This window comes from Mastacembelus armatus, chromosome 15 (assembly GCF_900324485.2).
Source record: "Mastacembelus armatus chromosome 15, fMasArm1.2, whole genome shotgun sequence".
Taxonomy (NCBI): Eukaryota; Metazoa; Chordata; class Actinopteri; order Synbranchiformes; family Mastacembelidae; genus Mastacembelus; species Mastacembelus armatus.
The window spans coordinates 17,997,480-18,251,094 of record NC_046647.1 but is presented as its reverse complement, the minus strand read 5'-3'; the positions used below and the strand labels follow the sequence as shown (position 1 = coordinate 18,251,094).

General features: G+C 40.0%; 13 protein-coding genes and 2 long non-coding RNA genes across 27 annotated transcripts; 9 read left to right on the top strand and 6 right to left on the bottom strand.

The window, feature by feature from the left end:
* The first annotated feature begins 14,659 nt into the window (after window positions 1-14,659).
* Window positions 14,660-16,741, top strand: znhit2 (zinc finger, HIT-type containing 2). 2 transcript variants are annotated; one of them, XM_026309448.1, is made up of 2 exons: window positions 14,660-14,730; window positions 14,909-16,741. In XM_026309448.1, the coding sequence occupies exon 2, from the start codon at window positions 14,959-14,961 to the stop codon at window positions 16,675-16,677; it is 1,719 nt and encodes a 572-aa protein (XP_026165233.1). In that variant the 5' UTR covers window positions 14,660-14,730; window positions 14,909-14,958; the 3' UTR covers window positions 16,678-16,741. The 2 variants fall into 2 exon arrangements, with proteins under 2 accessions (XP_026165233.1, XP_026165234.1); XM_026309449.1 differs by having other exon boundaries at window positions 14,685-14,730; window positions 14,925-16,741.
* A 780-nt stretch (window positions 16,742-17,521) lies between these two features.
* On the top strand, window positions 17,522-62,441 carry lrpprc (leucine-rich pentatricopeptide repeat containing). The gene is made up of 38 exons (XM_026309151.1): window positions 17,522-17,721; window positions 18,329-18,531; window positions 18,879-19,001; window positions 19,279-19,400; window positions 19,679-19,737; window positions 19,979-20,065; window positions 20,177-20,303; window positions 20,618-20,762; window positions 21,094-21,251; window positions 21,363-21,468; window positions 21,621-21,728; window positions 26,850-26,968; window positions 27,116-27,206; window positions 27,961-28,030; window positions 30,007-30,034; window positions 30,629-30,686; window positions 31,445-31,551; window positions 32,747-32,824; window positions 33,072-33,143; window positions 33,481-33,594; window positions 33,699-33,829; window positions 34,134-34,219; window positions 38,341-38,548; window positions 43,251-43,375; window positions 45,059-45,165; window positions 49,101-49,169; window positions 49,276-49,366; window positions 49,902-50,044; window positions 51,544-51,667; window positions 51,843-51,969; window positions 53,990-54,078; window positions 54,161-54,365; window positions 55,631-55,758; window positions 55,890-56,005; window positions 58,668-58,742; window positions 58,898-58,982; window positions 59,982-60,124; window positions 62,160-62,441. Exons 1-38 carry the CDS (start codon window positions 17,543-17,545, stop codon window positions 62,229-62,231), a joined length of 4,278 nt encoding a protein of 1,425 aa, XP_026164936.1. The 5' UTR covers window positions 17,522-17,542; the 3' UTR covers window positions 62,232-62,441.
* Window positions 62,442-64,192: 1,751 nt separating this feature from the next.
* On the bottom strand, window positions 64,193-74,513 carry abcg8 (ATP-binding cassette, sub-family G (WHITE), member 8). 3 transcript variants are annotated; one of them, XM_026310226.1, is made up of 15 exons: window positions 74,379-74,513; window positions 72,552-72,632; window positions 72,152-72,262; window positions 69,755-69,856; window positions 69,461-69,608; window positions 68,683-68,921; window positions 68,399-68,531; window positions 67,683-67,952; window positions 67,230-67,389; window positions 66,922-67,026; window positions 66,642-66,841; window positions 65,531-65,607; window positions 65,073-65,340; window positions 64,815-64,942; window positions 64,193-64,471 (listed from the first exon to the last, which is right to left on the bottom strand). In XM_026310226.1, exons 4-15 carry the CDS (start codon window positions 69,845-69,847, stop codon window positions 64,334-64,336), a joined length of 1,959 nt encoding a protein of 652 aa, XP_026166011.1. In that variant the 5' UTR covers window positions 69,848-69,856; window positions 72,152-72,262; window positions 72,552-72,632; window positions 74,379-74,513; the 3' UTR covers window positions 64,193-64,333. The 3 variants fall into 3 exon arrangements, with proteins under 3 accessions (XP_026166011.1, XP_026166010.1, XP_026166012.1); XM_026310225.1 differs by lacking the exons at window positions 72,152-72,262; window positions 72,552-72,632; window positions 74,379-74,513 and adding an exon at window positions 71,234-71,372; XM_026310227.1 differs by lacking the exons at window positions 72,152-72,262; window positions 72,552-72,632; window positions 74,379-74,513 and adding an exon at window positions 71,234-71,372 and having other exon boundaries at window positions 67,683-67,781.
* On the top strand, window positions 71,851-80,012 carry abcg5 (ATP-binding cassette, sub-family G (WHITE), member 5). The gene is made up of 14 exons (XM_026310228.2): window positions 71,851-72,035; window positions 72,123-72,244; window positions 72,574-72,710; window positions 73,843-73,941; window positions 74,408-74,540; window positions 75,479-75,618; window positions 76,289-76,418; window positions 76,561-76,774; window positions 77,045-77,250; window positions 78,491-78,629; window positions 78,753-78,826; window positions 79,003-79,114; window positions 79,275-79,387; window positions 79,828-80,012. Exons 1-14 carry the CDS (start codon window positions 71,869-71,871, stop codon window positions 80,010-80,012), a joined length of 1,971 nt encoding a protein of 656 aa, XP_026166013.1. The 5' UTR covers window positions 71,851-71,868.
* On the bottom strand, window positions 76,249-79,888 carry LOC113132248 (uncharacterized). Its single transcript, XR_003295875.1, has 3 exons — window positions 79,768-79,888; window positions 79,250-79,431; window positions 76,249-76,332 (listed from the first exon to the last, which is right to left on the bottom strand). It is a non-coding gene; the product is annotated as an uncharacterized LOC113132248 (long non-coding RNA).
* A 530-nt stretch (window positions 80,013-80,542) lies between the features above and the next one.
* Window positions 80,543-85,234, bottom strand: dync2li1 (dynein, cytoplasmic 2, light intermediate chain 1). 3 transcript variants are annotated; one of them, XM_026308486.1, is made up of 13 exons: window positions 85,144-85,234; window positions 84,914-85,037; window positions 84,767-84,801; window positions 84,401-84,470; window positions 84,167-84,255; window positions 83,748-83,946; window positions 83,473-83,541; window positions 83,207-83,284; window positions 82,965-83,044; window positions 82,630-82,700; window positions 82,365-82,462; window positions 82,034-82,126; window positions 80,543-80,806 (listed from the first exon to the last, which is right to left on the bottom strand). In XM_026308486.1, exons 1-13 carry the CDS (start codon window positions 85,155-85,157, stop codon window positions 80,744-80,746), a joined length of 1,083 nt encoding a protein of 360 aa, XP_026164271.1. In that variant the 5' UTR covers window positions 85,158-85,234; the 3' UTR covers window positions 80,543-80,743. The 3 variants fall into 3 exon arrangements, with proteins under 3 accessions (XP_026164271.1, XP_026164270.1, XP_026164272.1); XM_026308485.1 differs by lacking the exon at window positions 80,543-80,806 and having other exon boundaries at window positions 80,895-82,126; XM_026308487.1 differs by lacking the exon at window positions 80,543-80,806 and having other exon boundaries at window positions 80,895-82,126; window positions 84,914-85,032; window positions 85,144-85,230.
* Window positions 85,235-85,644: 410 nt separating this feature from the next.
* Window positions 85,645-86,937, bottom strand: lyrm7 (LYR motif containing 7). Its single transcript, XM_026308558.1, has 5 exons — window positions 86,872-86,937; window positions 86,611-86,683; window positions 86,414-86,484; window positions 86,167-86,248; window positions 85,645-86,045 (listed from the first exon to the last, which is right to left on the bottom strand). Exons 1-5 carry the CDS (start codon window positions 86,902-86,904, stop codon window positions 85,975-85,977), a joined length of 330 nt encoding a protein of 109 aa, XP_026164343.1. The 5' UTR covers window positions 86,905-86,937; the 3' UTR covers window positions 85,645-85,974.
* A 45-nt stretch (window positions 86,938-86,982) lies between these two features.
* On the top strand, window positions 86,983-88,820 carry hint1 (histidine triad nucleotide binding protein 1). Its single transcript, XM_026308557.2, has 3 exons — window positions 86,983-87,153; window positions 88,000-88,104; window positions 88,305-88,820. The coding sequence occupies exons 1-3, from the start codon at window positions 87,043-87,045 to the stop codon at window positions 88,467-88,469; spliced, it is 381 nt and encodes a 126-aa protein (XP_026164342.1). The 5' UTR covers window positions 86,983-87,042; the 3' UTR covers window positions 88,470-88,820.
* Window positions 88,821-90,230: 1,410 nt separating this feature from the next.
* On the bottom strand, window positions 90,231-123,063 carry cep170aa (centrosomal protein 170Aa). 7 transcript variants are annotated; one of them, XM_026308550.2, is made up of 23 exons: window positions 122,926-123,063; window positions 114,631-114,688; window positions 114,291-114,427; window positions 112,265-112,354; window positions 111,227-111,305; window positions 110,856-110,914; window positions 110,498-110,723; window positions 109,003-109,140; window positions 105,654-105,827; window positions 105,110-105,415; window positions 100,812-101,174; window positions 100,330-100,619; window positions 98,392-98,484; window positions 97,398-97,515; window positions 95,656-97,221; window positions 95,335-95,385; window positions 94,073-94,346; window positions 93,650-93,881; window positions 93,068-93,235; window positions 92,865-92,953; window positions 92,644-92,737; window positions 92,499-92,550; window positions 90,231-91,514 (listed from the first exon to the last, which is right to left on the bottom strand). In XM_026308550.2, the coding sequence occupies exons 3-23, from the start codon at window positions 114,393-114,395 to the stop codon at window positions 91,183-91,185; spliced, it is 4,899 nt and encodes a 1,632-aa protein (XP_026164335.1). In that variant the 5' UTR covers window positions 114,396-114,427; window positions 114,631-114,688; window positions 122,926-123,063; the 3' UTR covers window positions 90,231-91,182. The 7 variants fall into 7 exon arrangements, with proteins under 7 accessions (XP_026164335.1, XP_026164338.1, XP_026164336.1 ...); XM_026308553.2 differs by having other exon boundaries at window positions 93,701-93,881; XM_026308551.2 differs by having other exon boundaries at window positions 93,650-93,860.
* A 1,998-nt stretch (window positions 123,064-125,061) lies between these two features.
* rtkn2 (rhotekin 2) lies at window positions 125,062-133,822 on the top strand. Its single transcript, XM_026310022.1, has 12 exons — window positions 125,062-125,220; window positions 126,325-126,521; window positions 126,711-126,769; window positions 126,954-127,007; window positions 127,109-127,226; window positions 127,481-127,681; window positions 128,313-128,407; window positions 128,930-129,036; window positions 129,116-129,247; window positions 129,669-129,837; window positions 130,109-130,216; window positions 130,579-133,822. The coding sequence occupies exons 1-12, from the start codon at window positions 125,086-125,088 to the stop codon at window positions 131,274-131,276; spliced, it is 2,073 nt and encodes a 690-aa protein (XP_026165807.1). The 5' UTR covers window positions 125,062-125,085; the 3' UTR covers window positions 131,277-133,822.
* A 382-nt stretch (window positions 133,823-134,204) lies between these two features.
* On the bottom strand, window positions 134,205-203,782 carry arid5b (AT-rich interaction domain 5B). The gene is made up of 10 exons (XM_026309192.2): window positions 203,701-203,782; window positions 203,120-203,374; window positions 193,360-193,594; window positions 173,961-174,191; window positions 153,855-154,018; window positions 152,267-152,531; window positions 147,379-147,431; window positions 146,292-146,389; window positions 138,543-138,747; window positions 134,205-138,364 (listed from the first exon to the last, which is right to left on the bottom strand). Exons 1-10 carry the CDS (start codon window positions 203,719-203,721, stop codon window positions 136,346-136,348), a joined length of 3,546 nt encoding a protein of 1,181 aa, XP_026164977.1. The 5' UTR covers window positions 203,722-203,782; the 3' UTR covers window positions 134,205-136,345.
* LOC113131661 (uncharacterized) lies at window positions 159,682-175,419 on the top strand. Its single transcript, XR_003295830.1, has 3 exons — window positions 159,682-159,846; window positions 168,513-168,609; window positions 175,342-175,419. It is a non-coding gene; the product is annotated as an uncharacterized LOC113131661 (long non-coding RNA).
* Window positions 203,783-213,325: 9,543 nt separating the features above from the next.
* On the top strand, window positions 213,326-220,731 carry LOC113131804 (transmembrane protein 26). Its single transcript, XM_026309485.1, has 6 exons — window positions 213,326-213,616; window positions 214,939-215,035; window positions 215,246-215,335; window positions 218,054-218,262; window positions 218,351-218,430; window positions 220,196-220,731. Exons 1-6 carry the CDS (start codon window positions 213,426-213,428, stop codon window positions 220,483-220,485), a joined length of 957 nt encoding a protein of 318 aa, XP_026165270.1. The 5' UTR covers window positions 213,326-213,425; the 3' UTR covers window positions 220,486-220,731.
* Window positions 220,732-223,455: 2,724 nt separating this feature from the next.
* On the top strand, window positions 223,456-233,782 carry perp (p53 apoptosis effector related to pmp22). Its single transcript, XM_026309579.1, has 3 exons — window positions 223,456-223,821; window positions 229,383-229,523; window positions 231,755-233,782. Exons 1-3 carry the CDS (start codon window positions 223,617-223,619, stop codon window positions 231,964-231,966), a joined length of 558 nt encoding a protein of 185 aa, XP_026165364.1. The 5' UTR covers window positions 223,456-223,616; the 3' UTR covers window positions 231,967-233,782.
* Window positions 233,783-239,004: 5,222 nt separating this feature from the next.
* On the top strand, window positions 239,005-251,265 carry tnfaip3 (tumor necrosis factor, alpha-induced protein 3). Of its 2 annotated transcripts, none has more exons than XM_026308802.1 (9): window positions 239,005-239,302; window positions 240,992-241,400; window positions 245,113-245,303; window positions 245,404-245,545; window positions 245,976-246,146; window positions 246,258-246,438; window positions 246,695-247,692; window positions 247,929-248,116; window positions 248,286-251,265. In XM_026308802.1, exons 2-9 carry the CDS (start codon window positions 241,094-241,096, stop codon window positions 248,565-248,567), a joined length of 2,460 nt encoding a protein of 819 aa, XP_026164587.1. In that variant the 5' UTR covers window positions 239,005-239,302; window positions 240,992-241,093; the 3' UTR covers window positions 248,568-251,265. The 2 variants fall into 2 exon arrangements, with proteins under 2 accessions (XP_026164587.1, XP_026164588.1); XM_026308803.1 differs by lacking the exon at window positions 239,005-239,302 and adding an exon at window positions 239,347-239,602.
* The last annotated feature ends 2,350 nt before the right edge of the window (window positions 251,266-253,615 follow it).

Sequence of the window (253,615 nt, the reverse complement as noted above, 5' to 3'; positions counted from 1 at the left end):
AACAAGCACACAGTGAGATGCACACATATAGCTACCCCTGGTGACTTTTAGAAATTTTTATTTTCATTGCCATTTACCAGCACTGGTGGAAGAAGTACCCAAATAATTTATTTAAGTAAAGGTGCCAATACCATAGTTTCAAAATACACAAGTAAAAGTCCTGAATTCAAGTGCTTAGCCCAGTGGTTCCTGTCCTAGGAGCTAATCCCCGCCAAGAGGTTGTGAGAAGATCAGTGTACTTCAGGCATTCACCTATATATGTTGCATAAACTTGCAATGTATGTAGTTTTATGTATTATGTAATTTTCTTCTCAACCAACAGTCAGTTTTGTTCTGAACTAATTTCAGTATGAATACCACAATGTTTTCTTCATGAGAGCAATTTGGACATAGCCCTTCCAGTTTCTTTGACACCTACAGATGTTAACAGATGTCTCCACTGAATTTTTTTTTTATATTTAATATGAAGTACTGCAATGATACATATTGAATAAAGTTCTTCTGACTGCAGTTGAACACAACTTATCTTCCTATTCTGAACAGCGGTATTACTAAGGGAGAGAGGTATGTCTTATCATCACAGCTGTTCAGTTACTGGTTTGATTTCATGTAAAAGTAAATTTAGATGCATTTTCAAAGAAAAAAACATCAATCCTCTTTCCATTGTATAGAGTATGCTGTCTATGATGTCATCATTTTGGCGCCATGTGTCTGTCTGTGAGTTAATAAACTGTTTTGAACATTTAAAGTACACAATCAATAATGTATGTGAACATTTAGTGCATTTGTAATAAACTTCGTACTAACACCAAAAGTTCCTGTAGGTTAGATTACATTTTTTGAGCACTAAAATCAAAAATGTGTATGACGAAAGCTTGCTTTGTTTCAATATACATTGTACTTTAAATAATGCCACCCTATACTTCGAAATCTGTCCAGAAAATCATATAATGTTTACAAATGCAGAGTAAACTAAATAAATAAAACATGTAATCTTACATTACATTTCTTAAATGTAGACTTTAAATTAAAGAGAAGCGCCTTCTGCTTGACTTGACTCTCAAGGAATTACCTTAATTAACATTAAATCCTGTTTACGTGACTGTAAGTGGTGGTTAGGTGTGTGCCTGCTGGCAGGTTAGAGTACCAGTACTGAGAGCTAATCATAATCACAATAACACTAAATCAGTGCTTATTTTTTAATGTGAAATTGAACCTGACTTTGCCAGCAGGGTTTTCAGAAAGCATTACCATAATATGAAATGAAAGATATATTTTTTATTTGAAACAAATGTTAAACAAAGTAAAACTTTCATTTCACCAACATCAAGCTGGTTGTAATGTAAATCATCACCATTATAATGTTGGCCTGGTTTTAAATCTTGTCTTCTGTTTATATTATTCAAGTTGATATAAGGTTATTAAGATCAGATGTGTATTTTTACATTTCTTTAGATGAAGGGTGCATTACGTTGTCAAAAAAGACATGATATGGTCTGTAATTATTATGCCCTCAAATTGGGCATCATTCATTAGGAAACACAGAGACATAAATGTTTGGTATAATTTTAAAATTTGAGAATTATTGAAAAAGAGCTGGTGTAAATGGTTGTTTTTGAGCCTAATAGCAGCTTATGCACTTGAACAGAGAGACCTTGGCTGTGGTTCGATGCGCTCCCAAAGCCTGAGTGTCTTAGGGAATGTATGACTTAATGTCTTCAGGCTGCAAACTATATGTACAGCATAGCACTATTTATGGCTTGCTTCTAAGGCTTTACTGATAATTGTTAACCCTTCATCCCAAGACTCTAACTGCTTCTCTATTGAGTGCATAATGCAATCCTAATGAGAGAATGCATACTGCTTTTCCTGATGGTGTTCAGAGATACTGCTGGAGCTTGGTTGTGAACTCCTTGCTCTCCGCCCGACAGAGTTTTCTTTATCATCATTTCTATCACTCTAAAGATTAGAGCAAATTAGTAAACACTGAGTTAAGTGCTACTTATTTGTATATTATATGTGAAGGAGAAACAAACAGCTAGCATTGGCCTTTGCTGCTTTTTCTTTGCTTGCATGAAATCACCCCATTTTTGATCCTCTCTGAAGAGTGCAGCAATCACGCCTTGCCTTGCCCTCCACTCTTGAAACACAAGAGCACTTGAAAAGCTGATTTCCTGCTCCTCAGAGGAAGCAGGTTTCTTTTGTCAATTGAGGAGCCAGGTCAAAACAATAATTGTTGGCAAATTGTGCCTGAAAATGTAATGCTCCTTTGATTTACATGTCATTTTCATAAGTCTGCTGTTCAAGCCTCTTAAAAGCTCACAATAGTACATTAGGGCTTTATCGAAATGTTTATGAGGGCAAATCAATTTCATTTCCTTTGTCTAGTGTATATAGAGTATATGTTTGTTTGTGTGTGTGAGAGAGGGAGAAAAAGAAAATGTACACAGCCACATACACATGCATATTAATGCATGATATGTGAGAGGGCAAGCTGCTCCCCCTGCTTAATGGGATTAGAGTCATTAACCAACTGTTTACTAAATGGGAGAGAACCTCTCTCTCCTGCCCTCTCCTTTTGACTCTCATTCTCTCTTCCTTCCTCACTCTCACCATTTCTCTCTTCTTCTCCCGTTGTCTCTGATCCTTAATCAGCAAGACAGCCTAGAAGTGCCTTGAGGCAGAATACGAATGAGTGCAGCTGCCCAGTGCGGATTACTACTATACACAGGCTTGTACTCAATGTACAAATTCACATACACACACACACACACACACACAAATGTGCTCACAGAGTAAACAGTTCATATGAACATACTAGCCTGTGCCTTGACATATGTCATTCACAGTCATGCCCAGCACATGCTGACACATGTATTTTCCAAACATACACAAAATAATAATTGTATTATCCTCTGAGACCGTAGCTTAAGAATCGTTTGTGTTTTTTTAAGTGTTTTTCTGTAAATACCAGTTAGCTACAGTAAAAATAATAACTTGCAACATATGTGCTAAGACCTGCAGCAGTATATTTGCATATGTCAGGCACATAGTTGTTCCTAATGTATCTGTTTTGGGACATTAACTATCATTTTGGTCTGTATAAGCTGCAGGTGATGAAGTCACAGTTGGACGTTGGATGATCAGCACTGAAAGCCATGTCATCTGTGAAGGCACCCAGCAAAGCTTCATCACAGGGCTTGCTGCAGTTTTTGCTATCTATGATTTCAACTTGCTATACCAAGAGGAAGCTGTAAGGTCACTGGAGTTTGTTCAAAGATAAATGCTATGCTTGTCTTTAAATATTTTGTTCCTCTTTAAATCTCTGTTCAGCAATGTAAAACTCCCATTTACAATAGGCTGTACCTTAAATCTGTGGCCCTTTTTTGTTGCCATATTGACTTTGCAATTACAGCTGATCCTTTTTATAGTAAGTTGAAGTTCAAGTTCAGACATTCAAGTGTAATGCTGTATTTCTATAAAACACAGAGGTGCCTCAAAGCACAGCCTGCCTCCTTTCAGCAACTTGGTTAACTCCAAAAATACCTAAATTGTCCTTTGGCAGAAGATAAGGCCATTTTGACACAGATTTGATTTGCTTTTGCTTAACATTGGTGACAAAGTAATCTAATGCTGTCTACACTACTCAAAGATTACAGTGTCCTATAATGCTTCAAACATAAACTGAAATAAGGGCAACTAGTCTGTTGTAATCATGTTTTATTTCTGATTTTAATAAATTTCTGTTATTACATTTTTAGACGCCTCATTGGCATCAACCCTGAGAGGGGAACCAAGGCCATACAGGGAACGGTGGTGTCCAAAAAGACAGGGAAGTTGGTCCACAAAAGGGCAGCAACTGTGAATCCCCATAAGGCCACCCTTATAAAAAAAACCTCTTGGACTTTGAGTGGGGCTTTGTATAGTCCACAACTCATGCTCTCATGGCAATTGATGTTGCCATTTAACGGTAACAAGTCTCAGCATTGTTTTCTGTTCAGTATACCTCTAAGACTCAGTTGTGCAATTTCAGGTTTATTTTCCCACTCATTTTCTATTGCACATGGTCTTAATGGATGGATGCTAAAGACAGGTACATTTTTTATGCAAGTTGTGTTGAGATTGAGAATCTGTTTAAAAGTGCTAATTTTTCTTATGGATTGTATTTGTTTATATTGTGTTCATGAATTTCATTACTTGAAATTTCTTAGCTACAGAATATGTTTCATGCAGTGGCATTAATAAATGTATTATATGGCAATCTCTTGCAATAGTTTGAGAAAATAGCAAATTCATATTGAGCATGTGTTAAAAATGTTTATTTTTTTAATGTAATCTCTTAAATTTGTTAGTGTTTAATCCTGCATTGACCTTGATAAAGGCCTATGTGGTGTAAGGGCATCTCTTGTCTGAGCCATTTCTAGGTTAGGTTAAAACTTAAATTGAATTTAAGTTTAAGGTTGTAACCTGGAAGCTGCTGTGCAGTCACAGACATATGCAATAGCCACTATGCAGCTCCAGTAGAGTCTCTGGGCATTAATGCCTTGCTCTAGGGTAAGTCAACAGCTGGTGAAGAAGGAGCTAATACTAAACTACTCATTCATTTCCCCCTTCACATTTATGCTGCTAGTATTGACCACCTTCCATTCACAAGTCTGTTTCTGTAAGTGTCAAACCTGCAAATTACACAATCCTGTGTGGTGCAATAGGGTGTAAGTGTGATTACAGTGCTGTTTAAATTCCCTGCCATAGGAAGGGAAACTTGGTAAACTAGAGTGCTGGCTGAATGCACCCACTGTGGAGGGTCAGAGATACAGTAAATGACACTAGTGTATTTTCAGTAGTATAACACCTCCATCTAGTGGGATAGAGTGGTACTGCTGCCAATCCTATGGGGTAGACTGATGGAACAAGAGAAGGGGTGGAGAGGAAGATGGTAAATTAGACAAGTAATCAGGTTTGATAGAGAACATGCTGATAACAGACATTAGCAACATCAATCCCCTAGAAAAGATTTATTTTCCAGTGTATTAGAACAACACCCCTGTAGACTGTGTCTGCATAATACTGTGTTCCTGAAAATGTTTCTGTCACATTGAAAAGGTTTTTGTTCATTAAACTTCTCCTGTAATTTTATATGGTTACTTCAAATAATTCTTTCTCCCAACTTTTTCATTTTGCCATTGCAGTCATGAAATACACACATCGAGAAAAATGTCAAGAATACTCTGAGGTGGTCTGACTCCAACGTGACTAGTGCATGGCACGCAGTGACAAGAATAACCTGAATGGTTATTGAAATGGCAATAAACAGATTGATTTACTGTGTGAACTGTAGGCCAAGGTGACCCAGGAAACTATGGATATACATGCAGGCATTTTGTTTTCTCTCTGTGATGGCTCAGTGATGTCTCTTGGACTGATGTTGGGAGAAGAGTTCACCTGGAAGAAATCGTTTAACAAAGCAAGGACAATCTTCTCCCTGAGCAGACAGAAAGAAGGCCAGCACCTTTGTTTTTGCATTTACATAATCTTCATCTGCATCATCTGTCCTAGTTCCTTTTCTGTCTGCATTTCTGCTTGACCGTGAGCCTGTGGCACCTCATCATTCTCATACAAAAGAACACACCAGGCTTTTTTACTTTGTTGAAGGGCACTCCTGCAATGAATGGCTCAAAGACAGACAATAATTACAACTGAGAAATCTTAGCTTGCTTTTCTGCTGAAAGGATACATGTCCATTATTGATGGTGATTGAAATATGCACAACATGGGTAATGCAGGGGAAGTTTTTGAGTGATACTGCTCTGTGTAAACTTGTATTTGTGTACATTGGTGGAAGAAGTATTTGGATCCTTTACAATTAAAAGTCCTGCACTTAAAATCTAACTTATTGTTATTATTTAATCCTTATTATCAAATCACTCATTTACATAGTGTTTGGTAGTTTAATTTATGACAGTGTATCATATATTCTGTCTGAAATGTTAATTTTGTGTGTTTCACAAGGGCCTTCAAATGTATTAATCCAAGTTTGCGTTCAAGTGAGGATGTGTCTATGTGTACTGTGGTGTTGGCTCAGTGCAGTGTGATCTAACAGCAGCTGACAGGCAGGTTTGAGGCCTCTCTCTAGGGTCCTCATTGTGTGTTTTTGTATGTGTGTATCTGTGTGTGTGCCTTGCTCTGGTGGGGTGTGCTAATTGGAAGCTCAGCAGGATAGGCAGCAGGTCCTCTGCAGTGCTCATGTGCGCATGTAGACTCATACACACTCTCTCACAGACACACACACAAACACAGCTCAACAGCAGTTTGGTCTGTTAGTCTTTCTCCATTTAACATGAGTCCAGTCTGCAGCCTCTTCACTTATTTATTCCTCTCCACCATTGCCTCAGCCACCTCACGCCTACACTAACCTGAAACAACAGCTGTGCTGTGGCCGAAAGAGACCTGCCCACCTCTCCAATCTCACTGGACATCAGAAAGTCAGAAGTAGCTGTGTAGGCATTTTCAGATGAAGAGTGGAGAAAGGAAGAGTGTATGGGATCACTGGTGTGTGTGTGTGTGTGTGTGTGTGTGTGTGTGTGTGTGTACACTACGTACACAGAGCCACATACACTGTAGACATTCCTATACACACATAAATAAGAAATCGTCTCCTCACAACACATGTTTATGAACTGGTATGGTTGTCATATGTGAAAACTCTGCTTTGTAAGACAGGCATGAATACTGAATAAAAAACACTTTACCAAGCCTTGAGGTATCTCCTCTCTTCACTTGACTTCTGCCAACAAATGGTACAGAGCTGGCAGAGTTTCAGTGTCTTACTCAAGGACACTTCAACACACATCAGATGTTTTATTAGGAAACAGATCATCCTGCTGATAAAGAAATGATAATCTTTTGGTGCATTCCCACATGGGCTTTAATTATATTAACTTATTAACTAACAGATAATTTTCAGTTCAGGTCAAAATTATTGGAGTTTATTTTAAATTTCAGCATAACTTTAAAATCAAAAACTATGTCTAAGTCATAGGATGTGTAAAATAAAGGAGTTGGTATGATTCTCAGATGACTGTGTGTGTGTGTGTGTGAGAGAGAGAGAGAGAGTGCGTGTGCATGTGTGTGTGTGTGTGTGTGTGTGTGTGTGTATGTGTGTGTGTGTTTTGGGGGGGTGAATGTCAGTTGCTTTACAGCATGTCTGACAGCCAGCATATGATCCTGAGACAGCATGACAGCTGCCTTCACACCCCTCTCATCATACATACACACACACACAAATGCATGCACATGCACAGTGAATGACAGTTTTGCCACCCTGTGACAGACCTGCTACATCCACCTGCAGCCAACAGGCCGAAGGATAGAGAGGTGGAAGAGCTGGGGATAAGAGTGTGACTTGAGGCTATACAGGAGACAGATACATGAAAGGACAAGACACCAAAGGGCTGGTGGATGGAAGGGTAGATGTCACAGCTTAGGAGTAGATCTAAGGGAAGTTAGGACAGAGATGGCGAGAAAAAAAAGGAGAGGAAGTGGTCATTTGTGTGATGAGGGAATGGGAATGATACAGAAAACACAGAATTCTGCAAATACTTAAGAGAAGGAAAGCTATAAGCCTGTAAAAGAAGCCTGTGATACTGAGACTGGAGAGCATAAACTGTAAATCGAGCTAAATCAAAAACACAGCAAACTGTTTTTTGCACTCCAAACCCTCAAAACTTCCCCCTGAGGTCACACAAGCCCCCCAACTGATAAATAGCAATGACTTGGGGTGTTGGGGAGGCTGTGGGGTGGTAGAAGTGTAGGATGCATTGCTGAAGCATCTTAATTGGAGCATGATGGTATGCAGCAGCCTCCTCATTGCTTCATAATGAGACGAGACATGCCTGACATTCCACACCACATGAATCAAAAGAGAGAGACTTACACATACAACAAGCATTACTGGGACAATGGGAGGACAACAATGAGTGTTAGGGGTGAGGCAGATTTTAGATGTACTTTTCCCCATTAGTTTGCTCTGTATCAGTCTTTCCCCTGTATACCAATTGCATGTCACGGTTGAGAGAGCCTGTGTCTCCTCTGACAATGACAGGCATGTTGTTGACATCAGTGTTGGGTTATTCATCTGCATGCTTGTTTGTTTGTGTCTCGCTGTCGTCTTCCATTCACTCAATCTTCCTGAGTTGGCACAGCAACAATTTGTGGAATATAAAACTTGATAGGATTTGATTTCCTGAAAGCCGTGAGAAAAGTGAAGTCAACAACATCTCACACAAAATAGAAATTACCACTCTGAGAAAGAGAAAAATACAAACAAGGGCTCAAAGAAAGGGGGGATTAGAGCAAAGAAGGTTTCAAAGATGTGTCTTCTGTCTTCACATTTGTGGTGAATATAGTGAAAAGAAGAATCCCCCAACATTTCAGTGAAAAATAAGGCTGCACTCCATTAAAATGTTCTCACCTGCCAGTAAAATTCACACCAGTAACTCTGTCAAAAGCTTCTCTCAGCATATGGAATACCTGAAAACCCAGAGCAGTTATTTATTAACCTGTGAGCTATTGCACCAACAGCGACATGTAGGCTTTTAATAGACACACAGAAACTAACTATATCCATTTGAGAGGGCTATATGTTAAATAAATAGGTGCTTAAAACATCACAAATGTCTGTGGTCATTTTACTTTAACAAAGACTGTAAACATGTGCTAAAATTATACACACACATCCAGAGAACGGCGTGCTGTGTTTGAGGGCCAGCTCACCGTAGGCCTTTTCCTAAAGCAGAGGTGATGTGTCGTAGTCCACTAATGTCAACATTGCAACCAGGGTCAGCATGCTGTCAAACACACTAGCACACAACCTTTACCAGTTAACACTAACACAGTAAGAATGTGTGATTATGTGCATACCCAAAATGCCAAGTGCCCCTCTGTTCGATCTCAATATTTTGTATTGCCTTACCTTGCCTAAGGTGGTGAAGGCAGACTCAGTTCAGTGTGTGTGATCTGTTTGAAGTTATTTCTTCTGATATTCAAGTATGAATTTAACTAATACAATATTGTGAAATTCTAACTTTATTATCTGTATTTCATTTACCTGTTAGCTAAAGTTTCAACACTGGACAAGAACCTGTAGTAAAATAATATTCGGATTATCTGAGCTGTATTTGTGTTCAATCTTGTCATTTTTTTGTATATGTTGGTCTTTTTGGCAGTTTTGGTGATGTAAAATTAAAAATAAAAGTGTTGCTATATTTTTATTTTAAATTTCATTTGTTTACAAAGAAGCTTTTCTCCTCAATATAAAAAATAACTGCATAATATACTGGCTGTGCTATAGAATAGATGATAGAGAAAAAATGTTTTTTATATGTATATTTTGCCATATATATATGTGCCAAGTCTCATTTGCCAAGATACAATAGCTCAAGGAGACACATGCAGAAAAAAAAGATTGCAGATAGCATGCGGTCAAGGCATGCAGGTGTTGGAGCGTGAAGGGTTTTCCCTTCTAAGATGGATATAATGATGTGACTGTATATCAACACTGTGTGAGTGTATCTGTGTGGGCTGTCTGATCAGGAACAGTTGTTTTGTTGATCTGCTGGGCAGTTCTTTGTGACTCACAGCTCCTGAAAGACAGAGTTAAAAATAGCTAAAGGTAACAAGAGATAAACAGAGGTTGATAAACACTGGAAGAGACAACAGATAGTGTGTTGTTTTGACTGTGCTCAGAGGAAAGTGAAGCAGACAGTGAGTTGGCCTACATTCATGTAGAAACTGAAAGACGGCCAGTGTCTGTCTATTTATTCACATACACAGAGAACGTGTGTGTGTAAAGGTGTGTGTGTATCCATGCATATTTTACAGATACTATGTACGATGCACAATCTAGATCAGTGATTCCCAGTCAAGGGTTCTTCAGTTATCAGGGGGTGAAAAAAATGTGGAGTTGGAGTTAGTTTGAAGTAAAAACAGGGTTTGAAAAAGTAGTAGATCATTTTTTCAGTGTTTGAAAAAGTTGCTGAAATAGAGCTGAATGCATTGGGTAAAATGTTGAAATATAACTAAAGTAAATGGTTAAAATACAATTCTAGATAAATGGTTGAAATGAAGTTAAATGTCAAGGATAAACCATGGAAAATGTAATTGATCAAACTGATTTACACATTACGTTTGTTGTATCAAAACATTATTATTATAGGATTTAAATGGCATAAGATTTAAAAGCAGTTCAAACGAATGTATCTGGTACATGACAGTTAAATTTAACTAGTAAGCCAGACAAAAAAGTTGGAGAACAAGTGTTCTAAATTGTGTGTGTGTGTGTGTGTGTGCATCAAGGTCTAGATGTTGTTCTCCTTTTTTATTGTTTTTTTTTGGCAATCTTACACATTTACTAACATTTTCACTTTCAGACTCTAAAAGTATATTAATCTCCATCAAATGTCCCCAAAGACAGACACACACATTCACACAAACACATACACACACCAACATATCACAGCACAGTTGTCTCTGGCATTTCAGTGATTTAGAACGTCATCCCTGGTTGCCACTAGCGTGAAGCTGTGATCTTCACATATATGACACCTCAGCTCAACAAGGTCCATACAAACACACACACACATACTCACTGAAGGGATGTCTCTGCTCTGTCTCTCCTGCCATCACATTCTCACTTCCTGATTTAGGCAGACAGAGACCAATCCTTTGGGACACAGACACACTTCTCTCTTTCTCTCTCTTGCTCCTTCCTCTATTCCTCCCCTTTTCTTGATCTGCTACTCCATCTCGTGGGGATGGAGGGAGGCGGGGCCAGAGGTTAGACAGATGGCGGCGGGTGATACACCGATACACAGTCAGTCTCAGGTTTGCTCCTGTGGGAATGGTGTGAAGGAGAAGGAGTGAGGGGAACATTAAAGAAAGTGGGAATCTTGCTGAGGCTTCTTTTCAAGTCATGGAAAGACTGATAGCTCAGGATTCTTATGAACAGAACATAAGAAAATTGTACATACATTTTTTAATTATATTAAAGATCATATACTGTATATTCTGTATTATTTTGCTCCAACTTTAAAACTACAGTGTGTGTGTTTACACTGGGTGAGCTAGTCATGCCTGCTGCAAATGGAAATATTCTGAATGTCTTGGGAATCATTTTTACTTTACACACATTTCCCCTTAATTCAGTTTACCATCTCTGATTTAAAATAAGCTTCTGTGGGTTTGAATAAATGTTTGGTTGCACAACATGCATTTTTAAGGGATTTGAATGTCATCTTTCATGTGTTTTCATCTGCCACTCTACTGAAGAGGACAGACATGTAGCAAGCACAATCCCCAGCTTGGTCCAAAAACGGCCGTTTGAAAACTGCACGATCAAACACCATCTGAAAGAACAACACCATCCTTATATACACATATATATATTAACTAGTCTTAAAATGCTGCTTGTGATTTGGGATCTAATCTAATCTGTGTATTTCACAGTCACAGATTACCACAATAATGTTTTATGTCCCAGACAAATCAAGATGGGGAAGGAGAAAGCAAGAAAGGCAGAAAGTAAAGGAAGATAAACTGTTAGGGAAAGGGTAAGCACCAGAAAAATCCTAAAGCCTGGAGTTGCAAAATAACAGTATGTGAAATTGCTGGTGTAGAAAAAAAAATAACAGTACTAGAAATCACTGGTGTAGGACACTGTGATACACTGGACCCTGTATTTTTTACCAACATCCAGAGAATGAGACAGAGACAGCTGACTTCCAGAGTGAGGTTTCTTTCTTCCTGCTTGTTTCTACTGTCACCGCTGTCAGCAGCTGCTTTAGGTCACTGAGAGGCTACCGCTCCATCTACCTGTGTTTTAACACATCACACGCCACACTGCACCCAGAACACACACATACACACATTTATATACAAACTCAGAGGGACAACCCACAGCTCAAGACAAATCAAGGAACAGCAAAGGAAGCAGGAATTTGTTTATGTGAATCGACTGTTGGTAAAGATTGCAAATGAATGAAAGGAGGACAGCGTGAAAGTAAGATAGGTATATAGAATAGGTAAATAATAGATGCTGGAGATGAATTATTGAATGAATATACTGATGCTTTCTTGCTCGGGGAGATGAGCTCATTCATGAAAAAGGAAAGATGAAAAGAGAGAAGGTGATAGAGAATACTATGTCAGGTTTCAGTTTATAGTTTGCTGAAATATAACTCTACCACCACATCCTCACTGAAACTCACAGACATTGCACATCAGCTACATCCACCAGTCCGTTCACACTAGTACATTCAAACTAGCAAATATGTACGTTATGAAACTGGCATGTTTCATATAATTAAAACTAAACTAAAATGTATTTCAGTTATGTTGGAGATTAGTTTTGTTAACTACTTGACACTATAAATCAACTTGATTATTTCAGGTCTATTTTGCTGATAAGCTACTGGGTGCCTGTAATGAAAATGACTTTGTTCAGGGGCCCCCTAGGAGGTTCTTCTGGTTATGTTTCAATTTTATTTTGTTGGAATTTTAGGATGTACATAACCAGTATTCATTTCTAGTTTTTGAGAACATCATAGTACATGCTGTACTTTAATTATGTAGGGGGAAAGAAAGTTTCACTGAATGTGCCAAAGTCAGTCAGTCAAATGGAAACACTTGCTTCTGGCTGCTCACATAGAAACTGGAAATTATACACAGACAAGACACCTCCCATCCCCCACACATTCCCTTGTAGGTTCCCTATAATGCCATACTTTTGAGCTGACAGGTGACAGAACAGTCTACATCAACATAAGAGTACTCTCTTTTACTGCACACACACACATACAGCATCTGTGTTGCTGTACAGTAGCTGGCTCCAGATATGCCAGGGCTGGACATGCCCAAAAGGCAGAGCCTGTTCCCTGTCACCTGTCAGCTGGTGGTAGACAGTAGGATATGTGTGTGTGTGTGTGTGTGTGCCAAATGCTATACCTGTGCCTAGCCTTGTGCAAAGAGGGAAAAAAGCTTTTGTAAGACTTTCTAACCTGGATTAGAGTCTTGTTTACTACTTATTTCCAGCCTAACATTCAGTAAGTAAGTAAGTAAGTGGATTTAGTGTTGGGTATAGTAGCATGTCACAGGACATGCCAGGGAAGAATAAAGGAGACACGAGGAGGCAGCAGCCTACCCAGGATGGCTGGCACTGCAGCCAGGGGTGGGGCCAAGACAGCATGGCACATGTCAACCTCAGACCCCCCTCCTCCTCCCCTTTTCCCCAAGGGCTCTGACAGACGGCACGGGAGCCCCCTGGCCCAGCGAGGGGTGGACAGCCATCTGACAACTCCCCACCTGCATGACCTTTAGCATGCTTGACCCCCTGCAGGAGACAAGCACCTTAAAGCAAACAGCCCTGTGGGAGATGCAGACATACAGCACAAACAGGAAGACACACAAACAGACAGACATGTACAATACACGCAGACTGGAAGAACTTTAAATGGAGGGACTGTTAGTCATTTATACCTGTTTGTGATGAGTTATTCAAATCTGGCAGGGTGCTTTCCCCAAAAAATAAACAAAAAGAATCTAGCTTAACCCTCTGATACACCCAAGCACATTAACATTCCCATTGACTTTGGAGCTGCATCAGAGGGTTAAATAACGTCACAGGTTTTCATCATAACAACAGTTTGTTCAGTTATTTCAACGCCAGGAAATTCTACAGATAAACTCAGTTTTGAAATTGATCATCTATATCTGGAGTGAACAGACCATCCAGTATCACTAGGTGATGCTAGAAATGTGATTGTTCACTCCTTTAGTCTGAAATTCATTATTCGTCAGTGAACATAACTACATTAAGCAACTCAGTGGCGGCAATATAAAAATATCTACGGTGGCATATTTGAGAAGGCTCTATTGGAAAGTTGGAAACATGGACATATTACAAATATTTCCATTTCTGGGACTGGACAAGATAAATCATCATGTATGGCAAAGTAAAGAGAATAACGTTGCAATAGAGTGTTTCTATACTGATTTGATTTTGTTGTTGCCTTTTCAATTGGTTTCTAATTACATGATATGAAAAGGTTTGTACTGTGTATCATCTCATGTAAAACAACTCATTAAACCCACACTGTAAATTCAGAGATTTAGTCATCCAGACTAAACAAACCTTTAATGCATTGTTCACTTGTTTCAGACAGAAGAAATTATTTAAAAAAGTAACAAAAAGGGAAGACAGAAAGACAACACTCACTGAAACAAGAAATCTAAATAAGTGAGGAATGCATTAGAAAACTATGACAGGACTGTACTAACAACATAAAGATCTCGGTATGTTTTACATTTGTAGACCATCTTTGCATAGTTAGTGCAGTTGGTAAAATGTTTTGATATACATGCTGGTCTAAATCATTTCCTGGTGCTTTTCAACTGTATGGTCATATTGCATAATCCTCCCAATAATCTAGAAACGTTGTATACAATTACAGTTAGCCAAATAATGTGTAAAGCCGCTGAATAAAATTGAGAAGCAAACCAGACTATTGAAAAATACATTTTTTATGTTTTGATTATTTGGATTGAGGACAAACGTGCTTGCGTCACCAGTGACATCTCGTAATGTACGGCAGCGCTCGTGCGTCCAGTAACGTTACGTCATCAACAGTCGACGGTGATTGGGCGAGTAAACGTGAAGTTTTGGTTTGCGCGGATTTAGTAAGTAACAGTTTGTTCTTTTTACAGTATTAACATTTAAGAAAAGACTGACATTGACAGCAAAGCATTTCTGTTGAACGTAAAGTAATTAGAAATCACTTCACGCACATAACGCTAACGTTAGGTCTTCATGCTTCATGCGTCCTACTGACGTAACTTTTATTTGTTTAACTCTTAGGTGATCTCTTCTCCAGACAGACCTCTTCTGTGTTCTCAGTTCAACCGCGGATGAATCCATTAATTAGACGGAGACTACCTCCTTCCGTGAGGAGTCTCCTGACAGACATCGGTCCAAAGGAGGAGTGGACCGACACCGAGTCCGATGCAGAGACCAGAGATGGGATTTTGCTCCCGTCCAGACGAGCCGCTTGTGAACAAGAGGAGTTTCTCACGCTGGCCAAGACACAGGAGGCTGCAGAGGATGGGTCTAACGCCAGGAGGAATGCAGTCTGCATGCTGTGTGAAAGTAAACCTTCCTGCTACACCTGTCCTCGGTGTAATCTGCATTACTGCTGCTTGGCCTGCTACCAGAGCCCAGCTCACTCTGGGTGCTCTGAGGAGTTTTACAAGGAGTCTGTACTACAGGAACTGAAGCAAATGGGGAAAACAGAAGGTGAGGGAAGGAAGAAAATGCAGGAGATTCTTGCAGGACTTAAACAAAAGGCAGAAAGGACAGATGGAGGGATGGAAAGTTTGTTAAAAGAAGCAGGCATTGTGTCAGATGACACAGACAAAGAAGGAGGAGAGGCAAGAGAGAAAGTTGAGGTTGTGGAGCTCCTATCCCAGTTAGCAGAGCTCCAACAGTCTGGAGAAGGAAGTGCAACAAAGGTCGAGGCTATTTTGAGAAAATTTGAAGAGATTGGAGGAGGTGAGATGCTGCCTGGAAACATAGCTGAGGATGCTGAAAGTGCAGAAAGGGATCTGGACTTGGCTGATCGGCTCTCAGGGCTGGATATTGATAAACTTTCAGAAGAGGAGCTATGGGAACTTCTCAGCAGCAAAGAGAAAGAGATGTTTATGGGTCAGATGAAGGGTGGAGCTCTTGGCAGGCTAGTTCCCTTGTGGAAGCCGTGGTGGGAGGAGCATGAAGAGGGAGGGAGACCACTGGTGGAGGTGCTCGAGGAGGACGCGAACAAACTGGAGGGAGAAAGTTCAGCAGCTGGGGATGAACAGGGTAGTGATAATAAAGTCAAAACATCACAAGAGGTGCTAGAGGGCAAAACAGGCACAAAGGTGAAAACGGTTAAAGGAGGAAAGGCAAAACACACAAGCAAAGGTTCAGTGTCAACAGTTTCCACTGTGCCTCCAGTTTCTGCAAAAATTCCAAAGTTGAGTTCCTTATGTGCAAATCCATCCCCACTGGTATGCTATGGCTTAGTCAATGCACTCTTTGGATACACCTTCACTCTGTTCTTATTTAATGGTGACACCGATTCATTGATATTTGAGTTCTGTGACATGGTTCTTGCTCTGTCTGAGGCACTAAACTCAGGCAGAGTGTTCAACTCTGTCCGAGAGGCTTTGGACTGTGGAGAAGCTCTCGTTTTGGGGGGAGGGTACCTTGACAAGGAGGATCCTCTGGCCCCAGTCAGAGCAGTGGAAGCCGTGGCTCACATCATGACAGGCAGAGACAGAAAGGATACATCAGGATACTGCCTGGCAGCTTTGAGTCAGCTCCGCTCAGCGCTGTCCCAGGCCAGAACAGCCCTGTCTAAAGAGGGAGAGGAAGGGGCAAAGAGACAGAAATGCTTCTTAGCAAGCAAGAAGTGTGAATTCTTTCAGGCCTGGGTGTTTGACAATACACACCAGATTCATAGACTAGCTATTGAGTTATGGAGCGAACACAGTAGAAGAGAGAGTGTAAGGATGAACATGGATAAGGCAAAGACTGTAGTTGAGAACTTGAAGAAAGGGAAGAAGACTCATTTAATTGAAGAACTGAGCTGAAGTCTTTCCTGAACCTAATAATCGCTGTCAAAGTTAATGATGTAATAAATAATTATGAAAACCTAAATAACCTTCTCACTGTGAAATTCAATGACTAGAGGTTTATTACTGGTCTGTCTTTAATACACTGTGGTCATGATGAGCTTAGTGATACAAATAAAGTCTATCAATCACTTGGCACAGAAACAGTTGTTAATACAATATATAAGCAGACGTGTTGTATTTAATGATTTCTTGCATTGCATATTGAAATTGTGGGATAAGTATTTACCAAGCACAAACATTCAGAAAGAGATTTCCAAATTTAGTTATTTACATTTTTCTTCAGCCTGGTGGTGTGGACCATATGAACATCAATGCATTTGGTTTTTAGAACTCAAGGTAGATGTTTAATCATCTAAAGAATGGTTTGTCAAACAAAAGCAGTCTGTAGGCTTCAGAAAATAATAATGGCAGTGTCTCATTATTTTCTGACATTTTATACACTGTACATCAACAAATGAGCACAGTATGAACTAAACAATAAGAGGGGTCCACAAGATGCAAGGTGGAAGACCTGAAATAATTCCTATTTCCATCAGAGCTACATGGGGAATTTGGGGCTGCTTTTTCAGGTTGGTGACCCAGTGTTGTACTGGACTAAACTATTAAATTGTACAGTTTATTCATAGTCATCCGTATTAACAGCCCAGTAACATATATATAAGCTATATGAACATTTTACTAGTGTACTTTTATTTAAAGTAGGGTTTTTTAAAAAATGTATGACATGTAGTGTTTGACACGCTGCTAAGTTGGAGTTCTCGCGATTCTTTCTTTAACCGGTCACGTGGTGTGTGTGCCCTTTCACGCTGCAACAGAAAACATGGCTGCGCTCTTGAGATCCGCACGATTACTGAAATTTTCGCCTTCGGGCTTACTTCAGACCGCAGGAACCAGAAGAACTGGACCGTTGTACAGTCGCATGTACAGCGGAGCTCTCGGTACCAGAAGAACCGGAGTTTGTTTTCGACAGATCAGCCGTGCTTCGGAAAATGTGTCCAGGTATCATGCTGCCTGTGATCCACGCGTGGATCCTTAATGTCATTGAGATTCAGTGACACCACGCACATATTTACACGAAGATGACCTTCATTAGTAAATGTAATATGTTGACACATGTCACATGATGTGAGAATGATGTGATCATTAGTTAGCGTTAGTCTGTAGGTGGAATAAACAGATCCATTATGGAAGATTAGCATCCAGGCTAAGCGAGTGATAGTTAGGTCACAGTAGATGATCTGGTCAAATCTAGTGGTGATGTTTTATCACGGGAGAGCTAACTGGTCGTAGGCCAAAAGTCGTGTTAAAGATGGTGGATAGCAGCAGGTAAGGTTTGTTGTGCTAGGTCGTTTTCTCTCAAGGTCATAGATCTTGACAAAACCTGCAGCAGTCTGAGCTGTTTACACATCCAGAGCTGAGACTCTCTTAATGATTCCCTGGCATGTGCATTCAACACGCCCTGAATTCTTGAGTCAGTTTGGGATAGCCACAGAAAAATCCTTCATGTCTCATATGCTCACAGAATAACTGTTTATTTCTCTGTTTTGTTTTGTGTTTGTGAATTGTCATTTCATGCTTTGTAACCTTTTACTGTAAACCTCTGCAGAGATGTGTGGCCATATGCAGTGGGATGTGTGCGTAGCTATGCTGTGGTCACAGAGCAGAAGGATGAGCCCAGTGTCATGGTGCGCTCCAAGCAGGCCCAGCAGTTTGACTGGGCTCTGGCCAAGATGGACAGCTCTGTGAGGAGGACTGGGCGCATTACCAAGACTCTGCTGCTCCGCATCTTCCATGATTTCTGCAGGACAGGTACATAAACTGTAAACGGTCAAGAGACGGATGTACAGATGAATGTCAGATGAAGGAGTAGACAGTTTGACCAATAAAGTCAATGGTCATGCGATCACTGTGGAAGACAAACCAGACAGACATGTTTCACAGTGGTCTCAAGTGTATGAGTGAGGAAGGTTTACTGCATCTTCACACTCAGATGGAACCATCAGAGTGGAACAGCTATGTTTTATCATGTTTCCTCTACAAAAATGGAGCATGGATCCAATGCAGTTGCTATTTAGTTTATTTGAGTTATCTTATGGTTGAGAATAGTATTGTGGTCCTTCACTCTACAAGTATCTTCGCCTTGTGTTACTTTCCAGGTTACCCCAGTGGTAACCAGGCCCTGCTGCTGCTGCGTAGCTGTGGGTCTTTACTGCCTGAGGTGCCTCTGGAAGAGCGCACAGAGCTGGCACACCGTGTGTGGCAGAAGCTACAGGAGCTGGGTAAGAGGCTGCACCAGTAGCAGCAACAAAACCATCATGTTATCTAAAATATTGCTCTGCTGTTGCTGAACTGAGAAGTATTTGATTATGGTTTTAAGTATTTTAATTATTGGAAAAGTTTTTGGTTTGTTTTGTGTCATTTTAAAGTACATCATCATGTACTGTATGCATGTTGTATACATAAGGTTCATGGGAATTACCTGCATGTTTATACAATATGCAGTAGAGGATCACTGTGTGTTATAGTCATGTTAAATATGTGCATCATCCTTCCCAGGTGCACATCATGATGTTAGTCACTACAACGCTTTGCTGAAGGTTTACCTGCAGAATGAGTTCAAGTTCTCACCCACTGACTTCCTGGCCAAGATGGAAGCAGCAAATGTCCAGCCTAACAGAGTAAGTACCACAGTGCAGGGATCAGTAATGGTAGGAAATGCATGTTTAGGTTTCATCATCCTCAACACTGCTAATCATCCAGAGATAGACATTCCTGTGAAGATTTTGGCTCATTTGCATAATTATTGTGATTTTTTTTTTTTAAATGCAGTTAAATATTTCACACTGCTTTAAATAAAAAAATAGCAATAGCAAATAGCAAAAATACTTGGAGGAGAACTGCACTTTTACACTGTGAAGGTGTGACAGTTTGTATACATTTTTATTTTTTTGCCCAGGTTACCTACCAGAGACTAATAGCAGCCTACTGCCAGAATGGAGATATTGAGGGAGCCAGGTGAGTAACCTTTCCATTCATCACACCTAATACTTGATAGATGGTTGTAATCATTCTCTAAAACTTAGTTTTACTTGAGCCTATTGGTTTTATTATGTATGTTATGAAATATATTACTTGATTTCTTTTCCCCCCCTGATGGTTACAGCTTCAATCCCTATCATTATTCCATTCTTGTCTTTAGATGAGAAGCTAGTTTGCCTTGATGTTTACCTGTTTTCTGTCTCTTTTGCTTCCTCAGTACCATCCTAGGTTTCATGAAGAGCAAAGATTTACCCATCACTGAAGTTGTTTTTAGCTCTCTGGTGACAGGCCATGCTCGTGCAGGGTGAGTGTCACTGCTTTTGTTCTCTTAATATACTGTATTTAATCACACATAAAATGTCAGTGTTGGAAGAGTTAGATTTTAAACACACTGTCTTTCTTTATCTCCGTGCAGCGACATTGAAAGCGCCAAGAACATCCTGTCTGTGATGCAGGGAGCAGGAATTGAACCGGGTCCTGACACTTATGTGGCACTGCTTAAAGCCTATGCTGAAAAGGGAGACTTTGACAGCCTGAAGAAGGTGTGTTTGTTTATTCACTTGGCTGTCAAGAAATGTTTATTGTAATTTTATACACTTGTTTGTATTTAATGAACAATGGCCTTTTTAAGTTCTTCTCTGGTATTTTACTTTATCTTTACTCTCGCCCAATCTCTCTCCCTCTGTTCTGTCCATTCCTTCTGTTCCTCCCTGTCATCCCATTGATCCTTCTCCCTGTTTTTCCTTCCTCTTTGTTTTCCCTGCCTCCCAAACCCACACCCATCTTTCTTTCTTTCTTTCTTTTTCTTTCTTTTTTTCTTTCTTTCTTTCTTTCTTTCTTTCATTCATTCATTCAGACTCTGGAGGCAGCAGAGAGTGCAGATTGCAGTCTAATGGACCGAGACTTGATGCAGGTGATCTTTGCTCTGGCCAAGACTGGACACCAGCAGCATGTCCCAGAGATTATTCAGCGCTTGAGGCACGAAAGCGGTTACATTCCAGGTACACATGCACACACACCTTGTGTGTTTTTCCTGTGCTGTGGGCTTCAGTAGCCAAAGTAATATCAGTCAGAGAGAGTGCTGGTTACTGTGTTTAAAGGTACTAAAATTTGTGTTACATTGCTTGACATTATTATAAAAAAGTTAAGTTTTATAGCTGGTACTTTACTGTAATTTTCTTTGCCATCTGGAAAGAGAGTACACTATGCACTTTTATACTATTATAAAAATTGTTGCATTCATTAGTTAATAAATATAAAATATTAACTAATTGGATGTGTGTGTAATCATATGAGCCTGACAGTTGTCCTGTTTTGTTGGTCCTTTTGTAGATGCCATGAACTTGTGTCTCAGCCTCATCACCCAGGGCCAGGAGGATATAGCCTTTGAGGTCCTGAAGAATTTCCCCGTCTTGCAGTCTGACGGCTTGAATGGTGACTCCCCCAGCCTGGGCAACTTCTTCCTCAGACACTGTGCCAACATGGAGACGGTACATAGGGAAAAAATCACTCACTGCCTATCTAGTACAGTCTTATTACATGTGTATATAACATGCATGGAGAGCGTTAAATGTTTTAATGTGTTCCTGTGTGCACAACAGGCAGTGGAGAAGATCTGCAGCTACTGCCAACAGCTCCAGGAGTTAAATCTGCACACTGCACCTCTCAGCTTTACTCTGTCCTGTGCTCTAGGAGCCAATAAGACTGGTACAGCTCATGCTTTTATTTACGTGCATTCAGTTGATGTTTTTTAAAAAACAAGATGAATACCACTTGACCTGTGTTTAAATGCAAATGATAGGAAATCATTGAATTGAAACTGGAAAAGCTTTTGAAGTGAATTACACTTTTTTTTGCAGCTATGTCCCTTGAATTGATGAAGATTATGAAGGAGCAGGACTTACCCATAAGGCCACACTACTTCTGGCCCCTCCTCACTCAGCACGTGAAAGAGAACAACACAGCTGGTAAGAATGGGCACACACACACACACATACAAAATCAGAGCTTTTCTGATTCATATCTAGTTTTTAAGTTGAAGATTATTTTTTCACTTCAAGGCTGCAATTTCAATATCGGTATCACTAATAGATTACTTTAAATAGTTCAGTAACTGGGAATTTTCACAGTATATTAAGGACAGATGCTATCAGAAAGTAGATAGGAGTCAATCTTGAAATTCAAAGCAAGTTGTTCACATGCTGGATCCTAAAGCCACTTTAGCCTCATATGAATAATCTCATGTGTATGTGAAGATCCACTAGGTGCTATGACATCCCAAGAGAGAAATATGACTACAAGCAGTTTCATCCAGTCGGATATGCAGAGCTTCTTGTGTGTATTAGCAGTTTATGAGCATGTGTTATTTTTGTGGCATAGAGAGGATTATGACTTCCTCTTTCATGTGTACCAGAAAAGCTTTAAAAGGAGAATTTCCCTCAAATATTAATGCCTTACTGAGTGGCCCAACTGGGACGGATTTCACTGGGTTGGAGCAGTCGAGGGCAAAGAGGTCTGATCCCTGTGTGAGAGAGTTAGAACGAGAAGAGATGAAACACATATATACACACTCACTCACAAACATGCAGATCTCTCTGGAGAGGTCTAGGAATAGATTGCAAAGTTTAGAAGAGGTCCCAGCCTCCCTTGTCTGCCACACTCAACAGATATGCTCCGGACACTCTGACTTTGAGAAAGAAGTGCTCAGACATGAATCTCATATTTTTTTTAATTCTTTTTCCTGATCTCCAAACATATTGAGACCCGTGTCTACAGTCATAGTTGCCCATGGTGTGCTTCTGTCAGATTAGGAAGTTTAAATAATAAATGCTGTATGATATTAGAGTTTTTCCAATCCAAAGTGATCAACTGTCCAAAACCTGCTGAAAGGAGAAAGCACTGCAGTGTGTGTGGATGGTTGATCTGGTGACTGTTGTTCCTGTGAGAGCTCAGTAGCCTGGAGCACATACATATCCATATACTTGGATGCACATACAGCCCTGGGGCTGAGGGGTCAGAGGCCATAACGCTCCACTGCCATTCCTTAAATCTTTTATCAAACTAAATTTGTTTTTCATTCCAAATTTTCGTCTGTCCATCACTTCTGTGCATATTTTCCACCAGATCCCCGTGTTGAGCCCATGTTTCTACACATATAGCCAGCCTATGTAGAACCTGTTTGACGGCACACACCGACCCAAGATACCCGTGTGTCTAGCTGTTAATATAAAACAGGACCCTGGTTGGGCAGCATGTCACATTTAGGTTTTTGTTGTCTGTGGCGCTTTTTTTTTTTCAGAGGCATATTTTTAAATTCAGTTTTTCTTCCTTTGAAGATCAGAGCAGTAGCTTGCAGAACCTAACCAAACACACACTTACTGATACAATAGGAAATTACATTTTATTACTTATCTATATATTACTCAGTTCATGTTTATGTAGTTGCATGCCTATATAGTACACATTTCATGTGGCATCTCCAGTGTATGTGATGTAATAATAACTATCGTCAAATCTTTTTACTTGTAACCTTTGTTGGTTTATGGTTCCTGTTCTTCACAGTTTATGTACAAAGTCAGACAAATACCTGATTGTTGTCAACAGAACGGTCGTTTCCCACTAGAAAAATGGTGTTGATGTCTTTAAGTTTTTTTAAGACAGTTTAATAGCTCAGCAGGTGCAGTTTAGGAGAATCTTTCTGTCTCTGCTGAAGGAAATAGTTATTTCCTTTTTCTTGTTTTGGTAGCTATGAGCTTGTAGTGGAAATCATCTCAGTGACAGATAGCTGGCATTTGGAGACATGTCAGAATTCACAAATCACTAGTGAATGTACCCTGTCAAATGCGTTCAGCAGTAGCTTGGCTTTTAAGTGCTTTATTTATGCAGAGCTCTGGCTCTCTCTGCGGGGTTTTTAGAGCAATTAATAAATGATGTTTTTTCCCCTGTTAGTTAATTGACAGCATTTGAGCTGGCAGGGAGGAGAAACTGGTTAGACCAATGTGGCAACAGTGCAGATGGACTGCTCTGTGTGGTTGAGACAGATTCTCAGTTTGAATGGTGAGATGCTTTAGTGCTTGGCATGAAGAGGAGGGCTAGACATGAATTTAAACATGCACAACTGCGCACACACAGATGCACACTAACCACTCAGTCTCAAAGCCACACAAACACATCAGACTGCATCCATTTAGTTTTCACAGTGTGTGAGAAAGAAGATCAGTATGTGGGGAAAAAAGTGGAGAAACTTCTCTTTTGCTCACACATTCTCGTTTTCCGATGGTGTTAGCCTTAACTCTCATGAATGATGCAGCCTCTCCTTTTCTCCCCTTGTATTTCTTTCCTGCTCTTCCTCTCTCACCCTTATTGACTGCAGGAAGTGTGTGTGTTCATGTGTGTGTGTGTGTGTACACGTTTGTGAGGGAGGGGGCTTTTTGGGGGGCAGTGCAGGTGATGTGACTGATGCAGAGTGACTTGATTTCATGTAAATGCAAGCGCTCTGAGGGAATTCACTTTGGATTACGCGCCCCACTGTGCACGGCCCATGAAATATTAAGCGCCGTGTCACTTTTTGTCCACAGGTGTCACTAGCGGGCAGAGAGGCCAGAGCTGTGGAATTGGAGGAGAGTGAATGGGGGAGGGATGGGAAGGAGAGAAGGAGGGGGGTGAAATCCCTTTGCATTTTGATGAGGTGTAGATTTGGTTGGTTTAGCGGAAGCATATGCTGGACCGTACTTCCCACCTGCCGCCAGCTAGTCACCGCTTGTCAGTCCTCACGACGCAGCACGCTCTTATCACTTCTGACATTGTGGAACAAGAAAAGGGAGGGGAGAGTGCAGAGGAAGCAAGTGTTTCTGGCCTTGCGCGTTTTGTTGAAGAAAGATGTAAAGGCTTCCTTGTCTGCTCTGCTTTCCTTCCTGGCTGCCCCCCACACCTGACTCTACCTGTGTGACCTCAACTTCATCTCTTTCATTAATGCAGCCCTCTCTGTCAAATACAGAGAAGCACTGCCACAGAAATCTGTATTTCAGTCCTCCGTGAACTGATCTCTAGCCTCAACTGAGCTAATTTGTAGGATGGGAACCAAACATGATCATGCATGAAAAATGGAGAAAAATGAAATGTGAGGATTAAATTGCAGCTTTTCTTGTCTCATAAAATGGACATTTTCTTGTTTTCATTTCTGTTTTCAAATGACAACTCACCATTGCCTCACAGCAAACACAGTCTACCTTCAGAGTCATAGACATGGAGCGATGGCAAGACAGATGGTGTTGAAGGAGAAAGGAAAGAAGAAGTGACTGGTACTCGTGTCCGAGGATGGGAGGAGATGACAGCAACCAGTTCACTCCACTCCTCTTTTCCTCTCTTTCTTCTGTCCTCAGTTCTCGTCTGTGACAGTTAACCTGAAGACATGAATCTGATGATGATAGCTTGTGACCACTGCCATGCTTAACTCACTACTTTGATACTTCTTGCCTGCATGGAATGTCAGGCTCTTTGCTGACCAACCTGGAGAGGCCTCTACTCTTATCAGTTCCCCTCCGTGTTAAATCTTTACATGGGTTAAGACATCATTGTGTTCAGCACAATTACAGCGCTACCTGGAGTCTTGCTGTTCCTTTTATTTACACGGCCAAGAAATAGCACATAACCCAAACAGCCTGGGATCTTAAGGGTTAAAAGTGCTTCCTCACCTGTGTAAAACACACACAAACATGCTTGTTGGACAAATGGAAATTGCTGATGATCATGAAACCTCACGTGCAGTAGATGGAAAGCGTGCAAGAAAAGGCCTGCTTGTGCATTTATACGTTCAGCTCTCCATTCACTTGTTTTGTCTGTCTGGTTCACCGTGAAATTGATTATGGATTATTCAAGAGGAAAGCAGGGTGTTCCCTCTTTCATAAAAAAGCTGGATGAGAGCGATTGGGGATAAGAATGGATGGCAGAATGGATGGATCCTCCATTGAGAAGAAAGGAAGATCGCCTGTTTACTTTTTCTTGAAAGCAGGGTAGATGGATAGTGAGAGGGGCAGATGAATGAGTGATATGGATGGAGAGGGGTGGGAGGGGGGGGGCTGGCTGGATGGATGGAGTGGTTCAGGTAGCTCTACCTGGGATAATGCAGCCCCAGCCGCAGGTTTTAATGGCATATAAAAGCCTGAGGCTCATCTTTTATTCAGCTACAGAGAGAGACTGCCAGGTGAACACATACGTCCCAGGAGGATGCAGAAATGCAGAGCGGTGGATGTGTGTGGAGAGTAAATACACACAGCGCTTCAAGATATGTCAACACCAGGAAGCACTTTAGGGTAGTTTGCTGAAGTCCGCATTGGAACAAGGTGTATTGGTACACTAGATGTGGCCATATATAGGAAATAGATGTATTGATATTTCTGCCCTAAAACCGCATAGCAACTCACTTTAATGATGAACACACACACGGTGACATGTGAATGCATTCATTTAGGCCCATGTTCTTTGTGGCCACACAGCCAGATATATGTAAAGTGCTGCAGTGGCTCCTCCGTATGTGCACACGCACACACGGGCATAATGAGCGTGCGTGTGGCTGTTCCATATGCATGCGGCTATTTTGGCCTCCTTCCCTGGGGCAGGAGTGTGGGGCTCTGCTGGAGAGCAGGGTGATGGTCCAAGGGTCCACTTGAGGCTGAGTGCATGTTTATGTACATGTATCCACCAGTCCAAGGTTTAAAGGGAAGCAGCCATTAGCATTTTGTCAATGCTGAGTGTGCATGTTGGGGTGCCTGGTGGTAACGCTGGAGGGGTGAGACAAAGTATGTGCCAGCTCATTTCTTAGACCCACATTTAAACTGTGCTTCCACAACTCCAGGCCAGTGCTTTGAGAGCAGATGGAGTACAACTGTGTGTGTCTGTGAAAGTGCAGTTTTTGACTAGATTAAATAGCTAAACAAAGGTTTGTTTGTCCACACTGTCATTCCCTCTTCAGTCAGATAATCTATTATTTTCAAAAATGCAGATTTGATCTCATGCTTACTTTTGTTGTTTTAGCTGGTGACACAGTTCTCCAGTTAAAATATTAAGATTTTTGAATGTGTGTGTTGTAGGTGTCACAGAGCTGGTGAAGGGCATGCATCAACTCGGCGTGTCCCCTGATGTCGAGACTTTATCCAACTACATCCTCCCTGTCTTCTCCAGCATGGAGGCAGCACGGCAGACCCTCAAGGTAATTCATAAATCTGTGTGTACCTGTGTGCCTGTAGGCAAGTAGGAGGTATGGTTAAGTTTAGGGTAAGCCTCCATGAGGGATGAAAAGTGTGTGTGTGTATTTGCATCTGACAAGACTGCGTAAAAAACGGAAATTTCTGTTTAGGATATAGGTGTACCTTTGGATTCTGAGGGTTTCCTGTCGTCAGAGGTTCGTTCCTTGGCTGTTAGGAACCTGGGTGAACTCTACACTGTGTGTAAGTCAACACACACACTCATTCTTAACACATTCAAAGAATCTCTACTGCATCTTGAGCATCCATCATCATAAAAATCGCTGCTTTGCCTGTGGGCTAATTGGCCCAGCGCTGACACACGCACACACACACACACACACACACACACACACACACACTCGTACATTTGCCCACTTACTCCTCTGTAAGGCCTTTTAAGAGATTAGTTTGTGTGAATATGTAAAGAGCGAGAACGAGAGGCGCCTCAACTGACAGAGGGACGAGATAGAGAAGACTGTTAAATAATGGATCTTCCTGTTTTCTGTCTTTCATCTGGTTTTAGTCTCAAACATCTAATGTTCTTTTTCATGTGTCGTTCTGTTACTTTCCCATATTTCTGCAATATGACCTTTGACTCTGGAAACTGGGCTATAATCCCATCACTACCATATATCTGGGAAATGATTGACACACATTACTGTCTTTGTTAAAGCTACACCTGATGTGTGTTTGATCAAGCCATTATACTCCTTGTTCTTGTGATCTTGTGATCAGTAACCGACATTAGAGACACTCAGCAATTAATATAGTGACTTGGTGTCAGGTGGGACTACTGTAAATAATTGCTAAATGCGAGTTTGTCTTACAAGTTAGACTTTACAGCCTCTATTTCTATTGTTAGATCACCAGCACAATATAATCACACTGATCAATCCAAGGCTGGTTCTTGTATACCATTTCCCTGTAATCACTTTCTGTCTGTTTCCATTTTCAGTGTCAGATCCATCCTTCCCCTCATTGGACCTTGGTATTTTCCGCAGCACCCTAATCTTGGGCTTCAAAAAGTGAGTCAATTAGCCTGTTTTCCGCTTGTGTTTTTCTGTGTTCTCCTTCATTTGATATTCCATGTAACTGCTCAGGGGCGTTTTAGGGAGGCCTGTAGCGTTATGGAGGTCACCGCAGCATGTGCTTTGAATATGACATGTGCAGCTTATCACACCATTTACAGTGACTGTGTATGTGGACAGCTGCAGGAAACAACACTCCCAACTCCCACAGACATACATATATACACGGGTGCCTCATGCATATGGAGACCATCATCCTTCAGCTCTTATCCCCAAAGCACCGTGGGAGATATGTAAATTAACAGATGCCCACCAATGCCCTTCATACCCAGACCTCCAGACTGTTCTCACTCTCTGTCTCTCTCACACACTCAGAGTTAGCCTCAGGACCAGGGTCTGACCTGTGGGCTTTTGTTGAAGGGGTGTTTATGAATACTTACAGTTTAACACCACACACCCACACAAACACACACTCTCCCCCTGAGTGAGGCTTGAGGTGAGTCAGAGAGAACAGTGCTGACTTGTCTGCAGGGACCAAAGTTATTTCTTCCACTAAAAAGAAAAAATACGCTCAGTTGAGCTCAACTTTGAACTTTCCATTCAGTCAACACATTTTTTTGTTGTAGCTTTTTGTGTGATTACCTGAGTGGATGTTAAGAATTTGACTGAAAATATTGTATAAAATATGTTTTTTTCCAGGGAATGGAATGTATCCTGTACAGAAATGCTCAGTTTTGAATATTTTAAAGGCTATAAAACCACCTACAGTATTCAACCTTGTGTTCATGCTGCTATAGTTTTATACCTTTTAGTTCACAAACATGAAAAATTGTGTAAGAAGAGTACAAGACCTTTTTTTCTTGCTCTCCTTCATTTGCTTTGCTGTCACTGCATTAACTCATACACACACCTACACACTATTCTGACTGTTTGGTTGCCTGACAGGGTCATAATTGGGCCTGTCACTTGGGGTGTGTGTGTGTGTGTGTATGTGTGTGCGTGCGCTCTCACAAGCGCTGTGTCATTGCAATGCGGGACCTGCCCCTGTCAAAGACGAGGTCAGGGGATAATTTAATCATTAAAGACCTCTTCTACTCTCTTCTCATCTCTCATCTCCCCCTCTCTCCACCTCTCCACCAACTAGCTGACAATGCCAGAAATGTCACACATTGTCATCGTTTAGCCTGTGTGTGTGCGTGACTTTGTGCTTGTGTGTCTTTTGTGGTCTACCAGGCTTTTGTACTGCCGTCTCTTCTCTTGCTTGTACTGTGGGATCAAGAATGTCAAACAGAAATCCGTCGCTCTTTCTTGCTGGGTTGTATTGTGCTACACTGTCAACTCACTAGCCACGTCAACATGACACATTCAGTATTATAGTTACTTGAATTAAATCCCATTTGCTGTGAAAAAATTCATTTATACATAATATAAGCTCATTTATTTTATTTCTTCAGATTTGAGAACTATGTGATGCATAATGAAGGAATAGGGTTTTCAAAACTACCTTTTTGAAAAACTAACCTTATAAAAATATTCATGTCCTTTTCGAGCTGTAGCTTTTATCTTGAACAACTTGAAATCAGTTAACAGATTAAATGAAAACCCTAGTTCACCCACAGTACAACCTACTGACAGTAAAGGGAGTAGTGTTGAGAGACATTTCACAGGTTTGTGACTTGGCAGCCTTCAACTTCAGAATGATCATTTATGAGGAAAAATGACAAGTTACAGATAAAAGTCAGAGCTACGTGGAGTTTGGTTTTCTCAGGAAGTGTCTATTGGAGCAAGCGTTAGGAACATGTGAAGTGTGACAAAGAGGGAGTTGCATTTGCAGAAATACAAATGTTCTTTTATATTCTGTGGCCTAAAAGCAAAACATACTCTTACTTACAGTCTGAGCAAATTTCACATTCCCTGACACACTGCTGTGTTGTTGGTGGTGCTCATATCTTGTCCTCCACTGCCCCCTGCAGGTCTACCGATGTGGAGACCATGGTGAAGGTAAGATGTGAATGTGCCCACATTGTCTTTGTAGAATCATGTGCCAGTACAGACAAACAGGATTTCAGATTTCAAAGGACCCAGGGCACTTCATGAAAACAGCCAACCTTTAGGGTTAAACAGCTTTTCATTTGGCTGTTTATGAGTCTGCTAAATACTTCGACTGAATGTTTACATTTAGTAAACATTCAGTCGAACAAATGTCATCTGTGCCTTTTCTTTCCCAACTCTTCTTATGGCACAGTGAAAGCATAGACAGGATGGATGTTCAGCTGAATTAAAAATACTTAATTCATTTCTCAACAGGCAACTTTAAATGATTTGCAAACTTAAAAAAGACAAATACATGTGCTTTTTTATTAGTTTTTTTTTTTTATTAAACCTGCACAAAATATTGTAATTTAAATATAAGATAGGTAAAAATAAGAAAAACAATAGAAAGTTGAAAGACATGAATTCATCAAAAAAAGAAATATTTAGGACTGTGTTATCTACGGGGCGCATAAACCTTTAAACCTGTCTGATTTTCACTACAATTTTTAAAGTGCAAATTGTTGTCCTACTGCGTGTGTTTAAATTTAAATTGTTTTTCAGATTACTGAGCTCTTATACAAAGACGAGCGCTTCTGCAGAGGAAGCTCCAACCCTGCTGGTAAGGAAACTGACACTGTCCGTGTATACAAGTTGTGTGAGAGAAGGGAGGACATTTGAGAGTGTATCACCACATATCACTATTCAAACTTGCAGACTGCAGTTTCTGTCTGTTAGTCATCTTTCTATTCCTGTTGACAGAAAAATGCCCAGTGTGTGTATATGCGTGTGTGTGTTCGGTCTCAGTAGCAGTAGACTGCTGACCAGACCGTTCTTCATCATGAAGCCTCTATGTTTATGTCCAGGTGTGTGTCTCTCTGAGTGAAAGATCCTCTCTTTCTGACGGAGGAAATAGAGCCAGGCTGCTGACACAGTGCTGAGTAGTCTGAGTGTGTGTTTGTGTGTAATTGCAGGACAGCATGTACGTGTGCCGCTTCAGTGTGTGTGTGTGTGTCTGTGTGTGTGTGTTTTAGTCTCCCTGGCACTGAAACTGGTGTGTGTGCTGGTGGGAGTGATGGAGACTGTTATCCATGTCACATCCCGTTAGAAATCTACTTGTGCGTGTGTGTGCGTCTGTGTGTGTGTAAGTAAGTAAGAGAGAGAAGGGGGAGGCTGTCACTGCCAGTCGTCACACATTCACCCACACTTCAGCTCTGAAACAGCCTCTGTCAGCAGAAAAAAAAAAACACAAGCTCACACTGCAGAGGTTACAGAAAAATAGTATAAATGCACAAATGGATGCAGTGACTGACACGGTGGCAAATGGAATTTATTCTGAGTCGACAGCTCATGATATGTGTGTGTTTTTCTCTCATCCAGAAGTGACATCCTACTTCTTGTACAATCTGATCGACAGCATGTCAGAGGGTGAGGTGCAGGCACAAGAAGACAAACTGCGGAAATACTTCAATCGGCTGAAGACACAGGTAGATACACTCACCCGATGAGGCTGCTGAAAAGACACACACCGCACATTCATACGCTCATATACTGCATATACAGTTCATTCATAACCTTCCTGCTTTAAAGGAGCTTAGACTCTGATCTGAGATGATTTGTGGTGTGTAATCAGACTTGGATTATTCACGACATGCAGACACACTACAGAACACAAAACACATGGCCTCCTCCCTGTGCTCCATTTCTAAAGAGGGACTGTTTAAGTTGGGGCACACAGACATGTTGTGGAAGATTAAATAATGTTTTACGCTTTTTGGTTAAAGGTCACGTCTTAACTGGCCATTTGGAGTTCACTAAAACGCTTTCCCCGTCCAATGTGGATACTTTTTGGAGTCACAGAATAGTCCTTTAACATCAAACAATAGACTTTAAACAGAAATCAATCTCTAGAAACCATCCTCATATAAAATCAATATCACTCATGTTGTCACTCAGAATAGTAAGTGGCAGAAGTGCTGAAATCAAAAGACATGTTCGACATGCTCGAAGGATTGATGTGAGCTCAGTAGGTCTCCACTTGGTGTCCTCAGTCATCACCAACATCCAGTAAATGTTTATCCTGGTAGAACTGACACGAGAGTAATTAAGAGAAATCATTACCTACTGAAGAACGGCATATTCATCTAAGGATTAACATAGTAGCTACAGCTGCTGTGTTTTCATCATACATCAATTTGGCTTTTTTTTTCCTATGTGTTGAACGTCAGGTAATAGTGAAAAATCACAATTTTGTAAAATCCAAAATGGCCTCTGCTAAACCAATAACTTCCATTTACAGTAATAAAAAAAAAATCCCATACTGTATGAGAAGTTGGAGCCAGTGTTTGGTGAAAGTGTCTTAAACAATGGGTTGATTATTAAGAGTACTTACAGATAATAGCAATAGCACCTGAATACAATGTTGTTTTCAGAAATCATTTCTTCACAAAGTCAAATGTAAGCTCTGTGACTGGTTCTAAATTAAGGCCTAGCTGAGATTAACTATTTTAATCCAGTTAATATTATTTAAAGCCTGATTGCCATACCACTTTGCTCATTATGTTCAGCCACTATTCAACCATTGGTCTTAACATTTAACCTTTTAACATGCTGACTGTAGCGTGTTATATGTGCCACAATCTGATCAGTGCTTTGGATGTTCTTCTTGTCCCTTCTCTGCAGAATATAACCATTTCAGTAAACATCTGCAGAGGCATTAGGAACCTCCTGGAGTCTCATCATGTCCCAGAGCTCATCAAGGTACAGACCCTGCCGACTTCTGTTCTTTTACTGTTACAGTTACATTTTCCCAGTGTTGTTTGTTGTGACAATGAAACTTTGGAGAGTTAGAAGCATCAGTAGAGTTGAAGGGCTCAGCAGCCAAAAGCACAATATGACTGGAGAAAGAGTGTGTTTGGATTACTTCTGTTTCTGTACTGTACACATAGAGTTGCCCTAATGATGAACTGATACAGGTGCAACTGTGTGTTTCTGTGTGTATTCGTAGGATGTGATTGCGTTGGTGGAATCCAAAGACCAAGCATACAATGGTTCAGTGTCATCTGTTTCACATGTCACAGTAAGTAGGACAGTGTCGAACATTGTACATGTGTTTACTTCTTAACTAGAAAGTTTTTTTCTTTTGCAACTCAGTTTTGCTTAAACTACAAATTTGAGTTTAATTTGCTTAAGAAAAGAATGAATAGATCATCATGAGTTGGCTCATAATGTCATAATGCATGTCATTGTGCAGGGATATATTTTTCATTTGTGGGTAATTTAAATTTAAAACAGCTGTTCTGTGGAGTGTGCATGCATGTCATGTATTTTGTGTCCATTAGTGCAGGCCTATGTGTGCACGAGGTAGCTTGTGTTTGGTGATGCACATGTGTTTAACACCTCTCTGTTTCCGTCAGGGATCTGAGGTTAAGGTTCTTGCCCTGGAGAACAAACTAGCTGAACTGAAGGCAGAGAACAAACCACTGGATTCTGTTCTCAAACACACCATCCAAAGTCTCTGTGCTGAGGAGGTGGGATCTGTTTAGATAACTTGCTCTCACAAAAAACTTGTTTTTCTTGATGTTAGTTGCTATGTCTGTGTGTTCTGGTCCTGAGAGTTTTGTTGTCTGATCAGAACCTGCAGCATGCCCTTGAGCTAAAGCAGCAGTATGAGGAGGAGATGACAGCCGGCGGCTACGCCACCCTCATCAGCCTGTGCTGTCGCCTAGACAATGTGGAGGAGGCGCTCAACCTGAAGAGGGAAATGTGAGTGGATCAGGATACACACACACATAAATACTCTACACCAACGGGGCACCGCTGCAACCAGTAGGAGCCCATTAAAGTTTAACTTGAGTGGTATTAAGGGAGACATTAATGCAGGGTCCCTCTGCTGTGTTGACTGGCTAAAACACAAGAAACTCTTCCTTCTTTCTCCTGTGTTTGTTTCTCTTAACTTTAAAACCTGGTTCCAACATCAGACTAAACTTCAAATGAAGAACATACAATAGATATGTTCCCTTACTGTATGTGGAAAACACTAATTTAGTCTCTTGTCCTCTGTCTTTAGGAGTCGTAAGGACTCATCAGTAGCGCTGGATGCCAGTAAATACATCACACTCATCAAGGCACTTTCAAAACATGGCAGAGTGGAGGGTAAGTTCGTTATTGTCGTCATTGATCAGTCTATTTTTTTTTGAGTTGATCATTTTAGCTTCTTGTAGCTGTGTGTTTTGTCCAGCTAATGCCAAATATGTCTCCAAGACCATGGCATTTTTGCTGAAGGGAATTAAGATGATTTGATTCAAAATTCTTCGACTGTTCTTTATTTTGTCAATTGTTTCGATTGTTAACTAAATCCAACTAGTACTTAGTTTCACACTGCTTTTTTTTTTTTTTTAAATCATGAGGTGAATTAGGGTAGATCAGGCTTCAACTTAAAAAGGCCTAGTGGTGTGTGTGTGTGTGTGTGTGTGTGTGTGTGTGTGTGTGTGTGTGTGTGTGTGTCACCAACTCTGTCAAAATCTCTGTTCTCCCTCCCTCAAACCACATTAGCCGGCCATTTCCAGAATGCTACGGTGGATTTCCTTCTGCCCATCGAAGACCCAATTACCATCAGTTTGGCCGCAGTGCTTTTTGCACACAATGACAGGAAAAATGTTTCCCTTGTCTGTCCTCGCCTCTCCTCTCCTCCCATTCGATCTCTCTCTCTTCATCTTTGTGTCTGTCTCTCGATCTGACCCACTCTGTCTCGAAGCATGTCGCACCCAACCCCGCACACACATACCCGTGTCAGTGCGAAATGGGAGAGGGGGAAAATTACAGGACTGTGTGTATTTTTCCAGAATTATTGAAATCTGCCTTGATGCTAATGGCAGATCATGTCCAACGAAGTGCTTGAACATTTCACACACACACATACACACACACACACACAAATGACACACAAATTTGCATGTGAATTCAAGCAAGAGACATTTGCTGGGCACGATGGTTGGTGTGTAGGGGTGTGTATAGGCAACGCTAACGCGTTTGCCATTAGCCAGAGTGTGTGTATGGAGGGGGGACGCTTGTCAGCCACATTAGCACACATGGCTAACCTTGACGTTAGCCTGTCCCCACCCAGACGCTGGTCCGCCTGGCTCCCTTCACACACCAAGCCTAGCTGAAGATCATGTCTCCTTGCATCTGCCTTGATTTCTCACCCTATCTAATGGGGTTGTTGTTTTGCCCTTGGTTCAAAGCCTCGAGTTCCACCTCTCCAAGAAACTTTGTTTTTAACTTGGTTTATTTTTAACCATCCATATCCATCAGTCCTTCCACTTTTGCCCATTTAATCTTCACATCTGTTGATCTAATCTTACATCTCTACATTTGTGTTGTTGTATTGTTGTTGTTTTTTTCTGCAAGATTAGTGTTAGTCATAAATTTAAAACAAACAAATGTGAATGTGTATACTTACTGTATTTGTACGCTAAACCTTTATTCGCACACAATCAGTCCCAGCATGGAGGTATTGGCATTTATATCAAATTCACATTCATTTTTCAGCAACAACAGAACTGGTACATAAAACAACAGTGTGTCACAAAGAGCTCCTGTCCCAGGTAAACTAATTGTGCAAAATCTAATATTTTTCTAAGGAGAAAATGTAAATCCTAAAAAAATTGCTTTTTTGAACTTGCCTTGGCTATAAAGCTCTTCCAACTTAGGAAAGCATGCCGATACAAATACCATATTATTAGCTCACCTTTTTGTATGTGCCAAACCAGAATGAACACATTATTTAATTTGTTGATCTTCTGATGAAGTGAACTTGCCATACATATCAACTTGTGCTTCAGGTGGCTTCTCCCCCTCCCGTCCATTTTTTTTTTTTTTTTTTTTAAATATACCTCTGCTCTATCACCAAGCGTCTCTTTGACCTGCCCTTGCCCCTCTGTCCATCCTCCCACTTTGGTAAACACAACTTGTTCTGGCTTTAGGTGATCCTGGGCTGGTCTTTGGTGCTGCATGTGTGTTTTGGGAAAGAGACATCACTAGCAGTCAAGTCATGGAACATTAGATGAATCACTGGGCTGTGTGATGTTTGTTTACCTGGCCTGTCTGCCTCCCCATCTCTCGATATGTGAGTGTGTGTGTATGTGTGTGGTCTGGCTTGCTTTGCTGGCCACGATGCTCGGCTGAGCTGATGGATATGCATACTGGCTAAACGGAAGAAAGGGAGAGATGGAGGGGGGAATGAGGAGGGGAGGTTTTGGATGGTGGACAGAGAGATGTTAGCTAGTGTAGCTCCATTTGGGCAGATCAACTCCAAGCCACTGGTCTCAGTGATTAGCGGGTCTGTCACAGAGTGATGGAGAGTGGTATGGAGAGGGGGGGGGGGGGGGGGGAGGACAGAGTCGGGGAGCGGGAGTGAGTTGCATCTCAACTGATGAATGCTACAGACCTGAGAACAGATCAGGTCATTACAGGGCAATTGTTTAATGCTCATGTCGACATCTGTGACCAGATTGTTTTTGTCTGCAACCTTTCAAGTATTGATACGTTTGTTGATTGTAGTTTTAGCTTCATCTTCAGAATCAACAATGAGCATTTATCGTCTCAGTGGTAGCAAACATGAACACACAGGATTGTCTCTTTGCTTCATACCGGCTGTGAGGTAGTTGCCGATGTTTTTATTTAGCCTGGAATTCTAATATAATGTTCAGCTGAATCTTAATTTTAATACTTTTGTCCTGTTTCTGTTGAACAATCACAAAAATTAGAGAGTAAAGGTGAGCAGGAGCTAACAGCTTTCCTAATCTCCAGTCTTGATACTCTGCAGCATTTTAAGATGCATTTATGGCAGAAATGTATATTGTAGTGGTGATAAATTTGCACTGGTACCACACTAGTGACAGAGGCCAGCAGCTTCAAGGTTTGCCCTTTTCCATTCTTCATTGCTCTTGTCAAGTCCTCACCCTGAAAACCAGGACAAGCTTCAGCCCCCCTCTCATTGTCCTCACTTTAACTCCCCCTCCTGTTTAGCAGTGTCTCCTCCATTGCCAGTCACCCCTACTCCACCCTTCCTCCTCTATTTTCCCCTGTCCCATTAAATCTGTGACAGCCTTTGGTTCCCATCGCCATAACAACTGGCACAAAGAGGTGGAGAGATGGAGAGACAGACTGAAATTAGGATGCCAAAGCACTCACCAGTGGCCCTGTCCCTCAGTCCACCAATGTGACTATGTTTGTGTCTGAATGTGTGTTTCCAGGACAGAGTCACACTCCTGTTTGGAGGGTTTGTTATATTACCAGGTGCGTAGGTGTTACCATCATTAGACCTATGTTTGTTCACTTTGACTTTGTTTGCATTAGGATTTCAGTTAAGCAAGGTGCCAATATTATGCTGCAGTTGGATGACTGGCTGCATACACATTATTCAAATATATTCTGTCTCTCTGCATCTCTCCATCTCCTCCCATCCTCTCGGCCATGCTGTATAGATTAGTATCTGTGGTTGAGAGCGGCTGTATCGCTGTCAGCCCATTAGCAGCTGTCTAAATAGACAGTAAACGCATCTTAATTACCTTACCCTGATACACCACATATACACACATACACAGACACTCCTTTTTCACCATTTAGCCCCTGGTGTTGGCCAGATGGGCTCATGGCCCGGTAAAAAGCCCTCCATTACCGGCTGGACTTGACCAAGCTGATCCACCCCTCAGCCCGCTTACTAGGGCCTCACTGGGGCCACGGCGAGCCCTTGTTGCCACATACCTATAATTTAGCTCCCCAAGTGCTTTCCACATGGCCATTGCAAAAAGCCGTCCTCCATTGTAGGGGTCCGGTAATTGTAGTCTCGTTTAGAAAACCGCAAGTAGCAATTAGCGCAGAGTTGGCATTATATGGGGTTGGATTTGCATCCCTGCTGGGTGAAAATGCTGTTTTAATATGGGTTTGTTTTCCCTACATGGAATTAGCTAAAGGGGCCTTTTATCATATTCACACACCCTACTCTACTCCCAGCCAAGCTCTGCCCATCTCTTGCTTTCTCTGTCCTCATCTCTCTGCATTATCTCTCTTTCTCCTCGTCTTTTGTTCTTTTCATTTGTGGTTTTGTCTTTACCTTGAAATCACTCTCCCCATCACTTCATATTTTAATTGAGAGTCCCGTGTCCTCACCTCACTAAAGCACCACACATGTTGACAGCTACAGGATGGAAGTGTTGATGTGACTGTTTCTCCTGATAACAATTTTGGTTTTGATCTCTTTTCCACCATCACAGAGGCAGTGGACATTCTGAAGGAAATGAAAGAGAAAGAGGTGGTGATCAGTGACTCACATGTCACCATGCTCTTCCACACACTCAACTCTTTAGTGGCCGAAGGCAGCGCTACTACAATCCAGAAGTTGCAGGACACCATCTTTACTCTTGGTCTGGCCAAGCCCTCTGCCAATCTGTGTTCACCCCTGGTTACCGTCCACCTGGAGAGGTAAAAGTATACAAAAGTATACAAACACACACTTAATGTTAAAACAGTATTTTTGTTTGTTTTGTTTTTGTTACTGTATTTTTTTTATTTCTGTTGTTGAAGTTCTCCATGAACTAGTCAACAAATTTACAGTTTTTTTTTTTCGTCAGATTTGTCATCTGCCAAATCAAGTTGCCAGGTTTGTGTGTATGTGTGTCTCAATGAGTGACTCATCCCTCCCTATGATCATAGCTGGGGTTACATTCTGGGTCAGTGAATCAGACAGAGAGAGGATGTGGAAATTGCTTCTGTGTGTGTGTGCATGTGTGTGTGTGCATGCACAGAAGAGCCAGGTTTTGTTTGTTTGAGGATTCGCCAGCTGCAACCTCTCCCATGAGCCCTCACCCCTGATCTTCTGTGTGTGTGTCTCTGTGTGTGTGTGTCTCTGTGTGTGTGTGTCTCTGTGTGTGTGTGTCTCTGTGTGTGTGTGTCTCTGTGTGTGGTGAGATGGCCATTGATGCTTCTTCCCACAATGCAAATATGCAAATGAATGTTACCAAAAACTGGCTGTGAGGTCAGTGGTATTGCCCCACTGTTCAACTCTATTCTGTGTGTGCGTGTGTGTGTGCGCGTGTGTGTGTGTGTGTGTGATATTCACCATATGTGCGTGTGTGTTCTGTTTGTCAGAGCAGCTTTTAAGTAGATCAACTCATTAGCATGTTAATTATGTACAGAGCACTAATTGCTGCAGACACGCAGTGCGCCGTTAGGGGCCCGCCACTACACACACACTGTGCACATGCTTTCATACACACAGTTTACCTCTAGTGTACATGCTGCAGCAGAGGTAGACCTTTACAAATGAATCTCATGCACAAACACACACACACAGACGCATATGCTCAGACATAAACACACCGATGCTCCCCTGCCGCTGTTTGTTTTGCTGTAAGTCTGGTCTCTGGCACAAACAGAGTTTCCAGGTTCACTCGTTAATCACTGCCTTTGTGAGATTAGCAGGCTAATTTACTCCTGGGTCATCAACAGCAGCCAAAACACAAACACACACACGCACATACACACACACTGATGTACTGCAGCCCTGTTCGCAACTCAAGTGCCAGTTGTACTTCCTCCAAATGATACTGCAGTGAACACACTTATGAGCAGGAGTGAACAAGCTGCTGCTGTTCTCCCATCATCTGTCTTGTGTTATTGGTACATTTGGCATCAAGACTTGGACAGAGTCAGCTGTGTGCAGATGTGCAGATGAAGCTGTTGACTTTACCTGGGCAGTCGTCAGATGGTTGTCTGGAGTGTTTTTTTTTTTAAACATTAAACAGCTAAATTGTTCTTCTCTTTACCAACATATTTACGTATGTGCTGCAGTGAGATAATGAGTGTGTCTCATCTTTATTTTAAAACGTCAGTTTCAGACTCTGGATTGCCTTGAATCTAAATAATAATAAAGAATATCAACAGGTACTTAAATGAAGGTTTCTGAGAGAAATTCGAACACTGTCTACACCTTCCCAGAATAACTAATCACTAATCATGACAGTATCATCATTATCAGCTTTAAATCAACCAATGCTTTTTCCACTGGGCCTGTGCTCTTGGCTTCATCAGGAAAGCCTTATTGTTAAGATAAGAAATAAGTGATTTTAAACATTTGTCTCTTGAGAAGACGCCTAAAAATTGTGAAACAGTTTTTTACCATCTAGTTCCAGCAGTGGCTCAGCCTCAAGGCAGGCTTGAGTACCACAACGCTTGACTTTGGTGCTCCAGTTGAATTTATCTCCTTACTCTCTTCTCTTTTAATCTTTTATCTTGTGTTCATCTCCACCTCTTCATTCCGTCAGTCAGCGGACAAACAGGCAGTCGTGAGGAGGAGGAGGGATGAAGGGAAGTGATAAAAGAGGACAAAGCAGGCATCACTCCCGCCTGCAGCCGTCTCATCGCTGCGTCAGCCCTAATGACTTAATGAACACTTCTCGAGCAGATTAGCCCTTGACAGCCCATCAGATGCGCCGCCCCGTTAGCCTTCACGCCCGTCCGCTCAGCATTGTGTGTGCTAACCAGCTACTATGCTAGCTCACATTGCCACATTCATAGGGAAGTGATTAGCGACAGGAAATGATAATGAGTCCGACAAACTGAAGAGCTGGCAGGGCATGTATGAGAAGACAGCAACAGTGGCAATAGAAGAAGAGGAGGAGGAGGGTAGAAGCTGACAAGAGATGAGTGGCTGAGAGGAAAAATACCTCATTCACTCCCACCACTGAGTTTAAGTGAGGACTGAAAGAAAAACTGGAAATCCTAAATGGAAGGTGAAAATTCGAAATAAATGAAAAGATTGTTAGATTTTATTTCCAGTGTTGTTTCCTGTAGCAGGAGCATCATCAGCTGCTCACCAAAAAAAAAAACAAACAAAAAAAAAAAAAAAAACATGCAAAGAAAATATTTAGCTGTGTATTTTCCACTGGAGCTGGTAGAAAGAGATAAGCAGGGACTGAGCGTCTGCTGGCTGGGTAGTTTTAGGTGCCCGCATCATCTGAGCATTCACCTGTGTGGGTTTTGGTGTGAACACTAGTAAGTGCCGTTCTTCAGCACACGGAACAGCAGGCTAGTGGTGTCATGATCACGGTCTCATTTGCATTTGGAGACATAGACACTTTGTCCTCTCCCACACGAGGACAGTGGCTTGATAACAGGCCTGCCGATCTTCTCCGAACAAAAGAGGGGACATAGAGGGAGAAAATAAGGGGGAGTGAGATGAGGCAAAATGAGCTCCCTTGTCTAATCCTTCAGGTTTCCACCGAGCAAAGCGCTCGTTATTTTTTCAGGGCTTAATTGGCTGGAAAGTGCCTGACATGCAAAGTTGGGGACATTAACAGGGCTGTGCGCCACAGTAAATGGCAACGCAAAGTGACAGTTAAATTGTACCTAGGGGAAATTATCCATCTTTCGACATCCTTAGCTCTTTTTTTTTTTCGGGTGGATCGGTGGGCAGAAAGAGGGGGAGAGGGGAGGAAGGCACAGAGGGGATGTAATTTCAACGCCAGGCCCTTTTGTGATGGGATGTTTTTTTTCTTTTTTCTAAGGTGTCTTTTTTTTTTTTTAAGGAGGGATTATAAGTAGGTGTGCAGGAGCTTGATGGAGGAATGAATGAGGTAGACACATAGAAGGGATGAAACAAATGTCCACCAACATGACTACAGTTTGTAGAAATGGCTCCAGTGTAAAACGCCGCCCTCACCAGAAACCACATTTTGTTTATTACAGTGTTCTGCGCTTTTCTTCTCATCCTTGTCTCGTTTTTAGGGGAAATTGCGTACCCATGTTCCCCTCCTTAATCTGGATCGATCTCCACACTCCTCCTCTCATTTTCAAAAATCTCTTAGTGTCTCTTCTGTGTTGTTCAGTCACACTGTTGTGTGGTTGAACAGCCTCTTGACTGGCGCTGCCGAATAATGTTGTCCCTCTTCATTTCAATTAGTGGACCTCTTTACCTTGCAACCCTAATCACTCCATTCCTCCTCCCTCCATTGCTCTCGTCTGCTCCTGCCTCACAGAAACTGAACTCAAGGTCATAGCATTTCCTGTTTTTTCTCCCACCCCCCAGGTTGTTGGCCTTTATGGGCATATTTCGCTTATCCGCTTGTCTCATTGATTAGAGGAGAAAACACTAGAGAAATTATACCTATTCCCTCTCAGTCTCTCTCTCATGCTCTGTCAGTCTCTTACTCACTCACTCTGCCCCCTTGCCTCCCCCATGGGTGCCCTATCTGCTTTGACCTCTGTGTGATTGACATGGTAATTACCCAATCAACAAATTGATGGCAGCGCTGTCACAATAGAGGGGATTGAAGTGGTCTCTCAACCTCCCCCCCTTCTCTTGGCTTGTGGTTCTGTTGCTTCCTTTCCCCATCACTGTCTCTGCACTTCTCTCGTTATCACTCCATCAGGCACACTCATCCTCCCTCTACATGCTCTTTTGTTTGTTCGTCCGATCAGGAGGGATGGAGTGGGGAGCGGAGCTTAGGAGGAAAGATTGAGCAAGAGAAGCATGAGATGAGACGACGGGAGCAAGCTGGTGACGGGGGGTGGGGTGGGGGGCTCTAATGTTGTTGCTATATTTCTGCTAAATTGTTCTGCTGGGGGGGGGGTGTTCAGTGGGGAGTGAGAGCTGACAGCATGGAATCAAAAGAAGATGGAGAAAACGAGAAGGAAGGAAGAGCGGTAGGAGTAGAGATGAGCTCAGGAGAAAAGGCAAATGAAGTGAGGTTAAAGGGGGTTGAAGAGGACAAAAGAGGAGAGAGAGCGAGAGAAGTTGGAAGGTGCGAGAAGAGCTGAGCAGAGAGGGTAAAGATCAGTCGAGTCCTTTTGTCTGTTGCATTGCTTCCTCTCTAAAAGCCTGTCCAGAGAGACATTAGCCCCTCACAGACAGGTGTGTGAGAGTGTGCCTGATTGTGTGAGAGTGATGTATTGGGGCCAAAAGGCTTCATCACCCACAGTTGTGCTGTCATGAATTCAAAGGCCTGTATTGTTGCGGTGGGTCATAGTACTTGAATAGAAGGTCACAGGGTTAACACCCCCACGATACAGCCTCTATTCTCCACCGACACCCTCCTGTACATGACTGATTGGACAGGTCTGACACCTAACTTGCTCTCTCTCCCTCTGTCTGCGTGTTTTTATGTGTGTGCCCACATGTCTGCAGTAAGGACTTGTCCGGAGCTCTTGAGGCAGCAATAGAGTGTCAGAAGCGCTACAAGCACCTGCCTCGCCTGCATGACATCATTGTTGGGCTGGTGGAGAAAGGAGACACTGAACAGCTGCAGAAAGGTTTGTCCTTCCGGCCTGTGCACCTTTTCCTTCGGTCATCTTTGATTCATCACCATAGTGCATTTACTAAGTAACGTATCATTTATTTGGAGTCTTAATTTTAACTTTTACTACACAAACCAAAATAAAAAAAACTTCTCAAGTCTAAAGAACTAAAGATTTTTCTTTTAGATTCCTTTAGATTTATAGCTTTGTGCAAATGAAATGTTTGAAATGTTTTTAATACAAAATCTTAATTGGTTGATCATAAACATATTTGTATGTTAGTTGCAGCTGTTTATTCATCGGCTGCTTTAACCAGGTTTCATAAATGTTAAGGTCAAGATGCTTCAGAATCCCCACATTACCTAGTTTCCTTAGTTCAAGTACTTTTAGGGTTTTTCTGTGCTTTGTTAGAAAGTTAAGTGTAGAGGTGGCAGAGGTGACTAATGGAGATTAGGAATGACATGTGAAATGTTCTTGGTTGTGTTTGGTCTGGGGATGTTCAGGCCTGTGACTTTCCAAAATGCTTAAACATCTCACCCCGTTAAAGGCTCATAATATCCAAATGGACGTATTTCTGTGCTTTCATTAAAGTTCAGAGTTGCAGTACATTGCGACTGTGACCAGTCATTCTGTTCTGCTTGGGTGTTTCCACTGCAGCTCAGCTCAATTAAACTTTCTTTCTCTTGTTTGAGTCTAACTTTCTATTATTCCTTTGTGTATGTGTGAGGGAAAGTTAGTCCAAAGTGCTCATACAGTGTTTGCGTTGAATGTGCACGAAACAAGTGCAAGCAATTCCACGAGCGTGTAAGAGGACCAAAGAGTCAGAGGGGTTCAGACCAGGGTCGCAGTGAAGCACATCAGCCGATCACATTTTGAACAGTCTCCCTCAGTGTCGACAGCTTTGACGAAGTTCATTCTGCCGTGGGGGCAAGTGGATCTGGAGTGCCAGTGAGTCAACGAAGGTTAAAACTGCGCAGTGGAGCACCTCTCCATCTCTTTCCCTCCCCTTTCACCCACTCCCAAGTTCATACTTTCCTCCCACACTCATCTCCGATTCCCTATGAAAGGTGACAGACCCTCAAAGTCAGTCGCTTCACCCTCAAAAAAACACAATGTCTTTAACATCACTATGTAAACCACTGCTAACAAGTGGATCATGAAATGGCAAAATATTGTCTCCCACTCCCTTAAATAAATCAGGAGAGAGGGATGTCTTGTGTCATAAACCTTGACCTGACAGCATTGTGAATACATGCTGAGTGCCTCCTGCCCCATGGCTTGACATGCTTTAAAACCAGACATATCTACATAAACCTGAGATGAGCATGGTGTGATCCTCCACCAAAGCCCCAACTGAGCGATTGCAAGTGAAATACTCCCAAAATTTAGTGACACCTTGTTTCTAGTGGCATCAGATGCCAGTGTTAGTCTTTCTTCTTCTGATTTGCTGAGACTGCAGGGTCATGGTGAAGGTTATTGTGTGTGTGGTACCTGTCCTGAAGCTGTTGGACAGAGATAGTACATAATGCTGAGCAGAGTGCTATAGAAACTTTACCAGGAGAGCTTAGGTTTTCATTCGAGACTTCTGCCTGAGACACTGTGCCAAATATTGGAATCAGGAGGAAAAGATAAAGTGTGTGGTGTGTTTGTTGACTCACAACGTTTCTCTGCTCTGTTTCCCTGTTTGTCTGTCTTCAGCCATGGACTTTGTGAGTCAGGAGCGAGGGGAGATGACCATGCTGTATAATCTGTTCTTTGCATTCCTGCAGACTGGCCGCTACCGTGAGGCTCGTAAGATCATTGAGGTGAACACACACAAAACAAATTATGGGAGTAACAATGTTTTTTCTTATTCCGCTTCTTCTTGAAAATAATTATCCTAATTTTTGAGTGAAAGAGCTTCTTAAGCAGCTATGAAGTTAAAAGCTGTTTTTTCATCAGCTTGAACTAAGAATTTTAGAAATGAAATCTTAGTACTTTCTGATTGCTTAGGTCATCATAGCACAGAACATGGAAAACTGCACCAAAAGTGGGAAGTAACACGGAGTGTGGTCAGAACATAACTGAGAGATGTTATGTTGTTTTTTTTTTAATGATCTCAAAACCAGTTTGGAAGATTTGGAGGAGTGTACACAAACAAAGGAATGATCATTTAATGAACTGAAATCATTTTATTTTTGCAGGTATACAACTAGGAAAAGTGCTGTTTTACATCCATCCATGTACTCTACTAAAATCTGTTTAAAATCTACGAACCATTTGTCTTTTCATTTTCGGCTGTAACAGAATCTGACAGAAGAGCTTTCATGTTTTGCTGCTGCCTCATGGTGCAAATGGCGAGACAGTCAATAGATCCTGTTTATTCATTTGAAACATCTGTGGTTTATTCGACTGCAACCTGCTGCATCAGATCTCGAAGGAATAATAGATTTTCCATCTTAGAGAAGCTACCTGATGAAAGATAGTTAAATATAACCAAGATAATATCAGCACAACTGAAATGAGCCACAAAGGACACACAGGATGAAATTATCATACTGTTGTTGTCTTTGTAGCTTATCTGACCTGAATATTTATATCTTTGTCATCTTATATCCTGTTGTAAGCCCTGTAGATTAGTGTGAGAAAAGGAAAAAAATGGATAAAATGGATGTGCAGTCGGGGATTGTAGGACAAAGCGATTGATAAATAAACGAATAGAGGGATAAGCCTGACATCAGAGGAAGGGAAACAAGGCCATTGTGTTGCCCGTTGAGGATGAGAACAAAACTAGAAAAAAAAAAAAAAAAAAACCTCAGCTCCCCTGCTCTGATGCTTCTCTCTCATTTAGAATTGGTGTGCCCTAAAAGAGGGATTTGTCCCTCTTGAGCATTTCCAAACCCTCTTAAATGCTATTGACATGTTATTGTTGCTCTCATTCCTCTTCTGCTAGATTGTATGGCTGTTATCCTACTTATAACAGAGAGTCGGCTACATGCCAGTGGTTTGTGAGATTGGTGATGCCTTGAAAATAGGCTATAGATGGACATGCTCTCCTTGATGTCAATGGAAGATGAATGTTGGAGTGACAAAAGCTCAGCAATGTCACCCCGTCTGTTTGGCTGCTTTGTCCCAGACACACAGTGTGAGGTTAAACCTGGAGGATGAAAATGAACTGAGCATCTTCAGGCAGGTTTAACTGATGTTATAGCAGTGGATTTAGCTGTAAAGATAACATTTAGATTTTGTCACTTAGTTGAAGTTATGGAAGAGAATGTGACAGTATTGGTAATCAGATATTTGCACATCCAGTAGATATGGAGCAATGTTAGCATTTATTCAAAGCAGTGTTTTGGGCAAATTAGAGCAAGTCTGATATCAACACTTATTAGCTCCAATTTTGGTCTCTACCAACTCCTGAATATCTTCACCTGCCATTTGCTCCATTGTCTTCACTGCCGGCTTTGTTTGTCTGCTGACTGGCACTGAGCAGACAGTGTACCGTGAGTTTATTGAAGCCTTTTTGCTGAAAACACCTGCCTGAGAGTGCTGAGTGCACAAAGACTCACAGTTCAACTGAAACAGATGAAGTTTCCTGAAACCTTTCACAGAGCTGAGTTACTTCTCTGTGGGGTTTGTCATTACAAATAACTTTGACACTACACATACAATTTTCAGCCATTGCCAATATAATTTTATTGTTTAATTCAGATTTAAAGCATAATCAGCTGAGTGGCAGTGACCTAAGCTCCCCAGAGTTGTCAGTTTAGTGTTTTGCCCTCTTTTAAAGTATAATCAGGAAAAAGATTTGATGAATTTTAAAACCTGCTGCCTCATAACCCCCGATGTTTCTTTACAGGAAGTCCACTTCTGAACTGTCTCGTATGGCATGACAATAGATACAGTGCTCAGGTGGTATAACTGCAGCAGAGTCATATCTATCAGTCATCTATAAATACACACACTCAAATACACAAATACTTTTTTCACTGAGACCATCAAGTGGCAGTCCAGAGTGGTCTCTCTCTTTAGGCTGTGTTTGGTATAATTGGCAGCTGATTAATCACAGCTAATTAAATGTAATGATAGAGAAAGGTGGCCAATTTTGTGCTAAATGGTCATGGTTAGGTAGAGGATTGTCAGGTGGCCAGGCCTATTATTGCAGCACGTGTGTGTGATGGTCAAGGTTAGGCAGTATTGCTAAAGAGTGGTGAGCCATTATGTGTTTTTGTGTTAGGGAGAGGTGTGTGTGTGGACTGAGTGGCCAGGTGATTAGTAGATTTAGAACATTAGGAATTGAGATGGAGAGGGTTTGTTAAGTGGAGGTGAGATGAGGTTGGCTCTTTTTCTTTTTGTGTACATGAATGTAAGGATGGGAGAGAGAAACCTGTAAAGGTGTTTAACATCTGAAGGCCACACAAGTGATGGATTGTAATGTGCTCTGTGTGTGCGTGTGTGTGCGTGCGTGCGTGTGTGTTAGTGTTAGAAGACTGTGCTGACTGTTGACTGGTTGTCATTTTTCCATGATCTCTTTTTGAAAGCGAAAGTGTCTGTGCTGTTTTCTTTTTTTTTTTTTGTTTTGTTTTGTTTTGTTTCTACTTTGTATTCTTTTGATCCAACCGTGCGTATGTAATTTATGTGCCTTCTTATTTCTGAGGATTTTGTTTTCGGGCCACATTAGGGAGATTTGTCCTGACGGATTAAAAATCCCAAACATGTGTGTATGGGTTGCGAGTAGATGTGCGAAGCCTGCTTTGAGCCCTCAAGACTTTACCAAGTAAAAGGCATAAAGATGGACCACTTGCACTGGGCCTTAGTCTCTAAGAAGATTAGACAGGCTGAGAGAGAGAGAGAGATAGAGTGAGTGCAACACATTTTAATTTGTCCCTTTGGCTGGTTGGTAAGAACATAATGACTTTGCCTGGGATGGATGGAGAGATGGAGAGGCAGGGGAAAAAGACTGAGGAGGAGCACCAGAGATTTGGTGGAAGAGGGAGGGATTGAGAGGCGTGCGGATTGAAAGAGGAAAAGATGATGGCAGTGAAGGATGGTTAAAGAAAGGGATGATGCACATGTGTCTTTCCCCTCCCTCTCACTGTATGATGGGCTCCCATCAAAGAGGCCAGCGGGGATTGAACATTGTTGATCCCTGTTCAGATTAACATCCTGGCAGATCGCTCAGTCTCTCTTTTTTTTTTTTTTTTGTCTCAACCAGATTACCAGGAAGAGTGGGAGGGCAAGATTTCTCAATCCTAGTCTTATTCAGATTGTATCAAAGCCCCAAGAGACGGATAAAATCCTGATCATTGTTATTCCATGATAATAATCATCGTCACTCTGCATATCAGGCAAAAGCTGAGATACATGAGCCTGCAGATCAATCTATGTCAGCCCTTATTTGACAGCCCACACATTCTCTCGACTGCATATCATTGGAGGCATGAAAGTATGACAGCTCTCCCAGAAATGGATGACTGTTCAGGACTCTTGGGGATTTATAGTCAATACATTTTAAACCTGTTTTTTTTTTTAACTATAATTTGGGAACATGGTGCTAAAACAACCCAGTGGGATGAGAAACTCAAACAAATTATAAACCAGTATTGTATTTTTAATACTATGTATTTCGCCTGACACTCACATGAGCTTCATTCATTAACACCTGGGAGGTGCTAAGCTCAGCTACTGTTTATTTATGTTGGTATTTCTCCACACTCTAGTTTCCTTCCTTCGAAATTTTCACTACTTTTTCTGTCTGTAGACTCCTGGACTGAGGGCGAGGCCTGGACGCCTGCAGTGGTTTGCAGAGAAATGCATTTCTGCCAACCAGGTAAACCATCAACACAGGTGCACCGATTGATCTAAGAACACCATGAGGAAAGCAAACAGAAGTGAAAATCTAAAAATAATAACTTTATATTGTCGTGTGTGTGTAGATGGAAGCCTTGGAGCAGATGGTAGACATGACAGCCAAGCTCTTTGAGTGTGACAGAGATGAGATGTACAATTATGTTCTCCGACTCTGCAGTAAGTTTGTTGTCTTTTATTCGTTTTTGTTCTGTGTGTGTGTGTGTGTGTGTGTGTGTGTGTGTGTGTGTGTGTGTGTGTGTGTGTGTGTGTGTGTGTGTGTGTGTGTGTGTGTGTGTGTGTGTAGGATAGAGAATGTGAACAGTCAGAAGTAAGCAGAAGACATGGTGTGATTACTGCAGTGGAGAGCAGAGCAGATAACAGTTGTGATTGTAGTGTTAAAGCTGATTGTCAGCCCATTACCCCCACTTTTCCTTCACTCACACACACACACACACACACACACACACCACTAGTTAGTGTGTTTCCTAAATTACAGCATAGTTGAGGGTCAGTCAGTTGATCAGATTAGTGCTTTGATTGCCCACTCTCAGCATGGAGCAGTTTATCAAAAATTAGACTCTGATGCAGCCTGAGTGCTGAGCTACGACCAGTATAGACTACACAAAAACCCACGTCGGTCTGTCGTGACTTTTTTAACAAATTACATAAGAACAGGTTTTCTTTTTCCCACTGCTTTGTTTCCTATTTTTAGAGGAGACAAACGACTGGCAAAAGGCTGAAACAATGTGGACGAAGATGCAGGAGGAGAACGTCATTCCCAGGGAGAGGACCCTACGTATGTTGGCAGAGATCCTGAAGAATAACGGCCAGGAGGTGCCGTTTGAGGTGTCTGAGGTAAAGTCCCCAGCGACATAATATGTGTATCCCAGTATTGCTCATAAGAAAAATGAGTTATTTAGAACAAAACGTGGCAGGAGATTTTATAATGGGGGAAAGAGTGGAGCAGATAAAGCTGAAAGCAACACACAGGAGATTCCCATAAAGCACTTTGTAGATGTCGCCTTTGGTTCTGGGAGCTTGTCATGGTTATTTTCTTATTGTCTCTTATAATGCATTTAGACACACATAGGAGCTACTATAGAAAAGTCAGAAAAGAATAAAAACATAAAACACAATTAAAAAGCTCTGACTCCCTGGCTCTCAATACATACAGTGATGCTGCCTGTTAAATTGCTGGACATTGACAGTGCAGATCTAGCATGTATATTGTCCTGTGTAGATAAAAGCTGCACTGCACCATTTAAAATATGTTTTCATTCCCTTTTACTTTCATACTGATGATTCTACAAGTTGATTTTATATTTCTGAATAAAACCGCTGCTTTCTGAATAGATTAACCTAAGAGCATACCGACCCCAACATCTGATCATGAAATAACCCCTCTGAACCTCTGAAAACTCTTATCAGCTTCTCTCTCACCACCCCAACCCCCCACCCTGCTCTGCTTTAAGCCGCTGTTCATTACATAGAGAGGAAACAGGATTGAAGCGCTGATCTGAAGTGTGGTCAATCAGACCGGGCGGCTGGTGAAAGGAATTACAGCTTGATCTGTCTGTAAATCTGTAATTCCAGACTAATTTAGTCAGCAGCTAAATGCCACCATATGGCTGCTGCTGGATGCTTAGTTATACCCTGAGTTGGCAGTTTATTAGGTACCCCTAGCTAAAACCAATGCAGCCTTACTCACCAGTCCTGCAGTGAAGCCTTCCTTAAAGATTTAATGCTCAGTTTTTGTTGAAACTGTTTTAGAGAAGTGTTGATTCAACTGTGTGATCATTTTGGAGGATGTTCTTTGTGTTGCTGTTAAACCATATTTCCCTGTGACCATGCTCCAATCGCCTGAGGCATGATAAAACAGGAAGTGATTGCTGTTGCCTAGAGCGATGAACTGGGTGACCTCAGGGGCCCTGGAGTTGACACCCCTGCTCCATCACAAACACACACACACACTTTTTTTTTACCCTGGGGTGCCAGACCTAATTTGCCCCTAGCCAATACAGCTTAACCCCCTCCCCTCACCGCTACATGGGTGAACAAGCATTAGGGGACCCTGCCATGCCTGCCCAGCATTAAACACACACACTCAAACACAAACTCAAACTTGTCGCCATCCCATGGTTGAATATATATACAAGCTTGAATGGAAACATCAGGCTGAATTTTATCACTTTTTTCTGATATGTGTGTGTGTGTGTGTGTGTGTGTGTGTGTGTGTGTGTGTGTGTGTGTGTGTGTGTGTGTGTGTGTGTGTGTGTGTGCGTGCGTGCGTGCGTGCGTGCGTGCGTGTGTGTGCGTGCGCACGCGCGTGTGTGTGTGCGTGTGTGTGTTTACAGACTTGGTATGAACAGGCTGCCCTCACACAGCAGATGAAGTCAGCAACAGCACACACCACAGCTGATAGTAGTACTGAATACCAGGTTCGCCTGTTGGCCCTTTGTAAGAGGGGCAAAGCCAAAGGTAAGCAGCAGGAGCCCCCAGTGTTGCTGTTCTGTGAAAACATACAGCACTATCAGAAAGAAAAAAGAATTAAGGTTGAGTTGTCCTTGAAGCAAAGGGATTATCTCATTCTTTTTTCCTACATCCTGTCCAATCTGTTTTTTATTTCTCTTTCCTAATTCCACTCTTTCCACAGAGGCCTATGGGATGCTGAAGGAAGCTGATAAAAAGGGTGTGGCATTAGGCCCTGCCCATTACGACCAACTGATCCGTGCCCTGTTGGCCAAGGGATCTATTGAGGACGCCATGGTAGTCAAGGAAATGTAAGTGTCTTAACATCTTACTCTGCTATGACGAATGAGCTTTCACAACAGAAAAATATTCCAGATGTGTTGAGAAACAGAGGCAGGTTTCAACAGCTGAACGTAGATGAATATAGTGGAATATAGATTTTTTCATTTAGGCCAGACACACTGCACAGCAGTGTGTCCTGGTTAGTGACAAATACACCATCTAGTGTGGTTATTCTCTGGTACCTTCCCAGTTTCCTCAGCCTGTGGCACCAGGTCACCTCAGGCTAAAACTACATCTCCTGAGTAGACATGAGGATTATAGACTGATTGTGCACTAACACACTCAGCCCTGTTGGATATGAACAGTTGTTCTTACTAAGCCCCAGAACACACACACAGACGCTCTCGGATATACAGATTAATTTTGGTTTTCTGGGAAGAGGGTGACTGTGCAAGAACATCAGTCTTCTTCCAATTAGTAATGTATCATGTTGTTGTTGTTGCGGGGTCATATCAGAGCTTGAGCCTGGAGACTAATGAATGGACAGACAGTGGTATTAGAGATCTGATATTAGTCCATCCCTGATCTTCTCTGCTCTGCTCGTCTTTTAGGTAATCTCCTCCTTTTCCTTTTTTCTTTACCGCCTTTTGTCCCTTTTTTAATATCACTTTCCTTCTGCGGAGGAAAAACACAGAAGCAGCGACAAAGACGAGATGCAGTTACTAATTTGCAGAGAAAGAAAAAACATGTAAAAACATCTATTACACTATCAGCCTCTTCCCTGTTTTCGTCTCTCGACATGGTTCAGTCTTTTATGTTATGAGAAATAATCGTATCAATTTTAGACCCGTGTTTCAACAAGCGTGAGGCAATACAAGTGATAACCCATCTCCAGGCTCTGTTTGAATTGGTTTATGGCATCCCTGCCTGGATAAAAGCTTAGTTTATCTTCACTCTAAATGAGAAGTGAAATGAGCTGAGAGGAGAGTCGGGGAAAGATGGAAATGTGGCAGAAAGGAGGGAGATAAAAAGAGCTAAATAAGAAGGGAGGAGTGAACGAGGAGAGGAGGGCTAGATTTAATCACATACAAGGTTAATGAAGACGCTATAGGCATTAATTCTCAGTGCGTGTGGGTACTGTGTGTTTGTTTTGGGGTAATCTGTACAGAATTGAGCAGCATGGTGCTTATGGTGAGATTAAGGGATTGGCAGAGAGTGATGATGAGAGAGAGGAAGAGGTGGATGATGGATTTATTGGCTAAAGTACAATACCCCTAGAAGGAGAAGGCGACTGTGTGGCTGTGTGTGTGTGTGTGTGTGTGTGTGTGTGTGTGTGTGTGTGTGTGTGTGTTGGTTGAAAAGGTGAGTGAGAGGCAGCCTCTGGAGATTTTCTCCCACCCGATAAGAATAATTCTGACCCCACACCCACGCTACTCAGTCTCCACGGCAATCTGTCGGTGACCCTGTTACTGCTCCAATCTCCACCATGACCCTGTCGCAGTGGCTGCCGGATGCTGCTTGGCCTGGTGTCGCTGTGGTGATAAGGATTGCTGGCCTGATGCTCAATTGAGCGGACGGATTAATCTGGTTGCAGGGCTATAATAATAAAAAAAAAGATGTGAGGCAAGCTTGATTGAGGTTTTAGTGGCAAAGGAATGAAAAGGAGGAGGGCTGGAAGGGACGGCAGATAGATGAGCAGATGGAGTGACGGAGGTAAAGTCAGGAAGAAGAAGTGATGAGGAGTGAGAGCAGGAGGCCTCAACAACAACTGTTCAAGCAGCCTGTTCAGCCTGTTCAAGCTTTGCTCTCCCACCTAATACCACGCACGAGTATACAAAGATGTGAGGGAGCTCAGCAGGAAGGAGCGTCACATGTTTGGTGACATCAGTCCACCACTTGATCTCTGTAGTCTTTTTAGGATCCAAGCAGGTACTTTACAAGAAGCTCAGATAGAACCTGAAAAAAGTTTTTAACTCATTGATACAAATAAAAAGTCTGTTGTTGAAAGGTGATACCAAACCATGGAATATTTTTCTCTGTCTGTCTCAGTGCTGTATCTCATGTGCCAAGCTTCCAGCTGACCGATATTGCCAACAATTTGCTCATCATCACCCACAGCAAGAAAGGCCAGACCAAAGGTAATAATAGGTTTGTTTAGTAAACATATACAATAAATACTTATTTCATACACACAAACTTATTTCCTGCCTTTCTGCTCAGATGCACTGGAGAAGCTGAAGTCTATGCTGAAGACGGACCAGATGCCCTCGCAGCTTGCTGTCACCAGACTGGTTCAGGCCCTGGGTAACCATGGTGAGGTGGCAGGCATCGAGGAAGTGGAATCACAGATGAAGGGCCTTGGCATGACCCTTAACCTGTCCAGCATGCTGTTTGTCAGCAATAAGGCGTTGGCACACATCAAGAAGTAAGACTGCAAGGCATATATGTTATTAATGGACGGTTATTTGGTTAGTTACTGTGTAGGATTTAAAGAAATCTGACTGTGGTGACTTTAGTATGGTCTCATCTGTCTACAAACAAAAGCCTAAAATGGTCTGGAAGAAAAACAGCAATTTACACTCCAGTCATTTCTACCTTGTGTAAACTCTTCTGATTTTATTTTGCAGCTCACAGAGATGAACAGTTTATTCAGATACCAGCTGCAGAGTATGACAATACTGCTGAAACACTTGTAAAATAAAATTATACAAGGAATATGTGGTGTTGAGGATGAAAAGGAAATACAGGCATAATAGGATTATTCATGGAGTCCTTTAAATGTCATGAATACACAAAAATATAAAACACATTGTGCCTCAAACTTTCATGGCACTACTTATCGCATTAGCACTGTCCCCGTGCCCACTCCGAGGGACAGCAGGAAGTGAACAATAGCAGTCTCACGCCTGATTGGCCATTGCAGCGCGGGCCTGTCAGTTTGAACCCCGACCTGTGGGAACTGCGTGCTGAGCGGCTCTGACACGTGCGTCCCCGCTGTATCTGAGTCAGGCTGACTGGTTAAGAGCCGGAGCGGAAAAGCAAGCAGGCCTGTAAAGCAGAGTGCCACATTTAGAGGGGGCCCCCACTGAATTATTCAGACGGTCCCAGTCGCAACAATCAGCATAGATATGTTCTCCCACCTCTGGACACTCACACATATACATACATCGAGACACACACACACCCTGTATGTAAAATATTCATTGCTGCTGGTGACGGCAGGGAGGGAGCAGGGAGCATAAAGTGTTAGTTGTGAGGTTGGGTTGCCAGATTGGGTTGTTTTAGATTTGTAGTGCTTTAGTGTGCAGGCTTTGTTTGGTTGTGCCATCCTCAGCAGAAAAACCATTACTTTACATGTGTGTGTAGAAAAGTGGGACTTTGTAAAGAACAGAAATAAAAGAAACAAATATTTTAATATTAAATTACATGATAAACTATCACAAGTGAGCGATTTTAGTTATTGCTTTAATCTGGTCAGTTTTCCATATTATATATTATGAGGATGTTTCTCTCCCAAGTGGTCAGAGAAAGTTTAATCTTGGTTTGGCTGAACACTGTTTTTCATGCCTCAGGATAGGGTTTGTGTCTTGTACTTTATGTTTTGAAGATAAGCGTACAGGTTTTTGGGTGTAGTTCTGATCTAGTATACCTAACCCTTTCTTTACATCCCACCCACCCCACCTCCTTCAGTGGTGATGTGGAGTCAGCGGTAGAGGTTCTGGAAGCAGTTTATACCAGTCCAGACAACACAGGCCCCAGTATGGCCTTCGTCTTCAGAAAGGTCCTGGAAGATGGCAATGACAAAGCCTTAGACAAGTGTAAGACACACACACATACACATGTATATACAGAGTAACCCATTTTAATAATGGACCACAAGCAAAAAGTGATGTTAAGAATTTGATTTGAAAAAAAAAGACACACTGACAATGTGCATGTTGTGTTGCAGTGAGTGCTATGGCAGAGCGACTGGCCAACCACTTTGCCTGCTACAGACCAGCTTCAGACCTCTTCCTCCAGCTGCTGGATATGGACAAGGTTGAAGAAGCCAAGTTCATGCTGGCTGTGAGTATGTGTGTCTGTGTCTGTGTCTGTGTCTGTGTCTGTGTCTGTGTCTGTGTCTGTGTCTGTGTCTGTCTCTGTCACCGGTGCAGTTATTCTACATTTTGTCTCTGTGTAGAGGAGGAGATAGGGGTGCTGTGAATCTATTACTGCCTCTGAATGAATCTGAAGGTGTTACTAAAAAATGAACCTTAATCTCCCATCAAATGCAAATGTCTCTGCAATAGTGAAAAATATAGTTGAGTGTAATTCTTAGTTTCAGGCAGTGTTCAGTGCAGGTTTTACTTGTGCTGCTGATTCTACTCAATTTTGAAAAGATGAAGAAAGTTCTGTAAAATGTCATTTGGAGCATTTTTGTCTCTGTCTTGTGCTTGGCTACATCAGAGTATTTAAAATCTGGAAAAAAAAAAAAATCAACATGGGACCTGGTGATGAATCTAGTCCATCACAGCTCCCTGATGCATTCGTCCAAGTTGTCAGACCCTGATGATGGTGGAGACATTCTCCCACCTCAGTCTCAGTCAGGCCTCTTACTACTTCACTTATTTAGCACAGTTCATATATTGCAGCTCAATGACTTTGTATTGAGCCTGGGGATATGAATATGTAGAAGGTGAGAGACAGGAAGGAGGATGGAGAGGAGGAGGTAGTAAAAGAAATCAAGAAAAACAGAAGACGTTGCTCTCTGTCTGTTCCTTCTCCACTTTAACAGTGATTATTTCGCTCTGTGTGTTTTTAAACTGTCACAATTCCTGAAAACAGTGTGCAGTTAGGGAAGGAAGAAGTGGAGAAAGTGGGTTTGAGCAGCGTTAAATGGCTTGGTCTTCTCATCTTTCATTTATCTTTAATTGATAATGCAGTGGTTCTGTTTAGTAATGTTGTTGTAGACACACCCAGTCTGTTTCTCATCTTCACTGATTATCCCTGTAAATCTTTAGCACATTGTTAATCTGCTGATACTTTACTTGCTACTGTCATGTGTGGGGTGGGAATGTGGGGCAGTCGGCCTTGTAACCTGAAAGTTGCAGGTTGGAATCTCAGTCTCGGTGGGTGGAGTGAATAGCCAGCGCTCTCTCCACCTTCAATACTACGACTGAGGTTAGACCCTTGAGCAAGGCACCGAACCCCTAACTGCTCTCCGGGCGGGGCAGCAATGGCTGCCCACTGCTCCGGGTGTGTGTTGACGATGTGTGTTCACTGCTCTGTGTGTGTGCACTTAGTGGGGTAATTCAGTTTCCCCATTGCAGGACTAATAAGGGTAAATAACTTAACATCATTATTTAACTCTGGACTAAAGATATAACTTCAATATGAGAAACATCTTTAACATAAAAACAAAAATCATGGAAAAAACGTCTCGACTACAAGGATATCTCACAACAAAGGCAAAACTTTCCTCCCATTTGTCTTTGTAGTCCAGGTGTTGAGTTTGTGAGGTTAAAGTTTACTGATGTGACCCAGGCTAAAGTTCTGTGCTCTGCTTTGTCCTTCATCATGGCCTGTTTTTGTCTCTCTGACTCCTCCTCAAAGCTGCTCTTCCTGGGTCACTGATCGCAGCCCAACTCCTCCATCCCATTATAAGTGATGCCAGACCAAAACTCTGAAAAGCTTTTAAGTAGGCGAGCAGACAATAATGATGACAAGGTTATCAGGAGAGAAGGAGGTGAAGTCGGCAGGGAGCGAGCGAGTGGAGACAGGAGGGATGAAGTTAGACATGAAGAAGTTAGGCGGACGCTTTACGGGCTTGTCTATTACTGCTTACATGCCTGGTGTGTGTGTCATTGAGGAAAATGGAGAAGCATTCCCTGGGTATCCTGAGCTTTTAGGCAGTGTGTGTGAGGTGCAGGGGAGACCGTAGGCCTGGTCGGTTGTGGTGGCGCCTTTGGGAGCAGTCTGTGTAGAGAGCGAGTGAGAGCACGGAGCAAAGTTGAGTGAAGTGGTAAAGTGTTGGTCTAATTGCCTGATTGTACTAAAGCCATTCTGCCACTTAGTGACTCTGAAAGAAGGCAGCTTGTGTGTGTGTCTTGTTAAAAGCTTTGCAGGCCGCTCGCTTTTAATTCTGTACGAGCTGTAGAGGGAGTGAAACACGTTAGTTCACGACTGGCTAGTAATCAGACTCCAGTGCTGCTCAACCAGGAGACCAGACTCTCACTTAGAGTGCAGCAAAGTTAATGCACCTCCTGTACACTTTCAATGCACACATATTTCAGACGGGCACATACTGTACGCTGAACGTATTTGCATGTTTTCATCAGAAGCATGTCTATCAGAAAATCTTCATAATGTGTATGTATTTCTAAATTTGATTAAGGTCCATGTCCTGCTCAGTTCAAATTCAAAAATGGATGTTTATGCAACGTTTTTGTTCTAAAATAGATTTTAAATGATTTTATTGTTATCAGGGCTTTAAATTTTTCAGTATTAGTCACACCCATTCAGTACTGGTGTGGATGCAGTTACTTTAGAAGGTTATTTATTCCATCTTTGCTGAACTTAGATTTGAGTAATGAGTACGGCTTTAGTGTGACGTGATAATTACGCTTTCTGAGGTGAAAAATGCTGTACATTTAAATCAATACAGAAATTAGTGGTTAAATGTGTAATGATCCTTTATCCTGAGTGAGGAGAGTCTGTTTGACTTCTTGTTCTGCTTATGTCACTGTAGCGCTGTAACGCTGTGGCCGAACAGAGGAACGTGCTGGTTTCCTACATGTCGAAGAAAGCTCAGAGTCCTGGACAGGTGAAGTCATGCATGCACCGAGTGTGTATGTATGTACATGCATACATGCGCGCACACACACACAAACACACACTATTTTGTGGTTATTTTGATTTTAAGTAAATAAGTGCAGCCCAAGATTGTTTTTGTGTGTGACTGAATATTTGTGTGCACAGGTGGGAAAGATCAAGGCCCTACTGAGCCTGATTCCAGATTTCACTCAGAAGGATGTGCTGTACCCATACCTGATGAAATGTCACGGTGAGACACACACACACACACACACACACACACACACACACACAGCCGCAGTGCAGCCGGCGGCTCGCTGGCCTGTGGCTAAGTCAACATTAGCGGACACATTAACAATGCATCAGGTCAAGGAGTGTGTATGTGTGTTTGTAGACAGACAGTCAGGGGTTAGAAGAACACGTGTCCTCTAACGAGTTAGCTGTCCTGGCTAGCCTACCGTGCTAATCGCAACATGGTCCACCACTCAGCATTTCTTCTCTCCCTCCCACTTTTTCTCCCCTGTCCTCCATCACTTCTTACTCTTTCCACCTCTTTACTCCCATCTGTCTTTTCTTGTCCTGTTTTTTGTCCTCTGCTCCGTGCTTCTACCTACATCCTCATCTCCTTCACTTCACCCTCCAGCCCCCTCCCCTGTAGTTCCTTGTTACACCAGAGATGAGCAGACATGACTATTTAATTAGCATTAGGCTGCTGGTCGGTCAAGGCAGCCACAGGGACACTATTAGCTATGCCCCGCTCGCTTCTGTTCTCTGCCCTGTCTGTTTTTCTTTCTTTTTGTCTTTGAGGAGTTTTCTTAAACTCACCCGTTTCTTTTTCTAGCCCCTTTACTTTCCTTGTCTCTTTGATGCACACAGCTCCATGCTGTTTAGATTATCTTCACAGGACCATAATATTTCTTCATTTCAGTTATGTCTACCTGAAGAGGAAGGTGATATACAGAAAGTTACTCTTTTCAGCTTTAGAAGTTTTTATTGATCAGATTTCTTTTTTAGACATACATGTAAAAGACTGGACAGTATGCATGTGCATTTAAAGTATCAGTACTTTGCATGAGTAAAGTTCTCACAGACCGCTCAGGAAATTAACTAGAGTATCTCACCAGAAATCAATAAAAGATATTTTCTCTCTTACACACTGCATTTTTTTTCTAAATTTTTAGATTCAGGCAAGATTTTTTTTGTTTGTTTCATTTCTTTCCTTTTTCCCTCTCCCCATACAATCTGGCAGTTCTGGATAAGGACTTGGTGTCGGCCAAAGCTCTGTATGAGCAGATGCAGAAGGAGGGGGTAGTCGTAGATGAGCTGTCACTCAAACGGCTGGCTGTGCTTTACCGCGAGGCAGGAGAGCCGGTGCCCTTCCCTGAGCCCCCGGTGAGTTGCGTACACACACACAGCAAAGGGCATTACAGTCCATCTCTTCTGTGGCACTATATACAACATATTTAATTGGATATATTTAACTACTATTGGCCAAGACTGCTAGACTTAGTTCTTCACAATAACAAACAGGAATCAATTGTTTTCCCCCTTACATCATCATGTGACCACGCAAGATTTATCCTGCGACATGTTAGGGGACCCAGAGCCCCTGTTTTGCGAACCAATGGACTAATCAGTGAATCAACTAATTGTAGTTCTAGCTGTCCAGAATTGAAAAACAAATTGTCACAATATGTTAAATTAGTTGACATTCAGAATCACTAATTCGGACCTCAAAAAACTGTAAATACTAACACATCATGATCATGTTATGTCCATAAAAGAGAGTAGATTACACACAAGTCCATACTGGTCCAGTCATGCAGGTGGGAATAGCACATTATGAACAGTTCTCTGTACAAACACAAATACACACACACAGTCCACAGCTCCTAACTGGTGTTGGCAGTTGTCCGGCTGGTGTCCTAGTGCGTGCCATTGTTTATGTGAGTGTGTGCTATGGTCTGCATGTAGGTGTCATAGTAATGTGAAGGTGCATTGTGCCCACTCAGGGTACTTCAGCACACACAGGCCTGCAGCTAGCCTCATGTGTTTCTTACTTTGAGTGTGTGTGTCAAAGTGTGCCCTGCAGTCTCACAGCACATATATTGTGTAAGCAAGATGGTGTCACTGCAATAGCTGCAGTGCTCTTTTTTGGCTCTTTTTTTTTTAGCATTTCAGCACATTTTACAATTTGTAAGCTAGTGTAGCCCTATTTTTGGCGCACACACACACACACACACACAGAGCCCTCTCAGCCTCAGCACTTTGATGTGCCGTCCCCTTGAGGCAGGTGTAGACTGAAGCCTCTCTTACCCTCCCATCACTCACCTGCAGTGCAAAGACAGGAGGAGAAAGAGGGATAAAGGTAGAGAAGCTGCTGCATTATTCACTAAATGTCAGGAGAGTTAAGTGATTGCTGGGTTTTATAAGCAAAAGAGAGGTAGAAGAGTTTCAAGGAGAGGCAAAGGTGAACAGTGGTGGTATTCAGAAGTTTCTCCAAACCCTCCTCTCCATCTCCATATCGAGTACAGATGATTTGTATGAGTGGTCAATAAGTACAGATAGTTTGCCTTTCTTCACTAAGGGAAAGAACATTTTGACATTAAATTGCTTTAATCTGAGTGAACATGGGGTACAGTATTTCAGCAAAATCACCTGGCTGCCAATGTGTAATAATGAAACTAGTTTTTAAAAAATTTTGTTTGGAAACACCTGATAGCCAATCCCGCCTATGAGATTTATTATCAGAATAGATATGAAAATGTTCTTGCATGAACAACAGTGTCCACATTGCTCACACCAACAATTTTCATAGCACTAGTTCTTCAGCAGAAAGCCGAGACGTGCACTTTCTCCTGAGTAACAGGGACGTAGTTTCATTATGGAACTTAAATCTTAGAGACTGATATTTCAAAATCTTTACAAATAAAACTAACTTTAGGGAGAAAATAGTTTATAGAATTTTGGTGAACTGACCCTTTTAAAAGTGTCCCAAAGCTTCTTTCCTTCTGTAGTGAACAGAGCTTTTAATCAGCATTAATTACTACATTAATAAGAAAATGTACAGTGTAAGGAGCTGGCATTAAAAAAAAAACAAAAAAAAAAAACAAAAAAAACCACAACACTTTGTCTGGATCAAAACACTGATTAATTAGTCAGGAACAGAGGCAGAGTGCGAACGTGTGCGCTCAGGGAGAGTGCTACAAATCCCTTATTTGTGTATTAATGGGGATTTAAAGATGAAACGAGACAACCTGGTTGGAGACTATTTAGACAAACCCAGGAGGGCTCGGCTGCTGCTGCTGCTGCTGCTTACTTTTGGAAAGAGCCGAGATAGAGACTCACTATGAGGCAGGTGAGCATTTATGCACAGTTTGTTTGGTATATGTTTGATGTAACATTGTCTCTTTGTTTCTCTTTCCAGGAGTCCTTTAGGTTTTATGCAGAAAAGCTGCGAGAGAGAGCTGCCAAAGCTCAGGCAACAGCAGAAGAATAAAGATTGATCCTCTGCTCCTCTGACCTCCATCCAAATCCTGTTTTCTCCCTTTGTCTTTTTTTTTTTATACAAGTTGTTTGAGCGAAAACATTGCAAATTACCTATTGTATGTGTTAAGACTCTATCCACTGAGATGCTGATAATGTTGACCTTAAAGTTGTGAATGTACAGAAGTATTTATGCTAATAAATGTTAGGAAGCAACATTCTGCCTGTTTGTCTGGTTTAAATGTTCTGAATTCACACTTTTTTTTCCAGGGAAACTGTTTTTTTTAAACTCTTAATTTTAATTAAAACTAGTTAATAATAGTTATAACTTTATCATTATCAATAACATTCATTGTCGTAAAAGTGCACAGATACAAGAACCTACATGCTATAACTGAGCGATGAGGCCAAACAACAGCAGAGAAAAATAAACATGCTCAAATGGACCAGTTTGATTTAATACCTTACTAATTTGGACTCATGTCGCTAAAATATTTATCAGGCTTTTGCACCAGTGCAAAAACACACAGCTTACATAATCTTCAATCTATGAGGACACAACAAGTATGTTTTTTTTCTCCTGAGTATGACTTACTAAATCTCTGTGAGGCTTTTTTTTTCACTGCTCCCTACACTGGCACACACATTGTTAAGCTTAATAACCTTACATATACAAAAAAAAGATAAAGCTGTAGAAAAAAGAAGATTGAAAATGGAACAAGCAAAAGCTGCAGATGGATATCTGCCAAAGTGGCGCTCTAATCATTTGCCAAGACAGAAGAGAGGAAAAACATTCCATCATTTTAACTTCTGTGTTACTGCAGTGCTCTGCTGCCATCCAGCAGCAGACAGCGGTACTGCACCAAAGGGATTCTCCCAACACAAAGGGAGCACAGCTCTGATTTCCAATTATTCCCATAGTTAAACTCTAAACACTGTCTACTCAGTGATACGGAGCCCCTTAAGTATCAGCTGGAAATTATTTCTTTAGACTTTGTTTTGTGTTACCTCGCAAAGAGATTTGCATTGGGTGCATTGCATTAGCTTTACTGAGCACTTGAACGCCGCACGCAGGACACGTTCACCTCCATCACATTTTGAACGGTAGCTATTGAGGGCCGCTTCCAGTTAAGCCGACTGGTATGAAAACCAGTATATGATTAAAGAAAGACAAAGCCAGTTAAAAGTAAATCTGCGACCCCAGTATTAAATTGCGTTTTCAAATGAAGGGAGGCAGAAAAACAGCCCACCCGGACGAAATGTGGCAAAAAGCAATGGGTTGTAATGGGACGCATCTAGCAAGTGGCTAGTTAACGATATTAATGTAGTGTTGGGTAACTTTTAAGCTAATGTAATGCACACAATGCACAATGGATCAAACGTGACGTCGTGACGCACGCCTCTTCATTGTCGGCCCTGTTGTCGTAATGTTATGTCAAGCACAATAAAAAAGACACTGGTTGTTGGCACGATTCAACAAGCATGTCTGTAACGTGCCTTTTGGCGCTGGTTTTGTTTTGCTATGATGTTTTGTGACACCTTAAGGTACACGACATCCGGTTGGTGACGTTTCCCGGGATGCTCGCTCTCATTGGCTATTGGAGCCTCCCACAGAGGGAATCATAAATATCAAACATGTTTCATATTTATGATGGAGGCTCCGATCTGATCAGGAGCAGTAAAATAATCCTGTTGACACCACACACTTGAGGATTGTTTAGACAGATAATCGGTGGGGGTGAAGTCTGGCATCAAATCAGGCCTAAAAAAAGTTTGTCCCAAGCCTGAGTCAGAAAGTATCTCGTTATTTTGACAAATTTTTTTCCATAATTTTGCGAACGAATAAATAATTTCCATCTGATACTCAAGAGGCTCCGTACAATGATTTGAGAGGAATTATTTGCACATCAAGATGGCTGACTTTTACACCTCATCAAGTGGCCTTCAGGCATTATATAATGTGTAAATGTAAATTCAAAGCGTGTATTCTACTTTTAGCCTCTAGATTAAGTGCTTTTCTGTTGTATTCTATTCTTCTAACTTGGTGTGAAACAAGAATCGAAACTACTTCCCTCCACTGTTCTGACAGCGACTGGTCCGATTGTCCTGGTGAGTTCACCAATCTTGACTGGACTTCTGTTTGATGAATTTTAGGGACAAGTAATAGAGTGCCACAAAAACCACGCAGACCGCCAACAGGACCAGGTAGCACGAGTACAGAGGATACTGGTTCATGTTCATGGCCTCCACCACCTAAAAGATAGAAAGGGATATGAGATGAAAAGGATGTTGGGATGCCCCCGTCCATCACTTGGTGAGTACGTTTACAAGATGCTGAAAGTTTACCTTAAAAATCTTATATTATTTTTCTGTAACATTTAAAATAGCTGTTAAAGTAGGCAGCAGTCACAGCTTCACACCACATACTTATCAAAACCACTCCCAAAATATTGTCAACATTATTCCCAGACCAGACTCCAACTAATTAAAGCACATTTTTTAACCAGTGTGCCTTGACCAACTTCTTAAAACATCTTCCATAATATGAAATTCACACTAGGATTCTGACTTTGGTTTGAACTGTTTTTGAACTTACATGTATCCCATCCACTTGGATTGTGATGTTTCCAATGCTAACTGGGTACTTGTTTCCTCTAAACTGGACCTGCAGCATGCCCTCAAATCCCCAACGCATGAAGGAGGCGTGAGACAACCATGAGGCCACTGGGGAGTTGAAAATATGAGACAGTATAAATATCACATATTCACAGTATATTGTTCCCCAAAGCTGTTCTCTATCCTCACACATACTCTAGTCTTCAGGCTCCTAAGGACAATTAATCTGTCTCCTCACCAAGCCACATATTCTCCAGACTGATGACAAATCCTCCAGTCAAGTAGAAGACTGTGAACAAGGCGTTGCCCATGAAGGCCGAGGTCTGCAGAGTAGGCAGTGCGGCAGCTACAAACAGAGCCATGGCTCGGCTGCAGTAAACCATCAGCCACACCAGCATGAAGTTGAGCAGGAAACGATCCGGAGCCTCATTGAGCCCGGCCAGCCAATAGATGGGCAGCCCATAGACTAAGGTGAACACACAGTGCTCTGGTAACTCCCCCAGGACCTGCACTCAAATATAGAGAACAGACAGAAATGCAGAAACACATACACACATATTTATTGTTGATCCTGGCTGGTGTGTTTGCATGTGCACACATACAGTAATATATCTCCCTGTGTTTTCCACTACCACATCACAGTAGTGGAGTGAGACTGACCCCTACTGGAGATGCAGTTTTATCACTGTGCTTTACCTTGGCGAAGAAGTAGGAGGTGACAGAGTACATGCCGTCCTCCAGCTCGTGGTAGAGCATGGCTCTCTCTGTGTGACCTGCAGAAAACACTTTATCAGCCTCCAATATTAATGCATGCAAAAAAAAAAAACATGTTAATAGCTGAAATCTCTGAAGAAACCTCAGCTTAATATTGGTGATCTTAATAATATTGGATGTATAAGTTTAAGGTTTGTACCTGTTATTACTTTTGTGGAAGCGCTCCACCTACATAAATGTCTTTGTATTGGGATACAACTAAAAACTGTTTTTACAGATGTTCTATATGCGCAGGTAGTGTAATACATTTTATTTAAGAGTATTAAATCAACTTGGAATTAGTTTTATAACTTTTGTTGTCATTTAACCTTGACCTGACTTGGATTGGCCTCTTAACAGCTGTTGGCTAGACTTGAGTTTTGCTATCTCTGCAATAGCTGTAATTGAATATAATACAACTCAGGGTCCAAGAAGTCACTGTCCAACTCTATCTCCCATTAATCTGTCTGATAACTTGGTGATAACTTTAATAACTTTGCCATATTGTACTGAAACGTCTTATGTCTGGCTGGTTTGTCTTAAAAAGTATTTCTAAACTTATTCAAGTATTCTTACAGTGATCCTCCTCTCCTCCCCCCTCACATGTATATTCCACCATTGAATGTCACTAACTTTGTGCTCTCTCTCTCCCCCCCCCCTAGTTTGTGCTCTCTCTGTACCTTCTGCAAGTGTCCCCGGGCCTGGAGCTGTATATTGCTGATGTGCAGTTACTGGCCCCACCAACCTGCAGTGTCTATTTGTTGTTTACCAACCTGTCGAGGCAGATGGCCGCCCAAACTGAGCCCGGTTCTGCTGGAGGTTTTTTCTTCCGTTAAAGGGAGTTTTTCCTCTCCACTGTCGCTAAGTGCTGCTCATTAGGGATTTGTTGGGTTTTTTTGTAAAGTGCCTTGGCACAATACAAATAAAATTGAATTGAAATTTAATTAAATTTGGTGAATTCTCTATGATCAAAACTGCTTCTTTTAGGACATGTTTTTTCTTTCTTTTTCATCGTTTCTTTTCACTTGCTGACTTCGACTCCCACTGTACTCACATTTAGCTATGACGTCCAGCACCACAGCGAATGGGGTGAGAGCTCCGATCATGTAGAGGAGGGCCACTGTGTCCTGAATGGACAGACGGGCTTCCCCTGCCCCGTAGTAGAGACATCCCACCAGCAGTGACATGAGCAGGGCCTCTAAGCCGTGGACCAGTATGGTCACCAGGTCTCTGAAGTCATTATACATGTGACGCCTGACAGAGAAGAAAAGAAAGGTGGTCGATGTTCATATGTGTCACTGAGTGCTATAATACCTGCAGGTGTTTGTGCTTACCTGATGAGGATGGTGAATTGGTGTAGTCTGCCAGGCACTCCGTTCTTTTCCTTGGATATAGTAATTACTTTCTCTCCATTTCTGGGCTGTTGAGGGCTACAGGAGCTGCAGGCAAGAAAGCAATGCATGGGTTTGTCTGGGTTTTAAGAGTTTTGTTCATTTCTAAAATTGATCCTGGTCCCTGATCAGATTTAAGGATTTATGGACAGAGGGTGTCTTGTGCTGCTTTTATTTATTATTCTTTTAAGCTCCTGGGAGTAATGTGATATTGTCATATTCAAATAATATCAGGGCAAGATCAGGGCTACCTTTGAGCTTGAATTGGTGCTGTGTTAGTCCCAGCTGGTTTCCACATGTGATCATCAGTGTCCTGGACCTTTTCCATGAACTGCTCAGCCAGAACTCTGGCCCGCTCCAAACACTCAGCCTCCTGCTCCGCACTGCGCCGGTCTATACTGATCAGATCAACTGTACACACAGAAACACATGCAATAAAGTCTTGGTCACATTTGGCATCCAGGATGTTTCAGGAGTTATGGTATTTATCTTTAAAAGCACAGTTGCAGATTAAAGCTGCAGTGCCAAGGTCTCCAGAATATTTTAAAGTCACTTTTGAAAACTGTGCACTGGTGGGACATTTCGTGATCAAGTTACTAATTAGTTTCAGGTTGCTAACTTTCAGACATTGTTGGGTGTTGGAAAGAAGCATTTATTTAAGGCTGTTTTGTCCTTTCTACATATATGCATGCACATGCACTAACCATAGAAGTCCGAGGGGTTGCAGTATCGTGGGCAGGGGTATCCTAGTGAAGTGAAATAAGGCACCATTTCACGAGCAGCGCCACAGTAAACAGCTGAGCCTGATGACAGCAAGACAACAAGGTCGAAGAGCTGGAAGATGTCTGATCGTGGCTGGTGGACTGACAGCAGGACCAGACGGTTTCCCCGGGCCAGACGGGACAGTGTGATAATCAGGTTGTGTGCTGTGAAGCTGTCTAACCCCGATGTGGGCTCGTCCAAGATCAAAATACCTTAAATGTAAAAGGTAAATCTATAAAAAGATTGACTTAGCCCTCTGCTTGCTGGTCTGGACTAACTTTGGTGATCCACTGGTGGCTGGGAGGTTGTAGTGATGGAACATCAAGGATGCACTGGTGTTGGTGCCAGTTCAGGGAAGATACTGTCTTATTTCTGAGACCTTATAGCTCATGACCTTATTAATAGAGCTTATATTCACAGCCTTTGGTGCTGTAAGTATTTTTTCTTGTCTCACTGATAAATAAAAGATCTCTACTGAACGCACTTTATTGTACTGTAGATGATAGTGGACAAAATCTGCAGTCGTTTGGTGCAAAAACATGTTTGACAGTTCATCTAAAGTTAATTTTAGACTTCAGCAGGCTGAGTTTGTCAAATCAAGTGGATATTTAAAAGAAACTTTGCAGTTGTCTTGGAAAATGTCCTGCACTGAACTCACCAGGGTTCCAGAGAAGCTGGACAGCGATACTGACTCTCCTCCTTTCTCCTCCAGAAACACCCCTCACATAATCATTTCCCACTCTGGTGTGAGCACACTGTCGCAGCCGCAGCTCTGCAATAACGTCATCTACCTGTGACAGAAAACAGCACCATTGGTCACATTTAACCTCTAACGTGTGACACAACAGCAGCTGATCATTTCATCTTAATACAAAGACTTTTGTGAGAACGTCTTCATGCTGTAATAAAAAACAGTCTTGTTTCTACTGCACTTAACCTTACCCTCTGGTCCCTCTGAGCCTGTGTGAAGTGGGTGGGCAGCCTCAGTTTGGCAACAAAGGACAGAGTCTCTCGGACGGTGAGGTGAGGAAGAAGGCGATCGTCTTGGCGGACGTGAGCGATGCTTTTCTTCACCAGCTGGGGCGTGTTGGGCTTCCCATTAATCAGAATCTGACCCGACACCACTGTACCTCCTTCATCCCGACATGTTATTATGTCCAGCAAAGATGTTTTACCACAACCTGGGAGAAGATGATTACAGTATTTAAAGCAAAATGTAAGCAAAGAGAAGAAAATCCTCACAGCACTAGAAGTCACCATAAGTAAAGCAAATCAATGAACTGATTTTTGTCTTAGTCAGTGAACATGGTATTTTTGGGGACATCAGCCTCCAAGTGTAGAAGATTTTCTTTGCTTTTTGTTTTAGTTCATGCACCTGGAGTCATTTCTTTGTTCTGAGATATGTTTAATGTACCCAGTGATAGAATGTAAAGTATCAAGTATCATACTTTTTCTTGTATTACTTGTATTGTATTATATATTACATTTTAAGGTACTTAACCCTTTGGAGTCCAGCGTCACATATCAATAAATAGATAGAAAATAGGCCTAGACTTCTAAGGGTTAATATTTGGTACTTAGTTAAAAAAATAGTGTTCTTGTAGCCCTGCATGACATGAGGTCCTTGACAGAAGTCAGGTGAAAAACATGATGTCAAGATTTAGTACCTTTGCTTAGAAACTGTAAAAATGACTGCCTTTGTGTTTGTGTTGTGTGTCACCTGAGCTGCCGATGACAGCTAGCATCTGCCCACTGTGGACCCGAAGGCTGAGCTTGTTAATGGCTGTCTGCTTGTTTCCTTTTATCTCCCATGGCAACTTGAACTCAGACAACCTCTCGTACCACGGGATCTGAGCCGCCGTGTCCACCTGGCAACACACACACAAACACATACATTTACATGATGAGCACATACAACAGTGCAGACAGAAATGCACAGACATGAAGAGGTTAAAACAGGTCAAAGCTAAAGATAACTTGCAAATAAAGAGCAGAGCAGCTGTCTGTCAGTTACCTCGTAGTGTAGGTTGGTGACCTCCAGCTCATTGCACCCTCCACTGTAGGTAAAGTAGAGACTGCTGTCTTCTTCAGATGAAAACAACTCCATGTCTTGATGCTATTAAGGAGGAGTAGACAGGTTAATGAATGTCATGGAGAGAAGGACCTAGTCATCTAATTTTTTTATTGTATAATTACTAAAGAACAAAGTACAAATTAAAAAAAAAAAAAAAAAAAAAAAAAAAAATCAGTAAGAGTGATGATCCTCTTTGTATAGATCACTATTTTAAAATTCTGATTTACAAGATGTGTTAGAGAATGTGTAAGTTAGCACGACCAGACGTTGCACAGAAAACTGCAGATTTTGGTTCAGATGGCAACACACCATAACCAACAATGCCAATGACAGAAGATGGTAAACACTTGTATTAGATCAGTTCACAGAGGTTAAAATTAGAACTATAGAATCTGAGGAGCTTTCATTCGAACCCTATCCACTAGTTTACTGAACAATTTTAACTGCATATTTTTTAATAGCCGTGTCCACATGTAATGGCATGCATCGCTTTATGTGTCTGTTCATGCAAATAGTTGGCTGAAAGCTTTTATGCACCCAGAGTTAATTTGTAATAGAGTGATATTACCATTATGTAATCCCTTAATCTCCCCAATAAATAAAAGTCTAAATCTACAATTAAAAATGGAGCCTTAGCTCACATCAAATCTGCACATAGAAACCACAGTGGTTAATCTAAACAAGACTTCACATAAAACTGAAATAATTACAAATACTGATCTTTAAAGTCAGTTTCAGGAACCACTGGTCAGTAGATAAAGTCAGAATTTGTCTACACAGACAGACGAAGGACGTTTTCTGTAAATGAGCACAGCTTTCTGAAGTTGCAGGAAAAAACAGAAATACAAACTTGAAGACAGTGACCTATAGCTGCACATTCAATGAACAAAAATGAACTTTCAGTGCATGGACTTTAATATTGAATTAAATAAGAATTTAAATTTATAATAAATACTAAATAATTAATACTAATAAGCATAAAGATAAAAGATTATTTTTTGACTAAAGCCAAATGAAAATACTACAATACATATCTAAAGTACCATAGTAAAAAGCATATAGATTTACATAATTTCATTTATAGTATACTTTATAGATTGAATATATATTACTTTCGTATTTGAATTTTGACAGAAAATATTAAAGCAATTGTTTTATTTTATTAAGTTGATGTCTGAAATAAAGAAGCTAGACTTGTTTCTTCAAATTGGATGTTTCTGGAGTAAAAGTGATGTTTCTGCAGTAGTCAGAGAATTGGTGAGTTGTAATTTGGGGTGGAAATAAAAAGAATTAACAAAAAGTGTACATGTGGTTTTGATTTAACCAAAGTATATTAGCATATTAACAGGGGAAGTTAAAACCAGTGTCTTGAAATGGTTTCTGTCATGAGGTTTCTGTGATCCCATGTGATAAACTGACCTGTGAGAAGCCTTTTTTGAGACTGAAGCCATTGTCTATGTCTGTGTCCATGATGACACAAGTTGCTGGTCAACTTTTGTGGCGTCAAAAGGTTAACCCCCCTTTTTTGTCAGGATCCTCTGTTTTTCCTCTATGTTTATCTTCCGTTTCTGCCCTAGCCTTCTGTTTCCTCTCCCTGTAGGTAGTTTGTCTCCAGTCCAGCTGAAGGTCTCCTCTTGTCTTAGCTCACAAGCCTTCTCTGTCAAAGCGTCCTCAAAGTTCATGCCATGTCAGTGCTTCATCTGCTCTGCTGTCAGTCATAGCTTTTCTGGTTGCAGTGCACAATTTGAGGACTGAGGTGAGACAGTCAGCCAATCTACTCAGCATGTGTGTTTTTTGTCTTCTTTATACAGCTCCAGATCAAAGTTCTCTGAGATAACAGCTTTCACTGTGTGTCTCTGGCTCCTGAGAGATTCCACTGCGCTCACTCTGCTGCTGTGGACAGGGAATGGGTGCAGAGCAATAAAGTCTGGGACTTTAAGACACCTCAACTTTAGAACTTGACATTATTGTATAGCAGCGGTGAGGCTATGAAGAAGAGAAGCTGAGACGGAATTGATAGAGTTGGTGATTGGTGCAGCAGACAGGCCGGAGACATGAAAAAATTTTATTCATTGCAAACAGAGCCAGAGGACGGGACCAAAGTTAGAGAGTCATTCAAGTCTGTGTCGGAGGTGAAGAGGGATTCATGGAGGGATGGTGGTGAGGAGCGATCAGAGCCCTCATGTTGTCTCAGTGTCAACAAGATCTCCTACAAAGTGAGGTAAACATGGCAATTTTGCAATTTTATTCTGGGAATACTGATGATGAAAATATAGCCTAAGTATGTGTGTGTGTGTGTGTGCTGCAGTGAGCGTGTGGGTCCATGGTGGGACTTACCCTCCTACAGGAAGAGATGGACTCGACAGATCCTCAATGACATCTCTTTCCACATCGACAGCGGGCAGATCATGGGCATTCTGGGCAATTCAGGTCTGCACCAAGCTTTATCTAAACAGACGAGTGGTTAATCTGAACAGAAAATTAATTAATACAAATAAATGCATGAACATACATTAAACACTGGCTAAATTAAGATAAAACCAACATTTTCTAATGGAAACAGCTTTGAGTCATTTAGATGTTTGACACTGAACATAAGATTATTTCAGTTTTTCTGAGGCCAAAGCCAGGATGAATAATATTGAGGCTACGCTCTTTCTTCATAAATAAAACAGTCAGAACCATAAAGAAATCCTTCTGCTTTAAATCTAAAACATGTTTTCTTTTTTTTTTTTACTGGATGTATTGTGTGTGGAAAGGCTCAGGAAAGACCACATTATTGGATGCCATCTCAGGGAGGATTGGAAACCGTGGTACACTGTTGGGTGAGGTCTTCATTAACGGCAGGAAACTGAAGAGAGAGGAGTATCAGGACTGTTTCTCCTATGTACTGCAGGTAATGCACAGTAAAAAACACAGTATAAACACACACAGTCAGATAGTTGTGATCCAAGGAAGGGATTAAGTTATTCTTGATTTTTAAAAGTGAGCCTTCAGCACGACTCCAACATGACATAAAAAAGAAATAAATAACAATGTGACTGCAGCCTGTAGGTATGAAAGCCATCTTTCAAACTGCAGCAACTACAGTAGCTACTGAACCTCATTAGCTGCAGTCACTTGTTAGTGTCTGCATGCAGTTTGTGTATATTGACACTAACCACCATAGAAACATAATGAACACACAACATTTTGCAAAAAACTCCTGAAAGGTTGCCCTGGCCTCTGTATGAAATTAACTTAAGACCCTTGATAGCCTCCTCATATACTTAATCTCTCAATGAGAGGTGCTCAAGTGTATCCAAATCCTGAATTAAAAACACTGGCTTAAAACTGGCCTCACTTCTTTTCAAATCATCGCTCTCCTCTCGCTGATAACACCCCTCACCCGCACACTCTCTAAGCCTTGTCATTAACTTCCCCTGCTAAGCTCTAGATGAGGAGGTGATATGAGCTCCTGATATTAAAGTCATTCAGATGAGACACTAAGGAGAAGTGGGATTGGGAGGTGCCACGTGTTAATTGAGGCAGGCAGCAGGTTCAAGCAAATTGAGTGTGTTTGTGTGCGTGCATATGTCTGGAGAAAATGTATATTATAGTTTGTGCATACCTCTAAGTATACAGTCAACTGATTTACAAATCTTTGCTCAGGGTACAGTGATGTGAAGCAAAGATACTGTAGATAAATACTTTAATGTATCGTTTTCTATTGCTAAGAGCGTGTAGCAAGGATTTTTACGGCATCAGCTTTTAGCATATACATTTATTTGATTACAGGCAAAAATACAAGGGACAGATGGAAGCAAGAATACTGTATATGCTTCCTGGTGGATATCACTATAACTGTACTGCAGTGTATTTTGTATCATTTTAACCTCATTGTTAATCAATAGTCTGATTACTCAGATCTATTGTGAGTTAGATGGAGGAAGATTTCACTGTAAGGCCTACAAAGTCCTCTCTGCATCTTTTACTTGTTTCATGCCGTTTTTTCCTGTTTTCCTCTTTCCTCTCCTCTTCTTTGTCAGAGCGATAACTTGTTGAGTTATCTGACAGTGGAGGAGACTCTGACCTACACAGCCCAGCTGGCCCTGCGCAAACACTCAGCCGAAGCTATCAAGGAAAAGGTGACTTTTGAGAGCCTCTTCTGAGACTAAACTTCACATGTCCTCACTAGGGAACATACAACAAGGAGTCAAAAGGCACAGAAGTCTGGTTGAAGAGGATGATTCTTGAACCAGACACTGCATCACTCTGTATCAATGAAAGCACACTACAATGTTTTCAGCAACATTAGAGTTAATGAATATGCCCAAACTATATTTAGAAGCTGTACACCACAGATTTCTTTTCTTCCTTAAGAGTACTGTGATATACCACAGTGTATTTCGTCATCCAAGCCAAAATGGCTGGGACCCAGCTGGTCCAGGGAAATCTATGTCAACCAAAATCAACCAAATAAATGTTTATTATAATCATGTTGGAAAAGAGTACTGATTCTCAAAAGTACCAGATCTACAGTAGGCCCTGGTCAGCTGTACAGTAACAGTAATTCTCTTATCACCTGACCCTTGACCTCTGGCTCCTGCACAGGTATCAGCCGTGATGGCCGAGCTGAGTTTGAGTCATGTGGCCCACAGTGTTATTGGAGGTCGTGTTTTCCCAGGGATTTCTGGAGGCGAGAGGAGGAGGGTCTCCATCGCCAGCCAGCTACTTCAGGACCCAAGTGAGTACCTCTGCGATATGCCTAAGGAGAATTACAGGAGTTTTATCTGTGTATCAGCAGACTTTCAAAGGGTGTAACTGCTGCACATTTAAATTATGATGATGAGTCAAGGTAAAAGCCATTACAGAGGAGATACAGAGTAGATAAGAAGAGACTTTATAAATAGGAGAGGGATTATACAATATCCCTCAATATGTCTGACAAACTCAGTTAAAAATGTCTGCTTATAACAAATATTTCATACATATACTCATCTAAGCAACAACACCAGAGGCAAGACTGTGCCATCATGAGACCAGAAGTTCACAAGAAGACCTGGCTCTCCCCAAAGAGTTTTAGAAGTCCACAGTGAAAAACACAGGGATCTAAGTAAGAGGTATAACGAGGGGATGGAGGGACAGATGGAGAAGAGTAATGAAAGGCTGGGTTATCACGCTACGAAGGGAATGAACAGAGACTCACCTCTGTGTGTGTGTGTGTGTGTGTGTGCTCATCCCAGGTGTAGTTTATCAGGTCTATAGTTCCCCAGGGAGGATAAAGGGTCTCAGTCCTCATTCAGGATTAGAATAGCCATAGACACACAGACACACACACACACTCAGAGTCGCACACAAAGTAATGAAGAGTTCCCATTCGCTGCCTCTCCAATCAACCAGGAAATGAATTAATCTCACAATTAAAGCATCAGCTAATTCCACTCTCCGTTCATAATGCAAAGAGGCAATCTTTTAATTGTCCTAATTAGAGTAATTAACTTAAAAGAAAAAAAAACTCACTTATCTTCACGAGTTAAGTTGGCTCCACTGAGAGTCCATGTGCCACTTCGCAAAAAGTACATTTAAAAGTTTCTCACATGAAAGAAAAAAAAGTTACTGTCCTGCCTTTCTCTTGTTCCCAATGTTTGATAAACCTGCGCGCGGTTGATGATGTCATTGCAGGGGTGATCCTATTGGATGAGCCGACCACCGGCCTGGACAGCATGACCGCCAATCAGATTGTGGTACTACTGGCAGAGCTGGCCAGGAGGAACCGTACTGTCATAGTAACCATCCACCAACCACGCTCCGAGCTGTTCAGGGTGGGTTTGGGGATGAACTGGAGCAAGAAGACAGACTGAAACTTGTTTTAAAAAAGAGAAATACATTACCTCAAACACATTAAATCAATGCCCACATGCCCATACATGTACTGAAACTGTTTTTGGTTACTGTAGTTGTTCCTGAAGTCTATAATGGCCATGAAGATGTCCCTCTCCATGGTGATTTAAGTGGAAAAGATGAGACACAATAAACACTCCTTCTTGTAAACTAGTATGAGATTTTCCAGCCTGAGTTAGTCAAACTAAGATAGCATCATCGATAGTTTAGGCATTTAGGTAAGTAATTTTTTTCCATGGGCTACAATAGAGGCAATTTTTTAAATTAAAACTATGTCATTTTGGAAGTTACCACTGTGTCTAACTCAGACTGCAGATCTGTATGAAAAACGGCAAGAATTCCTCCTGAATGCTGTGAAAGTCTGAGCCACAGCTACTTTAAATGCTAGTTTGAGGTTAATGCTGCTAAGCTTGGACAGTTATTAAAAACACCAACACTAGAGATATTTAATGAATATGGTCACTAAAGACATGCAAGATTAGATGAAGATCAGATCTCATTTTATGGCCAATGAATGCCGAAAACCAGACAATTCTAAATGATTCGCTTACACTTAGTGTGCGTTCTTGTGTTTGTGTGACTGTCCCTCAGGTGTTCAGCAGGATAGCTATAATGAGTTGTGGAGAGCTGGTGTTCTGTGGGCAGCCAGAAGAGATGGTGAATTTCTTCAGCCAGTGTGGATATGAGTGTCCAGAGTACTGCAATCCCTTTGACATCTATGGTACTGTATGCTATAGTGAACATTTATATCATAGCCACTTTTAAACATAAAAAATGTGTATATCACAAGAATTTAGAGTATAAAGAATAAAGTTTGCGTATGACTTTCATTGAACTCTTCACATTGCTGTGATGTTAAACAGTTGACTTCACCTCAGTGGACACACGCAGCAGTGACAGGGAGGCAGCCACATTCAGTCGCATGCATGAGATCACTTCAACCTATCAGAGGTCTACCATCTACCAGAGCATGCTGGGAAAAATGGAGCGGAGCCTGCAACGAGCACACAAGCCAGCCATCCCCTTCAAGAGCAAAGAGTCACCCAGTGGTGCAGCCAAACTTGAAGTTCTGCTCAGGTTGGTGTTAGATGAGTCTCCAAACTATACCTATGTTAGTGAAAACACATGTACTGGCCTACTGTGTATTTAGTATGATAATTTGCTTTTATATCTGTATTTCTATCTATGTCTTTTTGTATGATCTTATATATCTGTTTCATAGGTTGGGGCCTTAAACGCAAGGAATTAAACAGCTCAATTTTGTTATAAAATTAGGTCAAGCAAAGTCAAGAAAAGCATGTTCATTCATTGCTTTCACTTGCTGTGTGTGCTTCTGTCTGTGTACAGGAGAACAGTAAGGAACCTGTCCAGAGACAGGATGGGTGTTCTGATGCGTTTGTCACAGAACCTGATATATGGTCTCTTTGTGGCCTTCTTCGTTATGCACTTAGACAACGATGTGACGAAGGGTGCAGTGCAGGACCGCATTGGCATCATTTATCAGTGTGTTGGTGCCTCACCCTACACCGGCATGCTGAATGCTGTAGCTCTCTGTGAGTTCCAAACATCACAAAACATCTACACATATCATGTAATACATAAAAACACATTTTACTTTTTGACTTGTCCAACAATCTAATTTAGGTAACACATTATCATAGTTCATTGCTAAATTTCAGACAGCACTATACATATTCTCATGAACAATAAAAGAGGTATTAGAGTGGAAAAAGTGGAAACCAGAAAGAAACTTAACCTCAACACCCAATACGACTCATTTTAGTATGCCCAGTTTGTAAAAGTGTGGTCCTTAATCTAAAGCTAAACTAAATATTAAAATAGATATATTTTTGCTGTTTCTATGTAACAGTCCATGTTATTGATTTGCCTTTTTAAGAACTTATTCTTTCAAAGGTTTCCATACTGGTATGACCCACCCAGGTCTTGGCTTTCAGTTTCAGTGACTAAGGAAAATCAGAAGTGCGTGGTGTGTTGGTGGACTATCACCTGAGTAAAAGCGATGTATTAGCTTCGTTCAGCAGCATGTTGGAAATGTCTTTATCTCAGCTGCATAAGACTGCTTATCTCTAGCTCAGTAAGTGAAAGGGTTCTGTCGCAGAGACTTCATTAAAGTGTGTTTCTCGGGTCAGAGTAAAGTTCCTATGTCAGCACTGGTATGTGACTGTAGAAATGTATACATTTTTTTTAGTAATGTAAATTATTTCTGATATTGTGATATACATTTTGCTCCTAATTAAAAATAAGTTTAAAGAAGGTTGAATATACTTTAAAGGTTTTAGGCAATATGAATCTATCTTAGGATCAGGTTTGTGCACAAGGTATATTTTAATTGATGATACCAACAATCACATATTCAACCAGTAAAGGGAGGATTATTTGTGAACTTAACAGCAGTCTAAAATCGTAGCTTTATGGTTCCTGCTGTCACAGACACTGACGATAAGAGATGTGAGAAAATGCTGGACTGAGCAGAAGTCACACTAGAGTTAAGATAAGATAATTAAAAGTGCTTGATAAGCTTCCAAGCAGCCAGAGGTAACGATGAAGAATACAGATCTTGAATGTCATAGACGGCAACTGATAGGATACAGACCCTACAGCAAGAGAGGTCCAGAGTCTTTTCCCTAGTTAAATAAAAATAAATCACTAAGCACTAAACCTTCAATGGAATAAGGAAAAAAAGATGAGATGAGATCAACTTTAAGAAAAAAAGTACACTATAGAAAATGAATGCAGCAAATTTACTATAATTCTCCGTCTGTTTATCAACAGTCCCAGCACTGCGAGCCATCAGTGATCAGGAGAGTCAGGATGGTCTCTACAGTAAATGGCAAATGTTCTTGGCCTATATCTTTCATATCCTGCCCTTCAGCATCGTGAGTGTCTTCATCTTCAGCTCCTTCCTTTACTGGTGGGTAGAAAGCATGTATGGGTTTGTTTGTTTTTTTTTGGAAAGTAAACTGTATGTTGTGGCCTCAACATGAACTCTTTTTTTGTCTCTTCTATCTTTGGGCCCTGCCTGCTTTCCTTTCAGGACAGTGGGGATGCACCCTGACAGCATCCGTTTCCTGTGCTTCACTGCTGTAGTGCTGGTGCCACATATTACCGGTGAGCTGAAACTATTAAAAGGGGAAAAATATTTTTACTTACAAGAACAAGCTCCCAAGCACCTATTTTACATTTTATGTCATGTTTTGCATGTTTGATGTGAGTGAAATACGAGTTTTACACCTTTTTCTATTTATGGCTTTTAGCTCTGTGTGTGTTTTACTGCTTCTCCTCAGGTGAGCTGCTCACTGTGGTGCTTTTAGGAGTGGTTCAAGACCCTAACATGGTCAACACTGGAGTGGCTCTGCTTAATATTGCAGGAATTCTGGTGGGATCTGGCTTCTTAAGGTGAGGAAGTGTTTTAAATTTGATTAGTAAGTCTGGTAACGTTTGATATGACAATTTTTCCAGCCTTCCAGTAAATGAAAATATTATAGCGGCCACTGGTGACTTATCAGACACAGAGTATTACCAGTAACACACCTTCCTCTCCTCGTCCTCTCAACAGAAGCACCCAGCAGATGCCAGTGGTCTTCCAGTGGCTCAGCTACCTGACCTTCCAGAAGTACAGCTGTGAGCTGCTCATAGTCACCGAGTTCCACGGACTTGATTTTACATGCAGTAAGTTGTTCGTGCGTTAAGATCATCCTCAGTGTCCACCTACCCTGAGGACGGAAAAGAACTCACGGAAATTATTTTATGTTCAACAGAATGTGTCTCTCTACATGAGTAACACAAGTAGAAAGGTGTAAAAACCTACTTAAAACATTTTATATAATCACTTTGTTATGTGGTAACAATTTGACAACAAAATGTTATTAAAAGCAAACAGGAAGCAAACAGAAATTAAAGACCTTTTAAACAACATGTCATTTTATACAGGGATCATTGTCACACTTGCTAAAATCAAATGAAATTATCATCTGAAACCAGTAGAATGCCAAGAACTGTGTATCATGATATCCAATTTTTCAGTAGCAGTTTATAACACACTGAAATACCCATTTGCTGTCAAGTAACCAGATGAGTGTTGACTCCTCCTCTCTGGTGTGTTGTTGCAGATACTTCCAAACCTTCGCCAGCAGCCTGTCTGGTCACTCACGGCAGTCAGATCATCGATGAAGGATATCCTGGCGCGCTATCCCGCTACACACTAGACTTTGTTCTCCTCTACTTCTTCCTCCCAGCCCTCCTGTTGCTGGGAATGATTAGCTTCAAGATAAGAGACAAGCTTGTGCGCTACTAAAACCACAGACTGATGCTGTATCTGTGGAAAAATCTTCTGTTTCAACAAGAAGGTGTACTGAGTTTGGTTCTGATGATCCAGACTATGATGTTATTCACAGACGATGAGGCATACTGACATACTGTGGCTCCTGCTAACATACACCATTGGTGTTTGCACTTAACCCTTTCTTCTCACATACAATGAATATTTCTGTGTATGTACTTGGTCTTGGTAATACACATCGAAAAGTAACCTGACTGGACTGAGACAGGCCACAGATTTAATCAAAGGTTCTATATATTATAAGTTCTTGTTTACTGGAACAAACAATATTTGCACTAATTTCAAATTATTAATCATATATACAAAGTGGTACAAATAAACTACATGTAACTTGAAGCTTAAAACTACAAATCATCAATTTGATTCAAAACATAAATGATGAACTGCTGTACTAGAATATCCACATTCTAAGCATTCAAATGTAGTTCATGTATTGATGTATTACTTGGTGAATGTAATGTGTGGTGAATATGGAGTAACAGCTATTGTAATGATGTAAAAATGTTTATTTTTCTAGAACACATCAGTACACTGTACAAGTGCTTCTCTTATACAAGTTGTATGAATTACAAATTAGTAGAAAACAAAATGACAACATTTAATAAATAATGCAAAATGGTTAATGTATGTACATATTAATGCTGTGTATGTGTGTTTGTGTGTGAGACCAGGAAGCAGGTTATCGCTCAGCCCTCCAGGTTCAGTCCTTTCCATGACTTTGCTGCATTTCTCTTATACTGCTCCAACTCCTGAAAACCAGATACAGACAGAAAGGGAGGAGAAAAAAAAAAAAACACATTTTCTCTATTAGTAAAGCTGAAACAATGAAAGATTCAGAAGTTGTTTTATATTGCACATCAGACAGAACATGTTTTAAACCAGACAAGCAGAAGAGGCAAAAATACCTTCAGGATTGTGATATTTATTGCTACGTGGCAAATATATACTGTACCTTTCAGAAAAACAGATGGTTAACTTGACACATCTATAATGATAATACGCAAGAGGCACAAACAGGAGTTGAGGGCTACACAAACTTATACAGCTGAATTAACCTTATCACAATAAAGAAAAGGATCATGTTTGCATAACAGATATCAGTTCACAATCTGTCCTGACATGCATTTATGCTTTCACAAACTATATTCTTTGTCCTTGAAATAAACCTTTAGCCTATTTCATAGATTTGTTACTCAGATCAATTACATGATGTGCTGTCCAATGGCAGAGCAAGACAACAAACATCAGGTCAGCGATAACAGAATGTGATTGTGTTTTTGGCTTCAACAGGTCACTGCAATTCAAGTGCAAGCCAAAAGGAAGACTACTAATCTCTGAGTTTATAAGCACTGGAGAGATTTTACAGTCTGTTAATGTGACAATGACACAAACACCACTACATATAGTTTACTGAAGGACAGAAGGTTACTCTGGAGCATTACTCTTGTCTAAGGCAGATGTGGAGCAGAGTGCATAGGGCAGTCTTTAGTCATGCAGATGTCTGTGTGAAGTCTTCTTTCATCTTGACAGTTCAAACTCTGTTTTTATGTGACCACACTAAACTCAAGTAAACTGATCATTTTGCATAACAAAGATTATCATCCAGCCCTGGCAGTCTGGATGGGGCTTGTCATGTCACTAACACCATTAAAATACCATTAAAGAATAGGACACAAATTGTAACATATGAAAAGCTACTTCTTCCTCCAGGGTTTATAGCTGAAGCATCACTTATTAAATATACTCATTAGACAACTAGGACATGTTGCACTTCATTTACTTTTAAATGTTTTTAAAACCTGTTATTTGTTCATGGGGAGGTCAGAGAACTGGATATTTTGATGAACACTGATTGATCACCATATTGCCAATTCATGAGTTGCAACACTAACTAGGTGAAGAATTTGCATTGCCACAGTATTTACAGCTGTGCACATATAAAGCAATAAAATACTAGCATGGCATTGGTCTGTTACCTGGTCTTTCTGGGTTCTCATGGTATCAATCTGTGGCTCACTGTACTGTGGGTCTTTGGCTGGATCCTTTAATTCCCTCTGCTCACTGGTACTCTGCAAAGACAAAGTCAATTAGGCACATACAAACATGTTCACAATTGACAGAAGTCTGTGTTGATGTAAACATGAATATTTATAAGAAGGAATACTGTAGTATTTGTATGCACACATTCAGTTTGAGTCAGTATGATTATCCACTGTGAAGGTATTAATTTTCTTTAAGATCAGAGGTTAAATCAGCTGAATTGTGCAGTGCAGATAAAGACACAGGATTCAGCAGTGACTGAGCTACCTCTTGGGGGAAGACACGCTCGTAGACTTTCTTCCAGAGGTCCTTTGGATTTTTGGCATGCAGAGAACTCATGTCCACATCACTAACAGGAGGGGAACCTATAGCAACAAGTATATTATTTTAAACATAATTTTACGCAATCCTGATCACGTCTACAAGTGTCAAGGAAGTAGGTGGCTCCACATCAGGTGTGCAGCAGTTACAGCAGTATAAATTCCATTTAAGTGAATTACTGCCTTTGGCCACCAAGCAGTGCTGTTCTCACCTATTTGGCTGAAGGAGTCTGAACCTGCAGGAATGACGAGGGGCTTCGTGGATTCACAGGAAACAGTTTTCCTGATAAGAAATAAGAAAAAAAAAGAAAAGCATAATATATTTACCGGAGTGAGATATACAGCATTTTAAAAAAATGTTGTTTTGTATTTGATTGAAAACATTCAACAGACTACTTATCACAGGCACAAAATGTTTGCAAAAACCCTTTAGCAGATCATATAGTTTCTTGAAGTTAGTGATAACATTGAAGTAAAACAAACTAAATATCTATCCCAGTTGTTGTCCAATACTTGTTGCTGTACAGTGCTGTGTTATTCTCCTCACCCTCTGTCCAGACCGAAAGCCAGGTGGGAGAAGAAGCCTTTGGTTTTTAACATTAAGCTTTCTGATTTGATGCTGGTGAACTGATGAAATGATTGAAGAAAGAGAGACAAAAAAATGTGTAAAGTGAATGGATTCAATGGTACAGTGGTAAAGACAGTGAACGGAATAAAGATTAAAAATGAAGGAATAAGATTTTTGTAACAAATTATTTCATATATTGCATGTACAGTAAAAGAACTTACAATAAGAGAGGCTGCGTAGTAGTGGGCAACAAAACGCAGTGTTTTACTAATTACTTTTCTCTTGTCAGAGTCAAATTCCTGCAACACAGAAGAAAAAAAGATATTCATCTAAATTTGTTATGCAAATTATACCAGGAACCAGCAATGGTATTCAATCAATGTAAGTAAGCTTGAAAAGTACCAAAGGTTTTAACATCTGTGCCTAAAAGTGTTGTAAGTTTCTGTTGTTAGTGCTAAATATCCATTGGTTGAAATGAATGTTTTACCTGAAAGATGTCATACTTGCTGCCAATGATGAGTAGAGGAACAGGAAAGGGACTAATCAGTTCTCTGTCCTGTTAAAAGAGTTGCAGATAACTCAGGATACATGTACAACCTTATTTTTCACACTGGACCAAAAATCAACCATGTCTCATTATCAAAAAATGTTTTAGGCAACTTATTTCATTTTTGCTCATTAACTGTGGTCAGGTATGTCACACTGCACTGAGCAGAAAATGATGCTAAAGCAACAGCAAGTGTAATGAGCTTGAGGTCTTACAGGATAGTCTTTAGGTAAACTACGTGATATTGAGTGGACAGGCATCTGGTGTTTGGCTCCAGCTTTGGACTTCTCTGCTCTTTGTGCTTGGGATGAGACTTTCTCCACCTGAGCTTGTGTTGCCTGCAGCAGCTTTTCCATGGTTCCCCACAGGTTGTTGGGCTTAGACAGGTCCAGAATGAGGATGACAGAAAGAGACCTGGGAGAAAACAGGAAGGACTTAAGTGCTGTGGCAGGATACATAAAGAAAAGTGGCGCTACAGCACTGACTGATTTTCCTGTGATGACACTGCAGAGAAACATATAATATTCAGATTAACATTCAGATCATTTCAGACACTGACCCTTACTCTAACATATCACAGCAGCAAACGAAAAGAGCAAAGGCATGTGTGTAGATGTATAAGTGTGTAACCCACCTGATGCTGACAGTAATGATTGGGATCTGGACTAAGTCTGACAAAGAAGTCCCTCCTCCCAGCTCCCATATGTGGGCTATGTCTTTGGGCTAAAACAGCAAACCAACAGTTTCATCACACCCTCGTGTTACGGGCTACACAGAATCTACAATCATTAACACAGTCTGAATTTACTATGAACAAGCAGGTGATTTACTGGGACAATACAAAACCAGTAGGTCTAAGAGCCCTTACTGTGTTGTGTCCTCGAGCCCGTCTGCCAAAAGTGTACTCCAGTGCCAGAGTTGGCTTAGATGGTTCATCTCTGGTGGAGAGAAAAACCTTATTTAGCTGTGTAGCAACTTCATCTAAGGATCCACCTACTAGCTAATGCCGTGATTAAACGCAGGTGTCGTTTGTGTCATGCCTCCAGTTGTGTAGTCTGAAGAGCTACACATCCTGCTGCTCAGATTATAATGGTCAATAACTGGCCGCATGCGTAATCCTGTTTTGGATTAGCTGTCTCTTTGACATCAAGAACAATATGAAGCACTAAGCACACGCTGGATTTTATGACGGGGCCTGAGGTGCTCTTTTGTCGGTGAGTGAACCCAAACTCACCTGTCGAGGCATCTGAGGAGAATCGACGTTTTGCCCTAGAAACAGTAAAGTTGATATTAAACTGTAAGCAGCGATAATTTATGTTGCTAATACCAAGACAGCGGTGCGTCCACATGTCTGTCTGCAGCTGTGCACGGTAAAACAGACCCCAGCCTTGCTCCCCATTAGAAACACGCTCCTCTCGCTGACGGCGTCTCCTCCGTCCTCCTCCCGGACTCCACTCTCCCGACTCTCGGCCTCCGCCGCAGCCAGCTCCCATAGCGTGTCTGAACTGACAAACACAAGATAAATGCGACGCGTTGTTCGAAACAAAATGTGTAATTATTCCCGTGACGATGCTAGAAAGTATGAAGACGGATATACAAACGCTTACTCACCTTACTTTTGGCATGAATTTTGATATTTTACAGCTTTATCAAGCTAATGACTAAAACCGAAGAAAACACTCACAGGGTTGTCAGAGTAACGGCGCGTTTTGATGATGCAACCCCGTATATTACTTAATGGGCATTGTGGGAAATGTAGTGCTACTGTTTTGAGTTAATAAGAGTTCACATTCACAAACGGCTTTTACAACTCCTAATGTGTGTGTTAAATTTGCTCTATCCCATTTTGTTTTTATTTCTTTATTTGTTTCTTGCACTTGCAAATTAAATGTCTGTAACAAGACAATTTACAAATTACAATCTCAATGCAAAATTCAGGGGACACAAGGTGAATGAAAATTCATTTCAATCTAGCTACCTTTTCTAGTTTTGCCCCATTATTTGACACATCTGTCATACAATCATTTAATACCATTAGTATATAAGACAGGAGAACGACCATTATGTTACATCCATATCTTCAGTGGTTTAAACAACAAATAACACCTGGGACACTGGGAAGACAACACTTTAATCAGAACACAATAAAACCTTCTGTCAACAGCAGCAACATATTGTTTTCCTTTAGCTGAGTCTTAGATTTTCAAATTCAATCAACACACTTAAATTACATTTGATTTTAAAAAAAAACTGTACATTAAATAATGAGATCCAGTTTACATCACTAAACAGACGAGAGTTTCAATGAACATCAAAAGGCTTTTTGTTCAGGAGATCCTGAACCACCTGTAGTAGTTTTGTAGTTTTAGATCAGTCCTATAAATTGTGAATGGATTGAAATGGCCTCTTTTTTTAATGGAAAAGAAGTAAACACATGGACTATCAAGACTTTTTCCTGGGCTGGTCACAATAGGGCACATTTTCTAGTAGAAGGCTCTCTCTGGGTCGAAGCACTAAAACAAACAGGGTGAGAGAGAAAAAAAAAAATTGTTTTTTTGTCATAACATCATGTTCTTTGCATACGCGTTATATTTCTAGTGTGGTATCAAAAGACAGGAGCAAAAAATGTCATACAGAGTGTATTTTCTTTGACATGTTCCATCTGTACCACGTTCTCTCGAAGAATACGTTCCACATTTGAGCCCATTTTGATCATCTGTAAAAGCAGAAAGGTGGTGAGGATGTAGTGGAGACAGGTAGATTATGAGGACAGAATACAGTGGCTAATGCACAAATGTATTTCAATGGAAAACAAGCCATGACACTGCTCGTAATGGGAAATGACTGAGGCGTAGTGCTGGAATACGAATGGAGACTGTACCTCTTTGATGTTTTCCTCTGAAGTTTCGTTTTTGTTTTTCCTGAACTCCTCGTTGATCTTTAATCTTGCAGCTTGTGGAAGAAAAACTTACACATTTCATTCTACAGAGAATCCACTAAATTAAGCTGGGTTGGTAAAAACATACACTAAAAAAGATTTTCTTCCTGTGAATGAATTACAACCGCTACATCACCGACCTGTCAGTGCTCTGTTGTCATCTTTGAATACAGCCATTCTTGTTCTGTGCAGCGCTTTGAACGTGCTCAGGACCTGCAGATACACAAACACTCAGCTTTTAGTGATGGAAGCTGTTTGAAGTGAAACATGTGGGTACAAGCAATTTCTTATCATCTCTCCCTATGAACGAAGAAACAAACTGTTTCTACAATGAAACGATGTCAAAAGCAAAAAGAAACAGTGAATTAATGTTTCAGTTCTTAATATGTCCCATTTCCAACCTTCAAACGAGACTCCATCTTGACTTTTCTCATTTCCGGAGAGGAGGCTGGTCCACCGAGAGCCAATCAGACTAGGTTTTTACAAATGACGCCTTTTTGCAGCCAAACAGTTTCCGGTGTGCTTCTACTGGGCTAAAACGCGGCGCAGACTGACGGGTTGTCTGCGCCAATATGGCTGATGAAACGGCGAAAGCGCAGACTGCCCAGCCGGGCGGAGACACAATATTTGGAAAAATTATACGCAAAGAGATTCCTGCCAAGTTGATCTATGAGGATGATCAGGTATGCACTAAACATTTTCGTTTATAATCACATTTGGTGCCGTAGGTCTGCGAGGCTGGCAGTGCGCCCTGCAGGCTAATGTTAGCTCCGTGCTGCCTTTTAGGAAACTGCAATGTAACTTACTGCGGTTATTTTGGGGAACATTCAGAAAGGTAAATGTGTCATGTAGGTTTATCACGGTATGAAACCAAAGCTATGCTGTTTGCACTTAACTGAATTTGACAGGTTGACTCTGTTTTTGCTCATGTTGCGTTTGCTGCCACTTGGCACCTGCGGACACTTGGCTTTCCACCAAGACAGGACAGGGTCCGCTTAGTCCGGTCTGCGGATCCCGTTAGTCTATGACTGCTACAAGTTATGCAGAGTCATGTGTTGAGTAATGTGAAAATTTTGTGAACTAGATTCTGCAACATCCAACGCCGCTTTTATACACAGGCCAATTAAAAACGAAACTTAAACGTGGTGCCCACCGACCAATTAGATCAAATTCATATATCTCAAAAATAAACACAATGAGTAATTTATACATTGTGATCACAATATATAACTACAAAAGGGACATTTATGTGAATTGAATTATGATTTTGCACTATATAAATATTACACTTCACAAGAGAGAAAAGGAAAATAGCTTCACTGTAGATTGCACAGTCATGATGTGTAGTGGTGAATAGAGATTTATGAAGCACTCCTCTATATGTGCTTCAGTGGGTGAATTCTGTGCTTTATAGTGCCCTCAACCATTCAACATGATCAAAAAGTAGCAGTTTTTGTTCACAATCACACAGCTCAGTGTGTCACGTTTTAAAGACGAGGAAAATAATTGTGTTCTTTGTTTTTTTTCAGTGTGTAGCCTTCCCTGACATTGCTCCTCAAGCTCCCACTCACATCCTCATCGTGCCAAAAAAGCCAATCGTTCGACTGTCAGAAGCAGAGGATGGTGACGCTGCAGTAAGTATGAGCATATGAGCTTGTTTGCTTTTATGACAGAGTGTAACATGGCTTATTCTTAGTCTTTCAGTGATTTGTGTCATGACTTTATGGAAGTGACCACTAGATGCACTCCTTTGCAGCCAACTTCATCCTGTCTGAACAGTTACTATATCTGAACACTGTTTCTTAATGTTCACCACATTCTCTCTGTGTTTTAGTTGTTGGGCCACTTGTTGCTAGTTGCAAAGAAGTGTGCTAAAGAGGCGGGCCTGTCTAAAGGCTACAGGATTGTCATCAACGATGGGCCAGATGGAGGTCAGTCTGTCTACCACATCCACCTCCACATCCTGGGTGGACGTGGGATGGCGTGGCCACCGGGCTAACTTCTGTCTCCTGGCACAGACCACCCTGCCAAGAAGTGCTCACGTCTGTTGTCTCACAACCAATACTGTAACATTTAAACTACATCAGTTTGTTAAGTGAAATATAGGTCAAACAAAATGTGGAAATTCATCAGTGGTAATAAAATGCACTTACTAACAAGAGAGTCATATTTGTCTTTACCTAAACCTACTCCACTAAGGTTACACCTGACAGAGAAAATGTTCTTACAAGAGTTAAGGCAACACAAATGTGTCGTTTGCATTTTTCGTTGAGACATGATTAATAGACCAGAGGGTACATGCATGTATTTCTTTCTTTGATTAAAAAAATTAAATTAAATTACCCAATTACAGCGTCTTGTTGGCAGTCTATGTTAATGTAGGAATGGATTTCTAAGTTCTGGGCCAATTCAAATGAAAACAAAAACAAGTGAATGGCTCTGTTTTATTAACAGTAAGAAACAATGTAGATAGTTGAACAAATATAAAATACATGAAACATTCACAAAATATTAAACACAAAATAAATAAAATGCTGATATTTTTTTTTTTCTTTACAAAATTGACAGGAAGGAAACAAGGAACACTGATCTGATGACATGTAGAATTTTAAAAAGCCTGTACCTAGCATTCACAGTCCCCTAATTTCATTTCCTTTTTTATTAAATGGGGAGATTTAAAAAGCAATTAACACAATAAGAGGCTTCATTTGTACAGAGTTCCAGAATGACAAGGCTGGCACTTCTGATATCAGAGAAAGTGATATCGTTCTTTTAGTAATTTGACATTTGAAGCAGCCTTTCACCACTTCACTACTTCTGTATGAAGGAAAAAAAAAACACAATCTGATGTGCAAAATAAGAATTTTTCTAGACAACTACATGTTTTTTTCTTTTAATCAATGCCCTTCTATAGTCAAAATGGGCACTTTGAGGCATTGAAAGACATTGTACAGTACAGATAGAGAGAAGGAAATGAAGATGTACTCTGGTACCTAAGATTTACTATTGTAAGATCTAAGTACTAATAACCACCTTTAAGTCATCTTACTGACTTACTCTAGAAAACAGACTAAGCTGAAGAGAGATTCAGAAATACAGTCATTCTCCCTTAAGTAACAACAAAAGTGGAAAAGTCAATGAAGAAATAGGTTAACTTTCCTGTCTGCACATCTATGGTATCAGGGTGCTGGAAACCTACCCCCTTTCTGTACATACACTGATATCAAGCTGTAGCACAAATTAAGTTATAAAACAGATGGAGCTTATTTTGCAAAGTGATCTTTCTGCCCTTACATTTTGAAGCACTCAAGACTTCCTTGTAAGTTGCTCATTTTCTTTTCAATGAGATGTTGATAAAAACAATTTCAGCAGCTTTTGCGTGTTTAGGTTTTACTCACACTGGTTAGTGACAGATAAAGAAAAAAATATTGTGAGGTGATTCAGAGGAACAAAAAGGTCTACAACATCTACAGTTTCTAAATATTATAAAATATTTAGTTTAAACTGTTTTCTTGCTCATCACTGCTAGTTTAAAAAGAAGTCACATCGCTTGTGACTGGGAAGAAGAAAAAAAAAGCCACTTCACATGAAGTGAGAAATGTGAACTGCAGACAAAAAGTTGAGCTCTATGAAAATCATACAATAAGAACTGCAATATACAGCTTTAGTAACAGATGAATTTTAAGATGTTTCTACTGTTTTAAAATTCCAACTGCCAAGAGACAGTGTTAACTCTGGTAAGTGATTATTTTGACTGAAAAATCCATCTTGCAGCAATGAAGCTCTGAGCTTTGTTCTGTACATGCTACTGAAGTGCCCAACTTTGTGGAAGGTTTTTCCAGCTATTGGCAGACACAGGAACAGATGGAAGGAGTGAAATGTAATGGGTGAGGGCAGGAAAGGCAAGCACAAAAATCAGGAGGCACTACTGAACAGTTATGAAATACATAACCCTTCTGCAATTCTGCTTAATGGGATTTGTTCCAGGCATAAATCATTTATGACTAGTTCTTCAGGGTGGTTAATTAAGGCTGCTGAAACAGTCTTTGTACTGAACAAAAGCTAATAAATTATTGCAGTGTGTTGTTTTATCATAGTGTAAATAAACATCTTTTGCAAGTGTTACATTACATTGCATTCTGTTTGTCTGAAAGTATTATATAAGTCTTAAAGTTGTCTTGTATATTATTTGAGGGGGCAGAGGGTTGCACTGCTACTGTCAAGGATGTGTTTTAAGGCATGTCCTTAGTGTAGGTTGGGTCCAGACACATGGAAAAGGCAAGAGGAGAAAACTGGAGGAAGAGTGAAGACTAAGACCACAACGATCTGTCCACTGAGACAGCAGTAGTCTCCAGTCCACAAAGTCCGGTGAGCCAGTAAGCATGAAAAGTTTAAGGTTGAAAAGCTTATAACACAACTCTATGCAAATCATTCATGGGTCAGTTTCCACTTGAGGGCATATCCATGATGCATAAGTGAGAAATCAGCCTGTGGAGTCCATAGATCAGCTGAAGCACTTCATTTCCGGTCACTCTAATAACACTTTTAACACTATATTATACCCATAATCATAGACTGGTATAGTCGACAGAATGGCAACTGTTCGGTCAGAAAAAAACAGTTTAAATGTCTCTACATGTGCCTCCTTGTTGTCAACACTGACCACAGCCTCCAGCACCCCAGTCTACATTCATTCACATAATTTCAATTGTTCACTTCTGTGCAATGGCCTCCTCTCCACTTGGCCGCAGGCGGCTGAAGTGCAGTCCTCCAACTCCTGTTAATCCCACTCCCACAATGGGGTCTCGTACAGTCTCCTCTGTGCTGGCAGATGAAGCCTGAACCTTGGCAGAGGTCACTGAGCCTCCAGGCCCAGGAAGGATCTCTGGTAGTGATTCTTTGGCTGGTGGCACGAGACCAGGGGAGGTTGCAGAGGGGGAAATTGTTTTGGCAGTTTGAGGTTTGGTAGGGGTGGTGGGGCTGGTAAGGCCAAGGTTGGCCAGGGCGTCCAGAGTCCCATCTGGATCGACCATCACATTGATCACTGAGACAGACACAGAGATAATTCAATGTGTACATGGCATGATTAGAACTTGATTTAATAGTCCTGAAAACATATAATTCTCCACCAAATCTTTGAACAGATTTGGATATGTCACATGACAGATGCACCCATCAAGATTTAAGCAACATCTGAATAACAATCTGATGACAGTGAGTTGCTGGGTTATTGTCAAACCACAGCCACACAGTGCTGAAGTTTGAGTGTTAAACTCTTCAACACCTTTTTTACTTTGATTGTTGCTTGGTTAGCCAGAAATACAATATAAAAGAAAAATGATCAGTACCACTATAATGCTAAGTATTTACCAAACTTCGTTTAAGTCAAAGCTCAAGAAGAATGAAGACAGCCAATGTTTGATCAATTAAACTATTATGGAAGGTCCATATTTAAGAACCAACTGCAAAATAGTCAGTATATTCTTCTTTAGACAGATTCTATTCCTTTAGTTAATGATAGCAACAATAATTCTACCTTTATTTTTTATTGAGATTTTATTTAGATCTATCTGGGCATAGATGAAACCAGTCTCACCCCAAATCTGTGGAGAAATGTTCTGCTGTTTTTCAGAGATCATTATTTTCAGTTTCACTCTGCAGGATGAGCTTTGTTGCTCTACCCTCAGGTGTAAAATTACTTGACAGATATTGTGTTTTCAGAGACACACTGGGCCATGACATAGTTTTAACTCTTTCTTCTTTTATAACTCTTCTTTTGTGGTGTGTAGTGATTTTTGTTATGTTTTGGGAACAGTGACGTAAAAATATTTGTCTCCGGGAAAGCTTCTTCATATTGGGAGCCAAACTTATAGTCTTGCACAGCACTATTCTCATCAGTTTTGTTGTATATCGAACATCAGATGTGAATACTGTTCAAGGCCAACAGGCATAATTGTATATAATACCCTGTCCAAAGTGTGTTTGTAGTTAGAGTAAGTTCACCTTTGTTATTAAGTTTTTTATTTACCTTGAAGCTGCTTCTCAACTCTCTTCAGTTCAAGTAGAATTGAGGAAATCTCCTGCAGATTAGGAAAACAAACAAACAAACAGAGTTTAGTTTCCGATATGTTTTCTTGTCATTGAGTGTTGTTCAGAAAAGCAGGTTCCTGTACCTTGTTGGAGGTTTTCAGAAGTGGTAGGTCGCTCTCTGATCGCAGTTTATTCTCAATTTCATCCCAGTTCCTGTCCTTATCCTTAAACAAAACCCTGAAGAAAAATAACATACAACAGGACACATCATCATTTACAGTAGTTTGTTTAGCCATACGCAACAACACATGGATATTTATGGCAAATACTCACAGTAACATCCAATGTCACAAATTGTTATTACCTGATTTTTCCTGCTGTTTTGTCAATAGAGTGTCTGATCTTAGTGGACAGCTGAGAAACCGAATTGAGCAGCAGGCTGTCCAACACCGCCTGAACACACAGAGGAAAACAAATTACACATGACATGTGACTAGCTGAAAGTGATAAACATGTGCGTTTCTGTCAAAGCCTCCCTGGTGGGACGCTCTCAGTGTTGCCTCTCACCTCTTCTCGGTTCCAGGTGCGTCTTCTCAGAGCTCGGGGCTCCTGACTGTCAGGAGCACGAGGACGGAGCTCCACCGGCTTACCATTGATCTCTGGTGCCTTATTGGTTGAAATCACAGGCGGGATCTTCCTGAAGTTGAGGCTCTCATCAAACACTCGATCCACCAACTGAGCAAAGAACGGAGCGACGTGGAAGGGAGAGAAGAATATTAAACAAATGTTGAAAACAAAAACTAAAGAAATTTCATTCCAGTCAAATTCCAGTTTCAGTTAATGGAGATAAGCAGAAATTTGAGAGCAATGAAAAAAAAAGATGGAATTTGTTCTGCCAAGTCCCACCTAACTCAAAAAAGTCACATTTTAAAATGTAAATAAGTAAATCCTCTCAAGGTCAAACTATGAATGAACAAATAAAGGCAAAAAGTGGCAGTGTGAGGATAACAAATTAATAGATCTTACAGTTGGATAAAAGCTGAGAGAAGCAACCGAGATGCTGTCATTTTTATCATCAACACAAGAGGGATGGCAGAGGCGAAGTGGAAGAACACAGTAAAACAATGAAAGAGGAAGAATAACAGGCACCTTTCTCATGCTCTCCTGTATCTCCGGCTGCATGGAACGTGCTGAGCCTACCTCTTCCCGGGTGTCAATAGCTGATCCCGGGGTAGTGGCAGCGGTGCTGACAGTGGTGCTGGGTGCTGTGCCAGATGAGCTGACTGAGTCAATCTCACCAGCCACATCATGGATCTCACGGGCCAAGATGGCCAGGTCCTTAGCCAGGTCCTGGCTAATCCTGCGCACACAGGGGAATAACCTGTTAACCATCAGACAGGGTTCTTTAGGACTCAGGAAAAACATGAACACATGCAATATCCTGTTTTCACATACATGTCAATATTAAATATTACACTGCAATGTCAGATGAAAACTTTACATGGATTAATGAAAGATTATAGCAATTTATGAGTAAATAGATAAGTCGGATCACTGTAGCTGGATCAATACCTAGCTATTTCCTCGCTGTGTGCTGTCCAGTCCCTGATATACTCCTCTTGCTCCTTCATTCGATGTTTGAGCCCCACTCCAACTGGACCTGTTGCCACTGCGGTGCTTGGGCTTGTGGTGGTGCTGAGCCTGGAACCGCGGTGTGGCACGAGGTGATGAGGTCGCACGTGGGAGCGCCCTCCATGCTTTGGAGAATTTCGGTTGGAACCAAACTCTTCCTCTGAGGTAGAGCCATACTCTGGTGGCAGACGTCTCCATCTGTTGCTGCTGGACACTGTGATTGTAACGTGAGAGGAATACAATTGTTTAGTCAATATCACCCTTCTTTATTCAGTTACAATGTTTGTTATTCACAAAGTTAATAAATGAGCTTGTGAACATGACAGGCTTTGTTACTGAGGAGTTATATAAATAAAATGAGGAATCTGTATTTTTTGGCAAATGATTATGGAGGAGGATTGAGTCTGTTGTAGATAAATATCCATTTATTTTAAAAGTTAATGAAGATACACTTCAGATGCTTTAACAGTTCATAATCTATGCCGCATTTATCCTTCCTCTTAAGCAAATCTTAGCCAATAAAAGCATAAAACTTTGATAGTGCCAGGACATTTTAAGCCGTTTCAAAATGGTCACACACACCAGCACTAAAAGTAGCAGCACCATGATGAGACAATACCATGCTCTGTCAGCCTACCAAGAACAAAATGGGACAAAGTAGAAGTGTCTTGAATAAAAATTTCCACAAGGTGGAGCACTATTCCTAGAACGTTTGCTCGTGGGTTTTGCAGTTTGAGCTCTTGAGGTTTAGTAGAGCATTTGGGTGTTCATCACAGAGTTACATGATGGATTTAAGGATGTTAACACAGCAACATATGCTAGAGCTGGGTCATCGTACTTCAGCTTCACGTGATGTATTAATACAAATCACACTGTTCATTTTGCACTTAGAAAACAGTGCAAACAAGTTTCATGTAAATGTAGAAGACACAAGTGTATGTTGATAAACAAAATTTGCTGACAGTCCTTGAGCAACAGAAAATGCATGTTTGCTGTTCTATTCCTGAAATTATGCATCAAAAGATCAAATTTTGGATAAAAATAAAATTCTTAAACTGATAATACCAATGACCTGCTCTGGTGAGAGTGATAGCAAGTAATTGATGTGACCCAGGTCTGACATGCAATCACAAACACACTCACTCACACACACACATACACACACACATTTCTAAGACAGCTCTACAGCTCTGGTACAGTACCCACTAGCTGTTCTTCTGCATCAATGCCCTCAGGTTCGGGCTGAGAGCTCTCTGGATGATGAAAACCAACGCCACAGAACACCACAACACAGTGGAAACGTTAACAGGCAAATGTTTACACACTGGGATACTATGAGGTATGCAATGCTCTGGATTTATGGACTTACACATATGCCATAATGTGTTCAAAATAATCTAAAATAAAAACACCTCAGTTCAGAATTTTACTTTTCCTCCTTATTACTAGTATACAAAAAAAAAAAAAAAAAAAAAAAGAAATCGGAATAAACCATAAATCAGGTCTGAAGTTGATGTTATTACCTGTTGGTGAGCAGTAGCCAGATGTAGTGGTTTTAGTCTTGGTCTCATTCAGTTTAGACACGCTGTTAGCCCTCATCCTGGTTGTCAGCCTGTTTTCCGTAGGTGTTGATGAGCGCAAACCCAGACGCAGAGCAGTCTCAGCTGATAGGCGGGGTGAAGAGGTGGAGCTCCGGGTCACTGTACATTCTGAGTCACTACGGGCTGAGATGGAACCCAGGCGGTTCCTACGCGGCTGAGCCAGCATGTCCAGTCGTGACATTCCCTTCCGACCAGATGGGGGCTTAGAGGTGGAGCTGGTGGTGGACACCTCAGAAGCTACAGACACCCTGTCTGCATCAGCTAGATCTGTGTCAGATGTATCACCCAGCCGAGCACGGCGCAGAAGGGAGGCTCTTGTGGGCCGAGGCTGAGGCAGCGAGGCCTGTTTGTTCAGGGAGGAGGTTGTGGCTGCTTGAAGAGAGCGGCTGGTTTTGGAGGAAGCAGTGGTGGAGGTCTTGGCAGACTTGCTATCAGTTTTAGAATGGAGAACATCATCTGAACGTCCATATGTTGAGTGCCCCAAAGGTCCAGAGTAGGTCTCCTGGTCTGAGGAGAGGATGTCAGAGATAGGGAAGGAAGAAGTGTGGTCATCATCGGTGAGATCCATAGAAGGTTGGCGTGCCCTGGAAGAGGCTGGTTGAACAGTGCGGCGTACATCAGTCCGGCTTGTCTCCACAGTCCTTGTTTTAGTCTTCCTCTCCAAGCGTTCACGAGCACTTGAATTAGTAACGCTGGTCTTGGAAGCTGTGCTCATGTTACTTTTTTCCCGATGCATGCTGCTGAGGGACCGGCGTTTTTGTACTCCACCAGCCATTGCTTTCCTATCTGCCTCTCCAGCTACATGACTGGCTGTGCTGGCCGTGTCCACATCTGACTCAGGAGAGATGGAGTCAGTCCGAGGGGGAAAGCCACAGCCTGAACCCTGAGTGGTGATGCCAGCCTTACTACTCTTTTGGTCTAATTTGTTTTCATCTCTTAATTTGGCCTCCAGAAACGCCATCACAGCTTCAGTGTCCTTCAGAAGCGTAGCAGTATCCATGCTACCCACAGAGTCACTGCGTTCCCGGCCATTACTGCCTCTGTTGATGCGTGGGATGAGCTCTACAGGAACATTAGCACTAGGTTTCTCAATGGTAAAGCTGCCCTGGCGCACTAGAGGCTTCCCAGACTTCTCTCCTCCTTCTCCTGCCCCTCCTCCTTTTCTCTCCTCAGACCTCTTCCTTCGCTCAGTGCTGCCAGAGGTCCGGAGGGGAGTCTTAGATGGAGAGGAGGTGGAGCTTTGTTTCCGTTTACTGGTCATCTCACCGTCCTCCACAGGAATTGGGGACTCCCCGTCTCCTTTGTTCTCTTTTTCTTGGGGTTCAGTGTCCTGTTTCTCCCCAATCTCAGACCTCAGAGCTTTGGTGCTGGATTTAGCCTGTGGGTCATCCACAGGAAGCTGGGGCAGGGTCCGGCGCTTACGGTCAGTCAGGCTGGAGGAGGATTCACCTCTGCTGATAGATGCACCAGACTCAAAGGCATCGGCCCCTGTAGAACATAGCACAATTTCAGTTGTCTTAAAGTTAAGATTTTTTCATGTGATTTACAAATACATCCAGTGAGGCTACATGCTTATAAATTTTGTATTTGAAAATTCAGAATTCAGTTCGACTGAAAATCTAATTTAGATGTTTTTATTCACTGAGAATTAAGTTACTATGCACCTCTCTCTTTGTGCAGGAAGGCAGCTGTCTCTGCTCCTGATCCCTCAGGGTCTGTCCTGGTGTGACTGGCAGCTAAAGAGGCCCACTGACAAACCCAGCTTGAGTCACCAGGAAGAGCCTGGGGGGATGGTGATGACAAGAGAGAAGAAAACAAGTGAGTAAAGTAGAAAAAAGGAAGTTAAATCAGTTAGAAGAATAATGAGGATGAGATAGTTTTTTATAGTTTTTATAATTACATTTATTGGTAATTACATATATTTAAAAAATGTAACACATGGCAGTGGAAATAATTTAGATTATTGATCACCACATGTAGGACTGAAGTCCAAATTCCTGAACAATATTTGAATTTTTCTAAGAACTTAAAACATACATAATGTGAGGTTGCCCAAAGGCATAAATCTGACACATATTCTAACCCTATGTATACTTTTTAAATAAAATTGCTCACAATGGAGGGCATCGTGCTGTCACCATACAAGACATTTTTTAAAAAGCTGAACAATTATTTATTATTTTTTTGGACAAAGACATTTCTCTAAACAGCGAAAAGATTTGACAGAAAGGCTGCCAGTGCTCATACATGCATCCCCCACCTTATGAAATTGCCTGGAGGCTCAACCATGTCTCTCCTAATCAGAGTATGATCTAGGTCAGTCTCTGGGAGTACTAGCCAACTCCCATGAACGGGCTGGGGGAGTAGAGTGGTCAAGTCATAGGAGTCACTGTGACTCACGTTATGAACTGCAGCCACTAGTCTGCTTTTTACACACTGTTATACTACACAACACTGGGAGCCACAAGTAATTTCTTCCAATGATAATCCAAACCAAGTTCACAAAAAAATTTGTCACTGTGGCAATATCAGTTTTGCAGTAATGGACTTTAGGGTACTATGAGAGTACCTGTACGTGAGAGTACATGTGAGAGGTACTATGAGAAATAAAAAATGAAATAGAAACTACACAAATAAGCTGTTAAAGCTGTTTTCTACCTCTTTTCCTGTCTCCCCTGTCTTTGTTCCTTTTCCTTCTCTTTTCAGATCTGACTGAACAGAGGAATCCTGATTCTGCTGCACACCAAACACCTATAGACATTAGAAAAAAAACAGGAGGGAACAAACAACTCATTGTCATTATGTATAAATATACTGTTTGTATTGTCATACTATTCAGTTCATCTTTATCCCAAGCATCTACAGTAAGTACTGCAGCATGCTTTGTGAAAAGTGAATTGAACTGGCAGAATATGCTGTTGAATTTAAGCACTGATCTTCAATTGATAGTTGAATACCATGGCAACGAAAAGAAATCACACACACACACACACACACACACACACACACACACACACACACACACACACACACACACACACACACACACACACACACACACACACACACTTTACAAAAGGGAGAGAGAATGAAATAGGACACACTGTGAGCAGTGTGCCAATTAGTGTGTCAGCTAATTACAGGCATTAGCATAACAACACTTCCAATTTTGAATGTAATGCACTCAGACTAACACTGTCTAGAAATACACCCCACTAATTACATCACTGCTCCTCTTAAGATAACACCTGTATACAACACTGTGCCACTGTCAGATGTCACTCAGGCAAGTTTAAATTACACCAGTGTAATAACCTTTACTGACAACAACAACCTTAAAAAATATGTTGGCAGTCCCAACTTTGGAATGTGGAAGATGAGTAACTAAAACTTGTCTACAGAATCTCCTTGCTTTTATTATATGAAACTCTTAAAGTCTTTTTTTAAGCTCACACTTTACCTACTTAAACAAAATGTAAATTTTGTAAAGTTTTTAACTAAGCCAGTAAATCTCACCCTGAAACTAACATTAAACCATCTCTCTCAGTGTCTTGTGACAAGGGTGGCGGCAGGAAACTGGTGGTTTTTCAGGTTCCCTAGAGGATCATTTAAAAACACAGGGCAGTGGCCTGATAGAGAAGATCACCTTGGGCTATTACAGAATCAGAATTAGGTTTACCAATGGGACAGAAAGGGTGGAGTGGTGGTCAAGGGATGCAACAGAGAGATGACAGCTTTGTTTTAGTGGCAACAACACAAACCAGTCTCAAAGGATTTGCTAAAAGTGTCAACAAAGCAGGTAATAAAAAGACTATTAACCTTGGTCTGTTTGTTCTCGGCCAAATTCTCTACTTTAAAGTCAGTGCAGAGCAACTTTAAATTATGCTTTTGTTACTTTTACAATTACAAATTGGAAAAAATTCACTGAAGGGTAAGTTTTTGTTTTTATGACCATCAATGGAGTTACTGTGATGTGAACTTTAAAACCCATAAGTAAAAAAAAAAAACAATGTAATTATCCAGATAACCGTCATTTGAACTCACAGACTACTGTAACAGACCCATTGTTATCTTCAAAGACAAAAATTATTTTGACATCAAAATGAACATACAAAGAAAATGACTTTCTGCTTGTGGCAAACTGCAATCACTTTTAAGATGACTGTATTTAATGTCCTAACAATAATTTACAAATTAGACTGAAATCCCTATCACTACATAGCTCACAGCCAACTAAAGTCTATTAAACTGTAATCACCTGACTAAAGAAGCAATGAGCAGTAACACAGCAACAGAAAACACAGTTGTAGATTATCCACAATGTGCTCTTTCACATTTGTGGGAATAAGCTTTAGAGGGAAATTGGATTTTGTCACTTCATTATGCAGAGCAGACTTTAGCTGGATCAGCAAATTGCTTTTTTCACACATTTCACATATTTTCACAACTTGGAGGTGATTTTATGGCAGAAATTCAAAATAAAGATGCCATTCTTATAGTCTTATTATTTAAAGACAAATGCAAATGGAAGTCTTTAAATAATTGTGATAGTATCCCAGTGCATCTCAAAGTGCTAACATCTCTAAACAGTTTTACCTTATCTATCATGCGCCGAGCTTCCTCTTCTTCTGGGTTTCTGTTCTCAAGTTCAATAGTGTAGGTCCCCTTATCACTGTGGTCGTCCTCTGCGTCTCCTCCAGCTGTCCCTGGTCCTCTTCCTAGGATTGAGGTGTCCTCACTGGGGCTGGTTGGGCTACCTGTCACCAGGCCAGTACTAGCTGAACTACGGCTGATACTTGGGTCTTCTGACCTCTGCTTGAGGAGCACGCGGGCAGCTGTAGGGGCACCTACAGCCACCGTAGCTGGTATTGGAGCTGGGACCTTACCTAATTAGGAATAAAAAAAAAAGCAGAAATACAAATGTAAGAAAAACACAAATAAATGTTCATGTACATTCCTATAAGCATATGTTCTTATTTTATTATTTTGCATTATTATTTAAAGTACTGTGATCTCCTTTCTATAATATTGCACTACACAAACCCAGTATAAAGATAATGAATTACTGATTTTATTACCTGAATCTGATGCTATAGTGGCAGAGGTGGAAATGCTAAACACCTTGGGGTGAGAAGGAGGTTGAGGACACAGTCCTTCACCACCAGTTCCTCCCGCTAGCAGGGGTGCAGTCTGGGAAAAAGAGTATGACCGACGCTTGCGAGGGTTTTCCTCATCGTAGAACTCAATCATGAAGGCAGTGCGGGTTCCAGTTGTTCTGGCCCCACTCACTGTTACGTTCCCAGCTCCGGCTCCCCCTGCTACTCCTCCCACGTGGCTGTGTGCTGCTTTTAGACGCTCCTCAAGGGCATGGCGGCGATTGGCGAAACGCAGGCCGAGACCATTCTCAGAGTCACTCTGGGTGCCGTCTTCATGCTTGCTGCCTACGAAAAAAAAAACAAAAAAACAAAACAAAACAAAAACATAAATGGCAGATAATGGATTAGTTAGATTAACAGTGCAAATATTACTAATCACATTTAACAAGAAAAATGGATGCTTGTTTACCTGCGTTAGGCTCACAGTACTACAGTATAAATAGCAGCTGATAACCTGTAGTCACAGAATTGACACTGAAATTCGTATCATAACATGGTTACAGAATAGTAAATTAGCAGAAGCTGCTTCCATCAAAACTTCCATTTAGCATAGATTAAAATACAACATGAAGTCCAACAATGTGTGGCTGTTCAAATATCTACTATCAAGAAGAAGAAAAAAATACCCTACTACAGCACAGGACAACAGCATCCATTAAGCACACCCCTTGTCGATACAGCAACACGAAACATGTGTTTTCTACAAATTACAGTCAAAATTAACTGTAAACGTTCAGCTAAGGCCTGACTCTAATCACCTAACTGTCAAAACAAACCCTAAATTCATTATGCCTGGCTCACCTACCACATTGCAGTTGTTACTACATTTTGATCAGTCTGAAGCGCATCAGTGTGTCCTCTCATTGTTGTGTCATAGCAGTGTGCCACACTAATCCAGACACACCACCCACACGGTTACTGGCCCTGCCTACTGCACTTGCAGTGGCAGAGAGCAGAAAGGGGGGAGGGGAGCAAGAGAACTTGGAGGGGGAAGAAGAGTAAAGGGATGAATGTGTGTGTGTGTGTGTGTGTGTGTTGGGGGTTTGATGGCTTCAGGGATGGAGGAAGAGAGGAGGTGAAAGGAGAAAAATGGGGAACCTGGCCAGGAAAGGAGGTTGAGATAAGCAGGAAAAGATGAGGGTGAATGGGAAAGGAGAGGAACTAGTAAGGGAAAGAAAAGAAAGAGTCTAGAGGGGATTGGGGATTGTGGAATCTTACATAGGATTTAGCATACTGCCATTCATGCAATCAGCGAGTAAGTTAATGAGCCAACAGCCAGTCAGTCAGGACAATAGAGGAAAGGCTTATGATCCTGGCAAATGCAAACACAATAGTGTTGTTTCTCTCATTTTTTCTTTAAACTAATACATACTAAGAAAAGAAATACAGTATGAACATGAATCCATACAACAGCATCACTGCATGTGAGCTGAAGTATTTCCAAAACTGTCAAGTCTATGAACATATAGATTTGATGTCATGATGATTCCACAAAAGGTAGTTTATATTTGGAAATCAGGACTTCCAGTGTGTAACAAAAAGTCTGCATTAGAAATTGGGAGTATAAAATTAAATGAAAACAGAAGAAGTCTAACGAAAGACAATATAGTGTTGAACTGCGGGAATTATGGGATCCAATATTTTTGAACCTGCCCCACACTAAATATCAAGTTATTTCTGTCACTCCAAAGTCCCAAAACTTAAGTAATTACTGGAGTAGCCCTTTAAGTTCTATTTGTGTATCAGACAGAATATATGGTCTGGGGGGCATCTCTCTCATTTGTCACATTACACCATCCACCTCCTTGCTATCTTTTCTGTCTTCATCATTGTTTGAATTTTAGTAAAGCATATATTTTATGCATACATTTTAACCATACATTTAAAAAGAAGAAAAGGAAAGCATATCATGAAAAAGGAAAGCAGCAGCACATTATTATAGCTTAAGCGAATAAACAGAGAGAAAGAGGCAGGTCTTTCATGCTGTGTGTCCCAGACAAAGACGCTGTTTGCAGTCAGAGGAGAACAGAGGTGTCTGTGAGAGTCCAGCGCTCTGCCCCACTTGCCCCGCCATGACTCACAGTGGAGCTGGCCTCTGCCTCCTCCCTCAGCTGCACACACATATACATACACAAACAAAACTGCATGCCCACATAAGCATGCACGTTCTTTTAAGTATGCACAGCAGCACCATCATGCAACCTTAAATATACACAGAACTGTACATTGTTTTAAGCATACAGTGAGTAATAATGAAGTTCCACCCTCGTGTATCTGTTGTAAATGAATATCAATTTAACATGAAGTGCACATTATGAAAAAAATCACGTAAACTTGCACCCTCAGTAACATTTCAGATCATTTATATAGCTTATTGGCAATAAAAATGCAGATTTTTAGACATCACAATAATACACACGACAGTCCATATTTCAGCCCTGATAGAAATAACATCATAAAGATATAGCTTCTACATAACTCTAACAGCAATAAAAGGAAAACTCACCTTGATGCTTACAAATCAAAAGCCTTAGCTCAGTTGCCTCCTTTCAATTTCCTTACTAAACCTCTGTTTGTCCCTGCCTAGTATCTCAATGACACACCCTAAGCACATCTCACATGTCTCTTCTCAAACATGCTGCATTGCTTGTCTGCAGATCAGTGCTGAGCATGTCTCAAACGCAGACGCAGAAAACACACATTCGACAGATTTCAGCCACACAAATGGCTCATGTGAGCATGTGAGCAGTGCATGCTTCACACCCATTCTCACTCTGCACTGAAATGCGTCTCTCACGCATGCTCCTGCAGCCTTCAGACGCACAGACAACATATGTTCACTGTCCATTTTTGCTATTTGTAAATGTATGGCTGTACCCTCTTGTTCCTTGCAGTCATTTACATAACTGTTACTATAACAACTATCTACTAAACACTGCTCTCATCTCCTCCTTCATCACCTCCCTATTTTCACTGCAGTCTAGGCAACATGCCTCTCCCTCTCTTGTTCTTGCCTTTCTTTGTCCAGTCACCTTTGCTGGTATTACTACAAATGCTTCTCTCAGCATTAGTGCGGTCATCCCACCTTCCTCATCCTGTCACTGTTTTTTCACACCTCACATTAACAGCTGGCATCAATAGACAGCTTTCCATCCAGCTGTCCACCTGCCCTCTTATCCATCCTCCAAGTACCAATCAGCCACAGTTTCAGTGGGGAAGTCTGCAAAGTCTAGCAGTCCTAAAGTCAAAGTCATTTAGCAGCATAATCATACATTAGGTGAGCCATTCTCTCAGCCAGGTGACATGCATGTAGTACTAACTCCAGTGAATTAACTATCCTGCCCTCCACTCCAGCCTCACAGATTCCCATTTGCATTAGCTCCTGTTGGCTCAGCACATGTCAACAATATCATAAATTGGCCTCCATTTAATTAACTTCTGACCAGCATGTAGTCCACAGCTTAGCAGAGCATCAAACTTAACTCAAACTCTGTACTGGCAGCACAAAACCCAGCATAGCCCATTCTCACAAAACCCTTGGCAGTTGGAACCTACTCCGCACTTTGCAGATAAAGGGAACAAAGAAACCCAGAAGCATGCAATTTAGAGCCATAGCAATCTCAAACCTTACTCCAAGGATAAATAGCAACAAGCCAACAGAGGTAAAGAGACAAAATTTAGATGTTTACACCAACAATGCAAAATAAATTTAAACCAAAGGCTCTTGTAGTCTGGAATTAATTGCCATGAAGTATGTGTAGACTCGCTGAATAATATGTCTGTAAATGGTGAAAAAGTGAAATCAGTGGGGCACTGCAGTATGCTGCTCATGCTAAGCCTTGTCATTGGCTGTCAGAGGAGCAGATAGGGGTGTAAATGTCTGTGGCCAGCTAATCCCCTGGCTTAGTTACAACTGCCAACAAACCCGTGTTCATAACAAAGAATGTATGTAGTCTTCATACAGTACAGGAAGAGACAAATAGAAAATTCAAACAGCATGTCAAATCTTGTAATATTAAGGTAAGACACTAGTACTGGGATGATAATTCTGGTGAAAAAACATTAACACCAGATGTAAGAACACTGCAAAATGGTAATAACACACTTTGTGAGAGCAATAAAGGAAGGAGAAATGATCTAGGAGAAAGTAGTAAACCAGAAAGGAATAAAGCAAAATCTCTTATACAATCTGCATAAACAGAACAGGAAACAACCTCCACCTTTGAGTCTTTTAAGATGGACTGGCACATCACTCTTGATGCTCTTGCTGTCATCCTCTGTTGACTCGCCGCGCACTAGAGTGGGGTCGTTCTGGGCCAGCCAATCAGCCACCTTGCTCTCTGATGCCATCATAGCTGCCTGAAGTGTGCTTAAGTCTCTCCCTCCTGCACCTCCACTTCCTGCTCCGCTCTTCTTGGAGCGAGATCTGTGGTGGTCGGATGTGAACTTTGACACATGGTCTTTAATGGTGACTTTCCCTGGAGAAGTGTTGTCAAACTCTATGGTGAAGGATGCATGACCTTGAGCTGAGGAGCAGATGTTGCAGTGTTGTTACTGTGTCAGTCAAGTAGCTAACTGAAGCACTTTTAAAAATGGATGTGTAAAGGTGTCTTTGTGGCATCCGTTAGAATTCATTACAAAATTATACAGTATAGAACATGGTTATACAGACACTGTAACCACACATTACCTTTAATCACTAAAAGAGAAAAAATACACATACAGGTAAGTTTAATATCAGAATAAAAAAACAGTACAATTTACCTGCAGTGGTGTGAGTGGTAGTGTCCTCTGTGTCCTTGGTAGGAATCTCATAGATGCCATTACTGTCCATGTGACCTTCCTTGGTAGGGATCTCAAAGTAACTGGAATCATGGGCAGTGGACACATGAAGGCCGTCCTCTTTAGCTTTCTCACCTCGACATGCCTCTTTGCTATCTGAGGGTGAAAAACAATGCAAGATACTACAAAGGTTAATGACTTAAAATGTTTTTACCAATGACCAATATTTTTAAAAATGCATGATCAAAGCAACAAAAAAGTATAATTTCCATGAAGCAAAGTGTTAGTTGTCGATGTTTCTAAACTTAGTAGTAAGAATGTTTTGTTCAGTTCATCTTCATTGATATAGTATAGGAGTTAATGCTGCTGTTAAGTCTGTCAAAGACTAGATCATATAAATTAGAAATATTCTTAGTTTGATTACCAAAAACTGAAACTGAAGGCTTCATATAGACCAATTCAATTGTGGTCTGCTCTTCAGCTAGACTGTTTAACAATGAGAAATTACTCTCCTTGGAGAGGACACAGCCCTATAAACTATAAATACTATGAAGAAATGCACAAAGTATATGTCATCTTTTTCTCTGTCCATGCCCTGTCTCTCTTCTAGACCTATAACAAAAAACACTATGTAAGTCACACAGGACAGGAGGTGTTGGCATAGCTCTTTCAAACCTGTTTTGGAGCACTCACAATATGGTGCAGTTATTTTCTCATTTGTTTATATTAAGAAACAAAACCTCTGTGGGATCTGAATATGCTAAATGATGCTTTCAGAAATTGCAGGAGCCATCTGCTTCCAGTGTGTGTGGCAAATGAAGGGACATATGGAGGTCGACAGTAAGAAACAAGAAACAAACTGAGAAAGTAAAAGTAAAATAGAGTAAATTTTTCCAAAGTAAACATGACTGCTCTACTTTAGGATTTATCAGACAAGGCAGATTCAACCCAGAAACAGAACAGCAGCAATAAAGGGCTTATTTTTCACTTCAGTGTTATCAGCTAAAGTGCAAAAAATCTTGTTGGAGTCCCGACTGCCAGCATTCAGGTTTAGGAAGATTTACAACTTGGATTGGATTGAAAAGTAGTGCAATTTAACAGCAAATATGTCGAGTGACATATAAGATACAATAACTTAAGTAAAAGACACAAAACATTCAGCTTTAATGTAACAGTGGTACTACATTGTTAATCTTTTTCCTCCTTATCTATCAACCCAGAGAGTGTTCTAAAAATATCTATACTGTTCCTCGCTGTATTGGCGACATCCTTAAAATTATAATGCACTGATTAAACTTCCTGTATCTCACACATGTAATAAGTGTGAACACAATGTTTCCACTGATGTCACTGAGTCACATGGCTTTTCCAAGAAGAACCTAGTGACTTCTGTTAAATTCTGTGAAGAGTTTCATGAGAGTTTAACACCCTTCATGTACACATCATTTCATCCTTATGACTATGCTATGGGATTTTTTGCTCATCACAAACATGAAAACCTAAGCTTTATACAATATGGTTTTCCTTAAGAGTCTATTACAAACAAGGATTAGAGCCAACTACAAACACCATTACAGATTCATGACACCTGGAATTTAATGTAACTCATCTCATTTACGGAAAGTAATATGGCATAAAATAGTTTGCCTGACTTTAAATAACAGACAGGAAAAACAGCAGTGACTTCTCACTTTAAATCCTATTGCCTTTCAGAGTTAAAAAAAAAAAAAAACAACCACTAGTTCTTAAAAAGCCACGGATAATAAAGAGATTGGAAGGTAAGTGAATGTCAGAAGGTTAATTTGAATTGAAAGCACTTAACCAGCTCCATTAGCCAAAGTATATGGAATAGAGAGCAATACTTACAGGACAATTACAGAATGGTTAGCTAATGATTGCTGCAGTGTAGAGAGAGAGAGTGGTCTGTTCAAACGCTGTGTGTATGAAAGTGTGTGTGTTAGGAAGACTGGGGGAGCCGGTGCAATGGCGTAACCTAACCAGTCAAAGTGACAATACACAAGGAGGGGGGTGAGGGGCTCTGACAACACAGCCTATTCAATGGGTAAGAGAAAAGGACACATACTCAACACACGCATGCAACAGAAAACACTGAAAAAGAATCACATCCTGCAATAAAGCTTTCTTCCTCTATTTTACTACCCTTTACTGTTGTATCTGACATTTAGTTTAATAGAGCAGATACAGATGGCATGCTAACACTTTAGCAACATGTACCCTGGTAAGATTTTTACAAATCTTTTGATGCTAAGGACCAAAGAACCTACCCAAATTACACTGTGCAACAACCCCCAGAGCATTCCACTTTACAAAACAAATCCAACATTCATTCAGCAGCCAGTCTTCAAGCCAAGGTTCTAAGAGGGCAAAATGTCATCCACTCACCTACTTCCATGACCGAAGTAGTCAATCCCATTCACCTTTTTTTTTTTTTTTTCCTGGAAAAGCTTTTAGGGTTTCCAATCACCCTGACACACTTGCACAGATTTAGTCAAAACCCCCTCAAAAAAAACAAAAAAAAAAAACAAAACAAAAACCCAGTCTAATATCACACTAACAGAAAAAATGCTTTGCTGAAATCATCTACAAAATTTGCATGGTAGGACATATATAAATTATTCCAAACTATTGTTTAGCTGCAAAGTCTTTCTTTTTAGGCTGGTGAAGATGCTGCCAGACTATCCATCCAGATGTGGCGAGAGATTTGAGGATGCCTTAGTCTGCCTCAGTGTTTGTGTATGATTAACCTCCCCCCATGCCTTCTGACTACACTGGTCCACGCTAAACCAGCCTGGCACAGACAGATTTTGTATTGCTGATCTGTTTTACTATTGGCGTAGCCTCTAATCCTGTTACTCTTGACTACGCACCAGCAGTTAACACAACTACCCCTCCTAAACCACCCCCTGTTCAGTGGTTACTATACACATACATTGGAGGCAAACAGACACATATTCTGAAAAAAGCCTTTGTGTTCACTTGGATATACATGGTTACACACAATGACACAGTCTGGGTGCCCATTACCCCTTCAACACAGACAGAGCAAATAAAGTCAGTTAAAGAGCACTGAGCTCAAGTTGCTGGTTCAAGAATATTTTCTAGGTTTTTCCTTTTTGCTGAAAATACATATACAAAGATGCCTACAATGTGTAACAGTAACTACTCAAAAGGTGAGGATGTTCAATGTGCTAATTCTACTGGGATTCTTCACCCCATGCATGGCTACAATAACATTAAAGACATCAGTATAACATCAGTATGCAGTGTACTATGTTTTCAGTTGGAAGTTTAAAATCCGACCACCTCCTACCTGACATAGAGCTGTCATGTTTTTTGGTAGATGACTTGATTTCTTGTTTGAAGGAGTTCTCATCATCTGCATCACCATCCCCCCACCAAGATGGCTGGCCATATAGAGGCGTCCCACGAGGCAGTGCTGTAGCATCCCCTGATACAGATGCACACATGCAGAAACATTTCAACAAAGCAGAAAAGGCACATTTTATTGTAGCTTTAACTCCAGCCTCTCATGTTTAAGTTATTTTGTACTTTAAGTGTTTACTGCACCATGCAGCAAAGAAATCAACCCAGCTGCTCTTTGTGAATATGTTTGTATATCCATTCCCCTCTTGTCGGGTATTGCACCACTGACCTAATTTCAGAACTTTACAGAGCAGAATGGGCACACACGTCTACACTCTCTACCATGCGCTACTGGAGCTTTCATGAAAAAGGGACTTTCTGTGCTCTCCTCTCCCCATCAGCATGACATTTGACATGGGACAGGGATTCTGTGACCATTTCTTCTTTTAAATTGACAGCACCAGAAAAATCACAGGAAACATGAAGAGTGTGGTGACATGCAACAAAGACTACACACTGGAGCAACAATATGTCTTACGCCACTGTGCCAAAGGACACCTCATCCTGTGTTAACATCTCTTAGCTCTATCCTCATTCTCTTCCTTCCTTTCCTTAAAGTACCTCTTATTACAACCATGGAAGTTTAATCACAGTACATCCAGATAATTACAGATGCTCTTTGCCTATTTGTGCACAGCAAGTAGGGGTCATCTATTTAAAAGCTACTGAATGTAAATTCACAGTGAGGTATAATATGTGGGTGAGGCATGGCATTACACTATTAAAACTGCAAGATTATAACCTCAAAACCAAAGAGTGGCTGTCATTAAAGGCATGCACAGCAGATGGGGCAACATGCAGCACAGAATGTATTTATTTGCTTGTTTGGGGTCCAAATGTGTAAATATATGTATATAATTCTGAATCTCATAGTATTTTAAGACAACCAGCCATTCAGACCTGCTTACATGTTAATCTGTGCAATAACACAAGCCCCATGTAGCCTTGTTTCAACAGCTGGAGATTATTTAGGACTTGTGCTGCAACCCCAGCCTGGTTAGTGATTCTTAGGGACATCCTCAGACCTAAATTACATTCATGATATAACAGAGTGACTGTTGGTGCGATGGTTAAAACCCCTTCCCTCCTGACCATGTCCACCCCCTACTGGTCTAAGATAAAATCCACCCACACTTCATATCACAATATTCTGTCTGAGGATGTATTTTCATAGAGGAAAAATCCACCCTAAAATCCACGCTCACAGTTAAAATACACATAACTGGTTATTATTATTGTTACTTTTTATTGTTTGAATACTTAAAAGTCAAAATGAGAAATTAATAAACCAATGCACAACACAGTATATAGTTTGTGCTATTTCTGAGGCAGGTTCACATAGATCTTGTAGTGCCAAATCTCCCCTTAGTTCTGTCTCTCACCTCCTGTCCTTTCCTCTACTTTATGAGAGTCCGCAGGTTTAGCTGGTGGCTCTTTAGTGGACGTAACCCTATCTGTTGCTCTGCTCTCCCCTGGCCTTGTGCTGCTGCCACTGGAAGACTTCAGTGTTTTTACTGTTGTCTTTGTGGGAGACTTGCTTGTGGCAGCAATGGCTTCACCAGTGGACATTTTCTTGCTGAGCTGGAGGCCACTGGTAAATTTCTCATGCTAGAGGCAAATAAAGAAATATAACAGAATATAAAATAAAGATGTAAGTATGATATTATAACTGTGTCATTGCAAATGTTGATATTTAGAGACTACTGTATGTCAGGCACATAGTATATTGTGTGTTCTTACTTTGAGAGCCTCCTCAGGCACAGTGAGCTCTCCTCTCACCACTGTAAACAGGTTGGTATGTGAGAAAGACAGATTAAGGAAATATTGGCCTCAACAGCACAATCATGATAAATGTACACACACACAGATACACACAGACACACACACACACACACACACACACACACACACAGTATATACACCAAAACATGAATGAGTTTACTGGTACAAGTTTTATCTTCTAATGTCATTCTATAGTAAAAAATAAAAATGGCATACTAGTAAGAATTAGACAATGGTACAATGTTGTACATGCAATGGCATGTATTTGAAATGATCAAGCTATGTGTGGATGTGTAAGAACAGCAGAGATTAAAACACTGAAAGGATATCATATCCAAATCTCAGCTTGTCTTCCAACTTCAGAGTGATATACATCTGCTCCTGGATGCGAACATCATTTACAAAGGTCTGCAGACGAAAAAACGATGGTCATTTAAAATAATACCAACCCTTGCTTAACTTTCCCAGACTTTCCCATCTCTTCCTTCACCCACTCCCTACAGCTCTACTCTGCAGCACTGAAAGAGATTAGGTTTCACTGAACTGCAAATGAAATTCTATCATAATGCTTGCTATTGTAATAAAACAATCTTGTCAAGTGAGATGAAATTATGACAGCTCAAAAATACAGCAGTGAGACATTTCCAGTAAAAGGTTAAATGGTGGCACTGCTCAAACACTGCATTTAACTCACTAGTGCAGCAAATCTCTATATATCCACTGACTCAGCAGGAGAAAACTTCCTCTGAAATCAGTCAAAGAAGTTGGGTGGTTAATGACACAGCAGGAAGCAACTCTGACTCTGGTTTCCTGTCAGAAAGCTAGGGAGGATGTGAGGGCCATTCTCTATTTGTGTCCAGTCTGGTGGACTATGACTGAGTACTAATCATTTCGTATGACTAATGCCATGTGCAACTGTAATTGGGCTTTACTGAACTCCAACGCTAGAGACAATAATGGAGAGTATACAGAGTTTAATTCTGATCAAGGTGATGACAAAAAATTCATCTAAAATTATAGATAAAGGTTTGCATTGATATTTTTTGACAGAATGTATTGTTTAAGTTTTAGTATCTCTATCCCTCCACATAGCTCATCATATTTCCCATAGTGTCAATTAACAACTTAAAAAAATTAACAACCTGTTTTGCGATTTAGTGGCAGTGTGAGCCTTTGGTTCATGTTTTAATTACAGATTGTGTCCTTAAGTATAGATTTGTTTAATTAGGTTTGGATTGACTCATTGATTGATTGACCTTGATTGACCTTGATATATATCTTCATTGACACAGAGATTGATTAGGTCCCAGTCCTATTGACTTCCGTCCTTCTTACCTATCTTTGTATATTTCTATCCATGTACTCACCCCATTCAGGCTGCCTAAGTCCTTGACCTTGTGTTCGTCAGTTCCAGCCTCATAGTTGATGACTGCATGCTGCTTATCCACACTGCGAGACTTCAACAAAAACATACACAAACATTAATGCATGTGAATCCCATGTTGAGAATGTAACCTCTCCATACCACTATGTCTGATATATGCTATGATAGCAACTCAAAGCGTCATCTGGCATTTCAAGGTCTCTGATGCTGCTAATTTCGTACTTATACATTCATATCCATGTACAGCTGTATACACACACATAAAGACACACAAAAGAGAACACTGCAAAAAATGCTTAAGGTAAAATTACTGATTTTCTCTGGTGTTGGGATATGATTCCATGACCAATTTAAAGGATGAATTGTTTCCAGCACACATACATTTTAAACATATCTCACACTGACCTTCCTTTGCAGCGTACTCCAAATATCTGTTAGAATGCCTTTCAGAAATTATGCTTTGCTTTAAATGGGCATTTGCAGATCCTATTTGAATTCCTGGTCATTCAAAAGCTTTTTGTTTGCTGCTTCTTTCCTGATAATAAACTGTAAAGCAAGCAATTTCATCTTCAAACTGCATTTTGGTCATCATTTAGAGCAGGGGTCAGCAGCCCTGGTTTTTGTGACCTACTGCCCTGCTTGTTTTCCAACTATCTCTTCCAGTTCCTGATTGGCTGAACATACCTAATCCAGGTAATCAGCAGTGGGTAGGGCAGCAGGTTTAAAGGAACAGGGTTGGAGTCCCTGATTTAGAGGGACTGCATTTTTGGATTTGAAGAGAGACCAGACTCATGCTGTTATAGATATACTGCTGATTAACTGTATGTAAGTGTATATATACAATGCAGAACACAGATGTGGAGTATTTCAACACAGCACACATGTACACTGCATATGAGTGAAGGTATGAGGCACAGAATATTTTGAAAGACAGAATAAGCTCCAATATTACAGCTCCTTGTGTCTTTTTTTAGATTTAGCCCCACTGACGTGTTTTATCCAGCCCTTTGGTACACACACGGTAACATCAGATTGTGTTCCTGTATTCACTATATTCCTTCCCCTTTTGAATAAATAAATAAAATATGAACTTATTACAATCATAAAGCACAGTTTATAATTAGCAGAATTGTCAAATCTACAGATGTGTAAAACAAGCTGCTGGTGAACTTTGCAGATGACACCAAAACACTGACAAAACACTTATTCAAACCACTCAAGAATGTACTATCTATGGGCATGTGTGTGTGTGTGTGTGTGTGTGTTCGTGTGTGTGTGTGTGTGTTTTATTTGGTGTATGACACAAGTAGCCCTCAATGTTTAGCCATGTGATGAGGCTTTGGCTCGTTCGGGCAGTCACATGAAGGACAACTGTAAGCAGCTACACCAAACACACACATACACAAAGTCAAAGAATGTCCTCAATTTGTAAGAGTTCCCTTATCTTTATATCATTCCAAAGACATCACAAGGATAAAGATGCAAACACACACACACAGTAACAGCTCTTGAGTGTCAACTTTAACTGTTATATGTGAGTCCTGAATAGTTTTTGATGGCCAGATTATCAGACAGGCACTGGTACCAGTTAAAACAAGTGTTAACATATATCATAACAGAGCGTGCCGAAGCCATAAATGGACCATTTACCCACTCATATAAGATTTAGCTCAAGAGGTATCTGCCCCACTTTCTATTAATAGTGCAGTGACCAGAGGTATACATGAGCAAACACACAGTCTCTCTGGATGCATGCAGAACTGCACAGACACCACCTTATCTACATATAAACATAGATAGAAATACACCATTACACAGACATAGACATGTTTTGCTACTGAAAAATAAACAGAATGACTCAATTGTGATGACCTCAGTCAGACCATGAAATGGGTGCAAGGTCAGCAGCTTACTTATGTAACTATAAGGAACCCCCCAAAGCATGTAAGTCACTTTGTGTTCACTTTGATTTGGTTACAGAAAGAAACTGGTGTGTTAAATATTCTCACCTGCAGCATGAGCTCGCAGTCATCCCGGCCAACAAAAATCATTTCCCGGGGGAGTCGGTGGCGTGTACCCCCACTGCTCACCAAAAACCAGGAGGTCACACTCATCTCTGCACCTTGACTCTACCTCTAGTACAAACCTATGGAGACAAAAGTTTCAGACTGTGTATCAGACTATGTCAGGGTGCAAAGGTTCATTAAATACTAACCTTTTTGGAACAGAAACATGCTTTGTCTCAGTAAGACCTGCAAGCAATATCAAATATTTTTGATGTAATTTAATTAGTAAATAAGTTGAGTCTGGGGAAATTAAAAGTTTATTTCAGTGAATTTTACTACACACCTCTGGTTCAGGTAGCTCACTGCTGATACACTACAGACAGCACAACAGCTAGGCCATCCTAGAAAAGTAGAAGAAAAACATTTTTTCATTTATTCTTACAGATGCAGACAAAAATATAATCTGTTTTTTTTTTGCATTATAACTTATGAAAGATGTGTGAGTGATGATATGAAGACATGCAAGAAGAAACACTAAATCAAAACACTCCATCTTGCTTCATTTTGTTTTGCTGGTAGGAGAATAATGTTGAGTGGGTGGTCCTGCAATGTAATGCCACACTGTCTACGCCTGGAAATGAACACTAAGCCAGCCAGTAGGATTCATCCTCTCTTTCTCTCTTCCTGCCCTGATCACTGCCAGATGTCAGTGGAGGAAGTGATGCAGGAATGTTGGCAGGCCTACTCAGAGACATTTATTTTCCCTCCTGCCCCCTTCCTCCCCTCCTCCTCTTGCTCGCCTTCAGATGAGCTGGAAAGGAGGTCAAAGCCAACCACTCTAACTTTCTAACTGTCCAGGCCTGAAAGAAAAATATTAAGCAGAACTAACTAATGGAGATGTTATCTGTACGACTGTCTGTAACTGACTGGCTTCATAGCATATTAGAAGTTTGGGTGACTGGGTATGCAGTGGTTGTAAAATTTAGGAAGTTTTTACACTGTCATGAGATGACTATGTCTCAGAATTAAGGGTCTGTTTCAAAATCCAACTGAAAGGGAACTACTTGGCTACACCTTCATTTTTAGGTTTATAACAAGAGTTACACAGTTTTAATATTCATAATTATTTACTCCAAAATTAAACAGGAATTTCAAGTGACATTAAAATAACAGGAGCACTGTCGAGTGTAGAAAGTGCCAAGAAAAGCCCATCAGAGAAGGAATTAAAGATTATTGAGCTAAGCTATTGCTCCCTTGACCTCTAAGTACTTAGTATACCAACTCAGTAATCCTCTGGGTAAAATTTTAATCATCTGCACACCTCTAACAGTTCCTTGCACGTTGCTGTTGGACAAAAGACTCTACCAACAGCTGTCTTTGATGTAAAAGGAATCAAGAATAGTAATTGGCAAGACTGGTTGAGTGCTGTTCTCAAAAATAAATTTCTCTATCCTTTATCACAATAATTCACCCAAACATTAGTTCAATAACAAATTTGAGGAAAAAGGAACAACACATGGAACCATGCTTTTGATTCACTTGAAAGCAATGATTACTGGCCAAAGCTCATCATCTATGATGTGTAGCCCCTGCTTGGTCCATAGGTGATACCATTTTAACTGTGTTTACCCAACATGGCGGCAACATGGCATTTACATGATCGCATGATGTGTCAGATATTATGGATATGGAACAGATATTGTCTTTGGATGTTCTACTGGAACAAAACACAATGCATATGTTATCTGAGACAGCTTACAGAGAACAACAGCACTGTACTGAGAGTATGTGTTGGTTTCTCCTCCCCACTGTAACCAAAGCACCAGGGTGTTTGCTGTCTCAATAACCACAGCACACTCATTGCAGAATGCAAGGTTAATAAGAATGTGGTTGAAGAGCCTGGATAGATGTGATGCATACCAGCCCATGTGGTGCCATTAAAAAAAAAACTATCACACATAAAAGACATGGCACAGCAGGAGGAATGCAGTGGTAGGTTTGACAAAGTAGGCACAGCTGTAAAGGAAACACTGTTTACTTTATATGGGCTCCTTACAATCCTAATGTAAAATGGCCTGGTTACCTAAATTACTGTACAAAAACATACTTTCTTACTTCTTCACTTTATTGATGTGTAGTCATACAAATGGGGTAGACTTGACCCCAATACAATACAGGTGAAAGGAATTTGTAAAGCTCACAGAGTTGAAAATATACAGCTAGAAAATGAAATGGCTTAAAATTTGACAAGTACAATGCTTCCATTATGAAAGGTATGTAAAATTGAATTGTTTAGATACTGATTAACAAAACATTCTGGTCTCACCTTCATTCTACCTATGTGACAAGATTCCTGTTAAGGCTAATAAGGAGGAAAAGTGACTTCATGGATTTGGCAGGAATTACCCAACCCCCCTGCACTTATACTATCTCCCACACACACTCAGAACTAAGGAGTGAAAGAGCAGGATTATTTCAAAATGACTGTGCATTCTTTGTAGGGAGGAGATGGCAGAGAAGGGACAAGAAGCGTCCACTGCACTTCCTGTGGTGGACACTCATCTTTGAATCTACAAATGTGTAGATTGTGTTGATTTATCAACTGTCTGACATGAATGAAAACCACACATCCTCTACAGTCAGGCTGCTCAGTCCTAACTAAAGCAAACTGAATTGAACTGTCATAAGGAAACTCATTTTAAACACTAAAAAATGGGCAGAGTTGAAGCAAATTAATATGACCAATGCATTTATTATTCTTATTATATAATAAGATTTTAAATTCAAAAATTAAAAATGTGCAGTGATTATGAAACAGTGCTGGATAATCACATTCACAGGCTGTGACTAATCGCTCTTTGAGTTCCATTTCTGTTCTCTGGAAAAATATTATATAGTCCTCTGTATTTTTAACAATTCAAATATCGTCCCATCACTCTGACACAGCCAATCACATACACTGACTGAAAAGGGACAGGAAGTGTTATCAGTGAGCATCAGTTTATCATCTAATATGTTTCTTGTTTTCAGTACATGGTCGCTGCCCTCCACGTAGCATCTGGTTGCAGTGTGTATGATGCAACAGCTGAGTAACCATCAGCACTACTCATCTGCTTTTTTACTCTAACCTCCCAGACCACTGCATTACCACAGCGACCCTGATAGCTGACTCACACCACATCACACATCCTGACAGCTGCTGTGTGTAGCCTCCACACACACATTCACACAAACACATGCTACGTAAACAAAAGTGAGAAAGACAGACAGAAAGAGACTGACAACTACAAAGGGACAGCTCTTGCTCTCTTTACACACATTTCCACATGGTGTTAAGAGCCAAACTTAGCCCTAATATGGGTGTGGTTGTCTGCAACATTGTAAAAATGCAGTGTAATCTGAGTGCAGCTACATTAAAAATGGTATAACGGATGCTAATGCTACAAAATAAATTCGTAACACGTTGAGCACACTCCACATGCAGTAATTATACGACACAGAAGTGAGAAAAGAATGACTTTGCCATATGCCACATTTTGCTACTCACTGATTGATACAGTAGTACAGTAAAATAATCGTTAAACTAAAATGCTTTTAGAGCATTCATTCCATGTCTGATTGGTCTTTCCCCAGGAGAAATCCTCTGGCAGACAGGAGGTGATGCACTTAATGTTTACAACAGCAGCTAAAGCTGATTGTTGTGATATAAATAGCACTCAATAGTTACAGTAGCTTGAGCTGTGATAGCCCCTTTGTCTAAACAGACAAAAAAAAGAGCAGTAACTGTATGAAATTAAACGATCAAGAGGAAAATGTGAGGCGAATATCATAATACTGGGCACTCTGACTCACTGCAATTTTTTAACACTGTAGCACATAAACACCACAGTGGCAAAGATGTTGCCAAAATAATGATAAGAAAACAAGAATCTTTAGATGAATACTTCATGTAAGGCCTGAAATTCAGGTTCTGGCATAAGCATTGTTGCTTTAAAACAATGGAAAAGGGAGCAAAAGGGCATGTGGTGCTAGACACCAACTTTGGGATATACTGTAGGTAAAACCAATAAAAGGGTAGTACTTTGAAAGACAAATGAAAAAGCAGCAGCCTATTCCCTTAAAAATGCTGACATAAGGTCAGTTAGGACTTTTAAATCGAAGTCAATAAGAAACAGACAAGGGAGGCAGAATCAAGCTTGCAACCCTAGAGGTGCTTTGGGGATAAGGAAGTCTACAGACCTTGAGGGGTGTAAAAAACAAACATCAGGCAGCAAATTCAAGACAAGACAACCAAGCAACCTCCGGACAAGCAGGCAATTGGACAGACAGACAAAAACCTGTCCAGTCCCCTGTGAGTCTTCTGTTTTGCATTTATTTCAGTATAGTGCAAAACATTCACTAGCCATATTGTGTTGAAGGGACCTCACTTGACTTGAACCTTGTCTAAACCTTTTCCTTGTCAAGTCACTCAAGGCTGAAATCAACATAATCAATGTAATTTGTCAGAAAAACCTCAGCTACAACTGGAGGCTAAACTGCTTCATACCCATCTCTTTACTTTGTTTGCCATCGTAAAGGTGCATTAAGTAACTGAGCCAGAATACAACTTGACGGTGTGTATCCCAACCAGGATGCTCCTTCATCCTTCAAACAGTAATTAAGTAGAGCCAAATAAGAATAGAGAAAATACAACTTACTGTGCATGCAGAGTGATCTCCTGCATACTTTTCTATTTCAATTATATATCTGAGAGCAGCAACATATAAAGATGTCTCAAATGAGGGGAAGAAAACATTTTGAGTGGTTCTTAACAATTGATTAAAATGGGTCATGCCTCAATCTCCTTGTTAGTGCAAACTAGATCCTGGAAGAATGTGATTAAATGCTCTAAATTTAAATTTTAAATAGTAAAAAACAGCAATTAAAGAAAAAATAATATATACTATTGAACTATACATTTTCAACAGTTTAACATTTATGAAGGCAGATAAAGACAACAGGACCAACATACATCTCTTAGGACAGGATCACTGCACCATGAAGAGGGATAATAAATCATTATGAGTCAGTGGAACCTGAAGGCTGCAAAAGTGTTCACGTGTGTGTATGGCTCTACAGTACATGCAATATGTACATAAAAAATGGCCAATGCAGCAAAACAGACCATATGGTACAGAAAAGAGGCCACATGCATCACATGAACAGTTGGCAAGAGGAACAAAGAAGCAAACACCTCCAGCATCCGTCCAGCCTGCTTCATTGTTTTTACAATTCACAACCCCTCACACTCATGGCCTTAAGAGATAAACCCACCCCATGCTCAGTGATCCCTGTGTTCTACGTGACCTACAGACCTACATATGGGAATTTACACTTCACAGATGTTGAGAACTCCTCTGCCCTGCAGCACTATCTGGGAAAGTAAAGTTATAAACCGTATGTAGTTTAAATGGGGAAACCAGTATGCTGAACAAGCTCTTCTATTGATAAAGAGATAATTAAAAAACAGATTATTACTAATCTAAGAGAATTAATGAAGCACATGCCCTGCAGCATAGCCTTTTCACAGCATATGATTTATTCTCCAAAGCATGTGTGTAGTACGTTTTTCAGATAATGTGCTAACATACATTCCTTTCTGAAAGGGGAATGCCAGTAAGGAAGTGCTAAAATCATATGGAAACTACAATTAACCATCAAAATATGAGAAAAAGATAAATGACTACATTTGAACTGGAATGCCTAGTTGATTAATGCATTTGTTGATTACAGAACAAAAATTATTACAACAGAATACAATTCAGTAGCACCACAGAATTCATCTTTCAAAACAACCCTACAGTTTTATCAACAATTCTCTAAAATAGTTTAAACAAAAACTGAACATTATAACCTTAATGAACAGAATCTGCATTGTGAATTTACGTACTAAAAACTGATGTGTGACTCAAGTATTTTAACTGGGTGATATGTTTAGCCTTCCATACTGATATATGAATATTCCTTGTATAAATATGCACATACAGAAGCCAAAGTCTGCAGTGTGTTGGATGTAAGTTTGCTCCACTGAGTGATCTTATTGCCCACTGCTGACCTGTCTCTCTTTAACATGAACATTACTGCAAATTGTAATACCAATAGTCTCAGCAGCAGACAGAAATAGTGAATGTTGCTCACACTGAAATCCACACTGGCGCTTAGGAGGAACAAAAAAGAACAAAACAACAAAACAAAACAAACAAACAAAAAAAAAACAACAAAAAAAACACCACGATCAGTGTTAGCATAACAGGGCAAATGGGGGGAGTCAAGCAGAGGTAAAGATGGGAATGGAAACTGCCCAAATACAAGATCAATATCTGTAGTGGAAAGAAGCACAAAATATAGGAAACCCAGAAGGCAGCATGTTACACCCCAAAACAGATGTGAAGGTCATTTTGTTTTATTTTTCATTTTGAGGAATTAAATGCAGGACAAGAGCCAGACACACCCTTGACGTTCCATAACAAGGGAGAGGCTGATGATGTATTTCTCTTGTTTCCTGCTCTGCTGTGCTGTCTTTTACAACAGACTTTTCTGTTTACCTTCCTTGCTTCTCTCTCTGACTCTGCTCACAAACAGTGGCTTCACGAGGCACAGCTATCTGACTCCCATAACCTTTTTAACATTTCTACTCTGGCAGATTGCAGAAGTGATATTCACTGCTATTTTTAACCACATGCACTCTGGTACAAAAACACTTTTGAAAACATCTTGAATACAGCCGAACACATTCAAATATTATGTTGGAGCATATGCTGTTTTCAGTCACAAATAACACTCCCTGACTACTGAAGTAAAATGAACTCACTTCCTAAACTTCCTACTACACACAATGGCAGTGGGCAGGCCAGACAACAAAGTTCTCAGTCCCAGCTATAGACTAGAACATTACTGAAAGAAGCCCTTTACTCCTTGCAGACACTTCTCACTGACTAGTTCATCATAGCAATTATGATGTTGAACTACGAACACCTTGAAAGTAGAGGGGCTAGTGAGCTCTAGAGGACTTCACTTTATTTTCTCTGTTCAATGTTAATAGTTAAAGTTATGATGGTGTTAACAAAAAGACCAATTACCACTTAAAACTTTGTGACTATAGGAATTCATATGTTCCATTTATTCACATTGTTTTCTGTGCCATCATAAGCACTGTAACTGTGTTAATGGACACGTATGGAGGCGGGCTGGGCTGTGGTCTGGCTAAGATATTGCTTCTGTGTACTTTTCTTCTCTCAGAGTGGAGCAAAACTGCCCTTGTGACACTGACACAGTTTTTAAAAATGCAACCGCCTGTACAGCCAACCAGCCTGCTGGCAGCCACATTTGCAGAGAGGACAGGAAGGAGGCAGAAAAAGACAGTGAAGGAAATAAAGGAAAAGGAAGAAGAACAGCTGGACTGGATGGTATTATCTTCACAGTCTATGGCTCAAACCCAAAAAATTTGAATTCTTACAGTTGAGGGAGGAGGAGGAGGAGACTAACAAGACTCACTTATGTCCAGCATAGAGATTTTTAGCTTTTCAAGAACACACCAGAAACACAAGTAGTGTTGCCCTTAGATGCAATTATAGAAAATGATCAAAATTAATACATGAACAGTTGTTTAACGCTGGTATTTGTCATGCATCTGTTTCTAGCAGAAACCCATAATTAGATAATTATTACACAATTTAAAACTTTGCATGCATTTGCTTGAGCATGCAAATAAGGCACTTTAAAGATCTTTGTCAATGTATAGACTGAATGTGGGACTGATTAGTATTGAGCCTTCTATAACAGCACAAATTTTCCTACTTCCCAAAGTTTTACATCTTATGCGATGATGACAGCAAAAATAAGATTCAACACAAAGGAAACAGATGCATGTGGGCCAGCAAATCCAGCCCCCTGAAAACAAAGCCTCCAAACCTAAGTGTGGAGAGTCTCTGCAGCAGCATTACATAGTAAAATACGACTCATAAACTCTATGTTCTTCACACGACATAACGGACTCAAAGAGGACCCCCGAGGCCATTGTGTTTCCAATGAGATAAACACAAAGCGTTCAATGTGACCGACCTTCATTGATGTGCATCCCGCATCTATAGCCTCCGTGTGGTTAAAGAAGGATGCAACTACTAGAAAACATAGGCTTTAACGGAATATAGTCACACAGAGGGCAAATGAGCCCGGTGTTTTTACAAAGAAAGCAAAGTGGCGAAGCTGTGTCGCTTTACAAAGGCGGAGCAGGGCAGGATGGTCATGTTGTTGCTGCTGCTGCTGCCGCCGCTGCTGCTGCTGACAATAGTAGCCGTCCAGTTAGCCAACAGGGAGTCGGACCTGTCTGTTTAACCAAGCAGGACAAGGCATTTAAAGAGTTTATTATATTTTAGAATTTTTTAATCCAGGTTTTGTGGTATTAATATCCCGAGATTTGAAAACCTCACACTGGCATCAACAGACGCGCTGGAGAAAAGCTGAAAAACGGCTTTTCCTATTTTTTCACTGGCGTAAACTTCACGTGAGTCTAACGGTCGTCTGCCTAGCTAAAAGCCTACTGCTGTTAACTGTACCCCCCTGTTAGCTGAATAAAAGTCAAAGTCCGCTCGTCACTTACCCCCTTTCCTTTCTGGCGTGTGTTGCTGCTGAAGGTGTGTGTGTGGAGCCCAGCCCTGCCGTTGCGGCGGCCTTCTCTCCGCCCGTTGCTCAGCAATAACGTCGCTCCCTGCGAAACAGCGGCGGCGAACGAGGCGACGTCAGAGAAGCGTCAAAGCAGTGGGCATATGACTGACGACTTCCGGGTATTACCTTCAAAATAAAGTCAGAGCGAAGGCGGTGTGCACAGAAATGTGAACTCACAGTTTGGGGGTCTCAGGTCTTCTGTCAGGTTAGTGTTGTAGAACAATAATTCAGTGAACAAATTACTTTTTTTCAGAATTAATGTAAATTTGTTTTCCAGCAAGTGTTAATTGTTGCAAATAAAACTTTATAAACAAAAAGTCTTAAATCCAGTCAAACAGTTTGACTGCTATATGAGTTGCAGTAAATAATAACTTGAAGGTTATGTTGAAGCTGTGTTGGTAAGCAGGCAATTTACTCACTCTCCTCATTATGACCCACTTGTATCAAGACAACCATATGCACAATTAATCACGTGATCAGAGATTGCGAAGCAATAGACTTCAACTTCCCTAAAATCTCAGAACAGCACCTGAAAAAGATGTTGAAATGATCAATTTATTACTATTATTGCTTATCGATCTAACTATTAATCATATATATTTAGTTAATTTCTTATATAAGCGCTAACTATAATCAGCAACAAAGAAGGTTAGTTGCACCCCTAGTCCCAACATAATGGAAAAGATTGCACAGCTTAAAATGTTTTACATTATCATTAAACCATTTCATATTTAATTAAAGTTAGAAAACTTTCCTACTGTCGTTAAAGAAGACTAAAATAATAAGACAGTAAATGTTAAATTGATGATGCAGTTTAGTCGTTGTAGTAAAATATAAATTTGAAATTATTTTATTAACTTCTTTGATTTGTTTAGTTTGACTTCTTAAGAGGGAAATCAGGAAATAGGAAAGTCAAGCTGTGGATTTCCAAGGTTTCAGCACCTGAGGCTAAACTTAAAAGTTTAACAACTGAGCCTATGTGTTCTGTTTCATAGTGACCAGGCTCTTACGCATCAGCTGCAAGTGCAATGAGAGTTCCTAATTTTATGATAAATTGTGCAGGCGATGTAAAGAAAACGTTCTACATATGATCACATAGCTGTGACCTGTGCACTGTGCGCAGACAGGGTTGATTGTCAAAAACCCTCCTTTTAAACTTGTAATGTGATGTCGCAATTTCCGGTGTTTGGGGTTTTGTGTCTGGATTCACCTTCCTCATCCTCAGCAGCGCCTGCGTCTACACTTCCAACCGTGGATGCTTCCAACTCGACCAGAAGAAGAAGCCCATGTCAGCCAGAACCGGGTGGGCGGGTTTCCTGGTGGGCGGGTTTCCTGGACTCCCTAGTCACGTTTCAGGGTCTTTTGTTGCTGTAGCGTAAATGAACTTGTTGTAATTGGACTGAATGAATATTAAACATTCACATCTGAAACGATAGTGCATCATTAGTGCATTTAGAGTGACATACGTTCTGCTACAAAAGTGAAAATTAAACGCTGCCCATAATTAATTATACATTCTCCAGCATCTTAAACTGCATTTAAATGTATATTTTTTACTAAAAATAAGTGTTTTAAACAGATATTTTTTTACTATCTAAAAAAATTTGCTACAATGACGCTCTCGCTCTCTGTCCCTGGAGAGCACTCGGTTTATACCTGTACAAGTGCCGTCTGGAAAGGCGGGGCGTTAGTTTGATGTTTATTTTTGAAACAACGTGTGACCCTGTGTACTTATTAATATTTGATGATATAAATATTTTTTTTAAAATACTTGGTTCCCTAAATCACTTTATTTTAGTTGTAAAGTCGGGTGTGTCTGTGAAACATGGATTATGAAATTATCCTGAATTTATCTTCAGGATATTAGACAAGTAAACCGATCCTTATTGGGAATTACATTGTTAAAGTTCTCCAAATGTTCCTTATTATTATTATTATTATTATTATTATTATCATTATTATAGTTGTTTACTCGACTATATATTCGTTCCGGTAGATACGGTGACACAAATCGAGCCGACCTCTCCTTTGGAGGGGCGTTAGCTGTATCAGGAATGCGCTGTTCGTTTTGTTTCTCAGCGAATAGACGGACAATATGGAGGAGCAGCGGGACATTCAAACAGCTAATCGAAACGGAGGCTCCAGGTCGTTTTCTTCGCCTGGTTCCGCGATGGCTATGGAGATTAAACGGAAGAAAATACGACAGAGTGCCTTTATCCTGCGAACAGAGGTAAAGAGAAGCAAAGTGCTTTTGTATGTTTTGCGTCAATATTAGCCTAGAATGACGATCCATTTCATGGGGGTACAAAGTGCAGCGATTTACAAAAACGATCTGAGTTGAAATAATTTCTAAATAAGGACTTGGATTTCCTATTATGTGCCTCAGTTCCCTGGAACAAATATAACCTCGGTGGCCAGTTTTCCAGCAGGGAGGTGCCCTTTTATTCACTTCCCTGAAAGCAGAGCTAAGCATTGTTCAGTGCTTGTGTTTGCACAAACACCGCTCAGACCAGGTCGTAATGACACTGCAGATAGCAAGGTGCAGCTCTCTTTGGGTGAAAGGCAGAGGTACACCTGGACAGGTCACCAGTCCATCACAGGGCCACATAGAGACAAACAACCACACACACTCACTCCTATGGGCAACATGTTTTTGGACCGTGTCAGGAGAAAACCCACACAAGCGCATAGAAAGGGTTTCGAACCATGAACCTTCTTGCTGCAAGGCAACAGTGCTAACCACTAGTCCACCGTGCTGCCGTTAACCATTTTTCCATTAATCGTGACAGTAATTAAAAGATTAATTGATAATGAAGATAACTGCTTGTTGCAGCCCTAGATCGGCCTATCCTTATCAAATGAACAGGGGTAATAGCTGGATGGGATAACAGTGCTGCTATATGAACACATTTCATGAGAGCCTTGTAATATAATGTCTAATGTCAGTCACAGTCAACTCTGAAAGCCTTAGCCAGAAAACGTCCTTCTGCAGTCTATGTTAACACATATGAAAAGTATGTGCATTACTTGTGAACTTGACATCACCACTGTGCCTTTTTTCTTGCTAAAAACCACATTCAATAAAGCGTCTAACTCCCTGCAGTTCAGCAAAATCATCATGTCTGTGCTCATCATATTTTTCCTTACTGTGCACGTGACAATAAATTTTAATTTGATTTGAATTGAAGTAAATCATGTCCGTCGCTTCCTTTCTATTATAGCGTATTGCTTGATGGACTAACCCCACTGAGAACATCATAGCAATGCTGGTGTTTGTTTTGATGTGGATTCATTTGGTCATTTTGAAATTTCTCCTGTGTATTTTATGTCCAAGAAAAACTCTAACATACAAGAAAAGATTGACTTTGAAATGCGAATGCGTGAGGGGGCCTACAAACTGCTGCTTGCCTGCAGCAAGAGAGAGCAGGTTCTTAACGCTTCCAAGAATCTGCTGACTTGCAATGCCAGGATCAAGGCATATCTAAATCAGAAGAAGAAAGAGGAGCAGGGCATTATGGGAGCAGCCAGCAGGTAAAAACCTTTACTGTGTTTTCTGGTGTTGGAGATGTTTCATTTTTTAGTGTGCAAAATTATAAGGTTGAGTAAATTTTAGCATGGGGGGGAGAAGAAAAAAATCAAGCACTGACATAAAGTAGGGCAGAGTGTGTTTTGGAGACAGTTAATATGTGATTAATGGTAAATTAACATATTTCATTTCAGACATTCAGATCCAGTTTCAGGTGGCCGCACACCCTGTAATGGGACAATTGCATTGTCTGGTAAGATATGTAGTGTACCCAGTATGCCCATTATCATTCAGCACTGGTACCTCTTAAAAAATACAGCACAAATTGAAGTCAATAGGTAATAGTTTTGAAGGTGATGTATTTTCACAAAATATCCATATAGTGCATTTTAGCAACTTTGTGAACAGGATTTTTCTCCTCCTGTCCGCTGATGCAGGGCTGCGTATTCCTTTGCTGTGGAGAGATTCAGACCACTTTAACAACAGAGGGAGTAAGTTTGTCCTTGTCTGGGTAAAATTCCTGCCTCCTGTTTAGCTTTGGCTCTTGATATTAGTCTGTACTAGTCTGTGCACCATTGCTTGCATTTATTAGGCTCCCGCCGAGTGGCAGCGTTCTGTCTGATCCAGCTGGGCTCAGATGTGTTTGACACAGAGATGGTGGTGGTGGACAGATCAGTCACTGACATCTGCTTTGAGGGAGTCACTGTCTTGTAAGTGTTTTTTTTTTTTTACACTTCTAGTATGTAGAGTACTACACTTAGTACACTTAGTAAGTTTTATTAATAACATATTGCTGGAAAATTGTTCTTTATTTAGCAATATAAATAGACTTTAATTCTATACAGTGTCTTTGAAGTGAAATGTATTTTTGTTGGTGGTTTATTTACAGTCATATCTTAATATGCCTTGGTTTATGATTTTCATGTTTACACCCTTAATGTAGTTTCTTGTGCCTATCTCATAGTAAAGAAGCAGTTCCTCAGTTTGAGCTGAAGGTGGAGCTGTGGAGCTGTGCCCTGGAGGAAGAGCTCATGTTAGTGAACACGCCAAAGAAGCTGGCCAAGAAGTTCCGCAGCTCCTTTGGCAAAGCTGCTGGGAAAAAGCTTTGCCCTCTGCTGGACACTCCAGACCCTGACACCTTCCTCCAGCAGAATCCCATACCCCCGTATGTATTGTGTTACTCCATAAAAACATTTACAGACCCTTGGCTCACTGTTTAAGTTTTTTGCAGTTAGGAACTAACTTGATTATGGGTTGTTACTGTAAAAAAAAGGGTGTAACAGCAAGCTCACTCAGTGGGTGGGTAAACAAATCACACTAAGCACGGACTGAAATAAGGCTTACACAAATATTTGTTCTATCACTGATTTTCTTTTTCCCATTAAATTGCACAATTTTATTGAAAAGTACAGTCTCTTAATGTTCCTGCCTGTATTTCATTTGTGTCTGAGTGGAAAAGTATACTTAACAGCATGGAGAGCATCAGGTGACACTGAGCTAAACATCTGTGATCGGTACCACCTGTTCAGCAGGAGGACAAACACTGGGATTTTTGGACCTTTGAACGAGGAGAGAATTTTTCAAAAAACAATACTGTAGGGTTTGTGTGCATGTTGGGGTTAAAGGGTTAGTGTCTTTGTATATTGGAGCATCTTTTGAGGTTTGATACTCTTAAGGTTACACTTAACCATGGATCGTTTATGGTTACCTGGGAAGCAAAGGGCCAAATAAAGTAAATGCAGTATATTTGAAAGAATGTAAAACTCTGCATATGTGTTTGTTTCCACCTGTACCAGTGGAGCCAAATACAGCCTGTTGGCCTACACTACCCTGTGTCTGCCTGAGGCTGAAGGCAGTTTTCAGTCTCACTCCCTCATTGTCCTCCAAAACGGTAAGAAACAAAGGTACAGAAATGTGATATCAGGGGATATTATTAAGGGATTATACTTTTTAGCTCCCGATTTGATTCAGTTCTGTTGTAATGGTGCAACACTTTTACACCATTAAAACTGAAAGCTGAAATTAAATAACATAACTTCTGATTGAAGTTTAGCGTGGATTACTTTTCTTTCTGTGTGTGATTAATTGGATAAGAAAGTTGGTGCCCAGGCAGGTATTTGTTAAACACCTCTAATTTTAGGAGTAAACTTTTCAAATAAGTTTCAACCATGCATATTATGAGTTTTTAAATGATTGTTTTTAGATTCTTCTAATGAGAGGCCTTGTGTAAATCCTAGATCTTTTTATAACTTAAAAAAAATATTACTTTGGTTCTTTCTTATCACTTCATATTCTGTTTATTCTTTAGAGCCTGTATTATGATATAATAGATAGAGTAATTAATTTTCATTAACATATGTAAATTGCTCTGTTGCCTGGGGTTTATTGTTACTGTTGTTCTTAACCTCCACAGCTGAGTGGTCATCTTGGCTTCCACTTTATGGCAACCTCTGCTGCCAGTTGGTGGCCCAACCTGCCTGTATGACACAGAGCATGATGAGCAGCTACCTGAGCCAGAAGGTGAGCTGAGTGCTGTTATAGTTATTAGCCCCTAAGGTGAAATACTCCAGTCCCATTGTTTCTTCCTGGTGTCCTCCAGCAAAGTGTGGAGGGGATGAACCGCTGCTGCAGCCTCTACTGTGTCTTGAGGGCTGGATTTTTATCCTGCTACTTTACCCCAGAAGAAATTGATGCTAAAGTGCAGCCCACACTTAATGTACCCATCAACAAGGTAAGACAGAAAAATACTTCAAAATTTAAAAAAAAAAATAGGTGTTTGGTTGTGTTGCCTACTTTCAAAACGTGATACTACTGCAATAAACGAATCTGCCATATCTATCTTTACCTATCAAATAAATAAATGGAAAGGCAGAAAAGTAAAAATGTAAAGAACACCAGCTATATTTGTCGTTATTGATTTAAATCTCAGTTCAGATTTTTCCTAACATTTGCAGAATAGCCAAAATACTAACAGCCACATTTACTCATTGCAATCCTGTCAGCATCTTTGGCATTTTGCTGCTGAATTTGTTTTTTTTTTTTCTGCAATATCAGCAATGTCCTTTTTAGTGTATTACCTCAGACATAGCTTTCATTTGTATGCTATGGGACTCATTTTCAGTTTATGATAAATTAGTTGTGTGTTTCCACAGGACACCCGGATCCGTGTGATGGAGAAGGAGTCAGCAGTCCAGAAATCCAGGACTTTGTCTATTATCAACCCTTCACCAGGTGGATCTCAGACCATGACCTTCACCACAGACACCAGAGAGGAGCTGGAAGACTGGCTGGATGCTCTTCACCAGCACCTATATGATCAGAGTGAGTGTATTTGTGAACATGCAGCAGCATGTATGTATGTATGTCTTTTTAAAAAAAAAAAAAACTATAGGTCTATAAGTATATGTGTATACACAGCAGGGACATGTTTGTATAAAAGGTTCAATATGTTAGATAATGGATAGAGTTTTTAGTGCTTGTACATTAGCTTGAATGAGAAAAGTGTCTGCACATATATTAAACTTCTTTTAGCAAGAACAGATAGTATAACCTTTTATCTGTGGCGCTCATGCCTCTCTTTGTTTACAACCAGGCCAGTGGCTGCATTGTTGTGACCAGCTAATGGAGATCGAGGTCGTGTCACAGCGGAAACCATCTCTCTTCCTTACCAAGCAGGCTGACTCTGTTTACAACGACCTCAGTGAGTAGAGTAATTGGAGCAGTTGAAGAGAGTTCGACATAGATTGATAATTCACTGCTTGATGCTGGATGTTGTGCAGGATTTTCATTTGCAATTTATTTATTTATGAAGGATGTAAGTGCTTAGAACACAACCTTGAAAATTAATTTATTCTATTCAACATGCACAATAGTCTTAAATTCAGTGGGGATGCATGAAAACGAAATCCTTTTACATCCTAATAAGAATATTAGAATATGTGTGTCCTTCATTATATTTTATTATATTATTTTTACATCATAAAGCATGGAAAAAGATGTAATTTGTTAGACTTTATTTCAGTGTTTTGTTTTTGTTTTTTTTTTTGTTTGTTTGGCTTGAAGGTATAAATTCTCCTGGCAAGTTTGAGGGCATCACAGATATTATCCACAACAAGATAGAAGAGACAGATGGCCGCTTTCTTATTGGTCATGAAGAGGAGAGGGAGGCACCTAGATGGTCCACTCTGTTTGATGGGTCCCATTCAGTGGTAGTACAGAAGAGTGTTCTGTCCCAGAGCAAAACCTCCACTCCTTTTTCAAGCCCCATCCCCAATACCTGCCCTACATCTACCGGCAGCAAGAAGCGGCGCGCCCCTCTCCCTCCATCTAACATAGAGCCTTATGCTCCTCCCACTCACCCAGCCACACCTCCTGTCCCTGCTTCTCTTCGTCATCCTCCTCCCTCATACCAGGAGAAGGAGAACTCTGGCACTTGCCCGTCACGCCCAGCAACAAGGTCCAAAACTGGCAGACCATCTCTGGATGCCAAGTTTTCTGCCATCATCCAGCAGCTCCAGCGGAACAGTGCTGGAGGCACCGCGGCCCTCAGCAGGAAAAACGCTCCATTGGGCATCCTCGACGTACAACCTCAAGGCCAGCCTCAGCCCCCCATCAAGCAACTTAAGTACCCGAACCAGAGCCCTGAAACCACATCTGAACAAGGTTTTGCCAGAGCCAGTCACGGCCCTGGTCCGGTTCCTGCACCGAGGAGCAAACTGGGGAAGTCTTTCAGAGAGAGGATGAACATCAAAGCCTTGTAACTCTAACCTTCGATCATATGTTTAACCAACTAATGCAACCTTACCACTAATACTAATAACTACAGCAACAGTACTTTTCAGCTGAGCTGGGTAGCACTGATATTATGATATATTTTACAGTCTTAATATTGTCATGGTATTTTGGGTGTAACTCTTTATGTGGTCTGTCTGTATTTACAGCAGCAGTGTTTCATTTAGGAAAATATGCTTATCTGCTTTCTTGTCTAGAGTTGGATGAAATGATCAATACCGTTCTTTTATCTACATGCTAAATATGAAGCTGAAGCCAGGGGAGCATAACAATTGGAAATAGGGAGAAACAGCTGGCCTGGCTCTGACAAAGCATAAAAATATCTGTCTACCAGAACCTTTAAACTAGTTCCATCATTAATGACACAATATACTTTGTTGAAGCTGCACAAAAAATGACAAAGTTACAGTTTTATGGACAGTTATGAGGTGAAGTATTTCTTGGCTGAGGGCACTGACTTTCTAGAGTGTTGTCATCACCAGATGGGTGTAACCTGTTAACCCACTCCACTCCATAAAGTCACCACTCAAGGCCAAAAAAGTATTGCTCATACCCTGCTTAAACTGCAGCTTGTAATTTTTACACTTTAGTTTTTGTATAGGCTAAATAAATAAGATACAAATTGTTTATTGGATTTAGATGTGATGACAGGGACATTTTGTTCTCTTTGAGAGAGCCAAGTTCTCCTGCTTTCACCTGAGCTTACTATGTCCTGTCACTGGTTTTATATGAAGTGGATAGATGTAAGTGGTTCTCTCATCTTACTCACAGGAGTAAGCCTATCTCCTGAAATGCTGCACTTTTTTAGCCTAAAAGATGTGTGATACAGTTTCTAACAAAAGCATAAAATTAACCACTTTGACATTGTCTACCAGGACAACGTAAATCCCAGTGGACAATTCATATCACTATTGTATGATACATCTGCAGCTCCAATTCCCATTTATAAACTTTTTTTTTTTTTTGTATACAGTTGAATCATAGATGAATTTTAAAGCTGTCTGCTGTCTTAAGCACTGCCATCATCAATCCCACTAAAATGGAAAGGCATATTTCTCTGCTACTGGAACATGGACCAAAGAACAAGCATTTGCAAAAGCACTCAAATTGGAATTGATCCACTGGCCGACTGTGGAGGAGTCATTCCTTTTGGAATTATTGACTTATTCCACTTACTGTGACGACTTTATGACCACTATAGCTGATTTTAAGGGAACAGGTTTTTAGGAGCAATAGCAGGCACTAATGTGACTTCAACAATTCCCAGAGGTCTTAATAATGGAGTGACCTTGGTTTTCAATGGCTACACAGTGTGTCCAACATAATTTGATGCTGCAGTCCATAAATGCTATGAATATAATTGAATGAATGAGTCTTCTGAGTGGCTAAAATAATGAATTCTCCCATTTTTATGGTTTGAATATGTTCAGTGCTGCCAGCTACTAAATATTTCATCCACGTAACAATCGCTTTTGAAGAACGGTCTTCATAATTACACAGTGTACAAAACATTATGTTTTGTAACTTCCTCTGAAATTGCCTAGCTAGATGAAATATTATGGTGAAAGCTACAATCAAATTTTTTTTATCTCTCCCTCTTGATTAAGTAGAATTTAGAGGGAGAGATAAAATAATATGTGATTGTATTTATGAAGGATGTAGATTTGGGTGGAAGTAGATTACAGGAGGATTTAGTTTAAGCCTTGAAAGACCTGAGAATGGATTGTACAAAAGGGGATGCAGCTCAGCATTAGTGTGTTCAACTATTTCTTAACTTGGTGTGTATTACTGCAACATTAGTCACTGATGCTGGAAACAAGGATAGGGAAAATGCCACAGCATTAGTTCATACAGGTGCTGATGTGGTTATACGTCAGGCTGTATGACTGGCTAAAAGCAAAGTTATTATATTGTACATCAAGCATTCTCCGTCAACATCCCAGCCATTTAAGTTAGAATAAGCAGGCTAAAGATAAAGGATATCAATGACAGTTACTGTAACAGCTATGATTTCTGCGTAGTATTTTGGACAATTAACTGTGTAGCCCTTGTGAAAACTATTTTGAGCACTGAGGTTTCCTCTGTGGACATCATTGCCGATGAAAGGGAGGTGATGTAATGCATAAAAAATGTACAGCTGCTTTATTACTTAACAAAGACTGAGCATTCTCACTTTGACTAGAGCCACATTTGTATTTGTTTGTCTTTGAAATAATCTTTTTACATCTCAATTACACATCTGCATATTTTATATCGTGATTAAAATGTTTTGTAATTCCTTTTTTATAATATAACATGTCATCTAAATTCATTTTGAGTGGTTTAGACTGTGAGTAGTACTGTTCCTATCTACTAGTGATACCTTATAATAACCTCATCCTTTGATATCATTTGTGCATAGTGCAATTTTTAAAAATCGTAGTAATTTCTGTTTTTCAAAGTGCAATTTTCTCCACTTTCTGTTCATTGTTATCTTGAAAGCTTTTATTATAGCCGATCTGCAATAAAATAGTGTTCGTTCTGCCTTAGCGAGGCTGCTTTATTTCTGCTGAGCTTGGAAGTATTACTGAATATTTTTCATGGTAAAGGTTTACCAGAGGGTGGCAATAAAAGTCAAAGTATAGCTTTTATTGCAGCTCAATACACGTCCTATAGATACATGCACTGGCACATTTTTCTACTGCAGAGGCTCCTCTGGCTGTGAGCCCAGAAGTAGCCTGTTGTGAAGATTAAGGCGGATGGAATCTCATAGCCAGATAATGGTATTACAATAATAAAACCCATTCACACTGCATTTACTCAGGAAAGAACTTTACATTGGCGTTAGTCCACTGGCATTAAATATCAGTTTATTCAGCCCTGGCTGTTCAGTTAAAAAACACAACTGAAGAAACGTGTAGATAGTAAAATATTTTAATTAAATATACAGGAGGTCATATACAAAATGTCTTTATTTTTGTCCTGCTCGCCAGCTGGATGATTGGTAAACAGATGGCTACTGTATCAAAAACACTTTCAGGATACGCATAAATGGAAACAACTTGGAAAAAAGTGAAATGACAACAAATAAAAAGAGTATCCTAATTCTTAAATTGTAGTGTTTAAATCTAACATGATCATGTTAACCTTGAAACAGAGCAAACAAGGACACAGCTAGATTGTGTAACCGACTTTTATACTATTTTTTATACTATTTACAGATTATAACAGTTTATATGATAACAACCACGCATACTATCTACAGTGCTATTTACACAGAAAAATAAGACAGGGGCTGTCATGAACTGATCCCATATGAATGTTCTGTACACTAGCCAGCACTAATGCCAGTTTTACCTACACACATCAATGTACAGTACTTAATCAGAAATGAATGTCTTTATTTAAGTATTCAGTGAAACTTTACACATAGACATTTACAGCTTTTTTTCTTCTTTTGAAACACCAGACATGTTCACTGTGTATTTCGACTATCCTGGATTGCAATTATAGTGGCTGTTAAAGCCAGAGCAGGTGTTGTCTTTCTACCTAAGGCTACGGAGCATGGTAGGCATACTTTATGGAGTCTGGTACCTTTTCATCACTGCTAGAAAACACATAGTGCACACATGCCCTGTGGATTACAGACACCAGACCTGTCTCAATATCAACTTGATAAATCTTTCTTCTATAATTACCTGCCTGACACAGTTATGCTATATAAATGGACTTTTAAGCACAAATACTAACCTTTAGGTTAAGGCATAACTCTTTAAAAACTTTACATTTTGAGCCTTACCAATCAAGTCTGGTGTCTTATAGCAAAGTGTGCCATATAATGTCTGTGTGCTGCATGTCAGGCAAGAGTGACAGTAATATTGATATTCCTACCCTGCTACAGAAGATGAACCTTAACAACTGTAGTGCTAACTCTAATCCAAGACTGCGAAAGGCACAGATATTCGCAAAGCAATAATATCCTAAGTGACAACATTCCTATCAAATCATACAGAGAGTCTTTTCAGCGTGTTGAATAAAAGAGTCTGTTCACCAAAAAAGAGCTTTTCAAGTCAAGAACAAAAAGATGAAATGCTGATTTCATGTGGTGAGCATTCCACAGCAGACAGCTGCTTCATCATGCTGGTCCTACAGACAAAAACAAGCTGCTACAGTCTACTCTCATCACAATGGATTTTGGGGTCAAATTACTTTCAAATTAGAAAGTAAAAATTAAAACGGCTTTTCATTAACTCTAACAAAAAACATTCATATTTGTCAACAGATCAAACCGCGATTGCTGTATCTGAACTAAAACACATAATCAATTGAAACCTGAACTGAGTAAAAACTGAGTCTACAGTACATCTGTCATACACAGCACCTCTTGAATGGTATGATGAACTATTTCATGTTATGCAGCACCACAGCGAGTGTTACTGTCTATTCCAAGGAGTCCAGGTGGATTTACTGTGGCACAAACAGGCAACAGCTTTCAGCGTGGAGACATGTAAACAGATACAACACCACTGGCTGCCTAAAGTGTAATAATGCGCTAAACAGCTGTTGAGCATTGTTCACGATGGTGAACACACCTCTAGTTATATAAAGAATTTAATTTACGTTGTCATGTTACTTGTAGTGTTTTTTTAACCAACAAAGTTTAGCCCTCAGACGCAGTAAACAAATGGCTTTTCTCTGTTGCCCTCCACTTTTCACACATCCAGAGCAACAACCTGACTCATGGTGACTGAGAGCGGCAACTGATTTGTGAGCACATACACATGAGCATTGTGCAAATAAGTATACAACAACAAAAAAATTGATACAGTAAGTGGTGATAAAAATAAACAGTGCAAAGTATATAAACAAGTATATAAACAAATGCATACACAAATAAAAAAAGGATGGAATTTTCAGTCTGTCTGACTGATGAGTTTCTCAGTCTGTAATCAGCCAAAGGGTTTTTCTTTGACTGAGCCACAATCCCAGAGCAAAGAGACAGAAAGACACAAAGAAGCTTGAGGATGAAGAGGAATAGGATGAACATCATTCCTCTTCCTTACAGTCTGGTGCTGGGGTGTACCGAGGATAGCTGAGGTGGTGGGAGGGTGGAGAGGGGGTACAGGTGGTGTAACAGGTCCCCATACAGTGCTGCCCCACCTGGATGCCTGTAGAAGTGGTGTGGGCTGGGGCTGGAGGCCAACAGCTGCCTGTGGAACATCATGGAGTGGAATAATGGGGGCACGAGGGGAGATACTGCTGATTGGCTCTTCAGGTACTGAAGACCTGGATGCTGCTGGAGTCCATCCTGGGCTCCTGGTGAGACCAGACTGCCTGGTGGATACATGCTAGTGTAGAGGTGTGCTGTATGGGGTGGGGGGAAGGTGGTTGCAGGGTGGGCCTCAGGGAGATGGTTATTGAGGTGAACTGCATGGGCTGGCTCCGCTGGTTTGAGCTCCTCTGGGTCGCTGCGTCGAATTGATCCTGACGGATGGATTGGTGTCACCACACGGACTTTCCTTTCTGGGATGTCCTCGTTGTCAGGCTCCACTAGGCTCCGCTTACAGGGTCGAATAGGGCTGGTGAGGGACGACTCATTTGATGTTTTGGGACTTTGAAATGGCTGCGATGTCTCTGCTGAGCTCTGTTTGGGAGGAGAGATGGTCATAGGAGGAACTCTGCATGCTTTAGGGTGGGAATCCAAACCCTGGTGTATGATGGGGTATGTGAGACTGCAGAAGGAGGGCTTGGAGAACGAGGACACTCGCTGAGAGAGAGGTTTAGAAATTGTGAAGTCTCTGGGTTCGTCTTCTGCCTCTCTGCTCTCGCCGTGTGTTTGAGTCCTGTCACTGTAGTGAGATCTGTAGGCCAAACCCTCTTGCTCCAGATTCCCACAGACAAAGCCCTGGCTGCTTTCTCCGTCCCTGGTGTAGTGCTCTCTCCGCTCACTGTTGGGAAACCCCGCCATCCTCTCCTGGCTCAGGCAGTTCTCAGTTTGCCTGTACAGACTGTGGAGGTGAGGGGACGAGTAGCAGTCACCTGTGTAGCTCCGTGTCTGAACAGATGGGCCTTGCAATAGCTTCTCCCCAGAATTCTCCATACTGTCCTGACCACGGGTTTGGGGGAGATAGGGCTGCCATGGTGGATTGACTGGAGGCTGTAGGTGGCGGCTTGTCCGGCTGCTGTAAGTCTCTGAAAGCTCCCCGGCAGCACTTCTCTCTGATGAGCCACTGGTGGCTTGTTGATGAGGCTTGCTGCTCTGGGCATGCTGGATGACTGATGGCCTGAATATTGGCGCTACCTCTGGGATATTGTCTGACACACACCCCTGCCTGTGTCCCACCACCTCCTCACCCGTTCTCTTTTCCTTTTCCTTTTCAGTTACTGATATGACAGGGAGGGAGGAGGCGGCTGTGGTTGGTGGAGGCTGAAGAGAAGCTGCGTTAAAGGAAAATGGGTTGGACTCACACACTTGGGAGAGGAGCTTCTTTTTGGCCAAAGGAGACATGACCCCTTGGCTAGCTTTGCAGTAGGCAGCAGTCTGTGTGGGGCCTTGGGAAGACTCCTTCTTCGTGACCCCATAGTCTTCTTTCTCTGGAAAGGAATCTGTGCTCAAGTCTATACACTGTCTACCTGCCTGCTTACATATTGGTAACACCTTCCCCACTCTCCCACCGTGACTTTCTATGGAGTCTTTGACCCTGGAGGATGACTCAGGCAGAGCAACATGTCCAGTCGGTTTGTGCTGATCCCAACGGTGAGGCAAGTAGGGGTTTTTAGGAATGAAATGCCCTTCAGTTTGCTGTTCACTGGAGAGTTTTGCTGGGAGGGCCTCACTGATTTGCCTCCATTCAGGCTGGGGACCAGGCCCCGTGTGGAGGGGTAGACCAGCATGCGGGGCTCTGCAATCTGGCTCTTTGGGGCAGAAAGAAGATGGCTGCTCCAGTGCCAAGGATTCCTCTTTCTTCAGGGTAAGATGCAACTCCTCCTCCTCGATTACAATTGGTTCATCTCTTAGAGATACGTCCTGTTTAACGCCTGTAGACGGCTCATGATTCTCCTCTTTCCCCTTGATATCCTGCATTAATAAAACAAATATAGTAAATGACTTAAAACACTGATATTTTCTTATAATTTGGCAATCAAAGAAATCAGACATTCAAGTGTTACGTGTTGATGAGAAACCGCAAGGAGATTAAAATGAAATGGAATTCATTTTGACAAGAGGCAGTTTTCTGGAGGCTTCTGTGACTGACCTGTGATTGTTCTCCACTCACGGCCTCCACTCTGTCCTTTTTGCTCCCTGGCTTGGTATTGTTGCTTTTCAGTTTCTTGGCTCCTGCTCCTTTGGCTTTGGCTCCTGGGGCCTTCTCCTGGCAGCCCTCCTGCTTCCTGGGTTTGGCCAAGGGTAGGGGTTTGTCCTGCTCGCCTTTAATGTGCCTTTCATACGGAAGGAGGAGCCTGGGGAAGAATGAAGGAATGAAGGAATGCAGATGAGTTTTTGGTATGATCATGTTATGTCATGTCACACTTGTAAGACAATTTCTGTTTTGGTTTATCACACACTTAAAATCATGTTTTGACCAAACAACAATTTTAAATACAACCAAATGCATAAAACACAGGGTGAAGCATTTTAAACCCTGTTTTGTGTAGTCCATAAAAACACAATTTAAAGTACAATAAACCACATGAGTATTTTGTTTAGTAGTACAAAAAAAAAACAGAATAAGCTGCAGCTTTGCCACAGGCATGCAGTGTATCAAATATGGCGCTTTTAAACCTCCTTGTCTTAATACCTGGCAAGCATCAACAATCCTATTGTAATTAAACTGGGTTAGGGGAAATCCAGGTTCAGATGGATGCCAGTGTGGGGGTGTGTGTGTGAGAGTGTATGAGAATGTGAATAACCAGTTATCTCCTGCTGAGACGGATCGCATTTGGTATTAGTTTAACCTTGAGAGAATAGAATGTGTGTGTGCGTGGTGTGTCTGTGGGTGTGTCAAGCTAATGTGGTTGGGAATGAAAAGGAGAAAATATCTGGAAGAATTGTAATGAAATTGTTTAAAGGAAGTTCACGGCATATGATATCTAATTTAATATACTAATGTGATTAATCACAGAAGCCCTTTCAGTGGTTACAGTAATAAAATATTTCAGCTGGTAACAGTACGCTCAAGTTTTTAACACACAGTCCAGTTGATGTGATTAAATGCAAGACAGCTGCATACGCTCCAACTTAATTTAGTTCATACTAAGTGACAAGGAACATTCTGTAGAAGAAACATTCAACTATTTTTGACTTCTGTTATTTCTCTTCTGAATACTTCCCAAGTCAATTTTCCGTATCTGATGTCATAACTAATGGGAACATTAAGATCTGGATAATATAACAATACCCATGTGTAAAATAATGGCATGAAGAACTCAGTGAGCAAGACTTTTAGACTTTTATTGTTCGGAAAAGAAAATGGAAATTGGCACTAGACCAGAAATAAGAAACGCTGTTGAAGAGGAAACCAAGACAACTGAAAACCTACAATACTCCAAACTTCAATGAGCTCCTCTGAAAATCTCTCCAGCTCCTCTATCAGGGTTTTTACAATAACAATCCATAAAAGCCAGACAGAAACATGACTTTCTCAGTCATGAGAAAAAATAAGGTCTTCTCGTGTAACGACAAGAGACGGTTGCACTATTCCTTTTAAGGGACATGGTGGTAAAACAAACAATGAATCAAGAGCTGTTTCGCCTCTTCTTCAAAAGGAAGAAAAAAAGCCTCAGAGAGTTCAAGAGGCTCTGTGGGATTTTTTGTTATTTTTCCTCTGAACAAAAGTGCTGGCAGGGAAAGCGGTGAAACTACATTTCATACAGCTGGTCTGGCACCAGGCCCCAGGCCAAGAAAGGAAATGTACTATTAAATGTGACTTATTGGAAAGACAGAGAGCAAAGGGTTTGTGAAAGAGAAGAGGGGAGGGAAAGAGAGCAAAAAAAAGAGGGAGGAGTTAAAGAGGGGATAATGACATGTTAATGAAAAGCAAAAATGATTCTGAAGGAAGAATCCTAGAAAACAGATAAAAACATGCAGTCTTGCATAAGGAAGTGATTCTCAGGCTTTCTATATTTAGGATCTCAGAAAAAGGCATTAATTCACAGGAAGGTGGGTACATTATAAAACCATCATAAATCTGTGGGTTTGATTTCTTCAGCATGTTCAAATGTCCAGTGATCAAATGGCTATAAGAGTGACACATAAACAGCACACACAGAGTATTCCAGCATCTACCGTTGACTATCACAGCGATGTGTGGGAAAGACATGGCTGCCTTGGCCTGGGTCAGACTTATGGAATGTCAATATGAAGTAGTGGGGTGGGGATAATGTAAGAGCTAAACCGGGGAAATTACTGGAGCCTTAAATAGTTCCAAATGGAAAGGCTACGATGCTGAGTTGGTCAGGAAACCAAAAATCAGTGTCAGGAATTTCCCTACATTGTCAAATTATTTACTTTGTTAATGATTTCAATATGACTTACCAAAACTGCACCTTATAAAATAGTATGACACAGTTTTATGTAATTTTCCAGGAATGGGTGAATAAGCAAAGACAGTTCAAGCTATAGTGCACTCGCTCCTTTGTCATTTTTAACTCTAAGGTAAGAAAATACGGTAGAATAATAATAGAGCCATCGCTGTGAAAGAATATTTTTAGGTAGTGTATATATAACCTAGTCATGATTATGTAATAAAACACAATACACTATTACTTACATAACTAGCATTTTCCTTCAAGGAAGGGCAAGGGTTGAGCTTAGCAGCCACTGCTTTAGTTTGGAAAAAGAGTTGCAGTTAATAATTTGAGCCCGCAGGGGGCGTATGCTACACTGTGAGATTTAAGGAAAGAATTTCATTAGAGGCAGGAGAGGCAACATTTTTATGAGGTCAATAAATACTTAACTTCCTCTCACGCCAATTTATCACCCAGCCTTTGTTTAAGCAGCCATTTTCCATGCTGATAACAGGCAACTAAAATAGTATGCAATGAAGAGATTAAATGTTGAATGGGCAGAGATAGAAGATGTGCCGTGCAATTAAGCTAAAATATAGCTTAAATATATTATATGACTGATCTTTCAATCAGTAGGATCAATAAATAACTGTCATTTATCAAACCACATCCCTAAACTAAGTGTCTGTGCTTGTGAAATTATGGATTTCACACTGAGAACCTCACCCCAAAAAAGACAGCTTGGCAAAAACAAGGTGACTTTACCAGCAATGTGCTACTCTCATCTGAGTTTTGTGTTACAGGAACAAGCAGTGTGCTCAAATCCAAGAAATGCCTAACTCACCAAATAAGTGGAAAAAGCCTGCAGGCTGTTCCATTTCAACAATTTCCCTCCCCTCCATGCTGAAATTAATTTTAGCTGTGTTGTGTTAAGATCACAAGAACTGCTTCATGCCTTAAAAAAAGAAAATAAACTATTTAAGAAGCTGGTGGACAAGCCCCAGGGGCTGTAGAAAGATTTGGAAGAAAGAAAATGACTTACTTTTACAAGCCTTTGCGGAAAAGAGAATAAAATAAAAAAGATAAAATCAAATCTTTATCACATCTAAATGCAATGATTAGGCATCATCAGAGCAAAGAGAAAACAATAACTGCTGCACAGAGAGACTGAAAGAGAAAGACAAGATGCCAGCAGAGGGATAAACAGACACCATAGCTGTATAGCTGTTCCCTCTTCTTTGGATTCATGCCTCAAAGCCCCTCTTTTGTTTCGAAGCTAAACCACTTGAGGTGACCCTCATTCATGCAGTTAAAACAGGAGGGCAGTGCAGGAATGTATGAAAAACCTAAGTCCTTTGTCAAGTCTGAAAATACCAGATTTAAAATGACCTCTACTGTTCCCCTGGGGTTCGCTCTCATTAGCTGCTGCTGCTGCAAATCGCAGTAAATGTTCGCCATAGCAGGTGTGATGTAAGAAGCCTGTTTAAAATAAATGTGTACTATTCTGGACAAAGGAACACTGAAGTCTTTCACTCACACAAGTAGTAATACCCAAAAATATACAGCATGTGTTCTCTCTTGCTGCTCTGAAGTGGACTGAAATCTCTGCAAGAATGTCATTAATTTAATTTGCTACACTGAACTAGTTATTAATCTCAGTAGACTTGAATAGATTCTCATACAGTCGATTGCCTGTCACACGTCAGTGCTGTAATTTGTGATTTTTCTTTGCCACTAGGGAAAGAAACCTTGGACCTTCTGATTAAATTCCACGCATAAAGAAATCATCCAATAATGTGATTTGTTAGATTGCTGCAAAAAAGAGGTTTTATCACTGAATGCTCAATGAACCGTTTTTCTTGGGTAAACCATCAAGCTCTCAAAGGTTAAAATAGCTGCCTGCTATTTTAGTGTAAAGAACATTCAGCTCTTTGGCTGCATTCCCATTGAAGCTCAAGTCCATACTGAGCAGAAGAGTCATGGCTATACAAAGAATTTGGCTGTGCTTTTGATGCGGACATCATTTTGAGACCTTGTTTATAGTGTTGAAGAATGCTGGCAGACAATACAATGGTGTTCTCATATTGCACCCTCCCTCTCTCTCTCTCTGTCTCCCTCCTTTATCTTTTACTTTATTTGTTTATATTGAATCATTTTTGCAAGTTCATTAAAATCTACCATTGTTTTCATCTTTATCTGTCTCTCGGCTTCTCTCGGCTGCGAATAAAAAACAGAGAGGACATTAAGGTGAAACTCCCTCCCCAGCACCTCTTAGTGTAATCCAATGATACTGCTTTAGAACAAGCGAAGAAAATAATTGAAATCTGTGTTTGAGCTACATTATTAGACAAGGCAAGCAAACTGTAATGCGCCACATTTGATGTATCTGCAGTACAGCAAGGACAATGCAGAAAGATGCTGACGAGTGCAAGATACTGAGCATCTAGTGGAATAAAATTAGGGAGAAAAAAAAAAAACAATCTCTGCCAGTTCTTCGTGTCCCCAAATCTGAACTCTATCTTATTATAATTCTCAGTGTGAGGACTGGCCCAAGGTTTTCTAATAATTAGGAGCAAAAAATGTGGTTTCTGCTGGAATCAAGCTTTAGTGAATGCAGAGGAACATAGATACCAGGAGGAATGAATAAAGGCTGAATCAATAAAACATCTAGTCGACTAAAATTGGAACAGGCGTGCATCTGTCTTAAAAGAAACACATATCTGCATGATCTGAGCCAGAGAATATTTTAGAGGCACCACACTCTGTGTACAATACATCTGGCAAACATCTAATACTTTTAAGATGAAATGATTTAATCCAAAAGCCCTCATCTGCGCTCTCCACTATTGCCCAAAACCTCAGAGTTTTTAAATAGCAAATGATTCTAAATTGCTTCTCTGTTGCCATGGATACCCCCCCTCCAAACCCTCTCTCCCGCCCCAATACCAACCCCGTTGTGCAATTACATTAGAGTGCCAAGGCATGGTGAGGTATTAAAAATCAGTAACAGGCAGAAATGAACAGAGATAGTAAAATGTGATGTTTCTGTAACAAGAGATCACGTAGGAAACCAGGAAGATTAAATATGTAGGAGCTGTTAAAAGGCGCTGACCTGTATAATGAAAGAAACAGCATGAAGTGCAAGGCAGGGAGTGGGAGAGGGGGGCACAGAGAAAATGGCACAGCACAGAAGCAGAAAGCAGTCTATTTCAAGGTTATTGATGCCATCTTTTTCATGACCTCATTTTTAATTCAGAGCACTGGGCCCTGACAGCTAATCTCGGGAAACAGTTTAAATAAATATCATTAAAGCTTCCCCGTAGCTGCAGCGGCGGACCTTGACTTGGACATTTCTACATTGATTTTTCCCTGTGCACTAATGAACGCTGCTCTGTGACTGTAACTGAAAACTGTAACTTGAAAATGACAATTAGCTGGGGCTATCTCCTGTTCAATTTCAGCTATGTAACTCCATTACTACCAGTGATTACCGCATGGTCCTGGACAGCATAAATATAGTGATTATGCCCCTGGCTCCATCTTTCAAAATAACATCTCCTAGGAAACCATTTCATATGATTTTACCATTTGGACTGTAAAAGGATAATGTGTATTAATTTAAAATGAGAGCTGAATGGTTGTGGATATTCACAGTCTTTAACCCAAATAACACCAACACAGCCAAGAATATCCACTTAATTTAAAGCAATTACGTCCTGAAATACTCTGTCCTTTCTCCCCACTAGCTTGAGACTTTTTATTTCCTACTATACTCTATTTTGGCCTGCTGAACAAATCACAAATGATCCTTCTGAGAGAAGAAGAAAACATAAGTGTTGTTCCAGTTTGTACACTGTACATTCTTCCTTGTGAATTATATTTCTGTAGCACATTGACTAATGATTAAAGGTGGAAACAAAGACGCCTCTGGGGAACAAACACACACTTCAGCGAGCCCACAAACAGCCTCATTCATCATGCGGAGAGAATGGCCATGTTTGCTGAGTTAATACAATGAGGCTAATTGCCCTCCAACCAGCCCAAACACCAAGGCTCAGCTAAAATTATTCCCTGAATAGAAACTCGCTCAGCTTCAGCTGATCTCGCTCTTGCTTTCTCTTCCTCTCTCACACACACATGCCCCATCACCCTCACCCCTCCCTTTTACACCTTCTCTCTCTGTCAGCCTGATATTCACTGCAGTGTGTGGATATTATTGCTTTGTATTGATTCAGCATTATTTTCTCTCAGCTACTTCTTGGTTGTTGGAGAGGGAAAGGCCAGCGCAGCAGTAGTCACACCTCAGTGCTTCCCACAGTTTTGTCCTGTCCCACTTGCCTTCCTATGACCATTTCTATAGCTTAAACTGATAAATAATACAGCTTTTCACATCTGGCTTCAAAGTAATATCTAGGAGGATACCAATCACAAAACAAGGACCAAAGACATATGACTGCAATAAAACGACATTAGGCCAGCATCATGTCTAATGTCAGGTGTTATTAGTAAAAATAAGGAACTCCACTGTGCAGCAGTTCCTGTTTAAAAACATATCCCTGAAGTAGTGAGCTGAACTGGGAACATGGTGTAAACACTGAAAGCACCCTCAGCTGAACATTTAGAGGCACATTGTCAACAAATACAACAAACCCAACAATACACTCAATACACACCTATGGGTTCACCGATTTCCTGGAAAAGCGACTTCGGCAGCCTCTACCTGTGCTTGCAAATTTGCTTACAGCATGCAATCTTAACACAATATAAAGCTGCACGCCTCCTTAATATGGTACTGCTGGCATATTGCTGTATTACTGACAGGTGTGAATATGTGTGTGTCTAAGCTGTGTTAATACATGAACCTGCAGAAGCCAGTGGGATATGGAAAGGGGTCGTTGGTCCAGAGGAATGACCTGCTTCACGAGCAACGGGTTATCTCTTGTTGGGAAGATCATATTTGGCATTTGTTTGACCTTGGGAAAGTGGCTGTGTGTGCATGTTTGTGTGTGCAGGGGTGCATGAGTGTATGCAGGCAGTGCTGCATAATACCCTCACAGCTCCCTCAGGATCATATCCATATGCTTGCTTTGGTTTGGTAATACCATCTGAGTGATTATGATGTGTGCAAAATGCTGCAGTATCTGACTGAATGATTAGATGAATACATTAAAGTGCAAAATTTTATCTTGCAGCTTTGTGTGATGCAATACATATACAGTATATATATATATATATATATATACAGTATATATATATATATATATATATATATGGTGTGGTGTGTGTGTGTGTGTGCATACTTGTAGGTTGGTTAATAATTCAAAAAATTAAATCCTATTTAGCTTGTTTGTAAGCTAAAGAGTGGGTGGACTTTATGCCATGATTGGTTCCATAGTACCACACAACTAATAAATTAAGCCTATGAAAATAAATAATTATCGAATCATGAATTGATTTAGGTGTATGTATATATAAAACCACTGAACACTACAACTCACCTCTCATAGTGTCTCCGTGTACATGTGGCGGCACTTGTGCTGCTGGGGTTGCCGCCTAATTCATCATATACATGCTTCCACTGTCTGCGGACTGTGATCTACAGGAACGTATGAGAAGACAAAGAGTGATAAGACAAGGAGAAAAGGAAAGGCAAAGGATATAGAGAGGAAAGAAAAAAAGAAAAAGCACATGTAGTTAATATCATTTTAAGGTCTTATGGAGTTACTGAGTCATGATGTACCAGTTATTGAATCCTCTACACTAATTCTCTAACATAATAAGCTCTGTTAACATCATGCAGTCGGTTATTCCTGCAGTTAGCCCTTATCCCATAACAGATGACAACCTACAACAAAAAACACAAAACTCCAAGCTGTCACAGAGCGCATAAAGCGTTGACATGAAACGTGAGCTACTCAGCTGCAGATATGAGCATTTTAAAAGGATATGAGTCCCAATTATATGAGCTGTATCCTGTTTATGGCCTGGTCTGGCTGTCTGTTTGGATGAGATTATACTAGCTAGCTAATGAAGAAACAGGCATGAGCAATACACTTGACAACATCAAACATTGACTTCACTTTGGAAACATGTCGTACATGAATAGTGAGCCAATAAATGGCAGTTAAAGCTGCCAAGTTAACTGCCTCTGCCTCATACACATTTATTCTGGACTCACTTTGGTTGTCTATGTGTGTGAATTCTTGGGTATGTGCATTTTACGTCATCTCCAGCATGGGAAAAAGTGAGTGATTTGACCAATTTCCTTCTGACCAGTGCACTGCATAGGAACATGTGTTTTCCACTCCAAGGGGGTTTTGAAACAACAGCACCATTTTCGCTCAGTGTGGCTCTGGGCAAAACTTTCTTCTTGGGAAAATAGTAACTGACCTCAAGGGGCAAAGGGAAAGTAGAAAGAAAGAAAAGACACAGAGAGGAGAAGGGAGATAACCAAGAAAGTGAGAGAGGGAAAATAATCAACAGCGGAGAAGAGCGTGGACAGCAGAAAGAGGAGGATATAGAAGAAACTATGGAGGGACCTTAACAAAAACAAGGGAATGCATTACCACATATGTGAATACTTACCAGCTCATATCCTCCAAGTTTCTGAGCAGCTTGAAACATAGTCCAAAGGTTGACTGTGGGACACAAAAGACAAACAAAGCTGTCAGGAACTATGGGAAAAGGAGCTGAAACACATGACGTCACATCCAGTACAGTCACTAGCAAGAGACAGGGAAATAAATACAGCCTTGGAGGAAGTACTTAGATCTTGTAGTCACTGTAAGTAAAAGTAGAAATACCAAAAAAAAACACATTACAGTTTAACATACTTCATTTATTTGAAATTTAACCAGCAAAATGTACTTGTATGAACTGCAGAAGTGCTAATACATTATTGGCTCATTAGTACTGATGCATCAACATGTAAACAGTAATGTCATTACTGGCCATGACACAGTTACTGTAATTTTACAAAATCTGTATACTGCATAGTAGTTTATGTTTCGTAAGTTTTGTTTTCTGTGAATGTAGCACATAGCAGCAAACCAAACAAACTGTGTAGTACTAAGAACAATATTTCTCTTGGACAAGTAGTCAAGTACAGTAATTATTTATATTAAGTGCAGCAGTTGATTAAATGTACCTCATCAGGGTTAGGAGTAGGATTACAGACATTAGGAATAAAGGAATCACATACTGGTGGACTGCCAAATAAAACAACATTGCATTTCAGCTACGCATTTCAAGAATGCAAATAAATATTGTGTATTTGTACGTTCACTGTTACAGGATGTGATAAAACACAGCATATGCTTCATCCTGACAAAGAGAATTGCTAACCCTCAGCTGCAGCCTGCAGGTATGGATGAAAACCATTACAAGCATCAAATGCTTGGCAATATGCTCAAACTTCTGTTTGAAGTAATGCAAATTCATTTGCATTGATTTCCCTATGCAAATGGCCCATGACAGGCCATATCAAAATACAAGTCTTGTGTAACATTTTCCTAAAAATAGCCATGTAAGCTTTCAGAAAGGCTTCAAATAGCTGTCTATCTTTTAAAGAAAATGTTTCCCACAAAGAACCACAAGTTCATTGGGGGACTTTTTGTGCCAATGACATTTGTATTTGCTTTCTGTAACATCATTGTTTAACATTTTTATATGAAGGCCTATAAATAAGAAAAGGAGGCCTCGCCTGGGGAGAAATCCATCAAAATTCAATCTGTGCGTACACAAAGCCTTGCATTTGTCAAAATGACATTTTCCTATCTCCGCATTTGACAGCATTGATTTTTTCCTTCCCTCCTCTCTACGACCGTTGTCAATGCACGGGTGGAATAACAAAGGGAGCTGGGTAGGTTTTTCTGTTTGAACTGAGCACTCTGGTGTATTGTGCTTTCTGACTGTAGAAACAGAAAGATGGTCTATTTAACTAGCTTGTTATGCATCGACTGTAATTACCACAATAGCACACGGGAATGGGAGGGAACAGAACAGATAAAGGAAATGAGAGAACATGCCTTTTCTTAGATGTCTTGTCATTAGCAATTTCTTTTCTTAATTCCCCTCTATTTGGCAGGGGCAATTATCACTGAGATAAGGATGACAAAACAGGAACACAATGCAGCCTCAATGACACACCGATGGCATGGCAATTAGACAACAAGGCTGAAAGAGGGAGACAAATTGGAACTGATGTTCACAATCACATGCTGATGCCCAAGCTCTGAAGCACACATGCATCTGCAATAGTCTCTCATTCATTCATACACACACACACACACACACACACACACACACACTCACACACACACACTCACACGCACACACACACACACACACACACACACACACACACACTCACACACACACGCACACAAAGTTAGCTGTTAATCTTTCAGATCAAGGGCATTCAGAATATATAATATAACCACAGCTCCTGTTTTATTCCTTCTCAATCCACTCACTCATTTCTTCATTTCATTCACTGCTATTTCAATGGCAGCAGCTGTAGAGCAATGCAAATATTAACCAAGTGATAAAATATAGAAGGACGGCAAGTCGCATGAAAACAGTAAAGCCACAGATTTCCTCTCCAACCGCTCTGCTCCTCAAATTTAACAGTCAACTTATTTTCTGTCATTTCCTGTGATTCAGGTGCTAGTGTGCATAGAGCTTCTATGAATGGTTTAACTGAAGTAATTTAGAGCCACATTTTTTCCATTTTTTTAAATAGTTGAGGACTCTTGAATAGAGGCATTTCATACAGTATGTATAAAAAAAGAAATGTATTACAGCCTAAACAGTGGAATGACTAAAAAAAAAAAGATTCTTTAAATATTTGGGTTTTGATCTGTTGGTGTGACAAGATTTTTGACATTTCATAGACATTTTTGGGAATAACATTTCATAGGGAATAACTATTCAAATGAAAACACAATCACAGAATGGTTAGCCATAGCCCTCAAAGTTAATATTTTTATTTAAGTAATGGTTCAAGTCAAGTATGAAGATTTTCTGCTTTTTGTTTTGTTTGAGATCAAACTAAATATCTTTGGATTTTAGACTTGGTGGGCAATCCAAACAAGAAATTTGTATATGCCACATTTTGCTTTAGTAATCTACATTAATCTAAAAACATCTACTGATGATTAACTGAGAAACAAAACATCACACTGATGGAAATTATTGTAAGGTACATGTAAATGTACTTTGTCATAACCTCTTCTGTCACATGTTATTTTGAGAGTTATGATAGTAGTCAGTGTAAAACTACATGCGATTATTACAAATGAGGTCAACTGATGTGAGATCAGCACCTCTGCTCTTAGATGTTTAATGCATACAACCCCTGAAGTGAAATATAAATTCAACACAGAGTGAAGCAGACAACAAGTGGGCAGTGTATTAAAGCAGCAAAATTAAAATGACTGGGTTTAAAATATGCTGTGATTCATTCACGGTAGAGGCAAACTGACTACATTTTAGAGGTTCATATCTCTCTGCTGGGCTCTAAAGCATCACAATTGCAGGTAAGACTCCAGCACTAGGAGATGAGGTGGCATTTACATAAATAGTCCATGTTTGGATTCAGATAGGGGTTTTTTTGGAAGTGAATCAAATGGATATTTTTGTGGCTCGGCCAACAAAGCCAGCGAATCATTCAACCATCTGTTGCTTTGTTAAACTCCAGAGAACTTCATAAAAAGATTATTACTCAAACAACTAAAATAACATAATTTCAACTTCCATTACAGGAAAGTGAGTTCTTTGATCTTTTAATGCATTTGTAGCAAGTTTAAAGGCAAGAATATGAAAAAGGCGCCGATTACATCTAAGGGTTTGTTGTATTAATTATGATGTGTTTCTTTTCCTCCTTTTTACATGTGCTGATGTGTGCTCGCTGCCAAGGACGAAGTTTAAACAGCATGATTTCACCATTTAATGAGGGCCTCGCTTATGATGTGTCTGGTATTGAAATTCAAAGCATGTACTGTATGTAAAACAGTTGGCGCATGGACCTCGACTTTATTCTGAGCTCAAACTGAAAACTGCCAAGTAAAAGTAAAGCATGTTGGGTATCTAAGTCTTCCTCCATCTCTCTCTGTATCTTCCTTGCTCCCCTTTTCTCACCCTTAACCACAATGACCTATTTAAGCAACAACGTGTCAGCAGTCAACATGACAGGACTGTCAAAATACCGTGGTGATGTTAGCAGAGTGGAGGCGACCGCAGCTTACCTTCATGTAACAGTTTAGCGTAATGAGTTTTACTGTGCTATAAACTGTCACTGTTAAATTCAGTAGACATCTCTCTCCCTCTCCTGGCTGCCATTCATTTGCTGCCGCTGTGGCGCTATATTCTGATCTGAATGGCTAAATCTTTCTTGGCTCTTTTGACATGACTGCAAATGTGAATACAGAGTGAGAATCTCAAAAACCACAGTTTGAGATGAGTGCTCACATTCTCATGTGTGTTGCCTTGAGATGAAAAACATAAAACAAATGCACTTTTTGGTTTCACAAGCCCAGAATGTGCTTCTTTATGATGTTTATGAGCATGTTTCTACTCTGTCCCGTGCACACCGAGTGCACACAAAGCATCTGACCTATATTTGAAATCTTTCATCTCAGGCAAACGTGTTTCCCATACGTGTGATGTTCTTTTAAAACTGTTAGAGGACATTCTTGGGCTTCACAGGAAACCTCTTTGACAAGAGTGAGAAGATATACTCTCCATATATAAAAGCCAGACAAAATGTGCTCTGACAAGGAGCCTCTAGAGTCTTTTACTAACCGCTAGATGTGATTTTTCTCAACACAGACAATTATTGCTTTAGTTTATTATTACCACAGATTGAATGTGTTTTTTACAGTTTAACAGCAGTGTAATTTAGAGATTTTGGGCATAATGCCTGTGGTTGTTGGCAGCCATCTCCACTTCTTCCACTAAAGCGCTCATATTCTGCATAGTTAAGACCAAGTCTACCCTTGACTTAAAAGCAGCTACTGCTTTCTCCTCTGATCACAACAAGGTGGCACTACAGATAACATGTGGTTAGAGATGATGATTAAAATCCACACAGGGGGTTTCCTGCCAATTTTACTCATGTATGACAGAGAGTGCAGTTCCACTCTGATATCTAGTCTGATATATAACTATAATTTCAAACATATACATTGATTCCATTTTGTGAGCATAAGCCAGTCCAGGGTCAGAATTATGTTTTTTTTTCCCCCTTTTTCTTTGCTTAACTTGCTCTGGTACTTTCATGCCTGTTTTAAGAGGTAACTTTGTGTTTTTAATCCCCTCTTAGCCTGCGTACCTTCCCCACTGGTGATGGTATGACCTAAATCTCCAAAATAACCTAAAAAATATAAACAAACTTCACTATTACACTACTGAGTCTAACCTTGTGTGTTAAACATTGTCAGTGAGGGAATAATAGTTAAGTTATCCCACTCACTCTGTTTGAAGCCAAGGAAGGGGATCCTCTCAATGGGTGTGTCTCTTTCTTTCATGTACTTGTAGAGTGCCACTAAGAAAGCCTGCTCCTCTGCTCGGGTCTCCTCTGATGTTTCCTCCTCTTTGTTCTCTTCCTCTTTACTCCTCTCTTCCTTCTCCTTCCCTCGCTCCTTCTCCTCAGCAGATTTCTTACTGAGGCCGCTGGCCTTAGGTTTGGCTGCTGGGGTTAATTTTCCATTAGGTACCGTTTTACAATTGGGTTTGACCTGCAAAGGGAGAGTGTAAAGAGTCAGCAAATGTAATTGTAGACAAAAACTGAACCCTTTACAGAGTGTTATTCAAATGAGCTCAGACAGTTTGGATGAAGTGTGTTTGGGTTCAAGCACAAAAAAATATTCTTACAGGCCACAAAGGCAGCCTCTCATTGATTATCAATAGAGCTGCTCTTCTTGTCATCACAGATTAGGCACAGATTAGTTTGACTCTGGCTTCAAGAGAGAATTGCTAATATTGATTTAACTGTCCAAGGTCATAGGAACAGAACAACAGTGGAAGAGCTTTTAGTGTGGATATTTCCTTCTTTGTGAATATCGCAACCAATGTCAGATAAGGACTCGATAAAAAGGAACGCTGAAGAACACAGAAACTGTATCAATGAAAACAATCATTATTGTCATTATGACAAAAATCTGCTAACAGGATGTGATGACTTTACAATGCAAATTTGACTTCTGTTTATATTCACTATAAATATTAACAGCACTGCCTCTTGTTTTTATACAATGCAGAGGAAAAAAAATGAAAACAGCCTTTTACTGTGGAATTGTATTATCTTTATGTTTAAATGACTATTATTTGGTTGGATGAAGAGAAAAGATAGACAAAGAGTATTGCTCAATAATTACGCTATCATGACTGATCTACCAAGGAATAAATTAGTCAGATGAAAACAAATCATACTGACTCAGAGTTGTCTACCCACAGTGGATGGACAGAAAAAGTAATTGTTTAATTCAATTTGAGAAACCAAACAATTTTATATTTCAGTGTTTTGGGCTGATGAACAAAACAGATGATTAAATGATATCAACCTGGGATTTAGGAAACAGTGACAATTTTTCATTTTATTCGTATTTGTTGACCCTTTGACCCTTTGTTGAACTAGAGCGCCAGAGATGTGAAATGTACTCAAAGAAATGTTAAAAAAAAAAAAAAAAATTAATAAATCCTTTTAGTAAAATACCCCCCCCCCCCCAAAAAAAAATCACAAGATGACATCTAGGGTCTATTATCTATATATATGTGATCCTATGTTCAATTTTAGTGTGGCATGGTCTTCATAGTCACATTGTACTGCCTGCACTGCACAAAATGACTGATAAGCATCAACATGAGCGCTACTTTTAATAACTTTTTTTTACATAAACATTTGCTTTACACTTCACATCACCTCCCTAATTCCTCTCATCTCTTATTTTTTCATTTAAGGACTACATCTGTTTTCTTACCGCTCAATCTGTTTCTGTGCTGTAACTTGCAAATTTCTCCTTGGGGAGTATAGAAGTCTCATCTCCTTTATTTTATCTTACCTTGGTAGTAGTTTTGCTCTCTGGACTGCCAGGGTCCTGTGCTGCCACTGCTGTTGACCCCTGGCTTGACCCTGATGACCCTTGACCCTGAGTCTGACCCTGGGAGTCCCTCCTCTGAGAGATGGACAGCTTCTTCTTCCGAGGTCGCCCCTTCAGGTTGGGAGCTGAGGGAAAGGAACCAGTGACAATGAGAATATCACTTTAGGTGGAAAGGCATGTGCTGACATAGCACTCTGTGATCAAATCAGTATGCACTGTATTTCCAACTCTTTGCTGCCAACATTTGGGTAATTCTAACATTTTTATCTTAATATATTAGATTTGAAAGGAAGAATAAAAGATTGTTGATAGCCAAAAACACATTTCCTCTCTGGGAACATTAACTTTTAGCTGAACAGGACGGAGGCTATGACAGGAACATTTACAATCAGGGACAGGAATTTCACAGGCCTGTTAGCCTGTAGCTAATTATTTTTGAACTGGATTATTGCAACATTGTGCTGGATGGAGTAGCTGGCTGCCAAAATGCTCCAATGTGCTAGTAAACACGATCCTCAAGTTCCCCCTGAGCCTAAAAGGAACTACACTGAAATTCAGACAGATGTATTTTTAACATTTCACATGAGGGCGTCGTAACAGTCAAGCAGTTAGCATAATACTGTAAATGACAGATGCTGGTTAACCCACAACCCACAAAAGGGAAGACAACAAACAGTTTCTGCTTAAAGAAATATTTGATACAGATGTTTCAAAAACTCTGGGCTTGTGTTTCTCAACAGAACAACATATATAATACAACTACGCTCTCTTTTCTTTTCCACAGCAACACTGCCACAGTTGTCATCTCAGCAGTGTCAGTATAATAAAGAATTAGTTTATACTACAGCACTTCAGATGTACTGATCATCATGACTCTATTTTTGGTTTTGCTCTGGTTAGCCTGCTCATGTCTTAAAGCTGAACGCTGTTAATTAAAAACACATGAACCTGCCTGATAGGAGCTCTTTGTTTGAAAGGCTGGCAGATATAATTGCTCAGTTCATATTACACACACAATAAAGTATTTAAGCCCTCCAAGTCCTTTGTACACCCACGTTTATGTCAACCCGCGACTGTAATGTAACTTCTTGGCAGAATGCCTTGCCTCCACACAGCAACACAAACAGAGATAAGCTCAAAGGAGACAGAGTGAGAGAGCGAGAAAGAAAGAGAGAAAAAGGAGAGAAACTTAAAAATAAGCCAAGTTTAGTCACGTATTTCACAGCGTCAACATTCTTTCTTTCCATCTGCAATGACAATTAAGTCACATCCAAGGTTGTTCTGTGCCAAAAGGACCCTGTGATTATTTTTGTCAGATCAAATTCCCATCAAGAAAATGTTACAATAACACTGGAGCTGAATAAAACTAAGAGGCAGTCATTAACAAGGGTAAAATGATCACAACTCAGCAACCTATCACTTCATGTTGTTATTTTCACAACCACTACGCTGTGGAGAAACAGTGCAAGGAAAATTCCAAGGGCATTTGTTGTGCATTTGTCATCGCTTTGGCACTGAAAAAAAAAACAAGTTTTCAGCAGTGTAATCTTTACTTAGAAAGCCTTGGGTGTGTTTCTTCCTTCAATGTTATCCTACTCTGCTGCTCATTCTGCTTTCCATTCCTACAATTACTCATTAATGCTGAGAAATTACATAAAGCCAATTATGTATTTACTTCTTTGTTTTCAAATTGACAGATACATATTCACTGAATGCCACATATGCATCCAATCATAGCATTTATTGCCTAAGCTAATTTACAGTGTTTAGGCTTCTGTCCAGAACACATGCAATTCAACAAAACACAAACCATAAATAGTAATAATACAAATAGCAAAATTACAATAAATGCACTTTTAATATAGATGACATCTTAAGAAAACCTAATTAAGACTACATAACATGGCATTTACAGAGTATTAAAAACATATGGAATCATAGAAAAACACAAACATTATGCGATGAGTAATGCTTGTGGGTTTGACATGCAGCAGATTTGTTTTTTAACATGTAACATCAGTTTAAACAAACGCTGCATAGGTCTGAGTGAGGTCACACATTCAATGAGGTTCTGTTTTTAGTCCAATCACTAACCTTCCTGACACCCTACACTGAGTTACATAACCTGCCTGTTTACATTTTTCATCAGGTCAAATACTGCTGTGTATGAAAATGCTGCAATTACAGCCAAACACCGCTGCATAACACACAGTGACATGACAGCGGATTTCAATTCACTTATTTATTGATAAAGGACAAGCTAAATGCAACCCCTGTAGATACTAATGTAAACTGGGGTGAAATGGTCTATTCATGTATTTATGTAAACATGCACACACAGGCACACAAGTTCAAGTGCAAGAAAGGTTTCTGTGCTGCTGAAGTTGTGCAGAACTGCTGATCTGCTCTCCTTGTGGCAGCGTTGCATAAGGGTGGAGTCATCAGATTTATAATAACAAAGAAAATCAAACATGGACTGACTGTGTGGATTGATTTTCTACAATGGAAACAGACATTTATAGTTTGTAAAAAACAAAGCTAACATCACAAGACAATGATTTTACAGGATGCTGGGAGATGTGATATTTTTACCACTCTGTGGGCATTAAGTGTTTGTGTCAGTGTACTAGAAAAGAAAAAGATTATTTAAGTGTGCATACTTCCCTCAACAAGGTAAAAATGGGCACTATAGTCACACACCAAAAATGGCTGCTGACCAAGCTACCAAGTTCCTTTTTGCTTCCCAGTGTGTTACTTATGTCTCTGTCTGTGGCTTTCAGCTTATCTGGGTGACTGATATGAGTTGGAGACGTGCCTTAAACGACCAGACGACTCTTGCCTGGTCCTTCACAAACCCCAAAAGGTATATTGTGTGGACACACACACCAAAGACAAATACACAACAGTCACAGACACACACACACACACTGATGTTATAATGCTGTACAGTAGTGAACAGCATTCTGGATCGCTGCTACCTGAAGGAGATGAGGCCATGCCAACACACACACACAAATGGCACACACACAGTTAAGGGACATCCCCTGGGGTTGTGAATCCATCATGTCTTGTCACAGAGTAGAACCCTAAGCTATGGAAGTCATGCCAACTTCAGCAGCAAGAGACACTGCCTGACAACTCTGCGAACGCTCTCAGCTCATAACGGCTTTACAACACGTCTTTGTCTAATAATTTCTTGCCCCTCAGATTCAATTAAATACAGCCCTAATTCCTCTGTTTCCATTCAGTCGCCACTCAGTTGATGTCAATGATAATGAAAACTCATTAGAGACAGCTCAGGAAGGGGGTTCTGATGGTTCTATGCATCAACAGAGGAGAGCCACAGGGAACCACAACAAAATAGACTGATTGATTGAGAGGATGCTGGGAATGGAGAGACATATTAAGCCGACTGGAGAATTCGGCTGATGGATGCCTCAGTTTATAATGCTCACAAACACTGAAAAAATCTCAATAGCTGCATTTGTTCGCTTAGTGATTTAAAGTAGACAAATTATTGCTCTGACGATGATTGTTTTTGTATTTGTTGTCAAACCAAAATTGAACGCTCAGGGATCTAAAAATTACTTTGATGTGTTTTAGCAGATTAACAGCCAACTCATACATTCATTTAACAGTTTAGATTAATACTTACAACTGAAATAATTAGTCACGACTGCAGATGTATTTACACATGTAGTTACCTATTTTTAGCCACACTAACTGTCTGTGTCAAAGCGAATACAATTTCAGCTGGTCAGTCAGTCAGTCCACCACTGAAATATCTCTGAATTGACTACCACATATACAGAGATTCCTGCTCCAGATAACTTCCCTTCAGCGCCACCATGAAACATTTACAGTTTTTAGTGAAGTGTCTCAGCAATGAAATGGATTGCAATGAATTTCGTGAAAGATCATACATATTTCTCTCAGGATAAATCGTTCACTTGGTGCTATGATGTGCTAAAATGTTTCATATATGTGATAACATGTTAAAATAAGATAGTTAACATGTTACATGTTATCACCACCATGTTAGCATTGTCATTTGAAGCCACGTGTCAGCATGCTGATGTTAACATTTATCTCAAAGCACCAAGCACTGTCAATAAAGCACAGTCTCTCAGGTTTTGCTGGCATGGCTGCAGACCTGTAGTCTTGTTACACTGTACTAGTCAGAGGGCAGGGAGTGTTACTCCACAGTCCTCTTAGTAATCATATTATGTAAATATGCAATAAGGCTGATATGAATGTTGATTATTCATTTTACTAGTAATTACAAAGGTCAACCTGAAATAAATCACCCATAAATTTGTTGAGAAACACTTCAGTGTAAAAGGTGCTTATGACAAACAACATAAATCAACTTCAACAACAGGTTAAAAAAAAAACTTACTGAGCTCAATAAATTATATTTAGATAATTACATACGTAAAGTAAAATAGTAAAATCTATGAGTTTTCACCCGCATGACAAACTGTGACTGACTGAATCTCCCATCTGCACTTTTAAGAAACACTCCCACTCATGTCTCTGCTCAAACTCTTAATTCTACATCTTAGCTTCAACTTCCACTCACCATAATGAGGTCCAAGTTCAAACAAAAAGGTAAAGAAGGTGGAGGAGGAGGAGGAGGATGAGCGAGGAATGACTAGAACAAGCAGTGGTAAGTGAAAAACATGTTTTGACATATTTTGTTGTCTCACTTGGTTGCAAATTCACTAAAGGCCTGACACCCACTCAGCAATTATCAGCATAGCTCACAGCCAAAGGTAGCATTCATGTTGCAATACATGTCTTGTCTGTACAGCACAGTACGTCCCCCAGGACAGAACAGAATACAACATGGTACCATTGTGTATTAATAATTTACCTTCTACAAAAAGAAATAATCTCCTTCTGACATTAATACAAGAGTGACGAAAGATCAGTAGGCAAAGTTTCAACATACCAATACAAATTATAATGAGAAAACACTGTGTTAATAATATAGAGAAAAAAATACCATCCTGGTCAGTTAAGCAGCACAGTGACACGACAAATAAATTTGCATTCCAGCTCCATGATAATCAATTTGAATTCTCCAAGAGAGATCCACTCAGTCAATTTGAAGTTAGTCCCTAATGAGTTACATAGTGAGGGCCAGACAACTTACAGGGTTTTTAAGCAAACACAGTGTAAAGCCAGACCACAGTGACCACAGCTTCAGGACAGATATGTGTCTGTACAGGTGAGAAAGGATTCTTCCCTGTGACAAATAAAATAAATAAAACTGTGCTTGTGAACATGGCCACACACACGGACGAAGATGAGCCCTCAGGCCTGATACACAGGGATGCAGTGATAATTTGGAAATTTACAGTCCGTCATAAAAATAAAGCCCCATGATAGGATATAAACTCACACGCAATGCAGATGCATTTTCATGTAGATTACAGAAAAGATCCTCAGTATGAACCAATAATGCTAATGAAAAGGGGAACTTTTTAAATGGAAAACAGAAGCAGAGATCTGTGAGTCAAATTAGAATTAGAAACAACAGAATTATAGAGAGATGATTCACAATAACATCTGTCAGAGTGCAAAAAAAAACCAAAAGTAAATAAAACCTAAGAAATAATGAATAAAACATAACAAATCATGATATAAAACACCCTCTGATACAACTCCTGAGAAACAGACTTTAATCTGTAGAGCAGCGGAGCATTAAATGTGTGATCAGTGAAGTGATATTACACTTTGGTGGAACATTTTAACTCCACTGGAGGTACAGAGATGTGACAGGGAAGGCTCCAAAGAAGCAAGGCTACAGTACCAGAGAGAATATAGAAAAGGCAACGATGACTGATTCCTCAGCCAGCAGTGACAGGCGACAGGGTGTCTTCACTATACATCAAAGATCGCAGAGGTTGGAGAGACTTCAGGTTATTTCTGCTGAAGGTTTCAGGAGGTGAGCAAAAATTAAATATGTGTTTCTGTTAAGTTAAGAACAATATCTGAGCTAATGTTTCCTTCCTATGCTCACATCTAAATTAACGTTTTCATGCTAGGCTAGTTTTATGGAATAAACATTTGAACTTATACGACCTCTCTGTTCCACATCAGCCCCTGAAAAAGAGCACATTACATGCCTCTGTATGTGTATTTAAATACTTATTCATACAGTATATGAATTCACAAGAAATTTAAATGAGGGACATTTGCTTTTCAAATGAATGATGAATGAGGATATACTATATGTTATTTTACATAATCTATGGGGATTTAGCTTCAGTTAGATTTGCTCACTGGAGTCTCTCCAATCGCTGTCTCTCACTGCCATAATCGAAATAAGAGAAGAAAATTCTCACTCACAGACAGATTAAAAGGAAATTCTGGTATTTTCAATATGGATATGAGTCCTGCTCTCACGATAGTTGTTTGGACTATGTGACCTGCAGACTTTGCACCTGCTGTGTCCGATAAAACGCCGTGTACATCAGGGTCTGTTAAATAACCTTCAGATTTTATCCCCATGCACCTAGCAAAAGTAGCTACTGCAGGGTGTTGTTTTCCAGAATCTCTAGAGGTTGTGGGTGCAAAGTTGCTATTAGTCAGAAAGGCTAGTAATGAGAAGAAGTGCATGGTGGATATTTTTGCATCATTTTTCACCTCTCAGGCCACACAGAAGCTGTGTATTTATTTAACTCTATTTTGCTTTATGAGCTGTGGGCTGTGTTGCTAGGTGTATGGAAGGCAGACAAACCAATGTCACTTTTCTTATTTGCAAGAGTAATATAAATATATGTAAATGATTAGTATTCTTTGTTTCCTCTCTGACTGCACCACCACCATATTTCACTACTGCACCCCCACATTTGAAACCAAAACTACACTCTTAATTTTCCATATGTAAATCAGAGAGTGTGAAGCACTCCCCTCCTCTCCATCATTTTATTGCTGACTGTAGCCACTGTTGCAGTTCATATACTAATATCAGGCATTTTTGACATGCATATAATTCTCACTTTGTCACATCTGACAGCAGAGTTATCCCTCTGTTCCTATGCTTGAGGCACGAGTCTGCACACAGTCTTTTGAGACGCACTGAAAGCATGAAAAAAAATGTAATGAACAGCAATACTTTAAGCATCTCTATCACTGTAATCATCAAAAATTACACAATGCACCCACAGAGAGAGACAGAGTGTGTGGGTGGACGGAGTACACTGTTTTTATTAATCATCAGAACGTAGGTTGATAGATGATACAAATGTTAATTAATTTCTCATAATTACACAGAGGGAGATCATGAATGATAAACTGCAAAACATTTCACAGCAGAATGTAAGAGTACAGTGATTCATATCAGGTCAACCTCAGGGGGATTTAACATCTATAATACTGAAATATTTTCATCATCGGTGTTATTTTCTTGCCTGTTTTCACCTGTGAATGCAACATAAGTAGATATATTTATACCACTGTGGCTGAGAGTGATTCTGAATTTAATGAGGACTGCATTTCGCTCTTTCTGAGGCATAACAATGGATATAAGTTACTGTTATTACACAAACATGTCCAAGCAACAACAACCTCACCTCCAAGCAAAAGGAGGGAAGAGGAAAGAGTGGTAACAACAGCAGTCAGAGAAGAAGGAGTAAAAAGAACGTTACCAAGCAGCGAGAGCGATAATTTACATTATTCACCAGAGCCAGTGAACAGTGGTGTGTTTGAAGAGAGCACCCGTATCAGGAACTCTTGTCCTGACTACTGACACACTGAAAATCACTGTAATACAAGGCTATTAGAGCATGTGCCTGAGTAAAAACCAGGGATTATTCTGGCTTGTTACTAAAAAAGCTCTAACAAAGGTCCCCCGAGGTGAAGCCGACTCTTCCACAGGTCTTCAACACAGCTTCTTTTAAACAGGTCTTTCTTTTTAGCCACACAGCACCTTGTTTACTCTGCTTCAGTCACTCTTTAAATACAAGGCAAACATCCCACACTGGTGTTTGTTATGTTTGTGTTTCCGATATCAGAACCTAGCTATTCACTTTTAAAGATGACTGTCTCTAAGGGTTTTCAATCCTAACACACTTGTGATGATCACATTACTAAATACTTTTTAAATCAATTCATTGAAAAAAAAAACAGAACATTGACATTATCATCTCATAAAACTGCTGCTAACGTTAGCTCTCTGCTGTTTGCTGCTGAACAGGTAGTGGAGTTTTTGGTGAAATGTATTTAATGAGTGCGGTGAGAAACAAATAAAAAAGCTGCATATGGTAAAACAAAAATCATGTATTATAAGTAAAACAATAAGATGTCTAGCTGCTGAGGATAAGTGTAGCGTCATAAATCCATCATTAATATGAAAGCTTTGGTTAACACAGTGCTAAATAAACAGAGAGACATATGTTCAAAGACAAGTATTCAGTTACTACTTGATCCTCCCCACTGGGAGGATAGCAAGGACTCTTCCTCTGGGAGCACATTTTGCTAATGAATTGTTATCAATGTGAGCACCACAAACTAAACTCCTCTGACTTTCATTATTATGGGGTGGAGACAGATTCTTTTGAACAAATTCAACTAAAACTATCTGCATACTATTAGTGGTAAGTGAAAAACACATTTTGTTATTTGGTTAGACCAACCCTTTAATCACTCTCTAATGGACACCATGTATGTGCTCAGAATGCACGTATAAATACACTGACACAGCAAAGACAGGAATTCATGTGAGATTTTATGGTCTGGGGAGACAGATCTTCCCTGTTTGCAACAGCTGACACCCCGTTCCACTCTATTTCCCAAACCCATCATTTCCTACACAAATACTGCATTATATCGGCTACAGTCTGTTTTTATTTTCCTCAAAGATGATTCCCCTTAGCTGGTTGACTGACAGCTGTGTATGCATGCATCATTATCTCCTTCACAGAGCCTGTCTGTTGCCATAGCCTGTGGCAGACCTCAATCACACAGTATTAGAAATGACTTCGGTTTCCACAGAACACCATGCCTTTGCCTGCCGCAGGTGTGCCACACATTTTATGAACCAATATAGGTGAACTAGTTGAATTACAGACAGCTAGATGAACTACAGACGTGTAAAATCAGGTGCTTGAGTCTAATAAGTTAATTTAGCTCACTGAAGTCAAAAATTACAGGAATGAAAGAGAGTGTTGATAATAATATTCCTATTCCTGGAGGCAGAGGTCATTTAGGCCAGTAAGCTGCTTCAATAAATGAAAGAAAAAATGTAACTAAGCAAAATCAGTGTAAATGTACTCTAAAGCATGAAAAACCTTCTAGCTCCAACCTGCATGGATTTATAATGAATTCAAACAGAAGTCATTCTCTCCTTTTTGTCATGTAAACTCATCTGAACTCTACCAATTATATTGTTTTCACAGGTAATTCAATAAAACCTAAGGATGAATACTAATTCACCTCAATCTTTATTTTAAGCCTGGTTAAAGTTTAAAATGCAGGTCGGGTCTTAAGTCTTAGTCTGAGGTTTCAGCATACAGTCCAATAATAAGATGCAGAATAGAGGGTCTATGCTAATGCCGTGGTAGATAGTGTGCAGTAAATAAATCATGTTTATAGATTGATGTCCTCCTCTATGTCCTCTGTGAATATAACAAGATTGGCTCCAACTGCATCTAAATATGAGCTTTATGCATATAAACATACGGCATAATAAAATACTACGTGCATGGATATGGAATAAAGAGTCTCACTTGCCGTTTTAAACTACAGCCCACCACACCTGCTATTATCTGCTGTTTATATTCTAATATGTGACTATGCTATAAAAATCCTCTTTTTGTGTTAATCTTGACAATTTGTCAAATTTAAATCCAGGAGCTCTGGGAGGAACACATCAATTCAAAGTGAACTCAGTTCTATACCCACCCCCTCCTCTTTTTGACTTTCTCCCGCTCTCCTTCTATCTATTTCTTTTTCCTTTCTGTAATAACTATGTGAGCGGCAGCAAATGTAATTATAAAGAGGTGGGGTTGGTGTGACTGCTATGCATGCACAACAAAACGCAACATTAAAAAGCTATTATCAGAAAAGAGAACATTTTGGCAGATGTATGGCGGGGGGCAGCTCCCGCCATATGTTTGCGGAGACGAGGACAACAAGTCAGGTAGTAATTATCAATCATCATCAGGGAAACCTGTCAAAACGCTAGACCAGGCACGCTCTGACTAGCGTTGCCATGGAGACAAGCCCACATCCCAGCAAATGTGTATTTACCAGGACATTAAAAATACTCTCCCATATTTTCACCTGGCACTTATAAAATCATGTAAATTGTCCTTTTACCTTCTTTGAGCCATATGCACCGTTTCGTTTGTGCATGTGTCTGCGAGAGAGAGGATTTCCTGCCAAGCCATACTAGGGAAAGAGATTTTTCAGGGGTAGAATTGAGGGTAATTTTGGTTGAGGTTATGGTTTTGGTTTCACACTGATTTAATACCTTCAGGATCAGGCATGCAGTGGTTACAATTAGCAAATGGATATGTAAATGGAATATGCTCACCATAGTAATATTAACATAAATGGGTGTATGTGCACATACATAATGTATTTGCCAGTAATGAGCTCATTTCTGTGACCATAGTGTTGCTGTACACAGACTCTCCATTCAGACTGTCATTGTTAATATTCCTCAGCTGAGGAAAAGGGACCTTCTCCCAAACCATCATGACTTTGTCAGTTTCAATTTTACATATTCCTTTTTCCTTTTTTGCATGGAGTACTTCAGTTTCCCTTTTACATACACCAGATGCCTTCAAATCAAATTTCACTCCGTGCCATACAGGCTACTCAAAGTACCAGCTTTTCCAGAACAGTGTACAGAACGTGTGACTTTTCACAGAATCACACAAAAGGAATATCTCTGGAGCCTTCCCAAATGTTTCCAATGACAATGGTGCTCTCAGACGACAATGAATTTCTATGTGACTGCAATCCATTACTTCCAGGAATCAGAATTATTTTCACATTAAACAAGCTCTAGAAATTAAATACATAAGCAAGTAAACATGAAAGCAATTTAGAGGAGAACAGATATAAGTGCTGTATGAATTTTCTGTTTTATTATGGCAGTCATTTGGAAAAAAAGGGTAGTGTTCTTAATTCATTATTTGTGCGCCGTTGTGCATGCTCCCCCTAGGGAGAAGCAACATTACTCTTTCATCAGATCAAATGAAGCGAAGCCGTGCCGTTCCAGGAAGAGCCAATTAAACTGTTCAAAGAAGTTTATTATTGCGACGGATTATAAAATCATTCTCATCAGATTCATTGGGGTGTGTGTTTCAACAGGGGTGTGAATGTGTGTACTTTACCACTGCGCAAACTCATAAAGGCTGTTGACTCAAGCTTTCCATTTACAAAGTAAATAGGAAATTATGGTACACAGTCACAGTGTTACATGTTTTACCAAAGAACATTCACAAACTTCATTTGTAGTCAGAATAAGCTGTAATCACAGGGAGAAATCATTCATTCACATGCCTTCCATCATTCCTTTCTTTTTTCTCTTGCTTTGTTTCAATCTGTCCACCTCATGTGATCATCTCATGATGGCAGCATTGCCTGTTAAGTACTAATGAACACAGATCACATTTGAGACATGGCTGGCTTTAATCTTAACCCAGATCCATGCACACACATAAAAATACACACTGAGGAATGCAATGGCCTCTGACTCTGGAGAACTTAATATCACCCAGTATTTAGCTCAAGACACACACAGACACTGTGTAATTATACAAGAAAAAGCTCTTTGGCATTGGCTAAAGCCCAACAAGTCACATTATGTGTGTAAATAGTCTGTAATAACTCACAGCACTGCTTTGCTGTCACGACAAAAATGAAACAAACACTCTACTACACAATAAAGTCTGTAAATATCTGACAAGTGAACATGTCATTTCAGCTTTTGCTTGTGCCCAAGTGTTGGCAAGTAGCTTTTAATGGCTATTGTTCCAGCAGAGGAAATTAAAAAATAAATCTCATTTTGCAAAGAAATGTTAAGAATACGCAGAGGGACTGCCCCAAATACACACCCTACTGTTCCAAGAGTGCCAAAAGTAAAACAGAGTCAAAGTTACATAATGTGGAGGATTTGCTAAAAACAGGATAACCTTCAAATGCTTCCACATCATTGATACTGACAGACTGCAGCAACAACTCAGTAGGACAGGGGCTTTAAAAAATACAGTATTTCAATTTGGCTTTTGGAGAGAGAGAGAGAGAAGGAGAGAGGGAGGGAGAGATAGAGAGAGGGAATGGGGAGAGAGAGGGAGGGAGAGATGAAAGGGAGCAGTGGATAAGCTTCAAGGCTTATCCTATTCATTACTGGAGGAAAAAAAAAAATCACAGCATCGACCTATAAATAAATGAATGCTAGGATAAACACGAGGCCCATACATCAATAAAACATATGTATTCTAATAGATCACGCTCTAGTTACACTTGATGGGATTGAGCCGACCAATGAGCCCAATCACAGGGACTTTATCATTTTGAAAAGCTACAGAGTATTAAGCCACAGTGATTATAAATAATCATCATTCCCATAACAAAATAGGCCAATAGATACTTTTATCTTTCAGTTCATTTTTCTTCTTTTTATGCTAATGGAAGGTATTTTAAGAATACAGTGAGTCCAAAAACGTACAGACAAACAAAAACATAACAAGCTTTTACTGTTTTGTATTAATGGGAAAGTAGCTGAATGTTTAATAAAGTAACACTGTTGTAAACATATGTCTAAATCAGCTGCCAGCACTGACACCATTTGCTGTAAGTAGACATTCTCTTTTCCAAGAAATGTCTGCTTTATGCTGAGAGAAAAATGGAAACATCAATCACAGTCATCACATACAGTATAATCCTCACTTTGCTACCGTCATGTATCATTGGTGCAACAATGATTTTTGACGTCACTTAAGTTACACAAGCTTTATTCAGAAACAACAACTGGCAACAAGCCTCCACCTGCAGACTATAAGGCTGCATTCATGAGCCGTTTCTACACCAGCCATACTGACAGAGACAGGCTCTGTAAACCCCATCTACAGTTACACTGATGAGTCAGACATGCTCACTCCAGGTTGCAACATGCTGTTCGGTAATTTTTATCAGGGACATTCAGGAGTTGCATCACAGCTCACATCTGGGATTTTGTGAAAATATTATTGTACTCACCTACAAACCCACTGTATTTATCTACCATCTAAATAAAGTGTGTTTGATTTAAACCTCACTCCACAACAGCAGTCCTTCCACATTTGGCATTTGCTTTAATGGAATGATCATCTAAGCCATGATGAATGAGGTCAAGCTGGCCTGATCAGATGAAGTGTAAAGTACTTAAACATGTTCTGCAGTTTCTCAGGGTTTTAAATTACATTATGGCTAACTGATGTGAAAAACAAAAACATGGCCTTTTTATCTTTTTATATCCAAACCTGATAATGACCTGTCAAACTATGTGTAACCATCATGTCATATCTGTTGCTGTATCTAAGCTATCACTCATCTTAGGAGGACAAGCTAATAGCATGCAGGAGATATGTTTATTTGCTGTGAGCTGTGAGTTAAACTATGCCTACTAAATACCTTTTCTGCATTGATTTCCAACCTTCCAGGAAGCTACCAACATGCAGAGATTTGAACTTTCATGTTACAGCATACCTGTTATAGGTGATCATTTTCACTGAACATTTCATCACTCTTGGTAGCAGGAGCCAGAAAACTGTATTTGGTGGTGCATTCAAGGGCACTCCAACACCTAATGTTTGATATTCTACTGACAAAAAGAAGTGCTGCGTTCATGAGCTACAAAGTGTTAAATTAAACCCAGAAAATTAAACCCTGCAGAAAAGCACATATTAGATAGGATAATGTGAATTTGGTTGTTACTTTCATTTAAAATGGTTCCTGTTTGGCAGATAACTGTGAAATCTTGGATGCCGGAGGATCTCTAAATACAGGGACAGATTTTAAAACAGTCATTGCTCGCAGCTGCAATAATGTGAGAAGATAGTGTGACAATAAAAACATGACAAAATGTTTACCTTCTCTATCTCCTATACAAAGACAGTCATACTGTAGTGATATAAAAACGACATCTTTAAATCTACTAAATTTGTGATATCGGTTTAGTAGTGAACGTAATATTGTCTAGGGTGTGGGTGTTGTTTTTAGAGGAAACTGAACACTGTTTCCAACACTTTCAATGATTATATCAATCTAGAAAATATCACATTTTGACTACATTGGTACTATGCTTTCCACCAAATAGTAATCTAAAAATAAATTACTATATTATTAACATACACATTCAAACTACTGCAACTTAAAATCACATTTAGTTAATGTTTATACTTTATGAAAGATTAAATAGATCACTAAAAAACCCACTGCACTTTACTGTCTTATTTAATATTTATTATTTGATTGATGTTCAGCCCTAGCATCTTTTAGGAAAATGAATACAAATATATAGACAGTATATAGTTTGTATTTATATTTAAAGCAATTAATATGCAGTAAAGGTTATTTGTTTTCAGGCAACAGTAGTGACTGCTGTTTGTTTCTCAGGCTGCAGGTACATCCTCCGTCCATCAGAGGGCCAGGAATAGTCTGAGAAGTGAAAGCCAGCACACGGGGAAAACTACTGAAGGAATGGGTTTGGCAGGTATGGGTAATGAATGAAGGTGACGAAAATGATTGTGTGAATATTTTTATCTGGGGAGTTGGAGGACATTGTTTAAAAAGATTTTAATCCTTAAAACTATATGTGATTTGCATTGAGTGTGACATGTAAAATTAACTGATATGATCCTTAAACTGACTTAAGTGTGTACCTGGGTGTTCTTTTTTCCTCTACTAGTCAATTATCCTCAATCAGCACTGCTCCGCTCAGAAACCTTTGCTCTGTATATAACAGGTCTAGACCTCTGAAAAGCTTCTTCCCAATAGCCACAGGCTTATTCAGTCTGTCTGTGCTGTTTGCTAAAAACAGATAAGCAGCAATGCAAAGCAATATGTGTAGAGCTGGTGTGACATAATAGGGGTAATCAGGTTGATTGTGCCTTTTTCAGCCCAGAAGTCATGCTAATGCTGCAGATACCAGTGGGAGAAAGTGCTTTTATAGGAAATAACACTGTAGTTAGTCACTGAGTCTAATAAGCCTACAGTAAGTGTAAAAATATGGAGCTTTCATTTCTTGTAAAAACTTTATTTTAGAGACATGTAAGAACATGAAAATGTATTATATAACTCATTCATAATAGCATGGTCTGATAATGTGATCTGACTGTATAGCTATAACATGTGCTCTTTTCTCATCAAAATTCCTTCTCTATGGCCTCTGTATACTGTGACATATGAATGATGAAAAATTCATGGGCCGGTGGTTAACACATCTCTGCAGAGGAGATGGGAAAACATGAGTTTAGCAAGCAATTTGCCTATTGCATTAACAGACGGGACTGTCATGGGACAATATTGGCGTATGCATATTTCATCTAATCTGATTTCATTTTTTTAACAGCAAATGAAAAAGTGATTCAAGTTGTGGAAACAATGACATCATACTGTATGTTCATCTGGTGACCCAACCCAATCAAGCTAGCAGGACTGAATGTTTTGAAAGATATTATCTCAGAGTACATGTTCAAAAATTCAGACTGTTCACTGCTAAAATGGAGTTTCCTTTCCTTCATCTCTTCTTCTCGAGTACAGTATATCCCAGTATGAGTTTCGGTGACAAGACGAGTAACCAAACAGGAAATCTTTTTCTGTCAAACACAGATGCTGCTATCTCAGACCCTCATAAATACACACAAAGCACAGCAAAATTCAGCTACAGATGTACCAAACTAACACACACGCACCCGAGTACAAAAATAGACTGTAAAATTCTGTTTATGATCAGTGCATCTGGACAACGTGAATATATTGGAGCAATAAATTATTTTTTATACTCCTCCCACCCTGGAGGATTACAAAAAAGGATTCAAAAGGATTGCACTGAAAATGTTTCTTTTTAATAAAAATCAAACCAGCAGTGAGTGAGAGATATTTCAAACAAAACACACTGAACATGAAATATAGAGTTTCTGGGCCAAGGAGAGAGACCTGGGGAATATAGGACAAATGAGAAAATGCAAGAGGAGGAGGTGGGCAATTCTTCTCAACTGCTTTGCCTCAAACATGATTGCCTCACTAACTTTCAAAATACTGTTGATTTAAGCAATGTGCACACAAGGAGTGTTTGGTTTCTGAAGGAATGAAAGAAGGGAGGGGAGAGGAAGGTCAGCACTCTGGGAGCATAACTTCAGAATCAGAGAAAATGGGAAAAATGTTGGTCATAATATTTTCCTTAAGCACCATAAAAAACTCTTAAAAACATTTCAAGGGTTTAACAGATGCCCAAAGGAATAGCTGTCAAGATGCTCTAAAGCTCTGCGATGTATATCTTGTTTGAACATAGCATATACAGCACCTTTAGGTTCAGCTTACAAATGTTTATGTTATTTGTTTGTAGCACATAAAATATCCCTGTCAAACGAATGTGACTAATACTCAACAGAACTATGACAGCAAACAACAAAACCTTGAACTTGTCATCTGTCATTGAGCGCAGCAAAAGCCTGGCCCACTCAAGCTATTTCTGGCTTGTTCTCACAGCAGATGAGCCTCAGTAATGCCAATATTAATATAGTAGAGTATGTAACACCTTCCTAATTGTTAGATTTATATAAGAGCTTGTTGTTGTTTTTTTTTTTAAAACATCAGTGCACATACAAAACAGTTGTACCAGTGCGGTTTTCTGCACAACCTATATTTCTGCAATTGTGCAGTGGTAATATCACATTCCTCCTGGCAAGAAATTAAATTGGGGACACAAAGTAGCATGGGTATAATCAATCCATGCTGGCAGAGAATGCATGATAATTATAAACAAAAACTGTGTCAATCCCTGTGAGGAAAGCAGCTGCAGGGGTGACAGGCGATGCTGAACATGAATATGGATCACAGGGCTAAAGATCTGGTAAATGACGCAATTGCAGTTATGCTCAAGCTGGTTTAAAAGCAGTGTCGCGGGTGGTAAAGTGGACGAAAGAAAAAAAAAAGAACATGGATACAGATGGCGTTAGATAGTGCACAGTCTCTGATAACTGTCATGCCAGGAATGACCTTATATCATCAGCAAAGTCAGAACTTAAAATATCAAAGTCATCAATGAACACAGGAGCAGCCCAAGTACACAGGTGGTTCACCACTTATCTGCAAATACAGATAAATCACAATCAGAGTACACTGCTCATGTTCAAAAGAACATGATGCTCTTTATATTAGAAATCTCTAGCATGTATATACACCCACTGTAATGCTGAATCAATAACCGGGCTAACACAAATAGACTGGATTTCATCACCATGCTTTCATCTGATGGCTACAATACTGTACCAACAAGCTCGCTCAAACTCTTTCTTTTTTTGCCTGAGCCCTCTCGTCTTCTCTACCCCCTGAGGTAGCTTGACACACTTTCATGAATTAGCCTAGACAAGACGGACGGCTATTAGAGCTGCCACAGCAGATTTGGCTGTATCCAAAAGGTCAAAATTAGCATTGAGGGAAGCATAGAGGAAAGTACTAAAATTGTTCCCCAGATCAATTTTAAACTTTTAATATTTCACAGCTGTGCAGTATTACTTCTTACATGTCCACAGTGCTGGTATTTATCCTAATAAAGGTGGATTTAATATGTCGTTTGTAGCTGCAGAGCCTGTAAACTGTATTGAGCAGCTGTGTATGTTTCTATGTGCATATGTAAGAACATTTGTGTGTGTTAGTGCCTTGAGGACTTAGTTCACTAGGCAAAATGATGGAAACGACTTCGCTCTACTTCTCTGAAACAAATCGCAACCAGGTCTCATAGCAGCAATTCAAGCCGAAATAAAAGCCTGTTTCAAACCTACTAAACCTTTATGTGAATAACATTAGAAATCTGGTTGCCTTAGTCTAAAAAGTAAAACTCCCTCGGGCTCTGAAAATAAACCTTTAGCTTAAATGTGGCTGACAAAGGAATGGCATTATTGAGCCAAGTGAATGAGCAACAGCAGCCACAGGATGTTAGCGTTACTATTCATAACTTATTTTCCTATGCCTAAAACCGTTTTCCCTTCTGGTCTCACCTCTGCTGCTCTCTTAAAACGCAATTACCTACTGGCAAATTTACAGGAAAAGAAAAACAATGACTTTTGACCAGAGGAGCTGTTACAGCGAATGTCAAATTGATGCTGCACAAAAGCCTGCTCAGCTCCACTGTGCTACTGAGCAGAGGAAATATAAAGACAGATAAATCACATTATTCCTTTGTTTTACCCCAACCCGGGGTTAATAATAATGTGTGGATTCATGAGCGGCATTGAAAGCACAGTGAACAGCAAATAGACATGTTCCAGCACTTCAAAATTCCTCACTGGAACCACAGAATGCTTTTTGTAGGTGTGACTGGTGAGGATGTTTGAACGGAGGTCACTTGTATTCATCAACATAGAGACCCCTCTGAGGGCAGCCAAACTGTAACTAAATGAAAAACAAGCAGCAAATTATGGTGGAGTGTGTGGTTTCAATTCCTTTTTACTCTCAACCAAACTAAAACAGCTGATTGAAAGCATGTTCATTTTAGATGGACTTAATTCATTTGGGAAATGAAAGGTCAAAAAGGACTAAGAGAAGACTTACAAAACACAAATGAGTGATGTCTGACATGAAAGGACCACAGCACACAGACTAATGATCTCTACACAAATCCAAACTACAGCCACAGGAAAATGTTGCAATAAACTGCATATATAACATAGAAATCTCAATCTCCCTCTGTCCTTTTTACATTTCTCTTCTTCATTTCTACATGTAAGACCGAGTCGACAGACAAGTATTAGAAAAGTATCTCATTTTGGGCTGTTTTGAAACTGTCTGGTGAAAACTATGTTTTTCTAAAGTTAGTGATTTCATTATTTATTTTCTGCAAAACTCAAAGATTAAGTGCACCTTTGTGGAACGAGAAAATCCATGTACATCTTAAAAGTACTCTAACCACTTATTCACAACCACAGATTTCCCAAACATTTTTTTCAAAGCTTAAAGGAAAAACGGTTAAACAACGGATCCTGAGATCTTTTTTATTCCATGTGTTATTCTTTTGTCAGAACCTCTTGCCTACATTACCCACAATGCAGCTGGCCTACTGACAGTTTTTTGGCAGGTGTGTTATGCTAGTGGTGGCTAATGTACCCTTCAAGGTGATAGCCTCAAGCAGAGATGAGGATGGGGCTACAAAGGTCCTGTGAGTTCATTTCTTTTTTTAACACCACTCCCCCAGATTCTTTTCATTTTCAAACTTAGAGTCTTCAAACCCAGCCATTGTTGACTCAAGGCAATCACTCTAGGCAACATATCAGATTTCAACTCCCTTTGGAGCCACAAAAGGCCTTAAACAATTGTTTCACATTTACACTAGTCCTACAGAAGACCTGTTTACAGGCTTGATGTGAAAAGTCACTGCACTCCTTAAAAGACCCATAGAATTATCTGAAAAATGCATGGTCATGGTCAGGGTTGTTTTTCACAGCTCAGGAAATGCTGTTGTTTTCAACATGGTGATGGTTTTCACAGGACAGCAGCTTTTCTTTGCCCTTTGATGGTTTTCATTTTGATAAGCACAAAATAAATTTTTAATAGACAAGTATATTTTTTGGTATTTCACTACTTGGACCAACAAATGCAAACACAGTCCACGTTCCACTAAAAGCACATTTGAGCAAATAGTCAGGGTAACCAAAATGACATAATTGAAAGTTTGAGATGAACCGTACTGTGAGAATGAGTTTTAAGTGCATATTTACATTCAGAGCTCAGGACATGGGGAGCTCCAAATGCCATAAACAGCCACTGTAATGGCTGTTGGCATTTTAGATGCACTAATATGACAACATAAACAGCTACAATCAAATCTCCAGCTGTCACACTCACCAAATTCATCACAGATGCTCTCGTTCTGCAGCAGGGTGGGGTGTTCAAAGGTGTCACGGCAGTACAGGATCCTCGTGGCCCCGCCCAAAGCGGCGATGCCACCCAATGCTAGCACCGTGTGGTCTATGAGCAGGGTCGAAGGCTGCTCTCTGAGCCGTGCCAAAACTGAGCGGTAGCGGCAATACTGGGGGTAACTGAGGACCAAAACCTTCCGCCCATCCTCCTCCTGGCCTGGAAAACACAACATACAGACACGCAGTTATAGTTTTCAATAGGGAAAGCTTCTTATGGAAATATTTCAAGTATTCCTGTAAGATTTGTAGAGAATGGCAGCACTTAATTTTAGAGGACACATTCACTCTTCCATTTCTCTTCATATTTTATTACTTTATTACTCTCTCATAGATCATTCTTTGGCTACTATTATATTCTGGCACATCTACAGTACTACCAGAGTGCTGGGAATATGAGCCTTTTACTCCTTATTATTCACCGTAAATTGCAAAGTTTCCTATAATGTTTAAGCTCTTAGACTTTAGGTTTGTCTTACTGTAACTTCTGGTGAATACTAGATCAATCCATTCTAGGTAAATACACAGTTTAAAAAGAGAAACTTATGTTTGTATGGTATTGCTTTTTGAGACATTTTGTCAAATACTCCCAGGAAAACAATATATCTTGCTGAGTGCTAATTCATTCAGTAACTTTTTTTTTTTTTGAATAATTCTCCTCCATATAATAAATATTTATCAATCTTGCTTCTAAATATCCAATCACAATGTTTTCTCCATGTCAGCGGAAATTAATCACATTAAGTCAGCAACATCCTGCCATGTTGTGGCTTTAAATAGTTTTCTTGAAAGTGCCACACAGTTTCCTGGTAAAAAAAATAATGCACTGCACTGACACACATTGAAATAATATCTGTACAAGTATGTAATGTTGCTAGGTTGGATGTTTGAAATGCATGACATGCATCACTGATAGGATAACAAAAGGAATGTCAAGAACAACTATCAACACTTGCTATTTTGACTGACAAGGTTGTTTTAACAAGGCCAAGCTTGGGAAAGCCTCTGAGCAATTTAGACTAAAGTCAGTGGGAATCTGTGTTTGCATGCATACGTGTGTCTGAACACTCGAGGACTGGCTAAATGGGATGTCTCCCTGACTGCTGACCTTGTTACCTCTACAACAATCTAAATGCATGAATCTATTTATGTCTACTGACAAAATTAAATACAACAGACCCCTTCATTTTATGCACATTTTATTTTATTTGAAGAAAAATTTGAATATATATTTATATGATTTATCTGCACTCAGATATCTACTCTCAAAGTCCTTTAAATGCTGATTGTCAAATGTGACTTCTGTCTAGACACTCAACCATAAAGTCCTGATTGAGCACTGATGAGACAGTCGTCCTTCCAACAGTTTCTACAGCGGATTTCTGAAGCCCTGTATGAGTGAACGTTGGGCTCTTGATCACCTCCTTCACCAAGACCCTTCTTGCCCAGTTTCTTTAGAAAGAGTCCTGGTGGTTCCAAGTGTCTTCCATTCCACAGACACCATGTTCTTTAGAAATGGTTTTATACCCTGGCCTAATGGGGAGTTACTAATGGAGATTAAAATTTGTTTTTAGTCAGCCCCACTTACTTATAACAGAACACACTTCCTACCACCCATGTAACTGAAATATTTCTGTTGATTAACTAATCAATTATTTAACTAATTGCTTCAGCTCTAATATGATCAAAGCATATGGAAAATATGGCGTCTCTGGTCCAAACCTCCCACAGGTATTTCCTGTGAATCTGATCATAACATGTTTCTAATCATGTTCTATGGTGATTATATAATAAAATAATACAGGACTTCATCAGCGTTAATACGATTCAGGATAATACTGCACAAAGACTTGATACGAGCCAAATCACAATACACAGACAAATTGTTCCTTAAAGCCTCAGTGTTAATGTCACATTTCATAGACTCACTGGCTCTTATAGTCTGTTGTTTAAAAGTAGAGTGCTAATATTTTTCTAGCTTACAAAGCTGACTGAACGGTTCAATAGCTGATGAAGCAAAGTCAGGCAGTTTGAAGCATGATTTTTATATGAATTATTCACTGTCCTGTCTGCTTTTACAAAGCCCTTCGACATAACATTCATGGAAATATCTGCTGGTACATTAATATTTCAAGGGTGGCTAACTAGAGAAAAAAACAGTTTTAACATGTCTGTTTTAAAAAATGCATTTTTCTCCATTTGGTGTTATTTTAATCAAGCTGCAGGCAGACAAAATCACTGAAATGTGCATCAGAAAAAGGGCAGGAAGGACATCATTCATAACATATTTTCAGCAGCTGCATTCCCGACAATCAGCGTAATTAGTTCCACTGTACTCCAATATGACAACCACTTCAAAAGAAATTATTAAAACCATTCAACCAGCACTCACGCACACACACACACACACACACACCCACACAGAGCCTATGCAGAGATAGCCCAAAGATGTATAAACACACACATTCTTGCATATATGCACAGGCATATCACACCACAGACACACACATTCATCAAAGACTGCTGCAGCTGTCGTATGCAATTACAGCTCAGAGGTAGAGCAGGCTTTGTTTCCAAATGTCATGGATTTTATTGTAAGCGGTCACCGTCAGACCTGCTCTTTCTCCCAAGGACCCTCGCAGCATTTCACTTGATTAGATTCAATTTGGAGAGAGAGCCGCAGGGCATTAATAACTGTACAACGCCGTTGTAAAGTTGGTGTGTAAGTGTAAGTGTGTTGGTGCATGTAATATACATTGAGTGTATTGCTTTTCTTCTTACAGCCCGACCTTTCAAAATAAAGGATGTCCTTATCTTTACATAAGCTTTCTAATTGGTTGTGGCTGCAGCTGCATCACCGGAGAGCTGGAAGACACTGTGATAACACTGCGTTTTGTTTCTCTCTCTCTCTCTCTGGATATCTTTTCTACTTTCTCCTCCTGTCTGTCCTCTCCTGGTGGTATAGCATGTTGATCAAACAGCTGTGGTGTGGATGATTATTTTCAGAACACGATGTAAAGCGCCTGACCTCATAAACTACAATAGTGTCAGGGTCATAACTGTGCTACAGCTGACAGTCCATCAGGGCAGCACTCAATAAATCCACACTCAATAAATTCTATTACAGTATAACATACAGCAAACTAATAAGGCATGCAACCAGTTAAATGCATTATTTAGTACTATACATTTAATGCTCTGCACATTACACTCAAAAGGGCATTTTTATTCTAAACATCAACTTCAGTTTAATCATCACGGCTAACACTCCTCTGTGAAACTGTTGAATAATGTTCCGTTGTTCTCGTTGGGTTTTGTCAAGTTCAAAAAAATAACCTTGATGGCTTGTCTGCCTAACCATCAGGATATCTGAGCTGCAACTTTCACACCACAAATTTATAACCAAAACTGTGTGTGCTTGTGTTACAAACGGCACACAGGGTTGTAAAGGAAGTAGACCCTAATGAAAAATAAATGCTGAGTTGCATTAGATGAATTGTAGGAAACTGTCTGGCACATCCTTAAGATTAAGTCACACTATTTCTGCACACATTAGTTTTATTATGGCTTGTTTTTAATCATACTAGCAGTAGTAGTAATAGAAGTAGCAGGATTAGCCACTGTACTTGAAAAACATAGGTAATTGAAAAAAAAAAACAAAGTAGGAAGTGATATTAGCATATGTCTAGTCTTATTCAGGAGTCTGACAGCAGAACTTTGTTCAAACTGTAGACACCTCATGGATGAGCGAGTTACTCAAATAAAAAGTGCATTAGAATAATGTAACCAGGATGTGACAAAGGCATGAATGAGCTTCACTACATTTTGAGATGACAGGATGGGGCTGATCTTACCAACATTCCTAAGATTAAACAAGCATGACAGCCTAGTTTTTTAATATGCATATTGAAATGCAAAGCAGAATCACATTTTTACATTTACAGACACAGGCATTAAATGACTAGAGCAAGACTCCTGAAATGATTGAACTGCTTGTGCAATCTGGTTTGAGCCACCCACCATATGATGTCAGGAAGACAATTTTATAAAATGGTCTGGTAAAATCATTTGAGGCTTTTGTTTTTTTGTTTTTTTTTAAGTTGACATCAGTCAGGAAGTGAAACATTTCTTTTTCATATTCACAGAGACGTATCAGTGATTCATGTGTTATATTGACCAAAGGTGGCATTGAAGTAGAACATGTTACTGGAGAGGCTTTGTAGGATTGTGCTTTGTTATGGTATGAATCATGACCCAAAGGATAAGTCAGATGCCACACAAATGAAAGGGACATGAACTGAAAGAAAGCTGATATCTTTTTCTAAAGACAAAAGTATACAAACATCTGTCACTCAGTAGAGCAATATTATTCCTCCAGCACTTCTTTTAATCAAAAACTTTACAAGCCCAGATAGGGAGCAAAGCACAGTGAGCAAAGTTATAGTGCGGAGATGTTATTTTTGTACGTATCGATTTGAAGACATAAAGAAAAACAACCGTACAACAGAAAAAGTACAATACCACTGGTTTTCATTTTTGTGATTTCCAGGAGTCCAAGCAGCCATTGTTTTCTGTTCACACACAGCATAAAAATCAACTGGCGCAGGCTTTAAAGTTGCTAACAATACATTTGGTAATCCATAACAGAAGTAATGAAATTTCTTCTTTGATGGTGTGTCTAAGGAAACAAGAAAATGTGAGAGCTGTTTGCCAAACAGCAACATTTTAATGCAAAACACAATGAAACTCATCGTTTTCACAACATCTGTGTCTGTTTCCTGTCTGTCTTTCAAAATGTGACTTCTCTCAAAATGACTCATGAATGAGATCTTTTTAGCAGCTGACTTTTTGTTCTTGGACACTGAATTTCCCGTGAACCACTGTTGAATTTCAAAACACACAAATCTCTGGGAACTGCATGTCAACAATAGATTTTAAACTGACATTTTTGCTGCACTAATATGAAATGAAAGTAGTGTAGAAAGAAATAGTAAGTTAATTATTTAGTTGATTATCAGGAAATTAATTTGCAGCAACAACGATGATTGTTATTGCTTGTTTAGTCTACGTATTTAACCATTTCTTGCTTCTCAAAATGTGAGGATTTGCTGTCTTAAAAAAAAGCAACACTTACTTTGCATTTTGGTCAATAAAGATAAAATGTCATTAAACATTTCCCACCATATTGTGACATTTCATTAAGTTAATGAACGCAATGACTGACTAAAAATAACAGAAAAACTGGCAAAGTCTTAGCCCTCAAACCACAGAAAAGCAGCAAACACATATAAAAGCATAATTTTGCAGCAGACAACACAGCAGACTGGCAAAGCCATCTTAAAATATTACATCACGAGACACTGTGCAGTAATATACAGCTCTTAGTCTACTACAGTGTGGTGAAAGCAACTTGCTGTAATATATGAGCACAACTTTGAATTCATTACTATAAAAAATCTATTTAACAGGGTCAAGATTCATCTGATATTTCTGGGGAAAATATTCCAGGGAGCCAGATCTTTCTTAAGAGGAAAAAAGAAAAGAAGCAGACCGTATTGTAATGTAGCCACACTGTATATGGAAAAAAAAAAAAAAATACAGGACTGGAAATAAGTATGTATGACGAGAACAACCTCTGACACTATATTATAGCAGAAAGAATTAGAGAATATTTTGTGTAATTACACCAAAGGAAAAAATTCTGTTTCTCTTCCATAATAAGCATGATAAATTACTCACCATAGTCTACGTCTCAGAAATACAACATGAAACTCATTAGTTGTGGTTGAAGCAGCTGCTCTGCTGGATGAATAGAAGTTATTGCAATGTTAGATGAAGCATCATTCACATCATTGAATTTCAAAACCGAAAAATAAAAAGGATGATCTACTGCTACATGTTTGAGATTCTCTGCTTTGAGAATTTAGTGGCTTTGAAAGTTGGGGAATATAACTAGTCATAATATGAAGACTGCTGGCAGTTAAAAGTGGATCAGTGCTGGCTAATTAAAAACTAAATGTGACTCATGTAAACTCTGTCATTTACATTCAACCAAGCTTACAAATATTCAAATGGCCAACGAGCTCTGACAAGATCTTTCAGGAAAGTGTGCTCATTTCTCTTGTCACAGTCGAGCAGGAAAAAGCTGAAAGCCATTATTCTCATGCTCCCTGTCACCCGCTGCAGTCCTTAAATCACTCACTCAACTCAAATTTGCTGTTGTCAACATTTCCACATTATCTGCTCGGCCAAGGAATTTACTGGATCCCCCTGCTGCTTTTGTGGGGCTGGTGAGAAATGGTGAGGCATGTAACCCTGAGCCAGTAATGTCACTTTCATATTTGATGGGCTTTTTTTAACAGAGTGGCAACACCAAAAATCATCTAAAAGGTTTAAAAATATGCTTTAAATAATAGACTGTTGAAGAATACAAGGAGAAGAGAAAGAATGAGGGACAAGGGGAGAGAAGAAGGTGCTTGTTTGGTATTCTCGCTCCATCCTGCAGGCTTTCTGCCCCGTGCTCGGTATTGATCTCTGAGCTTGCCCTGTTTCCATTTAGCCTCTTCTCATAATATATAACACATCTCTGATTCATCCACCTCATCTCTCTCACTCTCTTACTGCTCAATGTGGTGACATGTCAGTGAGGGGACCATATAAGCAGCAGCAGCAGGCTGTTAGTTTCATGTTATTGAAACCTGACCAAATAAAGTGAGAACAGCATCTGTCAATGACACCAAATGGAAATGATGCGTGTTTCCTACAAAGAGAGAATTACATAAAACAATAACTAAATTTGTTCAATTTGCATGATTCATTTCTTGTCCAATCTGTGAATGACTACACTATATTGGATAAAACAAAATGTGCTGGAACATTTCGTTAATTACAAGCTATTCTGTGCTGTAAACAGAATCAAGAAAATCACATTAATCACACGGGGGATGTGGCATCAATAAATCACTTTACTGGAGTAAAACAAAGCAAAGCAATCACAGTGTGTCAGTAGCACTCAGGTTTTTTTTTGGTCAAATGGAGTAAAACTGGAATAATATTTCAAAAATTATTTACTGGTTCTGCATAGAATAACACACTATTTCCAAATGATTCAGTGGCCATTCATCATCAACATCACGTTAGTCACACACACTGACTCGCCTCTCCCCTAATCAACATATCAGCTGCAAGCTGTGCTCACACACACACAGTGTAAGCAACACATTCAGTATTCATCCAAAAATCGAACTTTTGATCTATTGATAAAAGAAATTCTTATGAAATCAATATCCTTAAATCAATATCAATTTCTTTTATTAGTATTTTATGATGTGACAAATGTAACAGAGCTACATATAAAAAATGGCTTATTTTTTGTCAGTGGTGTTTTTGTCTGTTATTTAACATGAGGTTGAAATCAATATTTTATAAAATGACAACAGTTTATTACTGTGGTTACTCATGGCAGTTGGATTGGATGGATTCCAGTGGTAAGATCAGAATATCAAATTGTCTGCAGAAAACTAGTAATATATTCCTTACTTCTTTGGCTGCTCATTGCTTGGCTTAATATGTTCAAAACATTCATATTTCTGCCTACATATTTAACTTGTAATGCACAACCATGTTGACCACTGGCTGTCTTGAGTCTGATGTTTTGTTTATTAAATAAGTGCGAGCCTTGGAGCAAGAAGATTTTTGAAGAATTTCAGATTAACAAATAAATCCGAGGCAGGTTTAGTCAGAAAAATGGGACAGCAGCCATGTTTTGGTGAAAATATGACTGTTTGGAACACAGATTACATATGAAAGGTGGAGAAGTGGTTTGTGTTGCAGGACAGGTTGGGGAAGATGAATCAACAGTAGTCATTAAAAATTCAAGCTAATTATAACTGTCATTCTCAGTGACACACAAACATTTATATCTGATATTGAAAATACTTACCGTATATGATACAGTAAGTAGAGCTATCAGGGTTTATATATTCACAGGCCATGTCTGTGTGCTAATTCTTCTAAGAGAATGATATTCCTACAAAAGGGCACTAACACCCAAAGGAAATGTTCTGTTGAAACTGTACAGAGGGCACAGAGAGGGAGAGTAACACAATAAGAGAGTAATACATATAAAGAGAGAGCCCTCCATGCATGCTGGCTCCTGTTCTTAATTATAGTAAAGCACTAAAGTGCCTCATTCATTTCAGCAGGGTGGGGCAGTGGCCTGTGACAAAGAAAAGAAAGAAACGTTTATATAATTTTCACCTCAATTTATTCAAGTGTGCGGCACAAGAACTCAGGACACACAGCTATGCATACAAAAACACAGGCGCGCACACACACACAGTGGTAGTGACACTTGTAAGAAGTGTACATATGTACATACACGCACACACACACGCACACAAACAAATGCAGAGAAAATTCAACTACCCTCAGCTTAATTCTATCCCAGATGTTCTTGCGGTTGACAGAGCAAGAGGGGGAAAAAAATGGCCGCACCACATTTTCAAAAACACACACCCATATTAAATGTTTTCAGTTAAACAGAGGAGAGGAGAGAAAAGAAGAAGAGAGGAGAGAGGGGAAGAGACAACACGAGCACTTTCCTCTCGTTGATTTATGTGATTCTATTACATTAAACATTCTTTCCCCTGAGCAGGCTCAGCTCCCTAGCAACCATCGTTCGCAGCCCTAATGTGTCTGGCACGAGGCCAGGGAAAGCTGCCTGCCTTATTGATTGCCAGATTGAAAAGTTTGCATTTAATAGGTCCTGTAATACATGAAAGAATTATTGAGAGGGGCTGCTTGTCAAAAACCCAAATTGGTTCTTTTCACCACCAAAAAAACAAAACAAAACAGTGGCCTTATAACAAATGAGCTATTAGATGGTTCCAAAGGGCCCTTTTGTGCATGAAATGAAATTATACATAGCAGTGGCCCCTAAGAGTTATCACATGAGGAAGGAAAGTTGAAACCATGATTACTATGAGATTAGAGGCCATGTTGTCATTTAAGATGAGAAAGACAAGTTTGTACCATAGTGATCCCCTTTTGTGTAGTGATGGATTGGCCCTAAACACTGTTCACTGTCTGGTACTCGGCTGTATTCTGACTAATGAAAGACTACTGCTGGGTTTTGGGGGTCAATCCACTTATGGCGCAGTCAATTCTGAGAGTAAAAACAAGCAGCTCTGCAAGAACCTGAAATGTGCAGATACCACAGGGAGCAAATTTAATCAGCTATCTTTGGTTGCAGAAATGCAGCTGCCTTTTGACTACACAAACAAGTGAAACCTCTCTCCGCGTCTCTTTTCCTCTTCTCAAACGAGCCTAAAAGCTTTTACACCCAGGTGATGATACTCTATCTGTTATGACGGCCACTCTCATTTGTCACGCAGCTCTGTCCAACACAAACTCAATTGAGCAGCTGTGATCAGAGATCTCAGAGGTTGTCACCAACAGAGAAAAAAAGAGACATTTAAGAGTTTCCTAAGCTCAGCTTGTTAATAGACAGCATTTTCAACCTCACATGTCCTACTCCTGCAGAATGAAACAGATGACATGTTTGGCTTTAAATGTATCTTTAATGGGACAGCAAGTTCCTATTTGAGTGAGTTCTGTGGGAAGGTTAGAGCAAAGGAGGGTGAGGGAGAGAAAAAAAATATCTTATCAGGAGATTGGGAATTGGGTCAGGCAAGGAATTACATGCCATTCTAGATCAAAGTTGCCATGTGTATTTCCTCAAAGAAGGGCGCCTCATTATCAACTCAGACTTATTTCTCAGGGAATATACTATGTAAAAGGAAACATGATTTAATATGTTTTGAGTAAAAGAATGAAGCCAAAGAGCTGGGGAGAATAGAATAATACTAGCAGCTATTTGGGACAGGCATGTTTCCCAATGGTAAAACTATAATGAGAAAGAGAAGGGGGGTGTTTGTTGGAGATGTTTGGAGGGACTGTCATTCAGCATGGCTCCATTGTGAATTCCTGTCATTATATAAGAACACCCCCCTCTCTCTATCAAATGATCTGTATGGAGGAAGAAGGTTTTACATAAACAGCCTGTAGAGTTAAGCCAGTTGGAACTCCTTTCAATAATTACATCCAGCACAATGCTTAATTTACATTGCATTTATTTAGCTGAAAGACTTGACAATATGGCTTAGAAAAGAATGACATTAGCATTGGATGATAACAACTAGAGCAGTGCACTCCCCAAGGGGAGACATTTCAGTCTTTGGCTTAGAGGGAGACTTTACAGATAGCAATATGTCATTAAAAACCAGTGCCATCTGTTCAGATTTCTTGTTTATGTACTGTCATGGATATAAAATGGATTGCAAATACAAGAGCAAATCCCAGAAATGCAAACTGTAGAATTTTTTCTTACATACTTTGCTGCGCAATTACTTGTGATTACACATTCTAACAGCACCACAAAAAAGAAAACAACCACCACTAACAATTGTTTTCTCTCCACAAGCCCTAATGATCTCCGTTTGAAGTTCCCCAGCTCAGTCCTGCACACACAAACTGTTTTCACAAGGCTGCGGCATTATTCATGTGACACACACAGTATCTGGCTAAACAAGCAGGTTATTTCTGATAAACTGCAACCAGCTTGGCTTTAAAACTCATTCATTCCAGACTACAGAACACAACCTCTGATGTGTTAAACCTCTGCTTTACCAACAGCGCTGTAATCACTGTAATGCAGCACATACAGTGTTTACAGCTGTGTGTCTCACATTGCATGGGAAAGATAAGAACTTCAGAGGAGAATATCTAATAGCTGCAATAACAAGTTTATGTTCACTGGTCACTCACACCACTTATTTCATATGTCTTTCCTTCGGTAATGCTGCTTTGTTTTTTTACAACCACTTGGAATGAAAATAAGTTCAATATGTGCTATTATGTGCTATTTTTATTTATTCTTCTGTTGGTCATTTTATTCCATCTGAGGACTGTTGCACTTTATGTGTAAAAACTAAAAATGACTGTTTATCTTTGCAGCCCTCTGTATCTTCAGCTGTACTAAGCTCTTACATTCAATAATTATCTTCAGCAAAATAAATCAAAGCTGTGCCTACACTGGAACATGGTGATTCTGTGACTAAACTATTGTTAACTTTAAATATTATCCTCTGACACATCGAATGAAACAACAGCTTTTCCATGACTTACGGCTGAGGGGAAAAATCTTAGGAAAAAACAGGACTGGCTGAATGCCTCTCATTTTGCCAAGTGCTCCTCAGGCCAGTACATAACAAGGAAATGGACTGACAGGTTGAGAAAGAGGACAGAGAGGCATCAATGATCTATTGTTTGCAGCCAAGGCGCTCCTTCCAGCTCTTCTGGCAGTCAATATATCAAAGAAACCAAAATATATTACACCATCTGCACTGAGATATTTTACTAATACAAATTATGGCATTTGTGTTTCTTTGGCTTAATAAAAGCATTAGGAACAGTTATGTACCCAAGAAAGTATGTGTGAGCACACATGCACACACACAGACTGCTCCCACCAAAGGTCTGGAATCTATCAATGCCCCCATTGCAATTACTTTTCAATGCGGGAAAAATGCATTACCTCTCTGCTGTGTAATGAACACTATGTTATTCCTACAAGGTTTGAAGTCTATCTTCCATACCGTGTACTACAGTATATATCCTGCAGTGTGGCTCCGTGACCCTCTTACATAAGTTCTGCCTTACAGATTATGACAGATATTAAGTGAATGTTGAGAAGCTGATTTGCAATCACGGCGAGAGCTATTTTTACCTTGGCGCAGGTCGGACTGAAAGTGTTTTTCCAACACTAATGCTGAGGTAGAATTAAAGGGGTATTTAATGTATGACTTCATTTGCTCACACACCCTCACATACTACAGGACTTCTCATAACTATGAACAGTACAGCGTCTTTATATCATGTAAGCAAAACATTTGTTAAATAAATCAATGTCAATCACATCAGTGTCAAATGAAATGTATTCCTACAGTACTTTCTAGATACTTGGATCTCATCTGAATCATGTTCATATCAGAAATAACTGAATCCATCCTGATCTTTAGTGGGGGAAAAACCAATTACTTAAACAAGAATAGCAATACTGCAGTATAAACACACGCAATTACAGGTTACAGCCTAGTATTGAAAATGTCACTTAAGTGAAAAAATATCAAAAGTAAAATACTTATAAAAGCACTACACTGTTATATTAGTGGGTTATTATTACTGACAATGTTTAAGCTGCGTATTACTATTGTAGGTGGCTATAGTGGTAGCTAATTAACACTTAAACCTGAAACAATGCATCATATTTTATGAACTGATCTATAAACAGATGTAAAGTCTAGAGTTTAATAAAGTAACTAATAACAGAAACTGCCAAATAAATTTAGTGGAAATATTTTAATTTGTGCTAATGCAAAGTACTGGAGTAATTATACTCAGTTACATTTGACCACTTTTATAAAGCTATATCCTTTTTGTTAATGTTGATTTGACTTTCAGGTCCTTTTGATACCCACAACATGGCATTCAGAAGAGGACAGTTTTATATGCTTTCATAAAGCAGATGGACTGGCATGCTCATAAAATATGCAGAGTTAGTAACTGTACAATCTGTGAAGTCTAGAATGACTACTGAGCAGCACTGAATCATCCATATCTATTTATCTGAAGGCAGTGTGTGAAGCTGTCGGGCAGAAAGAAACATATCAGGGAGACGTATACAAAAGACAAATCTGCACTGAAATATTATTGCTGCTGTAATACTTGAAATGAGCATCACTTTGACAAAGACAAATATAGAAATCTCTCCAGAAAGGAGAGATTAGGTAACACTTAAGCATGAGTCAGAGTGTAACTGGAACTGGCAGGCAATTTGTTTAAGAAAGCAAATGTTCCTCAGTCAACACACAAGCTCAGATAAAATGTCTAATCTATGTTATTTTAAAGTATTCCATTAAAAAATGTGCCTTAAAGGCAGACACGCTAGTGTATTCTGTAACAACCTCACTCCCTTTATGTCTGTTTAAGATGCCTGGCAGAGGTCACATCAATAGCATCTCTGTTGTTCCAGACCTGACTAATGGAGAGAAGAGAGACAACTGTTGTTTCAGACCTCACTAATGGAGAGACGGAGTTCTTCATTTCCTCTGAGGCCATTCTCATTGTTTAACCATCCACCAGCCTTCATCCCACTCCCTAGTGCAAGGCGAAAAACACATTATCTGACATTCCAGAAATAAAATAACACAAATTATTAATGAATATAGTTATCCAAAGAAACTGAATTTGATTACAGTGTGAGCCATAACAGGATATGGCTGGGGTGTTGGGTGGTCTCTCTGTCTCTCTTTTTCTCTCTCTCTCTCACAATGTGTCTTTCTCTCTCTTTCTCCCATTCAAATTCGAAGCATGCTCAAACATCTAATAGATTTTTCCACCCCGGCACACAATTTACTGCTTACAGATTTAGAATTCTCTGGCTTCCGGCCAGTCCACAGTCAGAAAGGAATTAATGATATGAGCACATCAGTGAGGAAAAACAGCTTGTGATTCTCTCTCCTACAGGTCTGAGGATAATGAAGAAGATACTGCTATACACCCCCCACCCTCCCCATATCACAAAAAGGAAAAAAAAAACATACCAGAGAAAGAGAGAAAGGGGAGGGGGAGAGAGGCACATAATCAATACAAACACTCTATTAAATTACATCTAAAGGGATTTTGGACAGTTTGTAGAATTAGTTCTGCAGAAAAAGCAGAAGGAGAAGCAAATATGTTTGAGAGGCGGAAAGCAAACAAGTGCAAACGATACAATCTGCCACATATTCTGAATGGAGGAGTACAGTAGCAGTGTGTCTTACAAAAGCATGGCATTCTTTCTCTGTCAGAGTCATAACATACCATTACTCTTGTAACACTGCAACACATTCTCTTTATCTTTTCCAAGAAACTGTTTACTCCTTCCCACGTTGCAGTCGAAACATAAAACATTTTCATGTGTGATAGTGACTCAAAGTCCCAAATATTGTTCTGTATTGTCACCAAGACAAATCAACCATGAGAAGACAGCATCTGTCTGTTTCCTTATCACCAGTTCCTACCCGCATAAACATTCTGTGATGCTCTGAGCAGTCTCTGAAAAGGGACAGAATCTACCCTTTACATCAAATTGAAACGTTCCAACTGAAATATTGTCGGGATATCAACTCGGGTATATGTGCCAATGCCAGCATACAGATCAGATGTTGCATCAGAGGGAAATACAGTGATTCTATCCCCGAGTGGGTGAGGCTATAAAGAATCTTGAAATGCAGTGATATCGTGCCGTGCCTCACTGGCCTACTGCGCCTTCAAGCTCAATCAGCGTAACTTTTGCTCTGATCACATAAAGTAGTGTTTAAGAGTGACACATTTTCATACTACACACAGGACAAGCAGGTTTGGATTATGAAGTGTGTTCAAACTGAAGAAAATCAAAAAAGGTCTGTATTTAGACTTGTTAAAAGGCTTCATTTTTCAGAGTGCCGTTGATAGACACAAGTGCCCCACAGTGCAATGCACAAAGAAAACTGAAGAGATGCTCACAGCTGAAAAAAAACAAACAAACAAAAACATTCAAATAAATCATGGCTAGTTGTAAAATTGTTCAACTCAGAAAATACAAACAATGAAAAAAAACTTTCATCCCATAAAAAACAGTTTGAGTGAAATGTAGAGGATAGCTTCACAATTTTTAAATTCTGAGTGAAAACAACAGCCAGGTGTCCATACAAACACTGAAACAGTTTTTGCATGCTATAATCATTCCCTTTGTTCACCCTGAAGTTTAATTCATTTCCTCTTAGTACAAACTGGTATGTTGCTATACATACTGCATACAATTAGCATGTGTACAACTTATGGTGCAGTATAAAATGTGCAGTATACTTTGCAGCTCACTTGTTAGACATGGACCATTTATACTCTGGTTGGTGGTTTGATCTCTGACTACTTCTACACAAAGGTTAAAGGGTCTTTGAAGAAGAGAATGCCCCCAAATTAATTCTGTTTATGTATGGAAAAAGTACAAATCCCTTTGGAAAAAAAAAATGAATGTAAAGTGTATTTTATAGTGGAAAGTGCAATGCTTTTAAAAGCTACTGCATTTTCCTTTTTCTGTCTGGACATTTTGTCAGAGAGCCCTGATCCTCACAATACTGAGGGATGAAACAGCCATAGATGAAACTGTAGGTTTTTTGAATGCAGAGTCACCAGCTATGACCTTGTATAATCACCTCAACCCACAATCTGCTCACTGGTTTCCGCACTGAAGGCCAGAACTGAAGAACAACAAGACAGAAAAACCTATTGAGCTATTTTGTGAGCAAGAACCATCAGTTGTGTTTTTTTATTCTTTTCCATCTATGGCTCTCTGTTTCTCCCAGTACAAGTCAACAAACTGTATCAGCAGACACAACTCTCCAGCGCTCGACCTCATAGTATACGACCAGAAACCAATTTCAGCAGGCAGCAATGAAAAAAAAGAATCAGGCCAGTTCTCTGGGGAGAGATAGAGGAGCAGAATGTAAACTTCCCTGGCAAGCCATCCCTGGTGGATTGAACTGTAAAAAGACGCTCTAATGCTCACTTCAATACAAGATAAAGTAAGTAGACAGTTTGCATTACCTGATTAAGTGACTTACATTACAGATTATGTAAGGACTGCAAAATACAATACATCACTCTTCATGCAATCGAAGAAATGTTACTAATGTTCTCCTGGAATGAAATTTGTGTCAAACGTTGACCACAAGAAGACTGATTACTGACTGACTGATTTTTAGCTACTGGGAAACCTTCAAAAAAGAAACAATAAACACCACACACTTAGAGGAAGACTTTCACATTTTGGGAAATATATTTACAGTATTTGCTTTCTGGCCAAGAATGGGATAAGAAGATTGATACCACTCCCCAGTGTGTACAGTAAATGTATAGAGCACAGGCAGGGAAGACAAAACACAGACTCATAAGTATCCAGGTGCAGTTAGAAGTTGGTAACAAAAGCTTACAAGCAGGCCGGTTCAGGCAACAGGAACAAAAACAGATAACAGGGATGACAATTAGGAACAGGCAGGATGGGGAGACACATGAAGAAGAACTTCACATCTAGCAGATGAAAAGGACAGGTGAGCAGGTTAAATACATAGGAGGGAATGAGCAACAGGTGAGCAGGTGGGTGTGGAAGTCAGGTGGGAAAGTCTGAGGTCATCTGGTGGTGTAAGAGAGGGAGAGGAAGTGTTCAAGGAAATGCAAAGACAGGAAGTGGAAATGTAACTGGGGGCAGCGAAATAAACACAAAACATGAAAAGCTGCAGCCAGCTGCCAATTAGCTTAACTGAGCAAAAAATCGGAAGCAGTGGGAAACAACTACTCTGGCTTAGTTAGAGGAAAAACAGGAAGATATTACTACACCCAACTAGTCCATATATTATTTTAAACACATGAGAGATCATGTGTTTATTAGTGAGCTGCAGAGGAGCGCATAGGCCGATTTTGTTACATCTGGCCATGTTTTGAGTCTTTATGCTAAGCTAACTGACTGATAGTGGTGGTGTTCCTACACCTTCAACAGATGGATTCCAGCTGTTTCTTCAACCTTAAAATAAATAAAGGATTGTACAAGTAAAAAAAATGTCCTCTCATTCCAGGTCGGCCACTATTTTAAAACACTACATATCAAAGCCTGGTTAAAGCAAGCATTTGAATTATGATAGCAATCATCTCTCTGCCTCACAGGTTTTAGAGAATCACAGCTGTCGATGCAGCAGGACAACAGCGAAGGTCGTTTGTCTCTCTAATTAATTACTTCACTTTGTGTGTGCATCTTTGGTTTCAACCTTTATGTATTTCTGAGGACAGCACAGGGCTTTGTTCACTCACCAAACCATACTTACCTAAGTAATGCAAATCAAGAGCAACACAATTGTCATTCTGTTATTTGAGACACATTTCTCTATGTTGGCTGTTAGACAAATACATAACAGTGCATTTTACTCACACTGGCAGCATGCCAGGAAAAGTTAGGATACGAGCTTGGGAAAAAAAAAACAAAAAAAAAAAACAGTTTCCCTCGATAACAATGGCACAGCTTATTACTCTTTGGCGCACAATGGTTTTCTGTGCGGCATGTGGTATTACTGCAGTATCCTGTTATGGGGAACAATCCAATTCCTTTGACATAGTTACAGATCAGCCGTAGAATAACAATCAGCTAATATATCATTCAAGTAATAGTGAGCAGCCACTTCAGGCTATTCTGTTTAAAAATACAATCCAAAAAAGAGCATATAGCTGTATCGTAAAAAATGAGCCAAGATATTACCCAGAATTACTGACATTCAGCTACAAGATTCTACAGAGTACTTTTATATCTGATCTGCTGCTGCTGTGGCATGAATATTTCATCTCAATAGTCAGCAGCATTGCAGTGGCATATTTCATATTTCTATGCAAACCCTTACTCAGAGTAACATGTGTTTGCCTTGATGAATAAGTGATCTCTCTCTCTCTCTCTTACTCTCTCCAAACTCTCTGCCCCTCTCATATTGTTAGACTGTCAACAACCGACACACGCCAAAAATGTAGTGAACAAACAAACAATTGGATAAGTGAGTGCACACCACTGATTGTCAGTGTGTAGCAAGTGTGCATGAGTCCATCCACAGTATGTGTGTGTGTGCATGTATGTGTGTGTGCATGTATGTGTGTCTGTCTCTGGTGCCCTGCCAGAGTCTGAGCCCGTTCTGCTGAGTGGGCAGAATCTCTGGCGGAGTGTCCCATCGGAGTGACAAGTGCATTTAGAAACAGCCTGATGGAGTCATTAACAGCAGCGCTGCTCATTAGCAACACATGCACGCATGTGCACACACACAAACGCGCACGCTCAGTAACAATAGCGTCATCGTCAGCTTATTACGCCGAGAACAGAAAAATCCATAAAAATCTAGACGATACAGCACATTTATAGAAAGCTATAATATGGAGCATAATATCATTTAAGAAGCAGGCTGACACATCTATTCATGAAAGCAAGCAAAAACAACACACACCCACAAGCACAATCAAACAATATTGATTCTTGGAATAAAAACAAAACATCCATTATTGATCCTCTTGTCCTTTTTGCGTATGAGATTCAACCAGTGTCGAGTAATCAAGGGCATTATACTATCACACAGAAACACACAACACCATCTTCTCTTCCTGGAATATCCAGAGCAGGAAAGAGTACACAAGTCATCAATAACCAGAAACAGAGTCTTTTTCTACAGAAAAAGAGTCATATAAGCCTATAGCAGTTTCATTTCCATACACTTTGGGTTTAAAATAGTCTTAGAAAATGACTTGACAGAATCATAAAGTTAAACTTCTGCTTTGAATCAATAGGATATATACTTACATCCTGACAAGGGGGTACTGTAACTGTGACAGTATTTTTAGTATATTCACCAAGCTACATTATACTATTATAATCTGCGTTAGCCATTACATCACAGCATGTGAGAAAAGCAAATACGTGGGAAACGACTTCAAAGAAAACATTATGTTCTTTCTGATTATTAGACTCAAATGCCAGAGTTTCCTATTTGCATCAGATGAGTCATCCGTAGAAACATCCAGCTTTATGTTCGGCCTGATTCATGGGTAATTCTGTAGTGAGACCCCAAGAGCCTGGTGTGCGAATCAAACATTCACTGACACTTAATGGCACCATGAACATGATGAATACAGCAGATAACCATTCAGACACACACAGCAATGATCCTTAAAGCTGCTGAGATACACAGCCAATTATGATCTGAACTGACAGATAAGAAAGTATCAAAGGTACTGTAGACTGCAGTTTGATGTGACTCAATTATTTAAAGACATTACCAGCAGAATGATGTGATTTTTGCAATACAGTCTTTGTTGTTGTCACACTCTGAAAACAGAGTTGTTATACTGTAGGATGGTAATGCGTTGGCAAACACACTGCTATTACCTCTAGCCTGCCTCTATTAGTGTGATTCTCAGCTCATTATATCAGGAGGAATTCCAACTACATACTGATGAATTACTCCAGTCAAGACAACACTTGTTAAACCAACCAAAGGACAATAAACATAAGCTGATTTATGGTGGAAACAGGACACAAGTACATAAACATTCAACACAGCAGCCCAGAGAAATTGGAAACACTGCACTAACCTTTAGGAATGGAGAAATACTTTAAAATAACCTTTAGAAAAGTAAAAGAAATTGGGGTTTGTTCTGGCGCTCACCTAGCTGTGCCCTCTCCCTCTGGACATCCTTGAAGTTGAGGCCACTGGTCAGGGTGCTTTCTCGGTAGCGGTGGAGGGCTTCCCGCCTGCCGTTGGTGCCCAGCTCCCGGAGGACGGAGGGTTTGAGAGGCTCGGCCTTCAGACCGTTGGCCCATCCTGAAAAATCTGGTACTGTCCACTTCACCAGATCCTCCAGTCGTACAATGACCTTCTCAGACACTGCAATTACTTCGTGCTGAAAGGAGGTAGGACAAAATCCCAATTACAATCATGAGCACATAAACGAAGTTATATAAACGCAACTCTACCAAGGTCATGGATTCTTTCCTTGAGGCACAATTATATGAACGTTTTGTTGAAAAGACACATATAAACACTTCAAGAAAGAGCACATCTTGAGGTAGGTTATATGTAATTGAAATTTTGAAGTCTATATCTCCTGAAAACTTTTTTTCTCTGCAAATAATTGATTTTTTTGAACAGCTAAAAATCTCAAACAAAAAACAATCAGTTCCAAGCAAACAGTAGTTTTTGTACTCCATAAATATCTACACATTGTTAGTCACTAACAGGCTGCTTCCACATTTCGCTGCTGAGGGCAGCACTTGTCTGCTTGCTACCCTGAAATCTGAGGTTCAAACACACATGGGCAAACCAAATTTCTGCTGCCACCAATTTTAACAAGCCACTATTAGATATTTTATATACAGCTGGGTAGATTTACAGCATTGCATCTAATATATATATATATGTTGTTGTTATTTACAATCTTAATCTGTAGTTACTAGCCACCAGCAACTAGTAACTGTAAATTTCAAATAAATTTAGTGGAGTTGAAATTACAAGGTACAGCTCTTGAGTAAATGTACTTAGTGTGTAATTCATGTCACTATAAGGTAAACATAATCAGCGGTTTTGTAAAAGTCAGGATTCAAAACATTACAAAGACCAGAGCAAGTAGAAGAAACATGGCAAACAACAGAATCCCTTATTTCTATATTTATATAACTAAATTGGTATGTGTGTCAAGTAGCATTATGGCTGTGGATACACATTAATGTAAGTAAATTATAGCAGCATGAATATGGATGATGTGGATGATTGCTGAATTGACTTTAAGCCAGCAGTTAAATCAATGTCAATGAGGACGCAGTTGTTTCAGACTTTTTGATTAGCATTTAGGAAGTCAGGCTCCTAATATCCACCATGAATGTTGAGATTTTAATTTAGAAGTCACGGCCACAGTGAATACGTTTACACCTAAAGAGTAGAGGAAATGTCATTAGTTACAACAAGGGTGTAATGAATATACAGCAGACCGCTATGAGCCACTGGTCTCCTTGACACATAATAAAGCTAATGTGACTCTGTCAGGAAACTATAACTGTAAATCTATAGCAGTGATGTGCATGGCTGACACTGAAGTAAGCTGAAAATAGCTATGGTGGTTTTGTGTACATATTTGAGTCTGTTCAGTTGGCTTGCTTAATAGGATTTGCTCTCTCGCTGGTATGTGCTTCAAGCTATGGTTGATTCAGCCCCTTTTAATAACTCTCATACTCGAAGAACTACAAGTCCAATGGAGAGGGAAGGAAGCAGAGATGCTTAAATGTCTTTCCATTTGAAGAGCTAATAGCTGAAGTGCTTGTTACTAACAGAGTGGAGTGGTGTGCTGGAAGATGGCTATTACAGAAACAGGGAAATCTGGAGGACAGATGTGTACAGGCAGAAATGCAGACACTGATCGTGAGCTGATCTCACGTTTACCTTAGTTATCTCCAATTTACTAGGCATCTACGTGCCTTTACATATTTCCCCTCAAAGAGCCTGCATTTTACTCACATTAGAATAACATGCTTATATGCTACACTGACATATTTACGCACTGTATGTCTGGATGTTGAAAGGGTGGACAGTAAAAGCTACATCTGTATAATCTAATAAAATGCAAACAAAAACCAACTCTACAGTAAACACTTCCTTTGGGAAATCTTTGGGAAACTGTCAGGTTTTTGGCATTTTAAGCTGCACTTATGTTCCAATGGATTATTTCAAAGCATTTCTATTATTTTACCTCAACTCTGAAGGCAAACATGACTTTTTCAGCATTTTAGATTCTCTGTCTGCTCTGTCTATAAAATTACCCATATTCAGTTCTCTCATCATCTGCAACTACAGGCATATCAAATCCCAACCAATTGGAGACAGTATTTCCTTATAAAGGAAAAGCCTGTGAGGGATAGCTTGATATAGCTGTGCCTCCCTCACTAAGTAGAAACATCAAACATGGGTTTTCAGTCTTCTTATAATGAGCTGTCTTCAGCTGTCAAGTGGTGGCGGGTGGTTGTAACCAGCTTTCCATGCAATGAAAAACTGACTGCTGTTTCTGCCTTCAGAAAAGCAGGCCATTTGAATAATGTAGAGTAACAGTAAATAGCATTCAGCCTGCAGCCAAAAGCTAAATTGTAATGTATCTCTACAGACTGAGCTACTGTACTTTGATGCAATCTACTGACAGCACACGGAGAAACAAAATCCCGAAACATTCCAGTGCAGGCTATTTTATTCAAAAATAATGCACTGAATGTTCTGCTACTGATGTATGAGTCAAACTGAAATACTTCAAGTAATTCAATACCACACCAGAGCCTACACACAGCAACAGCAGACCTTAAAAACACACAGCCATTGCCTCTGTATCAATCAGCTGAATGACATGGTGCCTTGTGTGAGTGTCAACAGATCCTGTTTGGGGAGTTGTTCAGATTGAGAGCAAAACACAACAGGTGAGAGCAATTCAGCAGCTGTCAACACAGTCCAGAATATAATCAGTCTATGAACGGAGCCACAGCTCTAAAAACAGGCTACAGCTATTAGCTTTACCATATACTGTGATGTTTTTTTTTTTTTTTTTTTTTTTTTTTTACTTTACCAGCCAACTTTACACAGGCTGAAGTTTGTAGACATAGCACATACAGTCACACAGCTGAACACCAGCTTGTGGTTTGGATAAGTCACAATATTTGATTGAGAAATGTTTATGCAAATACTGTAGAATTAAGAAATGTGCTGTGTCTCAAGTAAGAGGTTTCTGAGAACCAGCCAGCCCAGTAAGTTGTTGAGAAACAATCACAACAGTGTTGCACCAACCTGCTGTGCAACTAAAATTAACTAAATGTTTCCACCAATAATAGGAAATAGATCAAACTAGGCTTCAAGTAATAATTTTCATTACTGTACAGACAATGTTTAGTTTACTCAGTAAACATGAAATAGACACCAATTCAATCCAGTCAGATTAAATTCTGTTAATAAGTTAGTGTTCGAGAGAAAATCTTTCTCTAGTTCTCAATCAAAAATGCCAAGAATGCTCTGAGTATTTGCTGGATTTTTTTAAGTTATAAAAGTTATTTAAATTGGACTGTTGGTTGGGCAAAGCCAATCAGACATTTTAATGCCTCAGGGTGGACTTGTGATTGTGGCATTTTAACTATTTTCTTGTATTTATAAATCAATTAAAGTATAAAATTATTAAAATAGTAATTGATAGTCATCATCAGTTGTAGCTCTACATTTTTGCCTGACTTCATCTATTAGTAGTAGTCAATAGTCATTTATTAGGATCAGATTCAGATCTTCCAAGATGCATCATTCCAGCAGGATTTGTCAGCATTGCAGGGGTCTTCTACTGACTATTTAGGTTTTCAGCTTTCAAAGATGTGCTTTAGAAACTTGGGCCATTGCTCTTGTGTAAATGCCGGGCATCCACACTGTGCTGTCATTTCGAGTTATGCAGCTGATAGTTTAGCAAAGTGGCAGACACAGCCAGCAGGCCACTTGATAATATAGGTCAGAGGACTGCAAGCCTGCAGCCAAGGGGTGACACTACACATCAGCAACATACCAAACAGCCTGGTGTCATTTCAGTGACACATGCATTGAGAGAATTTTACACTGAATCCTACACCAAATGTTTTCATGTGTTACCATAATTTTATCTATGAATGTCAATAAACGCACACACTCTCTAACTGCTCATTTTATGATTGAGTTAAAATGCAAGGTAACACATTAACAGCTGAATGTTACATTCTCTCTCTGTGCTTCTGTCAATAATTCATGTTATTACTGCAGCAGTGTGATATCTCCAAAAACATTACTGAGTAATTTATTGCTATGGCTGCACATAATGGACTGAAAGTGGAAAAAACAGACTTCTGCTGTGAAACTGTAGATAACTCTGTTCAAGCTACGCATGACTCCAGCAATCTCATTGAAATTAAACTCACTAAAATCCATATCATTTCATTTATATGGATGGGGTGGTGTACTGTTGGCAAAACAGCACGAGGGACATTCCTAATTCTATATTTGGTGATCCAATTAGAAACAATGCACCCTGAAATATTCCTTATCACGCTGAACAATTCCCTCCAAGAAATCGACGCCACTGCATGCAAACAGTGAGGCAGGCATTCCTGAATGTCAGCGTTCTGCGGCAGAGCGTCTCATCGCCCCGACAGGACTTTCAGCTTGGGAGTCAAGGGGTGCATGCTCCCACTGGGTAAGTGTCTTTCTATACTGTGGGTACACACAGTGACACACACACACACAGTGACACACACACACACACACACACACACACACACACAGCTCCTGCCATGCTGGGAAGGTTTCAGCCTGCTGCCTCAGAGAGGTCAGCGCTGGAATTCCTAAGGCCAAAGGAGATTAGTAATTGAGTAATGGACATGGTGACATGGACAATGTGGAGACAAAGAGGGATAGAGGAGGAGAAGTAGAGAGAAAGAAGGAGAGAGAGTGAACAAGGGTATGAAACACAATATGAGTTCATTATCTATCTCCCCTCCCCATCACTGACCTTGGCTTCAGTGTCCCAAAACAAACTTATCTGGGAATTAAAAAGTAGCTCTGGGGAGTAAGCCAGGGAGAATTGAATTAGAATATGTTATTTTAGACTGCCTCAAGACTAGAAAGAGTTCAAGGTACAACATTTAAAAGGTGAGAATTATTGTACATAATGTTCTGGCACGCAATGCATGCAGTTTATTCATATGCATAAAAGTTGCTGTAATATCTGCAGGGTGCTGAACTCATCTTTTATTCACTGATTCCATTAAGAGATTGCTCTTACATGAGTTGGGGTGATATATGAACTTAGCATTCTCGTGCAGTTATAATGACAGAGAAAAATAGCGAGATAACAGGAGTTTTCAAAGCCGTTCCGAAAGTGGGTGAGGCATCCATCATGTAAGGTGACACCACAAAAAAACCTGTGTCAGCTCCCTTGAATCACTGTAGCTTTGTACCCTTGTGTTTTAGCAAAATGCACAGACACAAAAGGAATAAAAGGCACGATGATTGCACATGCTCCATATAACATGAAACGCAGTTAAGAATAAAAAATACTGGCTGGAGTATTAAGCAAGCGCTTAATATCTGTGGTTGCATTCTACACAAAGGTTATAATAACGATCCACTGTAGCTGGGGGCACTGGAGTCATGCATCAAGGCAAATGTTTGCCTGTTCAAGTGGTTAGTCAATTACAAAATGGAAAAAACCAAGCTAAAGAGCTCCAAAAGTCTCCTGTGTGTTGACAAACTGGGCGCTGCTGTAACATATCATTACTTAGGCTGCAAAGACACAAAGCAGTTTAGTGAAAAGAATCAGAAGATTGTGAAAAACGGGAATGACAACTCATAAACCAATGGGAAATGTTAGTGGGGTTTTTTATAGCCTTTGAAGTCCAGGGTATTCCATTTTAAAGGTTTTAAATTACACTATCCTAAAAAGCTGGTAATAATTTACATGCTATTTCAGCAATGGTGAGGAATTCACTGGAGGGCAGTGTTCAGAGTTAATGACTTGTTCTGCGGCAGGAGGAGGCACACATGCGCGCACTCCACACATGCACTCTAACTCCCCCCACCTCTAAATTCCTGCCATTGTTGTGTGAATGGGGAGATTTGGTATACTGTACAAACTGGTCAAGACAAGAGAGACGTATGGATGTTCTTTGAAGATCATTGTAAAAATGTGCCATATCACATTTACACTCCAGTCATTCAGCCGAAAGACCTAATCCATCAAAATGCTGGTCGCATATCTAAGCCACTTACACTTAACTCAACTAGCATTCCAGATGCCTGAATTACCCATTCAGGGTTTTTCCCGTAGGAAAAATCAAAGAAGCAGCAAATGAATACAATCTAATTTCCCTACAAGCTGGCTTTCCAAACACTGCAACACATGCATGGACTACTGCCATGAACTGAAGAAATGGCTCTGGATGCATGCCAAAGTGTTTTCCACAGCAATCAATACTGGCCTACTGCTGCAGTCCCCGGCCTGTCAATGTGTGTGTGAGTGTGTGTGCCAAAGCCTTGTCAGCTAGAGGGACAGAATAGAGGAGAAGAGAGGTCAGATGAAATCAGAGGTGATGATAATAGCACATTAATATAACATGATCCAGAAATATTCTCCGCGGTTGTGAATTCCCATTAAGAGCGCCTTGCTGTATTTGCAGTAAAGTGGGATATATAGCATAAGATAAGCATAAGCAATTAACTGCCTAAAGCAGGGAGTGAAGAGAGTTTATAATAAGTGGCTGTTGTGTGCGGTGAGCTGTTATCTATAACAGCTCTCTCCTGAAATGGGGAGTTCAAAAACAGAAAGTATTACAGTACAGTGAGCAGTACCAGGAAGAGAGGCAGGCATTTGGAGTGAGAAGAAATAATGTGTCACTCAATGAGTTTTAAAACACATGTGACTGTTTAGTCAGTGGCAGTTTGCAGGCAGACAAATAGAGCAGAGGCCCCAACAGAGGGTTTGTCATAATGGGTGAGCAACTCCACACAAAGCCTGTTTAAAGAGCAAGCAGAGCTCAACTGGTGGGGGTAAACACTGCTTGTCAGGTTGGGATACAATGAAAAATAGAGCTTCCTCCACATATGGACTTAATAATTAACTCAGTATAAATAGATTAATACATTTTCTCTGGCTCTGTTTATCAAATATTCAGCAAACACAGACGCCAAGACTGAGGTTTATTCAATGAATCACCATTTTTATTTCCAGCCAAAGCTGACTGGATTTAAAGCTGGCTGCATTTAAAAGGAATTGACCTCCAACCCTGTGACAGAAGAAAAACAAGCACAGTAGGTCATGGGTTGGTTCCTCTTGTAGCTGCACAGCGCAGCAAAACACAGCAAACACAGAAAAGGAGAGGCTGAGAACAAACAAATACCTGAGAAATAACCAGGAAATTACATCATACCTCAGCACTGAGAACACAAGTGAATCAGTAATCCAATTCTAGTGAGCTAGTTCAATATAAGGCTGTTCTGATGTCTAAGAAAAGTCCTGCCTTTTGGTATTTGGAGGATATTGGCTTCAGACTTAAGATAATAGCTATCTACAAGATATGAGGTGTGATCTCACAGAGAAAGGCAGCGACAACACCGGCTGTTTAGATGTCAAATGTCACAAATGGCTTCTGTTTTATGTTGTGTGAAGATACTCAAGAGTAACTAAATCTATGAATAAATGTCGTGAAGCTCAGTGATACAGCGTTGTGGTTATACCTCACAATGTCTGTGGTCATTTAGCACCAAAACCTTGTGAAAACAAAACACTTCCCGAGAGCTGTAAGTTATCAAGCTCATATCTGGATGAGTCACTGGGCTAATTTCAACTCCTGGTTTTCAGCCAGTCAATTACAGATTTACAGTGAAACTACACAACCATTCATCTGTCTTTATGCACTACCACAAGGAGAGAATAATGTGAGGTTTATAAACTGCACTTAGAGCAGCTAAAAATGAACTCTCTCCAAATGTTTACCTTTTAAAAACAATCTTTTCACTGATACTCAGGCACATAGTTTAACAGCCAATGACTTGATATCACAGCTTTTTGTGTGGCTGGTTTACCCTTCCTGTTTGTTTTTTAGATTATAGGTTGCATCTGTAAGCACTCCTAGCTGACTCATGCAGCGCAGATTAGTGTTATGGGGCAAAGTCAGCGAGAATCTGAATGGGCTCAGTGAAGGTCATAAACTGACTTGAAGTTGTCAGGGCAATTTCCACTCTGCAATATACAGTAAGTAGTCTGATTTGCTGAGAGCAGGAGGTTTGACAAGCCCTTTAATTGAGGTCAGCCTGCAGGCACCTTCATTGCACTTAAACATATCATCACCAAATTGTATTATTTCATAGCCTGTTCTCTTCTATAATCAGAGTGCAACTTCAAAGCAAGTGCATCTGTCTCTGGTGTTTGCAGGATTGTGTACTCTGGTGCTGGCTGCTACATAATTAATGCAGTTAAATTGCTTTTATTCCTCTTATGATTTTACTCTGTTATCAAACACACAGACTGCAGCAGATGCTTTTCATCTTCTATCATTCTGCACTCCACTTTATGTCTCAAATGCTTTGAGATGTGACTTGCATTGGCAGTGCAGCTCTTTTGGTACTTAATGTAATATTTTCCAGATATACCCAATGGACTGGAATGTAAGCACTTTGCAATGCAAATCAGTCTTTGGGAAAGGGGCGGAGCTGACATGTCGTTGCGCAAGCGTGGCCTCTGAATCGGCGATGCATGCATTTAAAGTAATTACTAAATAATTGTAACGTGTTAAAGGCTAAAGCGAGAGGGCTTCTGGAGATGATACCCGCTCATAGAAGAATTCTGTCCCAAAGATGATAGCTTGTCTAAGCGGCAGGCCATAAATAGCTACCTTTCTCATGAAAGGGAAATGTGATAGCCACTCTATTACTCAAGAGGAAAGAATGTAAGTAAACCATCAGCGGAAGAGTCAAGTACAAACACGGCTTTGTCCTTCCCTATAAACAATATAACAGCAGCAGAGAATAATTTAAATCCAGCCGCAAGTGATCAAAAGCAGAGTAGTAATTAAAGTGCTGTAGTCGCTGGCAGAGGAATATCAGAGGAAAACAAAACATCATTTGTTTTATAGCCAGTGAGAAAAACTCTCGAAATGCCATTCAGTACGGCGATGTAACCGGATCACAAGCGCCACATATGGCCACAGTCAATCATAACTATTGCTTTTCTGTGCCAACAATGGCTTAATGTAACACAGAGGCCGCCTCAAATGTGAGCTGACAATATCACACTGTTGAGTATGGAAATGTCCACATGGAAAATTATGTAAAGCGTGGAGAGTAGTTAAAACGGGTCGGCGCTGGCTTCATGACTCGCTCTGCCTCTTTCAACATCAGGCGGCATTACAAAATATCTAATAACTATCGTCCTGCGCGATCTGAGCCAGTTTGATCCCATGCATTCATTACCGTTTCGCAATTTCCGCCCATATGTCAGTATTTGACACGCTTTACCAAGAAATGAAATGACAGCCTCGGCGCAGGATTCTTGCGGATTTTCCCCTTTATAACACAATTAACCCCATAGAGCGCAGCGGCAGCCTCACAGAGCGCAGCTGGACAAGTGCACATTCAGCAGTTGACACCACAATAGACAAATAGGCTAAAGTAAAACCGGAGAACAAATACCGCTGTAGGTCAGTCCTCTCACTGCTCAGATACATCAGTGTAAATGTGAACGTCTATGTCACCGGAGACTATGCAGCCACTGCCAACTCTTAATGCAGTAAAGATGCTCTTTAATACAATGCTCGCGAAAAGGGAAAGCACGGAGAAGAAACACGGAAAAAGACTGGTCATGCATAATTATCCACCAGGCGATTAATATTCATACCTCTCCGTGAGTGACTGTCCGTCCCTGGGGAGTATCCTCGGGTAGAAAATAAAGTTTGGAGCTGGATAAAAGTTGCTTGCTTGTTCTTTCTTCCCAGAGCAACTGAAGCTCCGCTATGCAAATAGGATCCTCCGGTTTACATCTGACGAAGAAAAAGTCTCCGAGAGACAGAATCCTCGGTTTTCCGTCCCAGTTAAATTTAAAAGCTTTATAGAATATATATGGTCCATGTAAACCGCAAGACGAGCCCACCCACTGTAGAGGAAAACACAAACGGAGAAATTAATGAATGACTTACAGAGTAATTTGGTAAACAAATCGTAGCTAAGTGGACAGAAACATTTCAAACAGCCCTGCGTTATTACGCACGGCTGGCAAATATCACATCAGGATATCTCGGTTATCCGCACACAATTAGAAACCAAACTATTTTTAGACGTTCAACATATGACACAGATGTGGTCATGCTAAATGCCATGTGTCAAACTTTTGTAAATCAGTCAATTCAGTACAATTTACAGTAGATGGCGATTAACCCAATGCGAAAATAAAATAAATCGACGGCTGATAACAAACGTTACCTTCAGTGAGTTCGGCTCCATCTCGACGTTATGAATTGATTAAACTCAACACGCTCTCCAAACTTGCTGGCTTGAATGGATTGCCGAAGGTCCTGGAAGGAACATATCTCTGTAGAGTTTAAAACATCGTGTGTCAGTCGATGAAGATTTGAGGAAAAATATGTTTTGGGGGGAAAATGCTCTGCAAGAAAAACTGTGTACATACTTGTACTGATTTGATGAAGTAAATCTGTGATCATTCTTTTCTGGTGCGTTTATATTCAGCGTATTCACACGTCTAGACAAAATATTAACATATAAATAAAAACAGATAAACAATTTTCTCCAGGCAGTGAGTAGTGATTGCATGTCAAAGTAGAAAGTACTGTTTACGCACAATTCACTGCTCAAATGTGCTTAATTTGCGCTAATATTCTGTGTTTGTGGGCTTTTCTGCGACTATGTGTCTTCCAGGACTGTAAAAGACGTTCAGTATGAAAGCACATTTCTCACAGTAATGACACTGAGGCGCTTGCTGTGGATGCCTTCAAGAAACAATGTTACATGAAAGTTAATAGGGCTATCAAATGATTCCTCAAAAGGCAATGTGGGACCCGAGAGGTGCTTTGCTTTGAGCGGCACTTAGTATGCGTAATGGCTCAGGCGCGCAGGTTGGCGCTAATACCGAAAATAATGGCCTTTATATATTTTTAGACAAGCATGAAAAGACAAAATTGGCCGAGTTAGAAAGGCGGGCGTCACGAGACAGAATTCACGAGGCGGCCCATTGTCCGGACATAAATCATGTCAAAACGCTGCGCTGACCTTGTGAAGACAGCGCGATATTTATTTCACACGCCTTAACACAATTCCACGATCAAAGCCCCTAATATAATGATACTGATGAATATTTCGTATTGTAAACACCAGGGAACTACAACGGTATTTAGAAACCAGGACAAACATGAGTTATTAACTATAGGTATGATATTTGTGATAAGTCAAGCAAACTTCACGTTTTCGATTCACATGTGTTTTCAGGCTCCGCTGGCTGAATGTGTCAGCTGTATTATCTCGACTGTCGGAGATTATTCATGTCCTGGGAAGTACCTACTTAGTCCACAGTGTTGTGCTGTTTCTCCACTGTCATCCAGCCTTTGCCCTGCATTTATCCACCACTCAGATCCCAGAGCATACAACAGCGACAAAGGCCTACTTCTGACACCAGCTATTTCAAGTACAGTATTACGCAATGCGCCTTTTTTCTTGAAATGACGGGCAGAGCATACAGGCGCATTGATTCACATCCAGTAAAGTGTTGGCTGTCTACTAAATTGACATGCTTTCTTTTCAGCTTCTGTTTTCGTTATGAATGCCTGCCTGATATTTATCCTAAAGGCATTACAAAGAGCCAGTGGCTTCAAGGCTCATAATGATTTCCACATAATATGAGCTTCAACAGACAGAACATTAAAAAACAACATTTTAGATTAAAAAAAAATCATTTCAGTCCTCTAAACTGTGCCATCAGAGCGTCTCTCCACTGCCCTCTATTCAAAGAAGCAGCAGAACATAATCTATTAATACTAAAATAACTGAGGCAATGTTCTGTGACACTCAGATATTTTAAGTACCAGTTTAGAGCATCGGTTCAGGGTAAAAGGTGGATTACCCAGAGACTCATTGTCTTGCATGCGGCTGCAGTAGTGTTGGGGTTCCCGCAGTGAATCTAATATAAACCACCATGGTGTTATCTTTCTTGATTTCTCTCTCAGCCATTTCAGTGGCTGAATCAATGGGGCTGCATTGTTAATGACAGCCACCATAATGAAGTCCCTGGTTAATCAATGGCACCACTCGAGCTCTTATCTGGCAACTGCAAGTGTTTACTTGTCTACAGCCTGAGTCCAGCAGTGGCTGCAACACTGGGATGCAGATATGGATGTAAAGTGGTGTAAATGGAGCGTCACAGTGAGGAATCTTTATTGTTAATAAATAAATTGTATGTGTGTAAAGAGAGAGGGGTATTGGAGAAATGTGATGGTGTAATGTCAAAATATTGGGGACACAGTAGCACATGCTGCATTAAGACATTGAGAATAAAATGAAAAATCTCATCAGTTTCTATTGTCTCAACATGTCTATGCGATTAGGAAATCAATAAGAGATATTTACACAGCTTTACTTCTGGGTAAAGCTGAAACATGAAATAAATGAAAACTATATCTACAGCTACGTAAGTAGTTTGAGATAAGTGCCGTGAGACACACTATATAGTTGAGCATCACTTTCAGACAAACTGAATTACATAGTGTCCATGCTGGAGTGTGGCAGCTCAGACTAGTAAATATGAAACTAATCCTTTTTAAGTCCAGCCTCACTTATAGGTTCAGACTCAGTTTATAATCTCAAATAGTTTTTTTTTTTTTTCACTTTTGCAATTAGCGACTGCAACTTTATTTATTGCAGCACTTTTCTAGGTGCAAACAAGTGAAACATGATTATTTACTATATGATATTTGTGACACAAAACTCTTCTTATCTCCACTAATATGTGTTGACTGCATTAATAAGTAAGAGGCCTGAAAATCTTCACAGAGAAAAGCACTAGAAAGACATAAATACACACAAATACAAAAAAAAAAGTAGACAAATATATTTGAAACAGATACTTGCTTACTTGTTGGCTGCAGCAGAAATATCCAGTAACTGGAGAAATGATAAAGCCTTGTTTCATTCTCAGAACAGGTGTTCCATATTCCATATAACGAGGCAGCCTCAGCAGGGATCCACAATTGTGGCTGGAAAGCCACCTCAAAATGGCAGTTTTAACCACAGCAAAGCAATACAAAAGCCATTAAAAGAGCATAACCCTGAAGTAATTCTGACCATATGTTGACATGTCTTCATGATGAATATGATTTTGTTGTTAGAATGGCTTCAAAATACTATTAACTATTTGTCTGCCTAAGGTCCCATCCAAGCCAGAGCAATGAATTTGAATAGTTTAAGGCCAAAATAGTGTTACTTGTTTTTATAACAGAAAAATTCCTTTTTTATAACAGTTTTTTTTTTTTTATTATGAGCAGCGAATTGTGATGAAATGAGACATTTAGTCTATTAGTGCTTTGGCAATTGGCAGATAATTAATCTGCAGCTATGTTGAACATTGATTAATCTTTTATTCAAGCTAAAGCACCAAAAGTTTGCTTGTTCCGGCTCCTCTAACATGATGACTTTAACATTTTCTTTGTTTTTATCTTTGCAAAATATGTGTTGTTGGGGCTTGGGTCTCTTTTTTGACATGACATATGACATACCTTACGCAATGCGAGGCTACCAGGCATTTCATACATAAACATTATATATATTTTTAACGCCTGTAGTTGAGCTACAAGAAGAAGAAATTTGAAATGATTATACCTAAGTACTATACTTAAGTACATATACATAAAAATGCTTAAAGCCTTCTCTTATATAAAGTCAGGCATCTAGTAAAGTGTTAAGCATAGCCTTAAAAGGGAAATAGGCTTATTTGAACATTGAACAGTAAGGAGATATACAAAAGTGGGGCCAAACATCATTTTTACTTACAGGAAACAATCTCTAATGTGACATTAGGATCCTAATTCTAATCGAACTGCAAGGCATTGTGAAAATACAGATGACTAAAGCAAGAAAGCTTCTAAGAAATTAGGGCAACACACTATCTCCTACTCATTCCACATGCACAATTGCATTATCCAGTAGATATTCATCTATCATCAATGGAAAGCCCCGGGACATTAAAAATCCATCAAGTAAATTTGTCCACGAGAACATGTTTCAATAGTAACTTTACACCTGCATCTTTGTGCTGCTGTAATCACACGACAATGCCCCCCATCTGCAGCATGACTTTAGGAAAGGTAAGAGGAGATCTGAGTGATGTTGCTGGCTAATTTTAGCCTCTTAGACTCATTATAACGCGGTGTTACATTACTCTTCATTCAGTCACATGTAAGTCCATCTACATTGGACAGCACATGCACAAGAAATCCAATTAGTTTATTGAAAGGATCACTTTTAATCAGGACTTAAGTTTGATATGTTCATCTGGAGGCTATTGGAGATGATTTCTGTGTATATTAGGAGGAGTCAGCCAGTGCACTGTAGGCTGAATATTAACTGACTTAGCTTAGAAATATCTGTGATGCATTGATATCTACAGAACATCAAAGCAGCTACTGCATGCAGTGAACTGTGTGTGAAAATACTGTTCATGGCAGAATAAAAGGCTCGATGAAAAACGATACATTTTTCCCTCTGTTCATATTGAATATCACATTTGTTTATCTGAGCTACCATATCTCATCATGTCTATGCATAATTTATGGATTCTACAACCCACCTTTTCAATTACAATGACGACCCTCATTTCCAACAAACTATTTATCCATTCTTGGCAGTGGCAACTGATCATACATAATATCATATATTTACATGTTCGACATAGTAATTTATAAGGAAAACACTGGTTGTCCTATCTGAATGGCTGCCATGATAATGAACTAATTGTCTGCAAAATGCAATTTCACATTCACAGACCACTATTACAGCAGGATTGTTTGATAATGTCAAGTGAGTCATTTTATTAATCGCCACACAAATGTAATCATGCAGCAGGGCAACATGAATTTGAGTGTATACAAGTGTTAACATCACTATGGGTTTTATGTTATTACTGCTGCAGCAAATGTAAATTTGCCTCATTGATGGAGAGTACTCAGCTGAATCAGAAATTTTAAAACCACAAACAAAATAGGCTGCTTCATTCGTCTGCATCTGCATACACATCAGGGCACACACACTCACTCACACACCGAGTCACATTTTATATCTCCACATCTGAAACAGGGATTAGAACCATGAATAATGTATTTATGTAAATGCCTGATGGGTATAACTATAAAAGATGAGAGTGATTGAAAAAAGCATTTTGTTAGATTGAGTTACAGCTGCGTGTGAGTTGGATGTTTTCAGTGCAGGGAATGAGGCAAACACCACAAAATCTACAAAAGAATCTGTATTTTTGAAGCAAAGAGGTCACAGTGTTACCTCGACATCTGAGGAATACATTAATACACAACCTGATCTCAGCATTTTTCAATTCAGTCAGATTATTACACCCAGTGGTCAAACTATCATTGACTATGAAATCACTGAGTATAGTGACCTCAACGTTTACCATCTGTGCAATGCATCAGCACTGCCTATTCTGACAAATGCTGAATTGTTATAAAATGGGCATAAATGTCAGCAGACATCTATGATCAGATTATTCACTGGTGCATGACAACCTCCCTTCTGGGCTGAGACTACTGCATTATGTATATGTCAAATAACTGTGTGTACAGGCAATTACAGTGCAGTCATTTTAGGCTGGCAGTTTTCAAGATTTGTCATCAGGTATTTTACTTAAATACAGCTTCACTTGTCATGTGTGCAATACCGTTGTAATCTGTGTAATCCTTGTGATATATTTGCAAATCAGGACAAAGCATAGAGCCTATTCAAGAATGGAGACAAAGGGTATATTTTCAAATTTGACTGACAAGTGCTGAATTGTTCCATTACAGCTTAGCAGGAAAGGAAATACAATGTTTTTTCTCAGAGCTGGGAACCTGTGCACACATATTAAAGAAAGAACCTATCAGCATTAATAATTTATCTCATTTTATAAGGCAATTTAGCAGTCACTTGAAGTTGCTATGGTGACAGGGGGGTATTTTGAGACAACTAATGACCTATGCAAAAACCCACTCACTGTAAATTTCACTCACACTAAATGAGATTGCTGTCTGTGCTGTGTGTGATACATGGCTGAGAACTTAATCCCCACGCTATGTTTGGCCTTTTGCTGCACAGGACAAATTAAGGTTGTTAATATCAATGTAAAACATCTGTGGGCTATTTACTGTACAGGGAATATGAGCCAAGTAGCAACCAGGGCCCAGCACAGCGCTGCATAATAGTCTTTTGTTTTGATTCCTAATGTACAATTCATAGCCGTTGTCAGGTTAAGGTCAGAAAAAAATCCAGCAAGTGAAAGGAAAAGGAATACTCTTGATATGTAACTCAATATATTTCACACTAAATCCCCTTGAATATCTTTTTATTTTTCGGCTTACGTCAAAGATTCCACATTGGAAAAGCTTTGAAGAGTCTCTCTGTTCTGAGGCGAATCATATTTGTCCAATAACTGCTTGGCCTGTTGCAGCTGTCGGGGCTGAGACAAAATGAGTCATGTGTTACCCATTTAAGTCCAATTTCTCTCATGCGAATGCCTGACATATGTGACTCTGCACTGCCCTGAGTAGAAACAGTATTTTTGAAAACAAGGAGAGAGAATCAAGGCCAGAGTTTGTGCAGTAATTTAGCCACCTGCTTCACCCATGACCTGCTCGGCTTAAAGAAAGTTTATATTTGGGAAACAATCCACTTGTGTTGTTTCTGACATGGCTTTAAAGGAGGCGCAGCTGCCATGAAATTAAATGAATAAACAAAGGGAAAATGGATTCAATGGTTTCTCCATAAAAGGAGTTTTCTTTTGGAAAATATGACTTATAGCCACTTAACTGGGGTAACTACTATGGGATGTCAAAACAAAACATTTTTCATCCCTAAAAATAAATTGATATACACAGAGCAATGGCTGCTAATTTTGATAACATCTCTTCAGTCTCCCTTCTTGCTCCTTTTTTTCATAGTGTGTTGAACTTTTTGTACATTAGCAGAAATGTCAGGTTGACTAATAAAGACGTCACTCCCAGAGCTATTTTGCTCTGCTCCTCCAGGAAGCTGTGGTGTTGAACGCCACCTGTTGAGACACAACAGTAATGACATGGAGCTGGTGACAACTGTATTACAAAGATTTACAGAGTGTAGCCTATCAGGCTTGACAGATGTGTAGCTGTTGGTCACAAACTACTGATATAAAAGCTGCAATGTGCTGTGACCTCATGCTACAAAATGCTGTTTCAAGGGCAGGTTGCAGCTTTAAATGTAACCCGAAATGTTGCTAATTCCTCCAACATTATACCAAAGCGTCATGCTTTTAATAATGCTATTTGTAGACTTGAAACTTCAAAGTTTTCACTTGAATTTTTGTCCCATGAGGGTGAAAAAAAAAACTGTTTAGACACGCAACAATTAAACTGCTGGCTGAAACCCAAAACAAATGAAAATCTGAGGGTTAGTAAGCAGAGTGAGTCAACATGCTGGGGAACCTCAAGGGTAAATAGGCCTTAAAATCCAGAGCTAAAATAATAGTACAGAATATATCGAAATTTCATGCAATCAATAATAAACACTTAAAGTCACAGAATTAAAATAGACTGACCTGTATCTTTTCAGTTTTTCCTGGTAATGTACTGACCCCTGAACTCCCACCTATGTGTCCTATCGCCTTCAGGCTCACTTTAGTATTGCACAGCTAGCAGGAAGCTGAAAGGTCAAAGACCCAAAAAATAACCAGTAATAGTGTCCATATAAGGTGTAAACCCTGTGAATAATATTTGCAGGCTTTTCTCTGCATGCTGTTTAAACTATCTTGGCTGCATTAGGCCTGGGTGCTACCTTTGTTGTTTTCATCTGATGTCAGCCACATTAACCTCAGACACCAGTGTGATGCAACATGGTTGAAAATGATTTTAAGGTCTAGCACTGCTCTGCACCTCTCTGCGTAGAAAATGTGGAGTGTAGCGTGAATGTGAACACAAACATGAAGATTATTCTAAGTGGAATCGTGCATCCCTAACATGGCGCTACATGATGTTTTTTTCATTTTCTTTGGTATGCAAACATGCAATAAAATAAGTTTCACTGGGCCAGCTCGAACTGCATTTCAACCTCAGTGCCTTAATTTGATTTTAGTTTTCAGTTCTTTTTTATATCTGTCATCATACTTTGTAGTTTTGGGTGATTACAACCAGCAGAACTTCAAACACAGATCTCACAGCTGATACAGATTATTGCTCCTCTGTGGTCCACTTTATTCTACATGGCAAAGGGTTTTTTTGTGCTGACACAGCAAAGAGTGCAGCCCCAGATGAGCTTTGTAGCAGAGCTGATTGAAGCAGCAGCATATAGAGACTTGTTGTTCTGTGGCCTCTCGGCCATCTCTGTCATTATCATCTCCATGCAGTCAAGAGCTGAGTGTTGAACAACACCCTCACACATATCAGTGGGTAAGACCAGGCCTGGGGTCTGATGTTGGATGGCCTTCCTGTCTCGGTCAACAGACGAGCATTTGTTTCCCTCTATGACTGACCAACTGTCTCTGACTCTGACAGACAAATTTGATGTAGTCAAGAGGGAACACTCCACTAAAACTGGTTTGATTTTTGTTTCATTGCCACTTTTTTGTTTATAGTTTATTCTGGACTTCAAAAGCTTGGGCACCAGGAAACTGACTAAACACTATGGACATGTTCTACAAAAACACCCCCAGTGGTTTCTTAAAAAACTCAGCCCACAATGTTTTTCAAGGCTGGTTGTAATATAACTCTTTTTCACCCCTACATAACGCTTGATACTCTCTACCAAACTTTTTTGACTCTGAAACTCTCATTGTGCTTTCACGTGAAATGATGATAGAATATTTAGAACAAAGGCAGGAAAAGCCTGTCTCCTTTCCAAGGTCACAGCTTTTCTACTGTTTCCTCTTGCTTGCAGTGGCTGGTCAGATTGATTTAGGTAGAAATCAACTCAGCATGCAGCCAAGTAGAGCAGCACAAAGCACAGTCTAAAAAAAAGATTTTTCTATTGAGTCAATATCTGATAAATGAAAAAAATAAGAAGAATAGTAAATGTTTTGGAAATTATGTTTTCAACAACAACAATTGTTTATTTGCATTGTGATAGTGGCCTGATATTACTTAGTCTTGGGTAATATATACACAAACAAACTCTACGTGACTGGACTACATGATAATAACTTTATGTTGGACAAATCCCAGCAAATGTTTCCAAACTGTTAATCAACCAATAGCACCGTCATCCAAAACTAATACAAATGTTGAAATGCTGAAATGACAACATATTAATATTAATAACAAATTATAATGTACATTTCCTCAAAAACAAACCCATGGTTCTCACGATAAGGTTTTTTTTTTACTAAATACATTAAAGTACTGTACTAAAAGGCAAAGGTATCAGGTATAACCCTTAATAATTTTACCACACTGCATTGGTGGGGGAAATATTGTACCCCACTGCAGTAATCCACTGCATGAAGTTTGACAGAAGTAGTTAGTTTTAAGAGGAGGATTTTAAAGCCTGTAATCAGTACGTATGTATGCCCTTTATCAGAAAAGATCAGGATTTTACTTGCAGTTGAATATTTTTGCCCTGTGGTATTTCTTCCTAAAGGTCATTAATACTTCTTCTAACAGTGGCTCTCTACACTTTCACTGGGAAGTCACATCAGAAATGTAAATGTGCAGACTCTTAGTCATCAGATGAATGAACTGATGATGTGTTGCTGCCCCCTCTCGTGCACTCTCAGAGTTTATGATGGACTCTATAAAACGCTGCAGAATGAGCTCTTTCAGGCAGCAGCCTGTTGGGAGTCTGCTCCCTCATTCTTCAGTGTCCCCCTGCTGGGACCACATGGTAGGCGGGGCTTAAACCTTGGGAACTTTGTTCGAAAAAACTAAACCCAGCCGTGTTTTTTTGTCACTGTGCATTCAGCAGCCAGCGTGATGAGCCTGTTGAAGTTTACATGTGCGGTCGTTACTAGAGCGCTATTCATCATCGTCTCCCTGGTCGGTGTGTGGAGGGTGACATGGGTGAAGAAGGATCACAACTACTGGTTCCTGACTTTCCTCTTTCTGCCGCTTGTTGTTGAAATGATAATTACACTGAAGAGGCGAAAGGGAAAAGATTATAAATGGTAAGCTTTGAGCTGTAATATTTAGTCCTTTTGTGTAAAACTAACCCCAGCTGTGTGGTGTGTACATATTTTCATACAATTTGCTTTACAGTCCAATGAATAATCATATGAGCTATTTTCTCTGGTCTCTTCATATAATTTGAAAATGTATGTATAAATACAATTAGCAATTAAGTTTTGCCATCAACCAAAGGGTTGGTGGTTTGAGTCCTGGCTTAACTAGTCCACATGTGTCCATGTGTCCGGTAAGACACTGAACCCAAAGTCACCCCTGCTGGCTGCTCTGTCAACGTGTGAATGGTCAAAACTGTGTAAAAGTGCATTTGAGTGTAGAAAGGTCACCGCCATGGATTTTCGGTCTTTATTCATTTTGCAATTCACAATTCAATGTAGCCTTTCTGTGAGTTTGCATGTTCTCCAATTTAGAGTCACCAATAAACCTGACATACATGTTTTTGGACTGTGGGAGGAAACCTGGGTATCTGGAGAAAGCATACAAACCCCACACAGAAAGGCTCCAGCTGGGTTTCAAATCAGGAACTTCCTTCCTGTGAGTCAACAGTGCTAACCACAAGCCACTGTGCTGCACCACTTTGAATTATTTTGGTTAAAATTTTAAATGGAAGCTGAATCTTTTTTTTTTTTCTTTATTCAATTTACAATTTATTTTGTAATTTCCAATTCAATGTTCAGGTTGGTCATGCAATTTGAAAATACATTTTGCAATTGGAAATTCAGTGTACAAAGTGCTAATTCAATACACAATTCACTTTTAATAATTTTGGTACAAATTTATAGTAATGTTATTCATAAAAACTAAATTCACTGCATGTCATATTGCCATGGGTTTAGCTAGTCTTTATTGAGTTTGAAATTCATTTTGCAATTGCCAAAAAAAAAAAAATCATCTCCCCCTGCCACCTCTGTGGATGTGGGGGAAGGGAGCATTTTATAACATAAGATATAATGATATAGTTATATCATTGCCTGTTAGGGGTGAGCTGCAAAACATATTATAGTGACTAACAAGAAGCAGCTGTTTGTCTAGCAGTATCTTGAGGTAATAAACTCTGCAAATGATACTGAAATACTGAAAACAGTGAAAAGAGTCAAAGGAGACACATTCAGATGTATTTTGTCAGATAAATACTCCAAAACCCTGAAGTAACCTTTATGTAATGACAAAGAAAAGCAAAAATGATCAAATTATCCAATTACTGAAATTGACCACTTGATTATTCAATTTGTGTTTCAGCTCTACAGAATAGTTCCAGGTGTTCTTATTATTTTGTGTTGATAACGTGCTATTTGTTGTCTTGCAGGTTTTCTCCTCCTATCTTTCTGTTTCTCATCAGTATTATTCCCTCCATCTGGCTGCTGGAGCTCCATCGCCAGCAGAACCAAGCCAGCAACCCTCAGGTACTCCACATCTAAAACCAAACTCTTAGTCAGTATGTAGCTACTTTTCAACCGTGTAATCTAATGACAAATGTTCCTGAGGAGCTGAGCTCATAATACCAAATACTACAGCTGCTTTTAACGTCAAAGCGTTTAAGTTTTAGTTAAAGTGAAAAGTACACGTAGTTTGTTACATTCAGTCTGTGAAAAGCCTCTTTCAACTCTTTTCAGTGCAAGAAACTTGACTCCTGGGAGAACGTACGTAGAGTGATCACACTGAACGAGACCTTAGGAAACCTTACATACCAGAACTACCTGAAGGTAAGAGAAAACGCATGTAAGTTTACTTGCTTCTTACTGTAGAATACTCTCTTTTTACTATGTCTGCAAAGAACAGAAAGGAACAAAAGTAAGAAAGATGTTTTTTTCTCGTGTATTTTGTATTTGAAACCAACATAGTATGAATCATACAGAATATGAAGGATAAAACAGATTTCTCAAGAAACTGTCAGGATGATTGCAGGTTTCCTCTGGTCTCCTCATGTAAATTTACTGCAGTTTTAGTTTTGGTGGTACATTTGTGTGATTCATAGTCAAAGTGCTGTCTTCCTGTCACTTTGAGGCTGCCAGAGAGTCAAATTCCAGGAAGTCCCTTCAGCCATCCAAGACATATCCATGTATAAATACCCCCACCCCACAAAAAAAAAGAAAACATAAGTTGGTGTTTTTACTCTTCAGGTTTTGCACACATTAAACAAACATGTTGCGACTGGAAGCAGGTTAGATTGGGCAACTAATCTGACAAGACACACACACCCACACACTCGGATAAACATATCTAGCTGTTCCTTGGACTGCGCTCATCTGTGCAGAGATCTCAGATGTTGTTCCTAGAATCTGATGGAGCCACTCTCCCAGTTTGGGGGTCACAGCCTCCTAGCTCTTTTTCTTCTGCTGTTTGTCCACCAGTACTATGTCTGGTCGGTTAGCCATTGCCAGTTTGTCAGTTTATATCTGGAAGTCCCACAGGCTCTTAACCTTGTTGTTCTCAACCAACTTTGGGGGGGTTTTCCATTTTGATCGTGTGACCTCCAGCTCACACTTGGCACAGATGTTTCTCTACGCTATGCTGGCCACTTAATTGTGGTGTTCATTTACGCCTTGACTCTTAGTGGCTTACATCCTGCTGTTATGTGCTGGACTGTCTCAGGGGCCTCTTTGCAGAGCCTGCATCTGGGGTCCTGCCTCATGTGGTAGACCACAGCCTCTGTTGATCTTGTACCTAGAGCTGGTTCCAGTGCTGTCATGATTAGTGTCCCTGTGCTATCCCTCAGTCCATCTTTGTCCAGCCACTGGTAGGATTTTTCCTGGTGGTACATACCGTGCACAGGTTTGTCCTTCTTGGCCGTTTCATCCTGGATTGTGGCTCTGACGTTCACTAGTGCTCAGCCTATTTCCTTCCGCTTAGTTTGCAGTCTCAGGATGCTGGATTTGGGGTGAAACCGTCCGTGTATTGTGAGGAGATTCCTTGTTTTGATATCAGTGATCGCTATTTCCTCCTTTGGCCAGGGTGTTATGCTAGTGGGTTATCTGATGACCAGCAGGGTGTAGGTAGGTATTAAGTTGATAACTTGACTACATAAATGCAGGGAGATGTATTTTGTAACTGAGGAGCAGAGTTTCAGCAGAAATTTGGTGATTACCAGTTTGGACTGATGGTTGATGAAAACCGCTAACAGCCCTAGAGGATCAAAGAATTCAGAACAATCAAATGGGAGATAAAGCATCTTCCAGTGAATGCAGGCCTTTATCTATAGAATGTTGTGCTACAAATAAGATTGATGAAAGAGCTGAAGAGTCTTTAATGCAGCCAGAAAAAAGTGGATGAGTTGTTCTCTTAGACATTTTAACTTTATTAGATTTGAGAAGTGTGTCCAAGTGTTCCTTAGTAATTATCTACCAATTATAATAATATTTTCTGTACAAAGAAATGTAGTGCAGACCTTTGAGATGCATTACTTATGCATTTCATTGGTTATTACTGTGAATTCTGGAGGGCTATGAATGGGTGAACATATTTTCAGAGGCCTTATTTTCATTATGCTGGGATTTAATTTGACAAAGCTTTGAGTCATTCAGGTAGTAATCTCAGCAACACAAGGGCAGATGTTTCCACTGCAAACTACCAATTATAAAACTACTGGTTTTTTGCACGTGAGAGTAGTACCATCTACATATCTATAGAAAAACTGAAAGAAACTACCACATTCACTTTGTCATATTTTGCAACCACAGGTTGAATTAGAAAAGAAATGTAGCTTTGGAGTGCAGTAGATTCCAGTGTTTGCAAACACAAAAATCTTAAAAGCAGTGTGGTCCAAAATAGTAAGAGCAAAGCAGTTAAAATTTATATAAATAGCCAACCCACTCAGTGAGCACCGGAGAATCAAAAAGAAAAGATTTGTGTGCACACCTTTAACAGTTGGCCAGATGCCCCAGCCCTTTATTGTATTTCACCAAGTTGTCCAACATAATGAAGTCATTAAAGGATATGACTGCTAGTCTGTCTTTTTCTTACTGTCAATAAATCCTATTAAAATCAACTAATTAATGCCACTAACAGTCTGTCTGTCTGCGTTCTCACAGCCTGATAAAGCCCATTCCTTTAACCTTTCTACATCTTCAGAAGGAATAATTGAGCCTAGGGCTGAGAACATCAGACTTTTTTAGGGGAACTGTAATCTACAGACAGGATTAACACATAGTTGGTGTTGGTCTCTGCACAGGATTTGTTATAATAAAATATAGATTGTCACCAGTCTAGTCCTTATAAAAAAGACTTACTGGATAAGAACTCAGTATTTGGCAGACCAAACATAGATGTAGCAAGGTGAAGTTTGGATCATGTAGTGTCACATGACCTAAGGACTGCATATTAATGAACACATGATGATTCCTGACTGAACAGATCCAGTCATTGTAGAAAATATCTTAAGTCTTTGGCAAAAATAAAACTTTGACTCGTTCTTCTTTTTCCAGAAAATCGACCAGGTGTTTTCAGCTGTCTGTTCCAATGACTGGATCCTGGGTCTCCATCAGATCCTGCTCATTCTTCTTATTTTGGGGAGATGGCTGCTCCCCCTGGGGGGCGGCATAACCCGCGACAAGCTCTCGCAGCTCCTCCTAATTTTTGTTGGCACAGCGGCAGACATCCTTGAATTTACTAGTGAGACGCTGTCAGACGTTAAGTGGGTGGCTTATCCTTTTGCCTGTTTCTTATGTATCATTCATTAAAACCCATGGGACTGACTTTAATTGTCTTTTTCCTGTGTTCAGTGAGAACAGTCCTCAGCTGGTCTACGTCATCTTAGCTATATGGACCTGGAGCATGTTGCAGTTCCCTATACATCTGGCTGGTCAGTGTGTGTTTGTGTCCTAAACCAATGGCTTTGGTGCTTATTAAGCAGCTACAGCTGTGCATTGTTGTGCAAGTTAAACAACATGTTTAATAATTGGCAGAACCTGAGTAAAGTCAGCAGAGGGTTGTCAAGTGCTGTAAGTAAACAGTCAGAGTTAGTTCAGCTAAAATCACATGCTCTTCTCTCTCCTTTTTTGTCAGATTGTTAACCAAAAATCTCTTTCCCATCCTGGTTATCAAATAAACCATAAAGTTTTAATTCTAAAATTGACTTAGCACAAACAAAACCCCAAACAGGAAGAACATATATCAGGAATTTGTATAAATGCTAACAGTCTTTCGAAGGATATCCAGTTTCACTTGTTCCTAAACATATTTGAAATGACAAAGTCTCTGGTTCTCAACTTCACTGAAACATTTTTAGGGAAGGCCCGACTAGTGGATATGTTTCTGAAGCATTAAAAAGAAGGTAAACCTGCCTACTGAAGTCTTAGGGGAAAAGGGTGGGGTTTCATAAAACAAAGAGCGTCTTCACAGCACCACTTTGTTCTCGGAAAAGTAGACCCCCACCAATAATCTAAATTATTCATAACTCAATCTTTAATATTTAAAATCTGGATGTTGATATTTCTCATAATGAAACTTGTTGGTGTAGCTTTGCCATCAATATACATTTAGAGCACTCAGCGCTTGAATGCACAGTGCTGTGTTGTGTCTATAAATGAAGCTGTGTTTCCTCCGGTGTGTGTTTGTGTTTGTGTCTGCTCATGTGGGTGTGTCTGCTAATGTGAGTGTGCATTCATGCCCAGAATATGTCAATGCTGAATAAACACAAAGCGTGTTGAAATATGGGAGCAACATGTCCATACATCTGAGGCTCAAAGTTCATCCTTTGCCTCGCAAAGAGCAGATGAAAAGAAAACCTCTTAAAATGCTAATGCAGGTCATGAATTATGATTACAGTTACTAAATGCACCTTTGGAACGAGATTATATTGTCAAACGTTTGTGTATTTTTGCCAAACTGTACTGAACAAGAAATGATTTCTCAGAGTTAATGTAAACACGTTCACTATTAATATACTCAACAAAGTTTTTTTGAAAGAGACGTAAAAATACTTTAACATGTAAAGCAGTATTATGATGTAGCTGGTTGGGATAAAGCTCATTTTAATTTGTGTATAGACTTCAGGTTCATTAAATGCACTGTAAAATAATGTAGACAGATACACATTCACAGTACAGACATGTGCCACCACCCAGGGGAAATGCAAATGTATGTGCAAATATATTAAAATAATAAATGATAGCTCTAGCTAGGTGCGTTCTTTTCATTAAAAAGCCTGGGTATCAATATTTTTATTTGACTTATTTAACAGTGACCATACAGATAAACACTATGACCCAGATAGAAGCAGCACAAGAGGTGTAATATATTTAAAGTGTTTAGCAGAACCTAATTATCTGTTTGCCCGTAGTTAGGCTTTTTGTTAAAACAGAAATGTCTACAACATATTGCTCTATTTGTATTGTCGTGTTAGTAGCTTGAATTCTTCAGTAACCTTTATTGCCAGGTTGGTTATTAGCAAAATAATCCAGTTGTTTAAAAATCTAGACGAGATCAGCCAAAAATAGCAGGAAACTCAGGTGTGAAATGTGAAGTCTAATAGTCAACCTCTGTACTCACTGGGCATCTGGACAGCTCGTTCAGTGATTCCCCATCCTTCCTTCACCCATATTTTCTTTTCTTTTTCTTTTTAATAGTGGTGAACACCAAACCAGACAGCGAGAGTCAGCAGGATGGACAGGATGTGTCCCTCTTAGCTAAACACAGCACAGACATGTGGAGCATCGTGGGGGCGTTGTTCATCCAGGATGGGCCTTTTCTGGTGGTCAGACTCACCGTCATGACCTACTTTGGCATCTTTCACCAGATGCTGGGTTTCTTTGCTATCAAGAACTTCCTCGTGGTCATACTGAACTTGTATAGGTTGGCTGTTATCTGCCAAGACTTCAGGCTTTCTAAAAGTAGCACCAGCAACGTTGACCCATGAGTTGAACGAGGAGGAGGGGAATCAGGGACAAGGAGGGATCTTACACGTAATGTTTCAGAGTTACAGTTGACTGGTAAAATCTGCGTTTGCAAAAGGAAAAGAATTTGGTGCTAAAACCTGATTTAGTTGTCTATAATCCATCCATCCATCCATCTTCTATACCCGCTTTTCCTGGTTCAGGGTCACGGGGATCTGCTGGAGCCTATCCCAGCTCTCTCTCGGGTGGAAGGCAGGGGTACACCCTGGACAGGTTAGTTGTCTATAATGTGATTTTAAAAAAAAAGTAGGACACAAGCAGGGAAAAAGAAAACAGGGTTCCAGAGACATGTAAACACATGTAAACAGATAATGCAGAATACTAAGCCTGTCAGCATCTTACAATGTAGAAAAGTATCCCTATAGCACATCAACCTGCTGTCAGCACAGCAACAGAAGCCAGATTTCGTTAACAGCGTGATGCCAAGTCAGGGCAGTTTGAACAGGAAGACAAACAGAGATAGGAGACGACACAAAAGCTAAATGCTGAGACTGAAAGAGAACAATTTTCCTGACTCGACAGGCAGGAAGTCAAAACTGACTATGACAAATCAGATCCTAGCTGGTTGTTTGTTAAACAATGAATAACAATTATGTTTTTCCTTTTAGAGAAATTTGCTGTTTACAGATAAAAAAAACATTGTATTTGTAACTTTAGAGTGATTCTGTCATCACTGTTACTCTAGGCCAACCTAGACTGATGGTTTATTTAGGTTTGAAATGAAGAAGACACATAGCTGTGTGTGTGAACCAACCTTTAACAATACAAGTTATTTATACTCCATGCCATGCCAAAGAATCAGTATTATGAAGAAAACCTCTGTTTAACTTTTATAGAATTTGAAAGTTTTTAAAGTATATTATTATTTTTTCATGTTATCTTTTTATTTCATTTTTTTGTAACATGTAATGTCCTCAAATATGTGGAGCTGTCAAAGTGTTGTTTCTGCGATATCGTACGATCACTGTTAGATGTTAACGTATCTTGACATGACACAGCCCAGATAAAAACAGTACAGTTCTTTTTAAGTGTGTTTATATTTATTTCCCATTATTTCCAATATATGTTCTGAGGATTTTACTTTCATACACTTAAAACTTTAAAAATGGAAATCAGTGTTTTATGATTAGGCGTGTTGTGCCATATCTTGTAATATGTTCTATAGTAGCATTTATTTATTTGACCTTTGCTTATACACTAGTCATATTACTTTTAGTCTCATCTCAGTCTTGCAGTTCTGAGTTAAAGGAGCAGCAAATCTCCCACAGTTTGCATCTGTGTATTTTCCTTTGAATTAATAATATATCTGGTGACAGTTTTTGACAGACTCTGTTGGCTCATACTTTTTTATTTGAGATATTTCATCAGAATCAGTTTTATTTGAATGTAGACAGGCTTACGGCTATATCCAAGTAAGACTGCAAGAGCTGCTCTCAAAGTGTCAAGAGTTATTCGGCATCTGTGAAGCAGCCACAGATTGATGATAGATGTCGCTGTCAGTATCACCTTGTCTCTCTGCCATTCAGAGTTAAAGGTACTGTCTGTGACCCAAATGCACAAAAAGAGCTTCTCAAACATCAAAATTTAAAGGAGAGAATTTGAACCTACTCCATAGTCACATTGACTGACAGGCCTATTGATACGAGCACCCAAACTAGACAACATATAATCAGTTATGTACACCAGAAAGAGACTAGTTCCTTCTAATACCGTCTGACAATACGTGGATAATGTAATAATGTTTGTGTTTGTTGCAAAGCATTCATTCATTTGCATGAATATTTTTGAGGCTGTAGTTTGTGGTACTCTTTAGTTGTAGTTCATTATACTGGCAGGTATTTCCACACCATTTAATGATGAGCCTCAAATCATTTTCACTTCTTTTCTAATTTTATCTCTCACAGTCTTAAGAAATAAATTCCCCTAAGAATGTTTTTTTTCCAAACCTCAGCATGGATCAGTTGATTTCTGGGTAAGTCCTGACTTCTTTGAAACTTAAACTACTCTTTTCACTTTTGCTCAGTATCAAAAAACTGATGAAATGGTGGGGGATCATTTGTCAAAAAGTACTTGTAATGTAAATTTCTCATATATTTGGGTGCAAAATATTCATTTTGGATTCAGACTTCTTTGAAATAAGTTTTAAAAAATCCACATACTAGCATAGCAGGAGAAAAGGTGTGTGTTTTAAAATGGGAGAGAGTGATACAAAAAGTTATAGGTTTGTCATTTCATTTGTCTTTCTTTCTTTATTAGTTTATGTGACACAATGAGGTGAGAGAAACACACATCACACTATGGAAATCAGGATAACCCCATAAAGTCCAAGACTTGTGGTTCTTGGTGTGAAGACATTACTGATGCAGAACTCCAGCTGCCTATGAGATATAACACTGCCTTTAAATTCACATAGCCTTTAAATTAATATAGTAAAGTCACAGTAGGTAAAACCAAATATTTTCCAAATGAAAATATCAAGAATTGCATTATCCATGAGCCACATTTTCACCCTCTTTTTAAAACTGTAGTGGTTATTTGTTATTTGTTGATAACTTATTCCAATTTCTAACAAACACCATGTTGATATTGGCAAGAATAAGTCAGTATCTTATAATTAGATGATGTAGATAAACATATATATGGGAGTTTATTGTGAAGAGAGAGACGCTGGGACAGTCGGAGTGAGCTGCACTGCCCTCTTGTGGCAACTTTATGCAGTGAATCATCTCACTGTCTTTTTTTCTCTGCTATTCTTGCCTCTCACAGCCCAGTCCGCAGCTACCTGTTGTAATATCCAACTTAAACTCCAGTACCCGGGTTGAAAATCATTTATGGGAGTTGGGATTATCTCTGATCCAAAGTCAGAGTCCGCGTCTTTCGGGAGTAATGTGACAGTGGGAATGGGCTGGGCCTGACCTGACTCAGCCTTTATTACCAGTCAAGCCCAGCCCTCCTGGTCCCAAAACAGGTTTTATTACACTTGGGTGCAGCTTTTTGTCCACACCATACCCAGAGACTCCTCGCGTAAAGACGCACAGGAAACTGTAGAATCGGACGGAATAGACCGGGTTTCCCCCTTGCACACACTCCGACCATGTTTCGCTGTGGGATCGCTTACCCCCGATGCAGGTGGATCGTGCCCCTGCTGCTGCTCTTCGCCATTATTTTCGACATTATCGCCATCGCCGCAACTTCAGGATGGGTCGAGGACGAAAACGCCAAGTCTCACTACGCCAGTATGTGGGACCAGTGCCGAGGCAGGAATAACAACTGGGATTGCAAGTCGCTTATGGAGTTCTGTAAGTGTCCGTTTGAACCACATAACAGAAAAGAGTATCACTAAAGCCAGTCCTGTTAATAAGAAATGCTCCTTCGTGTAATAAAGCAGTAAATTCAAAGCTGATTCGGTGCAAGTCTATGTCTCAGCGAGGCGTAAAATGTAACATTCACTCGTAAGTTGAAGGACTCGCCCGCTGCCAAAAACCAAAAACTACATAACAGGGTGAAAGCAGGAGAGAGGCCTACCACCCCCTGTCAGCCAGCCAGGCTGAACTTTAGTCCTCAGTAACAGGCCTCTTATCATGTCCAGCCTGGTCGCACAGAGTGGAAAGGTGGGAGGATTCATGCAGGTGGTGACCTCCTCTTCTCTAAATGACCTCTGAATATTGAAGGCTGTTTCTTGAAGTTTCTGCCCCTCCCTGCCTTAAGTTTATTGATATTTTGTTTTACAGACCCACAACATCAAGAAAAACTAAAGCCTTTAGAGAAACTACAAGATCAGAGCCACTAGTGTGGAAAAGACAGCTAAGGAAAATGATCAGACCTGTAGCATTTGAACAAAACACAAAAGTTGTTTCAGCTGTAATGTGACCCCACACATTTTAAATTCAGTGGAAAAGTTTAAAATACATTTAAGAAATCAGCCCTGTCAAAGTCCTGACGAATAGCACATTAAAATGCTTTGTCTTTTAATCTGAGCTGCTGCTTCACACAGATTCAGTATGAGGTTTGGCAAAATGTTATGAAACAGACGGTGATGGCGGAGCTTTATTTACATAGAGGAATTCAGTGTTGCTGTTTTACTTCTGCATCTAAGAGCACTAAGAACAACGAAACATCTGATTGTAATGGAGTTATTAGAGGATCAGAGCATAAACAGAAGGAAAAGAATATGTCTGTTTGTGTCGCCTTGTTCAGGGCAAACATTCAGAAACAAGCAGGGCAGGTTTTAAGATGGCTGCCTTTCAGTCACTTTACTGTTTAGAAGCAAACAATCTGTTAATGAGCTTTTCCTCCAGTGTGGTGGTCCAGCCCAAGACACAAAGAGGTGTTTTGGACAATGGCTGTGAACAGAACCGACCTCTGTTTTCACTCACTCTCCCTCTCAGGTTGTTGTTTGTTATTCCACACTCAAAGTCACCAACAAAGACAGGATTGTTGCCCTTATCACACCCCAGGCATGTCGCCTAGCTTACCTAATGCCACATAGCTCCGTATTGTGATCTGCAAACTTATATACATGTTTCCAGAGGCAAAATTAAATCCCTTTTTTCTGTCTGTCCTTCATCTTATCAGTGATTTTCAGCAGCACATTGTCTTTCTGTGCGTAAAACATATATTAGTTTTAGGTTTGTTGTTTACAGCTGCTAGAAACTCTAAAGTGATTACTGCATAACGTCAACTCTCACTTTCCTGGTCCTGGAAATTGAAAGTTATTCAAATATTTTTGTGCCCTCCAGTTAGTTTATTAATATCCATATAAATGGTTCCAGAAAATCTCAGATTGTTTTACTTCATTTTTTGTCTCGGTGACAGCAACAGGAGAGAGCTCAGAGCTCATAAGGTGATCTCGGACTAAACTGTTATAGGGACCCAGTTCTGTGAACTACCCCACTGAGGAACGGATCCGATAACAACAAACCTTAATTGTTTTTTTTCTGTTTGCATTCACATCAGCAGTAGGAACATTGAAGTAAATTAATCCAGATGATGGTTGACGTCATTTTTCTGCAAGATCCAACAGAGACTGTGAAAGTTTTTGCGTTTTGCTTTGACCTGTAAGGATCTCTCTGAAATGAATGCAGCCCACTCTGTAACATTGGTCCATTTTGTATACGTTTTTTTTTTTTTTCCATGTTGAAAGAGGTAGAAGTAACTTTTAAAAATTTTGTTCTCGTAATTTCATCTCTCAGAAATATGTAGAAGTTTGTGTTGGAGGTGTTTTCAGGTCTCTTTGAAGATTTAGATCATGCTGTTTCATTCTTTGTTTGGACTGTGTACTGCTGCTGTTCTGGCCCAGTCTCCTTAAGCCTCAGTGGAACAGAAGCAGAAAAACAAAAGACAACCACAGCTGCCAAAAGACTGCTGGCTGGGTTTCGGATACATTTTTACCATGAGATTCTTCTAAAGACTTTTGTGCCACGCCTCTGGCTTGAATAGTTGTTGGTGAACTGAGACCTGAGGACTCAGAAGTTGGTGTGTGCAGACGTAGGATGACAAGTATTGGCATCTGATCAAACACACTCCCCGTCATGGTGTTGTTTAGGCTGCTTCCATGGTAGATGGAAACACTATACCTAAGAACTGTTACTTTCCTTTGAACAACATGCATGAACATGTTTTAATGTGTTGTCATTTATGTCATTGACCAGGCATGTAAACGGTAAAAAGTTACTGGTTTAATATGAGTCATTGAGCAATGAGGGTAGGGCAGTATCACATAGATTTTTTTTTCATTGCAATGATGAAATACCTTGATTTAAATCTGCTGGATTAACCATCAATACGCATTGCATTGTTTCACACAGTATATCAATATCGCAGTATAAAGTTACTAGTTAATGAGTAATCAAAATATCCAGTATAATTTTCCAGAGCTCAAATCTGCATTTTCATATTCCTTTTTGTTTCTAACAACCAAATCCATCTATCATCTACCAGTTATCCTGGTACGTCAAGGATTTGCACCAGGTGAGTCTGGAGCCGGCCCCATCTGACATGGGGCATGAGGCAGGAGACACCCTGGATAGATCACCAGTCTGTCACAGGGCTGACACAGAGAGAGAGACAAACGCACTAGGGACAATTTAGAGTCACCAATTAGCCTAACCCTAATCTGTGTGGCTTTGAGTTGGAGGAAGCCAGAATACTTGGAGAAAACCCACACAGACACAGGGAAAACATGCAAATTCCACACAGAAAAGGGCCCTGGTTCATGCAGGATTTGAACCCAGAACCTTCGTGCTGTGACCCAATGGTGCCAACTATTGCACCACCATATTATCCTTGACTGTAAGACCATGGCTGTGCTGTGTATTTAAAAAAAAAACAACAAAAAAAAAACTTCCCAGTCATCGGCTTTATACTGCATGTGGGGGACTCAGTGTCTGTTTGCACTTGAATAATTCAGATGAGCCCTTCAGTAAAGCCACAGCTGAGAACAAGTTCCTGCGTGTGTAGGAGCAAAGTCAAATCACTTTAGTTTTGATTAAATAAGGAAAACAGATGTTGTTGTTGATGACGGGGACAGGACATGATGCGGCGTTAACCCATGACACAGTCGACACCCACACATTTACCCAAGTAAGTACAGGACATTCTCCAGCTTAAAACAGAAACACTCATAAACACAAACACACACACAGACACACACACTGTGAGTGAGCTGTTAATAGTTTAACATGCAAAGAATTAGCAGGAAATATTCAATGCCTTTTAGAAATGAAATATACACACAGTAAATCAAGCCTGTGGTGACACATAAAATGTTTTAAATTCACCACCATGATGCCCTATGGGAAGGCTTAGCCAATTGTGTTCAGCATTGCATTTTTACTTTCACATTCATTTTGGAGAGAAACAATATTTATTTGACTAGTCTGAGCATTAAAAGATGGATTTCATTTACATGCTTTGTTGCTGGACAATCTCTTCTGGAAGAGGGAAGATTCAAACAAATTCTGATGGAGTTTTTATTGGGAGTTTGCAGTTTTGCTTGAATTTGCTCGTGAGTTAATTATATTATTTGATATTTCCTAATAAGTGATACAGTCACAGAACTTCACTGTTCTCTGGTTTCTGCATAAGGGCATCATGTTGTGAGTTTTAGTGTAATTTGATGTTATTACAAGTCGAGGGAAGATTCAACCAGTTAAACCAGTCTGTAAATGCTACTTGGTGACAAATGCCTCCAACTGAGGCAGATAAGACTTTACTTGAAAACACACACACACACACACGAATAATTAAGGGTGTAGGCTAAATGTGTAATAGCGAATTGGGTGTAACTGCCATGAAAATCTACACATTGGTTTGGCTGTAGAGTTACCATTTGCATTAGTGCTTCTTTGCTCATTATTTTCTATGATGAAATTCAGCCTCTATGTTTGCACAAACTTTAATGCAGAGGAAGTTTTTATTTTCATCATCGAGAGTGAAACCTGTTAGAAATTGTGCTTTGAAATATGTGACAGAGGCAGAACTGCAGTAACTTTACAGTATAATGGTTTGTCTAAAGTGTGCACTTGAAATCCATCAAGTGTTTTCATCCCACAGATCGACCACCATGCATAGTGGGAGTTCCTTCTAATTATAGCAAGTACGTCTGCAGAATGTCACAGAGTGAAAGTGTTGGTCAGGCTGTGAAGGCTGTGGGTAGCAAGTACACAGCTTGTCTCCCACTCTGTCTCTTCTGTCAGAGTGAACCTTACTAACCCTGTGGAGTGTGCTGTCATGAGTTCATGCTGCAAATGGTGAGAGAGAGCTCATTAGCAAAAATAACTAAAGACCACAGAGACACATTTCACAACAAATTAATTCCTTTCAAAAAACAAAGATAATAGTACTTTACGTTTACAGACAAACTGCATCAGACAGAAATAAACTGTATTGGTAATTCATTGACCATGAAATCATTTAGATTCCTTTATTGATATCTTTGGTTCTCTGAAAACTTCTAGTGTATTTTCAAGGCAATGGTAAAATATTATCCAAACCTAAGTTGGCAATTCTGCTAATTTATGTTAAGTGGCAAGGCACTCCCTGTTTTCTCCTGCTGTAGATCTTACTGCCTTGAGTGTACAGTGACACACCTGAGGCAGGGGAACATATTCACATGTTTAAGTTCTTCTCTAATTTTTTGAACAATGTTCAGCATGGGGATGAGTGGTTAGCACTTTTGCCTCACAGCAAGAAGGTCGTGGGTTTGCAACCTGGCCTTTCTGTGTGGAGTTTGCATGTTCTCCCTGTGCTTGCGTGGGTTTTCTCCAGGTACTCTGGTTTCCTCCCACAGTCCAAAAACATGCATGTTAGGTTGATTGGTGACTCTAAATTGCCCATAGGAGTGAGTGTGAGTGTGTGTGGTTGTGTGTCTCTATGCGGCCCTGTGATGGACTGGTGACCTGTCCAGGGTGTACCCCTGATTTCCATCCGAAAGAAAGCTGGGATAGGCTCCAGCCCATCCCTGTGACCCTGGTTAAGAAATAAGCGGGTAAAGAAAATGGATGGATGGATGTTCAGCATGGCTTTAGTAAGAAAGTCAATCTGAAACTATAAAGGTAAAGGAGCAGAAATAGTTTGAAAAGTGTCTAGTTTCTTCCTTCCCCAGTGGAAAATGATGCCCGTTCCTCTAATTTAAAGGAGCAGCATCACTCCAGTGTAAAAACACGTATCTACCTAATGTTTCTGGATGATGTAACTGTTATTTTCAGATTGAACACTTGAAACAGTGTCATTGTGAGGTCATCATGAGAACAACTCAATTTCTAAATGCAAATTCAAATACACAGCAAGTAATTACTCGAGGTATTTGGGTTTTATGTTTGCAAGCACATTATTAATTTGTATGTTTGTTTGACTGCAGCTTGGGCGCAGGCAGTGGCTGCTCTGATGATCATCGGCCTCCTCATCCTCATCATCGCCTTCGTGATCTCCCTAGTGGCTCTGTGCTGCTCACTCAACTTGAGTCTCATGCCCCTCATAGCAGCTCTGTTGATTCTTGTTGGTAAGATATACAGGCACACAAATACTGGTACAAACACACATTTTTGGCATTTGGAAATTAATTAGAAATGTTTGAAGAGTCTGGAGGAGTTGGCAGAAACAGTAAAAGACTCAGATCATACAAATCTTTGTGCTTATGGTAAATGTTAAAGCAAATCAAGTGCAGTGTTGCAAAATCACCCTGTTTCAGTTACACTTTGCTAATAAATCTAATTAGCTTTTATTAGACGAAGAACAACATTCAGTCATTAATAAGATGAACTGATAACAAACATGGCTCAGGTTTTACTGGTACATTGCATGATATTCCATCCTCAGTGAGCACGTTTATGCTTGTATGCATTAAAGGTGCAGTGACTAAACAGCAGTTTCGGTGAAGCACCTTGAACGAAAACAGCCCCAGGATAATTCCAAGTAGCTTAAAGGGGCAGTGAAACCTAATTAGGAAAAAAAAGACATTTTCTCACTCAATCCTAATGGTGGGATTTGGAAATATTCACCTTGCTCTTGTTGCAGTTTTTTTTTTTTTTTTTACTTACTGTAATGTTTGTGGGTTATACGGCTGGTATCATTTGAAATGTTTTGACCCAGTGGGTTACCTGAGATACTTTTTCTCCACTATAATACTTAAATAAAAGACTAAAATTGCTTTAATATTAGTTATATATATAATCAGTATATCTGATTTAAGGATAAGTAAACTAAACTACAAATCTAATCAGCCATTTGATTCCAACTTGTGGTACTAAAAGATTTAAAAGTTGCTGCAGGCATATTTTCTTGGCACCAAAAAAATATATAAATGTTTATTTTTCTGATTTGGTGGCTGGGAAAGGTGGTGATTTTCTTTCAGTTTGACAAGGCTGTAATCAACCTGGGAGTGTGTGAGACCTAAAGGTCAGGTAGAGAAACAAAGGTTGGGAGTGTAGTGTGTAAGAGCAGCTAAGTGGGAGGACGAGCTTGAAAATGCTTGTGTAAGAAAGAAAGGGAGTGGAGAAATGAGTTGCACATTTTCGAGAGGAGGGAAAGGGTGTGGTGGTGTGACGTTACCATGGGGAACACCTGGTTTAGGGCGTTTATCTGATTGACTCACCTCACAGACTCTGAGAACATGGGACAGAGCCAGACACAGGCGCAAAACCACACAATCAGAACAGCTTTCCACTGTCAAACTGACAGGTGAAACAGGTGGCAATTTCCAGACAAAAAAAATTTCTGAAAAACTAATCAGCATAGTAATTGATCATGAAAGTATGTTGCAGCCTTAGTAGTCTGAACCCTTACGTATTTGAAAATAGCAAGCTTTTGCATCATTGGTGGCATACTGACAAAATAAACTTCAGGGTGGTAGTATCACACCTTATTCACTGGCCTGCCTTTCCCTGAAGGCATTAAGGGCTGAACAAGATCATTTTTGATGACAATCACAGAAAAGTGCATCGTAGGACAAGGTAGTGTCACACCTTTCTTAACAAGTGTCTGGAAGCTGAAACGAGCGTCCATCACTGACTGTAGCAGTGTCGGACCTGATATGACTCACCTCGATATCACAGATGTTGATATGGTGATGTAAGGCTCACACCCTCCTGTGAACGTATTTTGCACACCCTGCTGTGAGTTTCAGTGCAGTCTATTTGACTGACTGTTTTTGTTTGTTTCCTTGTTTCTTGTGATGCTTTTTTTTTTCTTGGCTCACTGATATAATCAGAATAGAATATCACTTTTCTGAGTTTAGTAAAAATCAGAAGCGCTAAAGAATTGTTCAGTAGCATATTTGAGGATGAAATAACTCAATATAATGAATGTATGGTATCTTTCAGGTTTACTTAATGAAGAATACACACACATAAAATTGGATTGTGTAAATCTATTAAATATCCGTGATTTTGCAGTTAACACATTTAATTAAAAATATAAATTTGACTTGTCTATACTGTGTTTAATTGTCCACTAATGCCAGATGATGGATGTTAATTCATTGTTTTGTCTTGGTGCTGGATTTCTACATTAACACCATTTTCTGTCAGTTTTTTCACACTTCTGCAAATGAGGGTAAAATCTTAAAACATAACTAAGCTGCTAGATGCTTTCTCTTTCAGCTTTAAACGTTGTGTGTTGCTATTTATATTAACATCTATGTATAAATATGAATCTGAAGCTAAGATTTTTTTAAATTCCTTTAAAATTTTTGCATGTGCACTCCTAACATTTGTGATCTTTCTTTCCCCACAGTGGTGATCCAGGTCATCGCTCTGATCATCTACCCAGTGAAGTTCAATGAACTGATCTTCGAGGGCCACTATTACTACACCTGGGCCTACGGTTTTGGCTGGGGGGCCACCATCCTCTGCATTGGCTGTGCTATTGTCTTCTGCTGCCTGCCACGTTATGAGGATGAGTTGACCGGCTTGACCAAAACTAAATACATCTATTCCTCTGCTTAAAGACACACCTCATCTAATTGCAGCCATTTCCATTTTCCACCCTGTGCTGGAGCTGTGCTGACCATTGAACATTGTTATACTGTGTCATTTCACCAAAGATCCCCAATGGTTCAGTTCAGTAAATGTGGTATAGTGGTGGAAAACCCCTCATCTACCATCCAAGGGTGAAGTTTTAATCAAGGGTATATTCTTACTGGAAGTGGACTGTGATTGGATGTTGTACCTGCTTAAATGTAAAGATCTCTATTTTAGTCCTCATCATAAATGGTTTAACCCTGGTGTTTCTTTTCCCACATTCTGCATTTGAATGAAGCATATTCATAAATTTTAATTATACTTTTTAAAAAAAATTTTTTTTTACTGTAATTCACAATACAACATCACCTAAGTGCCCTTACCTGAAAGTTATTATAATATGGAAATCATAGAGCCCGATTTGTCCTAGATCACCTCACACCTTGGTGTAAGGGCAGTCCAGACTAAAGTTTTTGAATAGGATGCAGGATATCCCTGAGTTTTTCTCATTCATTGTATGTCTTTTATTCTGTGTAAGAAAAGAAGGAAGCAAAAGGTTGGAACACAGAAGCTGAATGTAATTCATACATGTATTGATGGTCATGTTCGTACCCTTTATGCATTTTTTTGATAACTGTTTTCTGCTGTTTGTCTCCACATATTTGTATTCATATTTACTTACCTAAGGGGTATAACTGTGGGTGTTTGCTGTGTCTGTTTTGAGCACTACTAATAATACACTTTATGAACTGACACAGCAGCGTGACGGAAGATCTCATAACGGAGGAATAAGACGTGTTTGACTTTCCTGACTTGGCTACAGTTGTAGCCACCTCACTCTCACTGTAAACTGGAAGCAAATTTAAATGAATTTCCATTGAGCCTGTTAAATAATGCGTCATATATGTTTAGTCTTGCTCAGGAGGTTTTTGTATGACCCAGACCTTTTATAGTACTTCCTTCAAGTACCAGTTAGTACCAACAGTTATCGTATAATTTGTGACGTGAATAGCAATATGTCAAGTGATGTGAGTCAGTGTTGGGTAAAAATTTTCATTAGAATATTGCAACAATTTCCCAAGCAGTCCACACTCATATAAGCTGCATTATATAACAATATCATGGCAAAATTTTGGTTTAAAGGGAACAATATGAATGTGTGTATTCTGAGTTTTGTTGCCTCACAGTAAATACATTTAGAGAGAATACTAAACTGTTTTCCACTTTCAGCTGAAAAACAATGACCAATCATGTCTCTTCCAGTAACTTTCCTAAGTTTTAGTAATGCTTCTTGTTTCAATAATGCTCTGCTGGTGTGATGAGACACTGAGACAGGTGTACGTTCTTATAACAAACTGTGTGTAAAACATGTGCCTTAGCTTCTTCATCGCTGTGGTGTTAAGTCCTTAAATGTCCTGCCTAACTGGTCAGTCTGGTTTTTACTGACACACAAACTAAACTCTCCTCACTTTCCTGGTTATTTTGTTTTATTACAGGAAGGCGTTTTCACAAAGAAAAACATTTAGAGTCTTAAATGGAAAAGAAACAATTGAGTTTTGATTAGTAATAGTCCATAACCTTTAATTATAAGTAACTAGACTAAAAGCATTATTTGGTTTGAGTTTCCAGCTTTTTAAATCATTAGGCACTTTGTGGTATGTGCTGTTCCAGAAGAAAGTCTCATGAATGTTCATACGTTTATGAAACTGATTCCCACTGTTTTTTCTGCTGTAGTATGAATTAAGTATTTTTGGTAGTCTGTATTTTTATGCAATAAAGAGTTTCATTTTTGCAGAGATTACATTTTCAGACTACTTATTACGATTCAGTAACCATGGTTATTTTTGAAGGATAAAGACAGAAACAAAAAATTAGCAAAAAGAAACATAAGGAAGGGGTGGAATTAAAGAGAGAAACCATACTTTGTGTGCTTATTAGTTCAATATTCACTTCACATTAACCAATAAAGAGCCACAGCAGATAAACACTTGAAGTTTAATATTAAAAATTACAAATCCATGTGCAAGATGGTGTTTGTTGTTTGTGAATACAAATAATGACAGTGAGGTCAAGCACATAATCCAGCTGCAGTTGTAAACCTCATTGTTTCTATGCATAGAGACACAGAGGACATAGCTGATAAACAACACACAGATCCACACATGTGAGTCATGAATTATGATGTGCACACACCCAGAGAGGCACACCCTAGGACAGGCCTGAGTGAGGATTAGACTTTGCTCAGCATGTCTTGACAGCTCTGGTTTGGCTGTGAACGGGTTGGGGAGAAGAACAAGTACAGGAAATATGAAGAAGAAGGGAAAGAAAATGACATGAGAGAGAGAAACACCATCAATGTGAGCAGATAGAGAAATGGTTTAAAAAGGTAAGGAAATCAAACAACCAAGAAAAAGGTTGGCACTAAAACTGGTAAAGAAAGAAAGTACAAGAGAACATATAAATCATCTGTTCAAAATATACTGCAGTTTTTTCTTTTTCATCAGACAAACTTACTGAACTTTCCTACCACTGTCCATGTTCTTGCTTTAATTCTGTCTCATTTACTTTACACTAAATCACAAGGAAGAACACAGCCACACCATTTTCCATTGAATGGATTTACATGTTCAATTATGTTGTATCACCCTCTACTGGTGAGCCAGACAAAAGTCCCCCACAATGACAATAAACCCATGAAGAAATTCAGAACCAATAAGCACTGGAACCTCATGACACTGGAACAGTATTATTTGTACACATAAAAATCCTACTTCCAAATTGATGTGTGTATGGGAGATTTCTGATGTTGAATAATTAATAATCACTGAATGCCACCTGCACCTTAAGTGCTACATAATCATGACCTTCATCCATGGTGGTAAATTCTAAAGCTCGCCAACTACTTAAAACTAGCTCCACATATATCGTTAATGTAATGTACAACAATAATCATAATCCAAAAATACAATATACATTAATGTGAAATGTCTCACACTTTTACTTTTGGTACTTTTAATGCTAATTTGTTTGTACTTGTACTTAAGTAACACTTTGAATACAGGAATACTTGCAACAAAGCATTTTAATACTGTGGTATTCCTACTACTACTCAAAAAACAGTACAATATACTTAAATAGTGTTATTGCAAAGAAGAATATTTTGCCTGAATTGTAGTGCAGTTGAACTATAAGGTAACTTAAAATGTGTACACTAAAGTAAAGAACAAGTACTTCAAAGCTTCAGTACAGTTGGTTACTTGAGTTAATATACTCCCATCACTGGTGAGCATCTTAGTCTAGTGCTTTATTGCCTCTGTTTCCCTTTTTAGTCTGTATTTTTATAGAAATACCACTAGAGGTCAGGCTTGATTAATGAATTAGTTTCTATGGGTCTTTCATTTTCATCCTATCCAAACCACATTACTTTCTCTCTCCAGGTTAACCCTAGCTTGCTGAGGTGTTTGAGGTCAAATAATGTCCCAATAAAGAAACATATGACAATTAAAAATGTAAAGCTAATGTCAGGTCTTACCCCTACACAAAGCTGTGTCAAGTGATTTTTAGTGGGGGTTGGTTTCGATCTGCCTCCTAGGTGCTTTCCACTGAGAAGAGCCAGAAAAAAGCCGAGATGTTCCTCTTCACAGTTCTCCCCAGGGTTCTCCCCACTATTCTGCCACCTCATACCAGGATGGGGCTCTGAAGCTTTTAGGGCTCTGATGGAACAATTTGGGTTCAGAAGTCACTCTGAGGGACTGGCCAGATTGTCAGAACACAAGAGACGTATGACTCTGGAAGACATATATAGGTATGTATAGATTAAGGTAAAGCACCTGGACTACCAGTAGAGAGCCATGTAATTGATCAACAGGCCTGTGATGATCATGAACTTCCATTCCTGTTGTATGGTGTCTCTTTTAAATAGAGGAGGGGATTGTGTTGTATAGTATCAGTATAGTACATATATATTCTTACATAAGATGTTGTTCATTAAAGTAAATAAATTTAAAATAGGCTGCAGAAACTTTGATATGTCTTAGTGTGTCAATATTTGTTTTTTTGTTTTTTTTAACCTCTATGTACAGTGAGGAGAGAGAAACAGGAATAAAGACTGGGGTCAGAGGAAGATATATGACAAAAATTTCTGCTGGATTTAAGCAGAGGTACAGATGTGGAATTTACACTAACCAAATCACAAGGTTTTGTGAATAAAGCACATGTGTAATGTTCAGAGGTTCACATCACCACCTGTTTTTCACATCATAAGGTTACGATCGGTCACAGTCTCAGTGAGTCAGACTCCTGTTTTAGCATATTTGTGAACTTGTTGATATCTTCTTGTTTTACTAGAGTCAAATGTCATTAACAAAACTGAGGAAGTGCGTCTTTATAGACTCTTTAACATGAGGTGTTTTATTAGCCAACCAAGGCAGACAATACAGATAAGATTTGAGTATTACATTTAATGTATTAATTGAAGGCATAGTAAAAAAAAATACTCCCATACAGGTCCTCCATTACTGAAATACACAGCCTAAGTCTTATCAAATTATTATAACAATTAAATATAAATATAAATGTACCATTGCGGAACCAGACCGATATCTATTTTATGAAAACAGTGTTACTGCTAATGTATTAGTGTGCATACAGCTGTATGCATATGTTTTCTGTCTGAAATCTCAATTTGTGAAGTAACTACAGCTGTAAAAAGTACAATATTTCAATTCAATTTAATCGTATAAAGTGACATGAAATGAAAATACTCAAATACGTGTTGTTCTTACAGTACTTGGATAAATGTCACAATAGTTTTATTTGCTTGAGTATGGTAAGTTGGTGTGATATATGGCATTTAATAAAAGATAAATACAACTTTATTGATGCTTATTATTATTATGTCTGACCAGCCCATGTACAGTAATGTAAAAGATATGGACAGTGAGGAACTTAAAACATTGCTCATATTAAACCACCTGGTGATTTGGAACAATAAAGTGGGCCACTTGACTATTCTGGGGTTTTCCACGTGCAGATGAGTGTGGTGTTTTGCTTTCATTGCCTCCATGACCAGCTAGAATTGTCGGTGCTTGCCAGGAGAGTCAGCATGTGAGCCAGTAAGGAATCTGTAAAGGTTTAAAGTCAACTCTAGTTAAAATGTACTGATCAGCAGGTGATAATGTGGCATCCAAACAGTTCAGGCAGAGCAGTCAGATTAGTTTTCAAGTGGCCAAACACAGTAATGGACATTTGTGAAATCACTAAAGGTGCCACTGTATTTGTTCAATTTGACAAGCAGTGTGGGCTAAATGTCAACTTTGTGTAATAGCCTTTTGCCTGTTCTAAATGGTGAAAGGTAAGGCTGGTTTACTGAGCTCATTCCTCATGAGCCCACCGCAGTCTGGTGAGTATTTGAGTTTCTGTTCCCCACATGAGTAGGTAGGAAAGGACTGTGGTTTCCAGTGTTTGGGCACAACACAGAAGGAGGAGTCTTTCAACAGGGCAGGGAAAAGAAAATAGAAAGCAAGGCATGAATCAACACTGGGTTTTATCTGTTTTACCTCATAAACAGGAGATGGATAAGACCAAATGTTCTTCCATGAGAATAGTAAATCTGGATATTTGTCTACAATGAAAATGTAACACAAAGTTTTATTTATTTCACGGTTTACTTTTCCCATTCCACTTTTCCCATTCTGAAAATCAGATTTTTGGCTGTGAGTCTGGCTAAATTTAAAAACCCTCAAATATCCACCTGTTCTAGACTCTTAGATGGAAAAATTTGCTGTTTGTCTCCACTTTATAAAATTGTAAATTTCAAGTACTTAATAACTTCGGTGTTTTTTTACTATTGATCAGACAAATCAAACAATTTCACCCTGTCCTTTGGGAACTTGTAAGCATTTTACAGCTAAACAAATAATTCAATCAGTGAAAATCATCAAATGAATGAGCACTGAAAACACTCATTTGTTGCAGTCCTAAAGTACACTGAATAAACTCTAAACTGTGTCACTAACATGGTTCTATAACACACCAAATACACCGACTATTTCTATCTCTCATACCTTTCTTTCTCACCTGTCATGCATACACATGCAACACCCACAGGTGAAATGTGACTACTTTTCTGTTGTAGCTTATGTATTGGTAGACCACAGAAAGCAGTCAGTGTACTTTGCCACGTGCTGGTGGCTTAGACATTGATAATAGAGCTTTAAACAACAGTATTCCACTGGTGCACAAAGGTATGTGTGATTTGGCACATAGAAGTTCAGGTCAGTTCAGCCACAGAGGGGGATGGTTTGGCCTCGATCTTGTCAGCTATTGAAATGTGTGGAATGAATGCAATTTCTGTAAGACTGAAGACCAATTCTATTTCACGTTTTATTTTACAAAAGTCCAATATTTCTGATATCTTTAAAAATACCTTTGTGTGTTTTTGGGAGGGAACCTTTTCAGTAGATTTTACTGGTAGACACAGCACATGAGACAAAGGTCTTGATTTGCATTGTAATGTTATATGAATAAAGTTATGTCCACTGCAACTGCATGTTCTGCCTTTGCATGTAACTGCACTTGAATGTGCATGAAAGCATTAAAAAAAATCGATTGCTTGGATGCATCTTGTATCCACAACTCACATCTTTTTATGAAGTGTCCTTGAGCAAGACGTGAAATCCCGCTGAGCACCAGAAAGTGCTTTAATTTCCTAATAGTCAAAACAGTATCGCATCATCATTGCAATAACCTGTACGTGCACAATACATAAATACACATGTGCGCATATATTAAGTAAGCTGATCAAAGTCTTACTTCTGATTGAGTGATGAGTTTTTCTTTCGCTTTCCTGACTCATTTGCTGAGGCCTCATTGCAGGCTAATGACTTATTTCTACGACTGTCTCTTGGAATAGATTATGACGCGACCTGTCTGTTTCCCTCAGTGACGCTCCTTTGTGCACAGTAGGTGGGATATGCTTTTTAGTATTGAGTCAGACAGATAGAGAGCCCCTGGCGGTAGTGAGCTGTAATTCAGCAGTTTGTGACAGAAGAAAATGTGTGGACGGAAAGTCCCCGTGTGGAAATCCCCTTGACTTGGGATTTTTCCTTTTTTTAAAAACTAGTGTTAGCGGATGTATCTACTCTTTTGAGTAGATCAAGACATCGCAAGCTGCGAGGGCTCCAAAATAGATCAGCTACTAAAGGAAAGAGATGGTTGAATGGCGCCGAGGACCGCTGCGGTGAGGCTGAGTGAAGTGGCTGAGAGAGGACTAGCCTGAGCATCAGGAAGGGCTTTGTTATTACCCCGACATATTTCACAGGTAAGACACCCGTCCTCCCTGCCTGTGCCTCCCCGGGTGGACAGCCTTTCTTACCAAGGGGGGCGAGACTTGGCGGGTACAACACGTCTGGGCCTAGAGTAACGTATGGTCGTGTTTTTGGGGACATGGAGGAAGCTTGAAGCCTGCTCACGACAGTGGCTTTGACAGCCATTGTTTACAAAGACGTCACCCTCCAGCGGATAACAGGGCATTTAAAAAAGCCAAATGTACGGTCGGAGTCGCAGCCCCGGCTCGATTCCCGCGGCGTGAGACGCGTTTCAACGCTACATTGTTTCAAAGGTAGTTGTCATTGGAATTACGTAAGCTTTTAACGTCAGCAAAGTCTCCTGTTATTGTGTTTTTGTGGTGAGAGCCAGCCTAAAGCGCAGCGTCCACCGCCGTGTCTGCCCCGAGTCTGCCAGCGGTGCCAACACACCAACAGCGATTAATGACTGGTGCCAACATGTTCGCTGACAGCCAGGTGTCTGTCGGCGGTCCCCCCTGAGACTGAGGAGCCTTTTAGCATGGCCTAGTCTGTTGTTGCACCTGCTGCTGCTGTTTGGGTAGTAAAGGCACAAGAGGCCACTATTCTCCGAGTATTCAGGTGTTCCAGTTGTCAACTTCAACCGACAGCTTCTGGACGGCTGATTTCAGGATGTTGAAGTTAAAAAGTCAGCAGAACTGCGGGCCTACTTGCTGACCATCCCTTTCTACTTCCTGTGGATGAAGAATGTGCTGACACTCGTTTCGTTTGTAATGGAGATATTTCTTTAAAAGCTCTATAGTGGTGCCTTTAAACAAGCACTCTGCTCCTGGTCATAGCCCACTTCTACTGCCAATGTTACTGTACATCCCAATAATAAAATATAAAGCAGCGTTAAGTATCAGTCAGTTATGCCAAGTTAGCACCACCTGTTCGGTCACGTTCCCACTGCTGTTCATTTTTCTTTGAAACTGAAATTTCCTGTCTCAAGTCCTGAAACTTTACAAAACGATTAGTGTTTGAAATGTTGAGACTATATTCATCAGTGAGCGGCTGGGAGGTTCCATGCTTTGTTAGATGGAAAACAAACGTTTGTTTTCCTTAAACTACGATAATAAGAACAGCATCGTTTTGGTATCAGCCTTGAAAATCCAGAACGAGACTGACCCAGGACTTGAACATGTTGGAATGATTCCTAGCCTTACTCTGTCTTTAAAACGAAGACCTAATGCAGGCTGGCAGTTCTGCTCTCTAAACAAAGGTGTGGGCAAGGAAGAGGCCTTGGGACAGTCTGCGTGACCTCTCCGGCAGCATGGGAGGCCCTGGGTGGTCTGGAAAACACCAGTTTATTACTGGAAGGCTTTGAGCTCAGTGGGACAATGGGACACTTAGTTTGGGGAAACTCTCAGAAACCGTCAAGATGAAAAGGAGAATTAAAAGAACAAACAAGGATAGAAAGGGTTCTTTGTGTACTTCTATTATATTTTGCACACCAGAATCTCCAGTGAAAAGCACCAAACAGCCTCTGCAGTGTGATGATCCTGTCTGTTGGGTGGTTTCCCGAACAAACTGTAAATTAAATTGTCTTGAGTGTCAATTAATAGGAAAGGGGAATCTCCACTGAGAAGTTCCCACCAGTCTGCTCTGTTGTCGTCTGCTGTACTGTCCAGCGAAATAACATACACACTCCTCTTCTCTCCATCCAGTTTCCACGTTGTTTGGTCATCGGCGGTTGGTACCTCCTCCTCCTTTCCTCCTCCTCGTTCCTCTTCCTCCCTTCCTTCCATCCGTCTGGCCACCCATCCGCCATGTCACAGGGTCAGAACTTCCTCCCTAAATTCCTGTTTGTCTCCAACCTGCTGAAGGCGGTGAAGATCCGTCAGCGAGTGCCCAATGATGTGGTGAAGCCGGCTGCCAGCGGCGGCCTGATGCACCATCTGCGGGGTATGCACCGCTACACGCTAGAGATGATCGCCATGAACCACTTTCCGCAGGCCTTCAGGGAGGTGGTGCAGGCTGCCATTCTGGACCGAGCCATGCAGGCCTCATTAGAGCAGGAGAAGAAACTCAACTGGTGTCGGGAAGTGAAGAAAATGGTGCCCTTACGTACTAATGGTAAGAAAGATTTCACTGATGTTAAGGAATTGTACTGAAATCTGTATTTGTTTTCAGGTTTTTCTGGTACTTTTTCTCCTACATAAAGCGCCACGAGGTTGGGAGTGTTTTTCTGAGGATGATGTTTTCTCACAGGTTTAAATATATGGTTTGTGGAGCAAGAGGTTCTGGCAGCATTTAATACAACAAACTGATCGGTCACAGAACAAATGCCAAACTTTTGCTTTATTTCAAGAGTTGTTGCGATCTTCATTACTCTTTCGCATTTGTTTCATTTTCTGTGATAGAGGTGGTGTGTATAAATGAGTCAGGGCTACTTGAGATGTAAATTCTGAGATGTCATTACTCACCAGAAGGGTTACTGTAAATGACAACAATTGGGGGACACAGGTTCCACTTTCACATACACTCATTTGGCAGCCCCGTTGGTTTTGCTGTACCGAGCTGCGTGTTTGAGTTTAGGCAGCTCGTTGCTAAGTCATGTTTTCTGTTACGTGGATGCTGCAACACGGGAACATCCCAGGGTAGGCAAAGATGCAGACAAGGGGCTGTTTACTACTGGTCAAAGCTCTGTACTGGGAAACTCTCTACTGTCACATTCTGTTACTGTTACTTACTGTCGATGATGTTTCAGGCCCAACTATTTCCAGTTTTTTGTGTAGGGGTATGTCCCCTCTTTTTCTGCGTAGGTGTGTGAAGAGTGTGAGTGTGAGTGTGAGTGGATTTTAAAACATCTCAAATATTTTTACTTTAAATTCCCCAACTGCGAAAACAGATGTAGCTTTGTGCGGTGTCTTTGTGTCAGATGTGTCACATCCCACCCGGGCCAATGTGTCTTATTGTATTTTATCAATATTTCAGTGACCTAAAACCATCTGATGGTCAGACTCAGATCTATTTTTAGATGAGGGGAAAAAACAATCTTTGTAAGGAAACTTCAGCCTAAGTGTTCAAAACAGAAGAAGGAAGCGGAAATCAAGCTATGTTACAAGTTTGTCATTAACATAAGTTTCCAGAGGAAATAGTTTGTTTCTTGCACATAGGAAGCAATTAACACCTAACAATGATGAATTCCTATATTGCTCTCATCTCAGAATTGGCTTTGAACAGTTACTGAACAGAAGAGGAACTTGCTGAGTAAATAATGACCCTGCTGATTCCAAAATTAGTTATAACTAAGGAAGTTATTGTAAATGTCAACATATGATTCCTTTTCAGAAAGACTCCTGAATTGACTTCTGCTGCCAGTGACCTGAATGGAATTTACTGGCTTGCAAATATGATGTCATAAAGATGAGACAGCATTTAGATCCGGTCCAACTCTGAGGATCCAGACATGACTTTGAGCAGAGGACGGACAACACACACACACACATACACACAGAGGACTGACTGCTGCTGTGTCACTGAAGCTTAGCAGACATACACACAAAATGTGAGAGAGCAGATGTCCATCAGTGAACGTCCGGTCAGAGCAGGTCATATTATTCAAACTTCTCAATTCATAATACATTAGAACATCAGTCTTCACGTCACCTGGACCTAAAAGTTATTAGTTACTACTAATAATCTTTTATTGAACTCATAGATGTGAATTTACAAAAAGTCATCAGCTAAGTTCAGTCTTGACGAATCCCAATTTTATTTCCAGACTAACCCAAGAAATACAATTAACCATCATAAAAGCAAAACATCCCCATAAAACATTGACTCCCTCCAACTTTTCCATCCAATTGAAATTCTGTGTGTCTTGTGTCTAGGATGCATCTGAGGGGTTTTCCCCAACAGCATCCCATGTCTGTCATGTGTCGAGAACAGGCAGGATTTATTCAGCTCCATTACACAGACTCTGTGTGCAGCAATAGTAGCAGAGAGGATGCACATGTTTTTCCTTACAATGACAGATTTCAGGTTTCTCTTTTTAGTGTGGTATACACATTATTATTTGGTATTAAACATTCAGTGTAGAAGTAAACATATCTTGGCCAGGACCTGTTTGGTTGGAATTGTCTCACTTACAAACCTAGAGTGCGGTAGAGGATGATGTGAAAGACAGACCTAGAGGCCCACTGAAAATCTACAGCATTGCTAACTTGTATCACCTGAATTGCAACCAGATGAGGATTAAGTCTGGTCCTACACTGGTGTGTTTTCAGGAAATGTCCCAGCTTGCCACAGAGGAAGAGTCTATATTTAGATGATGGGACCAGCAGACTGTCTTTCATCTTTAGATGTCAGGAAGCTCAATTCAGGGTCAAAAGTCTGTGTGTTTTTGTGCACAAAAGAATGTGATTAGAGATGCGTGCTTGGGCGTTTGTGTCTATTTTTGTATGCCTTTGTAAGTATCTGTGTTGAGCATGGTGCTATTGAGGATGCCTTCTCTCACTAGAGAGCTGTTCATTTTATGTTTTTGTTGAGAGTGATGCAAGAGCACCGAAATGCAACAACAGTTAGCTGGACTGAAATAGAAGCAGATTTTTTTTTTTTTTTTTTTTTCACAAAGTACAGTGGGATGTACCTTCAGTTGAATAAAAACAACTGTATCTCACGTTACAGTCATCTCGCATCACAGGTAATGTTCTTTAGAGAAATCCGATCACAGTTTTGCCTGTGGCATGCACTTACCTCAGGCTAGACACATTTTAGAGTCCTTGTGGTGTAGACTTACCTTTTCTGAGTTGTGATTAAAATAGCATTTCTCATACAGAGGTTAGCTCTTGTAATATGAACTCTCAGATATGGACTATGTTAGTCTGAAAGTTTTGTTTTCATCACGTTGATATTATACAACAGGGTGTGTATGCTTTACGTATGTGTGTTCTTTTGCAAAGTAAACATTAATGAACTGAGGAACCAATCGTAAAGAGAGTGAATAACGTGCACGTTAACATACATATGAATATGTTTGTGCATGTGAGCACACATGCTGTCTCTGCTCTGACTAATCACGTCTTCATTGGGCGTTGATAGTACTAGTTCAGTAGATAACATTCCATCCTGTCCAAGCCACACCCCTGTGGAAAGTCCAGCACCAGCTGAGCAGCATTGATACGTTGGGATCATAGGAGGGAAACATATGCGCAAGCATAAAAGGCAGAAGTCAGTACAGGGAAATTCCTGTGTTTAGTATGCAACAGGGTTTTTTTTTTTTTTTTAAGCTAGAGATATTAACAAACATGGGCTCTCCTGTTTCACAATATGAAAAAGACCCAGTGCTGCTATAAAATTCCAAGATATCTAGTTGCTCAAGCTCTCATTCACAGTTTACCTTTTAAGCAACCAGCTCTTTATCTCTGACAAATTAGTGTAATATAGAGAAAGAAGTTTTCTTTGACTTAAACTACACAATTTATTTGCAGATTCTGGACAGATTATTTTAGCAAAAGTATGACATATGTTTCAGGTAAATGATGTGCCACTTTTCTCAGAACCTGTGCTTTCAGTCATGTGACGGTCACATAATAGTCTCAACACCAGTAACAACCGGTCTGACAGGCTGGAAATCCCCAGACTTTTGTTACGCCTGTGTGCATGCACACTGCAGTTGTCTGTTATGTACGCTATGTACACACTGCATGTACATTGCATGTGCCTATTCATGTGCTTGTGCACAGTTTTAGTAGTTTGTGTCCTGTGTACAAAATCAACTATTTGTAGTCCTAATATTGGATGTGTTTGCTCTCCTCTTGTGTGTGTGTGTGTGTGTCTGTAGGAGATGGGAACTGTTTGCTCCACGCGGCCTCTCAGTACATGCTGGGTGTTCAGGACACAGACCTGGTGCTTCGGAAAGCTCTCCATAGTGTTTTGAAAGAAACTGACACTGGCATCTTTAGAGCTCGTTTCCAGGCAGAGCTGCTGCAGTCCCAGGAATTCACACAGACTGGACTTCGATACACCACCATGGTATGAAAATTAGATGAGGTTCATGTCAAAGCCTTTTCCATTGCTTTGCATTAAGAGAACTTAATGAAAAATGCATTTTTTTCTGTGTGTGCTGTCCCAGAACTGGGAGGAGGAGTGGGAAAAAATTGTGAAGATGGCATCTCCGGTCTCCAGTAGCAACGGCCTCCAGTTTGACTCCCTGGAGGACATTCATATTTTCATCCTCTCCAACATTCTCCGCAGACCCATCATTGTCATTGCAGGTACTCAATTTTTATAAACTCAAGAATCTTTTATTGCTCATTGCTGGCTATAAAATACTCCCTGGTCTCATATCAACGTGTAATAGAGAACACATACCTCAATGTTCTGCTGTTAGTGAAATCAAACACTAGGAAAACTACTATGTCAATTCCCATATATTTTGATTTGCAGATCTAGAGTAGATATTGTGATTATATAAAGTGTAGGGAGGTTAAAAGTTTGTGTTGGCACTCCACATAAGTGATAAGTATTTTTTAGCTTTATTCAGTAAAACCCTCAAATTAGTTAATCTTTAACAGAAACTGAAAGTTGTATTTCACTCAAGAATACTCAATAAATCCTATGAAATGTATACAAAAATGTATTTAGTATTTATTTAGTATTTGACAGTTCTAGCCTTTAAATTGCTTTTTTTTTTTTTTTCAACAGACCAGGTGGTCAGAAGTATGAAATCTGGCTCCTCCATCTCTCCACTGAATGTGGGTGGGATTTATCTGCCGCTACACTGGCCACCTGCAGAGTGCTACAAATACCCAATAGTGCTTGGCTATGATTCCCAGCACTTTGCACCTCTCATCACTATCAAAGACAGTGGTCCAGGTAGGAAACACAAAGAGACAGCTATTATTTAGCTGACACAAGAATGGCAGAAAGAAAGAAAAGTCGCTCACATTTTTATGTTCATATAATGTCTTGACTGGAATTTCCTAGAGATCCGAGCAGTACCACTGATCAACCCAGGCCGGGCTGGCTTTGAGGAGCTGAAGGTTCACTTCCTAATGGAGAAAGAACAGCAGCAGAAAGAGAAGCTTTTGAAAGATTACCTGCTGCTGATAGAGATCCCTGTGATAGGCTTGGGCTACGACGCCACAAGGATCATTAATGCTGCACGGTATGGACAGATTTTAAGTTCTGGCCCCTAAATAGTCAGAATGGAATAGTAGTAGTCAAACATTGATATCCCAGTTCTAGATTGTGGCCATAATATTAAATGCAGTTTTGCATGTTGCTAGTCAGGTATGAAAAACTTTTTTAGGTTGATGGTCAGCCAGCTGACAACAATGTCTTTATTAAATTTGAATTTACATGAAAAGTGCAAAATCATAAAATCAGCAGTTAAGAATCACATTGTATGTGTCTGTCCTAAGCCTGGATGAGGGTAATCTTCCTGAAGATATGAACCTGATGGAGGACTACCTGCAACTTGTCAACCATGAGTACCAGCGCTGGCAGGAGGACAAGGAGCAGGCATGGGCAGCACAACCACAGCGGCCACCACCCTTCTCTGTCTCACAGCTCTCCCTCATCGAGATCCGGTGTGCCACACCACGGTGCACCTTCTATGTCTCTGTGGACACGCAGCCTCATTGCCATGAGTGCTTTGAGAAGCGACAGGCCACTACTGGTGGTGGAGCAAGGATAGAAGGGGTGGTACAGACCAAGGGAGGAGGGGTACAAAGTGGGGTAGGTGTGACAGGGGGATCAGAGACTGAGGTGAGCTCCAGAGGAGCTCGAAGCAGCAGCCCCCCAGCCTCCTCATCTGGGAGAGGAATGGTGTTATCCAGCCCCCGCTCAGCCCCACCCACTGCTCCCAGCCTCAGCCTGTACAGTGAAACACATGCCATGAAGTGCAAGACACCTGGCTGCCTCTTCACCCTTAGTGTGGAGCATGATGGACTTTGTGAGCGCTGCTTCAACTCCAGGCAAAACCATGGACCGCCTGGGGCTGGAACAGCTGCTACAGGACTCCCAGGCCCAAATGGCGGGCCTACAGTCCCCCATCCGGCCCAGGGCTCTGATTGGACCCAGTGGGGGGGCTGTGAGACAGAAACAGAGCGCTGCAGCATGTGCAGACAGGCGACATTTAGGATATTCAATGGCCTGTGTGCACAGTGCATGCAGAGACAGCAGCCTCCAGAAAGGGGAGAACCACAGCAGAGCAACCCGAGGACTGAGGCTTCATCTTCAGCTTGGAGCCAGGCCAGGGACACTGAGCGGCCATGCCTCACTCTAACCCCAGGTCACAACTCAGCCTGGCAGACCCCCCTAGCCCGCCATTGTAAAAGATCTGGCTGCCAGTTCTTTGGGACACCGGAGAAGTTGGGTTTCTGCACTATTTGCTACGTAGACTATCAGACCAACCACCGTAAGTCCTGAAGCTGAAATGGAAAACTGTTATGTTATAGGGTGTCCGGACTTGGAAGCTCTTTTATTTTTCATACTTAAAATCTTTTATCTAGCCCTTCAAAGTTGTTTAAAACAAAAGTTTGTTTTGAATTTTAGAAATTATTGTTGGGTCATGTTTATTTGGATCTCTAATATTCTTTCCTTGAATGTCACATCATATGGGTCATGGCTTATTTTGCCCACTGTTTGTTCCAGACATGACCCCTCCACCTGCCCCAGTCCAAAGCAGGCATGGTTTGGAGGCAGGCTTCCAGAACGCCTCACGGTGTCGTGGGCCTGGGTGTGGTGCAGTTGGCAAAGCAATGCTAGAGGGCTACTGCGACAAGTGCTTTGTCAAAGAGCAAAGCGCACGGCTCAACCAAGTGACACATCGCACACAACAGGTGGTCTGCCAGACCTTATTAACTACTTCTACCTTGCAGTACTTCACTTTTGCCATCTGTTGTCTTTTATCCTACCTGTCTTCTCAATTTTTGCATTATTTGTTAGGTCAGTGCACAAACTGACCTTCTTGTTTTTCTCTTTGATCCCCTCTTTTTTTCTGTACAAAAGTGTGACCGAGCAGCCAAGCCCAGATCTTCACAGCAATCCCAAACCCAGACCCAGACTCAGTGCCGGCGAAGTGGCTGCAGTAATGTGTCCCCAGGTTGCACAGACCTCTGCCCCGAGTGCCACACACGGGGTCAGGGCAGAGAGGCAGGCAGGCGGGCGCAGGCGCCCAAAGAAAAGTCCAAGCAGCGGTGCCGGACGCAGGGCTGCGACCACTACGCCAACCAAGAGAAACAGGGCTACTGCAATGAGTGTGACCACTTTAAACAGATTTACCGCGGCTGAACACATACACAACCATGCACGCAACAACAACAATGACACATTGCTAGCACGCTAGAGCCGCTGCCCTGCTATGGGCGCCCCATGCCAGTCAATGCACCTCTGATACTAACTAACCAACTAACTAACTAGCTAGTGATTAACTAGTAACCTTATGGCCTAAAAATCAAACCTCCCATGTAGAATGTGAAGAGTGTGTGTGTACGTGGGGGGAGTGAATGCACGTGTGTGTATTTGTGTGTGTGTTTGCAGTAGACATGGCCTCCAGAATACCTCTTTGTGCAATTATTATCATCTGATGTGCCCTGTGCACGTACACAGTGAGGGGTTTGGCTACATGTCAGAGCAACTGACTTAACTCTTGTGTACAATATGTATTTAGAGGTACGTAGTGAATCGTGCCGGACAAAATGATTGTATGTTGACATAAAGAGAAGCATCTGACATTGCTTTCCAGACCACAGCCAAGGATTTATATGCCCGTCTGTCTGTCTGTCTTAACCCATCTGTGTGTCTGTCTGCCTGTCTGTTTTGCATTTGCTCTATAGAGAGATGCAGTATTTGGGGAAGCCCAGCAACAAATCTGTGGAAGTAATAAGCAGAAATGAGCTAAACCGGGCCAAAGCAAAGCGAGTAAAATGCTTGAAATTAAAATAAATAGTATTCACCATTGTTTAGCTTAGTTCTCCAAAATCATTTATTTGTGTTCTCCCAGAATAGACAAAGATTTGCCAAATAAGGCTCTTGCAATCAACATATTCAACAATTATCAAGAATAATTTTCTTTCATTAGTCAGTTGATAACTGTTCATATTTTGAGGCAAATCAACCTTAGAATTATTACTTATCTGTTGTATGAAGTTATGACGTTAACATAGTGAACCGCTTTATATGGAAAGTAAGAACAGACCATGTGTTTAAACAGCAAGACAGACAGGGCAGGCCCCTGCTAGTTTTGGTGCTACATGTACAGAAATACAAGCCTCTCCATTGTAGCCAACACACTGGTGGCATGAGCAGACAGAAGGCAGAGAACACAGTGTAGACAGGACTCATTCGCTTTCTATTCGCCCTTTCCTTCCTCTTATGTCCTCGCTTCTCCAAAACAGATCTGTTGCCTTGGACATTGTTTTCCTGTTTACTAACCACTTAAGCACCTAGAAACGCATAGGCACATGCACACACATACCTACTGTACACATGCACATGCAAAGTAGCTCCAGTCTAGTCAAAAGGGGATTGCCAACTAGAGAGAAGTGAAACATAATGCCAAGTGAAGCATAGGTGTTTATCCACCTTACCATCACATATGCACATGCAAACCCAGTTTTGTCAGATTGCATGTGCCCCACCTGAGCCTGAGGTGAATGTAGGTAAATAAAGGCATTCCTCTCTGCTCCACCCCACTGGAGGTACCAAGGCAACAATTTCAAAACTTCAGAGAGCAATCTTATTGCCTTCTTTGGCTAATCTTGTGTATCTGAATGTGTTTTGTGCTGCTGCTATAACAGCACAATATTGGGGCTGATCCTCGATAATTTTTGCCTTTAAGTAGTGATCAAAATTTTATGGACCAGCGGGGCCTGATCAGTAATCCTGGATCAGAGCTCCCACCTAGAAAATGCTTTTATGAATATGGATCTTAGTCCATATTATAGGACCTTCCAACCCAATGCCTCATCGTCAACACACACACACACACACACACAGCACGCATGTGTGGGTCTAAAATCCACAAAACTGACATTCCTGTTTTTTGGTTATTGTTTTTAAATTTGTTTTGGGATTTTCTAAATGTATTTTGATATATTTGGGTTTGTTTCTGTCAAAAAGAATACATGTGCCATCAATCACCAGTTGATGTTACCACCTCAAAAATGGCCAACCTGGATTGTTCTGTACTAACTAGAGTGAAACAGATAGACATTTCCAGCCCTGAGTAACCACTGACTACACCCTATCCAGCTCTCTCATGTTGAAAGAACCCACAAGGCACCATACTTTTTGTGAGTGGGTATTTTATCCAAATATGAAGAAATATTTATCTAGTGACAGCCTCAAGCGTAAAGCATTTATCAGACTAACTTAAAAGTGTTTCGTCAACTGGAACAGTAATTCCCCTCATACTTCTGCAGAGCTGCTGCATTGCAGTAGGCAGATGTCCATCTGTGGCTCTAGTTAGAAAAGTACAGACAAACAGGCTTTCGGTCTGCCTTTTCATTCAATTGTATCTAAAGCTGTCGGGCCAGCCCACGTGTTGATGGCCTGTACGTAGATCTCTGTGTGCTTTAATCACCTCTAGACAAACCTTAATCAATTAAAGGCCAATTAGTGGTCAGCTCAGCAGGACCCCTTAAAAGGTTTTGGGGCTCTGACTGAGTTTGACTGGGAGGAGATCACCTAAGTTGCACATGACTTGTCTAAGCTGCTGAGGCATTTAGGAATGGTACTCCGACTCACTTAGGGACATTCCAACAGTAGGAAGAGCATCCGCTTACTTAAGAGCAGAAGGTGTAACAAAACATGCAAATGGTGTGGAAGTATCTTTGTGTGACCTTTCGACAATAGGGTATTGTATGAAAAAAAAAAGCCTGGTTTTATTTGTTAAGTATTTATTCATATCAAGATATCTGTATTGTGTGATTCAATAATTATTTATATGTTGTCCTGAAATGAATTATTTTTATTAAGAAATCTGAAATCTGTGTAATGTGCTTTTTGTCTGTGTGTGTGTGTGTGTGTGAGTGTGAGAGACAAAGTGGTTAAGAGGGAGAGAGCAGTGATTGAGTGTGCACTTGCACTATCAAAGAATATGTGTTAAATCATGTGAGCTACCCTATAAGCACTTGCACATGCAGTATGCTTGTGTGTGCTCTCTGAGATTTCAGCATTGCACTCTTATTACAGCATTGCTATATTCTGCACTACCTAATACTGTCTCTGCTAAAAAGCAGTTGCTCACTATTGGCACCAGATCCATCTCGAGTGTAGGAAGTGCAGTGGGTGCTGCAAAAGCCATCAGATAATTGAACACTGAGGCCTGGCTTAGATGTGGCAGAGTGCACCATTTTTCCATGCTTAACTGGGTTAGCTCTTCTCTCCGCCTTTGTTTTACTTCTATCTTTTCTTATCAGCACACGTTACTGTACAAGAAAGTTCAAATGATGAGGTTTTTCTTAGGTGCTTTTTTGTCACTATTACATATTTCCCAGACTTATGTTAGACTGTCATGCTTTAAAACAAAATAAGGGAACCCCCACCCTCATACAAAAAATACTAAAGGAGGGGTGGGTCATGCAGTGGGAGGGGGGTGTTTGGAGCAAGGAGAGGTATGGCAGTGACAGGTGGGGATTTGGTAAAATTATATATAAGAGAGGGCAGAGGTGACATTTCACAAGTGTGGGACTGAAGCATCATACGTGGGCTTTCTCATGAACCTACAGCCCATGCCACAGTAAGATCGGTAGGCTGATGTGGTTTCCTGGAAATACCCTTATATGCAAACACTCCCTCATATAACTGCTTCTTTGCAGACGAGCACTGTTTTCACTTTGCCTGTATGTGGTGTAGTAAACCTTCCCATGCAAATGTCATAAAAAATCAATCTATTAAGCAAACATGTTAGTTACACGCTAAGTACTACACCCAATTTTATATTACCAAATTTCTTTTTGGTTATATAAAGCGTAGTCATCTAAAATGAAATTACTGTCTGTTCAAATGATCAGTAAATTACTTTGCCTCTGTGGGTGTTATTATAAATTATTCTTATAAAAATGGATTGCTAGCGATACATTTTCTATAGACATATTTTATTGTTAACTTTTTATGTATTATTGGGTAGTTTAATATGTAATGATTTAAAATGCTAATTTTTTGGATGATTAAAAAATGTTGTATAATGAAGTCATAACTATACCTGTCAGGTAAATGTAGTGGAGTAAAAATTATAATAATTCCCTCTGAAATGCAGTGGAAATACAAGATGAAACTAAAATACTCTAGTATAGTTAAGAGTACTTAAGCACAGGATTAAGTACTTCCATCACTCTTACTTTAGTGGTACAAATCTGCATTTTATCAAATTACTTAATTCATTGGCACTGAATGTGGAGCTGGAGGGGTTCATTTGACCCAGACAATCTTGAACCACTATCAAATGCTCTAATGTGGATTGTTGTACAATGAAGTGCTCACCTTCTCTTGGAATTAGACAAAGAAGTGCCAGAATTGTTATACAGGCTTTTAAAGGCTTCAATAAACCCACACTTATACAACAATTGATTAAACTGTGTTTAGAGCTATTACAATAAATTTTGAATGAAAATGTCAAAATTACAGTACAGCACAATGTCTATTTACGGCTGAACCTCCAAAGTCTGACTCATTGCCTGTGTTGAAAACTAAAATGTTGCAAACATCAAAAGTACAGGAAGTTATCTGTAATTTTGCAATAGGAAGCGGGTGCATCCATAGTACTTTTGTTTGACCCTTTTCTTAACAGAAACATGAGACACACTAGTTCCACTGAACACTGTCACACAAACACACACCAAAAAGAAAAAAACTTAAAATAATGTCATTTCAAACTCCCCCCCTGGTCTTTGGCATTTTTTCCTGGAGCTTGAAGTCATATGAGAGAACCATATGAGATCATTTACAAAACACATATATGCAATACTCCAAATTTGTGCTATATTCTTGTAGTCTATGATAGATAGCTCTATGTATGTTAACGTAATCCACTAAATTGTACTTACTCTATAATGGGTACTGAATATGTTGAGGTATGTGCAATATCCATTTACTTTCTATTTAAATATTATAATTATACACAAATGTAGAGACATTTTAAGAGTTTTTAAAAAATCCAGAACTTAGTGGATGTTGCCAAGTACAGGCTAACTAACTTTTAGAGAGAAAAGAAGAATGTCATTGGAGAAAATGGCAAGGTTTAAATTCTTATTTTTTGGTCAGTGCTGACGTAAAATAATCAAACAGAGGAAGCTGAGGGCAAGGTTTTATTTTGTGAAAATTTTGGAGTGCTGCCA

What these genes read in the sequence shown, in the direction of transcription:
- hint1 (XM_026308557.2), top strand. Translation starts at nt 87,043, where the DNA reads ATGGCTGATGAAACGGCGAAAGCGCAGACTGCCCAGCCGGGCGGAGAC. An exon ending in TGATCTATGAGGATGATCAG is followed by an intron (nt 87,154 to 87,999) that starts GTATGCACTAAA and finishes GTTTTTTTTCAG; the next exon opens with TGTGTAGCCTTCCCTGACAT. An exon ending in CAGAGGATGGTGACGCTGCA is followed by an intron (nt 88,105 to 88,304) that starts GTAAGTATGAGC and finishes TCTGTGTTTTAG; the next exon opens with TTGTTGGGCCACTTGTTGCT.
- lyrm7 (XM_026308558.1), bottom strand. Translation starts at nt 86,904, where the DNA reads ATGAGAAAAGTCAAGATGGAGTCTCGTTTGAAG. An exon ending in CAGAGGAAAACATCAAAGAG is followed by an intron (nt 86,249 to 86,413) that starts GTACAGTCTCCA and finishes CTGCTTTTACAG; the next exon opens with ATGATCAAAATGGGCTCAAA. An exon ending in TGTCAAAGAAAATACACTCT is followed by an intron (nt 86,046 to 86,166) that starts GTATGACATTTT and finishes TGTTTGTTTTAG; the next exon opens with TGCTTCGACCCAGAGAGAGC.
- znhit2 (XM_026309448.1), top strand. Translation starts at nt 14,959, where the DNA reads ATGAATCCATTAATTAGACGGAGACTACCTCCTTCCGTGAGGAGTCTC.
- abcg8 (XM_026310225.1), bottom strand. Translation starts at nt 71,284, where the DNA reads ATGGACACAGACATAGACAATGGCTTCAGTCTCAAAAAAGGCTTCTCA. An exon ending in CAACCCCTCGGACTTCTATG is followed by an intron (nt 67,390 to 67,682) that starts GTTAGTGCATGT and finishes CTGTGTGTACAG; the next exon opens with TTGATCTGATCAGTATAGAC. An exon ending in CAATTCACCATCCTCATCAG is followed by an intron (nt 66,842 to 66,921) that starts GTAAGCACAAAC and finishes CTTCTCTGTCAG; the next exon opens with GCGTCACATGTATAATGACT.
- abcg5 (XM_026310228.2), top strand. Translation starts at nt 71,869, where the DNA reads ATGAAAAAATTTTATTCATTGCAAACAGAGCCAGAGGACGGGACCAAA. An exon ending in CCGAAGCTATCAAGGAAAAG is followed by an intron (nt 73,942 to 74,407) that starts GTGACTTTTGAG and finishes GCTCCTGCACAG; the next exon opens with GTATCAGCCGTGATGGCCGA. An exon ending in CGGACTTGATTTTACATGCA is followed by an intron (nt 79,388 to 79,827) that starts GTAAGTTGTTCG and finishes GTGTTGTTGCAG; the next exon opens with ATACTTCCAAACCTTCGCCA.
- arid5b (XM_026309192.2), bottom strand. Translation starts at nt 203,721, where the DNA reads ATGGAGCCGAACTCACTGAAG. An exon ending in GAGCATCTGTGATGAATTTG is followed by an intron (nt 154,019 to 173,960) that starts GTGAGTGTGACA and finishes CCTTTCCCTCAG; the next exon opens with CTCCCAACCTGAAGGGGCGA. An exon ending in AACTTGGAGGATATGAGCTG is followed by an intron (nt 146,390 to 147,378) that starts GTAAGTATTCAC and finishes ACGTTCCTGTAG; the next exon opens with ATCACAGTCCGCAGACAGTG.
- rtkn2 (XM_026310022.1), top strand. Translation starts at nt 125,086, where the DNA reads ATGGAGGAGCAGCGGGACATTCAAACAGCTAATCGAAACGGAGGCTCC. An exon ending in CCACTTTAACAACAGAGGGA is followed by an intron (nt 127,008 to 127,108) that starts GTAAGTTTGTCC and finishes TGCATTTATTAG; the next exon opens with GCTCCCGCCGAGTGGCAGCG. An exon ending in CTCTGTTTACAACGACCTCA is followed by an intron (nt 130,217 to 130,578) that starts GTGAGTAGAGTA and finishes TTTGGCTTGAAG; the next exon opens with GTATAAATTCTCCTGGCAAG.
- tnfaip3 (XM_026308802.1), top strand. Translation starts at nt 241,094, where the DNA reads ATGTCACAGGGTCAGAACTTCCTCCCTAAATTCCTGTTTGTCTCCAAC. An exon ending in ACCCATCATTGTCATTGCAG is followed by an intron (nt 245,546 to 245,975) that starts GTACTCAATTTT and finishes TTTTTTCAACAG; the next exon opens with ACCAGGTGGTCAGAAGTATG. An exon ending in TATCAAAGACAGTGGTCCAG is followed by an intron (nt 246,147 to 246,257) that starts GTAGGAAACACA and finishes GGAATTTCCTAG; the next exon opens with AGATCCGAGCAGTACCACTG.
- perp (XM_026309579.1), top strand. Translation starts at nt 223,617, where the DNA reads ATGTTTCGCTGTGGGATCGCTTACCCCCGATGCAGGTGGATCGTGCCC. An exon ending in CAAGTCGCTTATGGAGTTCT is followed by an intron (nt 223,822 to 229,382) that starts GTAAGTGTCCGT and finishes GTTTGACTGCAG; the next exon opens with CTTGGGCGCAGGCAGTGGCT. An exon ending in AGCTCTGTTGATTCTTGTTG is followed by an intron (nt 229,524 to 231,754) that starts GTAAGATATACA and finishes CTTTCCCCACAG; the next exon opens with TGGTGATCCAGGTCATCGCT.
- dync2li1 (XM_026308485.1), bottom strand. An exon ending in GGGCTCGAGGACACAACACA is followed by an intron (nt 84,256 to 84,400) that starts GTAAGGGCTCTT and finishes TTGCTGTTTTAG; the next exon opens with CCCAAAGACATAGCCCACAT. An exon ending in ACTACGCAGCCTCTCTTATT is followed by an intron (nt 83,045 to 83,206) that starts GTAAGTTCTTTT and finishes TCATTTCATCAG; the next exon opens with TTCACCAGCATCAAATCAGA.
- cep170aa (XM_026308550.2), bottom strand. Translation starts at nt 114,395, where the DNA reads ATGAGTGTGACCTCCTGGTTTTTGGTGAGCAGTGGGGGTACACGCCAC. An exon ending in ACTTAGGCAGCCTGAATGGG is followed by an intron (nt 111,306 to 112,264) that starts GTGAGTACATGG and finishes TTTCGTCTGCAG; the next exon opens with ACCTTTGTAAATGATGTTCG. An exon ending in CACTATAGCATCAGATTCAG is followed by an intron (nt 100,620 to 100,811) that starts GTAATAAAATCA and finishes ATTCCTAATTAG; the next exon opens with GTAAGGTCCCAGCTCCAATA.
- lrpprc (XM_026309151.1), top strand. Translation starts at nt 17,543, where the DNA reads ATGGCTGCGCTCTTGAGATCCGCACGATTACTGAAATTTTCGCCTTCG. An exon ending in ACAGGCCATGCTCGTGCAGG is followed by an intron (nt 20,066 to 20,176) that starts GTGAGTGTCACT and finishes ATCTCCGTGCAG; the next exon opens with CGACATTGAAAGCGCCAAGA. An exon ending in CAAGAAAGGCCAGACCAAAG is followed by an intron (nt 54,079 to 54,160) that starts GTAATAATAGGT and finishes CTTTCTGCTCAG; the next exon opens with ATGCACTGGAGAAGCTGAAG.
- LOC113131804 (XM_026309485.1), top strand. Translation starts at nt 213,426, where the DNA reads ATGAGCCTGTTGAAGTTTACATGTGCGGTCGTTACTAGAGCGCTATTC. An exon ending in AAGGGAAAAGATTATAAATG is followed by an intron (nt 213,617 to 214,938) that starts GTAAGCTTTGAG and finishes GTTGTCTTGCAG; the next exon opens with GTTTTCTCCTCCTATCTTTC. An exon ending in ACCAAGCCAGCAACCCTCAG is followed by an intron (nt 215,036 to 215,245) that starts GTACTCCACATC and finishes AACTCTTTTCAG; the next exon opens with TGCAAGAAACTTGACTCCTG.